Here is a 288,358-nt window from a genome sequence, read left to right as displayed (position 1 = left end):
GAGTGAGTACAAATGCACAGACAGGTGAATGGTTGTGTTGAATAAGCAATTTTTAATACTGTTGCTACACAGTTACTGCACTGATGTGCAACATAAAAAAGGTGTAATAGCAATGAAAACAAAAGTCTAGGGTCCAGGTTGCCTCACCCGCCCTTGCTAGGCTATTTCTTTGAGCGCTTTACAGCCCCACTGTGGTGTCCCTCACCCCCTTCAGAATGACCAGCGGCATCTGCGGAGCGCCTGGTGCTCCTGCGTGGCTCTGACGCAGTGCTGGCCGGGCTGCTGCGGCTGCTGCTGTCCCCAGCATCCCCCAGGTCCAGGGCAGGATTTGCGGCAGTGGTAGAGATGATCAAGGCCTCCATTGCTGTTGTGATGCGGGCCATTCCCCTTGTCAACTCTGCGGTATTTTGTGCCAGACTAGACTCCATGTTGGCACTGCGCTGACAGAGTCGTGCCGTTGCTGCAGCAAGGCGGCTTATGGAGCGGTTCTGCACCCGGGCATCCCGCCTGCGCATCACCTCTTGCTCCTCCAGTCTGCCACATAACTGTGTGATGGCAGTGGTTAGCCTGCCTAAACCTGCTACTGCCTCCTTGTTGGAATCCACAAAGGCCTGAAATCCTTTCACCATTTCCCCCATCTGCAGGTTGTGCTGCAGGAGCTGGCGTTGGCATGCCATGATGGATTTCGCCTGCTGCCTTTGGATCTTCACCATATTACCTTCGAGGCCCCGGAACACACTGGCCTCCCGTGCTGGTTCTGCAGTGGTGGGAATGGCACGGCGCCGGGTACTGCTGCTGCCCGCCTGCTGAGTGGGCTGGGGTGCCACTGGTGGGGGTGTGGTGCTGGCCGGGGCCTGAGCCCCTGCTCCCAGGACAGGGTGTACTGGAGCCACAGTGGCAGGAGCTGGTGTAGGTGGAAAGAGCTCCCTTGTCGGGGAGTTCCCTGGGGAGAACTGCAAGGGGGGTGTGCTTTGCATTAGTGGGGAGTGAAGTGCATCAAAGTCAATTGCCAGGTCTCCCTCAATACCCAGCCCTATGGTGTTTTCCTCCTCCTCCTCCTCGGCAGCCTGACTCGTGCTTGGCCCTGCGAGTGCAGTGGTAGATGGTGCTGCTGCCTCCTTTGGCAGTGGTTGTCCGCCTGATGGTGCCCCTAGGTACAAAGAAGCATTTGTAAATAGTGTGCCGATGTATTACAGTCAGTACAATTAAAGCATTCCACATGTCCTAGCATCTCCGTAGAATGTGTTCCACTGTTTCATGTCTTGTGATTCTGCACTGCCATATTTTGATACCTTCTGCTGACTGGATGTACCATGATGCTTGTCTCTTGTATGTTGGTTACAGTACTGTGCTGGGTTTTGGCTATGCATTGTGTCTAATGGGGAGGTGTCTGGTAGGGTGTGTCCTGATGCGCATGCCTCTTACCTGTAGCTGTAGCTCTGGCTGAGCTGTCCAGGGTCCCAATTCCGGTCACGCTCTCCCTCTCAATGGTGCTGGAGACCAGTTCCTCCAGCTCGGTGAGGGGTGGCGCCGGGTTCCTGCCACCACCAGTGACTCCAGCCTGCTTCTGGATCTCTGCCATCTTCCGTTTGGTCAGGCTGCGGATGTCGTAGAAGCGCTTCTTCAGCTCATCCAGGGACCTGGGGGTGACACCCACAGCGTTGACCTTTTGGGCGATTACGCTCCAGAGCCTCCTCTTGGTGCTGTCTGGCACATTGAGGGACAGCTTTCCGAATAGCTGCCGGTGCACCCTCACCACCTCCTCAACCAACACCTGCAGCTCGGTGCTGCTGAACTTAGGCTTCCTCTTCTGGCTGGACTTCTGGCTCTCACTCTGGTTTTCCATCTTGCTCTGAACAGTTCACTAACTCCTACTCCCACTGCTGCTAACTGTGACTGCTCAGCTCAGGCTGGCTCTCCAGAAAGTTCTTAATTGGCTGCACCTGCCAGGGTTGCCACTCCCTGTTTGGGTGGGGGAGGGGGAGCCACCTCATTGGCTGAAGCGGCTTTTACCGAATCGGCTGTATCCGAATCGGATATTACCGAATCGGTGTAATCCGAATCGGTATCATCCGATTCGGATTTTACCGATTCGGTTTCTTCAATGCATTCCTATGGGCTTTTTGGCCATGGGTGTGTTTTCATACCTCCGATTCGGTAATTGCCGATTCTGATTTTACCGACTCGGCTATTTCCGATTCGGTGGTAGCCGATTAGGCTAGTTCCGATTCGGTCCATGCCGATTCGGTACGTACCGATTCACATTACCGATGCCGACCGATTCCCTATTATTTCGCTGTTTGTTTGCTACATCTCGTTTTCCGATTTCAGAATACCGATTCGGCCCGCCTCGGTATTTTGAAATCGGAAATTCCCTTTTACCTACATCGGGCCCTTAATCTCCCCATGCCCTAGCAAAAATGAATGTGTCCATCTGTAACGCAACTGGTGCTCATGTAAAGCGCTCTGATGCCTCTGGTCTAGTTTCCCCTATATAAAACTCTAAATAAAACATAAAAAGTGTTGACAGCCAATCAGAAAGGTGCATTTCCCTGCACAAGCCAGTTTTATTTTTTACAAAGGCTTTGCCACTAGAGATATCACTATAATTCTCAACTTAAATTTCTCAACAACTACTGAATGGATTTACACCAAATAACAAAATGCCCAATCTGCGGAACAACATCTACCTTTCTGCCAAATTTGGTGTAAGTCTGTTTAGCGGTTCGGACAGTAGATGTGGCTAAAGGTTCCTGTGGGAATTAATATTACAAATGCACCCTTAATTTGCACCCCAATTTCTCAGTCCCCACTGCTCGGATCACCCAAAATTTCATGACACATGGAACCTACTGTGACACTTTTTTATGAAGATTGTTCAAACAACACCAAAGTTATAGCCAAGTCAAAAAATGCTTTTCCTATGGAAACTAGTTTCCACCTTCACTGGCTTTTTAATGTAATGGAGGGAGACCATGCAGACCCCCATTCTGGGCTCTTTTGAGCCACAGGGACCTCCACTGCCTGGGGCTTTGTTTTCTATTTGGAGGGGGGCTGCATAGACCCTCTTTTTAATGATGAGTTGAAACCCTGGGGACCCCCACCACCCCAGGGCTAAATTAAAAAAATGGGGGGCCATTTGGACACCCGGGGATTATCACATACCTGGAGCCTAAAATGTAATTAAAACTGGGAGGGGGCATAGCTACCCCCCTCCCGGGCCCCGTGGACCACCACCTCACCGATGTCGACCCATGCTCACAGAAGGGGCCATGCAACCTCTCTCCTGGAGCCAATAGTGGCCCTGGGGACCACCACCTTCCAGTGCCAGCTCCTGCTATGTCCCCAGGTACCCATCCCCGGGACATAGCCATTTGCTGTGACTTGGTAGAAGCTTTGACAGCTCCCGCCAAACCATATCAAACACTCCGGCTCCAGCAAGTGAGAGCTGTTAAAATGCTCTTGCCTGCTGGAAGCAGAGGTTTTGTCTGTTTCCCTGGGCGCTGTCAAGAGGCTAGGGAAACAGACAAAAGGATTGCTCTCACAGGGTAGCTGCATGCTTAGCAGCTCTCTGTCTGTGAGAGCAATGCCAGCTCTCATAGGAGGCAGGGAAATTGCTAGGGGCGCGGGGGACCTGAATCAGTATAAAAGTCAGTAACAAATAGAAAGAGGCAAAATAAAGGTGAGAAACATGCAGAAAGAGGCAAAATAAATGTCAGACATGAGCAGAAAGAGGAAAATAAAAGTCAGAAATGAGTAGAAAGAGGCAGAATATAGGTCAGCAATTTAGCACAAAGAATTCAAATAAAGGTGTTAAATGAGCAGAAAGAGGTTAAATAAAGGTGAGAACTGAGCAGAAAGGGGCAAAATAAAGTTGAGAAATTAGTAGAAAGAGGCAGAATAAAGGTTAGCAATGAGCAGAAAGAGGTGAGAAACTAGCAGAAAGAGGCAGAATATAGGTCACCTGCTGGGGTGGATAAACTGGTGGCAACAATGAGGGTTCTTGGCCCCCAAGGGCCCTCAGGATCAAAGGGAACATACTCACTAACCCACCCACTGAGACCCTCATGCACTCACTCACACACTCACTGTTAAATGTTACAGGTTACACCTAGAAAATAAAATTAAGAAACATTAGAAATTCGCTTAAAAAACAAAGGTTACAGGGACATTATAGTTAGGAAACAGAATTTAAAAAACCTTAAGCATTCACTGAAAAAATCAAAGGTAACAAGGAAGTTATAGTTAGGCTCAGATTTCACTCATACAAACCATAGAAATTCACGAGCTAACCATAATTTATGCCCCCACAATGCACTGCTTATGACCTCACATATTACATCAGTCATAAGATGGGTAATGAGATTACTGATGACATCTCAAAAGACGTCACTGATGACACCACTGAAAACATCATCCACAGAACCAGTCACACCCCTACTCATACCCTATATAAACTCTTGTATGCCCATTTGCACACCCCGGCAACCACCAACATACATATTTACAGACCTATACCAGTACTCATACACCCACTCACTCCTCGATAGAGTCACTCACACAACCAATCACTCACACAACCACTCACTCACTTACATAGCCACTCACATAACAATGCACTCACCCATACGACCACTCATACAACCAATTACTCACCCATTCAGCCAGTCACATACCGCACTGGCCTTTATTTTATATATATTTTTAAACTGAATGGAAGGGGTGTCAATCTGGGACAATTTAGGCCCCAGGGATCCCATCCCGTGAGGCCTAGCTTTTAATTTTTTTTTTAAAACAATAAAGTGAGGGAGGCAGCGCAGCCCCTCTCCTGGGCTCTTTTTTGGCCCTGAGGACTGCATCCCCCAGGGCCCAGTCTCTATTGTGGTTGCTGTCATCCACAGGGTAGGGCATCCACACACCAAAGATGGGGGCCATAAGGGGAGCGTGAAGGCCTCACTGTGCCTGCCGGCTCCCTGCTTCCTGCAGAAGCCGGGATTTATTCATTTAGTGCTTTATAGAGCGTGAACGTGACCCATTAGGGTATCAGAGCGCTTTAGAGGGATAACATGTTGTAAACAAGTATGAAATAGTAAAAAAAAAGATAAGTAGGGGTAGAAGGAAATGAAACATTTGGGGAATAAGAGGATGTATGCAATGTTCAGATCATAATTCAGAGAATGCCAGCAATTACATTTGTGGGAGTACAAGGTCAGTCGAAACTCTAGTGGCGCCAAAAATAAGAAAAGCCACTGAGCAGTGTGTGCAATGCATGATTTATGGGATAAACTTGCCTTTTAGGAAGGTTTTGGCTTCCTTTTTAAATATTGACAGTGAGGGAATTCCTCTGATGAAAGACAGCAGCGAGTTCCAGATTCTTGGTGCTGCCCCAGAGAAAGCACAATAGTAATTCTTTTCCTTTCGGACACAGGGTGCAGGAGCACAAAGTCTCTAGCGGACCTGGAGTTTTTGGCTCCTCCAGAACCCATGATATTCTGGGTGAGATATGCAGGGGATTTCGTGTGCAGCGCTTTGTGGGTGATACAAACCCATTTGAGTTGGATTCTGTCTTCATGAGGTAGGAGTCTGGCGGCGGTGTTAAGGCAAGCTTTTAGGGGGGCAATGGAGATCTTGGGCAGGCCTGAAAGTGTTGAGCATCCGTATTCAATTCTGAAGATAACTAAAGCCTGGACTGCCATTTTTAGGTCTGAGGCATCAAGGAAAGATTTTAGTTTCTTTAGGTAGCTCAGGTGAAAGCTGACAGTTTTAGCCATCAAGTTGATGTGGTCTCGCATATTAAGGTTGCTGTCTAGGATTATTCCGGGAAATTTGGCAGATTCCACTATGGTCGCTGTGCATTTTAGTGCTGTGATCAACTTGGTTCATTCACGAATGTCAGTGTTACTTTTAGGGAGAGAGATTAGATGGAACTCTGTTTTTTGTACATTTAATTTGAGCTGGTTGCAGGCGAGACATTAAACAGTCAGCTTTAGGGCCTCATGCAAAGAGTAGATCTCCTCCAGAGATGAGATTTTGATGTAGATCTGGGTATTCTCTGCATATATGTGGAAGGAGCTGTTGGCGTTCGTAGTATTTCAGCCAACAGTTCAAGGCAGAGATTGAAGATGGTTGGGGAAAGAGTTGATCCTTGGGGGACTCCGAATGTTATTTGGGGAAGGAGCAGATAAATTACTGTTGACTAAGAATCTCTGGGTGCGGTTCTGGAGGAGGATCTAAACAATTCGAGAATGGTTCCCCTTACTCCCATCCGGAATTCAAGGTGTTCAAGTAGTTTCTCGTGGTTGACTGTGTCGAATGCCAAAGATAAATCCAATAGAATTAGTAGATATGTTTTGCCTTGGTCAAGGGCTTGAATAGCATCATCCGCAATATGGAGAATAGTAGTTTCCAAGCTGTGTCCAGGCCTGACCCCGGATTGCAATTCGGCTAAGAGATCAAAATTGATGATATTTTGGCTCAGATGATGTTGCACACATTTCTACAGAGCTTTCGCTAGAGTTGGGATATTGGACATTGGTCTGAAATTGTCTGAAGTAGCAGGAGTCAAGATGGGTTTTTTAAGATGGGGAGGACTTGAATTAAGGGGCATATTATCAAGCAGCAGTGATAATTATCGCTGACCGCGCTTAGCGCGCATTATCGTATTGCCGGCTATCGCTGGAACTTATCTCCATGTTAGTGCTGTATTAACAACGCTTAGCACTATGGCGATAAATATTCCAGCGATAGCGGGGATATTGCCATTTTTCATGGAACAACGCTGGTTTCCCAGCGATGTTCCATGGAAAATGACAATATCCTTGATGATAGGGCCTGTGGTCTTAGCCACACAATCCATCTCCCAAGTTAGGTATGCCTTAGTCTGGAATTTAACAGACGTTAAATTTCAGCTTTAAGGCCCAGTTAGCGCGGAAAAAAATCAGCGCTAAACCGAACGGGGCTTTGTTGTAAATACTGTGAAGCACCGTTAGAGATATTTTATAATGTAATTGTAAGGGGCACATCTACCTTGCATCTCATTAGCGAGTCGAGGTGATAGGAAACCGGGCTCTAAGGCAAGAAAACACACGCTAGTGTGTCCTTGTTAATAAAGCGATAAAATTATCGCCCTCTTTTCACCCGAAAACAGACGCTAAAGGGGCGATAATGTTATCGCCAGCCCTTGATAATATGTCCCCAAGTTCTTTTCCTAGGGCGGTAATTTTGGCTGTAAAGAAGGAGGAGAATTCATCACAGGTTATTAGGGATTTTGAGGTTTCTTTGGAAGTTTTAGCAAGTTTGTTAGATTGGTGTTTGACTATTTCAAAGAGCTTACGAGGTCTGTTCTTAACCGTTTTCCAGTTCTGATCTAAAGAACTCTTGTTTAGATTTCAGGATGCTCCTGTTGTTAGCATTTCTGGTCTGTCAGAGAAGTTTTAGTTGGGAGACTGAGGGGTGCTGTCTCCAGGTTCCTTCTGTTAGCCGGAGGGTTCTCCTTTCATTGTTGAGAGATCCATTGCACCAGAGGTTTTTGTCTTTGACTCTGGATCTTTTTAGCTTTAGCAGGGCAAGATCATCAATTATGTCCGACATAGCCGAGTTGTGGTGTTCTTTAAGGTCGTTGACTTTGAGAGATTTGGGGAGGGAGGTCATTCTCGCAGCCAGCTTCTCGAGATCTAGGCTCTTTGTGTCCCTTAGACAGAGTTTTGGTTTCACAGGCTGCTCTGGCATTGTCATTTGGGTACCAGGCAATAGGAAGGTAATAACATGGTGTTCAGACCAGTCGCATGTATCTATTGAATTAAGCCTGACTATCATTGCCTTAGCAATGATTCAATCAAGGGTGGTGCCTTTCATGTGAGTTGGTAATATGAAGGATTGACTAAGTGATTCGTCAGCAAGAAAGTCTTTAAAGGTGTTAACCTGAGGGTCATTGAGGTTGTTCCATTGCAGATTAAAGCCTCTGAGGAAAATGTCATTGGAGTGGGGGAAAACCTTAGCTCTTATGATTTCCATGAGGTGGTCGATGAAGGTATCGTTCTTGCCTGAGGGTGGGAGAAAATGTGCAGTTTGCACAACTGGGTAGCGTTGTTACATATGGGAGTGCAAGATATTCACAAGAGTCAGTGGGGTCAGCGTGAAGTTCAGTGATGAGGAGGTCTGAGCAGTAAATGCAAGCAATGCCTCCCCCTTTTTTTAATTACCTGTCATGCCTTACAATGCTATAATTTGAAAGGACCAATAAATCTAGGTAAGATGGTGATGATTCATTGAGCCATGATTCGGTAAGGATTGCTATATCAGATTTTTGGTTCAGGATGAGAGCGGCGATGTCAGAGACATGCTTTGCTGCTGATCGGCAGTTAACTAGGAGGCCGGAGAGAGGAGGAGAGAGGAGGCATTGCTTTTACACATAGGGAGCTGCTAACATTCAGCTCCCTGTGTGTAAAAGCAATTGTGTTCCACTTCAATGCTCTAGCTAGCTCAAAGTGGAGCACAGTATGGCTTTATTGCTCCCACCAAGCCATAGCAAACAGCTATGTCCCTGGGGTGGACCTTGTGGGGTTGCAGTCCCAAGAGCCATGGCAGTCGCCAGTAGGTAGTTATAGTTAGAAACTAAGTTCCAAAGGAAGAGTGTTTTACCATTTGCCAATAACTTTTGTGTTGTTCAACAAATCCTCGCAAAATATTCAAAACTAATTTGACGGACCATTCAGCTGCTGTCTTGGGAATTTCGAGGTGATCCGTGAAGTGGGGGCATTTCCCCATGTTAATTTCCTTAGGAACGGCTACAGCCCAAACTGCTGATTGGAAATACACAAAATTTGGCAGGAAGGTAGATGTTGGTCCATGGAAGTGTCTTTTTGTAATTTGCTGTAAATTCCTTAAGTAGTTGTGGAATAATTTAAAGAAATCTCCAGTTGTATATCTAGGGATGCAGAGGATCCGCTACCCCTCCCGATCTCATGCTGAGATCTGATTGGCTGCCAACACTTCAACCCAGGAAGTGTAGGCAGCCATCTTGTGACTTGGCTTGAACAGAGGCACAGAAAAAACATTAAAAATAAGAAAAGAGGCAGGGTAGAAATACCTTGACCCCCTAGGCCTCTTGGGGGGTTCCCACAGTGATGCCACAGGGCCAAGAATGCATTTTGAAAAATGTTTAAAAATTGTTATTTAAAAGAAAAGGAAGCATCGGCCTCCGCTCTTCATCCTTAATTCTGACCCCGGGTGGGCCAGGTCCTGGGGGCATTTTAATACAGGTGGGGGCCAACAGACCCCCCTCCTGCTGCTTATATGTCCCAGAGACCACTACCTCTCTGGGGCTTGTTCAAGGCAAAATGTGATGGAAGGCCGTATGGCCTCCCCCGCTGCCCCCATGGACCACCACCTCCCTTATTTTGTTTATTAATAGAGAGCCTCCTGGACCCCCCCAGCCCTGAGGACCACCTCCTCCCCAGGGCTTTATCCCTCTCCCACCCCCGGGTACTGCCACCTCCCCAGGGCTTTTGTATTTTTTTATGCGGTTAGCCCGCATGGCCTCCCGTTACCCAGGCACCACCATCTCCCCGGGCCAAATCGCAAGAAAGGAAGGGCGCCATGTGGCCCCCCTTCTGGAGCCAATAATGGCCCTGGTGACTACCACCCCCAGTGCCGGCTCCTGCTATGTCCCGGGTTGCTCACACCCGGACCATAGCTGTTTGCTATGGCTTGGCTGGAAATTTACTTCTCCCACCAAGCCATAGCAAACTGTGCTCCACTTATAGCAAGCGAGAGCAATGAAAAATGCTCTTGCTTGCTAAAAGCAGAGCACAATTGATTTGACCGAGAAGGAGCTGCATGTTCAACAGCTACCTCTCTATCAAACCAATGCCGGCTCTTGCAGGAGGTGGGGAGCTGGCAGGAACCACACGTGCCTTGAGGTTCCCACCCACGGTCGCCCCAAAAGCTAAGTGGGTGCCCTGGGTGGCCCAAGGCACCCAGAAGAGAGGCCAAGCCCCGGGCGATGGGGTCCCCCGGGCCAAAATTGGCCAGGGAGGGGGGCTGCATGGCCCCTTCCCCTATTTATTTTTTTATAATAAAAAAGGCTAAGCCCAGAGGGATGGGTTCCCAAGGCCCAAATGGGCCTGGAGGGGCCACTCTGCCACCTTCACTTTAATCTTTAAAAAACAGTTGAAAAAAGGTCGGAGCTCGGGGTGTCCCCAGGGCAGAAAATGGCCCAGGGAGTGGGTCTGCACTGCCCCTTCCCTATTAAAAAAGGCCAGGGCCGGGGAATGGGGGTCCCTGGGGCAAAAATTGGCCCAGTGAAGGCCTCTAATAAATGTTTAAAAAATGAAAAAAATGCGGGACCAGCAAGCCACCGGAGGCCTGAACCCTTTCTCTACCACTCTGAAAACGTGCATTTTGGCACACTGCTGATGGAGAAGGAAGTCTCCGTGGCTGAAGATGGTCCCTGGGGGCCAACAAGCCCTCCATTTACCTCCAATAAGTCTGCAGAGAGGTCTTCAGAGGCCATTCTCCCTTTACCCACAACTCTGCAAATGTGCCTTCTGGTGTACTGCTGGTTGAGGTATGAAGTCCCTTTGATGCTGAAGGTCCTTGGGGCCAACAAGCTCTCATGTTACCTCCAGTAAGTCCCACAGAGCGCGATTGCTGGAAGGACTTTGGAGGCCATGCTTCCTATCTCCAGCACTCTGAAAAATGTACCTCCTGGTGCATGGCTGGTTTGGGGTTGAAGTCCCCTTGGTTCTAGAGGATCCCTGGCGGCCAATAAGCCCTTCTGTTACCTCCAGTAAGTCCCACACAGCAGAATTCCTGAGAAGTCTTTAGAGGCCATGCCCCCTTTCTCCACCACTCTGCAAACGTGCCTACTGGCGCACTGCTGGTTGGGGGATAAAGTCATCTTGGATGCTGTGAGTTCTTGGGGTCCAGAAGTCCTCCTGTTACCTCCAGTAAGTCCGACACCACAGGATTCCTGAGAGCTGGTCAGAGGCCCTCCCCTTTCTCCACCACTATGCAAACGCAACTACTAGTTAAAAAGTCATATAAATTCACTTAAAAAGTCAAACATTACAGGGATGTTACAGTTAGAAATTCACCTATAAACCAAAGGTTATAGGGTCATTAAAGTTAGGAAATAGAATTTAAAAAAAAACTTTGAAATTCACTGAAAAAAACAAAGGTTACAGGGATGTTATAGTTAGGCTCAGATTTCACTCATACAAAACAGTGAAATTCAGAAGTTATAGTTACCTGAGCTATTACTATAACTTACGCCCTCACAATGCACTGCTTATGACCTCACATATTACATCACTCATGATATGTTCAGTGACATCAATCAATCAATCAATCATGGACATTTGTAAAGCGCGCTACTCACCCGGAGGGTCTCAAGGCGCTGGGGGGCGGGGTACGCTAATGCTCGAAGAGCCAGGTCTTGAGGAGCTTCCTGAATGAAAGGTGATCCTGGCTCAGTCGAAGGTGGATGGGGAGGGAGTTCCATGTCTTGGCCGCTAGGTAGGAGAAGGATCTTCCCCCGGCGGTGGCTTTGCAAATGCGTGGTACGGCTGCGAGGGCAAGGCTGGTCGATCGTAGCTGGCGGGTGGGTGCGTAGAAGGTCAGGCGGTTGTTGAGGTACTTGGGGCCCAGGTCGTGGAGGGCCTTGGGTGCGTGGGTGAGGAGCCTGAACGTGATCCTCTTGCTGACGGGGAGCCAATGCAGGTCTCTCAGGTGGCCGGAGATGTGGCTGTGTCGGGGGACATCCAGGACGAGTCGTGCGGAGGCGCTCTTGATGCGCTGGAGTCTTTTCTGAAGTTTGGCTGTGGTTCCGGCGTAGAGGGTGTTTCCGTAGTCCAGTCGGCTGGTGACGAGTGCCTGGTTTCGGTGGGGATCCATCGGAAGATCTTACGGAGCATGCGCAGGGTGTTGAAGCAAGATGATGAAACGGCGTTGACTTGTCTGGTCTTCGAGAGGGAGGAGTCCAAGATGAAGCCCAGGTTGCGTGCGTGGTCCGTTGGCTTGGGAGTGGTGCCCAGGACAGGGGGCCACCAGGAGTCGTCCCAGGCGGAGGGCGATGATCCCAGGATAAGGACTTCCGTCTTGTCTGAGTTCAGTTTCAGGCGGCTGTTCTTCATCCACTCGGCGACGTCTTTCATCCCTTCGTGTAGGCCGGTTCTGGCGGTGGCGGGGTCGTTGGTGAGGGATAGGATCAGCTAAGTGTCGTCAGCGTAGGAGAAGATGTTGAGGTTGTGTTTGCGTGTGATGGCTGCGAGAGGGCTCATGTAGATGTTGAAGAGGGTTGGGCTGAGTGATGATCCTTGTGGTACACCGCAGATGACTTCGGTGGCCTTGGATCTGAACGGGGAGGCGGACTCTCGGGGTTCTTCCGGCGAGGAACGAGATGATCCACTTTAGTGCTTTCTCTTGGACTCCGATGTTGCTGAGGCGCTGCACTAGGGTGCGGTGGCAGACAGTGTCAAATACTGCAGAGAGGTCTAGGAAGATGAGGGCCGCTGTTTCCCCGGTGTCGAGCAGGGATCTGATGTCATCAGTGGCTGCGATGAGGGCGGTCTCTGTGCTGTGGTTGGCTCGAAAACCGGACTGCGAGGGGTCAAGGGATCCGTTCGTCTCGAGGAAGGAGCAAGCTGTCTGTTGACGGTCTTCTCGATGACTTTGGCAGGAAAAGGGAGGAGCGAGATGGGGCGGTAGTTCTTGAGGTCGGTGGGGTCTGCAGTTGGTTTCTTCAGGAGGGCGCTGAGCTCGGCGTGCTTCCAGGTCTCCGGGAAGGTGGCGGTGTTGAAGGAGGTGTTGATGACGTCCCGGAGTTGGGGTGCGATGATGGAGTCGGCCTTGTTGAAGACGTGGTGAGGGCAGGGGTCGGTTGGTGATCCGGAGTGGATGGTGTTCATCGTGCGGGTGGTGTCTTCGGTGCTGATCGGGGTCCAGGCCAGAGGGTGGTGGTGGGGGGGCATTGGTTTGGTGGTTGGGTGCTTGGTAGATGCGCCGAAGCTGTTGTGTATATCGCTGATGACATCTCAAATGACATCACTGATTACATCATCCAGAGAATCTCTCACACCCCCATACAACCTCTGACATGCCTCCTCCCACTCCCATGAAACCACACACATACCTATTCGCAGACTCATACTAGTACTCCCACACCCACTTACTCCTCCATAGAAGCACTTACACCCACTTACTCACACAGCCTCTCACACAACCATTCACTCAGTCATACAAACACTCAATTGGCCAGTCCTACCTGTACAGCCACTCACATAGCCACACACTCACACATACAGCTACTCACACACCTACTTATTTACCTAAACAGTCACTCACATACCACTCACACACTCATACAGCCTCTCATCACAGCCACTCACTAACACATACAAACAGTCACACAGTCTATCACACAGCCACACAACCACTTACATACCCATTCACATATCCATACAAGCACTCACACATCCACCCACTCACCCTTACCACCATTCACACAGACATCTTACTCTACAATACAGCCACAAACAGACCAACTCACTTAACCAAACATCCACTCACTCACTCAGCTACTTACACACCCAGTCACTCACTCATCCATACAGTTACTACACGCCCCCCTAACTACCCATAGAGCCACTCACATTGCCATTCACTCACCCATACAGCCACTGACACACCCACTCACTCACCAATGCCACCACTCACACAGCATCTCACCCACACAGCTACTCACACACCCACTTATACACACATACAGCCACTTACACACCCATACACACAAAGATACATACAGTTACTCACTTGATTTATGTTAGAAGTAGTATCACTCAGTAGAAGTGCACCTAGTATACTAATTTAACTTCTGTAGTAGGTTAGTATATATGTATAACTCACAAACAGGCACATGCATCAAGAAATGAGTTTGCGATTCCTTATTTGCGATTTTTAAGGAATCGCAAATAAGGAATCGCAAAACGCGATGCATCACGAAAATTGCGATTAAATAAGGAATCGGTAAAAATCGCCGAAAATAATGCGAATTCTTGTTTTTACGAACTCACAAATTGCGATTTCGCAATTTGCAATTTCGCAATTTCTGGGGTCACACTTTGATGCATGTTGATGACATCAGAACCAGGAAGTGTGCTCTCCAAGCCTCATTTTCAGTGCAGAGGCTCAGGAAGAGGAGGGAGCTGGCTCTGGGAGCACAGGAGAGTGAGAGAGAGAGAGAGACTGAGAACACCTGTGAGCAACTGAAAAATGGAACCTGAAAATACAGCAGAGGACAGCCAAAGTGCTAGGAAAAGAAAAGTTAAATTTTCTGAAAAAGAAATAGAAACTCTGATTGAGGGAGTAGTGCACAGCAATGACAAGCTGTTTGGAAAAGCTACACTGAAGGTACCTGAGCAGGAAAAAAGGAAGATATGGATTAGGATTCAGAACAGAGTCAATGCCCTTGGGGTGACTCACCGTACCACAGAAGAACTGAAAAAGAGATGGTACGATCTGCGCAGTCGGGCCAAGGCGCGCATTGCAGACCGGTTAAAGGAGGCAAACAAAACAGGAGGGGGCACCTCACCACACACTGGAAACACTCCCATGGAGGAATTGAAGGAGTCAACAATCCAGCCTGAAGCTGTTGTTGGAGTCACGCAGCTGGACACCTCAGGAGCTGCACACACGTCTGAAGGTAAGAGGAATGCATGTTCACATTGTTCCAATTACTGAAGTCATGATGACAGCTCAGCACTGCATAAGCGCACACTGTAAAGCATGTACTAGATTTACATTACTATGGGATGTGCATCATGGGGGTTGTAGTCAGGGCAAGCAGTTACAATGACAAACACACACATATGTCAAAAAACGATTTCCAATAGTGCAGCAGATGTTCAAAAGAATATGAAATTTGTTGCGTTTCAACTGTGACCTAACCTCACAAGCATACATTAATGCAGTTTTGCACTGTTTAACCTCACAGATGCAGAACGTGGTGAGGCCGGGGATATTGAGGATCCGGAAATGCACCACAGTAGCGCTTCTGAACATGAGAACACACCAGTTCTGCCAACTACACAGTCACGTGTACCTCATTCCCGTAGGTCACCTGTCCCAACACTGCTTCCCATGGAATCAGATCATGAGGGCAGTGCTGCACCTGCAGTCGGTGTTCGTCAAAGAATCAGCGCCACAAGTACACCAACAATGATCCGGAGAGGCAATCGCAGAGTGCAATGGAGAAGAAGCAGAGCACGCAGACCACAGCAGGTTGAGCAGACAAATCAGGTCTGGGGTGGCTTGGAGGGACAGATGCTCCGTTCACATCGCCTGCAGGGAAAGCACACCCGATTAGTGAAGGAGAAAATATCAAAAATGTCAGCCAACTTAGCAGTACTGGCCAGTAGTGTCCAGGAATTTACAAAGGTCATGCAGGAGGGGCAAACATCGCACAATAGACAGCACCGTCAACTAATGCAGCAGCTCAAACAGCAAGGAACGGCCACAGCTACAGCACTGCTGGCGCGTAGATCTGTGACAATCTAGACCGAAATGTGTCATTGGAGTGAAGATGTTGCAAAAGCACTAGATCAAGTCACAAATGCCGTAGAGATGATGAATGCATCTACTAGCGGAGTGAACATGACTGCACAGGATGAAAGTACCGAGTGTGCCTCAAGCCTGAGCAGTACAACAATGCCAGTTGCAAGTGCAGTGAGACGCAATACACGCAGCGCCACCCCATCCACTACCAACGTGAGGCAAGAGGATGCTGCCGCAGACAAGCGTCTGGGTGTTCGAGGGAAGAAGCGCTAGGCTCACATGCAGAATATGTGCCTGGAATGGTGACTTAACCATTGTTACAATGTGACCTAATCACTGACTTTGAAGTAATGTCTATTTTAATATGTTATAATGTTTTTGAGCAATACTCTTGAGCCACTAGTCACTCTTGAAGTTTGCTTCACTTCCCTGGTCACAATACCTTTTCATAAAGTTTACTTTGCATTGCATATACTGTGTTTGTGTCATCATTACTCACCTTAGAAGTAATTCTGTGTAATCTCCAATCTGTGCCTGCGCCCTTCTGCTGCACCTGATCCTTGTAGGGCAGGGTGGTGTTGCACTTGCTGGTTCCCATCCTCCGAGTCACTGTCAGACAGCTCCATTTCCAAACCTCCCTTTGTCGCAATGTTGTGCAGCATGGCACATGCTGCAACTATTTTGCAGCATTGTTCAGGATTGTATTTCATTGCTTCTCCGGTCTTATGGAGGCATCTAAATCGGCTCTTTAGCAGCCCAAATGTGTGTTCTATCACGTTCCTTGTAGAAATATGTGCTGCATTGTATCTCCTTTGTGCGGCAGTTGTAGGATTGAGATATGGTGTCATCAGGTAATTTCGCAAGGCGTATGAGCTGTCACCTACATGTGAGGGATGAAAGGCTGTCAGTTCATGTTTGACATTAACATATGTAATAGGAATGGAATGCTGTTTTGCACATATTTACCTTGCAAATGTCCCTCTCCAAAATCTCCCCTTGCTAGACGGGTCTGAATGCCACTTTGCCTGAAGATATAGGAATCATGTGCACTGCCAGGAAATTGTGAGACAATGTCCATTATGATGTTTTTTGCATTACACACAACCTGAATATTTAGGGAATGATAACATTTCATATTTCTATACAAATATTCCTGTGCTGCAGGGGGACATATTGCCACATGGGTACAATCTATGCAACCAGTACTTGGGGGAAGCCTGCTATTTGGTAAAAATCCTGCTTGGTCTTAGCAATTTCATGGGCTGTGTTAGGGAAACTTATGTGTGAGTGTATCCGCACCATCATGGCATCAAGGAACGCTTTGAATATTTGTGACAATGCACTCTGCGACACACCTCCTGCTACTGCAATTACTCCCTGAAAACTGCCTGACGCCAGTAGATGTAGGCAACATAAAATCTGGACATGCATTGGAATTGCATTGGTCCTATGAGTCTGTCGTTGCAGGATGGGGTCCAATTCATTGATTAAATCATGTATCATTTGGGCATTCAGCCTATACGTATCATATATCTCATCCTCCTGCTGTCCTAGCAAAGTTATGCAGACTCTGAAGATGCATTCATTGATTTGCCTCCCTCTCTGTCGAGCAGCCTGCAGCCTCATCCTCCTCGCCATCAGGTACAGCCCAGCCATTTTGACTTCTGGGACCTCATTGTGGGTGTGTTTAAATCACTTTCTGTTGCTCTTCAGCTGTTTCAGATTTGCACTCATGATTACCACCTGGTTCAGTCCCTTCTTAAATTGCGATAGTAATTTTGCGATTTCTATGAAAATCGCAAATTGCGATTTTTTATGCATTTCAATTGCGATTCCTTATTTGCGATTCTGTATTTGAGAATCGCAAATAAGAATTCGCAAGGGTTTTCGCAGAATTATTTTGCGATTCCTTATTTTAGCGAAAACTTACATATTTTCGCAAAAATAAGGTTAATGCATTCCGACATGATAAATTGCGATCGCAATTGCTATTTTTTGCGATTTGCAATTTTTGCGAATTCTTAATCGCTTGATGCATGTGCCTGATAATCTTTTAAAAACTCTTAAACTCACTTGATGAGGACATCAGTGATGTCATTTGAAATGTCTTCAGTGATGCCGTATATATAACGTCCTCTGTAACCTTTATTTTTTCAGTGACTATATAAAACAAAAGGTTTTCAGTGAAAATATATATTGATCAAGGACCGTGCCGGTCCGAAACGCGTTAGGCATTATTGAACTCTTGAAATGATATGCGGGTTTTGCCTAAATAAACAAGAATCCTTGAGTTTGGACTGCAAGGGAGTGCATTTTTGTGTAGGGCAAAATTGTGAAGCAATATTTATGGCAAGTCCTACCAGAAGGACTGCACCACAATGGAAGTATGAAATGGGGCCACGAGGGTCTGAATCAATCATGCCTGACAGCTGAGCTGCAGACTGGCAAAATAAAATGAAATTGAACTTGGCATTCACATCGAGAGGCCCACTGGAGGCTAATCAATAACTGAAATACAGAAAACGATGGAGCACACCCATTGGAGGGTAAACATTAAATGACAAATCTGAGAACTCCAACATGTATTGGGAAGAACAGCTCACCTGGGAAGCCCACCAGAGGGCAATTATATAAATGAGCATGCAGATAAGAATGTTGTCAATTTGTTACAAATTCGTAATGTGGCCTGTGATAAAGGACCGTGCTGGTCCGAAACACATTAGGCATCATTGAACTCTTGAAGTGAAATGCCGGTTTTGCCTAAATAAACAAGAATCCTTGAGGTTAACCTGCGAGGGAGTACATTTTTGTGAAGGGCAAAATTGTGAAGCAAATATATAGATATATAAATATTCACTGAAAAATACAAAGGTTACAGAGACATTATAGTTATTATTATTATTATGGGCTTATTACGCGCCGGCCTCACACCCGAAGGTGTATCTCCGCGCGGTGCTGTGACGTGGACTGGTTGAAGAAACTCCTCCTAGAATAGTACAGTTTTTAGGCGCTTCCTGAAAGCTGGGTGACTGGGGCACTCTCTAAGGGAGAGGGGGAGGCTGTTCCATAGACGCGGACCCATGATGGAGAGGGCGCGGCCTCCCTGTCTGGTCTTGTAATGTCTGGGAACCTGAAGCAGCTGTTGGTTGGTGGACCTGAGGATACGGGATGGAAGGTGAAAAACAAATTTATCCGCCAGGTAGTGGGGTCCCAGATTGTATAGACTCTTGTGTATCACACAGCAGATCTTAAATTCAACCCGTTTCCGGATAGGAAGCCAGTGAAGGGCTTTGAGGAGGGGGAGGGATGGAGTTCTGGGGGGGGAGTTAGTCACCAGCCGTGCTGCGGTGTTCTGCACCACCTGTAGTTTATTGAGCACTCCCTCGTTGGCCGCTAAGAGTAGGCCATTACAGTAGTCCAGGCGGCTCAAAACGAGGGCCTGGACCAAGGTCTTCCGGGTGTCATCGGTAGTTAGGAAATGGAATAAAAAAATCTTAGAAGTTCACTGAAAGAGCCAAAGGTTACAGATACATTTTATTTAGGCTCAGGTTTCACTCATAGAAAACCAGAGATATTCAGCCGTTATAGTTAGTGAGCTAACTATAACTTGCACACCCATAACGCAATGCTTATGACTCGCATATTACATCACTCATGACATGTTCAGTGACATCACTGATGACATCATTTAGTGACTGTGAGTGTTTTAAAAAAGCTAGGGTATTAAATTACATACCAAGGTGTATTGCTGAATGATTGGGTGTAAGAGTGCCTGATTGGATGATTCAGTGTATGCGTGACTAACTGTATAAGTGAGTGATTAGGTCTCTCAGTGAATGTATGGGTGAGTGACTGGTTGTGTGAATGTCTGTGTCTGCCTGTCAGGTTCTGCAGAAAGCTCTAATTGCTATAATTCTCCAACTGCGAGGTAGCACTATTATTTTATTATTTTCTATCCCTTTAAGGAAATAATTACCTTTCATAAATAGTGTTTAACTTTATAACTGAACTATAGAGCTTGACCTTTTGTGAAATGTGCTGTGTCATGCAAAATGTATTTCTTTTTTCTTCACACCATATGACTTCACTATATTTAGATTATTTTCCTTGTCACTTATTCATAATGTGCAAGTGTATTAATGAAAAGAAAATGCTTGCTGCAGCTTACAGTTGGTGCTCTAACAAGGACATACCACAATTCAAATGTTTCATTTGCATAGAGCAGCTCATTGTTATACAATGGGATACTAAACTGCTAATAGAGTAGGCTTGCAAAAGGTTCTCATGAGAACCTTTGTAGGTGTAACTTTTTATAATATGTTGTAGCCACCGCTGAAGGATTTCATGCCGACATGGGCGTGTACCATGGGAATCGAGGACAATGACGACAGACTATCGGAAGATCTTCTCCACTGGATGATGATGACATATTTACCTGTTTTTGCAACGTTTAGTGGCTTTTCTATTTAGTATGTGTTCCTAGCTAGAGATTAAAGGCATTCTATGGACTCCGACCCTGTTATTCCCCTCATCTCAAATAGCCATAAACTATTGCTGATGGTGATTTCCTCGATTTATCCTTACCAACAGTAAGGAGCTTTTCTTTCTTTATGCCGATCATTGCTACTGCTGTGGTTCACTCTCTCTCTTGCTCTCTCTCTTGCCCTTGTAGATGGTTGCTACTGCAGGAGTACTCAGCTGAGTCTCCAGAACTACCCTTTATGGGAAGTTCAATCATTTTTCTTAGTCATTTGACTTTGCTCCAAAATTTTCTTTCTCTTTTCCAGAAGGAACTCTTTATGGGTTCTCGTTAGGATAGGATAGGTCCTTCAGCCCAGAAAAGGGACTATATTGTGAATGGAATTCGCAGTTATTTTCCCTGCTTGTTCTAACCAATGGTATTTTGATTATTTCTGTAACTGATTTATTTGACTAATCTGAATAAAAAAAGAGAAAATAAACTTTTGAAACTTCGCCAAACCTTTCTTTACTGGCTGAACTTCAAATGCCACGAATTATGTCTTTGTTATGAAATACTCCATTCTACAACAGTGGCAGAGATTCATCGACCTAGAAAGTGATATCATTTGTTGAAATTTGTATAAGATTTCTGCGCTCGTAAACCTGGTAGGCGAAGATATGGAGATATAAATTAGTATATATTAAATCAAGAGGAAGGAGAAAAATGTGATTGTAATTCATTCAGCTTCCTTGTATTAGTACTAAATATCAAAAGAGAATGGATCACTTGACCTGAGTAACCAGGGTTTGCCACGTTTGTGTAGGTTATCGATAAAAAACCCTCATTCACGATACTCAAGTCGTAAGGTGGTATATCTGGGTTCTCCGCCCTGTTTTAAAAACGTGACAGCCGAACAGCTCACCTGGGAAACCCACCAGAGGGCAATTATATAAATGAGCATGCAGATAAGAGTGTTGTCAATTTGTTGCAAAGTCGTAATGTGGCCTGTGATAAAGGAAATTAGTAACTAAAAAATGACAATTCTTTAACAACGATAGGTGCTAATAATAGGGGGTCCGGGGTAACTCCCTATTTTACGCACTGATGAATCCGTATTACAAATGGTGATCATTCTAGTACAGCTAAGCACAGGTATAAATGTATGACTTAGCATGTATTACCTGGGTCTGTCAATACTTATTAGGTGGTGGGGCTGCGCCCTGAGTATTCTGCATGTTTTAAGCGTAGTGAGTTGTAGTGTAGCTCCGATATCCCTGATAGGCTCTGCGCATTGGAATAATATACACTATAGTTTTGACATATGACTGAGGTCAGTATACTTCTATCAAGTATATTAAACTTAATTACTTGTGTGTGCCAGCTAACTCAGAGGTCACTAGAAACTTCTCGAATGAACCAGAAGGTATTCGTTTCTGACAACCGCATAAACATTACAACTTTGTTCCCCTCTAGAATCGGATCAATCTCAGAATCGTGGAAACAATAAATAACAGTTTCACTCAGTCAATCGTGCATGCTTCGTTTCTACAGAGTTGCACAGAAATAGAGAGGCAGGCGTGCCAATAAAAGGGTTTATTGAACAGTCTTACTTCTCATGCAAGTGTAGTGTAGTTCCTATATTCCCAATAGGCTCTGCACATTGGAATAACATAAACAGCAGTTTAGACGTAGGACTGAGGTCATCTAGGTCTCTACTGACTATGTTAGACTTAATTAGTTTTGCCAGCCAGCTCAGAGGTCACTAGAAACTTTCTCGAGTGAACAGGAAGGGGTTAACATTCCTGAATAGACAAGAAGGGATTAGTTTCTGACAACCACATAAACATGACAACTTTGCTCCCTCAGAATAAAGAGTATATCTCTAGAGTTGTGTGAAACGGCGGAACTTCCCCTGGCCGGCTATCTGGAATCTTTTCCTCCGCTTTCTCTACAAGATATTGATACGCTGCTTGAGAAAACGAAGTCAGGGTCTCCGCTAGATGCTTGCCCTCTTAAGATCATGAAGCAGTGTAGAGGATCTCTTTTGCCCCCTTTACTTGAGATCATGAATGGGGCAATGAGGGAGGGTGTCTTTCCACAGCAGTGGAAAAACGCTGTGGTAAAACCTCTTCTTAAGAAACCCTCCCTAGATCCCGGGGTATTAAAAAACTTCCGCCCCATCACACTGCTTCCGGCCCCTGCAAAGATGCTTGAGTTCCATCTAAATGGGCATCTAGCTGCCTTTGTGGAGAATTCGGGCTGCCTGGACCCTTCCCAGCATGGTTTCAGGAGGGAATATAGCACCGAGTCTGCCCTCACCCTGGTGCTCGATTCCATCCGTATGAGTGTGGATGAGGGTCGGACATCCCTCCTGATCCTTCTGGACCTCACTGCTGCCTTCGATACCCTATCTCCCCGTGTCTTAACATCTCGACTGGGTGAGATTGGGGTCCGGGGGGCAGCCCTGGGGTTGCTCTCCTCTTTTCTCGATCATAGAGAGCAGAGGGTAATGCTGGGAAAATTTCTATCTCCATCCCTGTCTGTGCATTGTGGGGTCCCTCAAGGGTCGGCGCTTAGTCCCACCCTTTTTAACATCTATGTGACCCCCCTTGCCAGACTTATTAGATCCTTTGGGATGGAGGTAGTCTCCTACGCGGATGACACCCAGATCCTCGTGTCTCTCTCCCAGTCAACTGAGCTGACAGCCTCCAGATTTAGATCTTGCATGGAGGCTGTCGGCCAGTGGATGATTTACAACTCACTGAAATTAAATGGGGAGAAGACCGAGGTGATGGTGTTCGGCGGAAGGGAAGACATTTGGTATATGGAGTGGTGGCCTGACTCGTTGGGTCCCTGCCCTAAACCTACCTCCTCGGCTAAAAATCTCGGGGTGATGATTGACCCTATTCTTGATATGTGCCAACAGGTCAACAGGACGGTATCTACCTGTTGGGGTATAATCTATGTTCTTAGGAAAATTAGGAACTACCTTTTCCTGCAGGCAAGAAGGCAACTTGCTGTCGCCCTTCTGGGTTCTCGTCTGGACTACTGCAATGCGCTGTATGCTGGACTGAATAAGAGTCAGCTGCAGCGCTTGCAGGTAGTTCAGAATACGGCAGCCAGATTTGTCCTCGATTTTCCCCGACGCTCTTCGGCCACATTGGCCAGGAAGCAGCTTCACTGGCTCCCGATCAAGGAGCGGATAGTCTTTAAGTCCATGTGTATGGTCTATAAGGCCTTGGCGAAAAGTAGCCCCACAGGCATTGGATCCATCCTGACCTATTACAATCCTGACAGGAACCTCCGATCCTCCAATCATTTTCTTCTCCACATCCCTCGCATTCGGAAAGCCAGATGGGGTGGTAGGGCTTTTTCCCTTTTGGCTCCCAAATAGTGGAACGATCTTCCATTAGAGCTCAGGTCCCTTCCTTCCCTTCAGACCTTCAGAGCTGCCCTCAAAACACGCCTCTTCGTACAAGCGTATGAGTAGTTGTGCCCTGCTTCTTGATCTTTTTGTTAGGCGCCTTGACACCTTCGGGTTTTAGTTTGCGCGTTACAAGATGCATAATAAATAAATAAATAAATAAATAAACCAATAGACAGTTATTTCACTGAGTAAATTGTGCATGCTTAATTTCACCAGGAGTGCAGAGAAATAGAGAGACGGGCGTTTTCAATAAAAGGTGTTATTTATTGAGCAGTCTTCTTTCTCATGCAAGAGAAATGAGTTGCCACAGTTGCAATACTTATCATAAAGTAAAGTGCGTACAGTAAAAGGAGTATTATGAAATAATACTGTAAAAGCATTGATATGGTTTCTAAGCCATATGATACTTTAACCTTTTCCATACTCATGACGATCTGAGCTCGTCATGAGGCACGGTGCTCCGGTGCTCCGGTGCTCATGACGAGCTCAGCTCGTCATGAGCCGTGGAACGCTCAGGTGCGGGGAGAATTCCCCTGCTGTTTTGAGCGTTCCATGGGAGCCGGTGCACCTGTGACGAGCTTAGCTCGTCATGAGCATGCGGGCGCTGTGCGCGCTCCCCTCCCCCCAGCACAGCGGGGGAATTACCCCCGCAGCGAAGGGGTTAAAACGGATAAAATATATACATACATAAAAACATTGACTAACGTACTCAACTGGTGCTTCTAAGATACGCCTACCCCGGTGTACCTGACCTAAGCCTAATACGTGGGAAGGAGTACATAAGTTGCAGTTTAAGTTAAGTTGGTTTTTGCCAAGAATCTGAATCAAGAATTCTCTTAAGGGTTTAGTCAGTTCCGTACCTTGGTAATAGATTGTAGGAGGTCTTGTATCTCTCTCTCAGGACTTGATCTCCCAGCAACCCGCAAGGGTGACTGGAAACACCGGAGCTGGATTTCTCGGCAGTAGAAAAGACAGCGTCTCTCTCAGTGCGTCAAATGGGAGGGTCGGCTTCCTTCGGCACTCGCATCAGCAGGGCGTCGGGCAAGTATATAGCCGCTCTGCTCCAAACCACTGTGTGTTTGCTTAAGGCAACTGTTGGTATATTTATACCTGAAAGGTGCCGAGTTTGACGTAAGGTTGGACATAAGACGTCACTAAGAACTAACAGTTCTTTCTGGACTCCAGGAGTTCTTGTTATGTTATGTTATGTTATGTTAATAGTTTATTGAAGCACAACAGCTGCCCCAGCGAAGAGGCGTCCCGGCGCTGATGACTAATGAGGTGGAGTGGATGTAGCAGGCCAGAAGAGCAGAGCCTCAAGGACAGGAGAACAAAAAGGTTTTTACAGCTTTGCGAAAGGCAAGCAGATTCTCGATGCCACGAATGGCAACCGGAAGAGAATTCCAAAGCCTAGGTCCCAGCACCCGAAAAGAGCGTCCACCCATACGGCAGAGCCTGCTTTTAGGGATGGTTGCAAGATGTTGACCAAGGGAGCGTAAATTACGTTGTGGAACGTAGAAAGTCAGAGGGCGTAAAATGGCCGGGCTCTGAAGTTTAAGAATTTTAAAAGCCAGACAGAGCGTCTTAAATTTGATGAGGGATTCCATGGGGAGCCAGTGCAGTTTTTTGATCGTAGCTCTGGCAGAGCATCTTCGGGGAAGGCCTACCAGGGTCCTAGCAGCCGAGTTCTGGACTCTCTGAAAGCGGGCTACTTCCGTTTTGTTGGCACCTAACAGAAGGACACTGGCATAGTCTAGGCGTGACAGAATGATGGCCTAAACCACAAGCTGACGCATGGCGGGTTCAAAGAACCCCAAGATGGGACGGAGGCTCCTTAATAGACCCACACAAGTCGCTGCCACTTTCTTTGTGTGGGTCTGGAGGCTCAGAGAGGGATCCATCCAGACACCCAAGTTTTTTACTGAGGTCTTGGGAGCAGGCATCAGACCTAAGGAGGGAGGCCACCAGTGTTTGTTCCACAGGGTCGTATTCTTCCCCAACAGCAGAATCTCCGTTTTACCGGCATTCAACTGGAGACAGTTGTTAGTCATCCAGTGCGCAACTGCAGCTATTCCGTCCCTAAATCTCGTAGCAGTGACAGATGGAGTCTCGGAGAGTGTGACGACTAGCTGAGTATCGTCAGCGTACGATACCAGCGTCAAGCCCCACTCTCTGGCAATCGCCGCAAGCGGCTGTACATAAAGATTAAAAAGGGACGGGCCGAGCGCTGAACCCTGTGGGACACCCTGACCAATCTGGTGGAGCTTGGATAGAAAAGGAGGTGCCGAAACCCTAAAAGATCTGTCCTGAAGAAATGACTTGAACCATTTCAGGGCACACTCCTTAATACCAAATTCCTCCAGGCGGCGAAGCAGGATCCCATGCGACACCGTGTCAAAGGCAGCGCTGAGATCAAGCAAGATCAGCGCTGCACTCTGACCGGCGTCGAGGATCTCCCGAAGATGTTCGGTGGTAGCCAACAAGGCAGACTCTGTGCTGTGGCCCGGTCTGAACCCATTTTGGGATGGGTCCAGGATGTCATTTTGGTGCACAAATTGTTCAAGCACAGAGTTGGCATGGGTTTCAGCGAGTTTGGCCACCCAAGGGAGGAGGGAGATTGGCCTGAAGTTCTCCGGTCTGGAAGGATCCAGAGTCGGCTTTTTTATGATCGGGGAGACCCAAGCCTGTTTCCAAGCATCAGGAACTGTTGCTGTGGAAAAGGACAGATTAAGGAGAGATCTAAGGGGTAAAAGAAAGAAGTTTAGGGAATCAACAAATTGGGCAGGCCGCATAGGGTCCGCCGGGCTACCCGATTTAACTTTTTTACATATTATCGCTAATTCATCCACATTGATCTCGGGGATACAGGCCAATATTGCTCCCTTAGAGCTAGGGCAGGTGTAATTACCGGGCTCAGAAGGGTGTTGTGGAAAGGAGCTATATATAGTATTGACTTTCTCAACAAAGAGTGGCCAGATCTTCACACTGTTGTGCCGAGGTGATGGTGGTGGATGGAGTTCTACTGTTTTGAAGTTCTTGGACGAGTTTGAACAAACATTTGGTGGGATTAGGGCTGGCCTTAATTTCTTCAGCGTAGAAGGCGGCGCGTACAGAGCAAATGGCACTGGCCCTGGTCACATCCTGTTTGATCTGTTGCATCCATTAGTATTATCTTTTCTATTTACCTGTCTGTGTGTCTGTGTGTGTTGTGCAAATCAAAACAAAAGCAGGGGGATTTCCCAGGCTGCTGGAGGCTTGGTTTGTTTAAAGAACGCGTTGTACTTTCTAGGAGTCTATGGGAGTAGCCTTGCCGTATTTGGACTGCATGGGCTATGACTAGATATGGACATGATTCCTATGCCTTTATAAGAATATGTTTTGTTATAACCACATAAGGGCACGAATCGGGGATATCTTGATTAGGGTCCTAGATAGATTCACAACACCCACTCCACGTATTAATGTCCATCATTACTTAAATACTAAGCAATACTAAACATATAACGATGCATGTGTTTTCCAACCCACCCCAAAATACATAAATTGCATTTGAAATGGTGTATGGTATATACACGAAAATGAGTATTTATACTGTACGTTTTTCAAGCAGTGTTATCATTCAGGAAATGCATATATAAATATTAGCTAAATGAATTGCAAAAATTACATTCATGAAATGGCTCTGAATACAAAAAAGAAGGTCGAGACCATTCCATCACATATTTATACAATACTGTACATGTGCTAGAGGTTGAGGTAAAATATTGTCTCTAGTATCTATAAAAATAGAAGCTCTGTTCTCTAAGAATAGTTCTACTTTAAACAGAGTACCATGTGCCAGAAAAAGGTAAATATTTTGGAAGTGAAAAAAAATTATTTCGCTTTCAGGGGAAAAAATAGTTCCAAATGTTTTCAGTAGTTTTGTTTATCAAAAACTGAAGGCCGAATTCAGAGTTCAGGGAACGCTGTGTGCTCGTTGTTTTAAAAGTTATTCTCGTTGTTCAGGGGAGAACATCATATCAGACAGGCATGCGAAAAATTGGTCTACAACATCAGGTGAAAGTTCGACCAAGTTCGTAAAAGTTGAAATTGTGCATATGTGAGAATGGTTGCTATCATCAATGTTTGGATCAGCAATGCTCACAGAAGGTTGTACCTGTTTGGTGCTGCTTTCCTCTCGTACTTCACCGCCACCTACTCGTAATGGTGAAGTCTCAACCAATGCCGTCATCAGAATAGGTAGCCGCTGGGGACAACACGTTGCATGAGTCGTTACAGGACCTAGCAAAGTATCGATATCCATTGGTACTGCTGATGGTAGTGTAAGACAGGCGTCCAACACGCATTCTTCTCCGCATAGCAGACATCGAAGCACAGGTAAGATGCAATTCTGCCAGATGGGTCTGAATGAAAGAAACCATGTTGTATTCAGATCTCTTAGCCGTGCTAATCCGATGACTTTAGTGATTCGGTCTCGGTAGCGTATTGCTAGGATCGTCTCTTCCATTGTAGCTCGAGCTTTGTCTGTGGCTTGGCTTGCCATATCGGAGCAGAAGGATCAAAAGTAAAATTCCTGCTACGAGTCCCAAAAGAAGAGGCAGGCTGCCGAAAAGGGAATGGACAAAATTCGGAAAAATGACCAGAACTGTTTCAAAGGGTGCAAACAGTCCCGAAAAAATTGTCTTGAATACATGTGCGATGCCACTGGTATCAGACATGTTTAAGATTGACCTAACATTTCTACGAAATGCACGGGGCAATTTGTTGATAATAGGGTATGTATCTCTGCCGCTGTCCTTGCAACTTGCAGATCATACGTCTCTTTGGACGAGGTTAAAGGCACAGTTGTCTGTAAAAGAATAGACTTCATTCTGCTTAAAGTATCAATTCGAATAGAAGAGATATTCAAAGAAGGCCATATTGCTGCCTCCATGTCTGGATTGCTGTTTGGATACAATACTTGCATACAGCAAGTGACCATGGAAGTAACGCTCACGAGATAGGCTTTTCCTGGCACCATGCCACAACAGCTGTGGTAACTTATTAGAACGTAGCTGCCGTTGGAAAGCTGTCTGAAAAATGGCTCTATCTGTGTCGCAGGAGTGCCATGCAGGTGACATGAAAGGTTATTTAATGAACCTTCGCAGGCTCCATGTTAGTTAATACCTTGACACAGAAGTGTATCGCTTGGTGATTTTTTACAATTGTTACCACTAAGGAATACCTCTTTTTTCCCTTCACTATAACATTTGTGTGTATAAAGTAAATTCCATGTTGACTTGATGTATCCTTTACCCAACATTTCATACAGGCCTGCTGGTATATATATTTTGGCAATACTTAAATTGGAAAGTTGTTATCGGAATTGTAATTGTCCCGTGTATTATCCATTCAATGACAGGTCTCTCTGATATTGTCAATGGTAATCTCTCAAGTTTTTCAATGCTCAGAATCGTATAGTCTGCTCCTTTTTGTGCCAAACGGATTTGTTTATCAGTAAGGTTAAAGATAGAAAATAATGACGTTATGTTGATTAGACGCCATGGCACGTAGCCTGAACGCAGGTTTTGCAAAATCCAGCCAAGTTGTACAATAGATCGCAATTGGGACTGACCATGTTGTAACATTAGTAAGTCTTTCTCTAATATATCAATAGCAGATGATACAATGCTGTCCAGTGAATATCTTCTGGAGGACAGAGTGGTTAACCCATTGTCCACTACAGAAAGTGATTTTTCCAAATGTATACGATCAATTTCTCGTATTTTTTCTGCAGTTTCAATTTGTGTTACAAATTGCATATATACCGGCGTATTTGAAACATTTTTGACGCTGTTTGCGTGGTCCCAGTATGAAATCACGCAAGTCAGCACCGTCTTTAAGTAAAGATAAGTGTTGCTTAATTTCAGCCAGTGTGGATTTCTGTAGCCATTCCAGGCATAGTTTCCATACACTGTATGTTGTAACTATCCCTGGATGTTGTCTCTGGGAGTATCTTTGGTCTGGCCTGTTCTGTTTTAACCCCTGTAATTTGTTCAGGAATCTATCTTGACAGTTATTTGTGTCTGTGGGCCAGATCAACTATTTTTTCCAATCAGGATTTGTTCTGTTTTGGTGTAAAATATGGGATACGTCTATCTCCACATCTGTAGTGCTATTACTATCAGGTATGGGCTTCGGAATAGACGGTTTATTTAAGTCTTTTATCTTGGCTAAACCAAGACAGGTTGTTTGCTGAATGGTGTCATTCAGGAATATTATCTGTTCTGGGATAATGCAGGCTCTAAATAATGCTTCTAGACCTTGTACCTGCAAGTCTTTTGAACCCCAGAGGGTTTTTGTTTCAATGTTGTTTTTCCAAAATTCAAAACCAAATGTAATTATTTTTTCATAAAAAGTTTCAGAATAAATCAATTTAGTATTAGTCAACATTGTTTTCATTCCTGTCTTATTTAACATTTTAAAATAAAACGTTTCTGAATCACTGTTGTTAAACCCTTAGAAGTATTGGAATTTCTCATAAAATATTTTCGAGCTGCCTTTTGGCGGAGTTGGACAATGTTCCCATTGATTATAATTAAAAACATTTTTAGTTTGAGCAGATTTATGCAAATAGTGATGACCAAAATGATTATAGCAATACAATTCTTCATAATTTGATAAACCCTGTAAATAATCATGTTCTGTGAATTTAGCTGACATTACTAAATCTGACATCACATTATTAATATTTTCAAAGTCCCAATCATCAGAGAAAGTACTTCGTGTCACAAAGTCACTTAATGAAACCTTGAACTGATGTGGATATTTCAGGAGCTCAATCGGGCCATAAATTTCATAATCAGTTTTGTCCCATGCTACCCCACCGGGTATTGGATTGGCTGTGATGTTCACTGATGACAGTTCTCTTTTCTCGATGTGAGAGGATCTGTGAGGCTTTAGGACCAAGTTGATGTTCTGACTTGCTGTGTCCATTGTACTATATTTTCCTTCAATGAATTTTCCCAAACATAGAACCATGATGAGCCAAACTAGGAGGAAAAGTACACCTAACACAATCCAAAATTCAATCCATGGTGAAATCAGATATGTTTCTTTTAGTTGATGAAAAAGTTCAATCATTTTTTCTTTGAAAGTTTTCGTTGCGGGCGTTTCTTCATGCTCGCTTGGATCATCCGAAAAGTCATCGAAATTGATGAAGTAGCCAGATGCAGTTCTGTCAATTGTTGGAATTGCTTCCGGATTTTCTTTAGTCTTTGAATCTTCTTTTGTCACATTAGTATAGTCTGAGGCTACATCGTTGTAGACAGGTGTTTCTTGACGAACTATCGCAATTTGGGTTTCAAGAGGCACAAATTCCATGGCTTTGTTGCATAGTCCTTTTTTATTCAGTGCAGGTTTATCAAAAGTGATTAGTCTTTCAGTTTGAACCTCTTGGATTGTAGCAAGATTTGGTCTTCTGCTACTTCTTGGGAGTCCACTGGGCCTACTACTTATTATTGGCCACATGATTGTGGTTTTACCAGGTCGATTGATACAACTCTGTTCTCCTTTTTACCAGCAAGGGGCGGTAGTACTACTGATCTTGTTCCGCTGACAGCTAAGACAGGTACTGCTTTTCTGTAAGAAGGCTCAAATTCCTTCTTCACCGCGATCTTTTCTCTGACCAGATCCCCAATCTTTGGAATCCAGACAGGTCTTGCTGGGACAGGTAGTTTCTCTTCAGTGGCTGTTGGCTTTAACTTTATGTTACTTAGACTTCTACTTGTTTCATTTAAGTCCTGTAAAACAGCCAAACGATCTTTGATATCAAAGGCTTTTTCTTTCACCACTGAAGTCTGACAATCTAAATCCTGGATGTGCATTCTAGTACTGAACAATAGTTCGTACGGAGTGATACCTTTTAGAGAATTTCTTGACAGATTGTTAAGACTATGTTGGACACTTGTTAAATGTTTGACCCAACCATCACCCGAACCTAATACTCTCGCGTTATAGATTGCTTTATGTCACGTTTTTTTCTTTCCACTACCGCATTTCCCTCAGGATGGAAGGGAGAAGAGTACCTCAATGCAATGCCCATGCTGGCCATGGCCTCTTTGTAAGCTCGAGAGCTAAACGCAGGACCCTGGTCATAATGTAGCATGCCAATTGCGTATGGGCCGATAAAGACTCGCAAATCTTTTATAACAGTTCTGGCGTCAGCCGAGCGCTGGGGTCTACATCTTAAGTGAATCAAGTCTTAATAATTATGGGACCGCCTTTTTCCTTCTGGATTTTTGCGTATAGATAGCCTGATGCTTTCTAATAAGGGTATCTGGACTGGTGTCTCGTCTGGTTCCCCACTGCAATCTCTATTGCAGTTCTGACAATTAGTTGCAAAGTTGTAAATTTGCACGCACATTCCCAGCCACCAGTATTGTGATTGTAATTCTATTACAGATATCAAAATCTCTTGGTGTCTCAGCCCCTGTCCCATATGTGTTTCTTGAATCAAGTAAGCCCTCCGGTTCGCGTTTGGAATTACTCTATCCCCCACTCCAGGGATTTGAGCAAAAGGAACGGAGTTTGCATCAATTATGTATTTATTTCCGAGTGGATAATTTAGAGGTAATGCCGCATTGTTGCCTGTCATTGAGGCTTTTACTGCTAGTAGCGTTTCACCGTCTATTTGTTTTTTAGCACGCTTTTTTGTGACTACGGAAGCCGGTTGAACCGCTGCCGCTGTGGCTCTGTTAGCCAATGAATTCCCTGCAAAGTGAACGCCATCACGTTGATGACTCAGTGTATGTATCACGTGAGTCTTTCGTAGTTCTTTCTGCAAAAGAACTACTTGTTCCCATAGCTTTTTATGCTTTATTGTGGCACCTGTGTCACCTTTGTAACCGTTTTGAATCCAGGTCTGCATGCTCTTATTGTAAGACTGGACGCAGTAATGCGAATCACACACTATCAGTGTGGGGAATTCGCGATCGGCATTTTCAAGCACCATCTTTAAAGATCTTATTTCAGCTCGCTGAGCTGTACAGTTTCTGAGTGATTCAGCTTTGGTGATTATCGGTCTGAATTTACCAAAGCGCCAGCGACCTTTAACAATCGCGCACGCTGCATTGTAGGATTTTTTATCCACATCGTAGTGTTGTGCAAATCTGTCCATGTAGATTACACAGCTGTACTGTTCTAGAGGCAGAATTTCGATTGACAGAGGGTATTCTCGTTCGTATTCTAAATGTTCTAGTTTTTTCATTTTCGGGTCAAAATAGTGTTTCACGTCTTCTGCAGCAAGAGAATTTTCCCATTGTATCCATTTTCGATCTAATGCCACAGTTTTCAGATTGGGTGGACTTGTTAATGCCTCAAGCGCTGATTCTGCTGTTAAAACAGATATCCTTTTGCCTTGGGTTAGGGCTCTTTCTTTTGCTACAGCAGTTTGAACCGCAGTTAGAATTTTTTCAGTAGAACTGAATTTCATTTTTAGCTTGTGTGTACAAATGTGATTTGTAAGCTATTGGTACCGTTTCTCCCTCATTAGAGGTCAGGTACGTATATCCGCATCTTTCTGGGATGACTCGGATTACAAGGTTGCGTTCGTTTACGCGTGTTTGCAATTTTGTTTTAGTTAACATGTCTGTTTGTAATGATCTTAAAATTTCTGTGTGTTTCTGAGTCCGAATTATTGGTTTGAAATTAGGTTTTATTAATTCATAGAGAGGTTTAACCCTCTCTGCATAATTTAGAATGTATGTTCTTCCGAAATTCAGGAAACCTAGTATTGATTGTAAGTTCTTCAGCGTTTTTGGTGCTTGGAGTACAGCACATTTCTCTAAGAAATTGTCTGCTAGGCTTTTGCCTTCACTTGATAATTCATATCCTAAAAACAGGGCAGTTAGATTAGCAATTTGTGACTTTTTAAAGTTGAATTTGTACCCTTCAGCTGCGAACCCAAGTATTATGGTGTTCACTCTTTTTAAGTGAGTCTCCAGGTCATCATCTGTAAGATAGATGTCATCGACATAAGATAATGCCTCATCATCATATATTTGTAGGAACTCTGTTACCCTTGCTGAGAATAATCCTGGGCTATTCTTGAATCCCTGTGGGAGTCGACAGAATTGTTTTTATGACCCCATTGTTGAGAAAGCGGTCAAATACATGCTTTCAGGTGCAACGTTTTGACAAAAGATTCCATTAGAGATATCTAATGTTGTTTTATATTTTTTGCGCACGATGTTATTCATTAGTGCTGCACTGTGTGAGTTTTGTACTGCAAATGTTTTGCAACAGGAGTTTAAGTGTCTGTAGTCCAAAACTAGATGATATGAATCGTCTCGCTTGGAGACAGGAAACAAAGGATTGTTCATTTGTGAGGTGCATGTTTCAATCACCCCCTGATATTCAAGTTGATCTAAGATCTCCCTGACTTGCTTTTTAGCTTCTTGTTTAACAGGATACTGCCTTTGTGCAGTCGGTTGACTTTTTAACTGGATTTTTTGGGGAGGAGAATCCTCATCCCATCCTACATGATTTTTATATAATGCAGGGGCTTGGGCCACTGCCCATTTTCTTGCAAATGTGTATTTTTTATGAATTGGAATATGATTTGAGAAGGCAGGCATAATCCTTTCTTCGCCATGAGGGCACTCCCTGACAAACTCTGGTGGCCAGTCTTTTTCAGCTAACAGGATATCATAGCCTTTAGATAAGTTATCCCAAAAGAGACCTCTTATTTTCCTAGTTTTGTCCCCATCTATACGCAATGTTATCTCGTATAATTTATGGGGTTTGCTAACTCTGGTATCTGCAGTTTCCACCTGAATGTATTCATTCGTGTCCACTGTCTCCAGAAGATTCATCAGGATCTTGCGAACTATGGTTACTTCTGCTGCGCTGTCTAGCACTGTCTGGGCCCACTCTCCGTTTTTCAGTTGTGTCCTCAGTATCCTCGGCATGTTTTATTTTAATACTGGCTACCTTCTTTCTTGGAAATTGTAAATTTTTACTTTGATGAGCAGGTTCCTTGTCTTTGGACTTGACGTGCTCTTCCTTGTGTTCTGACCGTCCTCTTCTTTCCGATTTCTGTGAGGAAGTCTGAAAAGATCGAGAGGGACTTGTATCAATATCTTGATATCTGTCAGGTTTTCTTAATTTATCCCTATCTCTAAGGTTGTATCTTTTCTCAGAGGGCTCCCTTTGGGGAGACTTGCTTCCTCGTTCTGGAGATCTATCTCTCCGCTGAGGAGACCTTCCTCTGGACTGAAAACGATTTTCTTTGGGAGTGGATTGTTTATTACCATCCCAACTCTTTTTTGGAGTATTCAGATTATTTTTAATAAAAGTTTTTTTCAGGATTTTCAATTAGTTTTGGTTTTAGTGGTTTCCCACCCAAACTATCTCTTCCTAATACTTCATAGGATTTTTCTATGATTCTGGCAAGTTCAAAAGGTTGTTCTGCTATATCTGTTTCTTTCAGTTTCTGGCGGATCGCCACAGATGCTGCCTCTCCTTTTATGTTGGCAAATAATATAGCAGAGACCTGCTTAAAGTCTTTCAGTAATTTCATACCCAGAGTTAAAGCAGGGTCTGGACCGTATTTATTTTGAATCTGTCTTAGTACGTCTGGTATAACCGCCATAGACGGAACACCATGTGTTTTTGTGTAAATTGAAGGAAAGACTGTTCCCCAAGTGTCACAGTCCTCCACATGTGGTGCGATCCCCTTTGGAAGGCAGATAGTCAGAATTCTGTGTTTCTCATGAGGTGTAGTATCAGGAAATACTGCCTCTATTTGAGTTATTTTTTGTGCTAACCAGAACAGAATTTGTTCCCGTTTTGCGGGTATTTTGCCAATGGCTGATTGTATATTCTGTGGTGTGATTTCCTTTGTGTTCCCCTGTTGAGGGGTCTGCTTTGGAATTCGTATTGCTGTTTGGACTGTTGAAGTCCGCATAACATATTGGACCAATTGTCTATGTATTTTAATTAGTAGTTTTAGCTGAGCTAAAAGTTCCCGGTCTGAAATTTTTTCAATGTCTGGATGTGGTGTGTAGCTGGCTAGAACGCGCCACGTGGCTCCTGGTCTACCTAGTGTACCGAGCCTGGTAATGTGATTTTGATGTTTTAGGGCGCCATTAAACCAGAGCAGGTGCTCTTGGTAAGTTAGTGGGATTTCAAGGTCCTCGAAAGGAGCGTATTCATCCGGAGGTTCCTCTATTTTGTAATAGTGGAAGTCTTGTGTTACAGCGTTTGCTGCTGGAAAATGTATCCATGAATAGAATACCTCTGTCTGCCGATATTCATGGGCCTCTACCACGAATATGACCATACCACCTCTCGGTGATAGTCAATTTTCTATAAGCTTAAAAGTTATAGTTCTTCTTACATTAACCGGAATGATTATAACATTCGGGTCATTCTGTTGGGGAGTTGTGTCATCTAACAACAGTTGAGATGCTAAAACATCTCTTTCTTCGTCACAGTCCGGCATTTTACTGACAGAAAGTTTTTTTGTTGCAGAGCAAGTTTCAAGAGAACAAAGATTAGGTGCACAATATTTTGGAACACTGTATCCTTCAACGTTGACTAAACCAAAAACTAATACATAGGATTCTCATCCTACTAAGTTCCGGCGGATATTAACCTTTTACCCACTCCAGTCTATTGGAGTTTTTACGGGAAAATGAGTCTGTGTGAAAAGCACGACTGAGTTACTCTAATGTCTTGCGTTAGATTATCCCCTTACCAAACGTTGGGCGCCATGTAGCCTAGTTCCTATATTCCCAATAGGCTCTGCGCATTGGAATAACATAAACAGCAGTTTAGACGTAGGACTGAGGTCATCTAGGTCTCTACTGATTATGTTAGACTTAATTAGTTTTGCCAGCTAGCTCAGAGGTCACTAGAAACTTTCTCGAGTGAACAGGAAGGGGTTAACTTTCCTGAATAGACAAGAAGGGATTAGTTTCTGACAACCGCATAAACATGACAACTTTGCTCCCTCAGAATAAAGAGTATATCTCTAGAGTCGTGTGAAAACAATAGACAGTTATTTCACTCAGTCAATCGTGCATGCTTAATTTCACCAGGAGTGCAGAGAAATAGAGAGACGGGCGTTTTCAATAAAAGGTGTTATTTATTGAGCAGGCTTCTTACTCATGCAAGAGAAATGAGTTGCCACAATTGCAATACTTATCATAAAGTAAAGTGCGTACAGTAAAAGGAGTATTATGAAATAATTCTGTAAAAGCATTGATATGGTTTCTTAGCCATATGATACTTTAAAACGGATAAAATATATACATACATAAAAACATTGACTAACGTACTCAACTGGTGCTTCTAAGATACGCCTACCCCGGTGTACCTGACCTAAGCCTAATACGTGGGAAGGAGTAAGTAAGTTGCAGTTTAAGTTAAGTTGGTTTTTGCCAAGAATCTGAATCAAGAATTCTCTTAAGGATTTAGTCAGCTCCGTACCTTGGTAATAGAATGTGGGAGGTCTTGTATCTCTCTCTCAGGACTCGATCTCCCAGCAACCCGCAAGGGTGACTGGAAACACCGGAGCTGGATTTCTCGGCAGGATAAAAGACAGCGTCTCTCTCAGTGCGTCAAATGGGAGGGTCGGCTTCCTTCGGCACTCACATCAGCTGGGCGTCGGGCAAGTAGATAGCCGCTCTGTTTCAAACCACCGTGTGTTTGCATAAGGCAACTGTTGGTATATTTATACCTGAAAGGTGCCGAGTTTGACGTAAAGTTGGACATAAGACGTCACTAAGAACTAACAGTTCTTTCTGGACTCCAGGAGTTCTTGTGCAAATCAAAACAAAAGCAGGGGGATTTCCCGGGCTGCTGGAGGCTTGGTTTGTTTAAAGAACGCGTTGTACTTTCTAGGAGTCTAAGGGAGTAGCCTTGCCGTATTTGGACTGCATGGGCTATGACTAGATATGGGCATGATTCCTATGCCTTTATAAGGATATGTTTTGTTATAACCACATAAGGGCACGAATCGGGGATATCTTGATTAGGGTCCTAGATAGATTCACAACACAAGAGATATGAACTGTTACAATCGTAAGACAGAATGCAAAATACAATATGTACAGCATTAGCAGAAAGATAAAATAATACTGCGATAGTGTGGTCTGTAGCTATGACATATTTAAAATACATACATAAATAATACAGGCTAAAATACTCAACTGGTGCTTCTAAAATAATCCTACCCCAGTGTACCTAACCTAAGTATAGAATGAGGGAAGAAGTAGGTGCTGTTTAGTTTAAGTTTAGTTGTGCTAAGAGTTGCCAAAAGTTTCTCTATGTTCTAGTCTGCTCCATACTTTAGAATGAGAGAGGTTTGAATCTCTTTCCGGGACTCGATCTCTAACACCCCGCAAGGGGAATCAGAAACACTGGAGCTGGATTCTCGGGAAGGAGGATGACAGCGTCTGGTCAGTGTGTCAGTTGGGAACCCGATCTACTTCCGAACTTGCCGTGGTGAACCGCGTCGTGCAAGTATGCAGCTGGTTCGTACTGTGCACCGTAGTTTACCATGGCAAGTGTAGGTATATTTATACCTAGAAGGTGTTTAGGAATGCCAGTATTGACATACAAGTTGGGCATAAGAATGTCATGAATGAACCACTAAGGAATAGATGTTCATGCATAATAAATGAGTTCTTGGAGAAATCAAAATCCAGGCAAGAGGAAGTCCTAAAGGCTTAAGAGTCTGGTTTTCCAAGAACCTGTTGTGACGAAGATGAGCAAATGTAGTTGACCATGCCTGTATTTAAGTAGCATGAGCAATGCCTAAATAAGGACTGGATTTCTATGCCTAAATAAGGGCAATGTGAATTGTACCTATATAAGGGCATGATTCGTGAAATCTATATACAGTATCTAAATTGACACAAAACAGCTTTACAAAACAGCCCGCTGCTTGCGCGTGATGTAATTAAGCTAATGTGGTGTAATAAAGCCCCTCGAGATTTGTTAAAGGATGCGGTTGATTGTGTGTTGTCAAACTTGAAATCAAGCCGGTAGGCATATCGCATAATTCTTTTTTGTGGCCGTCTCGATATTTGATCAATATAGGTGCAGCCAAAACTATTTTAGAAGTTATCTGCATTTTGCTAGATGTACGAAACAATACTTGATTGCAACGTTGTTCAAATATATTTAGCGCGTCTAGTTGAATGCGAGATTACGTGCAAGCATTGTTACGTACATCTAGCGCACAACCCAGGACACACTCAGATATGAAATGCAGAGAACCTCTAAAATAGTCGAAGTTGAAGGCCCAATACCTGGCACATACGTATTATGGAAACCAACCACCACCTGGGGCCTTTCAACCATTCACACCAAATTTCCACTGATGGATTAACCCGTACTTTCAAGGCCCCCCACCAATGGGACCACCAATGGGACCACCGATGGGCCAAAATTACACACAAGAACCACCTTTTTTAGGGAGAATATATAGGCTTGATTTCAAGTTTGACAACACAAAATCAACCGCATCCTTTAACAAACCTCGCAGGGCTTTATTACACCACATTAGCCTAATTACATCATGCGCAAGCAGCGGGCTGTTTTGTAACTCACTACTCTAAAACATGCAGAATACTCAGGGCCCAGCCCCACCACCTTAGAAGTATCGACAGACCCATGTAATACATACTAAGTCATACATTTTTACATGTGCTTTGCTGTACTACAGCAATCACCATTTGTAATACGGATTCATCAGTGCGTAAAATAGGGAGCTACCCCGGACCCCCTATTATTAGCACCTATCGGGGTTAAAGAATTGCCATTTTTTAGTTACTTATTTCCTAATTTCTTCATTGAGCACAATTGAGTTCCTTCCATACACATCTTCTTCGTAAATTTACATTATGTTGAATATACATTATGAAATAGCACTACTTGAAGAATGCACAGTATGACATTCCTATATGTTTCTTTTTCTTTGTCTTTTTACTGAACAGGTACTAATTGACCACTTCTGATTCGGGTGAATCACACCTTGATTCACTGAGACTGTGACAAAACACGGCCTCCCCTCTCTTCTTAGGTCCTGAAGAAAGCCCCCCTGAACCATCTGGGCAAACCATAGGTCTGAACCTTGTCGACCTTTTTATGGAAGCTTTAGTGCAGTAGACTAATAATACGTCTTCCTATGCACGACACTGCTTTTAAACAATCTCGAACCTAGACTGATTAAAATAAAATCTAGGTATACGATTTTTTAGTGCCACATTTATAATTCACAGCGATACAAAAGGGGATGATGGACGGAGCGTTTGAGTGAATCAAACACTCACCCCCAGTCAACTTATCTGGGTTTAATCCATCACCATTCTTTAGCTCACTCAGCCACCCCAGTTCAGACATGGCCATATGCAAACCAGTCTGACCCTGTGCCTCATGGGATCAGTCCAGCCCGAACTGCCAAACCATGTCTTCCCTGGACCGCAAACAAGCATCCCGGAACCGGTTTCGGATTCATAATCCTCATCAGCCAGGCTATCTTGAATCCAGTGGCCAAGTGAGCAAGGGACTCACGTCCAAGCATACCCTGCCACACTTAGGGCGAACAAAGGGATACAAAAGGGGATGATGGACGGAGCGTTTGAGCAAATCAAACACTCACCCCCAGTCAACTGATCTGGGTTTAATCCATCACCATTCTTTAGCTCACTCACATTTATAATTCACTTCACTAGAGCACTTTCACATCTCTTTTTTCGTTAATCACTACTGCAATAACCAGTGGTTCACCTCCCGATGGAGGAAGCATATGACAAAAAAAGAAACCCAATGATGATGCTGTCACGTTTTCAAAACAGGGCAGACAACCAAGATATACCGCCTTACTACTTGTGTACGTGAATAAGGGTTTTTTATCAATAACCTACACAAACGCTGCAAACCCTGGTTACTCAGGTCAAGTGATCCATTCTCTTTTGATATTTAGCTATAAATTAGTACCCAGAAAATAATTATAAAATTCCTGATTCCTGAAAAGTCCGGCAAAGTGCTACGCAAAGGGGGTTGCTGTTTGAAGGTGTGAGAATCACTAGGGCAAATATGTTGTGTTTGTGATTGTCTTAGTTCGCTGGTTGAATGAATGTTGATTAAGAAAGAGTGGATAAAGGGGAAGATAATTTGACAAGTTGTTGAATAGGTGTTCGAAATTTTCAGACTTGTAGTTGAAATATTCTGGGATAAAATAATAATTAAAAACTTGTTTGCATAGATTTTGAGGTGGGGTGCGTGAGGTACCATCACCTACACCAGTAACACAGTTATTTTTTTCCCATAGTCATAAAAATCTTTATTTCGATGTGTATATCATAATAGACAAACATATTAAAATGGGAGACATAACGTTCTAAATAGTCAATTCTATAGCAGAGTAATACAACAGGGGATTTGATTGCTAAGTTAGTCCAACCATTTTAAAACATAATTTAGCTGAAAACATCCATAATATCACTAATACAAAAAGATAAAAAGAGAGTCCAGGGTCAAAGTACATTTAGCATCACAGAATAGATTCATAGCTACAATAAATTAAAATATTTCTAAAACACGGGATCTTAATGTAGGCTTAGTTTGCGTGCATGTATTACCCACATCCAATGTAAAAATTTGGCGACAGCAATAGCCACGGGCTCAGAGCAACTAAGTTGTGATTGAATAATATTGATCAGAGTTAGTTGAACCTAATACGGGAAACAGGGGAAACTACATTTTACAAGTTAGTAAACATTATTTGTGTAGGTACGAAGATCGTAAGGGAGGGTAAACTGAAGCGAGGAGTGAGGATGTGTGTCACAGTGTTTTGCGCTGGATTTGGTTGGTGGGTTTTTGCGCTGCGGTTGGTTGATGATGTAGCAGTGTTGCGCTTGGATTAACTCCCTAAAAGTGAATTGTGAATTTGGATTTATTATCAGAACACTGTGAAAATAACAACTGGAATTGAATTGGGTTAGCAGAAAATTGTTGTATGCGGAACAAAATCATACAATTTCGTTAAATTGGGTTGTTTCAGACTTAAATTGTCATCATGAAATGTTTTAAAGAGTTTAAAAATGCAGTGCGAGTGGATGTTACTATTCCAGTATGCAAAGGTGAAGAGGCACCTACTGAGGGTATGCCTGCTTACATTATGACTACTGAACATGGATTGAATGCATGTGCTTGGCTTCGCCACTGGAGTAGGATTACTGAGCAGGAGGGTGCTTTGATTGTTCCTAGATATGAGACATTTAACACCAGGATTCTTGATCATTTGAAGGGAAAATTGTATGAAATGAAGCCACCACATAGACCCCTTTAGTGTGAAGTATTTAGTGCATGGTGAGAGAGTGGGAAGGAAAAATTAGAAATGAAAACACAAGAGTATGACTAATAGGGCAGTGATGAATTGAAGGAATGCCAGATAGGATGAAGAATAGTGTAAATGGAGAGAAACTATCTTATAAATTGTGTTGTTTCAGATTAACATTGTCCTAATGAAATGTTTTAAAGAGTTTAAAATGTTAGTGCTAGGGGACGTTACCATTCCAGTATGCAAAGGTGAACAGGCACCTCCTGAGTAACCCTGGGCGGAGTTCGTGGAGTTGCGCCACGCGAAACTCTGCAAAGTGGAAAAAAAACTCTGTCCCACTACGTGGAACTCCGCAAGCATCGGACTGCGATAGAAAAATGGCATTCGCTGTGATTTTCAGTGCTGGATGCTTGTACGCACTGTGCAATTGTCGTAAACAGCACCATGCACAGCGCAGGCAGGCGCTGCTTTCCTTTCTGCCGCTTGAGTAGATTTTTACTCGAGCGGCAGTTTTCTTAATGCGAACGGGCAGTTTCTCAACGTGAGTGGTCGCGAGCATACTCGACCACTCGCAATGAGATACCTGACCCCCCGCGCGTTGAGAAATCTCACTGGAGGTTTATTTTCCACACTCGCGCTCGCCAACTTGATGTTGACGATCGCGAACATTATGACTACAGAACTTGGGTTGAATTCATGTGCTTTTCTTCGCCAATGGAGTAAGATTACTGAAGAGGAGGGTGCTTTGAGTTTTCCTAGATTTGGGACATTTAACACTAGGATTCTTGATCATTTGAAGGAAAAATATTATGAAATGAAGCCACCACCTAGATCCTTACAGTATAAAGCATTAAGTGGATGGGAGAGAGTGGGCAGGAAAACGAAGAAGCAAAATACCAGAGGAGGACTATTTGGGCAGTGAAGAATTACTCAAATGCCCAATGACAAACAGTCTAGATGGAGAAATATTAATATGGAAGGGACTAGATTATATCCAATCCTTACTTCAGTGACTGCTAAGAGGGGAAAAAGCAAAGAGTCATTATGAAGGAAGGAGATGAGTCACATACGGATTTAGGAGGTGAAATATTGGAACAAAAGTTGACTTTGAGACCTCCACCATATGTGATCCCAGGAGAGCAGAGTGGATCAAGCGCTAGTACTAGTTCAATAGTGCTGACTGCTCCAGTACAGCAAAGGGCATCTCAAATAAAACGACCTCTGCAGACATTGCAAATTGCCTCTCCAGTAGTAGCTCAACCACAAGTTGCTGTTCCAACTGTGACTTCTGCAGCTACAGTGCCCAGTGTAGCCCCAGTACCTGTTTTAAATGCTGCATCTCCAATTTGGGTGATACCCAGTCCTCCTCCGCTTATAGAAACAAGATCTGAGACTCAATTAGTGACCAGAGGAGTATCCACTTAAGGATTTCTCCCAACCTTTCAGATCTCACAGATAGTTGCCTGGTAGCCATCATTATTAGTGCAAGCACTTATACATGGAGGGATGCTAGTACTTAGAGCCCCAATCTCATCAGAAGATATAGTTGCAAATGAGGAGGGATACCTACCAGCTTGGTTTGAGGAAATAGCAGGATCTAGTAAGGCAGAGATTGTGGGAACACCTGAGAGATCAGAGAACGAAAAAGAAAAGCCATAAAATGTCTTACAGCTGAAAGTTTAATCGGAAGAAATAATAATGGGTAGTTTAGAGTTTGAACACATAGAACAGTATCAAATGAAAGAATTAATGTACATGTGTAAGGAAGGTACAAGAACAGCTTCTTTAACTCATGAAAAATTGTCTTAACCCGCTCAGAAATATGGGAAAGATCTTACAAAAAATGTGCATCTACACAGAAACTATAGAGTCAAATTTGATGATTCTACATTTGAAAATATGAGGATTGCAGGACTGCGATTGCATAATTTAGAATTGGTCAAGTGCATCCGCAAATTTAGAAATCAAAAGGGCTTAGAAACATGAGAAGTAAAAGATGGAAGCAGCCGTTGTAGGAAAGCAAGACAAAAGGAGGTGAGGGAGAAGTGACAGCTTATCCACTTAGAGAAATAGCAGGAGGAACATATGTACATGTTTCTTGGAGTCATGGTAAATTGAAGGCATTCACGAATAATGTTCCCAAATTGAGAGACAAGCCGGTGCAGTGGTATGCAAAAGTGGAAAGGTTTATAAAGATTTCAAAGGTAATGTGGACTGATTTAAATATATTTTGTGAAATTGTAATGCCTGCAGATTTATGGTCTGAGTGTTAAACTGCGGTGCAGTGGCCTAGAGCGGAACCAGCAAGAGTGCCTGGGAAAAATGTGCCTTCTCCTACGGTGATACAGAAGTATGAAGCAGTTATTACCTTTTTGAAGGGCAGAGTGCCTCCAAAAGATATGGATTGGATTCAAATTAAAAAGAACAACTCAGGGGCCAAAGGAGACTGTATATGAGTATTATGAGAGATTGCTGCAGGTATTCCAGCAGCATAGTGGGCGTGAATATTCTGAAGAAAAGGATATGGGGATTTTTTTTATCCCTGTTTGTATTAGGACTGAAGCCAGAGATCTGTTTGCACATAACCTAAAGTGTGATCTGTTTGCAAAATAAGTCTCTCGATGAAATCCTGAGATATGTTAAATACTGTTGCAATGAGTTAGACATGAAGCAGAAAAAGGTAAAAGATAAATTCATGTTGTCTCAGACGAAGCTGGCTCAGAAAGGTTTTCAGAACCCTTCTTTTATAGGGAACCAAGGAAACATGCAGGGAGATATGGTGCTGCAGTCATGCTTTCAGGGGAGTCAAGGAGGAATGCCTGTGACATAGGGAAGAGGTATAGGTGTTTCTGTGGTTACAGGATTCAATCAGATATTGCCGCTATGAAAAAGATTACAGTTTGTCACATCTGTCATATAGTTGGATATTGGAAGAGGGAATGTCACTATGATCATGAAAATGCTGGAGGAAATGTGTAAATGCTTCAAGGTATGCAAATGCAAAATGTGCCTGGTCAGAGAATACAAATGGCTGTACAGGGTGAGGTACCAGTGATGCCAATCGCACCTGAACAGATGGGCAATCCCATATTTAATTTAAACAAGTTTCCAAACATGTATACAAATCAATTTTCAGAATGCCATGCCATGTCAGATACTGAGGTTCTGGTGCAATTATTTTTAAATGATGTTGCCTGTGAGAGGGAGGAGATTGCATACTTGGCTCAGTCTTAGAGGTAGATCAGAGTGGCTCATATGTTGATGCAGAGGTTTATGGTCATCCCATATTATTTCTAATTGATACTGGTGCTACCAGGTCCACAGTTAGAACAGAGCAAGTTCCAGATTAACCTCTCTCTGGGAAAATTAACCTAGTTGTAGGAGTAACAACTAAACAAATTAAAAATCCAGTCTCTGAAAGGGTACCAGTAAAGATAGGATCCTCTGAAGAGAGCACCAATTTGTTGTTTATGATTCAAGTCCAGTGAACCTGTTAGGGATAGGTTTGGTATGCAAATTAAATTGCATGATTTACTGTACACCAGACGGTGTAGCATTCCAAACACAGGAGGACGTGGAATGTAAGCAAACTGAGATAGTAATATTCCATTTATTAACTTTTGATGAATTACCTGAAGATCTGAAAGAAACAGTGAATGCCAACGTTTGGGATTTTATAGGGAAAGACTTCAGACTAATTAAAGATGACTCCAAATGGTGAGTCCAAATGCTACATATCTCAGAACACCACTTTATTATTTCACCCCAGAGACGAATGCAGAAATACATGTCCATGTAACTCTTTAATTATGGGTTTACAGGAACCCAATGGGAAATATGGGAAATTTCAGGATTTGAGAAAAAAATGAAATTATAATACCCTATTGTCTGTGGTACCGAATCCTGCCACCAAATTGTTACAAGTTCCATGTACAGCAGAATGGTTTTCGGTAATTGATCAATGGCAGGCTTTCTTCTCAGTGCCGTTGCATGAAGAAAGCCTATTTATATTTTCATTTTTCCTCCAGCAGAAGGTATTAACATTGTGCTGTGACCCCGAGGCTATACAAAGAGTCCATCTATCTTTTACAGATTCTAAAAAGACACTTAAAGACCCTGGTAATGCCACACAAGTCCACACTTATCCAATATATAGATGATCTGCTTGTGGCATCAGAAACACGGAATGCATGTAAAAATGACACCAATGCAGTCTTGCACCACCTGACTCAAAATGGGCACAAAGTGTCTCTAGGAAAACCGCTGTACTGTCAAAAAGAAGTTAGATATCTGGTCCACATTATTGTGAAAGGAGCTAGGAAAGTGTCACCAGAAAGAGTGGAAGAAATCTTGCAGATGAATCCACCGGGAACTCATCAAGAAATCAGGATGTTTTTGGGAATGGATGACTTTTGTAGGCAGTGGATACCAAACTTTTCCTTGGTGGCCAAGCCTCTACTGAGGCTGACACACTGAGACGTGTCTGATCTGATTCCACGGGATAATGAATGTGCGAAAGCATTGCTAGAGTTGAAGGAAAATTTGAATCACGCCCCAGCACTAGGAATGTCAGACGATGCAAAAGAATTCACACTATTTTGCTGTGAGAGAAATTGGTGTGCTCTCTCGGTTTTGACACAAACGCATGGAGTATCTCGAAAGCCTGTTGCTTACTTCTCTACCACCCTTGACCCTGTACTTCCTGGACAGAATATATGACCCTAATAGGCTAACTAGGTATGAGCAGAATATTAAATCCTCAGAAAATGTTGTCTTAAAATGTTGCAAAGTGTTGAACCCTTCAACGTTTTTGCCTGCAAATGATGATGACAACTGTCTAGATAGCACGGAATTGTGCGCTAAACCCCACCATCACACTAAGGATGAACCCTTGATTGAGTCTGATCATGTGTTAATCGTATATGGTCATGCTCAGGAGGTAATAATGGCACACTAAGAGCAGTGTATACTTAGCGCACCATAAGTGATGTGGTCGAAGCTTCAAGGCTAAAAAAAAATAATTCTGCCCAAGTTGCTGAATCGAATGCTCTTATTTGATACTGCAGTTTAACTGCTCAAATGAGAGTCACCATATTCACTGACAGAAAATACGGATTGGGTGTAGTCCATGATTTTGGAAGTTGTGGTCAAAGCGAGGTTTCTTACAACCTCAGGAACTCCCGTAAAATACGGAATGCACATCAAGAACCTACTGGATGCTCTGCAGTTACCAAAAGACATTATTGTGGTAAAGTGCTTAGCAGGAGTAAGGAGGAAGCGTATATGTTACTATTGGCAACCAATATACTAACTAAGGAGCCAGGTACTATGCCCTGTTAGCCTGTTCATTTAATGGAGGTTTCACATGCGAGTCTGAAGAAGAGAGTTCTTTTGCCATGTTGATGAAAGTCACTGATATGTGGGATAAGTGGAAAGTGGTACAGGAAAATGTGTCAGAATCACAACAGAGTAGTTGGCTAAAAGCAGGTTGTGAGGAAAAGGCAAATGATATTTGGATGTCTTCAGATGGGAGACTGATATTATTGGATAGTTTGTTGTTTCCAATGACACAATATTACCTTAGATACAAGCATTTAGGGAGAGGCGTAATGGTGAGACTTTTCAGATGGAATTGGTATACCCGCAGATTCAGAATGCTGGCAGAAATCGGTGCATAACCTGTCAATAGCTAAACGCAGGGAAGTGGTCATACTAACTCACCTATGGAGATCATCTGCCCCATTAAACAGGATGCAGATGGATTTTTATCGAGATGCCTGTCCATAACGGGCTGAGATATATCCAGGTGATCATGTGTGTCTTCTCAAGATGAGTGGAAGCTTACCCAACTAGAAGAAGAGACAGCCTCACTGTAGCAAAGTTGCTGTTGCGTGAATTTATACCAAGTTTGGCATCCCGATTTTTCTTGAGTCAGACAAAGGAACACACTTCAACAACGAACTTATGAAGATTATCTGCACAGCCTTACAAATTGAACAAAGATTACACTGAAGGTATGGAACCCAAAGCCTCTGGTATTGTTGAACAGATGAACGGAACTATCAAGTCTAGATTGGCCAAAGTCTGTTAACATCTCTGAAATGGCCAGATGCTTTATCATTTGTGGTAGTGAGTATTCAGAGTACACCTGACAGGAAGACAGGGTTATCTCCTCACGTTATATTGATGGGCAGGGCAATGAGATTACCTGCCATCCCTGCAAATGCTCTCTCAAATATTGCTGACAATATTATCTTGAATTACTGTAAAAGACTGGTTGACATTGTCCAGTCAGTCTCATCAGGTCTCAACTGGCACACAAGACCTGATCAAAAACAATTCCACAACCTCAATCCTTGTGTTTGGGTTGTGATCAAGAAGCTTGCCTTAAACCAAGATGGAAAAGCCCCATTTAGGTGATCCTTACTAGGCACACAGCTGTTACGTGTGCTGGAATCCCGAACTGGATTCATGCCTTGCCCCCCAAAAGAGTAAGTGATGCAGAAGAAGTGACTTTGGTCTTTGATTCTGAGCGAAGAGCATGGATGGTTGCACCACCAATTGAGAGACTGCCTAGACTAGCAGCACCGTTGCCAGTTCAGCAGCAAGACGACAAGAGGGTTGAAGATCAGTGGACAGAAAATCAAATGCAAGTACCAGAGTAACACAGAGTGGTGTCTAGATCTTGAACGAAAGAGAAGCAGATATTGAGTCACCAAAAGGAAGTGCTACAAATGTGGCTTTGAGAGATGAAGATCCTGGCAAAGGAACTAGCATTGGAGTGAGGAGAATCAATCGACAAGCAGAATGGCCACAAAGCTATTAAAACAGAAATCAGAGGAGAAGTGCGTCAATAGCTTGAATACCAGAAGCAATACCTGCAGAGGCTGAGTCCAGTGATGAAAGTAGCTTAGACCCAAATTAGTGAAATCTAAGAAGATCAAAAACAGCACGAGTGCCTTGTCCCTGGCATTCGGCGCCTGAATGGTCATACTTTGTGAACACCCCTTTGAATGTTTATTTGGAAGATTTGGTCAATGTCAATCCTGAACTATTTGAACCTCCTTGAAATTAAACAAGTGAGAGAATTTGAGAAAAAACAATCTGAGATTGAACAGAAGAGAAAAAGAAACTTGAACTGTGTCTATTAGAGACTTGTTATTTTTGTTTGTTATTTAAAAGAAGGCTAACCTAGGTCAGAATTGAAAGTTACAGAAGAATAGGGATAACATATTAAAAGAACATATAGTACAGGTAATAATTGTCTGGTTAGGAGCTTAACTAAAGAAGAAAGAATGAAAAGAAGAATAACGACTCTAAAGAAGCTATTTACTAAACTTTGTCACAAGATATTAAACTAAGTGCTGTGAACTGATTCAGAGAATGTGTTGCATTAGAAATTAATGTGACTATATTAATGGATCATTTTTTGTATTAACAATAATAATGATCTCTATAGTACAGATAGGGTTTTACTTAGCACAGGAGCCTGAGCATAAAGCAAAGAAATATACTAATCTCCATATTTACAACACCAGGGAGGATCATTTTAGTTACTATTTTGTAAGCTACAAGAAAAATATTTATTCTGAAAATGTTAATTCAAGGTTAGTACAGGAATACACGTATGTCATGAATGCCAAAGAATTGTTATGTTTGTTTACACTAGCCTACATCAGTGTCAGAAGAGGTTACCTACTATCACAGGCCTTTATCGTGTGCTATTTCTTGCAGCATCCTATTATTATTAGTTTATAGGAGAGGACATTTTGAGTATTTAATATTCTAATAATGTACTAATACTTTCCAGTGTACCATTAATCGAAAACATGAATTTACACTCACAAGCAAAGTAAATGAATACAGCCTGGTACTATTTCTTCCCACTTTGACCCACAGAAAGTATAAAGGCTTATAAAGATAATTTAGCCTGTTTATTGCGACCTATAGAAAAGGCTTACATAATGGCATTAGAAGAAAGATACACTTATATGATACATACTGCTGACGAAAAGTGTGATATTTTAGAGAATGCATGGAAGAAAGAGGAACATTTATTTAGAAAAAAGATGCTCTATCCTACACTGAGACTTGATAGCCAACATAAAGGGTAAAATTGTGTGCACAGAAGACGGGTACTTAAAAGAACTAGACATGTAGAGATTAGTAACACAGTTTCGATTTGACAGGTCGATCTTTGCAAATATTGTAGGGAAACAAGACTGTCCAGGGGTTTATTACATTTGTGGACAGAATGCCTACTTTTTATTGCCAGCTGACTGGCAAGGGATCTGCTATTTAGGCATACTAATTCCAAAAATGTATCATGTAAAAATTATAGATGCACTAACATTAACACCTACACATAGGTAGAAACGCATTACAGGAACAGGAGCTGGATTAGTAGGAGACATATTTGGAGCTGTCATTCCATCTGTAGGTGTCATTTTAGTTTGGTGAAAAGATTAGAAAGCTGTAAAAAGTTGTTGACAAAATAACAACTAATACATCAGGAGCTTTGCTTGTAATAAACACAGAATGAATAGCTATAAGTCAATTATATTACAAGACCTTTAGGATTAGACATTTTACTTGCTGAAAAGGGCAGCGTCTACTGAATGCTTAAATTAACTCACTGCTGCACATACATACCTGACGAGAGTAGGGAAATAGAAAGCTTTGCATAGAATATTTTAAGTTTGGAACCAGAATTGTTCAATTTGGAAACACCTTGGGGGATATGTGCAAGGAAGTGGTGGAGAGAGGTGTTAGCCTTCCTGGCTTAACGCCTCTCTCCGCCACTTCTTAAACGCAAGGCTGCGCCATATCTACAAGAAGGTGGTGCAGCATTAGGTTCCCCCCTGCGATGGCGCTAAGTTTAGCAAGTTAGCGCCAACGCAGGGACCCTTGCACCATAGTGCAAGGGTGTCTGCATGCAGGGGAGGATTGTTTATGTGTAGGAAGGAGTCTCTTCCTGCACATAAACAATCCTAAAATGCCATTCTGTCACTGTCATGTGTGCTGCTTCATGCAGCACACATGAAAGTAAAAAAGTCAAATTTAAAAAAAAATGTTTATGCACAGGAAGGGACACCTTCCTGTACATGAACAATCCCTGGCATTTTGCTTTTTCCACATGTGCTGCACAAGCCAGCTCACATGGAAAAAGCAAAAACAAGGAGAAATAATGCTTTTCTCCTCGTTTCCTCAACTTAAGACCAGGTTTTCACTGGTCTTAATTTTGGCGCTGCCTCCTATGTACGCCCCGCTTGTACATAGGGGGCTACGTCAAAATAAATGGGTGTTGTGCTGGAACGCCCACCGCAACACCCACTGCCCACCCCTTTCACGCTAAACATAGCGGGAAAGGGGGCCTTATTTACAAGGCAGCGTTAAGCCACGTTAAGTGGCTTAACACTGCCTTGTAAATCAGGCGCAACCCCTAACACCACCACAACGTCGGCTTTGTGGTGGTAATAGGGGCTTGTACATATGCCCCCAAGTTTGTTTGAAAATTTGGGGAAACGGATTACCGCAAATTGCAACCGTTTTTTGACAGCTAGAAGGGTATTTTAAAATCTATTTTAATGCCAATAATAGTAGTAGGGCGTTGTCTTATATTTCTTTACGCGTTGTTCTTGGGCTGTAAGTACATGCTTCACAAAAGAAAGGAAAAGTTGGAAAGCAAATGGTACTAGAAGGATTCAAGTTTGAGGGGTAATATAAATGATGACTACATGAACTCGTTGACATTTAGAGGTCTGAAAAGAAAAAGACAAGACTCAACTGATGATGAAAGTGCACTCTGAAATGGACTCACATGAGAAGCATAGATATCTGATGATTTCACATATCATCAGATGGGGAATTGAGGAAGTAATACATAATATAGAAATGTGGTTAAGCGTCAACATAGAAATGCATAGTTAAGGAGACGTTGGATTTTTTTGCTTTTATTAAACGTGCAAAAATGAAAAATGCTGCTTAAATTCTGCAGAAAGCTCTCATTTCTATTGTTCTCCATATGCTAGGCCACACTATTTCTTCATTCTTCTCTATCCCTTTAAGAAAATAAATGCCTTTCATATATAGTGATTTAACGTGATAACTGAACTATAGTGCTTGACCTTTTGTGAAATGTGCTGTTTCATGCAAAATGTATTTCTCTTTTCCTCACACCATATGATTTGACTGTATTTAGATTGCCTTCCTTGCCACCAATTCATAATGAACAAGTGTATTAAGGAGAAGAAAATGATTGCTGCAGCTTACAGTACGTGATCTAACCAGGGCACATCAGAATTTAAATGTTTCATTCCATAGAGCAGATCATTGCTAAACAATTATATACTTAACAGCTAATAGAGTAGGCTTGCATAAGGTTCACATGAGAACCTTTGTAGGTGTAATTTTTTGTAACAAGTTGTAGCCTCCTCTGAATTATTTCATGCCCACATGGACGTTTACCGTCGGAATCGAGTACGAAGACAACAGACCATCAGAAGATCTTCTCCACTGGATGATGATGGAATATTTACCTGTTTTTGAATATGTTTAGTGGCTTTTCTATTTAGTATGTGTTCCTAGCTAGAGAATCAAGGCATTCTATGCACTCCTACCCAGTCATGCCCCTAAAACTTTATTGTGCTAGCTCAAATTGAAAGAAGCTATTGCTGACCGTGATTTCCTTGATTTATACTTACGAAAAGTGAGGAGCATTTCTGTCTTTATGCTCATCATAGCTACTGCTGTGGTTCTATCTCTCTCTCTCTCTCTCTCTTTCTTGGCCGTATAGACGGGTGCTACTGCAACTGTCCGGAGTACTTGGCTGAGTCTCCAGAACTACCCTTTATGGGAAGTTCAATCCTTTTTCTTAGTCATCTGACTTAGCTCCAAAATCTACTTTTGAGAATACAGGTGTAGTTGGGTTATGAAATGTAAGAAAGTATTTTCAATAAAATATCTGAGAGTGTTGACTCATTTCAGTTATTATAAATATGTGGAACAGCCTAATTTTGTGTAAGAGAAAAGGGAATAAATAATATGAATTAAGAATTTGCACTGTGATGTACTTATTAGTTAAAGCGTGTTATGCTCCATGTCATAATGTTGTTTTCAAAAACTCAGTTGTCTATCTACACATCTTGCCCCTGTTTATTAAGTAGCAACATAATAAAGGGATAGTGCTTGCAGTCACTTACATATATCTAGGCAGGATGTAAAAACATAGGTGCCATTAAAATCCAAATTTATGACATTCAATTGAAAGGAAGAAAATCCGAGTAGCCCCTAATCCTCTTTCTCCCATGACTAAACACTGTCCGAGCTAACCTGCGTATGGCAATATAGAATGATGTTTATTAATCATGCCATTAGCATACGGAGGAGAATCTTTTCTAAAATTTGACACAATGCAGCATAGAAACTAATGGTTGCTGCACTGAGTCAAAGAGTGAAACAAAAACAGTGTTATATCTACTAAGATATGATGATGTTTTTCTCTCCCCTCACACTTGCACACTTTTTGCTGCCTTGTGTCTAACCCCACACCCCTCACCATAGAGCACAGGTGGGTGCATGATATCAAGCACAGATTATGTCCTGGAAGGGCACACTTCCAGTACACAAACTATGCTTTCACATAGTTTAATACTTTCCATGTCCTGTAGAGTGTTGGTCATAAGCAAAGTCTGAAACACTTTGAAAAAAAAAACTTTTTTCACTGATTATGCCTGCATCACAGATTTGTAATTTTTTAACACAAATCCTTGCCTGGCAGTTTTAGTATATACATATTTGCATGAAAAAACATGGGTGTTTGCAAGGGAATGCCCATTTACCCTGCACAGTATGGCCCTTTATCACAAAATGCAAACTGTTAGTAAAGCTGGGCTTTATTGATTAGATCAAGGTGAAATGTTCCATATTTGTAGATTAAAAGGATAACTAGGTTTAAGACAAGGGAGTCTTGCCTTCAGCTCCAATGTAAAAACATATTTATACATCGTCCTCCAATTGGTGGGCTTTTTCTGGTGATTTCACTTTAAGTATGAAGATGTGTATTTCAGAGCTCCTCATAGGTGTATTAGTCTAAGTAAAAAATATGAAAATCCCTGCCTAAACGCAACTGCCAGAGGATTCCAAATGTGCTGTTTTACAGCCTCGTAAATATAATGATGCTCTTTTTTAGATACTGCTAATCACAACCTTTGGACATTTAATTGCATTAAAAGTTAATAAGAGGAATCGATCAAAGTGGAAATATTTTGGAAACACTAGTAAACTTGTTTTTGTTACTTAGTATTAAACTATAAAATAAATTAAATGTGTTGTCGGTTTTTTCACATGTTAACAACCATTCTTTAGAGGGTCTTTGCCCAACATGTTCTGTCATCAGACGAGAGCGGATTTTTAGACTCCCACCATAAAAAATCAGTAAAGGATTCTTGGATAACTGAGGAAAGCAGTATCTTTCAGGCCAGGCTTCCACTAGCAAGGTGACCGGCAACTTAATTGTACTAAAAATGGTATGGACATGACATTGCAGAACGCTTCTTTTCCCTTTGAGTTGTAAAATCAACGCAGTTAAGTATATGCAATCATACATATATTTATGCACAGCTTGCACTTTAAGTCATATTCCTCTTAGGAGGAAGGAGCACTTCCTAGAATTCCTCTGCAGGACCAAATTTGATGAACGTTTATTGAACTAATGACTTGTTTCTGATTTTCTTAGACCCAGGATAGCCCTTTGATTTGCATCTCCGCATTGGCCACTGTGCTTACTGGTTTCAATTGGGACCCCACATCTGAGCTGCTCAAGCTTCAATTGTATCCTGATTGAGCAATGAGATTTCATCAATGGCTGCTGCAGAATTATAGTAAGCCCTTTCAGGCTACAATTCTCTAAGTATAGTTGCAAAAGAGATGTACAGTCAGGTCAGCTGTCCTTCAAGGTATCTCCATTAACAGTCATAAACAGTGAGTAGTCATGAATTCCCAATGCACTTACTAAATTGTTTAACATTTCCACTTAATGAATGAAAAATCCTTTGCTTGTAAAAACTCTATTTTCCTCAAAGAACAGGTCATTTTTAATAAAATCGTTTTTTTAACATTGCACTATACAACAGGTGGAGACTGCTTTGCTGTGATGAATTGATTTAAGGACAAACATCTCTTTTTATTTACAATGAGTCCTTGAGTGTACACAGTTCAGCTCATGAACTGCGTTAATTTCGTTTTAAGCTAAAATAAAAGTAAAAGAAGAAAATGTCTGGGCCACCCAATGCACTTTCAGGCGGAGGGGGGGGGGCTTTTGCACATATAACTGTTGGTTCCAGTGGAGGCTGATCAAATCTCTGTGGGTGCTGAACCTCTAGATTACCATTAACTAGAAGTACTGCGGATTGACTTTTGCCCCTCCGGGCCTTATCAGGTTTTTTCCAAACATTTCTGGTACTGTGACTGTTGCATGCCTCCCTGATCCCTGAGAGACGCTGGGGTCTGATGAATTCAAGATTGTGTCCACTTCCTCTTTTAAGTAATCAATCAGGCTAAGTGTACTGGGGTTTCTAATCTTTCTGGCACACTTATTAGGTTTACTTATAGTGGAAGTAACAACTAAGACTTTCCGCTTGCCCATATCCCCCAACAGTGTCCCAGTTCACAGAGTTATGTAGGCTGTGAGAGGCTCCTTGAAAGCAACAACAGGGAGTTGAGAACAAAAATGGGCAAGCAGTTTGGCCCAGCCACAAGAGACTAGTAGGTCTGACACACGCTCCCCACGTCTTTTTTGGAAAATGCACATTAATATTCAGTCCAATACAGGAGGCCACAATACACAAAATCAAAGAGATATTGCCAGGCCTAGCCTCCTCCGGGCTCTGATGGGAACGGACGGGCGCGGCCTTAGCCTGGGATTTGCCTGGGCGTGTCCTGTGAAATTAAATTAAATGAAAAGTGAGTCTTATATAGCGCAACTGTCACCCCGAACGGAGTCTCCTGGCTCTGTAAGTGACAAGGATCAATTGTATAGAATAAGACCTAAATTAAGTCCAGACAGCTGGCATCAGATATCCCAAAGATCCATGTCTTTAATGCCTTTCTGAACTGCCCCACCTGTTCAATTACTCTAAGTTCCTTTGGCATACATTTCCAAGCCTTTGCTCCCTGTACAGTGGCTGTTTCCCATCTTTAGTTACTAATTTGAAGCCCTGACACTTTGAGCAAGCTTGCAGCACTAGATCTTAATGTTCTTGCTGTAGAGTAGGGCCTAAATCTTGCTGAAAGATATATCGGGCCCAAATGAAGATGTGCTCTGACCCTGCTCGCAGGCAGGTCGCTCCCCACGCCACCACGCGTCCGCCAGCTGCCTCGTACCTGCTCCCTGCCGCCCGCCTGTTTTCCCGCCATTTCCCGCTCCTTCCCGCCGCTGCGTCCCTGCAGCCCCGCCCCCCTGCTCCCCATTGGCCACCCCGCTCCCGCCTCCCAGCTGCTCCTCCCTCCCTATCCCTCTCTTATGGAGGGCGCGCAGCGGCCATGCAGCGGGCGCGCCGCTGGTGTGCCGAAGGCACGCCAAAGGCAAGCCCGTCTGCGCCCGTCCATACCTGGACCGCGCCCAGCGCCAGAACCCCTGGACCCCACGAACACCACAACACCAGACTCCGCTATGATGCAGCACCCTCTACGCACTCAACGCCGGCCGAAACCACACCTGCTTCCAAGCTGCCCCAAAACGGACTCACGGACCTTTCTCCTGCCACACCTGCAGCTTCACCTGCGACAGAGCCACCAGACCTCCAAGGACTGGACCCAACCACCTCCGCTGCATACTCCCCAGCACCCGCTCTGCACGCAAACACCCCGTCATGCTCTGGGATCTGCTCGACACCTCCGCCTCAGAATTGGCCTTCCTGACCGAGACCTGGTGGAACGACTCCTTGGTGCATGACATCGCCATAGCCATACCGGACGGCTACAAGATCACCCGCAGGGATCGAGCCAACGGAATCGGAGGAGGAATAGCCATCGTCCACAAGTCCACCCTCAAGGTCGCCACCCACGTAGACGACACCCTCAACACCGCCGAACACCTGCACTTCCGGATCCACACCGACCCCAACACCACCCTCAGGAACACTCATCTACAGACCCCCCGGACCCCAAGCTCAATTCAGGGACGCCATCACTGACCTCGCCAGCACCCACTCATTCGCCTCCATGGACTACATCCTCCTTGGGGACCTGAACTCTCACCTCAAGAACAACAACGACGCCAACTCTGAAACCCTGTTCGACAACCTCGCCAACCTCGGCCTCAGACAACTCGTCACCGCACCCACCCACCCACACCGCTGGCCACACGCTGGACCCCGTCTTCTCCACAGGCACCCACGTCACCTTCAACCACACCACCGAGCTCCACTGGACCAACCACCGCTGCATCCATTTCACCTTCAATAAACCAACCACGCACCACCGCACCCAACAGCTACATCGCCGCTGCTGAAGCAAAGTCACGAAGACCAGCTGATCACCACCCTCACCCAAGACCCACCCACCGACCCCACCAACCCAGACACTGCAGCCCGCAACCTCAGGCAGTGGCTCGACGACTGCGCCAACACCCTCGCCCCACTCAAGAAACCCTCCAACAACCATGCCAGCAAGAGAGCCACCTGGTTCACCGACGAGCTGCAGACCTCCAAACGCGCATGCCGGAAACTGGAAAAGATATGGCTCCACGAATGCACTCCGGATAACCACGCAGCCCACAAGGACACCACCTGCAGACATCACCACCTCATCAGATTAGCCAAGAGATCCTCCTTCAAAGACTGCCTGGATAACAACGCACATGACAGCAAAGAGCTTTTCAGCATCGTAAAGGAACTCTCCAACCCCAGTGCCAACCCCAACGACATACCGCCCTCACAAGAATTGTGCAACTCACTGGCCATCTTCTTCCTCCGCAAGATCGCTGACATCCATGACAGCTTCAACACCATGACAGCCCCGACTACGCCAGACCCCACCTCCCCGGTGAACACCACCAGCGCCAACCGCCTGACCTCCTGGTCCAACGTCAACGACGACGAGACACGCAAGGTCATGAACTCCATCCACTCAGGATCTCCGTCAGACCCGTGCCCACACCACGTATTCAACAAAGCAGACGCTGCCATCGCACCCCAACTATGGAAGGTCATCAACATCTCCTTTGAAACAGCCCCATTCCCGGAAAGCCGGAAACATGCCGAAATCAACGCCCTCCTCAAGAAGCCCAAGGCGGACCCCAAGGACCTCAAGAACTTCCGACCCATCTCCCTGCTCCCGTTCCCGGCAAAGGTCATCGAGAAAATCGTCAACATGCAACTTGCCTGCCACCTGGAAGACAACAACATGTTGGACCCGTCCCAGTCCGGGTTCAGACGAAACAACAGCACCGAGTCAGCCCTCATCACTGCCACAGACGACATCAGGCACCAACTAGACAACGGTAAAACATCAGCCCTCATTCTCCTGGACCTGTCAGCCGCCTTCGACACGGTCTGCCATCGCGCTCTAAAGACACGCCTCCTAGAAGCCAGAATCCAAGAGAAGGCCCTTGACTGGACCAAGTCCTTCATCTCCGGCAGAACCCAGAGCGTCCGCCTCCCGCCCTTCCGATCCGAGGCCACCGACATCATCTGCGGCATCCCCCAGGGCTCATCCCTCAGCCCGACGCTGTTCAACATCTACATGGCCCCCCTCGAACAAGTGGCCTGCCAACACAACCTCAATATCATTTCCTACGCTGATGACACTCATCCTCTCCCTCACCAAGGGCCCGCACACCGCCAAAACCAACCTCCACGAGGGAATGAAGGCCGTCACCGACTGAATGTGGAACAGCCATCTGAAGCTGAACTCGGACAAGATGGAGGTACTCATCCTCGGACCCACCCCCTCAGCCTGGGATGACTCCTGGTGGCCGACCACACTGGGAACAGCACCGACACCCACCGACCATGCACGCAACCTAGGATTCATCCTCGAATCCTTCCTCTCCATGTCTAAACAGGTAAACGCCGTCTCCTCCTCCTGCTACAACACCCTCGGCATGCTCCGCAGGATATACAAGTGGATCCCGACCGAAACAGGAAGAAGGGTGACACAGGCCCTCATCAGCAGCAGACTGGACTACGGCAACACATTCTATGCAGGAATCCCAGCCAAACACCTACGACGACTACAAGTGCTCTGATTGATTGATTGATTGATCTGAAGGTCGTCAGTAATAGTTTGAACAAAATTCTTTTGTGAACTGGAAGCCAGTGGAGGGTCTTCAAGGCAGCCGAGGCTGACGCTCTACGCGGAAGCCCTCGGACAAGTCTGGCTGCAGTGTGCTGGACTACCTGTAGTCTCCTTAGGATGGTTTTGTTGATTCCTGCGAGGAGGCTATTACAGTAGTCCAGACGCCATAGTATAAGAGCCAGCGCCACTGTTTTCCTGGCGACCAACGGAATCAGATTGAAGAACTTTCTCAAGGTTATTATAAGACCAAAACAAGTCCCGGTTGTCTTCAGGACATGGGGCGTAACCAAAGGGGAAGAATCAAACCAAACGCCCAGATTTTATGCTAGTTCCACCGTTGATGGGGGAGCTGTAGTGTCATCGGGCAACCAATCCTTTGGTTGAAAGAAGTTGTTTTTACTGATAGTTAGAATCTCTGTTTCAGTGTTACAACAAAGATGATTATCTTTCATCCATTTTATGACTGCTGTGAAACAGGATTTGGAATTTTCTTCAGCATCAGTAGAATTCTTATCCAATGACAGAATCAACTGAGAGTCATCAGCGTACAATGTGATTTCGATCCCATAAATCGAAATCAACGAGATAAGAGGGGCCATATATATATTAAATAAGAGTGGACTAAGTGAAGCCCCCTGTGGCACACCGGTAGAAACGGTCTGAGCTGGTGAAAGAAAAGATCCCAGCGAGATCACCTGATTCCTATTTGACAGGAAAGATGTAATTCATGCCAATGCGGAGTCCGATACGCCACAAGATCTCAATCTGGCTAACAAGATGTTGGGTGAGATGGAATCAAAAGTGGCAGACAAGTCTAAAAGGATCAAGACTGCCTTCTTGCCGTTGTCTGTTATAAATTTAATGGTGTCCGATATCTCAAGTAACGCTGACTCAGTCTAGTGTTTTGGTCGAAAGCCGGATTGGCGGGAAGGGAAAATCTGTGTTGACTCTGAGTAACTAGAGAGTTCTTTATATACTATTCTCTCTGTAATCTTACCTAAGATTGGCAACAGGGATATAGGCCTGTAATTAGAGAGATTAGAGGGGTGGATGTTTGTTTCTTTTCTTCAATGGCTTCACTGTGGCAATTCCATTCATCCCGTAAAATACCGGTAGAAAGTGATGAGTATTATTGATCACCAGATTCACAATATCAATGATATGATGTAGTAAGATCGGAGGAAATGCGTCCAATGGGGAGCCCGATTTAAAGGCCAGTATCGCCTCCTAAGTCTGGGAGAGCGTGGCTATTTGAAAGGCATGGAGGCCAGACCTGTTATCTCTATTATATGACACCTGTCCCTCAATAAGCTCCGTGAGATTATAGATGTCGAAGTTCTTTTGAATGGCCTTGATCTTATCTTCAAAGTATATCGCAATTTCATTACATAACTTCTGAGAAAGAGGGATATCCACGTGTAAACCTTTGGGATCTGTGAAAGATTTTAAAATTGTGAAGATTTCCTTTTGATTATACTTTGCCTGGGTTATTTTATTATGGAAATATTCTTTTTTTGCTGATTTAATGGCTGAATGTTAGTGTTTCCTAAATGTTTTAAAGACTTGTAGGTTGAATACATCATATCCCTTTCTCCATCTGTGTTCCAACTGTTTAGACTGCAGATGAAGTCCCTAGAGTTCTTTTGGAAACCAAGGGTCATTCTGAATTTGCCTTTTACTCAGTCCGGCGAGAATCCTCTCCAGGTTCTCTCGTGAGTGTCGGAACCTTGTCTTTAACAATTGTGGGCAAAGAAGGGTTAGTGGCTAGATGATGCCATTCCCTCCTTGGGACCCCTACATAATTCTTCCTCGCCACACAGTCCTTGTTCGGGATTGGAAAAACTAACGAAATAAAACAATGATCAGACCAGACGTGTGGGATTGGATTTCCTGTCTGAAGTGAACTAACATTGGTACAAACCGCATCCAGGGTGTGTCCTGCTCTATGTGTTGGTCCCTGGACCATTTGTTTCATGCCCAGCAAATTGACCATTTCCAAGAAAGATGTAACCCCTGGGCTATCATTGCATTCCAGATGTAAATAACATCACCAAGTACCGTAACATTTGAATATCTAAACATAGCTGAGGGCATCTCCTAGCGAGTCCAGAAATATCTTACTATTGCCTGGGGGGGGGGCAATATATCAAAGCCCCAGAAAAGGAAAAAGAATTGTTAATAGCACAGCAAAAGCCCATGTGTTCTGCTCCTCTAAGCCCTGGTAAGGTAAAAACTTTCCATTGTAAGGTCTCTCTGTGTAAGATGGCTACTCGTCCCCCCTACCACCCTCTCTATCTTTCCTACAAATTGTAAAATTGGGTGGCACAGCAACTGCGATGTCGGGGTTAGAATCTTTATTTAGCCAGGATTCGTAGCACATAGGAAGTCTAGATTGTTATCCATGATCAATTCCTTGACATCAAAAGCGTGTTGACCTAAGGTTCGTGAATTAATTAAACTTTCCCTAATACCCGTGTGGTGACAGGCTCCATTTATTTCTCCTCTTATTTTAGAGGACTCATAAAATGGTATCTGAAACTTGCATTTCCGACATGTTATCAGGCCTATGTCACGGAGCTGCAGAAAGCGCTCTAAGGGCCATGCGGCTGGCCATGCACCCTTTCTAAGAATCACTGAAGGTGCACCTCCAGGGAGCATCAAAAAAGTAAGGCCCTTGAGTTGCTCAGGATCCGTAGGGGCCAAGGAAGCCCTTTGTTGATTGCAAAGAATTCTGCAGGGCTGCAGAGAACGCTATGAGGGGTGTGATGCAGCTGGCCATACCCCTTTCTAGAATTCACTGCTTGCACAGGGAACATCAAAAAAGTAAGGCCCTTGAGTTGCTGAGGGTCCGTAGGGGCCAAGGAAGCCCTTTGTTGACTGGCAAGATAAAAGTACTGAAAACATTTTCAGTGTTTCCATATAATGCCTTTTATAGTGTGTCTCTATATAGGGTCATTTATATTGGTCCCTGCTGCATATTCCAACATAGGGGACTTAGACAGCTATCAGCTATTTGTGGGGCGAGCTTCATGAAAGAAATGATAGCAGCACTTATTATTTATACTCCAGTCCTCATCAGGGTTGGCTTTAAAGATTTAGGCTAAAAACCGCCATTTCTATGGCATCTAACTATCTATCTATCTATCTATCTATCTATCTATCTATCTATCTATCTATCTATCTATCTATCTATCTATCTATCTATCTATCTATCTATCTATCTATCTATCTATCTATCTATCTATCTATCTATCTATCTATCTATCTATCTATCTATCTATCTATCTATCTATCTATCTATCTATCTATGTCCAACACCCATCAGGCAGCCGACCCCCAGCCATGCATATGCATATGTTTGTGTGTTGGGTGCTGAATGTGGGCTTTTTCACAGCCCCTCTTGATGGGTCACTATGAAATGTTCAAGGAAGGAGCTGAGGTGGCTGGTGGTTTGGAAAAAAATGTTATGTTAAGATTCGTCCCTCATCTCGCTACTCTCCTTCCTGGCCAAGGTCCTGGAGAAAGCCATTAATTTCTAACTCCCTGATCACCTGGAAGGAAACAACCTACTCCCAGTCCAGCTTCCGCTCCAACCACAGAACCGAGACCGCCCTGATAGCCACAACCGATGACATTATATCCATGTTCGATCATGGCGAGTCAGCAGCACTCATTCTCCTCAATCTCTCAAGGGCCTTCGACATCATATCGCACCATACCCTCATTGCCAGACTCCACTACTTCAGCATCATAGGAAGTGCTTTCAAGTGGATCTCCTTCCTCACAGGATGCACACAGAAAATCCAACTCCGAGTCCAAGAGCATCATCTGTGGAGTTCCCCAAGGATATTTACTCGGCCCCACCCTCTTCAGAGCCAACATAACCCCATTGGCCAACATTGTCAGCACCCAAAGAAACAATATAAATTCATATGCAGACGACACCAAACTCATCCTCTCCCTCACGGAATACACTGCCACCACCAGATACAGCTTCCAGAACACCAAGACCAACGTCACCGACTGGATGAGATCCAACTGCCTGAAAATGAACACAGACAAGACAGAGGTTCTCATCTTTGGAAAGAACACCTCCACATCACATGAGATGACACATGGTGGCCCTCTGCACTTGGACACTCACATACTCCCAGCATCCATGCCTGCAACCTCGGCATTACCCTGAACAGGGATCTCTCCATGGGGTGCCAGGTCAATGCGTTACTTCCTCCTGCTTCCACATTCTCCGCATGGTGTGCAAGATTTTCTGATCTCCATCAACACTAGGAAGACAGTGACTCAAGCCCTCATTTCCAGCCGAATGGGCTATGGAAATGCATTCTATGCCAGGTCCTCCACCCAGCTCCTCAAATGTCTACACACCATACAGAATATAGCAATGAGAGTCCGCCTCGACTACCCCAAATGGACCAGCATCACCCCCTGCATATCAAACCTCCACTGGTTTCCCATTCCGAAGAGATGCCAGTTCAAGCTGCTGACCCTTGCCTACAATACCCCCCACAACGCAGGACCTTCCTACCGCAACTGCCACCTTCCCTTCTACCAACCGACCAGACAACTTTAATCCGCCTCGAAATCGTACACATCTCCTGCAGCCGCAGAGATGCAGTGGAGTCCGTTCTTTCTCCTACCTCGCTGCCAAGTGCTGGAACGACCTCCCACTACACCTTCAAACCTCCCTTTTATTCTCTGACTTTAGTAAGAGACTCAAGACCTGGCTTTTCAATTGAGGACCAATATACCCCAGCGCCTGGATACCTCCATGGGGTGATAAGCCGCACTATATAAATACTAATCAATTGATAGATCCTATAAAGGTGACCCTGAAGATAAACAGTGCTCGGTGTTCGATCTCTGGCATGTAATTTCTGCTTATAGGGGACTGGTGCTCCCTAGTGCCCATTTAGTCCTATGGACAACTCTTTAGCAAAAGGCCACGAGTGGTGCATGCTTATCATCCTTATTGTGTTTGACTATGTCATGCACAACTGGTGGGAGAAGCTATGGGTACAAATTGATAAAAAATGCATACCTATTACATAATGGTTTATGATAGGACCCTGCACAAAAATTACAAACCAGTGTCTGTAAGTGAAGGAGAAAAAATGCAAATAGGGCCAGATGTACGACCCTATTTTGCAGGTGCAAACAGGTTTGCGACCCATTTGTGCATGTAAAATATATTAGGGTCATGTAAAATGCCTATTTAGTGAGTTGCAATTTTTTTGCAACTCGCTAAATAGGGATTGCGAGTCGCTATTAGGAAGGTCCATTCCTAGGGCATCCCTTCCTAATAGCGAGTCAGAGGCCTATGTAAAAATGTTTTGCGACCGTAATTGTGGTCGCAAAACACTCGCAATTTACCACCCTCTTCAAGAGGGTGGTAAAGCACTCTCAAACGGGGACCCCTTCACCTTTGTGAATGTGGGGGAAAATATTTTTAGGGGCAGGCAGTGGTCCCAGGGCCACTACCTGCCCTTAAAAAACTTAAACGAAAACATTACATTTTTCTTTTTTTAAATGCATCCCTTTTTTCTTAAGGAAAATGGGCTGCAGTTTTAAAAAAAAAACTGCTTTATTTAAAAGCAGTCCCAGACATGGTGGTCTGCTGAGCCCAGCAGGCCACCATACCTGGGAGAGCCAGCCATTCCTAATGGGGTCGCAAATTGCAAGTGCCTCATTAATATGCATGAGGCATGCAATTTGCGACCCCATTAGGAATCGCTAACAGTGTCTCAGACACTGTTGTACGTGTCATTTTGTGACTCACAAATTGCGACTCGCAATTGAGTGCAATTTGTGAGTTGCTAAATGACATGGTCATACATCTAGCCCATAGATTGTAAAAAAATCTTCTGCAACAGTAAATATGTGCAGACATCATAATTTCCTCAAACTGGCTCAGAGGAAAAAAATCTACCTTTGAGAGTAACTTTCATTTGTCTTTGTCTACATTTCCCATATTCTCTGGGTCACAGAGTGACATTTATCCACGCTGACAACTAGTCCTTCTGATGGTCTGTTGAAGGTCTTCGGATGATGTTCTCACATCTCTGACTCCATTTTTATGCCTTCACTGGGATGAATGGAGGGTTGTTTATGAATTTAATGAAGATACGCTTTACAGTAAGCAGGTAGGTACATTCTCCTTTTCTGTGAAGCCAAAGGAACACAGGGACAATTTGGAAATGTGTGCATCAAAGAATGTCTGTTGTCCTGGGAATCTTAGCAATCAGATATTTCTGCAAGTCCTCCATTTTAGGCTTTGACTCTCAAGTGTAACAAAGACCAGCAAACATGGTTTATTCTTGAGGTGTGCTGTCAGGTTAAACTCTCATACAATTAACACTAGATTGGTGCACAATCAGTATAATGTCCAGGCAATGTTATGAGAATGTTTCATTTATCCCAACCAAACGTTATGCCCAATACACTATAACCCAGACAGTCTAACTCTCTTAGGTATGCAGATGCATTACAAATGTTTGCATTGAACCAGCAAGGCATTCTAACATATGCAGCCCAAATGCAGTATGTGATCTGCAGGGATAAAGTTGAGAGCGTGTTTTGCAGGTGTTTTAAATGCCTTGCTGTGCAGTTTAGTCAAGCATGAGTTTGCATGCTGTTGCTTGTGGTGGCTATGGGTCTCAGACAAAGAGGTATGGATGGGTAAGCAGTGGGATTACAGTCAGGTAACTTGGACCGTTGATCATTATTATTCTACGACTGTTAGGGCATAGAGCAGCTCTCGCACAATAACTCACAACCCACAACTTCTTTGATAGCAAAAAAGGCCACTTTATTAAGACAGGTGCATATTATATTTCTCAAAAACACATCTTAGAGATAGATGACAAAGCAATCCCCAAACTCAGCGTGACATATCTTCAAAAACATAACCCCCAAAATATTGACCCAAGCAACCACAGAAGAACTGACTCAGGTTGAGAGATGCCAATCATTTTCTTTTCCTTTCGCCATGATCCGTATACCCCCCTCACCCCTTGAAGGATGGACAAGCCCGCTCAAGACTGCCCACCCCCCCCCAGAAAAATCTGCCTACTACTTCTACATGGCTAACCTAAACCTGTTTTACAGTTGCAGAAAATTGCTAATCCGCTGGTAGTAACTAACGCTGAGAAAATTGAATGCCTGAAAAAACAGCTACATAGCAACGGGAAGGGTGGTTGGGACAAACTAACTTCCTCTCCTCCCGCCGCCCTCAGGCACAGTGATATCCCGCCCCACCAGACCTCTCTAATTAACATTCCCCTTGCATGCACACGCGTCTCCAATCAGCCCTCATTGCACCTGGGTGCCCATTCCATTGTGCGAACCAACCCAGGGGGAGACCGGCTCGCGCTCAGCTCCTCCTGGGCCCCCCCACACAATAACTCATGACCCACAATTTCTTTAATAACAAAAAAGGCTACTTTATTAAGACAGGTGCATATTATATTTCTCAAAAACACATCTTACAGATAGATGATAAAGTAATCCCCAAACTCAGCTAGGCATATCTTTAAAAATATAACCCCCGAAATATTGACCCAAGCAACCCCAGAAGAACTGACTCCTATTGAGAAATGCCCATCATTTTCTTTTCCTTTCCCCGTGATTTGTATACTCCACCTCCCCCCTTGGAGGATGGACAAGTCCGCTCAAGACTGCCCCCCCCCCCCAAAATCCGCTATCCGGGAAAACCAAAGAGTTTTCCTGTCCCCCCCAAGGAGAAAAGTCATGACATTCTGCTGGAGCACCATATATTTTCCTTCCATATTTGTGCAATCAAATCCCTCAACTCCAATAAGAAATATGCTTGTCCCATCTGGGACAAATGCACCCCATCCTCACGAAAAAGCTGCCCCTTAGTACTTTTTATGTTACAGTGAGATAAAACTGTGAATCCGATGTCCCCACAGAAAACTCTCATGACTCTATAAAGCTTACGTCTCGCCTTCTCCCATGCTGTGTGGTATCTTGCTCCTCTCCAATGCAGCTGCGTTATGAATTCAGTTCAAATCACCGTGGTACCCTCCCAGGTATTCTTGATAACAGCCAGATCTAGTTTCATTTGCTTTATTAGAGTCAGGCCAGATAAGTTAGCCAGATCATTTTCACCAATGTGAATGATAAGCAAATCAGGAGGGCCCCCTCTAGAACACATCAGAGACAACGTGGGAAACAAACCCCCCCAACGCATTCCCCCTTTTCCTTTCCATACTACCTCATGACTAACACTTGTAAATCTGAGCCATCTCCCATAAATCTGTTGCTCAGTGTAAACAGCAGCCCACTTTACGAAGGAGTGTCCCACTATCCAAGTTGTCTTTTTCTCAGCCCTTGAACATGACCTAGATAGAAAAACAAATATTAACAACAGAACAAATTGATGCACTGACATTTTTTCCTAACATAATTTTCACAACATTTGGATTTCCATCTCCCAATCCGACGTATGTCTGACCAGGACCATCCCAATATCACAGCCTCCATTGCTGCCCCAATACGGAAGGCGTGTGTGCCAAATCGCAGAGGATTCTCACCCAACTTAATGAGCACCTTCCTCATTACTGCTAACAGCTGGGCAATAGAAATCGGCTGTCCCTGGGTGTGGCAAAAAACGTTCCCTGGTGCAAAAATTCTAGAGGCTTTGTGGTGGTGAGCCTCAGCAAGCCTACAAGTGCTAGGGGTTCTCCCTCCTCTGCACAGAGTCCTCAGACCAATAGAAAGAAGTTGGCACAGAAGCTGGAATAGAAAAGACAGAGTTTATTAAACCTCATGAGGTGGAACTACATTCACACAACACCCTTTGGTAGTGTATGAGGTAGCACACTGACTGAAAGGATCTTGGTCCTTTTATACTCACACAGGGGCTCAAATGAAGGCGGTACAAGGTACAGAATGCTGGTTTCAAATACATATAAGGTCATACAGAGAGTGTGCTAGCAACAAGTGGGAGGGGCTAACAGTTAGCCTATTCTGGTGGACACATCCTGACAGTTACAAGTTAGGGACAGCTATAAGCTCAACGGAGCATGTGCAAAGCAGAAGAGGCTAAATATATCTCGTCTCTAGGCAGATTTCAAGAGCAGTTAACAGGGAGGTAGGACAGAGCACACGGTGAGCACATGGTAAACAAAATGGCTGACAGAAATACAAAATGGATTCCGCAAAACGGACAAGATAGTCTCTAAATACAGGATGTCTTCTGCTAATGTTTAACCTAATCACTGCTAAATTACAACAGCTTGGAAAATCTCCCATTCCCCCACAGGACAGCAAAACTCCACCCCACTCTTGTTCAAGAAAGCCCATTTTCCCCTGCCCAATTAATCCATCTTGGAAGCCCTCAACCAAATCCTCAACCTTTGTTGTGCTATAAAAACTTCATCACTGCGTATGCCTGCCTTGTTTCATAAACCGAGTAACTCAGATGCTCTAAATGCCCCAAAGAACAACCATAAAAAACATAACCTAAACTTGCAACACTCAAACTCATCATAACAGCAAGAAGGCAACTGCAACAACATCCTTTATAACAAATCAAATGTCACTGGCTGACGTAACGGCTTGTTACCAGCCTGTTCCCCACTTAAACCTCTAAGAACCTTTTTCACTAACACTCCTCCCACCGGATCCCTCCCCCACCTTAACTGCCCATGAAAAGAAATCCCTGCCAATTTGCCAGAAATGGTAGAGTAGAAAAAACCTCTATCTATTAAGTGTAACACAAAACCTAATAAAAACTGTTCATCATTAACCATCCTCCCATTCTTAGCAAACATGTTACCATAACTTATGAACTCGTCCATGCTTGCTGATAGCTTCATCTTGTGGAGTCTGCAACTGTCTTCTCTACCAGTTCGACAATTCTCATTGCTCCATGCCCAGACACACTGTGGGATTTGAGTCTTGTAGGGTTCTGCCCCAGGAGCCAGAATACAAAATTTCATCCACTGAAAACGAGACAGAACTTCTGCTATACAATTATTGACTCCTGGAATATGTCTTGCTTTAAAAACAATGTTAAGCTGCAGACATTTGAGCATAAATGCATGTAACAACCTCAAGACTCTCAAATCCTTGGCCTTTTGTTTATTGATAAACTCGACCACAGCTAAATTGTCTACATTGAAAAGGAGAGGTCTATTCTGGAATTCTTCACCGCATATACACAATGCCACGAGCAGAGTAAAGAACTCTTAGAAGGCTATACTGCTATCCTGCTTCAGCCAATGCACCGGTCAGCTTTCCGTACACCAACACCCCTCCCAGAATATGCCAAAACCTTTAGCACCAGACGCATCCAAGTAAATCTGAATTTGCCAAATCATATCTCCATTCGCAAAAATATAAAAGTCAACCAGATGTACAGATCGGCCCTAGTGGCTTCTGAAATACGCACTCTGTGGTGAGGGAGATAGGCCCCTGACATGGACATTCCCAGCCTCCTACAGAAGGTTCTTCCAGCTCTGTCCACCCTACACGCAAAGTTCAGATAGCCCAACAATTTCTGCACCTTCCTGAGCTCCAGTTTACCTTCCTCATTCACAGATAACAAAAAGGCTGAAATCTCCTGCACTTTCTCCGCTGGTAACCTAGCTACCATCTCCATAGTGTCAATTTCAATTATCAAAAAAGTCAAGTTTGTACTAGGACCTTCCGTTTTGTCCGGTGCCAACGTCACACCAAGCTCTTGGGCCATAATCTGGAAATTGTGCAAAGCATTTTGGCATTATCCTGTATTCTGTGCACCAATGAACATAAAGTTGTCCAAGTAGTGACAAACAAGTTCATGACCACTAACATATGTAAAACACCACTGTAAGAAAGTGCTGAAGGTTTCAAATAGACCACATGATACTGAACACCCCATTGGAAGAACGTTATCAACATAGAATGCTCCCTGGAAGTACATACCTAGAAGTTCAAAGTCAGAAGGGTGAATGGGCCGAAAAGCTGACTGTATATAACTTTTAGCCAATTCCGCAGCTCTCCCAGCTGACCTGACCAACCTCAGCACATCATCCACTGAGGCATATGACACACTAGAATCCACTTGTGAGATGAAGTCATTAACTGAAGAGCCCTCTGGCCACGACAGGTGGTGTATTAAATGGAACTCCCCAGCTCTCTTCTTAAGCACCACCCCAGAGATGAAACAATCAGATTTTCCATTAGGCAATGGACGAAAGGACCATCAACTCTTCCTGCCTCTATTTCAGACCGTAACTTCTGCTGAAGAACCTGTGGAAACTCCTTAGCTGATTTCAAATTATCAGACCACCTGCTCTGTCGAGGACCCTGGTTACCTATTTTAAACCTGTCTTTGAAACCCCAAAGTAGTCTGCATACTGCCTCTGTGTCGGGATAGTCCCCCCAGCCAGTTAACCAAAGTCTCCAGCCTAATTAGAGTATGAGCCCTTTGGTGCAAATTGAAATGCCTGACCTCCTCCCGTCTGCCTCCTTCCTTGATCACCAAACCTCTGGCCTGCGAAACATAGTGTGAAGGGGTGTCTGCCCCCACATTGAGAACACTCATGCTTGTACCTGCAGAATTGTCTATTGCAAAAATCTCTGTTGCAGTTTCAGCAGGCTCCGGAAACGGTCGGTTGACCCCTCCCACTAAACCCCGCCCCTGCCTGAGTGGGACGGTACTGAAAGTGCCGATAAGATACTGGTAGACCACTCGCAGTATGGGTGGTAGCTGGTGGCTGAGAAGACCCCATCCATTGTAACCACAATCCTGAGTCCACATCACCCCATGGCCTATCATTAAAAACGCTCAGTATGGCTCTAAATTCCTCATCATATGATAACCAAGCGCAACCACCAAAATAACTTTGAGCTTTCCTTATTATATCTATATATTTGAACATAGCTACCGCTCTATCCTGATTTTTCTTGCAGTAGATGCTAACATAAATAAGAAAAGCAGATGTCCAGTTCTCAATTGTTTTGGGGACCATAGGTCTCCTGGTCAATTCCCATTCCTCCTCCTTTGAGCCTTCTTTGGCCTGAATATCCCAATGTAAAAGCTTAAAAACATCGACAAATTCATGTCTCTAAATTCTGCTTTTGGTCTTGTCAGTTAAATGAGAACCCAAAGGCATACAAATCCCCATGTAGGGAAGTTTCATCTGAATATTTGTATCTTCCGCTACCACTTCTGGCCATCTTTTGTAACCTCCTTGACCTCCTAACACCTTCAGCACAATTTTCCCCCGCAAATACCGCCTCTTGTAAAGGGCCCTGATGCCCAACCCCAGGAAGATCTGTACCCACACCCACCTCCCCCCCAACTCCAATAGATCTGGTCGATTTTTGTGTTTGTCCCCCTTGCTGCTAAGCTGTCCACCACTCTGCCTTACCTTTTGGTAATTGAGATGCTTGTTTGTGAAAATCCTGAGAGTCATCCTGTTGCAGACTGACTGCAGGTTCCTGTACAATTGCTCGGTCCGCACTTGACTTCTGCAAAAGACTAAGAACACTGGTTTGCCCCAATAAACCCCTCTTTTCCCCAACGGTATTCATATACTTCACCCCACTGTCCCCACAATCCCCTTCTCTCAATTCACCCTCTTCGAGGTCATCACTGTCGGCATCCAGGACCAAATGCTCATCACAGCCGCCCAAACCTGCCCCGCTCCCCCCCGCAGCTCCCCATCACCAACCCCTCCATCATAAAATCTCCAATGGAACTTTTTCATATTCTTTGTTTTGTCTAAATTAGCAGGAAAATCTGCTCCAGATCTCTCTTTATCCACTATCCAACCTGACGGAGCTGCATCGTGCTCTGTCCGCGAAATTCGATTGCCAGCCGCTTTCCCCATTAAGGGAGCTGGCACCTTACTCTGCAATTAGCTCAGACCTGACTGTTCCTGATAGCCGGTCGTGCGCTCCATGCCCACAGTCCTTGTGCCAATATCAGCTCTTTTAGTGGCGTCACTATCCACCCATACCCAATGACCTGCACCTAGCTCAGGTACGACCTTCTGAATCTTCCCTCCCAAGCTCAAGTACCATTGGCTCACCCTAATCTTAGGGCTGGCTAAATGCCCTGCTTCCTGACGTGTGCCCACATCCTTAGAAACCGGGACACCTGTGCTACCTCCTTGTCGAGACCAGGTAGGCAAATGTAAGGACTCAACACAGTCCTGCATCCCGGGCTGCAGCAATACGTCCCCACCACTGGTGGCCTGCCTCAATAAAACCCCCCTTTAAGATTGGCAGACTCCACCAGGTACCAAACCCCCCACTGCCCCGCAGAAATAGCATCACAAGGCACTGCTGGGGAATACAAACATGGAAAGGACGAGGCAGGGCTCAGTAAATAAGTCTGGCCCTGTACATTAATTAAATTGGCACCTCCAGGCAACATGCATTCAGTAGACAGCCCAACAGAAGGGGGGACCGGCTCCTTTAACTGTCCCCTCTTAACAGGCACAGCAGCAGCACTCTTAGCCCTCCTCCCCCTAAAGCTTTTCCTATCCACAGCCTGCCCAGGGCACCTCCTCTCAGTCTCCCAGCCCCTCCTAAGGACCGCCCCTCCTCCTGCCCATGACAGAGCGCTGGGGTGCACAGAATTCCGAGCATCAGCACATACCTGGCCGGTAGGCTTTAGCGAAGTTGGGGGAACAAGAGTCTCCTCCGGCACATTGGCACCGACCTGCGATGGAACCAGCAATTGTTCTCCAGTCAGCTGTCAGCAGGATTAGGGGATAGAAAGGCAGAAACTGCTTTGGGAACCCCATGCGCCATGTTCCTCTTCATGCAAGTGAGCCTGCCCCGGGCCTCACTGGGAACCCCAGGCTTCAATAAATCACCTCTGCCAGCTGCGCAGAGCACTCGAATGGCCTCCCTGACCTCCTCATTTTCAGTCATCCTGAAGGAGAGGCCCTCGCAAAGTGAGTGACGCAGGGCAAAATTGCTAAGGACACACTGAATTCCTCTTCTCACAAACTAACTTTCTCTCCCACCAGACCTTTCTAATTAACTCTCCCCTTGCGCCCACAGACTTCCCTAATCAGCCCTCCTCGCATCTGGGTGGCCATTCCATTGTGTGAACCAACTCAGGGGGAGGCCGGCTCGCGCTCAGCTCCCCCTGGGTCCCCCCTTCTAAGAGGTTGGAGTGCTGGGTGGATATGTTGGCACCTTGGTAAAATTATGTTTTACCTGTATGTTGTGCATGTTTTTTTTTTATTGCATGGAATGGTGCCAGTGTATTATATTGTATGACAGAAATACTGTTTCCTAAATATCATTTGTAAAATGTTTTACCACATCAGAGTTAGCTATAGAAAATCATACCCAAGTGTGATCATATTGAAGGAAACAATATTTAGCAAATTATATATCTGTGTGATAATAGCTGTGCTAATAGTAGTCTGACATACGCCTGATCCACTAGCATGGCATATAGAATTAGTCAATGATCTTATTGATTGATTTATTAAAGTCAAAATCAAATACATACATACAGCAAAGGCAGTTCTGCAATAATAATGAACATTCCTTAAGTCTTTATTAAAATTGATAAAATCCATTGAGAATTCATTACAGTGTGAATTTTTATATATACCATATGCGTATAATAAACAGCATCTGAAGTAGTCCTCTTGCCCAGCTTAAAAAAAACTGTGATTTAGATTTCCTTTCGCTCCTTGAGCCAGATGACCTGGGTTTTGCAATTACATACTTTAGTGATATCTACATCATCATCATCATTCCCAAAGGGTTTCTTTGTTTCAATTTCACTGACACGCTGTTTTCACTTCTACTTAGGATCAAAGGCTGATGGTTATCAGTCCTGCCCAAGCACCAAAGTGTGAGGAGGTATTCAGCAGCAGCCTGATTATATTTGTTTTGGAGCTGCAGCTAGCCCCCACACCATTCTGTGCCTTCTTCACTGTGACCCATCCTTATTCAGCCTTTCAGGCTGCTGCCAAACTGTCCCAGCCAAACTCAAACAGATCTCTCAGCAAGCAGCAAAGTCCCTTCTGTATGCTCGGTAGAGACATGCCTGGCCCAGACATCAGCAGTATGCCACAGTACAGTGCCATTTGGGTGTACCATTTGGTTGGAGGTGGCTGCACTCTATTGGTTTCCTGCTGGATGAAGGCACCAAACAAATCTCTCACGACTTATCACGAGGTCATCATTGCTTGCACTGCCTCTTGGGTCTAACTCAGCCATCCTGCATCCCCCAAGCAACCTGAAAGGCCCCAGAGAAAGGGCACCATGTTGGAGCTTTGAGCTGAAACATCCGCTTGGTAGCCCAGCATGTCCCACTCTTGATTTAAATATTCTAAATACTAATCCCAGTAAGTTCTTTTCTAGCCTTATCTTGTACCAGTACAGAACGTCTCTGATACAGTCTTAGATTTATTTTTATAGGATATATGTAGCTTTAGAAGAGATTCTACTCACCATATCCCATTGCCATATGTTTCAAAGTTACGCAATTATAAGGAGTGGTTCTCTGTAAGGCAACATACATACTGTAGTGGTTCACCAGTACAGTATTTATTTAAATCAGGAACAGCCAAACCATTGTCTTCTGATGCCCAATGTACCTTCCTTCTAACAACTTGGCTATACTGCTCTGCATATAACAACCTTTAAATCATTAGAATAAAATCTGGGCAGTATACTCATTTATACCAGATATTGTTGACTAATTTCGAAATATCGTCTATATTTTGGGAGAATTGTCAATCTTTATTGCTTCTAAGTACTAGCAAGAGTAATAGGTGGCAAAGATAATGGTTGAGAGCAATAGATGCCTGTTAGGTTGCAAATGATCCCATAGCAGTGGCATACAGAATAGTTGGGACCAAGACACCATATAAGCCAGTAATTGTATAGTGATTATGTTGTGCTGAAGGGTAATTTATACTGTGGGCACACCAACGTTTTGGAAATTATGTCGGTCTTAGGCTACAAAGAGTATGACGTGAGAGAGTGAAACATTTATTCTGGAAGGGCATGCCAATGAGGTGGTGGGGGTTGCTGAGTAATGACTGTCACTTATTTTTTTCTGTATCTGGTTTTTGATCTGGTGAGAAGATTGATATCAGCTGAGCTAGCATGTGGGGTGGTAAGGCTTGGGCTTATTTTGTTGGTATTTAGAGGCAGACCCATCTAGGAATTTGAAGGTGAGGCAAATGATTTTTAAGGGGATTCTGGCTTCCACTGGAAGCCAATTGAAGCTTCCTGTTTATGGTCACATTTGACTTGCAATTGCAAGCCAGTGTGAATGCAGATGCAGCACAAACCACAATTTATTAGTAATTTTACGACTGTGGAGACTCACAGAACACATATACAAGTGTACTGAACCTATCTTTTTATGTGCAGAGTTATCTGCCCTGACTTTTGGGTCTCAACAATCATAAAGTTACTATTAAATTGTAGTTTCTGAGGACAGAAAAAGAGTAAACTTAAACAAAAGTGTACTTTTTTTTTTATGTCTCACTGAGTCAGCGCGCATCCGCTGCTCGGAGAGACTTTAGTAGAGTAGGGAGTTTTGAAAGTGCTGCTGGCTGGCGACCAGCTTGCTAGAACGCGCACACGCGCACGCGACGTACACAGCACTTTTTTCTGTCGCGCGCGCACAACTCGCGTCACCACTCGTGTTTTTTTTATCACGGCCGCACGGTGTCCATATCTTCCTTTTCATGTCTACCTTCCTGCGAGTTCACCTCCTGCTCCCTACCTCAGTTGCATTACAGGCAGACACATTCATTTATTTTTAGGCGCGGGGAGCTTGAGTAATTTTTAGGCACGGGGAGCAAAGAGTAAACAATGCACTCTGCGTGTATGATGGGACTAAAAGCAGTAAGCACCGGTCACATAATCTCAACGCGATATTTCAGCTTGTTAGCAGCACAGTTCAAACAATGCTTTCCATTTCTCAGATGCATGCACACGGTGTAGGATTCCAAATTGTTTAATCCACAGTAGGCTGTTTAAAAGCCACTCCTTGTTTGAGAAAACTCTCCGAGGACGCTTTTAAGAAGTTTGCTCCGATTCTCTGATGAACTTGCATGGAGTTCATCGTTCACATTATACATGGCTCAGTATTTAGTTACCTCTTACAAGCTGTCACCCATAGGCCTTCCTGGTGAGGGTGTAGCCTGTCTGTTGTGCTATTTAAATTCCCGTTTTTGTGCGTTCTCCATAAATCTTTGCTGTTGATGGGCAATTTTAGAATCCAGCCAACGAGCTCAATCTATAAACATCGAAAGCTTTTGATTAAACTTGGTTTTTCTCACATGCAGTCGTTTACATTGTATCAATACTGTGTGCCAGTACCGACCTCACCCTTAAACCTGTCATCCAGGCCCTTGCTCATGACACGTCTCTGACAGTGAGGAGGCGCAACAGGGTTGCTTTAAATTATTGTAAGTATCTTCAAGCCGCTCTATGGGCCGGACGCACGGCGGGCACGTTGATTACGTACAGTTCAGACAGCCATGGGCATTTTATTAGCTGGTGAAAGATGCGCCCCTCACACTGTGAAAGTCTTGTGAATTCTGTTTCCTTCCTGAAATTGTATTTTCTAATCCTGAATTAGGTACAGGTCACCTCCTTTATTGAAGAATTAACGTAACCAGATCATATCTTAGTTGGTCATTAACTATCGCTGTTAAATGACCAAAGGCCTCCTTAATTGCTTGCTGGAAATATGGAATCTGCCTACACTCCACGGATTTCCTATGAGCCGCATTCTGTTTTCCTGCATTATTTAATACCATCAGCAGGGCTTTAAATGGACGGGTATTGGCCGGCACTGAGTACCGGCACTTTTTTATTTTGAGAGGTAGAGTACCGGCACTTCTCAAGAGAGACGTAATACTGTTAATTGGAGAGTACCAGCACTTCTCAAGAGTGATGTAATAATTTCAATTGTAGAGTACCGGCACTTCTCTAAAGTGACATAATAATTTTAATGGGAGAGTACCGGCACTTCTCAAGAGTGATGCAATACTTTTAATTGGCGAGTATCGGCACTTTCAGGCACAAGCAGGAAGTCTGATACAGGGTACCTGCACTGTCATTTTTCCATTTTAAGTACTGAATGTATCAGATACCTCTGATTTTCCAATGAGTCTGTTTAGGGCACGCCCTTTGATAGTTATTTCTCCTCCCACCATGCAAGACACAGTGCTCTTGTGTGCGGAAAATAAATAACAAGCATTGGCATAGCCAATAGGTGTCGCCTTTGGAACATTATAAGTGTTTAGCCATGCAACATATGATGTTGCACCAAGGATATTGTGCTGCATATTTAAATACTTATAAGGTCCCAAAGGCGAGACCTATTGGCTGTGCCAATGCTTGTTGTGAATCAGGCCTTCTATCTTTTGCCAGAGGTGCCTAAAAACAGTCTTTCCTCAGCCCAAATCTTACATTGACAGATACAAAAGGATACCTGCATTTTTTATTACTTCATACATCACAGAGAGGAATTACAGTACAACATTCCTTAAGTTTTGTTGGTTGAGAGGCCTTCATTGTGAAACATTGTGGAACAATCAAACACTTTTTACCGGTAAACACTGTTTAACCACGGATGCGATACAACGCATACCATTACAATGCGGTCATTACAACAACTGTGTTGTTACATTGCATACCATTACAAAGCAAGTCAAAAACAAATCAAATCAGGTGTTTGTTAAGTGTGACTACTGACGCATAAGGGTCTCAAGGCGCTGGCAGGGTGGGGGGGTTCGCAGGCTCCAGTCCATCAAGAAGGGGGTCTGTCGAAGAGCCACGTTTTGAGGTTTCTTGCAAAGATGGGGGATATGTTTAGTATCTTTCAGTCAGCGTTTGTACAAACGTTGCTTCAGTTTTGCTGCAGCTCTGTTTATGGAGCCCTCCGGAGACGCCTGGGACCATGAAGTAAAGACCGGGACTTCAAAAATTGTGACGCCCTCCAGCCTGGACCTTCATCGAGTGATCTGGCTCCTTGTCATGTCTTTCTAACTATCGATACTATAGTGTAACCAATGTGGTTAAATTAACGTCGTCCGTTTTTCAACACTGCTACCAATGGCAAGTTCTAGGCGATCCATTCCGTGAGCCCCTGTAAATTACTTAAGTGCACATACGCTGACCGCAAGATACTAAACATATCAGAGCGAAGTTCCTACTAATTGACTGATTGCCTGCTTCACAGTTTAGTGGACCATGGTCACTTTTGACGTGAAAATTGCATCATTTCTTTCTAGATCACTCTATCTGGACCAGAGGATCTCTACCCACATAGGCCCCATTCTAATGCTGGATTTCCATTAATGATCAAACCATTTATCCAGCTTGAGGCTCCATACTATCTTCAGCGATAATCCACATAAGTCCCTACAAAGTTTCATTTTTTTGTACATGGCTTCTTGATGAAGGCACACAGATGAAACGTGCGTAGGACACAGATTTACTAGAGCCATGCCAGAAATGACTGTGTCCTCTGAATATATCAATATGACTATTTTGACTCTATGTTGTTGATATCAATTGTATCCTGTTAAATAATCTCCCATATAGCAATGACTGACACTGTGTGTATCATATATGCCATTTGGTCAATGCAAGAAATTCTGTAATTTGACTTTTTGAACTCAGTGCAAACATACATACAGAGGACTATATGTATGATACTTGTTTGTGTATTTAGTCTAATTTATTTATAAAAAATAACAATATTTTTGATACTACTGAACAGAGGTTGTGTGTATATATCTTTGATATTGTTTATGTCCATACTTATTTCCATTGTTCCTAAATTTGTGATACTTACACCCTAGCTACTCTCCCTGATTTAGGAAGTTTTGTCAGGGGTACCCCTGTTCTTACACACACTTTCTGGTGCGGGGGACCACGGCGTAGGAGAGCTGGGCTGATCGTAGGGTCCTTTGGAGTGCGTGGAATTTGATTCAGCTGTTCAGGCATGCTGGTCTGGTGTCGTGGAGGGTCTTGTGAGCGTGGGTTAGCATCTTGAAGGTGACTCTAGCTTCGATGAGGAGCCAGTGGAGTGTGCAGAGGTGCTGGGTGATGTGGCAGTGGCTTGGCAGGTTGAGGACCAGTCTTGCGGCGGTGTTTTGGATGTTCTGTAGCTTTCGGGTGAGGTTTTTGTTTATTCCGGCATAGAGTGCGTTGCCGTAGTCGAGCTTGCTGGTGACCAGGGCGTGAGTGACAGTCTTTCTGTGTTCGAGGGGGATCCATTTGAAGGTCTTACATAGGAGGCGGAGGGTGTGGAAGCAGGAGGACGAGACAGAGTTGATCTGGCGGTCCATTTTGAGCTGAGTCCAGGATGATTCCCAGGTTGCGTGCGCGGTCCGTGGGGGTGGGTGGGTTTCCGAGGACGGGGGTCCACCAGGTGTCATTCCAGGCATCTGAGTTTGGGCCCATGATGAGTACTTACGTTTTGATTGTGTTTAGTTGTAGGCAGCTGTTTTCCATCCATTTGGCGACGGCTTCCATGCCTTCGTGAAAGTTGTGTCTGGCAGTGTTGGGTTCGTTGGATAGGGAGAGGATGAGTTGGGTGTCATCTGCGTATGACACACTGTTGAGTCCATAGGTTCTGATGATGGGGGCGAGCGGAGCCATGTAGACGTTGAAGAGCATAGGGCTGAAGGAGGACCCCTGGGAGACTCCACAGGTGGTAGGTGTAGGTTCTGAGAGGAAAGGGGGGAGTCTGACCCGCTGCGTTCTGCCACAGAGGAAGGAGTGTATCCAGTCGAGGGCCTTATCTTGGATCCCTGTGTTGTGGAGTCTGTGTATTAGGGTGCGGTGAGAGACTGTGTTGAACGCCACTGAGAGGTCGAGGAGGATGAGGGCTGCTGTTTTTCCTTTGTCCAGTAAGGTACGGATGTCATCTGTTGTGGCAAGGAGGGCGTTTTCTGTACTGTTGTTGTCTGAGCTGGATTGGGAGGAGTCGAGGATGTTGTGCTCTTCGATGAATGTGGCAAGTTGGCTGTTGATGGTTTTCTCGATGACTTGCTGTAGGGGCAATACCTTCCCTACTGTTGCACAGACTGGAGTTGGAATAGTAAATTATACTATTCCAAAATCCAGCTCCTCCTACAGCAAGTCGTTGTAATGACTTGCGTTGTACAGCAAGTCGTTGTAATGACTTGCGTTGTAATGGTATGCAATGTAGCAATGAAGTCATTGTAATGACCAAGTTGTAATGGCATGTGTTGTAAACGCATGCAATGTAACGTGGCCTATTTCTTTTTACCTTATTAATAAAAAAGTCAAAGTATGGGAACATGTTTACTGCTCTACGTGAGCAAACTTTACTGTTTTTACCTATTCACCAGCATTACCAGAGGTTTAGACGTTTACACCCAAAACTATGTCCATTTACCCCTGTAAGGAATACACAAAATAATACTTGGGATTATAATTGGATTTTAATACTGTGTATAGCGGAGAAATCCTCAGTAGTAATTCACACTCAAAGTGGTGGGGATTAGGCTTTCAAAGGCATGCTGTGCCCTGTAAATGTGGGAACACCCACAACCATGTACATTTGTGAGCATTCTCAAACTCTGATTCGACCACTTCTCACCTTGGAAATAGTCAAAAGCATGACAGTCCACATTGAGAAGGTTAAAGGTTCACTCACAGATCAAACACATAAAGGTATGGTTAAGGGTCTTTTAGTGAATAGAGAAACTCTGTAAATAGAGCTCATTATTTGTCTGTGTTGTTATATACAGGAGATCCCATACCCATTAGCAACTTTCGTAAGAACTCTGCAACAAGGGAAAGTAAGTACTTTGTATTTATTGCATACTTGTGCTCCCACCGCCTTACATCAATCCATCAGGAACCGTACTGGATAACAGTGGCAGTCGGCATGGATCGGGGGTGGTGGGGTGGGGTTGGGGAATGGGGGTTGGAAAAAATGGAAAAAAAATACATACCTCCTCGCCGTGTCTCTCCTCCGTCATCCCTCAGTCAACTCTCCTAGCCGAAACAGAACAGGAAGCACCCAGGCTCCGCTAAAGCAATCACAATGCTGCATTGCAAGGTCATGATTGGTCTGAGCACCGTGGTTCAGTGCTCAGACAGGCAGTGGGAGCCTGGGCATGTTCTCCACCCAGTCGGTGATGCAGATGTGTGGAGAACATACAAAGTGTGCATCATTGTTTGGCCGGCCCCAGACAGCACTTACAGTGTTCCACCACTCCTCCTCCTCCTGCTCCTCTGTCATCAGAGCAGCCCCACCCTGCTCACAAAGCTGCTGCAGCAGGCAAAAATAATGATAATAACCTCGAGTTATTATCATTTTATTTTTCCTTTATTTCACAGCTGCAAAGCAGTGAGGCGATGATCCTCCACTAAGGCAACTGCTGGATAACAAGTCAAATTCAGAACTCAGTCAAAAGACTAATTAGCACAGAAATGTTACAGTCCTCAAGGTATGCTAGAAAGGAGTTATGTTTTCCCTTTGGCTGACCTCTCTCATTCAATGTCGTATTTGATATTTTGTGATTTAAAAAATAAATAAAATGTTATGTTAATATAAATGTATAAAGTGAATTATCACCCAGTGGTCTCTAAGCGCTATTAACGGACGTCCAATACTAGTCGAGAACGAAGAGACCTGCTCAGAGTGATCCCCATGCCTCTAAAAACAGTACAGTTTTCAAAGTCTTCCTGAATTGAAGTAGATTAGTTTCCTCACGTAGTTTGACAGGGAGGCGGTTCCATGCCTGGGGGACTATGGTCGAGAAAGCTCTACCTCCCAGGGACTAGCGATTAAACCGGGGGCAGGCCAGGTAGCAGGCAGCAGCTGACCGGATAGCCCTACTCGGGATGTAATTGGTCAGTCGGTCCTTAATGTAGCTGGGGGCTAAGCCTTGAACGGCCTTATGCGCAATACAGAGACCTTTAAATTTAGTTCTCTGTATGATCGGAAGCCAATGTAGGTCCTGCAGTAAGGGCGTAACTGTGCATGTCTAGGTTTTATAAAAATTAATCCTGCCGCGTCATTCATTACCACCTGGAGCCTGGCCAGAAGGTTCTTTGGTAGGCCATGATATAAAGAGTTACCATAATCGAGACGCGACAGAATCAGGGCTGAAACTGCCAGTCCAAGGGTGGCAAAGGACAACAGTGGACACAGTTTCCGAAGCTGACGCATTAGGCCCATAGTGGTTCTGACCACAGCCGACACTTACTGTGACATGGATAGCAAGGCATCAATCTTGAGACCAAGGCTTTTTACAGCCACGGCAGATTCAGGAAAGGACCCCAGTTCTGAAGGCCAGAACAGATCATTACAAGGGTTTGGGACTGTGGTGACCGCTAGCACTTCCGTTTTATCAGGGTTGATTTTTAGCGAATAGGCCGACATCCAGTTGATGGTGAACTTGAGAATATCTTGCATTCTCAGGTGAGCCTTAGGTGTATGGTCAATCTAGATTATAATTTGAGTGTCGTCGGCATAGTTATAAACCCTGCAATCCAACTGGTTCAGTGCTGCAATCAATGGCTGTAGATAGGCATTGAAAAGCAGAGGAGATAAAACTGAACCCTGAGGCACTCTGCATACCAGCGTAGCTGGATGGGACACCAAATCTGGCAGTTGGACTTGCTGGGAGCGGTCCCCAAGGAATGAGGTCAGCCAGGCCAGAGCCGTGCCTTGTATCCCTAGATCCCTGATCCGCGATAGTAAATGGCCATGATCAACAGTATCAAACGCCGCCGATAGGTCCAGTAGTACCAGAACACACAGCACTTTATTGTCAGCCTTTAGTCTCAAATTGTCCAGTACGGAAAGCATGACCAATTCCGTACGGTGATGGGCTCTAAAGCCAGCCTGATTTGGACGAAAGAAGGATTGCCTCTGAATGGCGGTCTGCTGTCTGTTGGCTAGCTTTGCACTATAGAAATACCATATGCATACTCACACATAAATACATTGAGCAGAGTATATATTGGTTTTGGCAGCTTTAGCGATAGGAATGATCCATTTATGATTGACAGTTTTGCAGATAATTTTTGTGTACGTGTGCTTATAAGCATATATTGAGGTTTGAATTAATAGCAACGGATGTGCTAAAAGTGACAAAAAGTTCTCATTTTAAAATGACTCTTGCAATAAAAACATCAAATATTATTAATATTTCCTTTCCTGTAGACCCAGTGTTCCTGCGCTAAATAAGGATGTTGGGCAGGCCCACGCATATTTATGTCCCACTTACGCAGGAAAAAACAGAAACAGATTCACATAAAATCATGTCCCCTAACCTAAAATTGTTGGATTGTTTCAGCTAGCACACCTCTATTAAGATTAAATAGTTTTCATAAAGATGTGAACGCTTGGCAGGGAAATAGACTCTTCTGCCACCCGTGTGTCATGTCACGTGCCGGGGATTAGAACCTCCGAGAACAATGAGTGGAGGCCGGAACTCGTGCAGACTGAGGAACACAGAGAGGAAATAGGAAATTTGAGCAACAGGATTTCTGCCCAACCTCGGAATGTAAAATAACATATTTTCTGTATTTTTAAAACCGCAGTGGAGAATGGCTTGATATATTTAAAACAAAGTGTGCAATTATGCTAATATTTCTGTTTAAATCTGTACTCCAAATTCGTAATTATAACAAAAGTGGAGAATTAGTGACTTTTTTTACCAACTGCTGTGATTATGACAATATATGTTTTTTAAATGCAGAATATTATTTCTTAAACTCTGTTTTAAACATATAAATTGAAATATGAAATGAGTGAAAGATAAAGAGCAATGTTACCTGAGAGGAAGCCATGTTCACTTAACAGAATATTTAGCGTTGTGGAAATCATTATAGGGTGATGCATTTGCCCTTTCACTGCTTCGGCTTTTTTATTCTTGAATCCTCAGTCCTTTTTTAGGTCAGGGGTAGCCAAGACCTTTTAATTAAAAAAATATATATGTATAATATACTTATTTAAAGGGGCTTTCAGCCAGCGTTCATCATCCATTGGTTCGTTGGTGTGTAATTCACATTTTGCTTCTGACCACTACAGCATACAAAAGGGGGTTATCCCACTTCAGTCACTGGATAAAGTCACTTTTTAGTGACTACATTTTTCTCTTTCGCAAGTAACACATCCGCAAGCAAGCTAGTTCCCATCTGCGCCTATGTTTTTCTTTTTAATTTGTTACTTTGATGTTTCCTTTTCTGTTTAGAGTCTGGAGTGACAGCAGGTTGTTTTATACCAGATTTGAGCACAGGCCACATTCCACAAATTACCAGTTCCTGTCTCCTGCGCATGCTATTGTTAATTTAGAGTGTCCTTTATCCGACTGCTGGTATTTCAAGCATAGCAGATTGCATCCATTTGAAACTGTTCTGTATTAAGTTATCAACAGTTTCAGTATTATACATATGAATTTATAACCAGACCATTATTCAGAACAAGCATATTCTGGACCAAGTATTGTATGAGAATCACACTGAGAACATTTCTTTGGGAACCTCGACAGTCATTTTCAGTCAATGGTATGTTTTTTGTTCCCCATTGACGTACTAATGGCTGGTAGCATAATCATCGTGTCTTCTTTTTCTCCACTAGGAGTCTTCCTGCTCAGAAACACTGTGAGGGACCCGAATCAAAAAAGTGATCTAAAATTACCTCCTACCCAACATAACATAACATAACTTGTATTTGTAAAGCGCACGTTCACCACTACGGGTATCTTGGCGCTCAATAACATCTCTATGACATCATAAAACATGAATAGGGGTAAGATTAAAAACAAAAAGCAGATGTGTAGAGGGATATTCTAGGTGTCCCTCACATCAAATGTATACTGTTGGTCTACATGTTTCAACCATACTTGCACCGGTGGTTTGTGTCAGATCAATGAGATAATTGGATACATTTGCTGTGCCAAATAGGACACTAGCCCCTCTCTTGATCTCTTTTATACCTGTTCACTTTTTGTAAGTGCTGGAGAAAGCAATGCTCTCCTTTGTGGTGCAGCAACTCTGTACTAAAGGTTTTCCCTAATGCCCTGGATCCTGGGCATTAGTTGGCTCTCACAAGGTTTTCTTACTAACATTTTGGCTAAAAACACATATTTTCCATGCACTTGTTAGAAGCCACAAACCTGCTACCACTCAGCATTACCCCAAATCTCCAAATATAAATGGTACCTCACTTGTGTGGGCGGGCTTACTGCCTGCAACAGGAAAAGCCCACACCGGAACATGGACATGTCAAAACTTTCCTTTGAAAACTGCCCCTTTTCAGGAAGGTTGTTAGCCATGGAATTTCAGCCTTTGCTCACCTGACACCCAGGGAAATGTTCCAAACCAGGCCATTTCAGAAAACTGGGAGTCCAGGGTGGTGTGCCTCACTTGAATCCCACAACCTTTTCTTACTGGCAATGCCCTGCAACGCACACTTTGCCAGTCCTCTCTAAGGTGTCCCATTGACCCTGGTTTGATTTGTTTCTGTTGCAGGTAGTATTCCCAGCCATACAAGCGTGAAAGTGTTTTTACCCGGACTAGTGGGTACAAGGAGGAATTTTATGCATCCTTGACAATTCCAGAGGTTTACGTCGCAGAAATGCAAGATAAATGCACAATTTTATGTTGAGATTTGCAGGGCATTGCGGGCAAGAAAACGTGGGATCCACACGAGACACACTAGCCTGGCCTCCCCCAGGTGTCTAGTTGTCAGAAAAGTCTCCGTTTGTAGGTATCCCTGAGTTGACACAGAGCCCTGGCTTAAATACAGCAGCTACCCGCTTTGCTAAATCAAGTCATTTTTTTATAGGAAATGCTGATGCTGCCACACTGTGTTTTGGCCCTTTCCTGACGTGGGCGCTAGGCCCACCCACACAAGTGACTTAACATTTCTACTGAGAACAGCTGCCTGAAACTCAACTCAAAGAAAACAGATTTCCTCAGCTCCACCCCTCCGCATGGAATGACACCTTTTGGCCCCCCTCCCTCAGAAACCCACACAACCAGACAGACTATGCACGGAACCTCAGCATCATCCTGGACTCATCGCTCACCATAAATCCCCAGATCAACGCCGTCTCCTTCTCATGCTTCAACACCCTCTGCATACTACGTAAAACATTCAAGTGGATCCCCTCTGACTTCAGGAAAATGGTTAATCACACCCTCATCACCAGCCAACTGGACTACGGCAACACCCTCTATGCCTAAATCAACAAAAAACTTCTCCACAGATTCTAGACCGTTCAGAACGCCACAGCCAGACTAATCCTCGACATCCCACTGCACAACCACATCACCCAGCACCACTGTAACCTCCACTGGCTCCCTGTTGGAAGAAGAATTACTTACAAGCTGCTCACACATGCCTACAAGGCCCTCCATAACTTCGGACCACAATACCTCAATGACCACCTCTCCTTCCACGCCCCCAAGAGAAACTTCTGATCAGCCGACCTTTCCCTGGCCACAATCCCATGCTTCCACAGTACCAGAGAGGGTAGAAGGTCCTTCTCCTACCTCGCAGCCAAGACCTGGAACGATCTCCCCAGCCCGACACTGCATCAATTCCGGTAGTAACCTCAAGACCTGGCTCTTTGAATGACCCTTACTCTGCTCCCTACACCCTCCCTTCAGCGCCTTGAGACCCTAACAGGTGAGTAGTGCGCTCTACAAAACACTGACTGATCGATTGATTGAGACATGGGTCAATGCTGGGTGGTAGGAAATTTCTGAATCCCCACAAATTCTGGAATCTACCTCAGACAAACGTGAGGAAAAGTGTGCTTTTGGCAAATGTAAATGTTTGCAAGTTAATCTGGGTAAGAAAATGTGTTGTAAAATGCACCAAAGCCATGCCACCCTGGACTCTCCTGGGAGTCAACTTTTCAGAAAAGTCTGAGCATGGTAGATGTCTGGGTGGGCCTCGAGCCTGGGCCCAAATACCACAGCTACCACCATTGCTGAATTTTCCAGGTTGCAGTTTGGAGCATTTTGTGTCGTGGGCACTAGGATCAGCCACACATTACCATTTTTACAAGACAAGTGTGAGAAATCTGAATGGTAGGGTATTTGGGGTTCCCAATGGATTCCATAAAATTACCTCAGACAAATATGAGGAAAATTTATGATTTCAGGTAAAATTTCAGATTCACATGGTATTGTGGGTAAAAAAATATTGTTGGGCCCAAGTTAAGCACATTACCCTGGAGTCCCTTGGTATCTAGTTTACAAAAATATATTTAGTTAGTAGGTTTTCCCCCAAGACAATGTACATGCTGGCAAAAGACAAATATCATTGCTTACCCAGTCACTCCTCTAGTGCACACAGATCTGGTTGGATTTGGCACAAGGGTTAGTGAAAAGTTTAAATTGTAACTACTATTAGAACACTGGAGTATTGTGAGCTCATTAAAGACAATGCAGTGGCTCAGGGCTAATAATGGCTAGGATGTGCCTTCTGCTCCAAAATTCCAATGTTCGTCTTTCTGGTTCTGTAGTAGGGGATCTCTGTTATAGTCATAATCTAGTGAATAGTCCCGCCCATGTGCGTGGACCCCGGAGCAATCAAAAATAATCTCTTACAGTGTCAAAAAATGCAGGAATGCATAGACACTTAAGAGAGAATTTAAAGACAGATAATGCAGCCGAAAAGGCTACACTGTCCAGTACTTCAACTAGAAATTCCACCATAAAATCCACAAAACAGCAAAAAGCCTGTACAGATTTCCATTGCTTTAACAGCAAACTCCCTCAGGAATGATAGAGAGAAGAACCTGGACAGACAAGCCCCATAGGCTGCCATTATGTGGCTCAAAACAGGATACTGTGCCTTTAAGAGAATCTTCCAGAACCTTCTCCCAGTATCCCAGAATGCATAGCAGGTCCAACTTACTTTCAGTTCTTTTTTCCGGCTCCTGCAAGCAGGACCCTGGAGCATTGAGCTCTCCCTCTTCAAGGGTTTTGTTGGTGTTTTTTCACTAAATTCGATTTTGTGTACTTTTAAAGTACTTTGGTGACTTTCTTCTTGGTTTCCTGCACCCTTTTGTTGTCCATAATGCCTGCATTATTTGACAAATGCCTGGAGTGCTCCAGGAAGAAGGCCAAGTCGGATCCCCATGAGGTGTGTATCCTCTGCCTTCCCTCTTCCCACATCCCAGAGGAGTGTGAGATCTGAAGAGGCTTCTCTGGCAGGACCCTGAAGGACAGGAGGAAGATCAGACTTCAGGGCCTGGAAGAAAGAAGGCTGAAGGCTCAAGGTGGGTCTGGAGGGGCTTCTACTGCCCATGCTGAGGCCACTGGGGGGCTCCCCAGGGGCAGGAAGTCCAGCAAACATCCACGGTCTCCGTCTGGGTCGGTTGCTCTGACCACGACGTCGAGAGGAAGGTCCACGGCCAGTTCCCGGTCTCCCCAGGGCTCTAGGTCGAGAAAACGTCGCCCGTCGACGTCGAGGGACTTACACAGGCCGCCGTCGAACCCGGTGTCGATTTCTTCGTCGTCGCCATCGGCGTCGAGTGGACGGCATCGGAGGACCCGGCGTCGGTGCTCGCCGTTGAGGCGCCACCGCCGTTCGCCGCCAAGGGCGAGGACATCGTCGTCATCGAGGGGATCCTCGTCGTCGAGGCCGCCGTCGAAAAGGACAAGGTCGCCGTCGAGGCGGAAGAGGTCTCCGGCGCAGAAGAAGTCGACGTCAAGGCGATCGAGGTCGACGTCGAGGCGATCGAAGAGGTCATCGTCGAAGCGGTTGAGGTCGCCGTCGAGGCGTAAGCGCTCGCCGTCGAGGTTTAGAGGATCGTCCATCTGGTCGGGATCGACGTCGAGGCATAGAAGCCGGTCAACGCCGAGGCATGTGAAACGGTCGACGCCGAAGGGCCGCTCTTCATCGAGGGGACCACGTTCGACGTCTGAACACCGGTATTCGACGTCAGGGGGTCGTAAGGACAGGCCGAGGACTGTGGGGGGCTCCCCTCAGTCAGGACAGGATGGTGGTTCACCGGGAACGGCGTACTCAGAGGTGTATACCCTGAAGAAGACTATTACACCTCCTCCTCCTCCTCCTTTGCCTAGAGGTCCTCCTCCGAGGGCTCCGACCCCTCCTCCATTGCCTCCTCTACCTGCTCTTCCATCAGGACCACAGGCCCCGGTGCCTGGTGCTCCTCCTCCGGTTCCACCGAGATCGGTGTCGATGCCCAGACTTCCGACACCTCCGAAGAAAACTCCTAAGTCGAAGGTTCCTCCTAAGCCCAAGACGTCCGTCCCGGGGAAGCCGGCGGAGCGTCCCAGACCCAGGAGATCGAGGTCACGCTCAGGGAGGAGAGACAGATCTAGGAGTGGACAGGGATCCTCCTCGAGATCCAGACATCGCCAAAGGAGGCATAGGTCCAGGTCCCGTTCAACCTCTAGGACCCGTTCATATTCACCTACATTGTCGGATTCACCGGAGACGAGGGTGTCTCTGATTGATGACATTGGCACGTTCCAGGAGGTTCTCCTGAGAGGGGCGGCGAAGTTGGGGATCAAGGTGACGGCCCCTACGCCGACGACCTCTGTGATCTTCGAGACTTTGCACAAGAAGCACCTGTCTCGCCCCCTACTACCTTTGGTGCCAGGACTGGTTGAGCCTGCTGAACAGCTCTTCCTTACGCCGGCGGTGGTGAAAGCCGCCCCCTCCAGGCTTGTCAAGAAGTATAGGGCTCCAGAGTCGGACCCGGCCTTCTTACTGAAGGACCCAGTACCTGATTCAGTGATTGTGACGGCGGCTAGGAAACTACATGCTACCTCCCCGTCCTCCACTGTGCCTCCGGATAAGGAGAGCCGCTGGATTGACTCAGCTGGACGGAAGGCGTGTGGGACGTCTTCCACGACGATGAAGGCCTCCAGCGACTCGGCGTTGTTGGGGCGGTACGACCGTGCACTGTGGGATTCCATGGAACAGTTTGCGGACCTTGTCCCGCGTGACAGGAAAGAGGACTTCATGGAGATCGTCCAGGAAGGGACGCTGGTTTCGAACCAGGCCATCAGCGCGGCGGCGGATATCTCCCTGTTGGCCGCGCATGGATACTGCCACGGTATCAATCAGAGACGCCATGCTTGGCTCCGGGAGACGTCGCTCAAGCCTGAAGCACAGCAGCGAGTGGCAAATCTGCCGTTTTCCGGCGACACCCTCTTCGGGAAACATGCAGATTACGAAATGGCCAGGATGAAGGCCGAGGCTGAAACCCTGACGGCGGTGGGCTTGGAGAAGCCCAAAGAAAAGAAACCCTACCGCTAGTTCCAACGACGGTTCGGTTCGCAGGGTAGAGGAAGGGGACAGTCTTCTGGGCAACAGCAGCAGCAACAGCAGCAATACAGAAGACCCTTCCAGAAACGTCAGAGGGGTAGAGGTGGACAGCAGTCCTCTACCGCGAACAAGGGCCCGGCTGGGTCTCAACCCTGAGCGGTTACTTCCCCTTCGTCCGTTACCTGCTCCGGTGGGGGGAAGCGTTCAATTTTTTCTGGCAGAGTGGAGAAAAATTACTCAGGACAAGTGGGTGCTGAATATTGTTTGCAATGGATACAGTCTTCGGTTCATCAGCCCTCCTCCATCGATTCCTCCGATCAGCTCGCAGTATCAACTGCGCGAGCTCCAGGCGGAGGCCGACATCCTTCTAAGGAAAAGGGCGATAGAAGATGTACCTCTGTCTCAAAGAGGAAGAGGTCTGTACTCCCGGTTCTTTCTGGTCCGCAAGAAGGACAAGAACGAGTTCAGGCCCATTCTGGACTTGAGACAGGCAAACAAATGGATTCGCAGAGAAAAGGTTCGCATGCTGTCGTTGCATCAGATTTATCCTCAGCTGCAGCGAGGAGACTGGCTTTGCGCCATAGACCTACAGGATGCGTACTTCCATGTGCCCATTGCACACAAACACAGGAAGTTCCTGCGATTTCAAGTCGGCACCAATCACTATCAGTACACGGTACTTCCGTTCGGGCTGAAGTCTGCGCCCCGGACGTTCTCGAAGTGCATGGCAGTGGTAGCGGCACACCTGAGGAAGAACAAGGTGTTTGTCTACCCGTACCTGGACGATTGGTTGATCAAGGCCTCCTCCTTCTCGGAAGCTCAAGTACACTTCCAGAAGACGTGCGTTCTCTTGAACAAGCTGGGGTTGCACATCAACATGTCCAAGTCTGTCCCGACTCCGGTCCAGTGCATCCAGTACTTGGGAGCCTCCATCGATACGCTGTCAGCAAGCGTGTCTCCTTCGGAAGAGCGACGTTTATCACTCCTTCGGAAGGCTCAGGCTCTCATGTCCACTCCATCCACGACAGTGAGGACGGTGTCTTCTCTGCTGCGATCGATGGCCTCTTGCATCTTCCTGACACTGCATGCGCGGCTGCACATGAGACCGCTGCAGGAGTGCTTGGAAGATCAGTGGGACCAGAGGAGAGGATCTTGGGACGACAAGATACGACTGTCTCTACATGCTCCTCAGTCTCTGAAGTGGTGGTGTTCAGCGGAGAATCTCCTCAGAGGGGTTCCCTTCCACAAGTACATTCCCACTCAGACTATCGTGACGGATGCTTCTCTCCTGGGATGGGGATCGCACTCCGGAAACCTGCAGATTCAAGGGACGTGGTCCCCGTCGGAGTCCACGTACCACATCAATTTCCTGGAACTCAGGGCTGTTCACTTGGCGCTGAAGGCTTTTCAACCGTCCTTCCGGACCAACTCTCTGCTTGTACAGACGGACAATACGACCATGATGTATTACCTCAACAAGCAGGGGGGCTCGAGATCACGCACTCTGTCTCAGGAGGCGCAGGCGATCTGGCATTGGCTTCTGGCTCGAGGACTCTCGTTAACGGCCACTCATCTGCCAGGTGTGCAGAATGTTCAGGCAGACGAGCTGAGCAGACTGATTCAGGAAAACCACGAATGGGTCATAAACGACGAAGTATTAGGAGAAGTCTTCGCAAGGTGGGGCACTCCAGACATAGATCTGTTCGCCACCGCCGAAAACAGCAAATGCCGAGACTTCGCCTCCAGGTACTACCAGCCGGGGACGCTGGGGAATGCGTTATGGATCAACTGGTCGAACAGCTTTCTATACGCTTTTCCACCCATTCCCCTGATTCCAGCGGTTCTCATCAAGCTCTCCCAATCCAGGGCGAAGATGATTCTGATTGCCCCGGTATGGCCCAGACAGTGGTGGTTCACGGACCTGCTTCACCGGTCTCTCCTTCCTCACATGAAGCTGCCGTGCAGGCCGGACCTTCTCACGAAGTTCGGGGGGCGGTTGGTGCACCCCAACCTCTCGTCTTTGAGTTTGGCGGCATGGCTCCTGAAATAGTGCAATATGGCCATTTGAATCTCCCAGAGGATTGTATGGACATACTGAAGGAGGCTAAGCGACCTTCCACTCGGACTTCTTATGCTTACAAGTGGAAGAGGTTTTGCATCTGGTGCAAGTCTAAGAACTATGACCCTACGACATGCAAGGAAGACGTCATCTTTCCATATCTGCTACATCTGGCTCAGTCTGGCCTTAATGTCCATTCCATTAAGGTTCATCTGGCTGCTTTGACTGCCTACAGGAAATGCCCTTCACAGACTTCCTTCTTCCAGATCCCTGTGATCAAGGATTTTCTAGAAGGCTTGAAGAAAGTATTCCCTCCTGTCAGGCTTCCTTCGCCTTTATGGGACTTGAATGTGGTGCTGTCCAGATTGATGAAGGAGCCTTTTGAACCTATTCATAAGGCTTCGTTGCAGCACCTGTCCTGGAAGGCGGCGTTCCTCGTGGCCATTACATCGGCCCGCAGGGTGAGTGAAATTCAGGCGTTGTGTTGCCAAGAACCTTATACTGTATTTCATGCTGCTAAGGTTGTTATGCGTACTCACCCTAAGTTTCTTCCCAAGGTTGTTTCTGATTTTCATATCAACCAGACTGTATCTTTGCCTACGTTCTTTCAGAATCCTTCATCTCCAGCGGAAAGGTCTTTGCATTCCCTGGATGTTAGGAGGGTGCTGAAGTTTTATCTGGATAAAACCACGGATATTCGTAGGTCAGACCAATTGTTCATCAATTATGGATCTGTCAGGACGGGTCTTGCGACCTCTAAGCAGTCTATCTCTAGGTGGATTGTGTCCTGCATACAGCTGTGTTACCAAAAAGCTAATAAGACCTTAGGAGGTAAGCCTAAGGCTCATTCCACCAGGGGCAAGGCTGCCACGACAGCATTGCTCCGTAATGTTCAGATTGCAGAAATCTGCAAGGCGGCCACTTGGAAGTCGGTTCATACCTTTGCTAAGCATTACTGCCTGGACTCTGATGCTAGGGCAGATGCTCAGGTTGGACAGGCTTCACTGCGAAATCTGTTCGCACAATAGTGGTATTGATTTTCTTTTCTCCACCGCCGCTTTGGTGTGGGGATGGGCTTGCCATTCTATTCACTAGATTATGACTATACACAGAGATCCCCTACTACAGAAGGAGTAGTTTCTGTCCTGTAACTCCAGTTCTGTAGTAGGGGTATCTCTGTTATAGTCATAAGCGCCCTCCCTCCTCCCCGGTGGAGAGAGACATATTCCTTTATGGAATGCTACAGGTCTGGCGTGTTACGCCTTCAAAAAGAACTGAAAGTAAGTTGGACCTGCTATGCATTCTGGGATACTGGGAGAAGGTTCTGGAAGATTCTCTTAAAGGCACAGTATCCTGTTTTGAGCCACATAATGGCAGCCTATGGGGCTTGTCTGTGCAGGGTCTTCTCTCTATCATTCCTGAGGGAGTTTGCTGTTAAAGCAATGGAAATCTGTACAGGCTTTTTGCTGTTTTGTGGATTTTATGGTGGCATTTCTAGTTGAAGTACTGGACAGTGTAGCCTTTTAGGCTGCATTATCTGTCTTTAAATTCTCTCTTGACACTGTAAGAGATTATTTTTGATTGCTCCGGGGTCCACGCACATGGGCGGGACTATTCACTAGATTATGACTATAACATAGATACCCCTATTACAGAACTGGAGTTACAGGACAGAAACTACTCCTTCTCCCTTTTTAATTTAGAACATTCTACCCTTAGGGGTGGATTGTTCCAATAGCCTAATAGCCCTTAAGCCTCAGGCTATACCGGTGAGTAAAGGCCCTCTCAATATAAGCCCTCCCCTGTGCCTCGGGCCTATAAATTGGGCTTTGGCACTTCAACAACAGGTATAGCCCTTGGCAGCGGACTTCGGGGCTATATTAACAAATGGTTTAATGTAAATGGAAACACAAAAATAAAATCGAATTTCAGAATACTGAACCTATGACACAACTCGTGAGCTGAAAAGTGACGTCAAGGTACCAACTGTTTAACAAGCCACTCATGCACCTTTCATGCTTTACACACAGAAAGCCATTCACATCTCCAGCTATGGGCCTAACACAATCCAACACACACATCAACAAATTGTGGCATTCAAGGGCCCTTCACTTTAATATGCCCACTCCAGTCACACCAACAATCAACCACACATCAGTCACCTTACAAACACACCACCAGCTTGTCACTACACACCCACTCTGCCAGCCAGCCACATGTACACTCACACACCACCAGCCAAACGCCGCTACACACACACACATACTGCCAGACATCCACCACCACTACCACACCCTACTAGTCATCCACCATTAGACGTATATGACACGTTACAACGCCTGTCATTACAACGCGGGTATTACTACTCTTACCATTACAAGGCATACTTTTACCATGAATATGCCTTTACAACGCATGCCATTACAACTCATAGGCATGCGTGGTAAAGGTATACTGTTGCTAAAAGTATCTAAGGTAAGATACACTAACCTGCCCTACCCTAAACCCTACTTTAGAACCCCTGCACGACACCCGTGCCCCAATCCTTTCCCTATCCTAAACCCTAAAACACCACTCCTGCAAGACCCTACCCCCAACCCCCAGTCTTCTCCCTACCCTAAAACACTAACCTGCACAACCACCCTGACCCTACCCTAAACCCTGAAACGCTTACTTGCACGACATACCCCAACTCCCAGTCCTCTCCCTGCCCCAAAATACTACCCTATATGACCTTCTCCCTGACCCCCAATCCTCTCCTCACACTAAAACACTACCCTGCATGATCCACCGCCCCTACCCTAATCTCTAAAACACTACACTGCATGACCCTTCCCCAAACCCCCAGTCCTCTCCCTACCCTAAAACACTACCCTGTATGACCCCCCAACCCTACCCTAAACCCTACAACACTACCCCTGCACGACCCTCCTCCTGACTCCCAGTCTTCTCCTTACACTAAAACACTACCCTTACACAACACCCCCAACCCTATCTAACACCATAAATCACTATCCCTGCACGATCCCCCCAGACCCCCAGTCCTCTCCCTACCCTAAAACACTACCCTGCATGACCCTCGACCCTACCCTCAGTCCCCACACCACTCCCACCCAACTCCTTTTTACCCTAAAAAAGTAACCCCCACCCCAGGCCCAATCCCCCTAACCTCTCTCTCCTCATGGTTCCTCTCTCTCCTCGTGGTTCCTCTCTTTCCTCGTGGTTCCTCTCTCTCCTCATAGTTTGTGGTTCCCTCTGGTCATCTGAGGGGTGGTGCACATTGTTGTGAGGAAAAGGAAGAGCCTCTGTTTTCTCACATCGAAGTGGATCGCCTATATATTTTTTTACAAGGTATGTGCTTGTACCACATATACCTTTACAACAAGATTCATTCCAAAGGCAGGCGTGCTAAAAGCACATGCGTTGTAAAAAAATGCATAGTATTGACTACACGTTGTTACAACGCATGCATGGTAACACTTGCGTTGTAATGGTATGCAGGAAAACAGCCACATTGTAATGGCGATTTTCCCCATTATTGTATACACAACAGGAGTATAAACCCTTCAACTACGTTGGGATTAGGGTGGATATTAGCAAAACATATACAGTATCCCAACTGGTAAAGTATTAGAACAATTAGAAAAGATATGCAATAAACATTATCAACAAGGAAATAAGTAGACTCAATACATATGCAGGAAGTGCCAGGGGCATCATGTTTATCCAGAAAGAAAAGGTATTGTACAGTTGTAGCAGCACTGTAGGAAAACAATTAATACAACCCCAATTGGACTTGGTGCGTAAAAGGTGCATAATGTGAGCGAGGTGGCGACGCAAGTGACAAAAAGATTAGCTTGGAAGGTGCAATGGTGATTAGTGTCAAATATGTACAGTGATTTATATACAGCAATATTGCTACAATTAGTTTCAGAGAAAGTTTGTTTTGGATGTAGTTTGGATGATGATAGCGGGTGCCATATTGAGAGTAGCGCCTATTGTTAGGCTGAATGGTCGACGGCGTTTCGATCCACGTTAGTAGGAATCATCTTCAGGACTGGGTTTAAAGGAGAAAAGTGCTGTACAAGGGTATAAAGAAAGGGCAAGGAATTAGGGAGGGAGTAGTGGAGAGGGCACGTGCGCACGAGGGAAGGGCTGAGCAGGAAGAAGGTGTCGCTGGTGTATCAAGAGTGGTCTGCCCGGGCAGGGGGAAGCAGGGACAGCACTGGGGAGGAGGTGGCCAGGGGCAGAAGGCATGGCCGGCGGGGGGAAAGCCCTGGCTCGGCGAGGTTCTGGCAACGATAGGCAGCAGGGAGAATGTGCGCAAGGCAGGCAGGAGGGCAAACACCAAGTAGGTCTGAAGGGCAAACAAGCTCGGGTCTCGGCGCACGAGGCGTGGGGACTAGGCGCACACGATAAGGTGTGTAATCCACTATCGGTTATAGGGTCAATAGCTGCAACAAGCAGATGAGCCGTGAAAAACCTGGGCCGGGCGCGGGCCGGTGTGTGGGGATCCCAAAAGTGGGTGGGGAGGGAGAGGCCACTCGAACTAAGCAATGAAGATGGAGGTGCGTGTTTGCAGCCACGGATAAGGACCGAGGGAACTAATGCCTGGTGGAGGGCTCATATGGCAGTGTGGGCGCACTGGAATCAAGGGGGTGGTTGGAATAGGCAGGGCGGCGGAAGGCGGGTTACCTTAAATGCACTGGGGACCTCTTCTCTGTGTGCCGAAATTCGATCCGATGTATCATGATAGCTTGCAGGGTAAGGGAAAAGGAGGGAATAAAGACGGGGAATTGGTCAGGAGCGGGCTCACGTGAGGGGTAGTGCGGTCGGTCACTAACCTGGAAGCCAGCGAGGTCAGCAGGCAAAAGGGCGGAAAAGGACCAAGGAATCGTCTAGTCCATGTCACGGGGACGTCGAATGGATCTATGTGGAGACAGGAGAGGAAGGGCGGGTAGAGTTAGTGGGGATTGAGGAAAATTTAATTTTGCCCTGTCATGTGTCCCTACGTGTTCCCCATTATATGTTATATGTGCATGATTGATATGCATATGTTACCCCCTTGACCGAATAAAGACGCAATTATAGTTGTGTCCAACGTTAATATGTCAGTTATCCAGTTCCTCCTGAAGGCAACGTGAATTAGGCTTCTAGGCCTATGTTGCCAACGTCTTTACATTGTGCACGTTAAATCATCGAGTTGTCCCCGTTTCTAGGCCTCACAGGGCCCGGACACCAGATTCGAGTCTCCAGTCTCCTGAAACCTCTCCGAGGAGCGATGCAGCCCCTCCCGCATCCCTGACCCTTCACTTACTTTCTGCCAAGCAGCGCGGTGCCCGGCCTGGCCTGCCTGCCTGTCTGCCAAGAATATGTTATGCCTCTAGTTATCAGTTCAGCTCCCCGGCTTCACATTCCTAGCTAACGAACCGCATAAACATCTTCATCTATAGTCTAGTCTTCCTGTCTCCATGCAAGAGAATTACTGAATTAGTATTCATAGAAGATTCATAGCACACGCAATACATGTAGAATATATGCATGCACCAGCCTTAGTGTCAAGTAGCCTTTGCCCTGATGACTTTTAGATTCAAGCAACATGTACTCCAAACACGAGATATCAGATATGCTATAGGTACATGTCGTCCTGACATCCCAGACTTTAGTCTCCTCTTCTAGTGCCAGAAGTCAGAGCCCCCAGCTCTCCCCAGTTACACGTCATGACCCGTTTGCACGCACCAGTAGGTTAAAGGTTCCAGCTGCCCAGGTAGCCCCTCCATGTATCCACCCACTTATGACACTTCTGTGACGTTTACATCACATGTCTCCGTGCACGCCCTGTGCACGCCTTCTTTTTACGCCCATATGTTCTTATCTTACGTTTGTCATTTGTTACGCCTACTGTATTCAATGCAATTGTACTGTTTTGCTATATATACTGTATGATGTTAATATGACATTAGGCTTTTCATTCCCCTTTTCCTTGTGTCTGTCCCTTCCTGAACCTTAGCAGGTGATGGAACCCGATGGTCCATTGGCTCGAGCCATCTGATTAAAGCCCGTATGACTCAGATACCACGGATCCTGCCTCTTATTTATTGAGCTATCCTTTTCAGTTAATGCATAGAAAAATAGTACCGGTAATTAATTATTTATTTACCACATAAATGGCGCCCGAATACGGACTAGCCCCTTCCCCACGCGCCGGCGATGTAACGCAGGCCCCCTGACCCTTCTACAGCCGTGACGGACCCCTACTGTGCACGTGCAGATATTTCTGCTTCAAGTCTCCCTCAGGCCCACGGAGGAGACGGAGACTGCGGTCTGGCATCCAGACGAGGCGGTGAGGAAGGCGGATCGTCCCGACCAGAGCCCAAGCCGGGAGAGCAAGGTCCGAGGTATCCGGTGGCCCACCTGTTTCCGAAGCCCGAAGCCCGAGGCGCATGCGTAGTGCGTAGCAGTAACCTGACGTCGTAGCAGTCCAGTCCAGTCCGAGGCCTTCAGTTTTGCTTCCCGGTGAGTACCGTTGCTGGGGCGTATCTAGACGGGTTCATTAATTTGTGCCCGGTCCGACGGGTTTGGGTACACAGATCCGGTCCGACGTGTTCACCTAGGTGAATACGGTATGACGTGTCTCTTTAGGAGACCGGTATGTTCTGTACTGTTTTAGCAGTGCATCCAGTAATTCTAGTAAGTCTGTTCTCGAGAAACTCAAGTATTGTGTTTTCAATGTATCAGGTAGTATTCTGTTCGAACTGTTATTAATGTGTTCTTGATGTCGTGGTATGAATGATTGTTTTGCTATTTATTACTGTGTTCATTGTGTATTGTGTTCAAGTTCAGGTACGGTTCAAATATGCCGCTGTTTTCGAAGTTACGTCAGATAAAAACCAGAAAAGGGTTACTCGAAGAATCAGTTCCTGTCCCTCCTAGGGACAGTCCTGGACATTTCATGTATCATAAGCATGGCTTAGATGCCATACTGTATCTAGATTTATGGGTGGACTACACAAAAGATCTTGAAGAGAAATATAGATGGCCTGTTTCAGGAACATGGGATGCCGAGTGCATCATGAGAGTAGAAGAAGCATTATGGAAAAAGAAAGCCAGACAATCCCAGAAAGATGCCATAGAATTATGGCGTAAAGAATCCCATAAAAGAACAGAGAAAGAATTCAGAAAAGCAGAATTAAGTAGAGAATCCTCAGAAAAAGCCCAAGAAAGGGAATTACTAGAAGAAGGTGAACGAGTTAGAGCAGAACAGTAAGACAGACAGAGAAATGCCCTTATTAAAGGTATGTATCCTCTTCTCGCCGAGGGTTTGCCTAAAGCAACCCCGGAAATATCTCGTAATTTACCGCCACCCTTAGTTCCGACTAAGCTACGTCATAAACCGACTGCAGCTGAAATTTTCCTTTCTTCCTATTTAGATGACACTGTCCCAGAATATGCTAATACGAATCCTACTCCGCCTGTTCAAGTCCAGCACCCTGTTAATAATGTAATTACTGTGCCTCCAGTCGTTGGTCCCGGGAATCCTGTTCATGTGCCAGTACCCCAGGATCAACCCACATTACGTACTCCTACTTTGCCAGTCACGCTACCAGTAGCCGCACATTCAGTATTAGCTGACGATTCCAGTTCAGGAGGAGCAGGGGGAGGTACTCCTATCACCCCGCCTCAAACAAGGCGACGGACGCTGAGAGATGTAGCGTTACAGCGTACGCCAAAACTGACTACGTACGAAGCCCTCAGAAAGTATCTTAATGAGTGTGGATCGGATTGTAGATATGACCCAGTGCCAGGCGAAGATAGCATGATAATATATTCCATACGTTTACGACGAGTTGCAAGCTTCTTGGTTACCATATCAAATATGGAACAACATCTAGACAGAATATATCACTTTATCCGAACAGGGGAGAAACCAGAAAGTATTCATGAAGCTATGGTACACAGAAAAGTCGAGATTCAAGGCATGATTTTGCAATTTTTAATAAATTGTTTAATAAGAGAACAAGATCATCCTGATAAAAACAAAGAAGATATGAAAGTCCTGACTAGATGGAGTGACAATATAGCAGAAGGAAAACATAGAACACAAAATTGTATAGAAACCATGTACAGAAAGATTCGTAAAGAAATTTTAGGCATACACGAGAAGGAGGAAGCAATGAGAGTAGCCGAGAAAGAGAATGACTCTTCAGACGAAGATATAGACAACGAGAATCCCACCAGAATAGCGTATGTAGGTAGAACGAGACCTTCTGATAGACACACACGCCTAGATTACAAGAAAGCTTTTCCTCCTCCCGTACCAGAACAGTGTTCTCTTGAACAAGTATTCCAGGCTACCGATAAAGTTCTGAAATTACGAATAGGTTACAGTGAGCTTAGTACCATGCATGAACAAGAACTAGCCCGATCAGCAGTCCGATGGATTAGTGATTCTACCACGTTCCCAGACGAAGTAGTGGCTCAAATGTTTCTGAAACTGCCCCCAGGCGAACAGCGACTGGTGGGTATGTACATGATCCAGCACCTCATTACACTGTATGAGGATCAGCATTCTGATCCAGGTCCTTTATATAATGTATTGAACGAGTTACTCCTTAACAGATGGAAAGGTCTAGGTACCGATTTAATTAGTGTCATTTTAGAACAACGCCACAGATATAGAACGTTCCTGACTCCACACTTTGTTCCTGTTTCACCCCCATTTTACATAGACAGACAGAATCCGTTGCGAGAAGTGCATCCTGTTAAGGGAACGGGGGGTGCGCTCGAACGAGTATTTGTTTACACCCCTATCACGAAAATAGAACTACTAGAAATGAAAAAGTTAGTGCCCTGTCACGATAAAGATCCAGCAGGGTTCCACCGTGAATTAAAAGACATGCTCCGTATGGGAGAATACACGTATCCAGATATCATCAAAATGTTAAAGGTCCTGTTGCCTGCGGGCATATATGAAAAACTCAAAGAAAAAGAATGGGAGGTGGGAGAGAAAAAGATTGACTGGACCACGTTAGAGAACGAAGATAACACACGAGTCCCAGGTACTGGTCTTGGGGATAAAGCCAAAGAGTTGCCCGAACTGTTAATACAAGTCTTGACAAGATTGCTAGCCACGAAAAAGGAAGATTGGGATGCCATCTCAGCCTGTAAACAGAAACAGGACGAAGACACTAGTGATTTTTATTCCAGATTTGAGAAATGTTTCATTATTAATAGCGGTCTGAAAACAAGTAGTGAGTCGTATCCACATCTTTTTGTTACTAAACTAGTTGAAAATTCTTTACCACAAGTTAAAAATCGAGTATTGAAAGTCGAGAGTACATGGCAAGCTAATACCCCGTCACAAATGCTCCAGATGTTACAGTATCACCAGAATAGAATCAGGGAAGAGCAAGAACACGAAAGGAGACGTATGAAAGACACGAAAATGAAAGTACTAGTTGCACAGTCTGTTCCAGCAGATAGTCAGAAGAGGGGTACGAATCAAACTACTCATTCTGCAGCTCCTGTTAAAGGGACATGCAATTACTGTAAACAGCCAGGTCATTATATAAACGAATGTGCAGTTCTGAAACATAACATAGCTACAGGTAAGACGAAAGAGAGACCACGTCCTCCTAGACAGGAACATGTTCCGCAGAATACGCAACCACCGCAGAATGCACAACAGACAGTTACAGTACCGCAGCCTATAGCTGCCACACAACACGTTACACAACAAATGTACCAGTACGCACAGTCAGATTATCCAGAATATCAGCAGTATTCATGAAACAGCCTAGAGAGGGAGGTTGGCTTGCCTCTCATCGAGGTTCCTGTAGATCAAGAGGGTCCCTATGTACACAGTCAAGTATTAGGGAAAGATAGAAAGTTTCTGATTGATACAGGGGCAAGTAGGACTACCATCAGTCATGACGAGGTTCCAGGGGCTCCACTCTCAGGCTCAAGAAATGTTTCCCTGGGATTTTCAGGAAAGCCTATTGTTAATGAAATATCGAAACCAGTTTCCCTAGAAGTTGGTCCATTGTCCCGAACTACAGACTTGTTACTTACGAAATCATGTCCTGAAAATTTACTTGGTATTAAAACATTGAAAGAATTAGGAGCCGTTATATGCTGTTCTCCGGAAGGAGTGAGATTGTTTTTACGTGATTTTAAAGGTCATTATGTGTTACGAGATTTTGATCCAAGATTATTGAATGTACCACAGCATTTATGGGCGCAAGGTCCAACTGATGTAGGTTGTATGCACATTACACCATATCGTGTCACTCTGAAACAAGGTGTTGTATTACCACGAATCCGACAGTACAAATTGCCACCCGAGGCTGTAGCAGCCTCATCGAAAATAATTGACGAGCTCATTGCTCAAGGAGTAGTTGTAGAAACTGACTCCAATGTATGTAATTCTCCTATCATTCCGATTCTTAAACGTACTGACCCAGATGCACCTCCAGTTTATCGATTAGTGATTGACCTCCGAGAACTTAATAAATGTATCATACCCCAGTACCCAGTGGTTCCAGATATCTCTTCCCTATTGACTGCCATTGATTCTGAAGCTACGTTCTTTACTGTTATTGATCTTAAGAACGCATTCTTTAGTGTCCCCATTCATCCAGACAGCCAGTTTCTTTTCGGATTCTGTTTAAATGGAAGAAGCTATAAATTCACACGTGCTCCTCAAGGTTTCACAGAAAGTCCTAGTATTTATAGTCAAGCACTTAAAAGACAACTAGACAGTATTCACATGCCAACTGACACTGCCCTGCTCCAGTATGTCGATGATCTATTGATCACAGCCCGTACAGAACGTGACTGCGAACGTGCGTCACTGACAGTCTTGTATTTTCTGGCAGAGATGGGGCACAAGGTGTCCCCTTCGAAACTGCAATTCTGTGTCCAGCAAGTGGTATACCTTGGACACTTACTGTCCAAGAGGGGTAGACAGTTGACACCTGACCGTATCCAGTTAATAGCACATCTTCCACAGCCCAAGACACAGAAGGAGGTACGAGCTTTTATCGGCCTCACTTCTTACTGCAGACAATGGATTCCTCAGTACGCATATCTAGCCAAACCACTGATACAGTTGACAACACAGGAGGCAGCCATATCGACTGTCCTCCCTTGGACCCAGGAACATACACTTGTTTTCAATGAGTTAAAGAAAGCTTTATGTAATGCACCTGTTTTAGCGACACCAAACTACAGTAAGTCTTTTACACTTTTTGTCACTGAACGTGATGGTACAGCATTATCTGTTCTCACGCAAGATCAAGCAGGACAACACAAGCCTTGTGCTTATTTTTCTAGCACATTAGATCCAGTAGCCCAGGCATTGCCTGCGTGCCTCAAGTCAGTTGCAGCCACAGCTCTAGCTATCAGACAAAGTGATTCCATAGTGTTAGGACAATCCCTGACAGTACAAGTTCCACACTCCGTGGAAGTTCTTTTAAACCGAACACAGACTCAGCACTTGACAATTGCACGTTTAACAGGATATGAACTGACACTGTTTCAGCCACACATAGAAATCAGATGCTGCAACATTTTAAATCCTGCTACACTGTTACCCTCGATTACATCGAACCCTGCCACACATGACTGTGTGGAAGTTATTAACACTATGACAAAGCCAAGACAAGACTTGACGGACATTGCATTGCCTGATCCCGACCTGACACTTTATGTGGATGGTTCATGTATGAGAACAAGTACAGGAGAACTAGTAGCCGCGTATGCAGTGACTACTGAAACTGAAGTTATAGAAACACATCGTATTGACACCCTGTCTGCTCAAGCAGCAGAGCTCATCGCTCTGACCCAAGCCTGCATACGAGCCAAGAACCTGAAAGTAAACATATATACAGATTCACGTTATGCATTCGGAGTCGTTCACGACTTTGGAGTACTCTGGCAAGAAAGAGGTTTCATGACCTCTCATGGAGCCAAGATTCAGCATGGCCCCCTCATTCAAGCCCTCTTAGAAGCAATACATTTGCCGACAGCCATTGCCATTATGAAGTGCAAAGCACATACGAAAGCCACTGACACCATTTCCCAAGGTAACGATCTAGCCGATCGAACAGCCAAGCTTACAGCTCAGACTCCAGACATTCCAGTTAACACGACCAAGATAGATGTTCCAGACCAGACGACTTGTATGACAGTTAAGGATCCTACACAAGATGTACTAGACATACAGATACATGCTACCCCAGACGAAATCAAGAGATGGTCTGAACAAGGAGGGGTCCAGACCGATCAGGGATGGTTGATGAAGGGAAAAGCCACATGGTTTCTCCCCGACTCTATGGTTCAAGTCATTATTAACACCGCACATAGTCCAGCACATTTAGGAGAAAAAGCCATGTTAGACAGTATCCAGAACCTTTGGTTTAACAAGCATTTACGAGCAGCAGCCAAGCAGAAAGTGCGTACCTGCATGATCTGTTGTCAGTTCAATTCAGGTAAAGGTGTTCCGGTGGAACAAGGTGGATTCCATCCTCCTGACCACCCTTTTGAAGTCCTCCAGATGGATTATATTCAGATGGATCGATGTCGAGGTTTCAAGTATGTCCTCGTAGTTGTATGCGCTTTGTCCAGATGGACAGAAGCATATCCAGTCCCAGATTACACTGCCGCGACCACTGCCAGGCAGTTGGTTCGTGAGTTTTTCCCCCGCTATGGTTTGCCCAGGGTCGTGTATTCAGACAACGGCCAGCCATTCTCATCCGAACTCATGAAACAAGTATCTCTTCTGTTAGGGTACCAGTGGAAGTTCCACTGTGTGCGACATCCCGAGGCAGCTGGCCTCGTCGAGAGACATAATCAAACTCTGAAAATCCGTATTGCAAAGGTCTGTGCCGAGAAAGGTGTAGATTGGATGGTAGCTCTGCCAGTCGCCCTTTTTTACATGAGAATGGTCGCCCACTCCCGTTCAGGTCTGTCACCTTTTGAGGTTGTATTTGGTCGTCCCCCGAACATGTGGGGTACACCTATGCCACGAAAAATCACCGATGTTGACAGTAATATGCTGACAGATTACCTAGCTTCCTTGATGTCTGCACTACTCTCTTGTCGTTCACAGGTCGCGGCTGCCTTTCCAGACAACACCCAGGTGAAACCGCACGAGGTCATTCCAGGCGACCTCGTCCTTGTAAGGAATTTTGATCGTTCAAACCCTCTGGAGCCCCGCTGGAAAGAGCCGAAACTTGTTCTGATGACCACAAGGACCGCTGTGAAACTGGAGGGCCGGAAGGGCTGGCTACACTCCAGCCACATCAAGCGTTTTCATGGACTCCGTCCAAAGACTTTTCTCAAGGACTGCCCCGATACTGACTCTAAACTTCCCCTGTTAGAGAAAACTCCGCAGCAGGAGTATAAAATCAAACTAAGGTCTAGCAAGTCAGACAGTTTAATTGTTTAAGTCCCTCTCGGGTGAAGCGGTTAGACAGGTTCCTGACATGTATGAGATAGACCCCCATAGTGAGAGAGTTAGACGAAACTCCAAGAAAATACATTATTGTAAGAATCTGCGCAGCAGATGTATTATTACTTTATTGTTTATGTTATTTCTGAGTCTTACGATCACATGTATAAGTTATGTTTTACATGTATTTTTTCCTCCTATTGATTCGCATGTACATTTTTCCTCTAATGATACAGTAGAGCACACTTTTAGTGAACTACCCCCTCACGAGTTATCCTATCGACTTGCCATGCGCAACAATACTTTTATACGTATGTTACACTATTCACACCAGACTAGCAATGCCACTAATTGTTGGGTGTGTGGTCGACTCCCCCCTTTCCAGACACCGAAGGGAGTTCTGCCACTCTTTCCCTATCCGTTTTCACACAATGGTTCGTGTGGAGCATGGTTTACGATAACGTCATCTTTAGACGATAAGTCCCTTCTGAATAGAACATGTTTCCCAGACAAGGAAGGTCTTTCCCATAGGACAGGGTTAGATCTAGAAAATGAAGTGTATGATCTAGGTAATTTCTCCTCGAATTTCATGGTTTTGAATGTTCAGTCCGAGACTACTCCAGATTTGCCTGCTATTACAGTTCTACCAGTGAAAGGCGAATTATGTGTTAGAAGGAATGGTTCAGTACATCTAGGACACAGTGATTGTACTACTGTGGTCGAGTATAGTGACAGTGGGAAATCTACTTTCAAAGCCTCACGTCATTCGTATTTTGTATCTGGTCAGACCGCATATGTACGTCTGCCCCTAGATTGGGATGGAACATGTTACATTGCCTTCCTACTGCCACCAGTTTTTCTAGCCCCGTCCGATTATCACAGAAATACACATCTAGTACACGTCAGACATAGAAGGGAGATCGAGTCCCCAATTGTCGATCAAACTGAAACTGCATTAGAACAGTATACAGACTTCAATAAAGGTTTCTTTTTCTTCATAGGACCTATCCAGAATAGTAAGCTAATACGTAGGTTAACCAGGACCCTTGAAGCAGTAGTGAATGAGACTACTTTCGCTCTAGGTAACTTAACAGAAGAGCAATCTGCTATGAGATTTGTCGTTCTTCAGAACCGCCTTGTTCTTGACGTCATACTGGCCGATAGGGGCGGAGCTTGTAGAGTCATCGGATCTAGTTGTTGCATTTTCAATCCTAATAACGCACCGTCTGTATATTCAGCTATAACAAGACTTCATAAAATAGCCCATCAGCTACACCAGAATCCAGGCACCTGGACATGGTCCGGTTGGCTCTGGAGTATAATATCTGCCTGGGGATGGAAAGTATTGTCATTCCTGGGAATAGTAGTAATGATCATATTCAGTTGTTGTCTCTGTTTACAATGTGGCCCTGCGATTTGCGGCTTGTGCGCTACCTCTTGTATTCCAAGTCCGAAGTCCCATTCCCAGAAGATAAGAGACGAGCAAATGATGCTCTATGAACAGATAGATGGTCTCATGAATATTGATGTTTCCTGAAGGAAACGTAGGGAACAAGGAGGGAATGAGGAAAATTTAATTTTGCCCTGTCATGTGTCCCTACGTGTTCCCCATTATATGTTATATGTGCATGATTGATATGCATATGTTACCCCCTTGACCGAATAAAGACGCAATTATAGTTGTGTCCAACGTTAATATGTCAGTTATCCAGTTCCTCCTGAAGGCAACGTGAATTAGGCTTCTAGGCCTATGTTGCCAACGTCTTTACATTGTGCACGTTAAATCATCGAGTTGTCCCCGTTTCTAGGCCTCACAGGGCCCGGACACCAGATTCGAGTCTCCAGTCTCCTGAAACCTCTCCGAGGAGCGATGCAGCCCCTCCCGCATCCCTGACCCTTCACTTACTTTCTGCCAAGCAGCGCGGTGCCCGGCCTGGCCTGCCTGCCTGTCTGCCAAGAATATGTTATGCCTCTAGTTATCAGTTCAGCTCCCCGGCTTCACATTCCTAGCTAACGAACCGCATAAACATCTTCATCTATAGTCTAGTCTTCCTGTCTCCATGCAAGAGAATTACTGAATTAGTATTCATAGAAGATTCATAGCACACGCAATACATGTAGAATATATGCATGCACCAGCCTTAGTGTCAAGTAGCCTTTGCCCTGATGACTTTTAGATTCAAGCAACATGTACTCCAAACACGAGATATCAGATATGCTATAGGTACATGTCGTCCTGACATCCCAGACTTTAGTCTCCTCTTCTAGTGCCAGAAGTCAGAGCCCCCAGCTCTCCCCAGTTACACGTCATGACCCGTTTGCGCGCACCAGTAGGTTAAAGGTTCCAGCTGCCCAGGTAGCCCCTCCATGTATCCACCCACTTATGACACTTCTGTGACGTTTACATCACATGTCTCCGTGCACGCCCTGTGCACGCCTTCTTTTTACGCCCATATGTTCTTATCTTACGTTTGTCATTTGTTACGCCTACTGTATTCAATGCAATTGTACTGTTTTGCTATATATACTGTATGATGTTAATATGACATTAGGCTTTTCATTCCCCTTTTCCTTGTGTCTGTCCCTTCCTGAACCTTAGCAGGTGATGGAACCCGATGGTCCATTGGCTCGAGCCATCTGATTAAAGCCCGTATGACTCAGATACCACGGATCCTGCCTCTTATTTATTGAGCTATCCTTTTCAGTTAATGCATAGAAAAATAGTACCGGTAATTAATTATTTATTTACCACAGGATGACAGGAGGGTGAGTGGAGGTGGTGTGAACGAGGTGGACAGGTAGGAGACTAACTTGTGGCCCGTCGAATCAGGGCGTGAAGAACTGTTCGAACCGTCTAATCCGGAGGTGATCAGTACAATGGGGATTTATCAGTAACGGGAAAACAAGTGCTTAGAGTCAAGCGATCATTTGGGGAAGGATCGCAATGGGCGATCGGTGGAGAGAGGGCGGATGGGAGCACATACCTCCAAGGAGACAGCGGCAGCACGACTGGATCCGGACGAATCGGGCATAGTCAAGGAAACGCCACGAACGCTGGAACTTGCTAGTGGGAGGCGGGGCGTGCAGGGTCACGTGAGAGAGGGGGGAACAGAACTGCCATCCAGCCTCCAGCTCACACACACACACACACACACACACATCTCCAGGGAACCACTATGATTCTAGGAACACTTGCTGTACTGTAGCAAGGAGGCCTATTACACACTGCTCAAACTGTATAAAAATCATCCTAGAATCAGGAGTATGATCTTGAAATCGATCTAAGTATTGAATGATGCCAAATGAAACAAATGAACCACCAACTTCTTGTACCTGATGTATGACTCTTAAGCAGCATTGTAAGGATCCAACCTTTTACTTCCTCTATCTACACCTCCCAGGAGCTTGTTGTAGTCTAGAATGCACACTGGTTGGTGCACTTCTGCTACCTTACCCCAAACTGTCACATGTGAATAGTTGTGAGCATGTGGACATATCTTCTGTCTAACAATCTAAAAAAAAGTTGTTATGTAAGGTACTGCTATTTCCCTTTGAAGTATCTTACACGCAAGCTTTTTATGGTAACCTTTCCAGGTACAGCAGATTGTGTCACATCCCACAGTGTCCACTTTGAACAATTCTTTAAATAATTGCACTCCTGTGTAGAAATTGTCAATGTATAAATGGTGAACTTGTGTGAAAGTGTTCTGTCAAGACCCCACACAGTGTTTCTACTAACTCCAAAAGTTGAAGGATAACCAGAGGGGTCCTGTTCATGGTTTGGAGTTCAACTGAAGAATTCCAACTAGTGTGCACCTGGAAATTATACTCATATCTAATGACACTTTCACACAGTAAATACAGCTTAATACCATAACATATTCTCATGCTGGGCATGTTCTGTCTGAAAACCAAATGGCCATTGATCAGGACAAGAGAATCAATCCACAGATATATCTTGACCTGGAAAATTCATGTCTGAGAAATGGTCAAGGACAGGCCAAATCCTGAAGAGACAGTCACAATCAGGGTGATAAACTAATAGCACTATACCATTATCCATAAAAGGCAGCACTCCTACAGAAGCAAATACTAATATCTACTCAAGGTTGCAGGAAAATTTTCAGTTGCTATAAAAGGACTAGTGACCAATATGAAGACAATGATGGCTTCTTTAGCAATCTTAACCCCAGAACTGCTTTATCTGTAGGAGATTTGTGAGAGTCCATTTGGTAGCTCTAAAGTGGATCTTAAGTATGTCACTGTTGTCCCTCAAAAACTGTTCTGCATACAAATTGGTCTGCTCAACTATATCTAAAAACGCATCATCAATAAACATCTGGATAAAAGTGATAAGCAAAAAACTCTCTGTAAAAACTCTACACCCAGCAACACTACTAAATGCATGCAAAATCGCTTGCTCATGCTGCAAATCAGGGATTTCAATGCCTCCTCTTAATGAGACTCTTCATCTGTGTTAATACTGGATTCATCATTGAAAAATTCCTTAAAAATGTTGCTTTTGTTCCTCTGTTGTAGATTTAGAGTCAGTCTCAGAGCCTGTTCAGAGGCGTATTTAAAAAGCAAATCAACAACCTGTTGGGTGGTCAGCCCGTGGGCCGCAATGATACTTACTAATACAACAGTCACAAAAAAATAACCAGGAAAATAAAATGGATCCCGTCATGGCAGATGCCGGTGGGATCCCTTACTGACCCGGTCTAAAGGGGGGTGATAGCTGATGCCCTCACTGATTATTTTACTCTTAATTGGGAGCGCACCCAATACAGGACAATGAGTGGGATGCTATGAAGGTGGTGTTTTACGGAGTGAGTATGGCCACCACATCAGACAAACATTAGAAAGGGACCTAAAAATCCAAGAAGAAAAGCTGGTTACCCTAGAGAGGTTGCTACCACAAGACCAGACATTGCTTCTGGAGTGAGGGGACACTAAACTACAAATTCTCTTCTCTTGAGAGGACCTGGAAAAGCATGTACACCTGTCTTATATAGAGTGACCGGACATGAAGGGAGATATAGCCGACAGGGTATTGAATAGGATGGTTAAACAAGAGCTTCAATAGCAGCCAATATTCTTGATTAGAATTAAGTGGAACAAGAGGTGTGTACGCAACAGCCCATTAATGAGACCCTGATGGATCACCTTAGGGGGGTGTACATGTTGCCCGATGAGGTCCCAGTTAATGAAGTGATGGCCTGGCTTGCAATCATGCTTCTAAAGTGGCTAGGAGAGTCTGAATGTGGGAATCTTGAAGGACCAATGACAAGGCAGGAGATAATGTTCGCCATACATTCTCTTAAGGCAGCTAAAAGTCCGGGGGGAGATGGTCTGCCCCCTGAACTCTACAAAGCACTTCCAATACCTATAGCTGATAATTTACTACTGGTCTGTCAGGAAGCTCTGGAGAGGGGAAAACTCCCTTAATCCATGCGGAAAGTGCTGGTAGAGTTAATACGCAAACCCAAGTAAGATCGTCTGGATGTGGTCTTTCACCACCCAATGTCATTTTTAAATGTAGACCAAAAGATACTTGGCAATATACTAGTGTTAGACCTGGCATCTTTTGGCGTGTGTTAGAAATGGGATTTCTGGCTACTGAGACTTGCTTCAAAACGAGGCAGAAACCACCACTCTAGTCAGGATAAGGGAGTTACACTCCTAAAATAACCCCTGCTCACCCCCTTGGTAGCTTGGCACGATCAGTCAGGCTTATCTTAGAGGCAGTGTGTAAAGCATTTGCACATAATCAACAGTAATACAGTGTACGCACTAAAACAGGGCACAAAACCAGTTTTGCCAATATATTTATATACTTTAAGGCAAGACCAATTATGATAAAAATCCACAATACTATACTTAAAAATCTGCAGTTATGAAAATAAGTTTCAAACACATTTCCTTGATGTTGATAGCTCTGTCCGGGGCTATCACGGCGTCGTGAACAACAAATCCAACAGTTCTAGATGGTCGTCTGCCAGCTACGGTGTCATGAAGACCCACAAACAGTACCTGAGAGAAATGCAGGGCGTTGAGGCCCTTGAAATCATTCGCGTTGCAGGTCGAGTTCCTCACTGATGGGATTAGGAGCGCTGGCAGGCATTGGGTGCTGAGGTTTTAAGTGCAGTGGTGCGGTGCCCCCAGGTCACGGTGCGAGCAGCGGCTCCGTGACAGCATCAGATGGTGTTGTTGGTGAGACCAGGGTTGCGGTGCGAGATGAAGGCGGTGCTGGTCACAGTGCAAGCAGCGGCATCTTCGTTGCTGAAATACTGTTGTTGGCTGACGAACTGGAGTCAATGACACAGACGTCGGTAGGCCAAGGCTGCCGTGCTGGATGAGGGCGGTGCATTGGGTGACTTACAAGCGCTGCCCTCATACCACGGTGTAAGCAGCGGCATAGATTTCGGCATGGAGCAGCGGCGTCATTGAAGCCAAGGCGTCCTCGTGAAGCAAGGCAGTGCGGCGTGCAGTGCCCACAGGTCGCGGTGCGAGCAGCAGCTCGGGGGCCAAGTCTACAGGCGTCATCGGTGAGACCAGGGTCGCAGTGCGGCATTGCGGCATGCCCTCTGCACTGCCAATGCGTCGTCATGAAGCGAGGTGGTGTGGAGTGCTGTGCCCCCAGGTCGTTATGTGAGCAGCAGCTCGGTGGCGGCATCCACAGGTGTCATCGGTGAGACCAAGGTCACGGTGCAGTGTTGTGGAGGTGCTCTCAGCGGTGCCAAAGCTTTGGCATGGAGCAAGGCGGTGTGGAGTGCAGTTCCCACAGGTCGCAGTGCAAGCAGCGGCTCAGTGGCGGCATCAACAGGCGTCGTCGGTGAGACCAAGGTTGTGGTGCGGTGTTGTGGCGGGGCTCCCTGCAGTGCCAAAGCTTCGGCGGGAAGAGAGGTGGTGCGGAGTGCAGTGCCCCGAGGTCGCGTTGCAAGCAGTGGCTCAGTGACGGCATCAACAGGCATTGTCGGCAAGGTTGTGGTGCGGTGGTGCCTTCTGCAGTGCCTTCAGGACATGGAGTCGGCAGCGGCGTCGTAGACATCGTCGAGTTGCTTTTCCTCTGTTTGTAGCACAAAGCACAAAACACACAGTCCCCAGTGCTGCGGGCAGAAGAGCTTGAAGTCTTTGTTGTTCCTGAGACTTCGTGAACAGGGGGCAAGCTCTACCTCAAGCCCTTGGAGAGACTCACAATTTAGGTTGCAAAAAGTACAGTCCAGTCTTTCACTGCCCAAGACAGAAGCAGCCACTACAGGTCAGCCCAGAAAAGCACCCAGCAAAGTAGTCGTCCATTTTTGCAACTTCTCCGGCTCTTCTTCTTGGCAGTCTTCTTGATCCAGATGAGTTCTAAAGTTCAGGTGTCTGGGCCCCAGTATTTCTATCCAAATATCCTTTGATCCTCTAGGCAGAGGGTGTCTGTGCCCAGCCAGAACTTGTTCTGCCTTCTCTGGTGCAGATTCTTGGCAGGAGGTGGAGACAGCATTGTCAGAGGCAGACCAGGCCCTTTGAGGTACAAGGAAATCTCCTCCCCTTCCCCTATTGCAGCCCAGGTTTATTCAGCCTTTCCTGCCCCTACCCAGACTATCTGGAGCCCACCTGCTCCCTAGCCTTCTGTCTTACGAAACCCAGAAAGGCAATCCACATTCCAGCAGAGGCACACAGGATGACTGAGCTAGAAAATACTTACTTCCTAAAAGTGGTATTTTCAAACACAGAATGTAAAAATCACCTTCACTAAAATATGTATTTTAACATTCTGAGTTCAGGCATACTAAACTCGAATCTCTACCTTGTTCCATGGGTCAATTTAGGATAGGCCATTCTGGCCTATGAGAACAGATAGCCTTGCAATAGTGAAAAACAAAATTGGCTGTTATTCACTATCAGGACATGCCACACACCCCCGGGCATGTCCTACCTTTCACATATACTGCACCCTACCCACAGCGGTACCTTGGGCCTTCCTTAGGGGTGACTGACATGTAGAAAAGGGAAGGTTTAGGACTTGACAAGTGCGTGCACTGGCCAAGTCGACATGGCAGTTATCAACTGTGCGCAGACTCTGCAATGGCAGGTCTGAGTTACCTTTTTAAGGTTACTCATGTGGGTGGCACAATCAGTGCTGCAGGCCCACTAATAGCATTTGATTCACAGGCCCTGGCACACTCAGTGCACTTTACTAGGGACTAACAAGTGACTCAAATATCCAATCATGAAAACACCAATCCATAACAATTTAAACAGAGAGCATATGCATTGTAGCACTGATTAGCAGTGGTAAAGTGTCCAGGATCCTAAAACCAACACAAAAACGTCAGGGAAAAATAGGAGGAAGAAGCAAAAAGTTTGGGGATAACCCTGCAAAAAGGGCCATTTCCAACAGCGTGTTTCTCCAGTCTTTTTGCTTCTGTTTTTTGAGGTACTCTGGATCTTGTTTTTGCTTGTTTAACGTTTCTAAACTCTTTAATACTGCTGATCAGAACTAAAGTGCAAGTGCTCTTACTTTAATTGTGTTTATGCATTGGTGTTTCCATGATTGGCTTATTTGATTACCTCCTAAGTCCCTAGTACAGTGCACGGTGTGTGCCCAGGGCATGCATACCAAATGCTGCTAGTGGGCCTGCAGCACGCACTGATTGTGCCACCCACACCAGCAACCTTTCCAAGGGTTCTCAGACCTGCCACTGCAGTGTCTGCAAACAGTTTCTACTGCTATGTCGACCTGGCAAGTGCATCCACTTGCCAGGCCTAACCTTCCCTTTCCTCACATATAAGACACCCCTAAATGAGGCCCAAGGCACCCTTGTGGGCAGGGTGCAGTGTGTGGAAAAGGTAAGACTTGTTCTGGTGTTTTTTACATGTCCTGGTGGTGAAATACTGTGAAAGGCTATCCCTCCCATTGATTAACATGAGAGCTGCTTTGTAACACTTTTAACAAATGCAGCTTGCCAGGGGAAGCTGTTAGAAAAGTGGAGTTTAGTGTGCTTGAACTAAGGATTTAAAGATGCATTTTTCAGTAACAGTGATTTCTATATTGTATGTTTGGAATTATCACTTTTAGAAAGTGAATATTTTCCTCATCTAACCATCCATGTGCCTCTGCCTGGTTGTGTATTAGCTGTCTGGGTTTTAGACTGACAGGGGCTGGTTTGTGCATTCACACTAGACAGGGACACAAAGGGGGCTGAGGTGTGTCCTATCTTTCCTGGGTGACTCATAGTCTGGCTAATGGGTCTGCCCTGCATCTAGAGTGGTAGAAGGAGTTGTAATATGCACCTGAATGGACTGTGTCTGCCTACTACAATGCTGTCTACACCTCCTGTAGCGAACCTGGCCTGAGCAAGACAGAACTGGATTACGCGTGCCAGGAGAACTTGTTTTGTGTCAACCCCACAGAACTTCAAAGGGAAATCTGGTAATAATATTGGGGCTCAGAACCCAGGATTTTAGAACTCTTTTGGGTCAAGGAACCTGCCAAGAGGAAGAGTTGGAGAACCTGCAAGGAGAGACTACCACTTTACTGTGTGCTTTGCTGTGTTGGCCTGCAGTAGTTGTTTCTGTCTTGGGCAGAGAAAGGACTGTACTGAACTATCTGCAACTTCTTTCTGAGTGTCTCCAAGGGCTTCAGGTAGAGCTTACCCCTTGTTCAAGAAGTCTCAGGAAAAACAAGGACTTCAAGATCGTCTGGGTCCAGGTTCTTGAATTGGGTGTTTCAGTTGCCACTGAGGAAATAGCAACAGAATGCTGTCCCTGATGCTGCTGTCGGCTCTGTGACTAAAGACACTACCACACTTCGCACCGAAACGCTGGTCTCACCGACAATGCCGTTTGATTCTGCCAACAAGCCACTGCTTGCAACACGGCACTCCTCACTGCCTCGCTTCACACCATTGTCCTGGTATCGGCGATGAAGCCGCAGTGTCATCACCGATGACACTTTCTGCACAGTGACCTGTGGACACCACTTGTGGAGAACAGGTAGCACCATCACACTTCACACCACAGCCCTGGTCTCACCGACAACGATGCTCCAAGCTGACATCAATGCCGCTGCCTGCACTGTGGTTTAGGGGCACTGCTCGTAAGTTACAAGATGCACCGCCCTGTCGCATCCTGCAGTCTGGGTCCTCCGACGCCAGTGCCAGCGACTCCAGTTCATCAGCCGATGATAGTGATTCAACAACAACAACGCTCCTGCACCATGACCTGTCAGCACTGTGCGTTCACTATCCCACTTTGTACCGCAGCCCTGGTCTCACCAACACCACTGGATGACCACCACTGAGCTGCTGCCTGTACCTTGACCTGAGGGCAGCGCAGGCCGCACCGCTGCCCTTCACACTGCAGCTCGGGCGCCTGCCGGTGCCCCCACCTTCGACCGCACAGAGTTTGATCTGCAATACCTGTGACTTAAAGGGCCTGACGACTCCCGCACCAACCTCCATAACCTATACCTGCCAATGCCAGCTCTTCGGAGCTCACCGCAAGGTCCCTGGCACCCAACATTTCTAAAGGTAGTGTTTGCAGGTCTTACCCACACTGTAGCTGGCTTGCAACGTTGTGGTCAGCCAGAACTGTTGGATTTGTTTGTTCACAATGCTGTGATATCCCCAGACAGAGCTATCGACTTCACGGATCTGTTTTTAAAGTCTATTTTTGCTTTGTGAGCAGTTAAAATAACTGTATGTTGAATTCTTATTGTTTTGGTCTTGTTTTACACAGATAAATGTTAGCTATTTTTCTAAAACTGATGTGTGTCCTTTTGTAGTGTTTTCACTTTATTACTGTTTGTTATGTGCAAATGCGTTACACACTGCCTCTGAAATAAACCTGACTGCTCATGCCAAATTGCCTTTGGGTGAGCTGGGGTTATTTCAGAAGTGTAATTCCCTTACCTGACTAAGAAAAAGGGACCTAACTTGTAGAGGGTAACAACCTGCCAACTAGAGACCTCCATTTCCTAGAACTAGCTACATGTTTGTGTTGCTCTCTCCCGAAATTGGTCCACTCTAATGACATGTGGCTCATGGAGTTTAACAGTGTCACTCTTTAAATATGGGGCAGGTGATTACTAATCTAGAACCGTCAATTAAATTCTGGAATAGCCTCTAGTTGTCCTAAATGGGTAAGATCACCCTAAATAAGATGGTGGTACTGCCCTGGTGCCTTTATGTGTTACAGGGAACCAGGTACAAGATACCTCGGAATGTCTTTTGGGAATTGGACAAACTCCTGATAGACTTATTAGGGGCTGGGAAAAGGTGCAGGGTGGGGCTCGACACACTGAAGTTGGATTGGGACAGAGGTGACATGAAAGAACCAGTCTTTGAAATTCCAAATGGGAGAAGTCCCTACTGGCTGGCTAAATAGGGGAAGAAGACTTAGGGGCCGTCCTGCTGCGGGGTATTGGCAAGTCTGGAACAATACCATACCTACTGAGCGTGCAGGCTCAGGGAGAGGGCGGTGTGGGTAGTGTTCCATAGGGTGCAATTTGCACTGGAACTGGAGATATGGAAAATCCAGCCCTTTTCACAGATCAAATGTTCGATGACAATGGCCTGCTGGTGGGAGAGAGCCTGTCTTGCGCTGGGGGACTTATATCCATCGGGTCAATTTGGACTATACAGTAGGCGACAGAGACTTTTGGGCTGTGCAAAGTCATTTCCTACAATATGCTAAAGATGGCAGCCATGGAGAGAGAAATTTGGCCTGGTTTCCCGGATGCCTCAGAACCTACTCAGATGCTTGTGGCCCTGATAAATCTAGCAAAAGGCAGGAGGCTCATTACTCATCTATACCATGCCATGTGAGCTGACGAATCCAGGTCCCCACTTAAGGTGGTGGCAACATGGCAGCAAGTTTGTGAATACCCAATCATGGATGCAGAATGGGTTAGGATTCATGGAGGACTGCGGGAGGTCTCTACGAACGCAGTGTTTAAGATCATTCAGTAAAAGGTACATATTACATGCCTCTCACCCAAACACCTACATACAATATACCCCTCTAGGAGTGCAGGATGCACATGCTGTGGGTACACAGCGGCGGATTTCTTTCATGTTGTGTGGAGCTGCCCACAGATTGCTACTGGGATCAGATACTGCAAAACTTGCACTGGGCTGTTTGATGGGCGATTACAGGGACATGAAACAATGCTTGCTGGGGTTGCTATCTGCTAAGAAAAGTAGGAAGCTTAGTAGGGAATTTGCAATCCTTGGACTGACTCTGGTCAAATGAAGTTAAGCCATTAGGTGGCTGAATCTGAGGCCCTCCCTGAATGTGGCCTGTCTATGTGACATAATGGAATGGACTGAAGCAGAGAAAGCCCATGTGAAATAAGTAAGGTGCGATGATAGACTCACAGATGACTTGCAGGCATGGGGTGCCATGGTCCATGACTTTGATATTGCTGACCTCGCTGATTCCGCTGCAACAGAATGTGTGAGCGATGATGGGTCTGACCAGGTATAGTGCCCCCGATGTGTGATGGAGCTATGGTGGCATGGATGGCCTGAGGGTTGTAAGAGTAGGCTTAGGTTGTGTTGTCTGCTGTCCTTCAAAATGTAATGGGGGGCGTCATGTACTTTGGCTAACCCCTTGTGTGCTCATGACGAGCTGGACTTGCCATGGCACACAGTAGCCGTGTGCTCATGACGAGTCCAGCTCGTCATGACACCTGGCGCTCCCCCCGTGGGCGGTCGATCCGGGTGTTTTTACCGGGGAAAGCAGGGGAAGACCTTCCCCTTCCTCCCCGCCCCCCTCCGCATCATCAATGACGTCAGCGCACGAGGCATGCTTACGTCATTGGAGGGTTCCCTTTGTTACCCGAAGAGCAGGAAGCCATTTGCTTCCAGCGCGCCGGGGAACAAACAGGTATGTTTTGGGACTGGGGAGAGGGGGATTTAAACGAAAGAGGCATAGGGGTAAAAGAAAGGGTTTTCCTTTCCCTCAATGCCTCTTTTGTGCATTCCTGCTGCACGATCGTGCAGCAAGAATGCCCACTAGCGCCAGGGATTTTTTTTTTGTTTGTTCAAGTGTGTTGTGTAGTTTGGGGGAGCGGCCCCTCAGGCAAGGGTCGCTCCCCTTTTGGGGGCATCAATTTTGGCTTTGTCTGCCCCCAGGGGAGATTTTTATATTTTTAAATAAAATCGGCCCACTGGGCCAATTGAATAAATGTAGTGAGGAGTGGCCCCTTGGGCAACGGTCACTCCCCTTTGGGGGCCATTTTAGAAAGCCTATGTAGGAAAGTTTTGTTTGGGGGAGCGGCCCCTTAGGTAAGGGTTGATCCCCTTTTGGGGTCCTACATTTTGGCTTTGTCTGCCCCCCTGGGGGGGCAGATTCAATTTTTTTAAATGAAATCGGCCCACTGTGTCAGGATTGCACTCCGCAGGATCCGCATGTAGAAATAATGCTCCACCTCCGGACCTCCCGAACACCCCGAATGTATATCACAGGGTGTTCAGGTGATAGGGTGAGGGAAAAACCCCAAAAAGGGGAAAAAACTCAAAAGAAAAGATAGAAGGAAGGGACAGCGGGGGAAAAGATGCTGCAAGAGAAATACACACGCGTTAATAATATTCTTTATCCTACTCTCATTACATTCTCACTACATGTAAAGCAACCTGATTCACCTATAATAAGACATGTGTTTGCCCCTTCATACAGCGGTGTCTTCTTTGTCCCTCCTGCCCTGCACAACACAAGAATCACGGTTAACAGGGGCAATGAAACACGGAGCTTCCTATATTGCACGATTTGTCTGAATACATACCCTGAATGCCTAAAGGCTAAACCTCTGATAAACACTCCTGAAGGCAACTGAGAAATCAGTACATATATCCACAATATGATTTGTCGCAGAAGCGTAACCCAAACATGGCAAGCAGATTCCTCCTCTGCTGAGAACAGTAATTATTTGTCCAAGTTAGCACCACTAGTATCAAAGATAAACCAAACACGGCATGATGTAGTTCCAGCACTACTATCATCCGCTTTGGTATTTGTAATCCACAAGATTAAGTTCAACATCCAGCATTATGTTTTCATGCCGGCAATGCGGAGGACTCCCCCCTGCATTCCGTCACTAGAATATAAATAGACAACCCACCGGGAGTTGTTTACTCAAGATAACGCACTCAAACACGAGTGTCCAAAGTAAGCTCCTTTCTGTTCCTCGCAGCCACGAGGCTCAGGAGGACTCGGGCGGAAATTCCTAGAGCCGGTACCAACAACCAAAACAATGCACAAGTAGTGCGAACAACTTTACCCTACTCGTTTTCCCTTCCTGGTGTAAAGGAACTCTGTATCCTCTTCTCCAAGCTCGAACAGGAATCCAGGAGAACGGGAACCAGACGCTCCCGCAAGACGGACAAAATCACGAGCCCCGTTCTCTAGTCCCGCCCCGCAATATCCTGTCATACTGCTAAGGACCATGAGACTTGTAGTTCAGGGCCCAAGAATCAAGGGAGTTGTAGTTCAGGTAGGCGCAGATCTGACCTAGATCCTGACAGTACGCCCTCCTCCCAGGCGCCTCCTAGGACTTGGTTTGGTGGGAAACCTCAAATGAAAGGACCTGACCGCTCTAGGAGCATGTACGTTGTGCCAAGGCTCCCAAGAGTCATCCTCTGTCGAATATCCCTTCCACGATACCAAATACCAGAGCACCCCCTACGTAGTTTTGAGTCACGAATAGACCTCACTTAGTACTCCATATCACCATCACAGTCTACGGGGGGGCAGCGCCTTTCTACGAGACGTGAGGGCTCTTTTCAACAAGTGCACATGGAACACTGGATGGATTCTCAACGAGTTGGGCAAATTCAACTTGTACGCCACAGGATTTACTTGACGCACTATGGGATAGGGTCCAATGAACCGTGGGTGGAAGACGCTCCTCAACTTGAAACGAATGTACCTAGTTGAGAGCCACACCTTGTCTCCCACCTTGAACAGAGGACCCGGATCACGGTGTTTATCCTCCCATCTTTTGTACACCTCTTTCGCCTTTATCAGATGTTTTTGTACCCCCTTATGCACCTTCCTTAAAGCCAGAACACGTTCCCTCACCGTGGGCTGATTGTTCAAATCAGCGGGGATATCGATTGGCAAAGTGTTAGCATCGTAACCAAAGTTAGCCTTGAAAGGCGACATACCTGTTGAACTGTGCCATGAATTGTTATATGCCAACTCAGCCATCCATAATAAATCCACCCAGGATTCATGGGCTTCCTCAGAGTAACAGCGCAAGTATTTCTTTAGGGTCTGGTTTAATCGTTCAGTTTGTCCATCTGTTTGGGGATGGAAGCTGGTAGAGAGCGCTGACTCAATGCCCAATGCCTTGCACCACATTCGCCAAAAACGAGCGATGAACTGATGTCCCCTGTCTGACACTATTACTCTGGGAACGCCATGTAATCTTATGACCTGAGAAGCCAGCAATTGAGCGGTTTGACCTGCCGTGGGGAGATTTACACAGGGTATAAAGTGTTCCATTTTCGTTAAATTGTCCACAACCACCATAACAGCTGAATTCCCCTGATCCAAAGGTAAGCCTGTTATGAAATCTAGACTTATGTTCTGCCAAGGGCGAACAGGTGTGGGCATAGTCATCAAGAGTCCTTTCTTTTTAGTGTACTCCCCTTTTGCTCTGGCACAAGTCTCACACCTCCCTACCCATTGAGTAGCATCCAAGACCAAGGACTCCCACCAAAAATGTCTTCTAAGCAGTCTCACAGTCTTGGTAACCCCCGGGTGTCCTGCCGACGGAACATCATGACACCAACGAAAGGTTTTCAACCGTATTTCCTCGGTAGGCAAAAACAAGCACTCCCCCTGAAAAGGCAACCCCTGTCTCACCTTCCTACCCGGTTTAGTAGCAGCCCAACGTTCCCAAGATCCCAAAGACCTGGAGCTCTTGATGTCTTCCAAAAACCGCTCAGCGCGAACCACACACTCCACCTTAGTAGAAGGGATGATGGAGTGCTTTTCTTCCTCGTGCTGCTCTGTCAGTATCTCTTGCCTGGACAATGCATCTGCTTTCCTGTTCTCTATACCAGGTCGAAAGGTTACCACAAAGTTGTATTCAGAAAAGAACAGCATCCACCGCATTTGCCTTTGCGTTAGATGTCTTGCTGAGGTCATATATTGGAGATTCCGGTGATCGGTATATACGGTCACCGCATGACAAGCCCCCAGAGATAAGGCCTCCATTCTTGAAACGCTCTTTTTATGGCCAAAAGTTTTTTCTCTGCAATAGTGTAATTGACCTCCGCAGGGCTCAATTTCTTTGACAAATAAGCAACAGGATGGAGCTGACCATTGTATGAATCTCTCTGAGAAAGTATTGCCCCTATGGCTTCATCCGAAGCATCTGCTTCAACTATGAAGGGACTTTCCAGTACAGGGTGTGCCAAGACTGGTGCTGTGGTAAAAGCTCTTTTCAAGGCCTGGAAAGCTTTATCAGCCTCATCCGACCATACAAAAGGTGTTCCCTTTCTTAACAACTTAGTGATGGGAACCGCTGTCTGAGAGAAGTGCAGAATGAACCGGCGATAGTAATTTGCGAATCCCAAAAAACTCTGCACTTCCCTCACATTCCTCGGGGCTGGCCAATCCTGGACTGCCTGTACCTTTCTTCCAGACATCTGTAGGCCATGGGGACTGAGATTCACACCCAAGAACTCCACCTCTTGTACCCCAAACTCACATTTGCTCAGCTTTACATACAAACTATGCTCTCTCAGTTTGTCCAGAACCTTACACACTTGAGCAGTATGACATGAGACATCCTGGGAGTAGATCAAAATGTCGTCGATGTACATTACCACGAACTGATCCACATACTCCTTCAACACATCATTGATAAGGAATTGAAATGCTGCAGGAGCGTTACAAAGCCCGAAGGGCATCACCAAATATTCGTAAAGACCGAATCTCGTCTTAAACGCCGTTTTCCACTCGTCCCCCTCTCTTACACGGACCAAGTGATAAGCCCCACGTAAATCCAAACGGGTGTAAATCTTAGCCTCTCTCACCTGGTCGAGCAAGACTGAAATGAGGGGAAGAGTGTAACGATTGCGTATGGTATTTTTGTTTAATACGCAGTAATCTACACACGCTCTCAGGTCCCCGTTAGCCTTTGCAATGAACAGAGGGGATGCCGCTGGAGAGCGGGAAGGCCTGATAAACCCCAAACTCAAGTAGTGGTCTATGTATTCTTTCAAGTGGGTGGTTTCAGGCACAGATAAGGCGTATACTCTGCATGTTGGTATCGTAGCCCCGTCCACCAAATCAATGCGGCAGTCATTCTCCCTATGGGGAGGTAAGGTTTCCGCTTTAGTCTCACTGAATACATCGCTATAAGACCTATATTCAATGGGTAGTTGGACATCTTTTTTTGCAGCAGTAGCTGCCAAAAAAGGGGTTGTTAACACCGCCACATGAGCCGGAACACAAGGCACTAAGTGATCGTGGCAAAACTCGGGTACAAAACGGAATGTTTTCTTCTTCCAGTCTACCACCGGATTGTGTCTATGCAACCAAGGCATGCCTAAAATGACCTCATATTGAGGAGCAGCGATGATATTCAGTGTCAGATTCTCCGAATGCACATCTGCATGCAACACCAGAGACAATCCTACTTCACTGGTTCTTTCAGTTATTTGACCCGATGTTAAAGGTTGCCCATCAACCTCTAAAACATCTTCGGGGTTCTCCCTTGGAACACGAGGCAACGCTAAATGAGTTACTAGGCCATCGTCTATAAAATTGCCTGTGGCGCCGGAATCCAACATCACCATAACCTGATGTTGCTCATGTTCACTTTCAATAGTCATAACAACCACACGATGCAATTCAGTTTCCTCATGTCCTACAGAGGACAGTGAGGTGAGTTTCCATTTATGTCCCCCTTCGGCCCGGGGTTTGTTGTCTTCCTTCTGTTCTATATCAGATACAGTCGTAGATACAGCCACCTTCTTGAACCTGTTGACACTACCCGAAGTCTTGGGTTTGGAGGGACATTCCCTAACGTAATGCCCCTTCTTCCCACAGTACATGCATAAGCCCTGTACTCTCCTTACTTCCCTCTCTTCTCTTGACAAAGGGGCTCTAAGTGCTCCGATCTCCATAGGCTCGGGATTGGACTATGATCCCCCCGGTATCTTGTGAGGGATTCTTTCATAACTATATGTTCCTCTTTCCCAACGTCTTCTACTACCCCCTCTCTCTGTTAAACGACTATCCAGTCTTAACGCCAGGTTCACCATATCCACATATGTAGTAGGCTGTGGATCTACCTGAGCCACCACATCTTTTAACTCCTCTTTCAACCCCTGGTAAAAAAGGGACACCCTTTTCCCCTCCGGCCATTCCGCTTCGGCCACCAGCCAGTTAAACGCAGTCAAATAAGTAACAAGTTCTCCCTTACCCTGTCGTAATTCTGGGAGTTCTCTGTCTGCGCTAAACGACGTAGCCCTTCGGTCAAAAACCCTCTCGAATTCCATTCTAAAGTCTGACCAGTCTGACAGGATAGCGTCATCACGTTTTACTAAGGGTACCGCCCAATTAGCCGCATCCCCCACTAAATACGAGATAGTGAATGCCACCCTGGAATGGTTCGTAGGTAAAGAAGATGGCTTATATGAAACGTGCATAAGAACTTGAGTTAGGAACACCTGTACCTTGCGTGGGTCACCTGAGAACCTTTCAGGATTAGCCAAAGGGATGGGTGGAGGCACTGTAACCTATACAGAGGAGGCTGGAGCGGAAGCATTAAAAGGGTTACCACCCAAACGGTCCACCTTCTCCTGTAAAGCAGCTGTCTCGGCCTTAGAGGCGGCCAACTCCTGCTGCACCAATACCAGAGCATGCAACACATCCTCCATGGACGCCATTACCCCCACACGCGGACCGGGCAGAGTGAAATTCTTGGGCTCGTGATTCTGTCAGGATTGCACTCCGCAGGATCCGCATGCAGAAATAATGCTCCACCTCTGGACCTCCCGAACACCCCGAATGTATATCACAGGGTGTTCAGGTGAAACGGTGAGGGAAAAACCCCAAAAAGGGGAAAAAAAACAAAAGAAAAGATAGAAGGAAGGGACAGCGGGGGAAAAGAAGCTGCAAGAGAAATACACACACGTTAATAATATTCTTAATCCTACTCTCATTACATTCTCACTACATGTAAAGCAACCTGATTCACCTGTAATAAGACATGTGTTTGCCCCTTCATACAGCGGTGTCTTCTTTGTCCCTCCTGCCCTACACAACACAAGAATCACGGTTAACAGGGGCAATGAAACACTGAGCTTCCTATATTGCACGATTTGTCTGAATACATACCCTGAATGCCTAAAGGCTAAACCTCTGATAAACACTCCTGAAGGCAACTGAGAAATCAGTACATATATCCACAATATGATCTGTCGCAGAAGCGTAACCCAAACACGGCAAGCAGATTCCTCCTCTGCTGAGAACAGTAATTAATTGTCCAAGATAGCACCACTAGTATCAAAGATAAACCAAACACGGCATGATGTAGTTCCAGCACTACTATCATCCGCTTTGGTATTTGTAATCCACAAGATTAAGTTAAACATCCAGCATTATGTTTTCATGCCGGCAATGCGGAGGACTCCCCCCTGCATTTCGTCACTAGAATATAAACAGACAACCCACCGGGAGTTGTTTACTCAAGATAACGCACTCAAACACGAGTGTCCAAAGTAAGCTCCTTTCTGTTCCTCGCAGCCGCGAGGCTCAGGAGGACTCGGGCGGAAATTCCCAGAGCCGGTACCAACAACCAAAACAATGCGCAAGTAGTGCGAACAACTTTACCCTACTCGTTTTCCCTTCCTGGTGTAAAGGAACTCCGTATCCTCTTCTCCAAGCTCGAACAGGAATCCAGGAGAACAGGAACCAGACGCTCCCGCAAGACGGACAAAATCACGAGCCCTGTTCTCTAGTCCCGCCCGCTATAACCTGTCATACTGCTAAGGACCATGGGACTTGTAGTTCAGGGCCCAAGAATCAAGGGAGTTGTAGTTCAGGTAGGCGCAGATCTGACCTAGATCCTGACACACTGGGCCAATAGAATAGATGTAGTGGGGAGTGGCCCCTTGGGTAAGGGTCACTCTACTTTTGGGGACATACATTTTGGCTTTGTCTGCCCCCCGGGGGGGGGGCAGATTTAAATTTTTTTAAATAAAATCGGCACACTGGGCCAATTGAATACATGTAGTGGGGAGTGGCCCCTTGGGCAAGGGTCACTCCCTTTTCGGGGCCATTTTGAAAGCCTATGTACGTAAGTTTTGTTTGGGGTCATACATTTTGGCTTTGTCTGCCCCCCAGGGGGGCAGATTTTATTTTATTTAAATAAAATCGGAATACTGGGCCAATAGAATAAATGTAGTGGGGAGTGGCCCCTTGGGCAAGGGTTGCTCCCATTTGCCCATTTCTGCCACCCTGAGGGGCAGTACCAAAGGGGATGATGGACGGAGTGCTTGAGCAAATCAAACCCCCCCCCCCCCCCCCAATAAACTGATCTGGGTTTAATCCATCATCATTCTTTAGCTCACTCCACCACCCCAGTTCAGACATGGCCATATGCAAATCAGTCAGACTCTGTGCTTCATGGGAACAGTCCAGCACGAACTGCCAAGCTATGTCTTCACTGGACCGGAAACAAGCATCCTGAGACCAGTTTCTGGCTAATCAGCCGTCATCAGCCAGGATAGCTTGATTCCAGTGGCAAAGTGATCAAGGGACCCACGTCTGGGCATACCCTACCAACTTAGGTCAAACAAAGTGCACAGGGTCAGACTGATTTGCATATGGCCATGTCTGAACTGGGGTGGTGGAGCGAGCTAAAGAATGATGATGGATTAAACCCAGAAGAGTTGACTGGGGGGTGAGTGTTTGGTTTGCTCAAAAGCTCCATCCATCATCTCCTTTGGTATCACCCTTTGGGGCATATCGGCTGATTTTATTTTTTTTAGGACCACTAGGCCACCAGGGTTTTTTTTTATTTTGGGGAGCGGCCCCTTGGGCATGGGTCACTCCCCTTTATGGGAGGATGGTTGTGGCCATTTCTGCCCTCTTTGGGTGGCAGAATAAAAGTATGTTTTTAGGCCCAACTGCCCCCAAGGGGAGCAGAAGCCACTAGACACCAGAGTTTTTAATTTTTGTTTTTGGGGAGTGGCTCCGAGGGCAAGGGTTGCTCCCCTTTTACTGGGGTGAATATTTAATTTATACACTTAGGCCCATCTACCCCTTAGCTTGGCTGTGTGAACTCGTGCATTATTTGCATATGTGATTGTAATTTTTTTCTCCTTTTTAATCTAGTGTAAAGCTTTTGATTCCTGTTTGTGGTTTCAACAGTGGTTGTTCTGCAGTTTTGCAAAGTTGCATTTTTTTGGTAAAGAAAACATTTTTATTGTGTTTACTCCAAATGAGAAATAGTGTGATGTATGAATGATTTATTTTTTAAGTGGTGTCATAATGGCAGCATATTTAGTTAGTGTTTTGAGCATGAAAATCTTTGCGATGTGTTTTGCATTGTCTTATGTGAAATTTTCTTTTCTCTTTCTTTTTTAGTGAGATTTTGTTGTTCCAAACTATGTCTGTGCAGAGTAGGTGGTGGTGAGTTTAGTTGCTTCTGGCAAGTGAGTGGTATCGTTTTGGAGTGTATAGGTATTTCTGATAAAGGTGCATTTTGTTTATTACTTATTTTACAAAGTGTTTGTTGTTGTTGACTTGCTTGACAAGTTACCTTTATTACTAATCATTATGGCTAACCATAGAATGACTGCTCAGCAGGTGGTTGGTATGCTCTTGAATCTTCCTCTTAGCAGGATTATGAGACTGACAGTACGTCTGAGGGAGAGGAGGGATGGGAAGATTCAGGCAATGATTTTTCACTCCACATGGAATCATCGGATGATGAAGGTTCACTCAGTGCAGATAAAGTGCCTGTTTTAGAGGAGGATACTGCTGTGCCAATGGTGCAAGGGGCATCTGGATTGCAGCCTGAGGCTGCTAGGCTTTCTACTGGAAGTGCTGGACTCTGGGTTGATCCAAACAGGGTGCAGCCAGTGTTGCCTGCCTTTAGCGGTGATGCAGGGTGTAGAGTGGAATGTGAATATTTTTTGCCTATACAGTTTTTTCAGTTGTTTATGGATGATGTATTTTTCGGTGAGATTGTTGAGCAGACTAATTTGTATTCTGAACAGTTTTTGAGGGACAAAAGTGACAAACTTAGGCCCCACTCTAGAGCTACCTGTGGACTCCCACAAATCTGGAAGAGATTAAGAAGTTTTTCGGTTTGACTTTATGGATGGGTTTGATAAGGAAGCAGTCCCTGGCTTCATATTGGTTTACCAGCCACTTGATGGCAACAGCCATAATTCCTGCAGTTATGACTCGTGATCAGTATTTACTTTTGCTACATATGCTGAATTTTGTTGATAATTCTTTGGCGTTGCCAGGTTTTTACCCTGACTGTGACCTTCTTTTTAAGATTCGGCCTGTTCTTAATCACTTTGTAGATCGATTTTCAGAAATCTATACTCCAGGGAAAGAAATATCAATTGATGAGTCTTTGGTCTTGTTCAAGGGCCGTTTGGTTTTTAGGCAGTCCATCCCTAGCAAGAGGGCACGCTATGGAATTAAGCTGTATATGTTGTCTGAGAGAAAGACAGGATATGTTTTTAATTTCCGTGTGTACACTTGTAGAGGTTCCACTATTGACCCCCCCAGGTTGTCTATCCACTTTTGGAGTTTCAGAGAAAATTGTGTGGGATCTTGCTAAAAGACTGTTTATGAGAGGCCACCATTTTTACCTTGATAACTACTACACTGCTGTGCAATTGTTTAAGGAATTGTTTAAAGTGGACACTTTTGCATGTGGCACAATCCGCAAAGCTTATCCGAAAGAGCTTGTATGCAAAAAACTTCAGAGGGGACAGTGCAGTTCCTTTCGTAGTGATAAACTACTAGCTGTGAAATTTGTGGACAGGAGGGATGTGTACATGCTGACTACCATCCATGATGATGGTACTTCACCTGTGCCTGTTTGGGGTCAGGTTGCTGAAGTGCGCAAACCTGTGTGCATTCTAGACTACAATAAGCACATGGGTGGTGTTGACAGAGTTGATCAGAGGTTGGAACCCTACACTGCTATTCGGAAAGCTTATGTTTGGTATAAGAAATTGGCCATCCATCTCTTCAACTTAGCAACTTTCAATGCTTTTATTGTGTTCAAGGCGTGTTCTCCTGAGTCAAATTCGGCATTTCTTCAGTTTCAGCACTCTGTGATAGCTAGCCTTGTTGTTGCGGAACAGGCAAGTGGTCCTAGATTTGGAGTGGTGGAGGATTTGGCTCGATTGAAAGATCACCACTTTCCTGATTACATTGCTCCCACATCTTCAAAAGACTTTCCCACTAGGAGATGTAGAGTCTGTTGGCGAAGAGGTTTGCGGAAGGAGACTTCTCTTTTCTGCCCCGAGTGTCCTTCTAACCCTGGGCTGTGTGTGCCTGCTTGTTTTTGGGAGCATCCATGAGTGGTAAAGTGAACTGCCTGGTCTGTATTGTTTAAATTTAGTTATTCTGTTTCAAGGTTGGCACTAGTGCAATGTATTTAGTTTCAGATTTTGTGTTAGTAGATTTGTATCTATTTGCAATTTGTTTGTGTTTTTTTGTATAAAAAATCCTAAATGTGATGGCGGTGTGGGTAGGCTGGCCCTTGGTTGGCGGTGTGCGTGGACTGGCACTTGGTTGGCGGTGTGCGTGGACTGGCGCTTGGCTGGCGGTGTGTGTTGACGTGCTTGGCTGTCGGTGTGCGCGGACTGGCGCTTGGCTGGTGGTGTGCGTGGATTGGCGCTTGGCTGGCATTGTGCGTGGACTGGCACTTGGCTGTCGATGTGGGCGGATTGGCGCTTGGCTTGCATTGTGCGTGGACTGGTGCTTGGCTGGCGGATTGCGTGAATTTGTGCTTGGCTGGCGGAATGTGTGGATTGGCGCTTGGCTGGCGGTGTGCGTGGACTGGCGCTTGGCTGGCGGTATGTGTGGACTGGCGCTTGGCTGGTGGTCTGCGTGGACTGGTGCTTGGCTGGCGGTGTGCGTGGACTGGTGCTCGGCCGGTGGTGTGCGATTAGTGACTTGCTGCTGGTCACTACACACACTGCTAGCTGAGCGCCACTCCACGCAATCCATCAGTTTGTATAGTTGCTGTGTCAGGAATGTTGTGAAAGTGATGGGACTTTGAATGGCGCTGTCTGCTGGTGTGAGTGTTGTAATGTGATGGACCCGATGTGGCAGTGTGACTGTTTTGTATGTGTCACACGTATGAAAGGTCTATGAATGGCCTGTAAAGAGGTTGGTGCCTTGTCGTGGCTTTACAGCTCACGAGCTGTGAGTTGATGGTTCAGTTTTTCGTCCTTTCAATTATTTACAGTGCATTTCATTTTTGTGAAATGACTTGCTAATGCAATTGTATATACTAAATCATTACTCACCCTCGTGCCAAATCCAACCAGTATGTGTGTGTGCTCGAGGATTAGATGGCTGTGCAGTAATATTAGTCTTTTTTGTCTTTCTGAAGTAGGGTGTACCTTGTCCCTTTTTGTGAATGTTGTGATGTATTGGTTTTGTGCCTGGTGGTGTGAATGGTCTTTTGTGTATCACGAATGAAAGGTGTGTGAATGGACTGTAAAGCAGTTGGGGCCTGGTTCGGTTTTTTGTCCATTTAAATATTAACAGTGCATTTCTTTTTTGTGAAATCTCTTGTTAATAAAATGTTATATACTGAACCATCACTCGCCCTCGTGCCAAATCCAACCAGTATGTGTGTGTGTTTGAGGAATAGATGGCTGTGCAGGAATCTTTGTCTTTTTTAGTCTCTCTGCCAAGGTGCACATTCCATCCAAGATTAACCTACCAACTGTAGATATTGTCATAAACCCATGGGAGTACATGGTGATATCTCTCTTGTGAATTCCAACAAGTTATTTTATCCACAATGTCCTGCAAGAGACATTTTCCTTGCAATATTGTGCCAAAATTATCACGCTGCATAAATAAGCAACTAATTATGTCAAAACTATTTGGTTTTGCAAGGGGGGTCACCTGGGTTTTTGGTCCCGTGCCTGGCGGCCATATAGAAAAACCTACCAAACCCACACATTTCTTAAAAGTAGGCACCAGGGGGCTTCCAGGGAGGTATGGCTTGCGTGGATCCCCCAACTTTTCCTTACCCAGAATCCCCTGCTCAATTGTAGCTGGAAAAAAAAAAATCTGACATTTTTGTGTGGGAAAAGTGTGGCATCACCGGGCTCACACAAATTTACTACCACCCAGTGTTTCCCCAGGTCTCCCCATAAAAATGGTGCCTCACTTGTGTGGGGAGCCCAAGTACCCGCTACATGCAAAGGCCGAAAACGTAGTGAGGTGACATCAAAATTGCCTATTTCAAAACCACCTGGTTTTGCAAGGAGGGTTACCTGGATTTTTGGCCTCATGCTCGTCGGCCATCTAGGGAAACCTACCAAACCCACACATTTCTGAAAGAAGACAACCGGGGGCTTCCAAGGAGGTATGGCCTCCGTGGATCCCCCAACGTTTCCTCACCCATAATTCTCTGCAAACCTCAATTTTAGCACATTTTTGTGGGGGAATGTGTGGCATCACCCACACAAGTGAGGTACCATTTTTCTTGGAAGACTTTGGGGAATGTGGGGTGGGTGGAATTTTGTGGATCCACGCAGATTCCAGAACTTTCCACCACAGAAATGTGGGGTAAATTTGTTTTTTTGAGAATTCTTTAGGTTTGCAAGGGATTCTGGGTAACAGAACCTGGTGGGAGGCAGTGATGTCACCCCATCCTAGATTCCCTTGGTTGTCTAGTTTTCAAAAATGTATAGGTTTGCTAGGTTTCCCTAGGTGCCAGCAGAGTTACGGTTCGAAAACGACAGCTAGGCACTTTGCCAAAAAAGGGTCATTTTTCGCTGCGAAATTGAGGTGTGACCCTGTTGCGTTTTGCACTGTTTCCTGTTGCGGGCACTAGGCCGACCCACACAAGTGAGGCACCATTTTTCTCAGAAGACTTTGGGGAACGCGGGGTGGGTAGAAATTTTGGATCCACGCAGATTCCAGAACTTTTCACCACAGAAATGTGGGGAAAATATGTTCTTTTTGATAATTGTTTAGATTTGTAGGGGATTCTGGGTAACAGAGCCTGGTGGGAAGCAGTCAAGTCACCCTATCCTGGATTTCCCTGGGTGTCTAGTTTTCAAAAATGTATAGGTTTGCTGAGTTTCTCTAGGTGGCGGCAGAGTTAGGGTTCAAAAACTACAGCTAGGTACTCTGCCAAAAAAGGGTCATTTTTCACTGCCAAATTGAGGTGTGACCCTGTTGCGTTTTGCACCGTTTCCTGTCGCGGGCACTAGGCCGACCCACACAAGTGAGGTACCGTTTGTCTTGGAAGACTTTGGGGAACGCGGGTGGGTGGGAATTTGTGGATCCACACAGATTGTAGAACTTTCCACCACAGAAATGTGGGGAAAATATGTTCTAATTGTTTAGATTTGCAGGGGATTCTGGGTAACAGAACCTGGTGGGAAGCAGTCAAGGTATCCTATCCTGGATTTCCCTGGGTGTCTTGTTTTCAAAAATGTATATGTTTGCTAGGTTTCCCTAGGTGCTAGCAGAGCTATGGTTAAAAAACTACTGCTAGGCACTTTGCCAAAAAAGGGTAATTTTTCACTGCGAAATTGAGGTGTGTCCATGTTGCGTTTTGCACAGTTTCCTGTCGCGGGCACTATGCCTACCCACACAAGTGAGGTACCATTTTTATTGGGAGACTTAGGGTAATTCAGTTTTGTAAAGCAACTGTTATTACCTATTGGTTTTTGATGCATTTCTGCCTTCCAAATGAAAGATATTGTGTAAAAAAGAAGTCATTTTGAAACATGACCGATAATTCTCATGCTAGTAAGTGTATTCCCAATATCAAAAATGTGCAAATATGTACTGTTTCTGAACTCTACAATTTGTTCCCATTTCAGAAATGCATAGGTGTCTTTCATACCGATTTTTCCATGTAGAGACCTCCCAAGAGACCTCAAGAACGTCCGGCCCATCTCTCTGCCCCATTCCCAGCCAACGTCATCAAGAAAACCGTTAACAGACAGCTAACCCGATACCTCAAAGAAAACAGAATCCAGGACCCTTCCCAGTCAGGGTTCCGCAGCAACCACAGCACTGAGACTGCCCTCATCAACGCCACAGACGACATCAAGACCATGCTGGACTACGGCGAGACCGCGGTACTCATCCTCCTAGACCTCTCTGCCGCCTTAGACACCGTCTGCCACCGCACAATACGCCCACGCCTCCATGCCGCAGGGATCCGAGACAAGGCTCTTGATTGGACCACCTCCTTCCTCTCCAGCAGAACCCAGAGCGTCCGCATCCCCCCATTGTGTTCCAAAGCCTCCGAGATCATCTGCGGTGTACCCCAGGGATCCTCCTTCAGACCAACGCTGTTCAACATTGAAATGGCCCCGCTCGCACATGTAGTCCAACAGCACAACCTCAACATAATATCCTACGCCGATGACACTCAGCTGATCCTCTCCCTCACCAAGGACCCCATCACAGCCAAAGCCAACCTCCACAAAGGAATGAAGGCTGTCGCCGACTGGATGAAGACCAGCCGTCTTAACCTGAACTCAGACAAGACTGAGGTCCTCATCCTCGGCTCCAACCCTTCAGCCTGGGACGACTACTGGTGGCCGACGGCACTAGGGGTAGCCCGGACACCCACCAACCACACACGCAACCTGGGAATCTTCCTCTACTCAACGCTGTCAATGACCAAGCAAGTCAACGCCGTCTCCTCCTCCTGCTTCAACACCCTCCGCATGCTCCACAAGATCTACAGATGGATCCTGAGAGATCAAAGAAAGACAATCACCCAGGCCCTCGTCAGCAGCAGACTCGACGATGGAAACGCCCTCTACGTGGGAGCCCCGACCAAGCTCATCAAACGACTACACGTACCACGCCAAGGCCACATCACCCCCCACCTGAGAAACCTGCACTGGCTCACCGTCAACAGGAGGATATCCTTCAAGCTCCTCACCCACGCACACAAGGCACTTCACAAGACTGGCCCAGCCTACCTCAACAGATGGCTCTCCTTCAAAATCCCCAGCCGCCAGCTACGCTCCGCCGACCTCTCACTCGCCACCGTCCCGCGCATCCAAAGAACAACCACCGGTGGGAGATCCTTATCCCACCTTGCCGCCAAGACATGAAACACCCTCCCACTGAGCCTACGACAGACCCAAGACCTGCTGACCTTCAGGAGCATACTCAAGACCTGGCTGTTTGATCAGTAGCGCCCCCCGCGCCTTGAGACCCTCACGGGTATGTAGTGCACTTTACAAATGATTGATTGATTGACGTATACATTTTCCCACAATAATTGCTATATACCCAGTACATAATAAAAAGCCATTGTAAATTGCTGCTCAGCTTTTGACTCTGGGTTCGTCGGGTTCTTGAACCTACAAGTCCTTTATATTCCCACAACCAGGATTGTCCAGCGGATGTAACGGTATATTGCTTTCAAAGAGCTGTCATATTTAGAAGAAGTTACAGGTGATAACGTTGACACAAAAGGCTGTTTTTTTCAACAAATTTTCAATTTTTTCTATATTTAACTGTTAGTTTCTATAAAGAAATCTTGATGGATCTACACAAATGACCCCTTGCTGAATTCAGAATCCATTATTGCTTTTACACCCATTTCTACTATTAACTGGAAGGAGGTTGAAAGCACAAAAAATAGCACAAATAGGCTATGTCCCAGAAAAATGCCAAAACTGTGTAAAAAATGTTGGTTTTCTGACAAAAGTCTGTCATTCTCTAAAAGCTGGGAAAATGGTGATTTCTTCCCCACAAACCCTTTTTTGATAACATTTGCAGGGAAAAACCCAGACGCTTTTATTTGCAGCCCCTTTTTACAATTTTTCCCCAAAAAATGAAAATGTTGCTGTATTTTGGCTAATTTCTGGAACCCCTCCAGGGGAATCCAAAAACCCTGGGTACCTTTAGAATCCCCATGATGTTGGAAGAAAAAGACCCAAATGTTGGCATGGATATCTTATGTGGTCAAAAAGTTACAGGGGCCTAAGCGCGCACTACCCCAAGTAGCCAAAAAAAGGTTGAGCACAGAGGGGGAAAAGGCCTATCAGCGAAGGGGTGTTAGAATAGAAATGGGATTTCTGGTTGGCTAAGGCTTGCTCCAAGGCCAGGCAGAAACCACCACTCTAGTCAGGGCAAGGGAGTCACACGCCAAGATAACTCCTGCTCAAAGTCAAAGTATCTTTATTCGGTTAAAATTTAAAACCATCAAAGCACCGATCACATCACAACTACCCATTATACATTATAAAAAAGACAGACAATAATACATATGCCAGTTTAAAGAGACCATTTGCCGTCCACAGGTACACCCCCTACCAGAAACAACCTTGGCTTTCAAATAAATACATTAAAATGTTTGTCACACACCAAAATCCATAAATTAAAAATCTCATTTTTCATAAAATACTTTAAAAAAGAAGAAGAGAAACAACACTATAGTATAAGTGTGTTTATTCGCCTGATTGCCCCAGTGATATAACTAGCTACCCCAAAACACACAACCGAGGAACTAAGCATCTGCAGATAGGCTAAAGCTGGCCTAACTTGCTCAAAATGTGCCCCTCTTAACAAAGGTAGAATAAAATTCCTACGCAATGATAAATAAAAATCACAGAAAAAAAACATGTGCAGAGTATTCTACTCTGAAAAATTATCGCAAGGGCAAGGACCCAACGATCTCTCTTTGGAATAGCCTTTAGGTAATGACACTAGCCAGGGGAGCATGTTGTGTTTGAATCTTGTTAACACAAACTAATGATAGGGTTTGTTTATGTAAGTCAGGTATGGCTGTATCTCTCTGCCTGAACTCAACATAACAAAACTCCTCATCGATCGTTTAGATAGACCCGCTTCCTCCCTTGCTAGCATTACCCTGTTCAGGAACTGGGACTTCAAATCTCTGATAGCCCCCTTGCCAATGGCTCTAGGGTTTGAAAACAGCTCAGGACAGCCCAGTGAGTCCATTTGTATCTTAATATAACGGATCCAGGGGATATCAGATCCCTTATCTAAAGACACACAGTACTGAATAATTATCTGATTCAGATTAGGTGGCGGCTGAGCCCATATTCTTAACCAACATAATAATGGGGCAACCGCAATCTGATCTGAGATAAAACCAGCACCTAAGTCCTCATGAAGATTAAAAGTTGGAGTCGACGCTGGGAGCGACAGCAGCTTACTAAAAAAATCATGTTCTGCTGTCTGTATATCACCGGTGTCAGTATAGCCCCATACATCACTCCCATAAGTAACCATAGGAAGGCACTTAGCATTATAGATCTTTAAGAGGGCCAGGAGTGGTTTAGAGCCTACCCTTATTGCAAATCCTAATAGTGACCCAGTCGCTCTAGCTAAAGTATTCTTTTTATGGGCACGCTGCATAACCCATGATCGCCTTTCATCAAAAAGTACACCTAGATATGGGAAAGCAGGAACTTTCGTGAGTTCAATACCCTTACAGTAAAATTTAGACTTTTTAGCCCGTCCCTTACCAATAGTCATAGAATGTGACTTTTTGAGGTTAGTAATTAGGTCTAGAGAGTCCATAAAATCAATAAAACAATCTAAAAGTGATTGTACCCCCGCAACGTCCTAACCACCAGAACGGCGTCATCTGCATACAATAAAGCCGGGATCATTTTTGAGCCTGCTCTGGGGACATCCTTACAAGATGAGATCAGGGCATCACCCAGTTCATTAATGTAAAGTGTAAACAGCAGGGGTGCAAGAATGCACCCCTGTCGCACCCCTCGGTTGACTGGCCATGCCTCGGTTAGGCTGCCGTTCTCATTGTAACAAACATCCGCCGTGGTGTTTTCATGTATCGCTGCCAAGAAGGAAATCAAAACCGGTACAAGCCCAATACTATGTAGGGAAGCCCAAAGTTTCCGCCTGTTTACAAGGTCGAAAGCGGTGGATAAGTCTATAAAAGCTAAATGGATGTCCCCACGCTTAACAACAGTGTATTTCCCTAATACTAGGTGTAAGTTAAGGCATTGTCCCGTCGTGCGATAACCCCTGATCACCCCCTTGGTAGCTTGGCACGAGCAGTCAGGCTTATCCCGGAGGCAATGTGTAAAGTGTTTGCGCAACACACACACACACACATCAACAACACACTAGGCGCACCACAAAAAGGAACTCCACACAAGGTTATATATAAAAATAGCCTTTGTATTACCATAAACACATTAGATCATCATAATCACACAGATACACTGTGCCACTGGCACTGGGCAGCATTTACAGGGGATTATATACACAGGACAGGGCCACGGAGGCCACTGTCAGCACTTAGTAGAAATAGCACTTAGAATATAGAATAATTGTAGCACAAAAATAACAATTGTAGAACACAACCAGTAACCACTGGTAAAAGGTAGGTACACACTTCGCAACCCTAATCACCTTAGGCATAGATCACGCAGGGACACAAACTCACTAGTATAAACTATACTATGCAAAAAACCACCTCCTACTCATAAAAACACATTTAGAGGTATAGGCATAAAACACAGGGTGCGTAAAACATACTAAATGCATTACATTTCCTAGCACTAAAATCCCCTTAGCACATAAATCACATTAGGCATAAACCCCCAGCGATGGCCCAACACATGAAAACAGTTCCCAGGGCCAACTGGCTTCTCTCAGGGACAACGCCCTATGTCCACACAGTCAGGGCAGGCTGCGCAGGCAGCAAAATAAGAGTGTGCAACAGGGGCCTAAACGTAGCAGCTGCCCACTACTTGCTGGGCAGCTGTAGAGTTACAACGATGTGCATAGCCTAAACGTTGCAGCTGCCCACTAATTGCTGAGCAGCTGGGAGGTGGGACAAAAATGCGGCAAGGGCTCTCAGTCGCCCTTTAAACAAATGGCACCAAATGTTGGAGCCTTCTAGGATCTAGAGATCAGGTCCCCCTGGAGCACACTGGCTCCTCTAATGCTTGGGCATAAGAAGGGGTAGCACAGACCCCTGCGGACCCCACTGGGCCCTTAAAACAACATTTGCCCAAAGATTAGAGCCCTCTAGGCTCCAGACAATACTGAGGCATTGGCGCGGCCCGCTGCCATCCGGGGCCACTCTGGAAACTGGCACCGCTTTGGTGCTAGGCCAAGTAGGGGGGACACGGGCCCTTTAAACAATCCGCCTATGCACCACTGTGGGAGCCCCACTCGGGGGACTCCTAAAGACACTTGCCCCCAATGTTGGAGCTGTCCGCTGCACTGCGGGACCGCTCGGGGAGAAGAGGGACCGGCGATGGTGGGGGGTAATGTCCCACTCACCTAGGAGTCCCTCACGGTCTCCTCTCTCTGTCTGGGACTCTTCTGGCGGCTGCACGTGGCTGGTAGGCGGTGGGGGCAGGCACCGGCAATGTGTCTTGAGCCCCCTCTGCTTCTTTCCCCAGACTCCTCCAGTCGCGCTCCCCCCTCCGTATGGGGGTCCCATCGGCAGATCTCTTGGGTCGCGGTGCCGCCTCACTCTTCCTCAGCACCGGAGTGTAGGGTGGGCTCCCGTCGGCTTCCGGATCCTTCTCTCGGGCTCTCGTGGGCGCGGGGCTTCCTCCGGGACAGCGGTAGTCCCGCCCCACGTCAGGAAAGGCGCCGCCTGACTTCGGGGTCGCTGTGGGCAGCGCGGCAGCCCCTCTCTGCAACGCGGCGCAAAGGCAGAGTGGGCTCCTGCGTTCTTCTCAGCACACAGGGGGATCCCCATGCCGGGGGAGGTCCCCTCGAAGGACACAAAAACGGGGTGGGCACCCAATTTCTTTAAAAACGGACAAAAGTCACGGGTTGGGCACCCACGCAATTTAAACGACCATCAGCACGGCGGCCATAATGCAGGGTAGGCACCTGCTCGAGGAGGTCGAAAACAGGCGTCCGGGATGCATGGTGGGCACCCACGCCGTAAATCAGCGCAAACAGCGGGGTAGGCACCCGCTAGGACGGCGCCAAGATGTAGAGTGAGCACCTGCCTTCTGAGTAGGGATTGTGGGGGGAATCCCACACAGGGCAGCTGCGCGCTGCAGGCCCTCCACAGTCCTTCTGGAACAGAAAATAAAGCGCTTACAGGAAGGCAAAGCAAAGCGCTCCCCAGCGCTGTAGTCCCAAGGAAGTCTCTCAATATGCAAGGGGGGGCAAAGGCTGAGCCCAGGGGCCAGCTCACAGGGCCATCCAGCAGGGAGGCAGTCCCCAGTGGCGGTTCCTCCTGGTGCCCAGCAGCAGCAGGTGCCCCCTCTCGGGTCAGGAACAAGTGAGAACAACATGCATGGGGTCACAGCCCCTTTTTATACACCTATTTCCTTTGTCTGGAGGGTGCAGGGTAGGGGGAAATCCAGACGCAGCTGGTTCTGGACCACTTTGTTTTGCTTAGTCCCTCTCCCCATTCACAGGACAGGCTAGGGACATCAGTCGCACCACAGGGGGTGGAGCCAGCATTGTATAGGGAAGGCCTAGCCCTATTCAGGTCCCAGGTGCACTCCTCCCTCCCATCAACATGCAGATCTCTCCATTCACCACTGGGGCAGACGCATCCTGGCTCCTGGAGCCAGGTACACCAGCCAGGTCCAGCCAATCACAAGCCAGACAGTCAATTCACATTTACTACACAGACATGCCAACTTCTAGAAGTGGCACTTCTACACTAGACACATTAAATCTGCGCACACCATCGCGCAGCATTTAATCTCACGAGTTCGCACATACCAAACTCGCCCCTGCACTCCCCACACATCATGAACTACCATGGACACACACATTCCCCATGCATTCCTATGGGAGGGCAGGCCAATCTCACCACACGCACTCAGACTGCGCACACACTTTACACTGGGACACAGTGTTAAAGTGCGCAGAAGCCAAAAACAACTAAGACCAGGTCACATTTAAAAGCAAAAAGTTTTAGGGGTGAACCTGCCAAAAGGGCTACGTCCCACAAGGGGTTAATTGGTTTTATTGCATTGTATTTAAAGTGGATCTTGAGGCCTTCCATGTTGTACACTATGGAGGCACACATTTTAAGACCCTGCACAGTGACTCTGGTCATTTTGTGTGTATAGTTATGAATAGATTTGGCGATGTGACTGTTCATACTTTGCTTATGTATGTTACTTAAATGTCAATAAAAATATTTGACAAAAAACTGTTACAAAAAATAGACAACAAAAGACAACACAATGTCAAGTTCGAACTGAACAAATCGAAAGGAAAATATGACTATTTGCTACTATAAAAGGATACCTAGATACCACTCACTTGCCATGGGCAGCTAGACTAAGGATCAACTAGACCTACTCTGCACAGAATCAGCAAGTACCAAAGATATCCCACTAGAAAGGAAAGGCAATAAAACAGTCATTCACAAGGCAGCACATTATAGATCTTGCACAAATATAAATGTGAATTTGAATCACAAGAAAGCATATATTAAAAATGTTACAATTAATACAACAGTTAAAAGGAATTTAAGCAGGGCAATGATACTCATTTGAAGTAAACATTAGAAAAAACGATTCCTTACCAAACACATGTAACTTCACAAACTGCAGACCTACTAATGCAGAGACACAAGCTGGATTTGGCACCAAGAATATCAAAAGCTTTACATTACAATAAAAATGATAACACATAATTTTCAAAAATGCAAATGATGATAAGAAATAAAACAGTTAGCATTATGAAACACATTGACTATGGTGGGGGAGGCAGATCTGCATCAAAAGCAGCTGATGTGCTGCCAAGGGGTCAGCAAACAAAGACAAAAAATTGGTTACCACCCCAGAGTGGATTAAACCTTACCCCTCTGACAGCTCCCACCCACATGTGGAAACCTACTCTCTAGTGTCTAGTGGTTTTCTGACTGATCAGCCCCCTGGTTGAGGAAAACAAATAAGCAAAGGCTCCTTCAGGGCAACGATTCTTGTCCAAGGGGCCACTTCCTTAAAAAAACATATGTGCACAACTCCCTAATGTCAAGTGCCCCCCCTCCCACGGGGAACATCAGCCTAAAAAACAGCAAGGGCGGAAACAAAAGAAAGAAATGTCCCCTTCAGGGAGCATACATTGCCTGAGGGGACACTCCCCTAAAAGGACATATGGGCATATCTCCCTGATGTCTAGTTGATTTATTTCCTCCCAGGGGGCCATAACGTCTTAATAAACAGCCGTCTGACTCATAGGGAAGATGGAAATAAAAGTAAGTAGGCCTCCGGTAAGGGAGTGACCCTTTCCCAAATGGACACTCCCCTGCAACAACATATGGGCACAACTCCCTTGCTTGTAGCTGGTTCCACCCCATTCCCAGGAAACTTTCACTTACAAAATGGCCTATCTGAACCCAGGGAGGATGAAAACAAAAATAAACACATGTGCTCTTGGGCAGAGAGAGCATTGCCCAAAGGGTCACTCTCATTGCAAAAACAATCCCTGGCCTCCCAGTGTTTGCATTCCTGCTGCATGATCGCAGTCCCACCTGCAATCATACATCAGAAATAGAGAGAAAAGAGACACCAGGGGAAACTCTTTCCTTTCCTCTGGTATGCATCTTCCACCCCGATTCCTCGCCTAGTTAGCAGATCTACTTCAATCAGGTCCTCCTTGCAGATGTACTGAAAGTAAATGACTTCCATAGTGTCCATGAGCGGTAATCATGATGTTGGTGTGCTGTATGCCCACTGGAGCCATGATCTCACTGGGAGAGGGATCAGTGGTAACAATGGAAGCTTTTCCACTGCCATCCCCAGTGGGGGAATGTGACAGGGAGGTTTGTGGGGGAAGTACAAGCACTTTCCCCCAAGGGAGGGTGCTAGCATGTGCTGGACATGTCCTTAGCACCTAGGATACTATGCTAAGGACTTGTCCAGTACATGCCTAGCACCCAAGGGATTAAGGAGCAAAATGAAAAGCATAAGGTATTTTGCTAGCATGAGGATGCTTTTAAATAATGCCACTTGTTAGGATCTTCACCTACACAAAGAGCCTCATTCTGAGTGACCTGGTGGGAGCTATATTATTAATTGACTGTGATAAATACCAATACTCTGGACATCTGTATTTGGAAGTGTCTCACTGCTCATGTCAAATAAGTAAGCAAATAAATACATACATTGATTTAAATGCTGGATTGGACAACAGTTCGGTAGTACATCCACCCCAGTGAGCAGCCCTCTGATTCTTAAACCCATTCGGCAGTCCAGTTCTGGTAAGGAGAGTGTCACTGAAAGTTTGTTTTGAGGAAGTATGGATTAAATAGGGTCGCCACTTTCACTAGAAATGATATAGTCCATAATTACCACTTTGCTCCACCATCTCTTTTCCCATGCCCGTTTCATTTTAGTTTGTGGGTAAAAGGTGCCACATAACCTGCCACAGAAGGTCACCCCACTTCATTTGGGGCTTGCGACTGAATCTCTCTTGACCTGGAGAACCCTGAACAGTACAGTTGTAACAAATATGCTCTATATGCTACTCTTTCAGTGTAACAGAACTCTGAAATGCAGCTCTCTATATTATTTCAATGCGAGGACTCATTCAGTGCTACTTAAATACCTCAATTAACAACTAAAAGACCCGCTGCTCTTCCTGCACTGAGATCTTAACACTGATATTACCGAATCATGAACTGTAGCACACCCTGCTATACCATAACCTCACCCATACACAGCTCAGCAAACATTTCTCAATCATGATCTGAAGCACCCCATGCTTGACAGACATTGAAATACAACAAAAAGGAAATACAACACTTGGGGTGTGCCACTGCATTGAGGGCCTGGACTGTGGCAGTAGAAATTGGTGTGGTTGCAGAGGCATCACAAGAGCCTAAAGCCTGGCTGTTCCTAGAGCTTAGTAAAGCCTGTTTTTATGGGAGAGGGCGTGGCAGAGGCCCCGTGACCTCTGGCCTGACCTATGGCTAAAATTGATGTGACACTAGGATTGCTCTTGTCCCCCTACTGTACAGACTCAGGCGCGAGGTGAGTCCTGCCAAGAGGCCTAGAGGACTTGTGGAGTGGTCCGATCAGGTGACTGACTCCGGCAGTGGTGAATAGCACAGATTTAATTGCAGACTCTTAAAAGCACCTGACTCTAGTGTAATGCCCCCTGGTACTGCATTTCAAGGCGGGAATCTCCTGCTCCCACAGACTGTTCATGCCACTCTGCTGAGTGCTTTGTGAGTGACCCGGGGACCTGGCGGGACCATAACAAATCCCCATCTCATCCACTGGAACTCCCAGCATGGGATGGACTCGAAGACTGATTCCATACCTCCTTACAGGCGGTGACTGATCATGGGGGGTAAAGGAGAAACAGGATCCCAGTTGCTTGGGTGTCAGAGCACTGACACTGCTGGTCGCCATGAACAGGTACTATCATTGGATGCCTAATTTGGTACCCACAGAGATTTATAAGTGGGTATAATAAGCAAGGTCATTGCCGCTACCAGGCAGTACATATACACTAGAGTCAATACAGTGGTAATTGAGCTGGGTATGCTACCTGAGGACCAACAAAAGCTGGCAGACGGTGTCACACAAACAAAAAGTGTGATCACTGATATTTGACTGACAATGAAGGATCTGGTTGGACAAGACTTGTCCCTCACCACTAAAGTTCAAAAGCTTGAACCTAGGGTGGAAGACTCAGAGGGGCTTTCTTGCCAAAGCAATCTCATTACAGTAGGCTTTCAGGAAGGGTTGAGGGTGCGGTTTCCGTGACATTCTAAGAACCTGGCTAATGCAGGTGGTGGCTCCAGATAAGCTGTCCCTTTACTTCCAAGTGGACACATCCACAGAGTCCTAGCGTGACGACCACCAGCAAGGCTCCTCATGGGCCGGCAGTAGCTCGTACAATAAAATACAGGGAATAGGAGGCTCTGCTGCAGGTGACCCAGACGACTGCAAAGCTTCACTACGCAAATGCAAGAGTGTTCATTTTTACGGACTACACACTAGGAGTGAAACGCTGCAGGACCCCCTTCCTGGGGGTCAGGGGTTGACTAAGACAGGTTGGCCTACACTATTCTTCTCAGAGAAACTTAAAGTCATGGTCAGAAACACAAGATATTTTTTCACCAAACCAGTGGATGACTAGGATTGGATGGTGCAACTCTGTTATGAGTCTTCCACTCCACCATTACCAGCCCCTTGGTCATGTGCAGTTCAAGCTCAACTTCGCAGGAAACACAAAGCTCTAAACACTAGTGGTGCTAGGGTTCAGGGGGCTCTAACTTCAGAACAGGCAAAGGAGGAACAGGCCCAGGCATTAATGACTGTGGTCACATTATGGGCAGATCGGTATTCACCACTGCCTCATACTCCAGCAAAAGGCACATCTGACTTTGAGTCCAACTGCTCCACAAGCAGCATGTCTTCATTGACATTATCAGAAATTATGCAACAGACAGCGGATGAAATCCTGTGAATGGTAACGCACGGTGCAGGTATGGTTCACTCCAGAGGGTTTGTCTTTGAGAAAGGTACTCCCCCTTTTTATATATTAACTGAGAAGCAATGGGTCCCCACATTTAGGGGCACCCCATCTTTGGGAAAGTTTATTACCTGTTTAGGAAACCACGGGTTCTGTAGTCGCCCTGGGAGGGGAGCTGAGGGCTCTAGTTCTGCAGTTTACGGAGTCATGTAGCGTGCTACCATCTTCTCTTAAGCAGTATTTATTCACTGTGCTTGGACACGTGAATGTGACCATATGGTTTGCCCACCCTATTGTGATAGCAGCAGGATGACGAGAGTTGGTATAATAACGTGGAATGTCTGTGGTATGAGCACAATGCCTAAGAGGTATGTAGTCCAACAATATATTAGAAGGAGAGGCACTTAGATTGCTCTAATGCAAGAGACTCATATTGCAGAAGGGGAAGATGCCAGTGTGCAAAAACGCTGGTGCGGACAATATTTTTGCAACATGTATTCAGGTTTCGCCCGTGGGGTCCTTGTTCGGGTAAGGCCTGGAATTCCCTAACACTATACCGCAGTGGAGATAGATACAGAGGGTCGTTCTGTGCTAGTTAAAGGAAAATTAGATGGCAGTCCTATCCTGTTATGGAGGATATACACCCCCAATGTAGCGCAACCGGCCATTTTTTGCCATGCATATTCGATATAGATTTATAGGAACAACAGAACATTACAGAAACACCTGATACGCATTGAAACATCCACAAGAGCCTTAGAGGCAGTGGCCCAAACAGACCAAACAAGGCAGAGCAAATTAACAGAGGTGCTAGAACTGCATGCCCAGTTGATTAAACTGATACACTGTCTGGACTTTCAGGCATACCAAACAAAAATGCATGCAGAGGGGGACAAGTCAAGTGGTCTATTAGCATGGCTGTGTGCACTGGTACACCAACTACACCGTTCACTATGATCAGGATAACCCCAATGCACATATTCACCAACCAGGTAGACTTACACAGAACATTCACCTCCCATTACCAAGCCTGTAGGACCCTCCCTTTTTTGACAGTCAGGTTAACATACAACATTTCCTTAACTCAGTGACACTAACTACTATCAAGTCTTTGGATAGAAAATAGCTCAACCATCCATTGCACTGCAGGACATCCGAGGAGCTATACGGAGCACAGCAACTAATAAGACTCCAAGGCTGGATGGGTTTCCAATTGAATTGTATAAAGCATGCAAACCCCAAATGCCTCCTACTTTTCTGTAGCTGTATCACACGGCCCTACTGGAAGGCAGACTTCCGTCCACACTTTGGGAGTCCTTACTGGTGTTCCTCCCAAAGCCCGATAGGGACCCCTTGGAGCTATTCAAGTCCAGCCCATTATCTATGCTTGGTTGAATTACAAGTTCTTGAGAATAGTTATAATGGGAAGAATATACGAGCATATGCCAGGATTTGTGCATCCAGACCATAACGGTTTTGTGCCTGGAAGGTCTACCACTCTTAACATCTGTCGCTTACATAGGGGGATGAAGCTCTCTTCAATCCAGTGGCACTATGCTGCATGCATGGTACTGGATTTGGAGAAACCATTTGATACAGTGGAATGGAATTATTTATTCTCATCTCTGACCACTTTCGATATCACAGGTAGGTTGCATATGCTCTTTTACCCACAGAATATTGAACCCATTGCTAGGGTGAAAAAATTGGCCAATTTATCTCCTCTCCATTTCTAGTGAGCAGAGGACTATGGCAAGGCTGTCTGCTGTTCCTACTTTTCCTTGCCCTGGCAAGGGAGCCAGAGCCCAGAAGTTTCAGCAGCAGGGGCAAGAGAGAGACATTCAGGAGGGTATACCAGATGTTTGGGATATCCTACAGGAATTTCAAGCTGTGTCTGGTTTGGGCATGAACTGGGCTAAATCCTGCTTATTCCCATCCAAATTGCCCCAAGCAGATTTTTCTTGTTGATTCCCATTGTTTACGGTGGGAGCCCGCACATTCGGAAAGTTAGGAATAAATATGAGATTAAGGAACTCATCAATGGCAATCTCACCAAGGCCATTTCATCTATTCAACCTAAAATGACAATACTGAGTACATTACCACTGACAGTGCAGTATAGTGTGTTCTTATCTAAACTGGTGATGCTGCCACATTTTCTTTACTACTTTCACAACCTTCCGGTACATATCCCTAAATCTACCCTTCACACACTGCATTCAGCTCTGGGGAACTTAATTTGGAATAAGGGAAGGTATCGGCTTTCATTCCCTCAGCTACAACTGCCATTGGACAAAGGGGGCTTAGAGGCCCCAAACTTTCAGCACTATTACTTAGCGGTGCAGCTATAGTGGCCCACATGCTGGTTGGCAGGATGCCTCACAGAGGAGTTAGGACTTCACACAAGTGCAGCGTGTGGTCAGGCAGAACTTCTTCCTGTATGCAAGAGCTCCACAGGATGCCAATTACCTGTTGCGGGTAGCATGTGATAGTTTCATTGCAGTCTATGACTCATGTCACACATCCCACAAAATTCAACTGAAATCCCATTTTACTCTATCACATCATTCAGTGACATAATATGGAGGGAAGGAAGGGATAGATACTTGGGAGGCTGCAGGTGTAGGTGCACTGGGTGCCCTGTTTAAGGACAGTGTACTTCTGCCCTTTGATAGATTACAAGAGGAACATCAACTACTGCTGGGTCACTTCTTGGCTCATGGTCATTGGGTAACTGCACTGGATTGGCTCTGGCGCATCACAGACACAGAGCTAGATTAGCACCCACTGATACACACACTGTGGTGGTCCCAGGCTCATCATGTGGTTTGTCCGTGCTCTAGCGTACACCAAGCCTGACCGTTGTCTGTGGCTCGTAGGAGCTGGAAGGGGGACATTGGCAGAGAGCTAACAAAAAAAAGAAAGGGAGACGGCCCTTATCTGCCCAAGGCACTTGTCCTGAAATGCTAAGTTATAGTATATTTTGCATGACTTTCTACATGAAGCCTATCTCACAACAGCGACTCTCCACTAGATGTTTGGGTCTGTTATATTCCCATGTTAGGCCTATGTAGCTAAGCAGTTTATTTCTTACATTGTCCTATTTTTCAGCAGTAACCTTTGGCACATATTTGCATGTGTGACAATGTTGGATTAGTTTCCCTGAAACTAAAATTGTTTATACATTTATCTTCACAGAAAATTATCACAATACCCTGACATCATGTACACGGTCTCTTCTCACATTACGTTCAAATGTCATCTCCTTCTTCATTGACGGGGCAGCAGGGCTATCTTTGTATCCATAACATCACTAATCTGTACGCACATAGCAAGGCTGCTTTCCATTATAAAGGATGAGCATCCCAATAGATTAGAGGAGGAGGCACTTTAGCTGATACCGAGGATTCTTGCATTTTGAGAATACACCACGCAGTGATCTGACATCTTGCGAGGGGGATCGAGTTCGTGACAATGATGGGTCCTTCGTTATCTCCCATCAGTTAATGGAGTTGGATAATCCCTTGGGGGAATTCTTGGCTGTACACATACACTCACGCTAGGTCCACTTAGAGTAGGGTTCGCATAGTAGGAGTATGCTCGATTACTGACATGTTTTATAGGCCTGCATATATACATTGTCTTAGCACTATGGTAGACCTATCTGCTATTCACCCTTTTGGTGCTTTTAATCACTTTCATCTGCGTCTGTCTATTAATCATTGCAGCACATGTATTTTATACAAGAATGACATTGGTACGATAAATATATTGAAAACGTCCCACTGTGTATTATCTGTGTACCTGAGTGAGCACGAGTGACTGAGTGAAAGATTTTGCACAGTTTTCAAAATCCCTGAGGAATCAAAGTTGTTATGTTCAGTGGTTGCCAGAAACCGTTAGCACCCTGGTAAGGTTCGTGGGGCTTACGGTGGCACTGTGAGCTAGCTGGTCTAAAGGCTAACATATCCTGTGGGGGTGTCCGGAATCAGTCTAGGCACCAATACCCTAGTTTATGTTGTCCAACAAACACAAAGATCCTAAGTATTAGTAGGAACTGCACGACAGGTTGCCTTTAGACTGTCCTCTATGTCATCAAATCGGAGAAGATATGGAGCACATGTTCGAAGGCTGTAGCACTATGAGGAGACGACTCCACTTCATTAACAGGTTACTGGTCGCACAAATATTTGCACGTTGGAGGGCTCATTTTTGGAGCTGCTTAAGCGCTTGAAAACTGCAAATCGTTTTATGGACTTAGCACTGCTTATGGCCCGCAGTCTCATTGCCATGCACTGGCAGGCTCAGACATTATCAGGCCTGGCCCATTGGTGTGCAGCAACACTTAAGTGGGGAAGGCGGAAGCTGTGGCATTATACCGAGAGGAGGTCTTGAACTATGTAAATAGACCCTCACGGCAGACTGGAAGGTGCTGCTATTTGATTTACAAGCTTAAAAAAAAAGAGTTCAAAGGTTAAATCTGCACACAGGTCTGCATTTAGGCACAGCCCTTGAGAGCCTAGCATGATATAAACCCTCCCCACCCACCTTGCCTTAATCCCTACCCTCTCCTTTCTCCCTGGCCCCAAAACACTCCATGCCTCTTTTGGTACAATGCTTCGTTATGTAAATCCTGCAAATGAGACGTTTGCCTCTCTTTCATTATATGCCAAGCAGTAGGGAGGATTGGATGTTTCCTGGGTGGATGGGAATACTACAAGTAATTAGAGTAGTTATAGGTGTGTTGGTGCCACTACATGACCTGCTGTTATTTAATGTTTTAACTGTTTGTAAAAAGCAGGACCAATGAATCCTGTTGATAATATTGCAACAAAATGCAAGAACAACTCAATGAATGGATGTAGGTCAATGTAAGTGTCTCTTAATCCTGTGGCTATATTCATATATACATGATGTGGATAAAATCCAGTAAAATTGGTTACAAAAAAACAACGAAGGGCTAAGAAGGTATCCCTGTTTGGGTGCACAGACATAATATCGACTCCAAAATATCGTTTGGACAGAATATCGAGTTGTAAATATCGTTTGGACAAAATATCGACAGGACAGAATATAGACAGCCAAAATATCGTTTTTAAGGTAAGTGAAGTAATATCGACTGTAAATAATATAGAAAGTGAAAATATCCAAGTATATAATCTAGATAGTAAAAAATATCGTTTTTTATAATATTTAATCATTTATAGTGTTTTTATGTTATAATATGTGTGAAAAGTGTCATTTTATGTTATAATTATTTTTAATTAATGATTTTTTAAAAATTATTGTGTAATTTTATTCTGTAGCGGGTTGTGGGTTTATAGGGAAATAGGGTGGGAAGTAATTTAATTATAATTAATTAAATATGTAAATTTATTAATTGGTAGTAATAATTAATTAATTGGTAATTAAATAATATTTGTTAATTATTTAAAATTTAATTGGTAATTAATTTAATTTAATTGATTAATTGCTAATTATGTAAATTAAAATAATTTATTTCCTGTAGCGGGTTGTGGGTTTATAGGGGAATAGGGTGGGAAGTAATTTAATTATAATTAAATAAATATGTAAATTTAATAATTGGTAGTAATATTTAATTAATTGTTAATTAAAAAATATTTGTTAATTAATTAAAATGTAATTGGTAATTAATTTAATTTAATTAATTAATTGCTAATTATGTAAATTAAAATAATTTATTTCCTGTAGCGAGTTGTGGGTTTATAGGGGAATAGGTTGGGAAGTAATTTAATTATAATTAATTAAATATGTAAATGTATTAATTGGTAGTAATATTTAATTAATTGTTAATTAAAAAATATTTGTTAATTAATTAAAATATAATTGGTAATTAATTTAATGTAATTGATTAATTGCTAATTATGTTAAATTAAAGGGGTATTTTTAGGGTTCAGGGTCAGTTTTTGGTTTTTGGGTAAAGGGGTATTTTTAGGGTTCAGGGTCAGTTTTTAGTTTTTGGGTAAAGGGGTATTTTTTGGGTTCAGGGTCAGTTTTTAGTTTTTGGGTAAAGGGGTATTTTTAGGGTTCAGGGTCAGTTTTTAGTTTTTGGGTAAAGGGGTATTTTTAGGGTTCAGGGTCAGTTTTTAGTTTTTGGGTAAAGGGGTATTTTTAGGGTTCACGGTCAGTTTTTAGTTTTTGGGTAAAGGGGTATTTTTAGGGTTCAGGGTCAGTTTTTAGTTTTTGGGTAAAGGGGTATTTTTAGGGTTCAGGGTCAGTTTTGAGTTTTTGGGTAAAGGGTTTTTGTTAGGGTTCAGGGTCAGTTTTGAGTTTTTGGGGTACAGGGGTACAGTGTAAAAATAAAGTAAAATTAAATTTACATTAATTTAATTTAATTTAATGAAATGAAATTAAATTAAATTATATTAAAATAATTTTAAATAATTTAAATTAAAAAAATTATTATATACTTACCAATACTTACGTTGTAATGGTAGTGCGTTGTAAAAGTTGCGTTGTAACGTCATATATCCACTGTTGCACTCTTTGGAGTGGGAATAGTAATTTTAACCCCTACGCTATCCAACACTTTCCCTACTGTTGCACCCACTGGAGTGGGAATAGTAATTTTTACTCTTTTGTATTTGTACGTTAATAATATTGGCTATTATTTAATTTAATTTTGTTACTATATATATATGTTTTAAGAAATATGATTAAAAAAATATTATTTTTTTACTTTCATTAATTATTTAATTATTAAAAGTTATTTCAAGTATTGTTCAGTATATTTTAGTAATTAATTTTTTATATTAATGTAATTAAACATTGTTTTTATTAAAGTCGATATTTTTTACAACTATATTTTTGTAAACGATATTTTTAACTCGATATTTTTGTACTTACCTGTTTGTAGATAGAAACTCGATATTTTGTCTCTCGATATTTTGTCAACGATATTTTTGTTGGTCGATATTCTGTCCCTCGATATTATTTCAGTGATCCCCCTGTTTGTGGCTCTGTTGAGTAGGGAAATTGCCTTTTGGGAAATTGTTAATTATGATAGTAGCTTTTAGATTCTGGTACCAGATCTGAATGGTTTATATAAAGGATCTTTTATAAAATATCTAATGTACCCCTTACCTGCCTGTAAAATTTGCAAGCTGATCTTGTCAGAAGCCCTCCCGATGTCAATGTAGTTGCTTATGTTATGAGTTTTTAAATCCTTGGCTTCATCCATTGATGTTATTAGGTCTACCACATGATGGTTGTACAAAACAATACCAACACCCAAGTAATTTTGATAGCCTAAATATTGACCACCACAATATACACTTCGAATACACGTTGGGGTTGATCCACAAAGGTAAATCTACATGTGGAGATCTCCACAAACATAGATGTACGCTTACATCCAAAAACGTTACCAATTACCTTAAACTGTATATTATATTATAACTAAGGCTTCCAGTTTTCCATTTCTAGTGATTTTTACAAATAAATGCAGACAGCTGAACACATAGACAGCATGGGAAGTTAAAAAACACAAGTTGAGATTTTTCCTAAATACAGGCATGTTTGAACACAATTTGTATTATAATTCTAATATTTATCTGTGGGTGTAGTGGTTGGCTATATTTAGCTGCTTAATTTGCTTTAACATGACAGTGTTTATCAGTTAAATAAATGTGGAAATATACCATTTTACAACTACATCTATTCACAAAACACAAAATAAATATGGGTAGATAGCACTAAGATGGCCAAAAAAGAAATATGGATAAATACAGTTGGAAACATTTTTTAAAAAAAACATAAAACTGGGAGCCCTAATTATAACAAATGTTTACAGTTAAATACTTGCAAAATAAATAACTTTAAAATATAATAAAATTAACATTTAAAAAAGAAAAACAATTAATAAAAATAGTTTTAATATTGACATGCACTTATAAAAAGTTTAGTAAACATGTTACTAATAAAAACGTGATTATAGAAGTTCCTGTGTAGTAATTCCCTACCTCTATCGATTTCAATGGCAAAATGTTGCAGCATCAGTGATTGGCCTTGTGTAGTGCATGGCCTACTGCATGGCTTGGCTGGAGTATTTTTTAGCCTTATTTGTCTGTACTACTACTGTAGTAAATGATGCTGTATCTTTTGTGAATGTTATTTGTCTTACTCATTTATGAGTGTGTTTAGAATTTGCATGCCCTTCCTAAACCACTTCTAAACTTCCCTAAATTTCCCCCCTTAAATTTTGCAGTAAATATTCCCCATTTTGTCATTTCTAAATCTACTACTAAAATTGAGACCTTGGTATACACAGAGCTCCGGAATTGTACCACTGAACACAGTGCACACAGAAGAGACATGAAAGACGGAAGCAGAGTTCTCGGTTGAAGTTTTATGAATAGCATTTTTTTGATATTGGAAGAAGTAGTACTGGGCTTTTAATGGTTATACTCTAAAACATTTTTGTGAATATCATCATGATGTTTTATACCCTAATATAGGCACAAAATAGCATCAAAATAACAATACCTACAAAATAAAGAGGGGAAACAAATGATTTGTTTTCCAAACAACACAAGGAAATTAAACAAAATATCTACATTATAAATATTCATCGAAATATCGATAAATTGTTTAAATACTATTAATACAACCATAATGGAAAATGATGAACATGAATACATTGCTAGACCAATCACTTACAAAACCTCAATGTACTGTTAAAGGGTATGAGTAGAAAACACTGGAAACACACATGACTTTAGCCAAACCTGCCTGAGGCGAAAGGGGTAAATTTCAAACGGAAGTATGGGAATACACTACTTATATACAAAATACAATTAATTTAATATCACCTAACAAACTTTTAAATCTAATTTAAAAATATCTTTGTAAATAAATATTTCCTGTTCCGTTCCCATTACAGATATCAGACTTAGGTCACTGCTAATATGTAGATCAAATGTTACTGCAAAAATGGCATGGAACCCACTAATCTCATTCTCTGACATGCCAACATGACCAAAAACATCCAAAGAGTGTGCTTGACACTGGAGGGGAAAAGAGGACAAGGGGATAGGGACATAGGAGAAGGCACATCAGAGATGCTGTCTGTAGTGTCTTTATGTTGTTTTATTATGTACTGTTATCTTGTTCCTACCTGCTCAGCCAGTGTGAATGTTCTGTGTGGAATGTTGGTGTGTGGGCCATGAGTGGAATGCTTGAGTGACTGGTATGAGTGGTGACAACTGGTTGAAGGGCTGAGCATCTAGCTGGCTGCTCCTGGTGGGGCTGCTCTACAGAGCTTAACTACTACTTGTTATCTACTTGAATAAACCTACATAAACTTCATCCTACCAGTGTGGACCACGTTACTACATTTAATTTGGCGACGAGGCACTGGCTGAGCAGCTAGGAACATGATAACATAGTACATAATAAAACAACATGAAGATACTACACTGCCAGATGGCAGTCATACAGCTCTTCTCATTAAATTGAGATTCTCTGGGGTGTTCTGCAGTCTCCCCGAGTGATGGCTCTTTCATACTAAACAGAGCACAACATTCTCTCTTCTTACATCAATTTCAGTTGTATACACTTTTTTCTTGTACATGGATTTCATATGAATAGTATCATTCTACAGAAAAAATAATGGAGTGGCATTTAGTTAAACTTAAAAATATAGCATAATGTGTGTATTTGTAAAGTGGGTGTTCACCCAGAATGGTATCTTGCTGCTGAATAACAGATGTTTATTGTTACGTTTTCTGGAAGGCGGAAGGCGCACTCAATGAAATCCAACAACCGTTCTGTTAGTCCAAGTTTTATTCTTTATTTCGGTAATGTTTACCAAGACTTTGATACAACCAACGCGTTTCGTTCCTTATAGGACTTCGTCAGGGCTGCAACGATCACAAAAAGGACAAAACATATTACAAAATGTACATACAGAGACATTCACCACAACTACATGGTATTACGAATAAGGATGGGAACGAAAACACAAACTAACACAATATGAAAACCATAATACAAAACGATTCATTGTTAAAAACACATCATTACTAATACAAATATCACATTTGAAATTGCACACAAGTACAAGCATAAACATAAATATATACATATCTACAAACAACATTCATGTATGTACATGAACATCTGGAGTCACAGCAAGGAGAACAGTTTTCCCTCAGCGGCCACAATAATTCAATGCAAATGTATATCCAATTCTTAATAAAATATTGGTGACAAATACACAATATTCTTGTACATTTTCTTCACAAGGTATTAGATTTTATTTTCAATTTATCATTTCTTTTTTTATCATTTCGATCATTTTTTTTATTTTAGGTATACCAAAATAAAAGAATTCTTTCTCTTTTTCATAAGAAACATTTTTCAATGTTAGATTTATGGACAATTTTATAATTCATACAAATAGAAACAGAACACAATAAAGTAAACACAATACATAACTATATATAAAACAATCAATTCACCCAATTAATTCTGCCCCTGGTAATAAACAGTCTGTCACAACATACACACACAATCATACCCTCACTCCATGTATACCCACACCAACTGAAAAAAGGAAATTGAATCCAAATTGGCAGAGACACCCTGCCAATCTGCAGGTCTCAGGACACAGTAGGAGACCCCGCACTTGGTCGACGCGCGTTTTGGCGGTGCAAGGCCACCTTCCTCAGGACCTCTTCCAGATAACCAAACCCATATATCCAGGGGACCTAAAATGTATATAACAAATACAGTCACCATATATTATCCTACAAAAGGGGGAAACAACAATATGTACACCAATTTATATTGTCGTTTGGAGATAACACAACATACCCCATGTGAGCAACCAACATTAAAATTCTCGAGAGGTAAACATTCATCCACGATGAAAAAAGGAGAAAGATTACATATATTGATAACAGCAGGTATGGCAATATCCTAGCAATGGGAGTTCATCATACATCTTCCCAACGTCACTATTCATTACCTAAGATCTCACATAATGAACATGTTCTGCTTTATCAATTAAAACTCTTTTACTTACATTAAAAACAGCAGATAGCTAATCTTGTCCAATAGAGTAGGTTTCAATCGTTAGACCATATATAATCCTAGGTATCCTTAGTCCAAAAGATTCCACGATGACTTCCCTAAAATCAGAGAGATCAAAGTGAAATCGTGATCTCTAAGTTATTGGTTTGTTCAAAGATATGATCTAGATATTAGTGCTTCTCTTACCCACAAAAAAAGGAAAGATTTTATTTTCACTGGTGTAGTTTTTACTGAAAGGTGTCAAATATCCTCGCCGGTACAAATAGCAGTGTTCCTCTCAGCTGAAAAAAGCAACTATAAGGGAATCAGGTCTTGCCATATTTTCTGATGATGTCTCGCATCTCTGACTATATACAATAAGTTAAACCCACCTTTTTATATCGTGATTCCAGCACATCATTTCATTTTGTTCAAAGCTTCTATCTCTTTACGGTTGATTACAAGGAGACACTTGGCAATATATGCGAGTTTCCTGTTTATAAGAAAAATCAGTGTCTTAGCCTTCACGTACAGGTAAAATTCCCATATGCGAAAAAAATACCTTATTACTAAATGGCAGGAAATTCATATCCTAATCACAACGAAAAGATGAGCAAAGTCAATAAAATCACCCATAACGAGGGGTGGATGTCCTTTCCTTATGTTGAAACACACCTGAAGTAAAGTGCACGGTAAAAAATATATGGTAAAAAATACATATGTCCCCGTAGTACTTCTCCATATACCATATAGGTTCTAATGACTAAGTGAGGGAAAACTACCGTTCACAATATATTCACATAGTGAAGCATATATTTAAACAATGAACTCCTCAGAGACTCCATATCACGTATGAGCTCTGGTTGCTAGATAGGAAAGAATTATCCCTACACATTACATATACATAGTGCAGCGTCTGCACCAACGATGTATTCCTTAGAAGCCTCTCTCTTATGTCTGACAATCGCGTAATCGTGCTAGGGCTATTATGTACAAACGCAAAATAATCAGCAAACTAGTACATCCCATATTCCACCATGCCGAACGCAGTGTTCGCTTGTACTTACTTGGTGCCACAGTATATGCGGGACACCGTGTCCTTCAGATATAACTCGATTTCAGATAACAAACGCCAAAAAATGTCCTGTATTTAAGCACTACAAGTATGACGGCATTCCCGTGATAACAGGCCAACGCCGGAAGAGGGCATCGTTCAGGCAAGGGAGGACTAAAACTAGAAGGCGGACTACAATCCCGACGGCAGCATTGAAAGTATTAAAATATTATCGCGATAACGAGCTAACACCGGAAGAGAACCTCATTGGGGCAAGAGAGGACTGAAACTAGAAGACGGACTGCAGTCCCGACGGCAACATTGAAAGTGGTCACGATCATAATATTATCTAACGTGTGATAACATAACATATACAACAATATAATGATTAGTGGTGCTTATATACACGACAGCCAAGTGATACACAATATACTTTAATAAATAATAATAGTCCTCGATATAAGTGTTTTGAAATCTTCGTTTAGTGCAAGACCCGAATTATAAAACTGTGTAAAAGTATCAGAATAATTTTTTTTTTTAAACACCACGTATCATGGCCATCCATCAACAATACCATATGTAGGGCATAGTAACATGGTAATAGGAGAACATGCCAATTTGGGGAAAAGATATATTGGCACTACCATACAAATAAGATCTGTACCAGTCGGGTACATAAAATACCAAAATAATTTATTTTCCAAAAAAGGAGGGGGGAAAAGATTTTTGCACAAACAAATATAAAGAGAAAATAAACATTGCCAAAGTAGACATATATTTAAAGAGGGTCATGTCCCACAGTATGATCAATGTGTCTCAAATTTAAACAATGTCAGCATAATTAAGGAAAAACAATATGACCAAAAATAGATAACAGGTCAAATATAGGAGTAACAGGTACCAGCCACTTTAAAGATGGCAACATCATTTCATAACATACCAAGATATTTCTTCGTTAAGGCCACGTTTAATACAGTCAAGATGGTAAATCCAGAAGGTTTCACGTTTTTTACGTGTGATTTGTACTGGTTGACCTAATTTGAGTTGCACTTTCTCTAAAATTGACCACTTGAGTTCCTGTTCACTGTGGTTCATATTCATGCAGTGTTGAACCAAAGGTGCCATCAATTTTTTGGTTCTAATTGCGGACTTATGTTCACTGAATCGTAGGCGAAATTCACGACCCGTTTCCCCTACATAAGCTAGCCCGCAGGGACAGAATAAGATATATACAACATTGCTGCTGCGACAATTAGTTTAATGACGTAGCCTAATTGCTTTATCATTGTAGTTAATTGTGTCAGATGTCACTGCTGAGTCACAGGCATGGCAGGAGCCGCATCTATGATTACCCAATATGACCGGTAAGCCTGTAATGGATAGCTGGAACATCTGGAGTTCCATACAAAATATTAAGAAAGGCGCACAAATAATACACATTCCTGAACATCTCAAACAGTTTTCAGGAGAATGTATTGATATCTGTATGTTGAAAGAAGAACACTATATTTCCAGAATGGAACCTGATTTGTTCCATGAAGTTATTTATTTATTGTACTTTGTAGAGCGCGCTATCACCTCAAGAGGCATCCTGGCGCTGGCAGTCACAAAAGCAGAGAGAAAAGGCAGTTGGAGGCAGCTGAAGATTAAGGCAAGCGTGGAAAAAGCCAAGTTTTTAGCTGCCTTCTAAAAGCAGGCAGGTGATCAATCTGCCGGAGTTCCATGGGCAGAGAATTCCACAGCTTAGCCGCAGCCACACTAAATGCTCTGCCTCCAGCTCTAGATCTTTTAAACCTGGGGACAGCCACCACCCTGGCCAGGGAGGAGCGCAAATTACGGGCCGGAACATACCATGAAAACATCCGTTGAAGGCAAGCCGGACCCAGCCCATGAAGGGCTTTGAAGGTCAGACACAAGGACTTAAAGGTCACCCTCTCCCTCACTGGGAGCCAATGTAGCTGCGCCAAGGCCGTAGCAGAAGAGGATCTCGGAGGCCAACCTAAGGCCAATTTGGCAGGTGCAGACTGAAGTCTCTGAAGCCTATCCAAAAGATAGCTCGGGGACTCCAGCAGAAGGGCGTTGCAGTAATCTAACCTGCTTAGCACAGTGCAACGTACCACCTCTATCCGTGCCACAGGTGGTAGCAGGGGCAGGATTTTTCTCAGAGGGCGAATGATTGCCATACAGCTAGCTACCACCTTAGAGACCTGCGCCTCCAAGGAGAGATCACTATTGAACATGACACCCAGGTTCCGGACTACCCTCACCAGCTGGACCAATGTGGTGAAGTCCTTTGTCCAGAAGTTATCAGGTAAGGAAGAACTTATCCTAGGCCGAGGGCAATAAAGCACCTCGGTCTTTCCGGAGTTAAATTGCAGCGAATTGGCTTCCAGCCATTCTGCCATGGCTCGCATGCAGCTGTGGAATTCCTCCAAGGGGGTAAGATCATTCCCCTCCAAGGACAGAATCAGCTGTGTGTCATCAGCGTAGTTGACAATTTCGATCTTAAAATTTTGATGACCGCTATTAAGGGCTTCATATAGATGTTAAAAAGAACTGGGCTAATGGCCGAGCCCTGTGGAATGCCATGCAAGACAGTGGAGAAGGCCGATTGAAAAGGTGGAAGGGATACAGCCTGTTCCCTGCCTTGAAGAAAGGACTCAAACCATTGTAGGGCATTCCCCACAACTCCAACATCTCTCAGCCTGCCCAGTAGAATATCATGGTTCACCGTGTCGAAAGCGCAGACAGGTCAAGCAGGATCAGAACCCCTGCCTGTTCCCTGTCTGCCCGCCAACGAAGCTCGTCCAGTACGGTCACCAGGGCCGTCTCGGTGCCATGAGCTGGACGAAAGCCAAATTGCGCTTCGTCCAGGAGCTTATGCTGTTCGAGATGTTTAGAGAGGTTACCTGCCACTACCCGCTCTACAATCTTAGCTGGATAGGGTAGAAGCGAAATCGGCCTAAAGTTCTTAAGAGAGTCCGGATCAAGGGAGGGCTCTTTTAGTAAAGGGGTCACTATAGCTTGTTTCCATTTTGATGGAACCCTACCCGTAGCAAGAGACTGGTTGCATACCCGCCTGAGCGTCGGGAAGAGCTCCGGCTCATACTCCTTCCAGATTATTAATGGGACCGGGTCCAGCGGGGACCCAGATGTTAAACCAAGGGCCACTTCCCTAAACTCTTCCACTGACAACTGTGCAAATTCTGCGAGGGGCTCGACTCCTCTCAATGCAGACGAAGTGTCGGGCGTCAGTAGGCTACCACCGTCAGTTGTTACCAGAGATGGTTGAGGCCTCACTCCCAAGTCATCAATAATCAATTTGATTTTATCCTGAAGGAACCTAGCTAGGTTCTCGCAGAGCTCCTGCGAAGGGGGAAGTCATTCTTCACGCACTCTGGACTGATAAGATTATTCAGGATATTGAAGATACTACGGGAGCTATTTGGGGCCTCAAGGATCATCCTCGAGAAATGATCCACCTTAGCTCTGTGAATCTCCTTCTTGTATTCCCCTCGCTTGATTTTCCAGTTCAGCTTATCCCTATCCAAGTATGCATGCCTCCACTTTCTCTCTGTCTGTCTACATTCCTGCCGTAGTTGTTTGAGGCTGTCTGTAAACCAAACTGCAGAGGGTCTGCCCCTGCTCAAATGATGTTTAAAAGGAGCAGAGGTATCCAATACTGCAGTGATCTTTGCGCAGAGAGCCTCAAAATTCACCTCTGCCTGTAAGGCGAGAGAAAAGCCTCCCTCAACCATAAATGTCAGTGATGTATCTTTCTTCCGCGCAAGGGCCTTCCAGCCCCTACTCACATATTCCCTTACTTGGCCGGCCGGCCCTGCTATAAGCACATCCCACCTTATAAAAACCTTAATCAAGGAATGATCAGTCCAAGCCATAGGTAACACATCCCCAACCGTGAGAAGATTGATCTCGGAAAAGATCAAATCCAACCGGTGACCTCCTATATGAGTAGCTTGTAGAATACGCTGGGAGAGGCCGAGGGCCTCACATGAATGGATTAAGTTGAAAAAGCCTGTGTTCAAGGTACCATTCAGCCAGAGATTGAAATCCCCCAGAATCATTAAATGCGTATGACTAACAGCCAGATTTGAAAATAATTCCAGCAGTGCCTGCTGCTGGGCCAGCGTAAAGACTCCCGGAGGCCTATAGCAGATAATACCAGTCACAGCAGGTCTCTGCGAAATCTTCATGGAAAAGCCAAATACCTCACAGCCATTACACTCTTCCAAATTAATAACGTTCAAACTAATAGTATCTTTAAAAATCACACCCACCCCGCCCCCTCTCCCACTCATCCTAGGCTTGTGACACATTTTAAACCCCAATGGGCAGGCAAACCCGGCATCAACGTCACAGCCGGGTGCCATCCAGGTTTCGGTCATGCATAAGAAGTCTAACTCGTGGGTCTCCAGCAGCAATTGAATGTCCACACAGTGTTTAGAAAGGGACCTCACGTTCAAGAGTCCCCCAACTAAGGAATCACCCTTTAGAATGTCTACTAATGCGGAGGCCGTATTGGACAACAGAAGTGTCCCTATGCCACGACCCTTCTCACCAATATTGATAAGTTCCTTGCTGGAATACCTTAGTGGGTCACCCTCAGCACCCGGTACCCGTCCTGGCCAAATAGGAGCAGCCTCCCCGGCGCCGGGCGCGTCCTTGGCGTGGACGGGCGCAGACGGGCTTGCCTTTGGCGCGCTCGCTGCGCGCGTCCGCTGCGCGCTCGCTCCAGCGTCAGCTTTTGTGCCCCGTGAGTGCCTGAAACTAGACCGCCACTCTGCAGATCGAAACTACTTCCAAGATGGCGTGTCTGCTCGCACGGACGGACCCCCCACTCAAGGAAGAAGCAGAGTGAGCCGAGGCTGTTCCAGACCCCTTCTGCCCTAGGGTAAGTACCAACAGTGCACGAGATGTTTTGGAGCAAGAGTGGAAAATGTCACAGACAGTATCAAACAGCAGCTGAAGACACAAGATAATGCCCCCAAAATGCGTGTCACACGCAGAGATTAAAACATAGCGAATTCAGTTATTTAAAAACAATGGAAGCCACAGCCGTAGCTCCAACGAGACTTCCTCCCGCCTTCGAGCTGCCCGCATGTCCATAGTTTTTCTCTAAAAAAAGAGAGAGGGGTCCAACACACAAAAGGAACAGGACACCACAGAGACGTTAAAGTCTAGAAAAAAATCCCTTTGGGATATTCTCTTAGCATTCCAATTTTACACTCACTAAAATTGGAATGTTGAGTGTAAAACTGGATTGCTAAGAGAATATCCCAAAGGGAATTTTTTTTAGACTTTAACGTGTCCATAGTTTTGCCAAAAATGTCTATCCAACTGGAGTGCTGTCTACTAGTTATGTAGTAAGTGCTGCCTCATGGGTATAAATGACTAGTGCATATCCTTCACTACAGCTGCCTAAAGAAAAACAAGGTATGGTCTCCAGTGACCTTGTGTTCATGTAATTTTGGCAATGGGATTGTTCCTTCAGCGTTTCATACGCAAATCTGTGATAACATTAATCCTTGCCAAGACTACAAAGAAATGAATCTGCATTAAACAGGGATATTTCCACTTATCTATATAATGTAAATGCTTCTTTGTTTGGTGGAGATGTCCTCATATTTCTCTGCATAAAGAACGCGTTACCAAAATCATCAGGAAACATGCGCCTGGCCTTTTGCAAATCTCTCCATCAGCGTGTGACAAGGCATGAAACCCTTCCAAAATACTAAGGAAAACAGGGCGGAACGAAATGAGAGGAGCTTGGGATGATTTTGTTCATTTAGATACTCCAGGTAATTAAAAGGAAGAATCCTGCTCTCTCTTTTTTAAATTCTACAGGGGAGGAGGGCCGCGTCGCCACCCTCCCAGGGCCGATTTCAGCCCCCGGAACCCCATCGTCCGAGGTCTAGCCACACCTAATGGGGGAGAGGGCCCATGAGACCCTCTCCCTGAGCCGAAATAGGCTAGGAGTCTTGAAGCCCATCCAAGGCACTCATTCTGCTATGTTGGAGACCACAAGGGAGCCTCAATGCCCCTGTGGGCCCTACCCGGTCACCACCTCCAGCTGGAGTTGACATTGCTCACACACATACGGGGCAGCAAAACATGCTGCTCCCTGCATGTGTGAGGTATGTTTACATCTGTTTTCAAACAGATCAAAAGTCTTCTCCCAGCAAGTGGGAGCAGTTTTCCTGCTCCCACCTGCTGGGAGTGGACTTACAGTTTGCTTTCGCTTGATGGGTGCTGTCAAAGCTTCCTCCAAGTGAAAACAAACTTCTGTGTCCCGAGGGTGTGTACCTCGGGAGAGAGAAAACTGGCCGCAAGGTGTGGCGGTGCCCAGAGCGATTAGTGGCTCCAGGAGGAATGCCACACTGCCCCCTCCTTTCATTTTCAAGGACATCCACGGGGAGAGGGGCCGCATAGGCGCAATTCTTCTAAAAAAGTATGAAATCCCTGTGGAGGTGGTTGTCCCCAGTGCCATTAATGGCCTGGGAGCAGAGCAGGGCTGCATGGCCCCCCTCCCTCTGTGAATTGTATTTTTAGCCCCAGGGATGTGTAGGTCCCTGGGGCCATAACGGGCAATGGAGGGGAATCCGTGCGGCCCCCCTCCTTTTTTTAATAAAGCCCCAGGGTGGTGGTGTTCCACAGGGCCTGTAAGAGCGTGGAGAGGTGCACTCCCAAAGTGTATTTGCCAATAAGTAAGGCTAACCAATTCCCTTATGTAAGGCAATCCGTTATTTAATCAGACAACATGAGCTCCAACCAACACATTTCTTTCTTTAAAGAATTAACTTCTTCAGGGCACTGATGCTTTGAAACTGGGTGGAGAGCCGTGGTTCTCGGTCCCCCAACTGATAAAAATGATTCTGTCAATGAGTTAAATGTTAGATAATGTTGCAGTCAAGATGATGGTACTGTCCTGTGACGCGATTTATTTACCCTCTCCTTTGCAGAGATTCGTTAAGGGGGTGCAAAGAAAAAACGGGGGTCCCAAAAACGTGTTTTGACACCAATCCATTTTCCATAGACTTTGTGCTCATGTGGACGGTGAAAGGCAGCTCCCCCGCCTAGGGAGAGAACACCCCTGAGCACAACGTGAGGATGACCAAATGGTCTTATTCCATAATCATATGGTAATTATCGAATGATAGTCAGGTTGAAGTTATCAAACTTTCAAGATTTATTGAACACATAGATGAAATGTCTTTGTTTTCGACATATAAAGTTGATTGTGTTCCACATAAAGTTCAGTATGTGATGATACAAATATTAACACACATCCCGATGCATTTCGGGCGGAGCCCTTCGTCAGGGGATTACTCTTATCAAAACGAAGTGGGCTTCTACCTGCCCCGCGAGTGTGATGCCTTCCACCTGGTATGTTCTTAGAAAGGCCCGGGCCCTGGCTGGGAAACCGGTGATATGGCCGGTACCATCATCTTGACGGTAACATCATCTAAAATTTAACACATTGACAGGATCCTCCAGCACAGTGGTTTATGTCAATGAGTAGAGATGTCAATTGGGCCTGTAGACATCTCTACATTTGGAATATGGGCACTCTACAAGGCCCTATGACATTCAATGATTTTGTTCTCAGTGATATTCTATGCAAATGGAACTATTAGCAACAGAGGTCATAGCAGATGAAAGTGTAAAGTAACATGGAATTATAATTGGTGTGAAAGCAAAAAAGGTGTCTCCACATAGGAAAACAACGATAAACAAAAATAAAATAAAACATAACATAACCTCAAAAATAGAATGTAACCAGTTAAAAACAGGACAGAAATAAGGAAGAAATAAAATCTAAAACTATCAACTGTACAGTAAAGACAATTAATTCCATCTTCGGCTCGGAACAGCCAAACACAGCCACTATGTGGTCCAGCTGATACTGCATTGCTTGCTGCTTCTCGTACTGGCAGTCAAATCAGCATTTCTCCCCTGCATAAACACCACCGTTGACTTAATATCTGTGGTTGCCTTTTATTCATTAGGCTTCTGTTCTTTTCAGTTTCAGCAGCAACAGCAGTCTGTTGTTGGTGAATTTGTCACTAAGATGACAATCTTTGGCTTTCTCTTCTTTGCAGCTGGTTTTTTGTGATGTCATTGCAACCATACCTACACTATATGGCACCAGGCTCTTTTTGATTTAATCCGAGGAAAGAAACATACAGCTATTCGAATACCCGAAAGCGAGCTCTTTGTGAATAGGATGGTAAGAGAAGCAAGCAAGTTACATGCTGTGTCAAACTCTTTCTCACCAAGTTGATACCGTAATCCTCCGCTTTGCCCTAATGCTTTGGACTGAGCCTCCTCATCCTGTTTGGCCTTAGGATAAAACTTATCGATTCATTATTGATGCTTCGTTGAAATTTTCTTACAATGTATTTGTGGGTGAAATACAAATCTTGTTCTCTACCCCCCCACACACACACACGCACACCACCAATAGAATTATTTGTTATCACCTGGTTCACTGCTTGTCTAACCAATTATGCCCTGCGAAACCCATTACACTTATCTCACATTCTGGTACCACTTACCGAGCACCTTTAAAACTAGAATCCCGGGGGCGTGGCCAAGATGGCGGAGTGAACGGACGTGTTCTGCCGGAGCTCCTGCGCCCGCCAAGGCCCTAAGCCCTAATCGCAGCTTCTCTCCCCCCTAGCCGAGCCTGGTGGCCGGGTGTGGGCGAGGAGATCCCCAGGTGCAGCAGAGCGAAGCTCCGGTCCCTTAGGGAGCCGCAGCGCAGACAGCGGAGGTCTCGGCCGCTTGCACGCGCAGCGGTGGTGACGAAGCAGCCCGCATTGAGGGCCCACCTGAGGCGGCGCCGGCCCGGAGGGCAAAGTGACGGACCTCCGCACTGCAGAGAAACGGGCCCGGAGGGGAACGGCCACGAGTTGGTGGCTTTTGCTGCGCCGGCCCCCGGAACTAGTGGTGCCCGACGTCTGGAATCGCGGAGGACCCCGGCTCCCCCCCGGAACTACGCGAGGCCGCGGCTGCGGCCCAGCGAGAGACGAACAGAGGCCCGGAACACCGTCGGCGCGAGGTGCAGGAGAGCCGGGCGCTCGCAGGAGAGTGGTCGGCGGACCGGCACCGGGAGCGCGCAGGGCGGCGCTCTGGTAAGAAGAAGTGCCCTGGCCCCGTTCCCGCCCCCAAATCTACCTGAGGCCGCGGCTGTGGCCTAGTCAGCGGTGGTCCGGAGCCAGGACCGGACGGAGATAGAGCACGGCCCGGAGCGGACTTCTTGGGACTCGGGGCTTGGGCACGGGCCGGACGGCTGACTCGACAGGCCGCGAAGGGGGACACTTGCACGGAGACGGAGCGGGGCCCTGGCTCCGGGCCGCCATGACCGGAAGTGGAGAGGGAGAGACCGGGTGAGTGAGAGTGGGTGTCCGGAGGAGTGAGGACTCGTGGTGCACCTCGCAAGGGTGACCCTGCGATTTTCGCGACACCTACCCCCTAGGGCCCGGCTGGAGGGACGGATTGAGGCCCGGAACACAGTGGCTGGACAGCACTGAGACGCCGTTGTCGAGACAGGCGCGGGAGGGGCGCAGACTGCCCCGGTGCATCACGGAGTGACTGTGACCGATACCGAGGATTGAGGGGCGGTAGTAAGCCGCGACGCCGGCCAAGAGCGGGACACCGGTCGAGGGCCCCCCCCCCCCCTCTACGCCACGGACTCGACACCAGAGGTGAGGAGTGAGCTGGGTGTGTGTACCGCAGCGCCAGGCCCCCGTGGGAGCCCCGGGTTGCCCGGAGGAGGTTGGGAGTCTGAGACATTTCATACCGTAGAGGCAGGGGACCGGAGCAACGCCTGTCACCGGCTGGGACGGCAGTAGGGCAACCTGGGAAAAGCGCCGAGCGCCATTGAGTTCTTCCTGAGTGGCCGGCAGCCGGGGGCCTGAACGTGGGTCGCTGGACTTGTCGAGGTACGACCCGCATAGCGCAGGCTCTCGAGGGTGCAGGCCGAAGATACGGGCCTACCCCGAGGTAACAGATCAGCTGGGGACTGCCAGAGCTCACACGTGAACTGCGGCGCAGGGGAGAAGATGGCCGGGCAGAAAGGCGGCAAAGGAGGCAATCGGACGCTCGCAGACATGCTCAATAAACCAGCCAGCAAAGGGGACAAGCCCCCGACTCAGTCAGGAGGTGCAAGCGGATCGCAAGGAGGGAACAGCGGTGAGCCACCGGTCACCAGATCCTTTTTGGAGTCCTTGTTTGGGACCTTGCGGGACGACTTTCTAGAATTGAAGAAGGAAGTGGCCGGTGAAGTACGAGAACTGCGCAGGGAGGTGGACGGTCTTGGGGAGAGGGTGGAAGCGGTTGAGACCTCCACGCAAAGGCAGGACGATGAGATAACACACTTGCAGCAGGAGGTCCTCCGCCTCAGGGACCAACACATTGACCTACAACTGCATAACGAGGATCTGGAAAACAGGGCAAGACGGAACAACATACGAGTCCGGGGGGTGCCGTCCACGGAAGAGACTTCTGGCATTGTGGTCTATCTGCAAGAACTGTTCCGCACTGTCCTCGGCGAGCCTGCGGAATTCCCTATCAGGATTGACAGGGCTCACAGAGTAGGCCCGCGACGACGGGCGAATGGCCCTCCACCGGACATACTGGCTTTTCTTCCTGACTTCCCGCTGAAAGAGAGGATCATGTATGAAGCGCGGAAGAAGCAAACGATAGCATTCAGAGATCACCAGGTGGCACTTTTCCAAGACCTGGCTGCAACAACGCTCCAAAAACGCAGGGCGTTCAAGATAGCAACTGACTTCCTAAGACAGCACGACACGCCCTACTCGTGGGGGCACCCCTTCCGCCTCATTTTCCGTTGGAATGACGAGTTGCACCAGCTGAGGTCTCTTCAAGATGTCTGCGAGGTCCTAGGAATCACGGCAGAAGAAGAGGAGTCGTCCACGCCCCGACGATGGAGAGCTTCAACTGACGGTGGCTGGCGGAGAGTCTCGAGACACAGGCCGCAGAGAGCCACGCAGAGACCGGACTCGCCGACAGTGAGATCTGGCATGGCGGACGCACTTCGAACTGCTACTGAGACCTCGATGATCGAAGGAGAAGTAGCGCTGACGGCCTAACAGGTCTCCGGGGGGAGATTGACAGTGCATTACTGTTAAAGCGGGCTTGGGGTGGAGGTGGGTGCGGGAATGCGAAGGCAGGATGCGGGTGGCTGATCGCCCATGAAGGTACCTCACCACAGACCTGTCCGTACGGGGCAGGCCTGGGACTCTTTGGACTACGAACTGTTGGGAGGGGATGGGTTGGGAGGCTCAAGTTGGGGGAAGGGGGAAGGGGAGGCAGGGGTTTGGGAGTTGGGGTTCGGGGGTCTGGGGATCCGGGAGGGGGGAGTTAGGGGCGACTCAGTCCGGTGTCGGTGTTATGTGTGTTCAGCTGAACCGGACCTTACGGGCCGATTCATGGCCGGGATTGGCACTGGCCGCCTTCGCCTGCTTAGTGCTGAAAGGTTACATTGATCTGGTATGGCGGGCTTGACAGTGGTGACTTTGAATGTGAAAGGCCTAAACAACCCCACGAAGCGAAGGGCAATTCTCTCCCTATTAGAAGCCTCGCAGGCGGACATCTGTCTGTTACAAGAAACGCACTTGTTGGTGGGTGATTGCCATAGAATGCGGTCCCGTGCCTTCCCCACTCAGTTTTTTTCTTCCCACTCCACTAAAACGGCGGGAGTTGCTATATTGGTATCTAAATCCTTTAGGGGTGAGGCGCTGCACAAATTAGCTGAACAGAAGGGGAGACTGCTGGTGTACAGATTCAAGCTGGGGCCCCTACATCTCACGGTGGGGTCGGTTTACTGCCCAAACGAGCGTCAGGAACACTTCCTCCACACCGCGCTGATAGATTTCACTGCATCCCCCGATCGACATCTCATTCTGGGGGGGGACCTCAACATGGTATTAGACTCCTCACTAGACAGATCTGCACAGCGCTTTCCGCAGACTGGGGAATTCTCGGACACTATGAAAACGCATTTGGCCGACCTCGACCTGCACGACCTATGGAGAGGGCTCCACCCCACAGTTAGGGACTACTCATACTTCTCACACGCGCACAAAACGTATGCACGGCTGGATTACTTGCTGGTCTCGGGCCCGGTTAGGGACATGGCCACTGCCTCGGAGGTCGGGGTCATCTCCCTCTCGGACCACGCTCCGGTCTCGGGTACCTTTCTACCCCCATCGGTCCCTGTTCAACGCGGAGTCTGGCGCCTGCGAGACGCCCTTTTACACAAAAAACCTGTGGTGCAGCGTGTTACCGAGGCTGTGCATGACTTTCAGTTGCACAACGCTAACTCTGACACCACCCTGGCGACCCAGTGGGGGGCTCTTAAGTCGGTCCTACGGGGGGAATTCATATCAATATCGGCAGCCGAGAATAGGGAAAGGAAAATTAAACGGGAAGAACTCACACAAAATGTCAGGGAACTGGAACAGGTGCATCGGCGCACGGGGGCTCCCAGAATCTGGAAACAGCTGAAAGCGGCGAGGAAGCTCCTGTCGTCTCTAGATCTGGACAGGGCTGAGTATGCGGCACTCCGCTTGAAACACGCTTTTTACACTGGAGGGGATCGCTGTGGCCGGTTATTGGCGGCTAAGCTTAGAGTTGCACACCAATGTCGTCGGGTCAAGGAACTCGCGGTGCCTGATGGGCGCATGGTTACGGACGACGCCGATATAGCTGAGGCGTTCCGGCAGTTCTACTCCGAGCTCTACGCGGAGGACGGGGCGGCTACTGGGGACCCAGATGACTACCTGGACTCGGTGACTCTTCCGTCCCTAGATCGTATTCAGACTGACTACTTGGACCGAGAGATTAGGATGGAGGAGGTTATCTCGGCGATCGCCAGGCTGAAACTCGGGAAGGCTCCGGGACCGGATGGTTACACCACCCTCTTTTATAAGACGTTTTGCACCGTCCTAGCTCCGATATTGGCCAAATTGTTTAACTCCTTTCGCTGTCCCGGCGCTATCCCGTCGGATCTTCTGCATGCCACAGTTTCGGTCATACCCAAACCCGGGAAGGACAGGGCTCAGTGTGGCTCGTACAGACCGATCTCCCTCCTAAACGTGGACCTGAAGATCTACACTGGGATCTTGGCTGCGAGATTGGCGCAATATCTCCCTGGACTAGTTGAAGCGGACCAGTCAGGCTTTATACCTGGCAGGCAAACGGTAGACAATACCAAACGGTTGGTGCACGTACTGGAAAAGGCCTCCCGGATCCCGGGGGAAAGGATGCACCTCTCAGTCGACGCCGAGAAAGCGTTTGACCGGGTGCACTGGCCGTATCTAGAACGGGTGATGGCTCGAATGGGCATAGGGGAGAAATTTAGGTGCATGGTCTTTAATTGTTATAAATTCCCGTCGGCGGCAGTACGAGTCAACGGCTGTGGCTCAAGGCGTTTTAAGATCGAGCGCGGCACGAGACAGGGGTGTCCGTTGTCCCCTTTACTTTTTGCCCTCTACATGGAGCCCTTTGCCCAGAGAGTGAGACAAAATGCAGATGCCACGGGAGTGCGGATGGGGGGTTATACCCACACAGTGAGCTTGTACGCAGACGATGTCATTTTTGCGCTAGAAGATCCGCGGAGGTCCTTGCCCGCATGTATGGAGGAGCTAAGGGCTTTTGCGACTACGGCCGGGTTCAGGATGAACATGGGGAAATCCACAGCGTTGGATCTCTCCCTGACACCCGGGACGAGACTCGATTTGCAGAGGCGTTACCCGCTGAGGTGGTCACGGGACCATGTGCCTTATCTGGGCATCCTACTGGCCCCCACACTGTCGGCGACGGTAGCGGCTAATTATGAGGCGTTAGGCGGGAAAGTGAAAGAGGAGCTGGGGAGGTGGAGTAAGGGGACGATATCATGGCTAGGCAGGATAGCAGCGCTGAAGATGACCGTGCTACCACAGATCCTATATCTCTTCCGAGCACTTCCGCTACAGCCCCCTAAGGGCTGGATGCGGATGATGCAGACAGCCCTATCCCAATTTGTCTGGCAAGGCCGGGTGCCTCGGTTGAAGAGAACACTGACGACCCTGGCGCCGGAGGCAGGTGGACTGGGTGTCCCTGACCTTCACAAGTACTTCCAGGCGTCCCAACTGAGATACTTGGTGGAGTGGAGCAGATGGGAGTCGGACAAGCACTGGCTCTTCCAAGATCAGGCGGTGGCGGGCCGTCCGCTGCAGGAGCTGCCGTTCCTGCGTAGACAACACAGACCCCCGAACCTTTACGCCTCATGTGTTACTAGGGTTCCGCTGCGGGTGTGGGACGCTACCTGCGAACGGTTCGAACTAACCACATTCCCCTCCCCGTTTACCCCTATTGTGGATAACCCAGACTTCACGCCAGGGGTGGAACCGGGTGCTTTTGCGCGTTGGCGGGAGAACGGCTGCAGGGCGCTTTTTCATGTGTACGGGGAAGGCGGAGTCCTCCCCTTTGAGGCCCTTAAGGAGAGTTACCAGCTGCTCGAGGCGGATAGGATGCGATACTGGCAGGTTAGACACTGGGCACTGCACCCTCAAGTACGGGACGCGGCAGATAGAAAGCTGCTCCCCTATGAGCGTTGGTTGGCGACGCGCACTTCAGACGCGAAACTCATATCGGATCTATACAAAATGCTGCAGCCTCCGTCCACACATATCTATAACCCCGGGAGGGAGAGGTGGAACAGGGAACTTGGAAGAACGCTAAGCCACAAAGAATGGGAGCAGATCTCATACAGAGCGCGACATTCTGCATATCATGTGGGGCTTACGGAAACATTCACGAAGGTTTCGACGTACTGGTACCGCACTCCTGAACGCTTGCACGAAATGCACAGGCCCATAGACAATACATGTTGGCGCGCTTGCGGGCACATTGGGACTTTAACACATATCCTATGGGACTGCCCACTACTACAGGACTATTGGAGGGAGGTGCTCGATGAAATTGATAAATGTTTTGGCATCGAATTACCTCGCCTCCCGGCCTATACCTTACTGGGCCTACCTAACGCCTTAATGTTTCCGTTGAAATCCCGGAGAGGGAGACACATAGCCATTGCCTTGGGCTCTGCCGTGCAGAACATTCTAATACACTGGCGCACCTCCAAGATCCCCTCGATCACGGGCTGGTTGCACAGGCTGTGGCATGTCCTAGGTATGGAAAAAATTTCACTTACACTAGCTGGGGAGGTCGACCAATTCACTGAGCTGTGGCAACCATTCCATACTTTATTGGCTACTGAATTCAGGGAGCTTACATGCCCCAGGTATCTGAGACTCCTTAGGCTTACACCACCGATCACCTGAATAGATAGGGGGAAGGTAGAGGGATAGGCCAGTGGGTTGGATGCGTGAAGAGAGAAGGCTTGTGAGTGTCCGTGACCCTTTCTTGCGCGGCACCGGACTGAGAGTTGGGGGGAGGGGGGGAAGGGCGGGTCGGGGGGGTTGTTGGGGAAGTTTATTAAGTTTTTAGTGAAGTACGGAGAGCTTGGTATTTGCTTCCCGGTCGACGTTCGACCGCAATGCTTGAGGATAACACATGTAACCGCTCTTGCTTGATTTAGACTATTGGACCACGACGGTGGCGGTGAATTTTGAAGTCTGTATTGGCAGTTAATTTGCTCTCTGGGAATTGTTTATTATTGCCCGACCTCTTTCATGCTTTCCAATGCTATGTCTCTGTACTTCCTCAATAAAAATACTTAAACCTAAAACTAGAATCCCAAAAGCAGCCCCTAACTAGTTAAAGGAGACCTACGTGTCCACAGACCCCCACTAATGGGCTTGTCATCAATTCCTGTTCTTGGTAGAGAAAATGATCTCAACATTTGATGCCTGCCTAGTTATACAGTGCCTTTCCATAGTCTCCATTTTCTGGACCTCAGTATCCAACATGGTCTTCACATCTAAAGATGTTGGTGATGTGATACCTGTCCCACTTATAACATCCTTGAAAGACAGGTGGATACATTCCAGAAAAAGCAGGCCACCTACCCTTTGAAAGCTCCCTACTCTTGATCTTAGGCATCTATTGGACTTCAAAAAATAGAAGACATGAACGCCATCAAAAAGGGAAATGACCAACAGGCAAATACTAAGAAATGCACTGCATCACAAAGAAGAAGCACTGTAAACAAGAACAAAAAAGCAAACAAAACATACATAGTCAGGAGACTTTATCAAATGTAATTTGCAGCAAAAGTACATTTCTAAATGTTTTTTCGCTAAATGAATGATTTACTGGGGATTACTCGGCAGATGTTATTTTAGGGACACCAATTTTATGCACACTGGCTTTAGTGACTAATTCCGAGTGGCTATTGATTGGTTGCCGTTTGCATAATGGAGAGGAAACTACATATTCCAAAAGTCAGAATCAGAAACTTTGCACAATTCTGTGGGTAAAACAAAACTAACCCTCCTAATGTTTAGTCACATCTAAGGGTTGGAAACACATGCAATGGGAACAGCTTGGCCGAAATTTACGACTGACTCCAGTCCATCCTTTGCTTGTACTTGGAGATAGTCTGATTGGGCTGTTGTGAATCTATCTAGGACCCTAATTAGATATCCCCGATTCATGCCCTTATGTGGTTATAACAAAACATATCCTTATAAAGGCATAAGAATCATGTCCATATTTAGGCATAGCCAATGCAGTCCAAATACGGCAAGGCTACTCCCATGAACTCCTAGAAAGCACAACGTGTTCTTTAAACAAACCAAGCCTCCAGCAGCCCGGGAATTCCCCCTGCTTTTGTTTTGATTTGCACAAGAACTCCTGGAGTCCAGAAAGAACTGTTAGTTCTTAGTGACGTCTTATGTCCAACCTTACGTCAAACCGGCACCTTCCAGGTATAAATATACCAACGTTGCCTTAAGCAAAGACACGGTGGTTTGGGGCAGAGCGGCTATCTACTTGCCCGACGCCCAGCTGATGCGAGTGCTGAAGGAAGCTAACCCTCCCATTTGACGCACTGAGAGAAATGCTGTCTTTTCTCCTGCCGAGAAATCCAGCTCCGGTGTTTCCAGTCACCCTTGCGGGTTGCTGGGAGATCGAGTCCTGAGAGAGAGATACAAGACCTCCTTCATTCTATAAAACAAGGTACAGAGCTGACTAAAACCTTAAGAGATTTCTTGATTCAAATTCTTGGCAAAAAAAACAACTTAACTTAAACTGCAACTTACTTACTCCTTCCACGTATTAGGCTTAGGTCAGGTACACCGGGGTAGGCGTATATTAGAAGCACCAGTTGAGTACATTAGTCAATGTTTTTATATGTATATATTTTATCCGTTTTAAAGTATCATATGGCTAAGAAACCATATCAATGCTTTTACAGTATTATTTCATAATACTACTTTTACTGTACGCACTTTACTTCATGATAAGTATTGCAATTGTGGCAATTCATTTCTCTTGGATGAGAAAGAAGACTGCTCAATAAATAACAACTTTTATTGAAAACGCCCGTCTCTCTATTTCTCTGCACTCCTGGTGAAATTAAGCATGCACAATTGACTGAGTGAACTAGCTGTCTATTGTTTTCACACGACTCTGGAGATATACTCTTTATTCTGAGGGAGCAAAGTTGTCATGTTTATGTGGTTGTCAAAAGCTAATCCCTTCTTGTCTATTCAGGGAAGTTAACACCTCCTTGTTTACTCGAGAAAGTTTCTAGTGACCTCTGAGCTAGCTGGCAAACCTAATTAAGTCTAATATAGTCAGTAGAGACCTAGATGACCTCAGTCCTACGTCTAAACTGCTGTTTATATTATTCCAATGCACAGAGCCTATTGGGAATATGGGAACTACACTACATGGCACCCAACGTTTGGTAAGGCGATAATCTAACGCCAGACTCTAGAGTAACTCAGTCGTGCTTTTTCACACAGACCCTTTTTCCCGTAAATACTCCAATAGACGTCTGGAGTGGGTAAAAGGTTAATATCCGCCGGACCTTAGTAGGAAGAGATTCCTATGTATTAGTTTTTGGTTTAGTCAACGTTGAAGGAGACAGTGTTCCAAAATATTGTGCACCTAATCTTTGTTTCCCTTGAAACTTGCTCTGCAACAAAACTTTCAGTCAGCAAATGGCGGAAAGTGACGATGAAAGGGAGAGAGCTAGAATAGCAGCTCAACTCCTAGCTGATGACACAAGTCTACGAGAAGAAGACCCGAATGCTATAATCATTCCGGAAAATGTAAGAAGAACTATAACTCTTAAACTTATAGAAAATGGACTATCACCAAGAGGTGGTACAGTCATATTTGTGGTAGAGGCCCATGAATATCGGCAGACAGAAGTATTCTATTCTTGGATACATTTTCCATCAGCACACGCTGTGACACAAGATTTCCACTATTACAAAATAGAGGAACCGCCGGATGAATACGCTCCTTTCGAGGACGTTGAAATCCCACTAACATACCAAGAGCACCTGCTCTGGATTAATGGCGCCCTAAAACATCAAAATCACACCACCAGGCTCGGTCCACTAGGTAGACCAGGAGCCACGTGGCCGGTTATAGCCAGCTACACACCACATCCCGACATTGAAAAGATGTCAGATCGAGAACTCTTAGCTCAGCTAAAACTATTAATTAAAATACACATACAATTGGTACAATATGTCTTGCGGACTTCAACAGTCCAACCAGCAATAAAAATTCCACAGATCACCCCTCACCAGGGGAACACAAATAAAATCACACCACAGAATATACAATCAGCCATTGGCAAAATTCCTGCAAAACAGGAACAGATTCCATTCTGGTTACCCCAGAAAATCACTCAAATAGAGGCGGTATTTCCTGATACTACACCTCATGAGAAACACAGAATTCTGACTATCTGTCTTCCAATGGGGATCGCACCACATGTGGAGGACTGTGACACTTGGGGCACAGTCTTTGCTTCGATTTACACAAAATAAATGGTGTTCCGTCCATGGCGGTTATACCAGATGTACTAAGACAGATTCAAAATGAATACGGTCCAGAACCTGCTTTAACTCTAGGTATGAAACTACTGAAAGACTTTAAGCAAGTCTCGGCTATACTATTAGCCAACATAAAAGGAGAAGCAGCATCTGTGGCGATCCGCCAGAAATTGAAAGAAACAGACATAGCAGAACAACCTTTTGAACTTGCCAGAATCATAGAAAAATCCTATGAAGAACTAGGTAGAGATAGTTTGGGTGGGAAACCACTAAAACCCCAACTAATTGAAAATCCTGAAAAAACATTTATTAAAAATAATCTCAACACTCCAAAAAAGAGTTGGGAGGGTAATAAACAAACTACTCCCAGAGAAAAACAGTTTCAGTCCAGAGGAAGGTCTCCTCAACGAAGAGATAGATCTCCGGAACGAGGAGGCAAGTCTCCCCAGAGGGAGCCCTCTGAGAAAAGATACAACCTTAGAAATAGGGATAATTTGAGAAAACCTGACAGATATCAATATATTGATACACGTCCCTCTCGATCTTTTCAGACTTCCTCACAGAAATCGGAAAGAAGAGAACTGTCAGAACACAAGGAAGAGCACGTCAAGTCCAAAGACAAGGAACCTGCTCATCAAAGTAAAAAATTACAATTTCCAAAGAAGAAGGTAGCTAGTATTAAAATAAAACATGCCGAGGATACTGAGGACACAACTGAAAAACGGAGAGTGGGCCCAGACAGTGCTAGATAGCGCAGCAGAAGTAACCATAGCTCGCAAGATCCTGATGAATCTTCTGGAGACAGTGGACACGAATGAATACATTCAAGTGGAAACTGCAGACACCAGAGTTAGCAAACCCCATAAATTATATGAAATAACATTACGTATAGAGGGGGCAAAGCTATGAAAATAAGAGGTCTCTTTTGGGAGAACCTATCAAAAGGCTATGATATCCTGTTAGCTGAGAAAGACTGGCCACCAGAGTTTGTCAGGGAGTGCCCTCATGGCGAAGAAATGATTATGCCTGCCTTCTCCAATCAAATTCCAATTCATAAAAAATACACATTTGCAAGAAAATTGGCAGTAGCCAAGCCCCTGCATTATATAAAAATCATGTAGGATGGGATGAGGATTCTCCTCACCATAAAATACAGTTAAAAAATCAACCTACTGCCCAAAGGCAGTATCCTGTTAAACAAGAAGCTAAAAAGCAAGTCAGGGAGATTTTAGATCAACTTGAATATCAGGGGGTGATTGAAACATGCACCTCACAAATGAACAATCCTTTGTTTCCTGTTTCCAAGCCAGACCATTCATATCGTCTAGTTTTGGACTACAGACACCTAAACTCCTGCTGCAAAACATTTGCAGTACAAAACTCACACAGTGCAGCACTAATGAATAACATCGTGCGCAAAAAATATAAAACGACATTAGATATCTCAAATGGTTTCTTTTGTCAAAACATTGCACCTGAAAGCAGGTATTTGACCGCTTTCTCAACAATGGCAGTGCACGAACAATTCTGTCGACTCCCACAGGGATTCAAGAATAGCCCAGGATTATTCTCAGCAAGGGTAACAGAGTTACTACAAATGTATGATCATGAGGCATTATCCTATGTCGATGACATCTATCTTACAGACGACGACCTGGAGACACACTTGAAAAGAGTGAACACCATATTACTTGGGTTCGCAGCCGAAGGGTATAAATTTAACTTTAAGAAGTCACAAATTGCCCATCTAACTTTCCTGTTTTTAGGATATGAATTATCAAATGAAGGCAAAAGGCTGGCAGACAATTTCTTAGAGAAATGTGCAATACTCCAAGCTCCTAAAACGCTGAAGAACTTACAATCAATGCTAGGGGGGTCATTACCATGTCGGGCGGATCGCCACCGCCATGGTGTCGGTGGTGGTCCGCCCCACAGAAATGCCCGTCCGCCACCCTTTTCCCCCCCCCGCCACATTACAATGGCGGGGGGGGACTGCAGCGGAGGCAAACACCGCCCGCCACTTTTCCGCCCCGGTCGCCTTGCGGCCGGGGCGGAAAAGGGTTCATATGGTGGCGGTGTCTATCAGACACCGCCAGCCAGTTTTGGATGCTTGTGAATAGGTGCCTTTCTGAGGCGGCAATGCCGCCACGGAAAGGCATGCGGTCTTTGCTTTGGGGGGCCCCTGCGGGCCCCCCTGGTGAAGGCCGAGGTGGGGGTGCACAGGGGGGGTACCTTTGGTACCCCCCTTCATTTGCATGTATAAAGCGGCAGGCACCGCGCGGTGCCTACCACTTTGCATATGCAAATGCGTACAAGCATTTTTAGCATTGTGGCGGGCGGTGCAGAGTGCACCGCCCGCCACAATGCTAAAACTACAGGATGTGCCCGCCACTGTGGCGGGCACATCCTAATTCCCCCCACGGGACCCCCGCCCTTGTGGCGGGCGGTCCCGTTCTCCGATAGGGTGGCGGGCGGACAATGTCCGCCCGTCATCCTAATGGGGCCCTAGGTTTCCTGAATTTCGGAAGAACATACATTCTAAATTATGCAGAGAGGATTAAACCTCTCTATGAAGTAATAAAACCTGATTTCAAACCAATTAATTGGACTCAGAAACACACATAAATTTTAAGATCATTACAAACAGACATGTTAACTAAAACAAAACTGCAAACACGCGCAAATGAACGCAACCTTGTAATCCGAGTCATCCCAGGAAGATGCAGATTCACGTACCTGACCTCTAATGAGGGAGAAACGGTACCAATAGCTTATAAATCACACTTGTACACACAAGCTGAAATGAAATTCAGTTCAACTAAAAAAATTCTAACTGCGGTTCAAACTGCTGTAGCAAAAGAAAGAGCCCTAGTCCAAGGGAAAAGCATATCTGTTTTAACAACAGTATCAGCCCTTGAGGCAGTAACAAGACCACGCATTCCAAATGCTGTGGCATTAGATCCAAAATGGATACAATGGGAAAATTCTCTTGTTGCAGAAGACGTGAAACACGCGTTTGATCCAAAAATGAAAAGAGTAGAAGATCTAGAATACGAAAATTAATATCCTCTGCCGAACGAGATTCTGCCTCTAGAACAATACACCTGTGTGATTTACACAGACAGATTTGCACAACACAACGTTGTGGGAACACAAACTTACAATGCAGCATGCGCGATTGTTAAAGATCGCTGGCGCTTAGGTAAATTCAGACCGATAATTACAAAAACTGAATCACTCAGAAACTGTACAGCTCAGCGATCTGAAATAAGATCTTTAAAGATGGTGCTTGAAAATGCCGAACGCGAATTCCCCACACTAATAGTGTGCGATTCGCATTACTGCGTCCAGTCTTACAATAATGACATGCAGACATGGATCAACAACGGTTACAAAGATGACACAGGTGCCACAATAAAGCATAAAAAGCTCTGGGAACAAGTAGTTCTTTTACAGAAAGAACTACAAAAGACTCACGTGATACATACACTGAGTTATCAACGTGATGGCGTTCACATTGCAGGGAATTCATTGGCTAATAGAGCCACAGCGGCAGCGGTTTAACCGGCTTCCGTAGCCACAAAAAAGCGTTCTATAAAACACATAGATGGAGAAATCATGCTGGCAGTAAAAGCCTCATTAAAAGGCGCCTATGCAGCATTACCTCTCAACTATCCACTCAGTAATATATACATAATTGATGCAAACTCCGTTCCTTTTGCTCAAATCCCTGGAGTGGGGGACAGAGTAATTCCAAACACGAACCGGAGGGCTTACTTGATTCAAGAAGCACACATGGGACAGGGTCTAAGGCATTAAAGAAAATAGGGATTTGAGGGTCTCAGGGAATATCTTCAACGACCACACACAGCTATACTCCCCGAAGGTACACTAGCTAATAACAAAAAATAGTGGTGGGTCAAAAGTAAGCCGAATTTCTATGCAATTGACAATGTGTTGAAAGGAATATTTGGTGACAAAATTTCACTAAAAATTGTGAGGTACCTCATTCATGATTGCGGAAAATACCCATCAGTAGCTGTTCCTTGGCGCCCTTTTCATCATGTGGGTTCCTTCAGACCATGAAGGATGGTTGTTTGACTCCAGTTTAGTTCGTTTTTCACAGGACAAGAACCAATGACAACGTAACTGGGTCCCAGGGGGCTACTGTAAAGCAGTGCATATGAAATATGTGGATAAGTGCAAACAGTGAAGGGTTGTGCTCTTAGTGAATTTAAAATTAGATAAGCATGAGGAAAAACTATTTATTACAGACCTCGATGTTTCTAAAGAATAAAAAAGTAGTGCGAAGTTGGTAGTTTCAACTAATAGCTACCAATAGTTTGTGGTCGACATGTTTCTGCAGATTTATAGGATCCCACAGGTATCCACTGCATTCCTCAGGACCTATGTCGCTACTGCTTGTAAAGTGTGAGAATTTAAAAAGGAAATTTTTCACCTGGGTTCTATTGAAGAATCATTCTCCCGGCTGGATATTCACATTCAGACATGAACACATAGTCGAAAACAAAGAAAGACAGACAAGAAATTAGTATATATCCGATATCCAATATCACACATTAATTGGTATATCATATCTACAAAGAAAAAAGATATATTATTCAATTCTCTTTCTTGTGCTGTTAATACTAGTTTTACAAAGACACCTCATAGCGATCTCTGTTCTCTCACTTACCAATTAATGCAGGAGAGTAAAGCCTCACCTCACCTGGCAGACAGCGCAGGTAGTTGAAGCACCGCTCTAAAGGGGGGAGAAAGACATACAAAGACATGTCAGCCTCTGCTGACTTCACAACATAATCACTACTATCTCTGGTGTGCCTTTTAGTTTGCGGACCATAAAATAATTTTCATGTATTCAGGGTCAAGGCAAGGTTTTTCAGCATGCCGAGGAACAACAGTTTTTTTATATAAAAAGGATTTTTACAACACACGTATCCCCTTTGTGTCTCTGGGGTTCTGTGTGGGGTGTTTAGATCTTATGCTGATTGCACTTGTAAGAGAATCTCATAATTTACAAACATTTTGACAAACATACGGCTGTATCCAAAAGGCGAGACTTCTTAGAGCGCTCTCACACTGTCTAGCATTTTATCGTTTTGGAGACAGTTATTTGTAAAACTCAAGCGTCCACTGCATTTGTATACACGAACGCGCGTTAAGGAATTACCTGTAAAACATAACATGCCACACGGGCAGGCAGGCAAAGACTCGACCAGTTCACGGATTATTTTAGTGCTCCAAAGTAATAATACTTTAGATATTATCCCGGTCAGGTATCTAAAAGATGTTGTTACCTAGTCGGTTTCACTAGTTAGATCACTCTCATTCTCCGACGCGAACGTCCACAGCATTTAAATAAATTAACGCGCGTTCAAGGATAAGTTATAACGTGTGTCATAACAATCGGGCAGGCAAGCAGAGAGTCGTTCTCCTACCTATCTGTCGGTACTTCCAGCGTCCCTCTGGCTGTATGGGGAGGTGCCGGACGCGTGAGACGCCACAGTATTTACTTCCTGGTAGCGCGCGTCTAGCAGTGTCATGTGACTGATGGTATTGTGGGACACGTAGTTCGAATCACTGATTCGGCCGTTTTCGTCATCCAACATATTAATACTTGGATATTATCATGGCCATATAATTATAGAACGGGGGATGTTAACTGTTTCTTTATAATCGTGACCCCAAAATTGGAATAAATCTGGCACAACTGAAATCCTAACGGTTCCCTAAGTGTATAAGGGATATCATGTATAATTGAAAAGGTATTTATTGCAATTTCCTCGCCATTTAACAATAATGAATCTGTAGCTAATCCTGTCTATTGATGACAAAAATGTTGGTAAACTACTGGGTGTGTGTACACCCTTATGACATTGATTCTTGGGAAAAAACTCCCATATGTTGGGATCTATCAATATGTAGATTTTCAACAAAAGACGTTTTGTTGGTTCATGGGTACCTCACATTGTGATGGATTATATATATATCTCTAGTCAGAACTACATCCAAACCTTCTAACATCTCTGTGAGGGTAGGCTCCCATCTAGTATCATCATTATGGATAGGAACATAGATAATATTATACCACTGAGTCTGTCAAGTTTAGGTGAGATGTATTCAGAGGGACATCCATGGGATGTCATCGTTCAGCCCATCCTTGTCAGAATTAAAGGTATACACCCATTTCTGCTCTTTCTTAAACAGAAACTTATTTAAATCTGTTACATGGCTTGGTATCAGAGGTTGTTCGATTACCGTCCATCTAAAATCATTTGGGCCATGTCCGACCTCTAGAAAATGGTTGGTCATTTTCGTAGATTGTTTCCGACATCTGATCGTACTTTTGTGTTCAGAAATGCGTGTCTTGACTTTTCTTGTGGTCATTCCCACATATTTGGAATCACAGGGGCAGACTATTAAATAGATGCCATTTTGGCTGTTACAATTAGTGAAGCGCCTTTGTTCCCAGGGACGCCCACTCCCTATGTCGATGGTTGTTGATTTAATAGTTTGGGGGCATGCAGCACAATTCCCACAGGGATGATGGCCTGTGACAGCTGGCATGTCCCAGAGGGTACCTACTGCCCTTGGGATTACTGATCGTGGTCTTGTATGGATGAGTTGATCTTTCAGGTTTTTTCCTCTTTTAAATGTGAACAGTGGAGGGGGCAGAGTGTCATTGCCCGTGTTCAAAATTCCCCAATGTTTTTTGATGATCTTCTGGATTTTGTTAGAACGGGTGCCAAAGGTGTTAGCACAAGTGATGCGAGTCTCTTTTGTTTTAGGTACTGGTGGTTCCAACAAACTTTCACGATTATTATTAGATGCCCTCTTCTTTGACCTGCGTATCAGATGTTTGGGGTAATTTTTCTCAAGCAAGTTGCTCTCTAGTTTCTGAGCATGGTCGTAAAAGCTTTCCATTGTCGAGCAATTCCTCTGTATTCTTAAAAATTGCCCGTAGGGCAGGTTGTCTCTCAGGGCTTTGGGGTGACAACTCTCATAGCTTAACAGAGAGTTCCTCGCCATCGGTTTTCGGTAAAGCTCTGATTGAAGACCAGTAGGGGTAACATTTATCTTGAGGCCCAAGAAGGCAAGATGGGATTTGCTGTGTTCTACAGTGAAACGTAGAAAATCATTTCTACTGTTCAACCAGCTATGGAAGGTTAATAACTCATCCGTGGTCCCTCGCCAGATGACCAGAACGTCATCAATGTAACGTTTCCATAGGCGTAGAGAGTTGAAAAAAGGATTTGTCTCAGTGAGGATGAATTCTTCTTCGAACCTGTGGACATAAAGATTTGCCAGGCTCGGGGCAAAAACGCTGCCCATGCTGGTCCCTGAGACCTGTAAAAAGATGGAGTCTTCGAATTGAAAGTAGTTTTCCGTCATCGCTAAGTTGGCCAGAGTCATAATAAAAGAGACCGGCGTTATGGAATCCAGATCCCGTGCTAGTAGTAGAGTCTCAATCACATCAATGGTCTCCCTTTGTGGAATAGATGTATAGAGAGATTCTACATCAAAGGATACTAGGAGGTCAAGGTTAGTGTCGAAGTCAACATCAGGTAGAATTCTCAATACGTCCTTTGTATCTTGTAGGTACGTTGGCATATCATGGACCATAGGTCTTAAGAAATGATCCACAAAAGTGGAGAGGGGTTCCAGCAGTGACCCAATGCCCGATATTATAGGGCGGCCCGGTGGTGGTCTCTGGGGTTTATGTACTTTAGGCAGTACATAAAAGTACGGCATTATGGGATGTGCCGTTTGTAGGTATAATGCCTCTTTAGATGTTATCCACCCTTCTGAGAGTGCTTCTTCCACATATTGTGTGATGACTAAGGACAATCTTTCCGTGGGGTCTTCATCAAGTTTCCGATATGACTTGATATCGTTGAGTTGTCGAATACATTCATCACAATATGTGGAGGTATCTAGGACAACTATGGCTCCGCCTTTGTCGGCAGGTTTGATCACCACCGACTCATCTTTGGTTAGATTTCTTAGAGCCTCTTGTTCTTTTTTTGGAAAATTGACAAAGGGCATGTGGCTATGTTGAAACAGATTCCTTATATCGATATCTACTGCTTCTTCAAATGCCACTACCTTCGCTGGAAGGCCTGTAGGTGGCGGATTATAATTGGATGGTCTTTTCAGGCCTGTATTCTGGTCTTCCGAAGTTGCATCTCTTTCGCCTTCATTCTTTTTGGCGAAGAGAAAGTGCAAACGGATCTTTCTGAAAAATTTGCCCATCTCAATGTGAGTCTGGAACGGGTCACCAATGTTAGTGGCCACAAAGCCTAATCCTCTGTTTAGCATTTTCAATTCCATCTCGGAAAGTGTCCGTGAGCTTAGATTTATCACGAGGCCGTCCCTGATGTTGCCGCCGTCGTTTGGTCCTGGGGGATTTGCTTCCCACTCCTCAGGCCCATCGTCTGTGGTGCGAGGTTCCACTGCACCTGGTTCTGCTGTTGTCCTCTCCTCCTTTCCCTCTGTCTCCCCCTGCCATATCCTAAAAAAGACTGGGAGTTAAAATCAGGGTAGATCTGTTGGGGACCAAAAGGCATCATATGTTGAGGAAAGGAAGCTCCTTGTGACCAAGGATTCGGTTTCCACCATGGTGGGAACTGGGGTTGGCTGTAGTTCTGACTAGGTCCTCTCCAGTTTCTGCGGTTACCTCTCCCGCGACCTTTGTTGTTGGTGTTACTCCCTAGGCTTGATGAGTCTGAATCACTAGACCCATCACCTGAGCTGGAAGTACCATAAGTTGATCCTCCTTTGTGACCCTTAGTATTATAAACTGCAGGGACAAAGGAATCACTGATATAAGGGTAGACTTTTTCAGTAGCGAATTTTTCCATGTCTTTTTTGCACTTCTCAAGTTTCTTAAAGAGAATTGACTCTTTGAATTCTTTGTTTGCTTTGTTGTTTTCATCTAAATTCTTTGAGAAAATTTTGCTTGAGAGCGTAGCTCTAATCTGTCCCTCTAGCAGTTGAATCTCGACCAAGATTTTATCGGCCGCCTTCTTCGCTGTTTTAATTATCAACACTAGCCAATCGCGGGTGCATTTCCACGCGATTAAATACCAGTGGTTTAAGAATTCTTTATCGTCCAAAAACAATCTAGGTGCATTAGTCACAATCAATCCGCTAGGCGCGCAATTACCGCGTAGATACTCCGCCATCGTTATGCCATGGACACAAATTCGGGATTGACTCTTTTTTATGGTTAGGATTTTTGCCCAGCCTTCGTCGGTACTAACTTGAGGGATCGGTATATTGTCAAGAATACTTGGATTCTCATCCAAGATGGACTGGATCACAGCTTCGTCAAAGAACAGACCAAGGTTTGTTGCCATGTTTGCAAAATAATCGCAAAATACACACTCAGAAAAAAGCGGCGAAGGTTCGTATAGTCAATGTTTATCTCCCTCCCACACTAAGGGTATTGGAAACAAAGTAAGACCCGCAGCCTTGGCTGCACAAAAACATTAAAGAAAATAGGGATTTGAGGGTCTCAGGGAATATCTTTAACGACCACACACAGCTATACTCCCCGAAGGTACACTAGCTAATAACAAAAAATAGTGGTGGGTCAAAAGTAAGCCGAATTTCTATGCAATTGACAATGTGTTGAAAGGAATATTTGGTGACAGAATTTCACTAAAAAATGTGAGGTACCTCATTCATGATTGAGGAAAATACCCATCAGTAGCTGTTCCTTGGCGCCCTTTTCATCATGTGGGTTCCTTCAGACCATGAAGGATGGTTGTTTGACTCCAGTTTAGTTCGTTTTTCACAGGACAAGAACCAATGACAACGTAACTGGGTCCCAGGGGGCTACTGTAAAGCAGTGCATATGAAATATGTGGATAAGTGCAAACAGTGAAGGGTTGTGCTCTTAGTGAATTTAAAATTAGATAAGCATGAGGAAAAACTATTTATTACAGACCTCGATGTTTCTAAAGAATAAAAAAGTAGTGCGAAGTTGGTAGTTTCAACTAATAGCTACCAATAGTTTGTGGTCGATATGTTTCTGCAGATTTATAGGATCCCACAGGTATCCACTGCATTCCTCAGGACCTATGTCGCTACTGCTTGTAAAGTGTGAGAATTTAAAAAGGAAATTTTTCACCTGGGTTCTATTGAAGAATCATTCTCCCGGCTGGATATTCACATTCAGACATGAACACATAGTCGAAAACAAAGAAAGACAGACAAGAAATTAGTATATATCCGATATCCAATATCACACATTAATTGGTATATCATATCTACAAAGAAAAAAGATATATTATTCAATTCTCTTTCTTGTGCTGTTAATACTAGTTTTACAAAGACACCTCATAGCGATCTCTGTTCTCTCACTTACCAATTAATGCAGGAGAGTAAAGCCTCACCTCACCTGGCAGACAGCGCAGGTAGTTGAAGCACCGCTCTAAAGGGGGGAGAAAGACATACAAAGACATGTCAGCGTCTGCTGACTTCACAACATAATCACTACTATCTCTGGTGTGCCTTTTAGTTTGCGGACCACAAAATAATTTTCATGTATTCAGGGTCAAGGCAACGTTTTTCAGCATGCCGAGGAACAACAGTTTTTTTATATAAAAAGGATTTTTACAACACACGTATCCCCTTTGTGTCTCTGGGGTTCAGTGTGGGGTGTTTAGATCTTATGCTGATTGCACTTGTAAGAGAAGCTCATAATTTACAAACATTTTGACAAACATACGGCTGTATCCAAAAGGCGAGACTTCTTAGAGCGCTCTCACACTGTCTAGCATTTTATCGTTTTGGAGACAGTTATTTGTAAAACTCAAGCGTCCACTGCATTTGTATACACGAACGCGCGTTAAGGAATTACCTGTAAAACATAACATGCCACACGGGCAGGCAGGCAAAGACTCGACCAGTTCACGGATTATCTTAGTGTTCCAAAGTAATAATACTTTAGATATTATCCCGGTCAGGTATCTTACCTAGTCGGTTTCACTAGTTAGATCACTCTCATTCTCCAACGCGAACGTCCACAGCATTTAAATAAATTAACGCGCGTTCAAGGATAAGTTATAACGTGTGTCATAACAATCGGGCAGGCAAGCAGAGAGTCGTTCTCCTACCTATCCGTCGGTACTTCCAGCGTCCCTCTGGCTGTATGGGGAGGTGCCGGACGCGTGAGACGCCACAGTATTTACTTCCTGGTAGCGCGCGTCTAGCAGTGTCATGTGACTGATGGTATTGTGGGACACGTAGTTCGAATCACTGATTCGGCCGTTTTCGTCATCCAACATATTAATACTTGGATATTATCATGGCCATATAATTATAGAACGGGGGATGTTAACTGTTTCTTCATAATCGTGACCCCAAAATTGGAATAAATCTGGCACAACTGAAATCCTAACGGTTCCCTAAGTGTATAAGGGATATCATGTATAATTGAAAAGGTATTTATTGCAATTTCCTCGCCATTTAACAATAATGAATCTGTAGCTAATCCTGTCTATTGATGACAAAAATGTTGGTAAACTACTGGGTGTGTGCACACCCTTATGACATTGATTCTTGAAAAAAAACTCCCATATGTTGGGATCTATCAATATGTAGATTTTCAACAACAGACGTTTTGTTGGTTCATGGGTACCTCACATTGTGATGGATTATATATATATCTCTAGTCAGAACTACATCCAAACCTTCTAACATCTCTGTGAGGGTAGGCTCCCATCTAGTATCATCATTATGGATAGGAACATAGATAATATTATACCACTGAGTCTGTCAAGTTTAGGTGAGATGTATTCAGAGGGACATCCATGGGATGTCATCGTTCAGCCCATCCTTGTCAGAATTAAAGGTATACACCCATTTCTGCTCTTTCTTAAACAGAAACTTATTTAAATCTGTTACATGACTTGGTATCAGAGGTTGTTCGATTACAGTCCATCTAAAATCATTTGGGCCATGTCCGACCTCTAGAAAATGGTTGGTCATTTTCGTAGATTGTTTCCGACATCTGATCGTACTTTTGTGTTCAGAAATGCGTGTCTTGACTTTTCTTGTGGTCATTCCCACATATTTGGAATCACAAGGGCAGACTATTAAATAGATGACATTTTGGCTGTTACAATTAGTGAAGCGCCTTTGTTCCCAGGGACGCCCACTCCCTATGTCGATGGTTGTTGATTTAGTAGTTTGGGGGCATGCAGCACAATTCCCACAGGGATGATGGCCTGTGACAGCTGGCATGTCCCAGAGGGTACCTACTGCCCTTGGGATTACTGATCGTGGTCTTGTATGGATCAGTTGATATTTCAGGTTTTTTCCTCTTTTAAATGCGAACAGTGGAGGGGGCAGAGTGTCATTGCCCGTGTTCAAAATTCCCCAATGTTTTTTGATGATCTTCTGGATTTTGTTAGAACGGGTGCCAAAGGTGTTAACACAGGTGATGCGAGTCTCTTTTGTTTTAGGTACTGGTGGTTCCAACAAACTTTCACGATCATTATTAGATGCCCTCTTCTTTGACCTGCGTATCAGATGTTTGGGGTAATTTTTCTCAAGCAAGTTGCTCTCTAGTTTTTGAGCATGGTCGCAAAAGCTTTCCTTTGTCGAGCAATTCCTCTGTATTCTTAAAAATTGCCCGTAGGGCAGGTTGTCTCTCAGGGCTTTGGGGTGACAACTCTCATAGCTTAACAGAGAGTTCCTCGCCATCGGTTTTCGGTAAAGCTCTGATTGAAGACCAGTAGGGGTAACATTTATCTTGAGGTCCAAGAAGGCAAGATGGGATTTGCTGTGTTCTACAGTGAAACGTAGAAAATCATTTCTACTGTTCAACCAGCTATGGAAGGTTAATAACTCATCCGTGGTCCCTCACCAGATGACCAGAACGTCATCAATGTAACGTTTCCATAGGCGTAGAGAGTTGAACAAAGGATTTGTCTCAGTGAGGATGAATTCTTCTTCGAACCTGTGGACATAAAGATTTGCCAGGCTCGGGGCAAAAACGCTGCCCATGCTGTTCCCTGAGACCTGTAAAAAGATGGAATCTTCGAATTGAAAGTAGTTTTCCGTCATCGCTAAGTTGGCCAGAGTCATAATAAAAGAGACCAGCGTTATGGAATCCAGATCCCGTGCTAGTAGTAGAGTCTCAATCACATCAAGGGTCTCCCTTTGTGGAATAGATGTATAGAGAGATTCTACATCAAAGGATACTAGGAGGTCAAGGTTAGTGTCGAAGTCAACATCAGGTAGAATTCTCAATACGTCCTTTGTATCTTGTAGGTACGTTGGCATATCATGGACCATAGGTCTTAAGAAATGATCCACAAAAGTGGAGAGGGGTTCCAGCAGTGACCCAATGCCCGATATTATAGGGCGGCCCGGTGGTGGTCTCTGGGGTTTATGTACTTTAGGCAGTACATAAAAGTACGGCATTATGGGATGTGCCGTTTGTAGGTATAATGCCTCTTTAGATGTTATCCACCCTTCTGAGAGTGCTTCTTCCACATATTGTGTGATGACTAAGGAGAATCTTTCCGTGGGGTCTTCATCAAGTTTCCGATATGACTTGATATCGTTGAGTTGTCGAATACATTCATCACGATATGTGGAGGTATCTAGGACAACTATGGCTCCGCCTTTGTCGGCAGGTTTGATCACCACCGACTCATCTTTGGTTAGATTTCTTAGAGCCTCTTGTTCTTTTTTTGGAAAATTGACAAAGGGCTTGTGGCTATGTTGAAACGGATTCCTTATATCGATATCTACTGCTTCTTCAAAGTCCACTACCTTCGCTGGAAGGCCTGTAGGTGGCGGATTATAATTGGATGGTCTTTTCATGCCTGTATTCTGGTCTTCCGAAGTTGGATCTCTTTCGCCTTCATTCTTTTGGCGAAGAGAAAGTGCAAACGGATCTTTCTGAAAAATTTGCCCATCTCAATGTGAGTCTGGAACGGGTCACCAATGTTAGTGGCCACAAAGCCTAATCCTCTGTTTAGCATTTTCAATTCCATCTCGGAAAGTGTCCGTGAGCTTAGATTTATCACGAGGCCGTCCCTGATGTTGTCGCCGTCATTTGGTCCTGGGGGATTTGCTTCCCACTCCTCAGGCCCATCGTCTGTGGTGCGAGGTTCCACTGCACCTGGTTTTGCTGTTGTGCTCTCCTCCTTCCCCTCTGTCTCCCCCTGCCATATCGTAAAAAAGACTGGGAGTTAAAATCAGGGTAGATCTGTTGGGGACCAAAAGGCATCATATGTTGAGGAAAGGGAGCTCCTTGTGACCCACATGATGAAAAGGGCGCCAAGGAACAGCTACTGATGGGTATTTTCCTCAATCATGAATGAGGTACCTCACAATTTTTAGTGAAATTTTGTCACCAAATATTCCTTTCAACACATTGTCAATTGCATAGAAATTCGGCTTACTTTTGACCCACCACTATTTTTTGTTATTAGCTAGTGTACCTTCGGGGAGTATAGCTGTGTGTGGTCGTTAAAGATATTCCCTGAGACCCTCAAATCCCTATTTTCTTTAATGTTTCTGTGCAGCCAAGGCTGCGGGTCTTACTTTGTTTCCAATACCCTTAGTGTGGGAGGGAGATAAACATTGACTATACGAACCTTCACCGCTTTTCTCTGAGTGTGTATTTTGCGATTATTTTGCAAACATGGCAACAAACCTTGGTCTGTTCTTTGACGAAGCTGAGATCCAGTCCATCTTGGATGAGAATCCAAGTATTCTTGACAATATACCGATCCCTCAAGTTAGTACCGACGAAGGCTGGGCAAAAATCCTAACCATAAAAAAGAGTCAATCCCGAATTTGTGTCCATGGCATAACGATGGCGGAGTATCTACGCGGTAATTGCGCGCCTAGCGGATTGATTGTAACTAATGCACCTAGATTGTTTTTGGACGATAAAGAATTCTTAAACCACTGGTATTTAATCGCGTGGAAATGCACCCGCGATTGGCTAGTGTTGATAATTAAAACAGCGAAGAAGGCGGCCGATAAAATCTTGGTCGAGATTCAACTGCTAGAGGGACAGATTAGAGCTACGCTCTCAAGCAAAATTTTCTCAAAGAATTTAGATGAAAACAACAAAGCAAACAAAGAATTCAAATAGTCAATTCTCTTTAAGAAACTTGAGAAGTGCAAAAAAGACATGGAAAAATTCGCTACTGAAAAAGTCTACCCTTATACCAGTGATTCCTTTGTCCCTGCGGTTTATAATACTAAGGGTCACAAAGGAGGATCAACTTATGGTACTTCCAGCTCAGGTGATGGGTCTAGTGATTCAGACTCATCAAGCCTAGGGAGTAACACCAACAACAAAGGTCGCGGGAGAGGTAACCGCAGAAACTGGAGAGGACCTAGTCAGAACTACAGCCAACCCCAGTTCCCACCATGGTGGCAACCGAATCCTTGGTCACAAGGAGCTCCCTTTCCTCAACATATGATGCCTTTTGGTCCCCAACAGATCTACCCTGATTTTAACTCCCAGTCTTTTTTAGGATATGGCAGGGGGAGACAGAGGGGAAGGAGGAGAGGACAACAGCAGAACCAGGTGCAGTGGAACCTCGCACCACAGACGATGGGCGTGAGGAGTGGGAAGCAAATCCCCCAGGACCAAACGACGGCGACAACATCAGGGACGGCCTCGTGATAAATCTAAGCTCACGGACACTTTCCGAGATGGAATTGAAAATGCTAAACAGAGGATTAGGCTTTGTGGCCACTAACATTGGTGACCCGTTCCAGACTCACATTGAGATGGGCACATTTTTCAGAAAGATCCGTTTGCACTTTCTCTTCGCCAAAAAGAATGAAGGCGAAAGAGATCCAACTTCGGAAGACCAGAATACAGGCCTGAAAAGACCATCCAATTATAATCCGCCACCTACAGGCCTTCCAGCGAAGGTAGTGGCCTTTGAAGAAGCAGTAGATATTGATATAAGGAATCTGTTTCAACATAGCCACAAGCCCTTTGTCAATTTTCCAAAAAAAGAACAAGAGGCTCTAAGAAATCTAACCAAAGATGAGTCGGTGGTGATCAAACCTGCCGACAAAGGCGGAGCCATAGTTGTCCTAGATACCTCCACATATCGTGATGAATGTATTCGACAACTCAACGATATCAAGTCATATCAGAAACTTGATGAAGACCCCACGGAAAGATTGTCCTTAGTCATCACACAATATGTGGAAGAAGCACTCTCAGAAGGGTGGATAACATCTAAAGAGGCATTATACCTACAAACGGCACATCCCATAATGCCGTACTTTTATGTACTGCCTAAAGTACATAAACCCCAGAGACCACCACCGGGCCGCCCTATAATATCGGGCATTGGGTCACTGCTGGAACCCCTCTCCACTTTTGTGGATCATTTCTTAAGACCTATGGTCCATGATATGCCAACGTACCTACAAGATACAAAGGACGTATTGAGAATTCTACCTGATGTTGACTTCGACACTAACCTTGACCTCCTAGTATCCTTTGATGTGGAATCTCTCTATACATCTATTCCACAAAGGGAGACCCTTGATGTGATTGAGACTCTACTACTAGCACGGGATCTGGATTCCATAACGCCGGTCTCTTTTATTATGACTCTGGCCAACTTAGCGATGACGGAAAACTACTTTCAATTCGAAGATTCCATCTTTTTACAGGTCTCAGGGACCAGCATGGGCAGCGTTTTTGCCCCGAGCCTGGCAAATCTTTAACTCCACAGGTTCGAAGAAGAATTCATCCTCACTGAGACAAATCCTTTTTTCAACTCTGTACGCCTATGGAAACGTTACATTGATGACGTTCTGGTCATCTGGCGAGGGACCACGGATGAGTTATTAACCTTCCATAGCTGGTTGAACAGTAGAAATGTTTTTCTACGTTTCACTGTAGAACACAGCAAATCCCATCTTGCCTTCTTGGACCTCAAGATAAATGTTACCCCTACTGGTCTTCAATCAGAGCTTTACCGAAAACCGATGGCGAGGAACTCTCTGTTAAGCTATGAGAGTTGTCACCCCAAAGCCCTGAGAGACAACCTGCCCTACGGGCAATTTTTAAGAATACAAAGGAATTGCTCGACAAAGGAAAGCTTTTGCGACCATGCTCAGAAACTAGAGAGCAACTTGCTTGAGAAAAATTACCCCAAACATCTGATACGCAGGTCAAAGAAGAGGGCATCTACTAATAATCGTGAAAGTTTGTTGGAACCACCAGTACCTAAAACAAAAGAGACTCGCATCACTTGTGTTAACACCTTTGGCACCCGTTCTAACAAAATCGAGAAGATCATCAAAAAACATTGGGGAATTTTGAACACGGGCAATGACACTCTGCCCCCTCCACTGTTCGCATTTAAAAGAGGAAAAAACCTGAAAAATCAACTGATCCATACAAGACCACGATCAGTAATCCCAAGGGCAGTAGGTACCCTCTGGGACATGCCAGCTGTCACAGGCCATCATCCCTGTGGGAATTGTGCTGCATGCCCCCAAACTACTAAATCAACAACCATCGACATAGGGAGTGGGCGTCCCTGGGAACAAAGGCGCTTCACTAATTGTAACAGCCAAAATGTCATCTATTTAATAGTCTGCCCCTGTGATTCCAAATATGTGGGAATGACCACAAGAAAAGTCAAGACACGCATTTCTGAACACAAAAGTACGATCAGATGTCGGAAACAATCTACGAAAATGACCAACCATTTTCTAGAGGTCGGACATGGCCCAAATGATTTTAGATGGACGGTAATCGAACAACCTCTGATACCAAGCCATGTAACAGATTTAAATAAGTTTCTGTTTAAGAAAGAGCAGAAATGGGTGTATACCTTTAATTCTGACAAGGATGGGCTGAACGATGACATCCCATGGATGTCCCTCTGAATACATCTCACCTAAACTTGACAGACTCAGTGGTATAATATTATCTATGTTCCTATCCATAATGATGATACTAGATGGGAGCCTACCCTCACAGAGATGTTAGAAGGTTTGGATGTAGTTCTGACTAGAGATATATATATAATCCATCACAATGTGAGGTACCCATGAACCAACAAAACGTCTGTTGTTGAAAATCTACATATTGATAGATCCCAACATATGGGAGTTTTTTTCCAAGAATCAATGTCATAAGGGTGTACACACACCCAGTAGTTTACCAACATTTTTGTCATCAATAGACAGGATTAGCTACAGATTCATTATTGTTAAATGGCGAGGAAATTGCAATAAATACCTTTTCAATTATACATGATATCCCTTATACACTTAGGGAACCGTTAGGATTTCAGTTGTGCCAGATTTATTCCAATTTTGGGGTCACGATTATAAAGAAACAGTTAACATCCCCCGTTCTATAATTATATGGCCATGATAATATCCAAGTATTAATATGTTGGATGACGAAAACGGCCGAATCAGTGATTCGAACTACGTGTCCCACAATACCATCAGTCACATGACACTGCTAGACGCGCGCTACCAGGAAGTAAATACTGTGGCGTCTCACGCGTCCGGCACCTCCCCATACAGCCAGAGGGACACTGGAAGTACCGACGGATAGGTAGGAGAACGACTCTCTGCTTGCCTGCCCGATTGTTATGACACACGTTATAACTTATCCTTGAACGCGCGTTAATTTATTTAAATGCTGTGGACGTTCGCGTTGGAGAATGAGAGTGATCTAACTAGTGAAACCGACTAGGTAAGATACCTGACCGGGATAATATCTAAAGTATTATTACTTTGGAACACTAAGATAATCCGTGAACTGGTCGAGTCTTTGCCTGCCTGCCCGTGTGGCATGTTATGTTTTACAGGTAATTCCTTAACGCGCGTTCGTGTATACAAATGCAGTGGACGCTTGAGTTTTACAAATAACTGTCTCCAAAACGATAAAATGCTAGACAGTGTGAGAGCGCTCTAAGAAGTCTCGCCTTTTGGATACAGCCGTATGTTTGTCAAAATGTTTGTAAATTATGAGCTTCTCTTACAAGTGCAATCAGCATAAGATCTAAACACCCCACACTGAACCCCAGAGACACAAAGGGGATACGTGTGTTGTAAAAATCCTTTTTATATAAAAAAACTGTTGTTCCTCGGCATGCTGAAAAACGTTGCCTTGACCCTGAATACATGAAAATTATTTTGTGGTCCGCAAACTAAAAGGCACACCAGAGATAGTAGTGATTATGTTGTGAAGTCAGCAGACGCTGACATGTCTTTGTATGTCTTTCTCCCCCCTTTAGAGCGGTGCTTCAACTACCTGCGCTGTCTGCCAGGTGAGGTGAGGCTTTTGTTGAAAATCTACATATTGATAGATCCCAACATATGGGAGTTTTTTTTCCAAGAATCAATGTCATAAGGGTGTACACACACCCAGTAGTTTACCAACATTTTTGTCATCAATAGACAGGATTAGCTACAGATTCATTATTGTTAAATGGCGAGGAAATTGCAATAAATACCTTTTCAATTATACATGATATCCCTTATACACTTAGGGAACCGTTAGGATTTCAGTTGTCCAAGATTTATTCCAATTTTGGGGTCACGATTATAAAGAAACAGTTAACATCCCCCGTTCTATAATTATATGGCCATGATAATATCCAAGTATTAATATGTTGGATGACGAAAACGGCCGAATCAGTGATTCGAACTACGTGTCCCACAATACCATCAGTCACATGACACTGCTAGACGCGCGCTACCAGGAAGTAAATACTGTGGCGTCTCACGCGTCCGGCACCTCCCCATACATCCAGAGGGACGCTGGAAGTACCGACAGATAGGTAGGAGAACGACTCTCTGCTTGCCTGCCCGATTGTTATGGCACACGTTATAACTTATCCTTGAACGCGCGTTAATTTATTTAAATGCTGTGGACGTTCGCGTTGGAGAATGAGAGTGATCTAACTAGTGAAACCGACTAGGTAACAACATCTTTTAGATACCTGACCGGGATAATATCTAAAGTATTATTACTTTGGAGCACTAAGATAATCCGTGAACTGGTCGAGTCTTTGCCTGCCTGCCCGTGTGGCATGTTATGTTTTACAGGTAATTCCTTAACGCGCGTTCGTGTATACAAATGCAGTGGACGCTTGAGTTTTACAAATAACTGTCTCCAAAACGATAAAATGCTAGACAGTATGAGAGCGCTCTAAGAAGTCTCGCCTTTTGGATACAGCCGTATGTTTGTCAAAATGTTTGTAAATTATGAGATTCTCTTACAAGTGCAATCAGCATAAGATCTAAACACCCCACACTGAACCCCAGAGACACAAAGGGGATACGTGTGTTGTAAAAATCCTTTTTATATAAAAAAACTGTTGTTCCTCGGCATGCTGAAAAACGTTGCCTTGACCCTGAATACATGAAAATTATTTTATGATCCGCAAACTAAAAGGCACACCAGAGATAGTAGTGATTATGTTGTGAAGTCAGCAGAGGCTGACATGTCTTTGTATGTCTTTCTCCCCCCTTTAGAGCGGTGATTCAACTACCTGCGCTGTCTGCCAGGTGAGGTGAGGCTTTACTCTCCTGCATTAATTGGTAAGTGAGAGAACAGAGATCGCTATGAGGTGTCTTTGTAAAACTAGTATTAACAGCACAAGAAAGAGAATTGAATAATATATCTTTTTTCTTTGTAGATATGATATACCAATTAATGTGTGATATTGGATATCGGATATATACTAATTTCTTGTCTGTCTTTCTTTGTTTTCGACTATGTGTTCATGTCTGAATGTGAATATCCAGCCGGGAGAATGATTCTTCAATAGAACCCAGGTGAATAATTTCCTTTTTAAATTCTCACACTTTACAAGCAGTAGCGACATAGGTCCTGAGGAATGCAGTGGATACCTGTGGGATCCTATAAATCTGCAGAAACATGTCGACCACAAACTATTGGTAGCTATTAGTTGAAACTACCAACTTCGCACTACTTTTTTATTCTTTAGAAACATCGAGGTCTGTAATAAATAGTTTTTCCTCATGCTTATCTAATTTTAAATTCACTAAGAGCACAACTCTTCACTGTTTGCACTTATCCACATATTTCATATGCACTGCTTTACAGTAGCCCCCTGGGACCCAGTTACGTTGTCATTGGTTCTTGTCCTGTGAAAAACGAACTAAACTGGAGTCAAACAACCATCCTTCATGGTCTGAAGGAACCCACATGATGAAAAGGGCGCCAAGGAACAGCTACTGATGGGTATTTTCCTCAATCATGAATGAGGTACCTCACAATTTTTAGTGAAATTTTGTCACCAAATATTCCTTTCAACACATTGTCAATTGCATAGAAATTCGGCTTACTTTTGACCCACCACTATTTTTTGTTATTAGCTAGTGTACCTTCGGGGAGTATAGCTGTGTGTGGTCGTTAAAGATATTCCCTGAGACCCTCAAATCCCTATTTTCTTTAATGTTTTTGTGCAGCCAAGGCTGCGGGTCTTACTTTGTTTCCAATACCCTTAGTGTGGGAGGGAGATAAACATTGATTATACGAACCTTCACCGCTTTTCTCTGAGTGTGTATTTTGCGATTATTTTGCAAACATGGCAACAAACCTTGGTCTGTTCTTTGACGAAGCTGAGATCCAGTCCATCTTGGATGAGAATCCAAGTATTCTTGACAATATACCGATCCCTCAAGTTAGTACCGACGAAGGCTGGGCAAAAATCCTAACCATAAAAAAGAGTCAATCCCGAATTTGTGTCCATGGCATAACGATGGCGGAGTATCTACGCGGTAATTGCGCGCCTAGCGGATTGATTGTGACTAATGCACCTAGATTGTTTTTGGACGATAAAGAATTCTTAAACCACTGGTATTTAATCGCGTGGAAATGCACCCGCGATTGGCTAGTGTTGATAATTAAAACAGCGAAGAAGGCGGCCGATAAAATCTTGGTCGAGATTCAACTGCTAGAGGGACAGATTAGAGCTACGCTCTCAAGCAAAATTTTCTCAAAGAATTTAGATGAAAACAACAAAGCAAACAAAGAATTCAAAGAGTCAATTCTCTTTAAGAAACTTGAGAAGTGCAAAAAATACATGGAAAAATTCGCTACTGAAAAAGTCTACCCTTATACCAGTGATTCCTTTGTCCCTGCGGTTTATAATACTAAGGGTCACAAAGTAGGATCAACTTATGGTACTTCCAGCTCAGGTGATGGGTCTAGTGATTCAGACTCATCAAGCCTGGGGAGTAACACCAACAACAAAGGTCGCGGGAGAGGTAACCGCAGAAACTGGAGAGGACCTAGTCAGAACTACAGCCAACCCCAGTTCCCACTATGGTGGCAACCGAATCCTTGGTCACAAGGAGCTCCCTTTCCTCAACATATGATGCCTTTTGGTCCCCAACAGATCTACCCTGATTTTAACTCCCAGTCTTTTTTAGGATATGGCAGGGGGAGACAGAGGGGAAGGAGGAGAGGACAACAGCAGAACCAGGTGCAGTGGAACCTCGCACCACAGACGATGGGCCTGAGGAGTGGGAAGCAAATCCCCCAGACCAAACGACGACGACAACATCAGGGACGGCCTCGTGATAAATCTAAGCTCACGGACACTTTCCGAGATGGAATTGAAAATGCTAAACAGAGGATTAGGCTTTGTGGCCACTAACATTGGTGACCCGTTCCAGACTCACATTGAGATGGGCACATTTTTCAGAAAGATCCGTTTGCACTTTCTCTTCGCCAAAAAGAATGAAGGCGAAAGAGATCCAACTTCGGAAGACCAGAATACAGGCCTGAAAAGACCATCCAATTATAATCCGCCACCTACAGGCCTTCCAGCGAAGGTAGTGGCCTTTGAAGAAGCAGTAGATATTGATATAAGGAATCTGTTTCAACATAGCCACAAGCCCTTTGTCAATTTTCCAAAAAAAGAACAAGAGGCTCTAAGAAATCTAACCAAAGATGAGTCGGTGGTGATCAAACCTGCCGACAAAGGCGGAGCCATAGTTGTCCTAGATACCTCCACATATCGCGATGAATGTATTCGACAACTCAACGATATCAAGTCATATCGGAAACTTGATGAAGACCCCACGGAAAGATTGTGCTTAGTCATCACACAATATGTGGAAGAAGCACTCTCAGAAGGGTGGATAACATCTAAAGAGGCATTATACCTACAAACGGCACATCCTATAATGCCGTACTTTTATGTACTGCCTAAAGTACATAAACCCCAGAGACCACCACCGGGCCGCCCTATAATATCGGGCATTGGGTCACTGCTGGAACCCCTCTCCACTTTTGTGGATCATTTCTTAAGACCTATGGTCCATGATATGCCAACGTACCTACAAGATACAAAGGACGTATTGAGAATTCTACCTGATGTTGACTTCGACACTAACCTTGACCTCCTAGTATCCTTTGATGTAGAATCTCTCTATACATCTATTCCACAAAGGGAGACCCTTGATGTGATTGAGACTCTACTACTAGCACGGGATCTGGATTCCATAACGCCGGTCTCTTTTATTATGACTCTGGCCAACTTAGCGATGACGGAAAACTACTTTCAATTCGAAGACTCCATCTTTTTACAGGTCTCAGGGACCAGCATGGGCAGCATTTTTGCCCCGAGCCTGGCAAATCTTTATGTTCACAGGTTCGAAGAAGAATTCATCTTCACTGAGACAAATCCTTTTTTCAACTCTCTACGCCTATGGAAACGTTACATTGATGACGTTCTGGTCATCTGGCGAGGGACCACGGATGAGTTATTAACCTTCCATAGCTGGTTGAACAGTAGAAATGATTTTCTACGTTTCACTGTAGAACACAGCAAATCCCATCTTGCCTTCTTGGACCTCAAGATAAATGTTACCCCTACTGGTCTTCAATCAGAGCTTTACCGAAAACCGATGGCGAGGAACTCTCTGTTAAGCTATGAGAGTTGTCACCCCAAAGCCCTGAGAGACAACCTGCCCTACGGGCAATTTTTAAGAATACAGAGGAATTGCTCGACAAAGGAAAGCTTTTGCGACCATGCTCAGAAAGTAGGGAGCAACTTGCTTGAGAAAAATTACCCCAAACATCTGATACGCAGGTCAAAGAAGAGGGCATCTAATAATAATCGTGAAAGTTTGTTGGAACCACCAGTACCTAAAACAAAAGAGACTCGCATCACTTGTGTTAACACCTTTGGCACCCGTTCTAACAAAATCCAGAAGATCATCAAAAAACATTGGGGAATTTTGAACACGGGCAATGACACTCTGCCCCCTCCACTGTTCGCATTTAAAAGAGGAAAAAACCTGAAAGATCAACTGATCCATACAAGACCACGATCAGTAATCTCAAGGGCAGTAGGTACCCTCTGGGACATGCCAGCTGTCACAGGCCATCATCCCTGTGGGAATTGCGCTGCATGCCCCCAAACTACTAAATCAACAACCATCGACATAGGGAGTGGGCGTCCCTGGGAACAAAGGCGCTTCACTAATTGTAACAGCCAAAATGTCATCTATTTAATAGTCTGCCCCTGTGATTCCAAATATGTGGGAATGACCACAAGAAAAGTCAAGACACGCATTTCTGAACACAAAAGTACGATCAGATGTCGGAAACAATCTACGAAAATGACCAACCATTTTCTAGAGGTCGGACATGGCCCAAATGATTTTAGATGGACGGTAATCGAACAACCTCTGATACCAAGCCATGTAACAGATTTAAATAAGTTTCTGTTTAAGAAAGAGCAGAAATGGGTGTATACCTTTAATTCTGACAAGGATGGGCTGAACGATGACATCCCATGGATGTCCCTCTGAATACATCTCACCTAAACTTGACAGACTCAGTGGTATAATATTATCTTTGTTCCTATCCATAATGATGATACTAGATGTGAGCCTACCCTCACAGAGATGTTAGAAGGTTTGGATGTAGTTCTGACTAGAGATATATATATAATCCATCACAATGTGAGGTACCCATGAACCAACAAAACGTCTGTTGTTGAAAATCTACATATTGATAGATCCCAACATATGGGAGTTTTTTTCCAAGAATCAATGTCATAAGGGTGTACACACACCCAGTAGTTTACCAACATTTTTGTCATCAATAGACAGGATTAGCTACAGATTCATTATTGTTAAATGGCGAGGAAATTGCAATAAATACCTTTTCAATTATACATGATATCCCTTATACACTTAGGGAACCGTTAGGATTTCAGTTGTCCAAGATTTATTCCAATTTTGGGGTCACGATTATAAAGAAACAGTTAACATCCCCCGTTCTATAATTATATGGCCATGATAATATCCAAGTATTAATATGTTGGATGACGAAAACGGCCGAATCAGTGATTCGAACTACGTGTCCCACAATACCATCAGTCACATGACACTGCTAGACGCGCGCTACCAGGAAGTAAATACTGTGGCGTCTCACGCGTCCGGCACCTCCCCATACATCCAGAGGGACGCTGGAAGTACCGACAGATAGGTAGGAGAACGACTCTCTGCTTGCCTGCCCGATTGTTATGGCACACGTTATAACTTATCCTTGAACGCGCGTTAATTTATTTAAATGCTGTGGACGTTCGCGTTGGAGAATGAGAGTGATCTAACTAGTGAAACCGACTAGGTAACAACATCTTTTAGATACCTGACCGGGATAATATCTAAAGTATTATTACTTTGGAGCACTAAGATAATCCGTGAACTGGTCGAGTCTTTGCCTGCCTGCCCGTGTGGCATGTTATGTTTTACAGGTAATTCCTTAACGCGCGTTCGTGTATACAAATGCAGTGGACGCTTGAGTTTTACAAATAACTGTCTCCAAAACGATAAAATGCTAGACAGTGTGAGAGCGCTCTAAGAAGTCTCGCCTTTTGGATACAGCCGTATGTTTTTCAAAATGTTTGTAAATTATGAGATTCTCTTACAAGTGCAATCAGCATAAGATCTAAACACCCCACACTGAACCCCAGAGACACAAAGGGGATACGTGTGTTGTAAAAATCATTTTTACATAAAAAAACTGTTGTTCCTCGGCATGCTGAAAAACGTTGCCTTGACCCTGAATACATGAAAATTATTTTATGGTCCGCAAACTAAAAGGCACACCAGAGATAGTAGTGATTATGTTGTGGAGTCAGCAGAGGCTGACATGTCTTTGTATGTCTTTCTCCCCCCTTTAGAGTGGTGCTTCAACTACCTGCGCTGTCTGCCAGGTGAGGTGAGGCTTTACTCTCCTGCATTAATTAGTAAGTGAGAGAACAGAGATCGCTATGAGGTGTCTTTGTAAAACTAGTATTAACAGCACAAGAAAGAGAATTGAATAATATATCTTTTTTCTTTGTAGATATGATATACCAATTAATGTGTGATATTGGATATCGGATATATACTAATTTCTTGTCTGTCTTTCTTTGTTTTCGACTATGTGTTCATGTCTGAATGTGACTATCCAGCCGGGAGAATGATTCTTCAATAGAACCCAGGTGAAAAATTTCCTTTTTAAATTCTCACACTTTACAAGCAGTAGCGACATAGGTCCTGAGGAATGCAGTGGATACCTGTGGGATCCTATAAATCTGCAGAAACATGTCGACCACAAACTATTGGTAGCTATTAGTTGAAACTACCAACTTCGCACTGCTTTTTTATTCTTTAGAAACATCGAGGTCTGTAATAAATAGTTTTTCCTCATGCTTATCTAATTTTATTATTATTATTTATTAATAGCATTTGTTAAGCGCATGGTTGCACAAAGAACAGTGCGTCCCCGCGCTGAAAATCCCAATAATCATCATATCAGCAAACTAAAGAGGGAAAGCACAAGGCCCTGCAGAAAAAACTAAACTAATTAGCTTTGTGGAAAAGAAAGGTTTTCAGCCTCTGTCTGAACCTTGCTTCAGACGGTTCCATCCTCCAGTCGATGGGCAGGTCATTCCAGTCCTTACTGGCCAAAAATCTAAACGACCAACCTCCCATCCTTGCTCTATGGATCCGAGGAACCACTAATACCATGCTGCCCATTGACCTAAGATGGCGCGAGGGACGATAGATAGGAAGCAAATCCTGGAGATATAAAGGTGCCTTTTTGTGAGCTATGCGATGGGTGATACACATAGTTTTAAATTTAATGCGTTCCTTAATTGGAAGCCAATGTAGGCAACGCAAAGCATGCTTCCCAGAAGCCCTCCTAGGGAGGTTCAGAACCAGCCTAGCAGCAGCGTTCTGGACGTGTTGCAACTGCATTAGGCCTTTTTTACTGAGTCCACATAGGAGGGAATTCCCATAATCCAAATGGGAGGTGACTAATGCGTGAACCATTGTTTTCCTGGAGTTGGGAAGCAATAGGTCAAGGATCTTCCTCAAGACCTTCAGGATGCCATAGCATGTGCCAACAACATTGTTAACATGTTTAGTGTAGGCAAGATTAGAGTCCAGGTATATACCCAGGTTTTTGACTGTGTCCACCGGGGCAGGGACAGAGCCCAGTTCTGCAGGCCACCAGGCGGATGTCCAGATAGAGGGAAAAGAACCAACGATAAGAACCTCTGTCTTATTACCATTAAGGCGGAGGTAGTTCTGTTTCATCCACCCATCAAGTGCCACCAAACAGGTCGAAAATTTCTCAGCATCCACAACTGGATCACGGGACAGATTGATCACCAGTTGGGTATCGTCTGCATATGAGACAATATCAACACCATATGACTCTACCAATTTGGCAAGGGGTTCCATGTACAGATTAAATAATGTGGGGCTCAAAATCGAGCCCTGTGGAACCCCTTGTCTAAGACATCTTATACTGGACTTACATGGAGGGAAAAGCACTTGAAATCTCCTGTTCATGAGGAAGGAGACCAACCACTTATGAGCAGGACCAATTATTCCCTTCTCACTTAAACGACCAAGTAGTACGGGGTGTGATACGGTGTCAAACGCCGCACTTAGGTCCAATAGGACCAGGGTGGCCGTATGACCCTCATCCACCCTACTCCGCAACAGTTCTGTAGATAAAAGAAGGGCGGTCTCCGTCGAATGCTTGGTCCTGAATCCCGATTGAGACACGTGGAGGAGTTTATTTTCCTCTACAAAGCTCACCAACTGTTGGTTAACCAGTTTCTCTACTACCTTCGCGCAAAAGGGAAGGAGGGAGATTGGTCTTAAATTGTCCAGTTGTGTCATACTAATGTGGGCTTTCTTTTTTATCGGGACAACTTGTGCCAATTTCCAGCTGTCTGGAACCAAGCATTCACGGAAGGATAGTGAGGCCATATTACCTATGTGCTCCGTTACCTGGGTGAGATGATTGCGAAGAATCCTCGCAGGGACCGCATCCAGGGGGGAGCCGGAGTGAATGTCCAATAGAATACTAGTTAGCTCCTCTGCTCGGGGGACCACAAATTCCCCAAGATTTTTTATTGCCTGATTTACATCACTGGGGTCTGGTGAGCTTGTGGGTTCTGAGTTTGTCTGAAAAGAAACATAGATCTTTTCTACCTTCCCCACAAAAAAGTCTGCTATCTCGTTGCATGACTCTATTGATGGGGGGGCTTCCCCTGAACTCACTAGAGGGGCGGATAGTTCCTTCAAGATCATAAAAAGCTCTCTAGATGTATTCTCCGAACCGTCAATCCTCCTGTGATAATAGTCTCTTTTAGATTTCCTAATCTGACAGTGATAGGACCTTAATTCATTTTTATAGACTTCACGTAGTGAGGGGCCATATTCCACTCTCCACCTACGTTCCAAAGTCTTACATTTAGTTTTAGCGGCACGCAACTCGGCAGTAAACCACGGAGCGGATTTCGTGCTCCGTGCCATAGCTTTTTGAGTCCAGGGGGCAACTTTATCGAGTGCACTCCCAACCCAGTCATCGTACCTCCTGCATGCCTCAGCCAAATTATCACTGAGCTTAGGGGGGTCCTGTTCTAGGGTTTGACTGAAAACATCGTGGCTAAATTTCCTCCAGTCCCTGCGCTTCACTGCGGCGGGTTTCTGCAAAGGCACCCTTTTGGGCTGTCTTCTAATTTTAAGAGGGATCACATAGTGATCTGACCACAAAATCTTAATCGGGGCAGATACGATTATATCTTCCCAATTTACAAAGATTGGGTCCAACAAGTGCCCCGCTTGATGCGTGGCTCTATTATCAGCCAGGACAAACATCAAAGCTCTAAAGGAATTAATCAGGGACACAGCCTCACGGCAATTAACATCATCCAAGTGTACATTGAGGTCTCCTACAATCATAAACTTATTATGGCGTAAAGCAGAAAGCGTTATGGCCTCCAGGAGACTCTCAATGAACGTGGTAGCCATACCAGGAGGGCGATAAATAAGAAAACCCTTAATGGTACAGTTCGGGCCAGCCGAAATGGAGAATAGCCCAGCTTCACAATTGTTAATGGCAGCCGGTTCAAGTGAACATATCAATTCGGTTTTATGGACAATAGCTATCCCCCCCCTCTCTGGATCCCTCTATTAATTTGAAGAATATTATAACCGGAGGGGAGGGCCTCTCTAATATCAGGGAGGGATTGCTCGTCCAGCCAGGTTTCTGTCAAGAAAACCAGGTCAGGGGCGTCATCCATCAGCATATCATAGATGTTCAAGCTGTGACATTTCAATGATCAACAGTTTAATAGTAAGGCAGAGATTTCATTACCTTCCCTACCCGACTCATGGTCTCTGTGGATTATGTAGCCACAACTCTCACACTTAGAGGGCCATAGCTCCACATGCAGCGTGTGTAAGCATTCCGGTGGAGGTACCTTGCGCAGATGTAATAGCGCCTGCCTCATGTAGGTTACCCTCCCACACCGGTCTGTGATGTTCTGACCAGGGGGACGGGCCCCGGGCCGCGTATGGTCGCGGACGGGCGCAGACGGGCTTGCCTTTGGCGCGCCTTTGGCGCGCCACCGGCGCGCCCGCTGCGCGGCCGAGATGACTGATTACATTTATGCATGATGGTGGGGAGATTTGAGTAGGGCGTAGAGCGTCCAACAACTGGAGCGCGTCCGTTTCCTCCCCTCAAGATGGCGTCTGAGGGGTGTGTAATTCCGGTGGCAGCCCCTAGATCGGCTGCACCGAGAATGTAAGAAAGTGCCTCAGGTCGTTGGCGCGATGTTAATCTCACCCAACGTGCATGCAAGTAGAATTAAAACACACCATTAAAATATTTACAATTTTTAAAAAAAATTGCAGTACATTCGTAATCAGACCAAGTAATTAAGGCGCTCTTAAAGTAAGCTGCGTAGCCCCCGGCTTTTCGCCTCAGGGGTAGATTTCAGGGAAAATCACCGGAATACTATTTCCTGTCCCTTAAATATGATGGGAGGGCGCAGAGCGTTCAACAACTGGAGCGCGTCCGTTTCCTCCCCTCAAGATGGCGTCTGAGGGGTGTGTAATTCCGGTGGCAGCCCCTAGATCGGCTGCACCGAGAATGTAAGAAAGTGCCTCAGGTCGTTGGCGCGATGTTAATCTCACCCAACGTGCATGCAAGTAGAATTAAAACACACCATTAAAATATTTACAATTTTTTAAAAAATGTGCAGTACATTCGTAATCAGACCAAGTAATTAAGGCGCTCTTAAAGTAAGCTGCGTAGCCCCCGGCTTTTCGCCTCAGGGGTAGATTTCAGGGAAAATCCCTGAAAGTCCCAGGGAAATTTTAAATTCACTAAGAGCACAACCCTTCACTGTTTGCACTTATCCACATATTTCATATGCACTGCTTTACAGTAGCCCCCTGGGACCCAGTTACGTTGTCATTGGTTCTTGTCCTGTGAAAAACGAACTAAACTGGAGTCAAACAACCATCCTTCATGGTCTGAAGGAACCCACATGATGAAAAGGGCGCCAAGGAACAGCTACTGATGGGTATTTTCCTCAATCATGAATGAGGTACCTCACAATTTTTAGTGACATTTTGTCACCAAATATTCCTTTCAACACATTGTCAATTGCATAGAAATTTGGCTTACTTTTGACCCACAGGGTCTAAGGCACCAAGAGATCGTGAAATCTCTAAAAGAATTACAATCAGAATACTGGTGGCCGGGTATGAGCGTGCAAATTTACAACTTTGCAATGGATTGTCCAGACTGCAACAGAGATCGCATTTGTGAACCGGACCGGACTATTGCCAGGACACCTTTATTAGAAAGCATCAGGCTATCTATATGCAGAAATCCAGCCAGAGAAATGCGTTCCCATAATTATTAAGACTAGATTCACTTAAAATGTAGGCCCCAGCGCTCGGCTGACGCCAGAACTGTTATAAAAGATTTGCGAGTCTTTATCGGCACATATGCAATTGGCATGCTACATTCTAACCAGGGTCCTGCGTTTAGCTCTTGAGCTTACAAAGAGGCCATGACCAGCATGGGCATTGCATTGCGGTACTCCTCTCCCTTCCATCCTGAGGGAAATGCGGTAGTGGAAAGAAAAAAACGTGACATAAAGCAATCTATAACAGCGAGGGTATTAGGTTCGGGTGATGGGTGGGTCAAATATTTAACAAGTGTCCAACGTAGTCTTAACAATCTGCCAAGAAATTCTCTAAAAGGTATCACTCCATATGAACTATTGTTCGGCACTAGAATGAAAATCCAGGACTTAGATTGTCATACTTCAGTGGTAAAAGAAAAAGCCTTTTATATCAAAACTCGTTTGGCTGTCTTACAGGACTTAAATGAAACAAGAAGAAGTCTTAGTAACACAAAGTTAAAGCCAACAGCCACTGAAGAGAAACCACCCGTCCCAGCAAGACCTATCTGGATTCCAAAGATTGGGGATCTAGTCAGAGAAAAGATTGCGGTGAAGAAGGAATTTGGGCCTTCTTACAGAAAAGCAGTACCTGTCTTAGCTGCCAGCGGAACAAGATCAGTAGTACTACCGCCCCTTGCTGGTAAAAAGGAGAACAAAGTTGTATCCATCGACCTGGTAAAACCACAATCATGTGGCCAATAATAAGTAGTAGGCCCAGTGGACTCCCAAGAAATAGCAGAAGACCAAATCTTGCTACAATCCAAGAGGTTCAAACTGAGAGACTAATCACATTTGATAAACCTGCAGTGAATAAAAAAGGACTATGCAACAAAGCCATGGAACTTGTGCCTCTTGAAACCCAAATTGCAACAGTTCGTCAAGAAACACCTGTCTACAACGATGTAACCTCAGACTATGCTAATGAAACAAAGAAAAATGCAAAGACTAATGAGAATCCGGAAGCAATATCAATAATTGACAGAACTGCATCTGGCTACTTCATCAATTTCGATGACTTTTCCGATGATTTAAGTGAACATGAAGAAACGCCAGCAACAAAAACTTTTAAAGAAAAAATGACTGATCTCTTTTATCAACTAAAAGCAACATATCTGATTTCACCATGGATTGAATTTTGGATTGTGTTAGGTGTACTTTTCTTCCTGCTTTGGCTCATCATGGTTTTATGTTTGGGTAGATTTATTGATGGAAAATGTAGTGCAATGGACACAGCAAGTCAGAACATCAACTTGGTCTTAAAGCCTCACACATCCTCTCACATTGAGAAAAGAGAACTGTCATCAGTGAACATCACAGCCAATCCTATACCCGATGGGGTAGCATGGGACAAAACGGATTATGAAATCTATGGCCCGATTGAGCTCTTGAAATATCCACACCAATTTAAGGTTTCCTTAAGTGACTTTGTGACACCAAGTACTTTCTCTGATGATTGGAACTTTGAAAATATTAATAATATGATGTCAGATTTAGTAATGTCGGCAAAATTTACAGAACATGATTATTTACAGGGTTCATCGAACTATGAAGAAATGTACTGTTTTAACCACTATGGTCATCACTATTTGCATAAATCTGCACAACCTAGAAATGTTTTAACTTATACCCAATGGGAACATTGTCCAACACCGCCAATTGGCAGTTCGAAAACATTTTATGAGAAATTCAAATACTTCTCAGGGTTTAAAAACAGTGATCCAGAAACGTTTTATTTTAAAATATTAAATAAGATAGGAATGAAAACAATGTTGACAAATACTAAATTGATTTATTCTGAAAAATGTTATGATAAAATGTCTACATTTGGTTTTGAATTTTGGAAAACCAACTTTGAAACAAAAACCATCTGGGGTTCAAAAGACTGGCAGGTACAAGGTTTAGAAGCATTATGTAGAGCCTGCATGATCCCAGAACAGATAATATTCCTGAATGACACCATTCAACAAACAACCTGTCTTGGTTTAGCCAAGATAAAAGACTTAAACAAACCATCTTTTCCGAAGCCCATACCTGATAGTAATAGCACTACAGATGTGGAGATAGACGTATCCCATATTTTACACCAAAACAGAACAAATCCTGATTGGAAAAAATGGTTTATCTGGCCCACAGACACAAATAACTGTCAAGATAGATTCCTGAACAAAACACAGGGGTTCAAACAGAACAGGCCATACCCAAGATATTCCCAGAGACAACATCCAGGTATAGTTACAACATATAGTGTAGGAAAACTATGCCTTGAGTGGCTACAGAAATCCACACTGCCAGAAATTAAGCAACACTTGACTTTACTTCAAGAAGGTGCTGACTTGCGAGATTTCATACTGGGACCTTTCAAACAGCGTCAAAAACGTTTCATATACGCCGGTATATACGCTGCTTACAACGAAGCTTGGAAAGTAACGCAAATTGAAACTGGAGAAAAAATACGAGAAATTGATCATATAAATTTAGAAAAATCCCTTTCTGTAGTGGACAATGGGTTAACGACTCTATCCTCCAGAATTTATTCACTTGACAGCATTGTATCATCTGCTATTGATATAATAGAGCAGGACTTGCTAATGCTACAACATGGTCAGTCCCAATTACGTTCTATTGTACAGCTAGGCTGGACGTTGCAAAACCTACGTTCAGGCTACGTGCCATGACGTCTAATCAACACAACGTCATTATTCTCAATCTTTAACCTTACTGATAAACAAATCAGTTTTGCACAAAAAGGAGCAGACTATATGTCAGTCAGTCAGTCAAATTATCTTTATTCGATTATTAAAAATCATAAAAGAACGAGCATAAATACATAGCAATTCATCAGAGCACAGATACATACATGAATTTACATAATCAACATGTTTAAAAAATATAATTAAAAAACCATTTTAAAATCACAATATGCACACGAAATATATAAAAAATATTAAAAAGTATTAAAAAGAGACCCTCCGGGAGACAAAGAAAAATTTTAAGCTTTAAAATGGGAGACATTATTCAGTGGTCAGTAAGGTGCCTAACTCTAGTGCGGTTCTTATTTATCCGTGCTCCAGCAACTAAAAAGCTAGCCACGTGAAAAGCTACTTTTGCATTAGGAAGGAGTTGCAAAAATATCAAGGCTGGTTTAACCTGAGTAAAACCTTGATTACGCAGGATTGGGAGCAGATATTTTTTTCTAATATCAACATAATGTTCACAGAACATAATGAGGTGTGTCGTGTCCTGAATAGAAAAGTGGTCACAGTCGCATGGATCAGCATCAACAGGTCTACTCCAAGTTTTATAATTGCCTAAAATGAGATGGATCAGGTCAAAACGGAATCGCGTTAAAAGGAAACGATGGTATAGTTTAGTTACCAGGAAAAGGTATGGTTCTATTCCTGGGCCAGATTTCAGCATACAATGTTTCCTTACCGTGGATTTACTTAACTCTACAGCTTCCCTCTTTAAGACATATAACTCAGTCAGGGTATTTTTTACTATTTTAAGATCATCTTGAGTTATTAGGTCTGGGGAAGAAAAAAGCTCCGGACGACCGGCAAGAGTCAACTGTGTATGTACAAATTTAATCCACGGAATATATAAGGCTCTATCCAGGGCTAAACAATCTTTTAAGATAATATGATTTAATGTAAGCTCCTGATTGAGCCAGGTTTTCATCCATCCAATAACAGGGGCTAATTTTAAAGAGTCCATTATATAGCCCAAACCTAGCTCTGCATGCAATACATAAGTGGGAGTCGATTGGGGGACTGAAAGCAGAGATCTCAAGAATTTATTTTCAACTTTCTGAATTTTATCATGGCTAGTGTACCCCCAAATAGCAGAGCCATACTGGGCAATGGACACACATTTTGCCTTGTAAACTTTGATGATGCTTTCAATGGGACGGGCACCTAATTTCTTAGCAAAACCGAGCAACCCTGCGGCCGCTCTAGCGACAGCGTTGCTTTTAACGGAGTGCTGGGGGCCCCAAGTGCCCTTTTCATCAAAGGTCATACCTAAATATGGGAAAGATGAGACTCTCCTAACCTCTTTCCCTGTACAGTAAAACGTTTTGGTCTTTCTTTTCCTACCTGCTACTCCTGCAATCATCACATGGGATTTCTCTGTGTTAGTTTTCATGTCCAACGAGGTCATGAAATCTCCAAAGGATGAGAGGAGTTTATTTGAAGCCACTCCAGAACGTGCTAATAGGACTGCATCGTCCGCGTATAGGAGGACGGGTAACTTTGTCTCACCTGCACCTGGAATATCGATGTGAGATGCAGCCATAACTTTCTCCAGATCGTTTATATAAAGAGTGAAGAGGAGGGGGGCAAGGATACATCCTTGCCTAACCCCCCTCTCTGAATTGAAATGGCAAGTGCATCTTCCTTCCCTAGTCACTCTGACCGATGTCTTAAGCTCCCTATGTAATTCTGCTAAGTAATTGACCAAAGGGGGGTCAATGCCCATGGCCAAGAGGATCCTCCACAGCTTACCCCTGTTGACCAGGTCAAAAGCTGAAGAGAGATCCATAAAGGCCATGTACAGGGAGCCCCCCTTGGCAACTACATATTTATTTAAAATTAGTTCCAGGTTTAAACATTGATCTATGGTACCCCTTTTAGCTCTGAAACCATATTGTACATTTGATAAAATGCCCTTCCCCTCTATGAGCTGGGTCAGTCTGCCTAAAAGGACTCTACCTAAGATTTTAACGCTTGAATCTATAAGGGATATAGGCCTATAACAGGCCGGGTCTGTCCTTTGTCCTTTTTAAAAAATAGGTACTATGGTAGACTTTGTCCAACTAATAGGAAAAATGAGGTCCCTAGTAACATTAAAAATATTTGTAAGGATCTTGGTACTAAATTCTGGGGCACTTTTGAAAAAATCTGCAGGGACCCCATCGGGCCCTGGTGCCTTTTTACAGAGTGTATCATTGATCGCTTTCTTAACCTCCTCAGAAGTGAAAGGAGAGATTGTAGTCGTTGATGGTTGCGAAAGTAGCGTCTCGCAATCTGAAAGGATGTCAGGGTGACTATAGATTTTACTAAAATGTGTCACCCATTGATCGTCTGGTATGATACAATCTGCTCTCTGGTTGTCTTTTCCAGCAAAATATGGGTGATTTATGATTGCCCAAAATTTAGCGCTATCCCGTTGTGTTTCAGGCAATAATAATTCACTCCAGGCATCATTTTTTATCTCAAGTTTCCTAAGCCTGATAGCGTGATTGTATTGCTTCCTCAACAAAGCTATCTGTGCTTTGTCTCTTGGTTTGTTTTTTAAAGCCTTTAAGAGAATTGAGTGAGCCTTGGAGCAGTTTGAATCGAACCATCTGGGGCCCCTGGTCCTGTCAGCCTTCATCTTTACGGTTAGGTCTGAATTAACCTGACGGCAAATGGCATCAAAGGCCTCAATCAGATTAGGGCCAGGGTTCTTATTATCCAGACAAATTGCAACCTCCCCCTCTACCTTTGCCAGGGTTTCCTGTAAAAAGGCAATAGGGGTCACTTGATCCCATTTTAATCTTCGATTCTGGTCTTTTAAGACTAAATTTGTCACACATAAAATTTCAGCCTTTCTTTTTCCCAAGACTCCTTGAGATATAATCTCTAAAATCACAGGATTGTGATCACTAAAAACTGTGGTCTCTACCTTGTAATTAATGACTTCAGGTAGAAGACTAGACGATAAAAAAATATATTCTATGATTGTGCCCGTGCTATTGCCTACATATGTCGGTGGCCTCGGGCCTATAGGGCAACAAGACGACTCATACAAATTAAAAGTGGCTAAGAGCAATTCCAACATCTGTCCACGTGATGTGTGTTCAAAATGTGGTGGGGAGGAATAAAAAAAAAGATCCTCTTGTTCCAAGTGGCAATCCACTTGGCAGGGATGAATGTTGAAATCTCCCATAAGGATCACCTCGTACCCATATGTACTGTTCTCACTGTGGTTAGACAGGAATTCCTCTAAAGTTGCCAAATGCTCGTTAATAGTTTGACTGACAGGTGAATTATAAAAATTAACTAATACTATGGGAGAGGAGTTTGGCAGGGTTAATTCTACCGCTAAACAGTTAGTTGAGTTGAAATTAATGTGTCTTGGCTTTCTTTGAAGATCTAATGAAATATATATAGCCAGGCCCCCCTTTGCCCTTCCTGCTTTACTAGGGTCTGCACGAACAGAAAAATGGGAAAAACCATCCAGAACCAAGCTGTCCGATGTTTCCCATGTTTCTTGGAAAGCAAGAACATCGTAGGAACTAATTGTGTCCAGCCAATGCTTATTATTTAATTTGGCTCTAAGGCCAGCGATGTTCCAACTCATAATTTTACAAACTCTGACTCCTGCAGAACTCTGTACTAATGAACTAGAAGCAGGCAAAAGGCCGTCGCCTCTATTATCTTGTCTCGGGGAGAGTCAATCGTTATGATCCATAAAGGATAATGGAGCATAGCGGTTGAACATTTGGAGGGGTTGTGCAACCGGGTTAAACTGTGCTGGATAACGGTGATAACCTGCTATATTTTGCCTCGATTCCTGATCCCATCTAAAATTCAAGTCCCAGTTGCTATCCCTCCCCAGGGCTGGGGTTCTTGTATAAGTGACGTTCTGCTGTTCGCCATAAAAAAACTTTAAAGTCAGGGGAACAACAGTACCCCGTCTGCGTTGGGGAGGAAAGATATTAGCAAGAATGTTGGGAAGGACGTCATTTGAAGAGAAACTCACTGCCACGCAGTCCCCTTTGAATTTTTTAGGTTGGTTTCCCAACCAGGGGACCCTGGTTACTGACTTAACGACGCTAGCCAGATGACGCTTTCCCCCTGGTGCAAACCGTGTATTACTGGTCAGCCAGTGCAGGGCCTTACTGCTAAGAGAAGTAGGGCTTTCCACTGCTCCCTCTTCCAGTGGAGGCACTTTTTCTAAGACTAAGACCAAGGGTGTAGCTTCTACCAAAAATTGTGGAGGGTCTGATTAGTGAATTTGTGCTGAGGTAGTATTTTCCTTGGGGGTTATATCTATGGGAATGTTAACTGACAAGGGGCCCTCTCTATCAACAGTAAGTGTTGGTAGTTGAGATGGTAATATATTCCTTGGTAATTGATTTAACACATTTTCAGTTACAACATCTCCAACAACATTTCCCCCTGTATTATCGCTTAGATGTGTGACTAGCGTAGTTATATTTTCTATCCCACCAGCAACCGCATTGTGAAGGCCACTCAGCTTCTTGACCTCTGCTTGCAACTTATCAATTTTTGACATTAGGGGTTTAATGAGGGTATTAATTTTTGTCTCGAGGAAATCTGTAATTTTTTCATAAAAGGCATCCTCAAGAGATAATTTTGGTGTATCATCATCATCGCTAATCACTTGTTTAGCTTTTGGAGTAGTAACCCTCTTCCGTTTAGCGCCTGAGCGAAGCCCTACCCTCTTTGGTGGATTTTTAGTACAAAGTCTTCGTGGCCTAGGGCCGTGTCTTGTGGGAGACTGCTCATCCGGTAATACACAAATCTGTTTTTCGATATCAAGTTCAGTGCCCATGTCTATATTACCCTCGGCCTCCTCGTATAATAAATCCTCAGGTACTGGGGTAACATTAATAGATATATCAATCGAACCTTGGGAGATAGGCCCGCTAGAAATCTCCACACAATGATCTTCTTGCAAGATAATGTCATCGATCAAAGTAGATGTAGGGGGTGACAAACATCTCATATCAGGGGATTGGCTCAGTCCTAAGGATTCTCTTCTCTGCACGTTGATTTTCTTAACAGTTTGCACCAAGTAATTATTAATGGTGTTGGTCTGAACTTCCTCCGGTTTCTTAGGCATAGTGTACACTTTGCACACAGAACCAGTGTTTAAACAGGAAAAAAGGGAACTGGAAAGTAAGTCTTACTTGTAAGATGACTGCAGCAAAATTTTCAGCAGCGTTTCTGGCCCAGCCCAGCCTTTTCCAGCCGATGAGGGCCGTAGAGGGCCCGCCCTTTGCCCGGGCTTAGCCCCGGGCGTCCCGCTCGCGTCCCGCGTAGCTGGTTCTATCGCTGTTCTTAAGCGCCTCCTGGCGCGACGTCACTGTTGCGCACCGCCGCGTTGCCTGCCGGGAACTGTAGTCCCGGAGCGACGGCGCGATTTTCCCTGGAAGTGACTCTTGGCTCCGGTGGCGGCGTTCTCCCAGCAAGGGAGCTGCAGGGTAAGTGACTCCTGGCTCGGTGGCGGCGTTCTCCCAGCAAGGGAGCTGCAGGGTAAGTGACTCCTGGCTCGGTGGCGGCGTAATTAGCGCTGCGTGTTGCCTCCTGTGCTCTTCCCCACTCAGCCGGTTCTATCGCTGTTCTTAAGCGCCTCCTGGCGCGACGTCACTGTTGCGCGCCGCCGCGTTGCCTGCCGGGAACCCTAGTCCCGGAGCGACGGCGCGATTTTCCCTGGAAGTGACTCTTGGCTCCGGTGGCGGCGTTCTCCCAGCAAGGGAGCTGCAGGGTAAGTGACTCCTGGCTCGGTGGCGGCGTTCTCCCAGCAAGGGAGCTGCAGGGTAAGTGACTCCTGGCTCGGTGGCGGCGTAATTAGCGCTGCGTGTTGCCTCCTGTGCTCTTCCCCACTCCGCCGGTTCTATCGCTGTTCTTAAGCGCCTCCTGGCGCGACGTCACTGTTGCGCGCCGCCGCATTGCCTGCCGGGAACTGTAGTCCCGGAGCGACGGCGCGATTTTCCCTGGAAGTGACTCTTGGCTCCGGTGGCGGCGTTCTCCCAGCAAGGGAGCTGCAGGGTAAGTGACTCCTGGCTCGGTGGCGGCGTTCTCCCAGCAAGGGAGCTGCAGGGTAAGTGACTCCTGGCTCGGTGGCGGCGTAATTAGCGCTGCGTGTTGCCTCCTGTGCTCTTCCCCCACAAAAAGGAGCAGACTATATGATTCCGAGCATTGAAAAACTTGAGTGATTACCATTGACAATGTCAGAGAGACCTGTCATTGAATGGATAATACATGGAACGATTACAATCCCAATAACAACTTTCCAGTTTAAATATTGCCAAAAGTATATACCAGCAGGCCTGTATAAAAGGATGGGTAAAGGATACATCAAATCAACCTGGGAATTACCTTATACACACAAATGTTATAGTGAAGGGAAAAAAGAGGTATTCCTTAGTGGTAACAATTGTAAAAAATCACTAAGCGGTACACTTCTGTGCCAAGGTATTAACTTGCATGGAGCCTGCGAAGGTGCATCAAATAACCTTTCATGTCACCTGCACGGCACTCCTGCAACACAGATAGAGCCTTTTTTCAGACAGCTTTCCAACTGCAGTTATGTTCTAATAAGTGACCACAGCTGTTGTGGCATGGTGCCAGGAAAAGCCTATCTCGTAACCGTTACTTCCAGGGTCATTTGCTGTATGCAAGTATTGTATCCAAACGGCAATCCAGACATGGAGGCGGCTATATGACCTTCTTTGAATATCTCTTCTATTCGAATTGATACTTTAAGCAGAATGAAGTCTATTCTTTTACAGACAACTGTGCCTTTAACCTCGTCCAAAGAGACGTATGATCTGCAAGTTGCAAGGACAGCGGCAGAGATACATTCCCTATTATCAACAAATTGCCCCGTACATTTTGTAGAAATGTTAAGCCAAATTTTAAACATGTCTGATACCAGTGGCATCGCACACGTATTTAAGACAATTTTTTCGGGACTATTAGCACCCTTTGAAACAGTTCTGGGCATTTTCCCGAATTGTGTGCATTCATTCTTCGGCGGCCTGCCTCTTCTTTTGGGACTCGTAGCAGTAATTTTATTTTTGATCCTTCTGCTCCGATATGGCAAGCCAAGCCACAGACAAAACTCCAGCTACAATGGAAGAAACGATCCTAGCAATACGCTACCGAGACCGAATCACTTGAGTCCTCGGCTTTGCCCGGCTAAGAGATCTAAGTGCAACCTGGTTTCTTTCATTCAGACCAATCTGGCAAGATTGCATCTTACCTGTGCTTCGATGTCTGCTATGCAGAGAAGAATGCGTGTTGGACGTCTGTCTTACACTACCATCAGCAGTACCGATGGATATCGATACTTTGCTTGGTTCGGTAACGGCTCATGCATTGTGTTGTCCCCAGCGGCTACCTATTCTGATGACGGCATTCGTTGAGACTTCACCATTACGATTAGGTGGCGGTGAAGTACGAGATGAGAGCAGCACCACACAGGTACAACCTTCTGTGAGCATTGCTGATCCAGACATCGATGATGGCAATGATTCTCACATTTGCACAATTTCAGCTTTTTCGAACTTGGTCGAACTCTCCCCTACTGTTGTAGACCAATTTTTCCGCAACCCTGTCTGATATGATGTTCTCCCCTAACAATGAGAATAACTTTTAAAACAACGAGCACACAGCGTTCCCTGAACTCTGAATTCGGCCTTCAGTTTTTGATAAACAAGACTGCTGAACACAATTGGAACTATTTTTTCCCCCCGAAAGCGAAATTATTTTTTCCACTTAAAATATTTACCTTTTTTTTGGCACACGGTAATCTGCTAAAAGTAGAACTATTCTTAGAGAACAGAGCTTCTACTCTTAGAGACACTAGAGACAATATTTTACCTCAGCCTCTAGCACATGTACAGTATTGTATAAATATGTGATGAAATGGTCTCGACCTTCTCTTCTGTATTAAGAGCCATTTCATAAATGTAATTTTCGCAATTCATTCAGCCGATATTTTTATATGCATTATCTGAATGATACCACTGCTTAAGAAACGTACAGTATAAATACTCATTTTCGTGTATATACCATACACCATTTCAAATGCAATCTATGGGCCTAATTTATGAAGGCCTTGCGCCACCGGTGCATCACTTTTAACATGGGAAAAAGTGACGCACCAGTGGCGCAAGGCCTTCATAAATAAGGCCCTATGTATTTTGGGATGGGTTGGAAAACACATGCATTGTTATATGTTTAGTATTGCTTAGTATTTAGTCATGATTGACATAATACGTGGAGTGGGTGTTGTGAATCTATCTGGGACCCTGATTAGAAATCCCCGATTCATGCCCTTATGTGGTTATAACAAAACATATCCTTATAAAGGCATAAGAATCATGTCCATATTTAGGCATAGCCAATGCAGTCCAAATATGGCAAGGCTACTCCCATAGACTCCTAGAAAGCACATCGTGTTCTTTAAACAAACCAAGCCTCCAGCAGCCCAGGAATTCCCCCTGCTTTTGTTTTGATTTGCACAAGAACTCCTGGAGTCCAGAAAGAACTGTTAGTTCTTATTTACGCCTTATGTTCAACCTTACGTCAAACCCGGCACCTTCCAGGTATAAATATACCAACGTTGCCTTAAGCAAAGACACTGTGGTTTGGAGCAGAGTGGCTATCTACTTGCCCGACGCCCAGCTGATGCGAGTGCTGAAGGAAGCCGACCCTCCCATTTGACGCACTGAGAGAGACGCTGTCTTTTCTCCTGCTGAGAAATCCAGCTCCGGTGTTTCTAGTCACCCTTGCGGGTTGCTGGGAGATCGAGTCCTGAGAGAGAGATACAAGACCTCCTTCATTCTATAAACCAAGGTACGGAGCAGACTAAAACCTTAAGAGATTTCTTGATTCATATTCTTGGCAAAAAAACCAACTTAACTTAAACTGCAACTCACTTACTCCTTCCCACGTATTAGGCTTAGGTCAGGTACACCGGGGTAGGCGTATATTAGAAGCACCAGTTGAGTACGTTAGTCAATGTTTTTATATGTATATATTTTATCCTTTTTAAAGTATCATATGACTAAGAAACCGTATCAATGCTTTTACAGTATTATTTCATAATACTACTTTTACTGTACGCAGTTTACTTCATGATAAGGATTGCAATTGTGGCAATTCATTTCTCTTGCATGAGAAAGAAGACTGCTCAATAAATAACAACTTTTATTGAAAACGCCCGTCTCTCTATTTCTCTGCACTCCTGGTGAAATTAAGCATGCACGATTGACTGAGTGAAATAGCTGTCTATTGTTTTCACACAACTCTGGAGATATACTCTTTATTCTGAGGGAGCAAAGTTGTCATGTTTATGCGGTTGTCCGAAGCTAATCCCTTCTTGTCTATTCAGGGAAGTTAAACTCCTCCTTGTTTACTCGAGAAAGTTTCTAGTGACCTCTGAGCTAGCTGGCAAACCTAATTAAGTCTAATATAGTCAGTAGAGACCTAGATGACCTCAGTCCTACGTCTAAACTGCTGTTTATATTATTCCAATGTGCAGAGCCCATTGGGAATATAGGAACTACACTACAGGGCGAAGGTTAGGTAAATTCTGCCTTGAGGTTGCACAGCAGAATGGTATCCAATTGTGAATCAGGTATGTATTGAGATAGAGAGCCACAAGAGACGTGTCCATTATTAGATGAACCTCGCAGCACAATGGTCACCAACTTTTCTGATGCCTCTATTTTTTAAGTGGCTCATGAATTCCATCTTTGCAATAGACCGAAATCCTTAATCTCAAGCAAGCAGCTACATCACCTCTAGATATCAAAAGATATCAAAAGATGGCGTAGCTTCTGCAGACCTGCCACCCTTTAGCGGCCCCTATGCTCTGACGGTAAAATGTCTGACAAAACCCCTCAGCTCACATTTGTGGTGGATTGGAAGGATGTAAACTGCTCACTGCAGCCTCTCTTTCAGCCTGGTGAATTGCAGTCATGAGAGAAAGAAGAGCCTGTGTGGTTGGTGGTGGGAAGCTGTAAGTAGACATTATTTGGCAGTGGATGTAAACTGAAGAAACTATGTGCTTGCGTCATCAGATAACAGTCCTTGTTTAAAGCATCCTTTTCGAGGCCATCGTTTAGAAATGCCTTACCCTGTGCAATTAGCCTTTGTATGGCTTCCTGAAGGATCATTTGCGCGTTCAAAGCACTGCCCTCACCTGTTCCATTGCTTCCTTCTGCAGTTTAAGGTCACAATATGCTGGAGTGACAAATTGAAAAATACATATATGTGAGTGTACATTCACAGGCCGTCCTGACCCGAGAGATTTTTTTTAAAAAGGAATTCAATGAGTTCAAGGAGTAACTGGTGATGTAACTAGACTGCCAGGACAGGCTACTCATGTCCTTCTTTGCTTTTCAACTAATAGAATGCATGGAGAGTGGAAGGCATGTATACGTATACCCCAAATTTCTATTGGCTTAGTGGCCTTGAACAGCTGATTTTTGCACAAAACCGAGAAAATTGCAAATATTTTAACGGTATAACTAGTTCAGGGACAAGGTTGTTTGACAAAATATCCTGGACAAAAATATCAAGAGACGCAAATATTATGTCAAAAATATTGTTTACTATAGTAATGTCCTCCTACACTTATAAAGGAAACAAACACAATAGTGTGTCACAAATGTCGTGGAAGAGGATGTCGGCCAGAAACAGGTACAAATAAAGTTTTATAAAATAAATATCTACTTCAGTAATTTATTTGAATTTGTTAAAAATAATATAAAGTTAAATACACATAGGGGCGGGGAGCCCGTAATATCCATATACTTTCATCCAAGTAGTTACTGTGGAAAACAAAAGTCTACACTCGAGTATACTGCCAGAATGTGGATTTTATTGTTGCTGCTGCAAGCCTTTCTCACAGGTACAGGGCGCAGTCCATATTGTCACATTTACATACTAGTCATGGTGCCAAAAACCAAAACAAAGGCCTGTAACTGGAAAAAAAATGGTAAACAGTCAATTTCGGCCCTTTGAAATGGTACATTTCAATTGCAACATAACGATACATTTCATATACCATCCTTTCCAATACAGGTAAAGAAATGGCGTTAACAATGAAGTTCATAATTTCAAGTGTATATGTACACTATTTTCAAATACGCATTTGCTACAAATCGGATAGAGAAGCTGTACAAACCTTCCAATGCTACATATTTTCTTAAGTTCACATCTTAGTATGCCAAACTGCCAAACAATACGTGGCGGTCAATGCATTATAATAATCAATTTCATGTACCATATTTACAAATGCACCTAAATCAATATTATTCATGATTTCATACAAATATAAACACTATTCCAATCGTTGTTGTGTTTGTCTCAAATACAATAGGGAAACTGTGCAGGCTTTCAAATACTATCCATGTACTTGTGCATATAAGAACATATTACAAATTAAAATTATATAATAAACATAAAAATATTTTTTTTTCAATTATATAAACAATATTGAAAAACAAACTAATAGTATTACTCATGTGAGTTTTGCCCAGAGTTCGCGTACCAAAGTTATAACATCCCAAGTGGGTAAAAGAATCAGTTCTGCTGAAATGCACTACCTTTCTCAATCATCTCATTAGGCTCTACTTTCCGCATTACGATAACTTTGGTACGCGAGCTCTGGGCAAAACTCACATGAGTAATACTATTACTGCGACTACATGAACCAGAAGGTGGCAGGAGCTGCCAAGCCCACTGGGGGAGGTTAAAATGATGTAAAGAACAGCACACTTTGCCTTGGAATGTCGCTGCACCAGTTGCCAATGAATAAGGAGAAGCCCGAAACACGTTTGGCATGGCGTGACTATGATTTTAAAGCCCGTTTCTGTTTGAATGTTTCTGCAGCTACTCATTAAAAGAAGTGCAACTAAAAATCTACCTGGCGGCTCTTCTTTCTTTTGAATATATATATATATATATATATTCACTGAAAAAACCATAGGTTTCACAACAGTTATAGTTAGGAATTAGCATTTAAAAAACCTATTAAATTCACTGAAAAAACCATAGGTTTCACACCAGTTATAGGTAGCTGGAAATTTTACTTGCATAAAACCATTGAAATTCCCACATTATAGTTAGTTGGACTCACTATAACTTGCGCGTGCAATGCACTGCTGATGACGTCACATATTACATCACTCATGACATGGTCAGTGACATCACCCATGACATCACTGATGACACCATCCAGTGAATGTGTGTCTTTTTAAAAAATAAATATGTGTTATATATGTATATGTAAAAGTTGATGGAAGAATAAATGTTTAAATAAGTGTTTACATGGATGTTTTTTAAAAAACAATTGATTGGTTAACTGGTTTATTAAGTGTATCTTAGTGAATACATATATTAGAGAGTAATGTTTAAATATTTAAATATATGTATTAGTGTTTCACTTTGTGTATAAGTGGCTGCATGGGTTGGTGAGTAGCTACATGTGTATGTATATGGGTTATTAGATGTTTTTCTTAGTATCAGTATGAGTGTTTGTATGGTTTGGTGGGGGTATTACTTAGCACATAGATGCATGAATGACTGACTCTCTCTTTGTATGTGTTTTGAAGACAGCATATGAGCAGGACTGTATGGGTGGATGAGTGTGTATATGTGTGTGTTAGTGAGTGAATGACTGTCTCACTAGTGTCTTTATCAGTAACTACATATGTTTTAATGTAGTATATGTGAATATTGATGTATATAAGTGAGTATATGTGAGAGTGAGGGATGGTAAGAGTTCCTGTTTAAATAAGTATGTGTTTCTATAAGTGATTGTTTAAGAGAGTAAGTATGTGTAAGTTTCCTTAGAAGTAAGGTGGTAGTGTGTGTATAGCTGTATTTGCAAATAAATGGATGTTCAATAGTTTATTTGCATGTGTGAGTATGTGTGAGAGTATCTTTTGGATGACTGTCGGTGTGTAACAGGATGTATAGGTGTATTACTACATATGATGAGTGAGTATATGTATGAGTGACTATATAGAACTGTTGGTGAATGAGTGGATGTGTATATAGATGGTGGAATTATTAAATAGGTTGTTGTAACTGGTATGGGTATCTCCATTTTTTTGAAAATGTTAGTTTCTATTATTGAATATGTGTTTCAAGGGTTACATTACAGTGAAAGGAGGTCTGTCACTCTGTCACAAGGATGGTGTCATCAGTGATGTCATGAGTGATGTCACTGACCGTGTCATGAGTGATGTAATATGTGACGTCATCAGCAGTGCATTGCACGCACAAGTTATAGTGAGTCCAACTAACTATAATGTGGGAATTTCAATGGTTTTATGCGAGTAAAATTTCCAGCTAACTATAACAGGTGTGAAACCTATGGTTTTTTCAGTGAATTTAATAGGTGTTTTAAATGCCAATTCCTAACTATAACTGGTGTGAAACCTATGGTTTTTTTCAGTGAATTTCATAGGTTTTTTAAATGCTAATTCTTAACTATAACTGGTGTGAAACCTATGGTTTTTTCAGTGAATTTGATAGGTTTTGTAAATGCTAATTCCTAACTATATATAGGGCCTCAAACCTATGTTTTTTTCAGTGAATTTCATAGGTTTTTTAATAGCTAATTTCTATAGCTATGAAATATAATATTTTTTATAATAAATCCTATATTGTATATTTATGTAATACTATTTTTTTATGTATATTTTTCCCTTTTTAAATTTTTTTTGCCTTGATGCGCTCCCGGTGCGCGTACCGGTGAACGCACGGGTAAGCGTAGTGTTATGGCGCGCCCCGGTGCGCGTACCGGTGAGCGTCCTGTTAGCGCCATTGCCGCGAACGAAAACATCATCGTGACGTATCGCGTAGCCGCGTGATGCGTCTTATGACGCACGGCGTAAGCGCACCCGGAAGCGCCCGAGCGCATACGATCGCGCAACGTAAGCGCCGCCGTGCGCGCCCCCCGGGCGCGCACCGGGGTGAGTAGCGTAAGCGCGTCGGGTCATGTGACCTGAAAATAACACTTTTCATTGGTTCAGAACAGTTTTGGTTTCCAAATGATGAAAGCCCGGGTCATGTGACCTGAAAATAACACTTTTCATTGGTTCAGAACAGTTTTGTTTTCCAAATGATGAAAGCCCCCACCTTTTTTCCTCATTCTCACTTTGTTCTTTGAGTGAGGAAGACCTGCTTCTATTGATAGAGAAATGGCTATAGAAGCAGCAGCAGCTGGAGCATCTACACCACCACCACCACCACAAGGACACCACAACATCACATTGATGGTGAACAAGAAGAGGAGGAGGAGGAGGATGAGAGAAGACAGTTCCTGCCTGAAGACAATCCCCCATATAAACCCATGGAGCACTTTATATGGGAGTTTTTTAAAATCCCAAGGGGTGCAAAGACGGTAAACGCTGCAAAGGTGACCTGTCTCATCTGTGGCGCTGTACTATCCAGGGGGAACCCTGCCAAAAAATATTCATTTGGGAATCACACAATGATTCGCCACATGCAACGATTGCACCCAATAACTATTCTGCAGCAGAGGTGAGAGAACTGTGCAGAAACCTTCCCCAATCGTCTTCCAGAACCTAAACAAGCAAAGAACCCACTCCAGCGGGTCCAGAGGCAAGGGAGATGGTCCCAAACATACAAACCAAGGGGCCGATTATGATAGAGGATTTTCCGCCTCCTCCGGGCCGGCGGAAGCCACCGCCGGCCCGGAGGAGGCGGAAAATCCTCTGCGGAGTCACCAAAGACCCACCGCCGCATTACGATGGCTGGTGGGTCTTGGATTCTGTCCGCTGCTTTTCCGCCGCGGTCGGATTACAACCGCGGCGGAAAAGCTCTCATTTGGCTGGCAGTGTCTATCAGACACCGCCAGCCAAATTAGGAAGCATTAGTAAACATGCTTTTCCGCGGCGGTTTTTCCGCCGTGGAAAAGCATGTGTACTTTTGCTTTTGGGGGCCCGTTGCGGGCCCCCAAGGCGTAGGCGGGTGGGGGGTGCACATGGGGGGTACCTACGGTACCCCCCAGCATTTACATGCACAAAACGGCAGGCACCGTGCGGTGCCTGCCGCTTTGTGCATGTAAATGTTACACATGCACATTTAACATTGCGGCGGGTGCTGCTTGAAGCAGCACCCGCCGCAATGTTAAATATCCAGGATGTGACCGCCAGGGTGGCGGTCACATCCTGATTTGCACAGAGGGACCTCCGCAGTCCATGCGGACGGTCCCTCCACCTCTGGGATGGCGGACGGACGCAAGTCCGTCCGCCATCCTAATCGGCCCCGTTTGGTGGATACAAAATCTTTGTATATTTTGAGGAAAAACAATTAACTATGGTGAGCAAAGTATTAATCTCATCAACCTTGCTGGTGACAACCACAAGTGCCCAAAGAATCCTTAATTTTTTCCTGTTTTTTTTTGCAGCAGTTGAGCCGTTTACAATTCCCTGTTTTTTGTTTGTCCCAATAAAAATTACAAAAAAATATAAAATTGTTCATAAAAGCCAAAAAAAAGTAAAAAAGGTTCAAAAAAACAAAACAAATTATAAAACAACCAAAAGAATAAAAAAAACAGTTCTTTTTAGAACTACCTACAAGTTATAAAAAAATGCTACATTTTTTAAAAACTCTATCATTCTTTTTTCCCCAAGGTACGCTCCCAGGTACGCACCCCGGTGCGCGTACCGGGCGCTCCCCCCGCGAAAATCGAAAAAAATAATATTTTTTTTGACCCTCGAAGCCCTTTTATGGCCCCCACATCAAACCTATGGGGTCAGGGGGGGTCTACCCTGCCCCCTTTTGGTCATTTCCCCCTTTGTTTTTGCCACCTCTTGTGTCTCGATCCTACCAAGACACAAGATGGCGGCCGCTCCGGACTGTTTGGAATGTTGACAGACACCCGAGAGCCAATCAGCTTTCCGCTCGCGAACTCGCGTAGCGCGCTGGTATATAGATATATTTTTTTTTTTAACCTAAATTACTCAAAATCCACTGGAGCACATATCTTCAGACATAGCAAAGGCACATCGGGCTACCAGGCCCTAAAATTTTGCCAAGTTTGGTGGAAATCCATTCAGCCGTTCGGGCTAAAAGTGAGTCCAACGGCCCTATGGAAATTAACATGGGGAAAACACGTTTTGGGACCCCCAAAACGCGAAAGTCGGCGTGGGGTGCCCCGAATCCGTTGGCACGTGAGGCGGCGTCAGTAGCGGACCGATGTGCGAATAGGCCAAAGGCAGCACAACGCGCCAAGATCCGGATGGCACCGAGGTGGTGTCCAGCAAGTTGCTGCACTGGTGTGGCCATCCTACAATGCTGCGCCGAAAGTCGGCGTGGGGCGCCCCGTTGGCCTGGGAGTTCGCGTCAGTCAGTGGGGGCTGTTTGAGGATCTGACTGCATTGGAAAGCAATGTGATGCTGTGCGTCGCCCCCAAGATGGAGGTTCCTCGGCTGCAGTGGGGCGCCCCTTGGTGTTTCACTCGCTATGCAGCTGAGTTGCGTGCGCACTTGCGGCGAATAGGCCGAAGGCAGCACAACGCGCCGAGATCTGGATGGCACCGAGGTGGTGTCCAGCAAGTTGCCGCACTGGTGTGGCCATCCTACAATGCTGTGCCGAAAGTCGGCGTGGGGTGCCCCTTTGGCCTGTGAGGTGGCGTCAGTAGCGGACCGATGTGTGAATAGGCCGGAACCAGCACAAGGCGCCAAGATCCGGATGGCACCGAGGTGGTGTCATAGTTGAGAGTTCTGAGCAGCGCTTGTAACACTGTCTGAAGCTTATTTGCACCTGCTGCAGCTTCACTATTGCCCTGGTGTGGCCTAAGATCGCCCATGACATAGGCGGCTGCCTTCCGGGGTCCGGCGGAACTTTTTTCCTTTTCCTTTGTGCATCTTGTCCCACAATCCGTTTGACCTGAAGACACGACCAGGTCCCTGAATGTGTGCAGGGGGACGCTATTGATTGAATCAAAATGGCGGCTTCACACAAAGCTGACTCAAGCGTTGCTGCTGATGCTATACAGACAAAAACTGGTTTTCAGTTTGTACATTCTTCAGGATTTTTCCATCCAAGGCTGGTTGAGAGTTTGTAGAACAATGGCTTCAGATTTTCAACATACTACTCTTCAACATTCTTCCTAAATGTAACAATGTGAGAGTCACTAGGAGAACGGTGTAGTGAGGGCCACAAACGGCTGTTTATCTTTCCTTTCAAAATGCTGCCAACAATATTTTCGGAATGGAAGACACCACAAGGCGCTGAGATTCGGTTGGCACCGAGGTGGTGTCCAGCAAGTTGCCGCACTGGTGTGGCCATCCTACAATGCTGCGCCGAAAGTCGGCGTGGGGTGCCCCGAATCCATTGGCACGTGAGGCGGCGTCAGTAGCGGACCGATGTGCGAATAGGCCAAAGGCAGCACAACGCGCCAAGATCCGGATGGCACCGAGGTGGTGTCCAGCAAGTTGCTGCACTGGTGTGGCCATCCTACAATGCTGCGCCGAAAGTCGGCGTGGGGTGCCCCGTTGGCCTGTGAGTTCGCGTCAGTCAGTGGGGGCTGTTTGAGGATCTGACTGCATTGGAAAGCAATGTGATGCTGTGCGTCGCCCCCAAGATGGAGGTTCCTCGGCTGCAATGGGGCGCCCCTTGGTGTTTCACTCGCTATGCAGCTGAGTTGCGTGCGCACTTGCGGCGAATAGGCCGAAGGCAGTACAACGCGCCGAGATCTGGATGGCACCGAGGTGGTGTCCAGCAAGTTGCCGCACTGGTGTGGCCATCCTACAATGCTGCGCCGAAAGTCGGCGTGGGGTGCCCCTTTGGCCTGTGAGGTGGCGTCAGTAGCGGACCGATGTGTGAATAGGCCGGAACCAGCACAAGGCGCCAAGATCCGGATGGCACCGAGGTGGTGTCATAGTTGAGAGTTCTGAGCAGCGCTTGTAACACTGTCTGAAGCTTATTTGCACCTGCTGCAGCTTCACTATTGCCCTGGTGTGGCCTAAGATCGCCCATGACATAGGCGGCCGCCTTCCGGGGTCCGGCGGAACTTTTTTCCTTTTCCTTTGTGCATCTTGTCCCACAATCCGTTTGACCTGAAGACACGACCAGGTCCCTGAATGTGTGCAGGGGGACGCTATTGATTGAATCAAAATGGCGGCTTCACACAAAGCTGACTCAAGCGTTGCTGCTGATGCTATACAGACAAAAACTGGTTTTCAGTTTGTACATTCTTCAGGATTTTTCCATCCAAGGCTGGTTGAGAGTTTGTAGAACAATGGCTTCAGATTTTCAACATACTACTCTTCAACATTCTTCCTAAATGTAACAATGTGAGAGTCACTAGGAGAACGGTGTAGTGAGGGCCACAAACGGCTGTTTATCTTTCCTTTCAAAATGCTGCCAACAATATTTTCGGAATGGAAGACACCACAAGGCGCTGAGATTCGGTTGGCACCAAGGTGGTGTCCAGCAAGTTGCCGCACTGGTGTGGCCATCCTACAATGCTGCGCCGAAAGTCGGCGTGGGGTGCCCGAAGGGGGGGGGGAGGCGGCGCAAACGAGCCTCTCCCGCTTCTCCATGTGGAGGCACTTCATCTGCAGTGGGGCGCCGAGATCCGGATGGCACCGAGGTGGTGTCTAGCAAGTTGCCGCACTGGTGTGGCCATCCTACAATGCTGCGCCGAAAGACGGCGTGGGGTGCCCGAAGGGGGGGGGGGAGGCGGCGCAAACGAGCCTCTCCCGCCTCTCCAGGTTGAGGCACTTCATCTGCAGTGGAGCGCCGTCTAGCTGAGTTTCGCCCGCTCTTGCTGCTACAGCGACAGGCGGCTGCAACAGGACTCTCAAAATGGCGGCCTGTTCTTTGGATTTGGGCCTGGTCCACTAAAATGGCCCTGGGACACCTTAGAACTCGGACGCTCGAATTTTTTTTCCTTTCCTCTACATGCAAAAAAGGTAAATGCCCGGTACGTTACCTGCCTCATCTGCCACGATGTACTCTCCAGAAGAACCGAAAAAAAATATAGTTATGGTAATTATACCATGCATCGTCATATGGAGAGGTGGCACCGATTAATTATAGTGCTGCAAAAAAGAGAGATTTGGAGGACAACCCCCGGCCTGCCAGTACATTCACCAAAGAAGTGGCAATGACAGCATGAGAGGCAAGGGAAACGGTCCCAAATATTCAGAAGAACTTTGGAAAGATTAAAATGACATGTTTAGATTGTGGCAAATTAATTTCATGTGGACAGATGAGTGTTACTCTAATAAATACAGCATATGAACATCATCATAGTCGATGGTTGGTGGAGACATTTTGACTATATCCTGGACCTGCCCGTCCTCGCCCAAAATGGCGCCGGAATAAATGGGACTCGTAACTCCTTGTTGTGTACTGGTTGCACAACCTTGATATCACGAGATACGTATGCAGTTTTGAAGCACATGGCGGGCGGGGACGAGAATTGATTGAATATTTCGACATCCCTATTGATATTAAGTTCTGATGTGTTATTGATTACTGTACTATTGAAAGTTCGAATTAACGTCACCCATGGTACTTGCCCGCAAATGTATATCTAGATAATTTTATTGTAACTGGCCCTGTCGTATTTTAATTATAAAATGTACGTCCACTGATTCCGCAACTGTTAGACACCTTAGTTCTTGCAACCTAATGGCCCGCCTGTTACGTTCCTCTACAGTGTAAATGTCTCCTCATCATATACGATTACAGTTTGCTCCGTGGCCGGCCCACGTGGTTATAGGCCCGTATTTGTATACTGACATTTTCACAATAAAGGTTTTTAAAAGAAAACATGGTAGTAGTATTTACATTGGTAAAGTTTTTAATAATAGTCACTGTTTTCGAATCAGTAAAAGGAAAGTGAAATAAAGCAGTCCAATTACATGAAGGGTAAAAGGTATAATACGCAGGAACGCAGTAAAGATAAATGGTCAAGGGCTGTTGTGTTTTCTACTCCTGCAACATAAAGTGATCGATAAGAATCTGATATTCAGGCGTATCGGCGACTAAGACAGCAGGCCGAGCCTCTTTTGCTCAACGGCTCCGTCATGGGACGAAGAAACGCCCTTTTTCTCGAAAAAGGAATATATTTTACTTGCAGGACAGTTGTAAATTTTCCGGGAAAGTACATTAGCTTGGAACATTATAACATATATGTTTAAGAAAAAATAATGTTCGAAAGTAATAAAAAGTGTAATTTTTAGGTCATATGACCAAGCCTTTCATCATTAGAATAAGAAAAGTAAAATGAACCAATGAAAAGTTTTATTAACAAGTCACATGACCTGTTATGCTTACGTTACGCGCTGCGCGCCGCGCCCCGGATCGCTTCCGGGAAGCTGCGCTTCGCGCACCGGAGCACTTCCGGATGCGTTAACGCGGCGCGTCATATGACGCATTACGCGACAACGCAGGTCCAGAATATAGTCAAAATGTCTCCACCAACCAGCGGTCGGAACACAACCCCTTTCAGCAGGCTAAATAGTTCTGTTAAATGACAACAGAAGGGACAGGCAACAAGAACCATCAGTCAAAGAGGGGAGGGCAAGTTCTTCTCTACCGGGTCACGTTGGGGCGGTACCGGAACTGATCGAATTGGTAGTCTACAGTGTTTCAGGATGTTTCAGACTGAAGCTGGCGTCAGCATGAGAGCACCACCATCTCGTAGCTCCGTCGTGGCCATTCCACGAGCAATCATGGCAGCCGCTCCCCACCAGAAGACTGCGGGAGTCGGGGGCCCCCAAGACTTTTGTAGAATCTTCAAGGCTGAGGGGACGCTTTCGAAAATGGAGCCCAAGCCCTAGCAGACAAGCGTCCGAGTTCCAAGGTGTCGCAGGGCCATTTTAGTGGACCACGCCCAAATCTGAAGAGCCGGCCGCCATTTTGAGAGTCCTGTGGCAGCCGCCTATCGCTGCACCGCAAGAGCGGGAGCAACTCAACTACATGGTGAGCGAGACGCTGTAGTCGCAAGAGCGGGCGGTAAACAGCTGAATAGCGGAAGAGGCACAGTGTAGCAAAAGCGGGCGGAATGGCAAGTGAAAAGGTAAAGGGGCGCCCCACTACAGCGTGTCTTTAGGTCAAACGGATTGTGGGACAAGGTCAAGAATGGAAGAGTCACCAAAAGGCAAAAAGTTCCGCTTGACCCCGGGAGCCGGCCACCTATGTCGGGGGCGATCTCAGGCCACACCAGGGCAACACGATTTGGGGAGGGGGCCGGAGCCAAGCGCCCCTTCCGAGTCCGCGCCATCACACCGTCCCTCGGGGGCCTCCGTCAAGCGGTTCAGGGAGGCACCGCATCACATTGTTTTCAAATGCAGTCACGTCCTCAAACAGCCCCCACTTACATTGAGAATAGTGAAGCTGTAGCAGGTGCAAATAAGCTTCAGACAGTCTAACAAGCACTCCTCAAAACTTTGAACTATCAGAGTGCATGAGTTTCATGATCGATCGATTGAGCGAGCCGGATCGGGCAACAAAAAGTATAAAATAGTTATGTAAATAGTTATTTAATAAAATGTTTTACCCTGTTACTTTGCTGGTGTGTTGTATATATTTGTAATGTTTGCATAGAGTTTACCGTTATTTTGGGCGGGGTGGGTGGCGGAGCCGAGCTGTCTTGCAGCCATCATGGTGTGGAGCTCAGTTCATCTCACTAGTTTCGTATTTCTCATGAGGGGTTGTTCCTAATGTTTCTATTTTAGCGAGGTCAAAAAGAGATCCCATTAGTGGCCTACTCATTTTGCTTGATTCCTTTTGTTTTTTTACACGATTTTTCACTATCTGCAAAGACTAAACAGAGTATTGCGACTCTGTGCTTGTTTGTAAATAGAGAATGAACCAAAGAGAACCAATTGTAAAACAATAAATGCTTGGATAACAATCAATCAAATGGAGAGAGAAGCAGGCACGACGGATTACAACGGGGGCAAAGGCCTGCGTTAACTACCCTTCACTATCTGCAAAGAGAGAGTACTCCTAATAGAAATGAGGGGGGGGGCAGCATTCAAAGCAGATCAGTGTGCATAAACACGAAAATATTTGTACTTACCACGTACTTGACATTCGACAGCTTTTGATATTTGCTATTAAAAAACCATTGAAATTCACTGAAAAAACCATAGGTTAGAGACCATATATAGTTAGGAATTAGCATTTACAAAACCTTGAAAATTCACTGAAAAAACCATAGGTTATAGACCATATATAGTTAGGGATTAGCATTTACAAAACCTTATTTTACTCGCACAAAACCATTGAAATTCGCATATATAGTTAGTTGCGCTAACTATATATCGCGCACCCGCAATCCACTGCTGATGATGTCACATATTACATCATTCATGACATGGTCAGTGACATCACTGATGACATCACTGATGACATCACTGATGACATCTCATTTGACATCATTCTTGTGCTAATACGATGAACCTCTTCAAACTCTAATATAACCTTAGATACACTCAGTGTATACAGACACTCACACACTGTCACTCATCCATGGAGTTACTCACACACCTAGTCAGTCATGCAAAGAAACAATCTCACCTCCATTTCCTCAACTATACAGTTATACACACCTTACTTATTCAAACATATACTAACACATATTTACTCTCTTATACAATCCCTGATACAAGTTCACAATGATCCATACAGCCACTCACACATTCAGTGGCTCTCATGCACAGTTATTTATATATGCCGACTCTCACATGTACTGTGTTTTACATATGTACTTACTATGACATGTAGCATTGAGATATCCATTCACTCATCAATACACTCATGCACACAGTCAACCGCCCATGTAGCTGTTTCCACATGCACTCTTGAACTCATACACCTAGTGAATCAACTGCTCACACATCTATGCACAGTCACACACCTACCTGCCACCCCCACACAAACTCAATCTCCCATACAAATACTTGGGCAACCAATCAATAACACATATAGCCTCTCGTATAGCTAATGATCAACACATGCAGCAGTTTACATCAAAACAGACATACTGATGCACACATTCAGACAGTTTAGTCACTAACCCATGCATTTAGTACGACACATTTATTCACTCACTCATACAGTCAGTCACGCACCTACTAAATCCTTCATCCAGACACTTATACATCCACTCATTCTTCAATATATCAAACATATTTAAACTTTACAGAAATACACAGTCACTGGATGATGTCATCAGTGATGTCATCAGTGATGTCATCAGTGATGTCATCAGTGATGTCACTGACCATGTCATGAATGATGTAATATGTGACATCATCAGCAGTGGATTGCGGGTGCGCGATATATAGTTAGCGCAACTAACTATATATGCGAATTTCAATGGTTTTGTGCGAGTAAAATAAGGTTTTGTAAATGCTAATCCCTAACTATATATGGTCTATAACCTATGTTTTTTTCAGTGAATATATATATATATATATTTCCAAAACCTCTCTGCCTGAGAAAGGAACGAGCGGCACGCCTTCCGATGATTCAAAGATTTTATTTCAAAAGTGGCATTTCCTAATGCATTTCGGTCACATCTTGACCTTCGTCAGAGGTGAGCCACAGCAACTCGAGGTAAACCCAGCACACAACACTACAATTGCTGTTTAAATATTCACTGTTTGCCCCCTGGTGGGCACCTCGTTAGGCTAATTTTGAGCATGCTGGTCCATGTAGTGCGCTGTAAGCCTCCTGATTTTTACCCTCCAGAGGGCGCTGCTGTTAAAGGTCATGTTCCAGTTTCCACATTTTAATCAGTACACAAAGAACTGCACCTACTCAAGGATTTAATGACTATTCACCGTTAAAAACTGCACCTACCAGCATGCTGATGGGTGACATCGTTATAGCCATGCCCATTAAGGGAGGAGTTAAATTAAAATAAATAGCACTTTAATTTGATACGGTGAAAAAGGGGGCGTGGCCTCATTACACCTCTCTGCAACGCAGCCCCCTGGCGCATACTGGAGGTTCCTGGTGGGCTAGTTGGCCCCCAGGGAACCCCAGTATGCAAGGGGATCTAGTTTCCCCTCTGCAAACGTGCCAGAGGGCTGCGTTGCAGAGAGGTGTAATGAGGCCACGCCCCTTTTACACCTCTCTGCAACACAGCCCCCTGGCGCATGCTGGAGGTTCGTGGTGGGCTAGTTGGCCCCCAGGGGCCCCCAGTATGCAAGGGGACTTAATCCCCAACTTACAACGTGCTACAGGGCGCGTTTGCACAGTGGTGAAGGTAGGGGGCGGGGCTTGAGGTGATATGTGTGCAACATGCCCTGTGGCGCGTTTTAAGTTTGCAAATTAATTCCTCTTCAATCCAGAGGTCCCCTAGGGGCCAACTAGGCCAAAAGGTACCTCCAGTAAGCGCCACAGAGCTGCATTGCAGAGTGTTGTAAAAAGGGCATGCCCTCTGAACACCTCTCTGCAACGCAGCTCCCTTGCGCATACTGGAGGTTCCTTGTGGGCGAGTTGACCCCCAGGGACCCTCAGTATGCAAGGGGACTTAATCCCCCAACTTACTTTTTATTTATTTATTAATTTTTATGGCAGCACAGACAAATCATAGACTCAACAAATTATAGCAGATATAAAAAGAAAAAAACGAAGTACCATATACATAAATTTGACCATAATTTTTCTTACAGAGCTAATCAATTAGCTAAAGGAGACCATACTTTAAGCCCTAAGGTTTTCTTCTTAATGCCCTTGATTTTATACAATGCTATCTCAAGATGGTACATAGACAGTAATTTAGTTTGCCACATAATGAAATTTGGGGGGTCCTCATTGAGCCATTGAGATGTGATACAAGAGTGATATGCCGACATGCAGATAAACATAAAGCCTTCCTCTGGTTCAAAACCCTGATAAATCGTACTTTCATCACACCCAAAAGTGACCAAAGGAGCTGTTAATTTAACAGAAATATTCAAACTATACCTAAGATAAAATTCGATATCTGCAATAAAATGAGATAGTTTAGGGCATCTATAAAACATATGAGCGGCGTCCGCCGCATATAAGTTATCGATTACAATTCGTCCCACGCCCTGAGTTCCATTTATCCAGTTTACCTGGCGTGTAATATAATTCAAAAACTGACATAAAATGTTGACTAATCATTGACCCATTGAGTAATACATTCCCCGCAATCTCAATGCTTCTCTCCAAATTAACATGCTCAACATTCAACTTATTTTGCCATTTGAGTACCCTATCCTCTAGATCGTCTTCTACCTTCTCCAAAAGCAGCTGATATAAAGACCCTATCTTCTTCCGTTCCTTCATGGCTTCAGCAATCCCAATTTTCCCCAACATTATCATATGTTTTGCGAGTTTCTGAACACAAAAACTTCGTATCTGGAGATACTTGAAATAATCCGCGTGGCCCAGATGGTACTCTTTCCCAACCACTTGGATGCTAAGGCTATTTTGGATCTTTAATGCAATTTCCATTGAAATCAATGGAAACTCCATGACGAGTTACCCTTGTCATTAGCATCCAAGTGGTTAACCACTTGGATGCTAATGACAAGGGTAACTCGTCATGGAGTTTCCATTGATTTCAATGGAAATTGCATTAAAGATCCAAAATAGCCTTAGCATCCATTAATTAAATAATCAAATAAAACAAAATCATTCCCCTGAAACAGATCGCCAAAATTACTTATCCCCAAATTGTGCCACCTTTGCATTACCCCGTCTCGGAATAATTCTGGGAGAAAAAAGCATTTCTGCAAAGGAGTGTATATATTTATGTTAGGGCCTATTCTACATCTCTTTTTTATTGTCCTCCAAATAACATAAGCAGAATAAATAGTCTTAAATTTAGTTTTGTTGTAGTAACTAGGCTCAATAATCCGATTTAAACATTGTTTAGCCTCGGTACCCAAAAGCATCTCATAGATAGATGGCGAGGCAAAATCCTCGACCGAATCGTCAGGGAGAATTAATAATCCCATATGCTGCAGAATCGCAACCCATTGATAGAATTGAAAGTTCGGAATACCCCAGCCTCCTCTTTCTCGGGGTAGCACAAATTTTACCAACGCTCTCCGTGTCCGATGGTATCCCCATAAAAATCTAGAGCACATTCTATTTATTTGGGAAAAGTAACCTGAAGAAATAATAAATGGGATAGAACGAAATAGGTACAGGAACTTTGGGAAAATACGCGTTTTTAGTACATTACTGCGGCCAAATAATGAAAGCTTTAAGTTATTTATGCTTTCTAGCAATTTATTAGAAGGTCCAATAATAGGGTCCAAATTTATAGAGATAATTTCTTCAATATTAGCTGTAATTGTAATCCCTAAATAATTAGCTTCTTTTACAAGCCTAATATTCTCTGGCCGGCCAGCTTCTGAGTGAATAAGCTGTGTCTTATCGACATTCAATTTATACCCCGAGAATCGCCCGAATTTCTCGGCCTACTCTATAATATTTGGGAATGTGGCTCAAAAATCTGACGTCACAACCGAGAGATCATCCGCGTAAGCGCAAACTTTAAAATCCTGATTCATTATCTGCACAGGTTTAATTACCATGTTATCCTCTAAGCTAATAATAAAGGGATCAATATACAAGCAAACATCAAGGGGGAACAAGGACACCCCTGCCTTGTCCCCCTTGCTATTGATACCTTTCCCGACATCTTCCCTGAGATTCGAATAGTAGCAGACGGATGAAGATATAATGTTCGAATTGCCCTAATAAATTCCAAAGAAAACCCCTTCCTTTCTAAAATCAACCACATAAAATCCCAGGCGACCCTGTCGAACGCTTTTTCTGCGTCCAACAGGGCCACACCGACAGGAGAACGTGTACCCTGAGCCCAATCCTACAAGGATATAATCCGTCTAATATGATCGGTAGTACCTCTTTACTGTATAAATCTGTGTTGTCGGAGAGATACTAAGCCTGACATCAGATCATTTAACCAATTAGCAATTACCTTAGAGTAAATTTTACTGTCCGAGTTAAGTAAAGATATCGGCCGATATGACCCCATCTCCTCAGCATTTTTACCTTTTTTCTTGAAAACCACTATCGTAGCTTCCGCCCATGATCGGGGAGCCTTCCCCATAAAGGCTTGCTGACAAACTTCCAGTATTTCTTTTTTAATATGTTCCTAAACATTCGGTAGAATTCCAGAGGGATATTATCCGGTCCCATGGCCTTACCCTGGGCTAATCCTAAAATTGCTGACTCGATTTCTCCCCAATCTGGTGTAGCCGTCAGTGCTATCTTTTGTTCCTCCGACAAAGTTTTCGGAATCAGATCCCGTAAATAGTCCCCAGCATCTATCCTATCTGACTCCTTGCTATATAGCCGTTGGTAAAACTCTTGGAAAGCCAATAGCACGCCTTCCTTGGTCTCTTGCAGTACCCCCTGAAGATCTTTAATTTTAGGGATATCATTGTACACCACTTTCTCCCTTGTCCTCTTTCTGTTCTTTCCCCGAACTCATACGTCGTTTCTTTGTGTTGTATATAATTTGCAGCAATTTGATCGGTAATATAAGGATGTATGCTAGATCTTTTAACCGTGAGTGGTTTTTGAGCCTGTTGGATTACTTCTACCTCTGCACCTTGTCTAATAACCTCTGCCAATTTCTCCTCCGCCCTAAGAACCTGTTCAAAATTCTGACGATACTTAGTCCGAGTCTTTTTGGATTTAAACTTGGAAAAGCTAAGGGTTTCCCCCCCTTATTACGGATTTGAACGTATCCCAGACTGTTTCCTGAGAGAAAAAAATTCCTGTACTATTTTGGCCATAGCCTGACAGTAATCCTCATCCAGGAGAAGCTTCCTATCATAAGACCACTGTTGGAGTTCTTCTTTATCTTGCAAATCTAAAACCAACTCTAAAACTATCGGGTTGTGGTCGGAGACCAATTTAGGATGAATCTCAATTTTAGCTTTAGGTAACAACTCAGGTGCTATAAAAAAATATTCCAAACGTACAAATTTAGAATGCGGGGCAGAATAAAAGGTAAACCCAGAATCCCGTGGATATTTTACATTCCAAACATCATAAAGACCATGATCAATTAACAAATTTCTTAAGGCCATATAAACTATCTTCTTTCTTCCTGGATGTACTGGATTAGATCTGATATTCATACATGAATCAATATGGATGTTAAAGTCGCCACACATTAACACGGGCAGAGTGGTGAAGGTAGGGGCGGGGCTTGAGGTGATATGTGTGCAAACATGCCCTGTGGCGCGTTTTAAGTTTGGGAATTAATTCCTCTTGAATCCAGAGGTCTCCTAGGGGCCAACTAGGCCAAAAGGTACCTCCAGTAAGCGCCACAGAGCTGCGTTGCAGAGTGTTGTGAAAAGGGGGCATGCCCTCTGAACACCTCTCTGCAACGCAGCTCCCTGGTGCATACTGGAGGTACCTGGTGGGCTAGTTGGCTCACAGGGGACCTCAGGATTGAAGAGAAATTAATTTCCCCACCTAAAACACGCCACAGGGCGTGTTTGCACACATGTTGTCTCAGGCCCCGCCCCCTTCCTTCACTATTGAGCACAATATTCCTCTAAAATCAGCAGAACTACGAATTCCGATTTACTCACCTGTTATCACGAGAGATGTCAGTGCTGCATCTTTGAGATCAGTACGGACCCTGAAAAGTAAATCTAAGCATACTTACCAGTAACTTGTATTTCCTTCCATAGGAATCTATTGTGTGGTTTTCCCCAGAAATGTTTCTAAGTGTCTATTTTTGAAACGTATAAATATTCCTCTAAAATCAGCTGATCTACAAATTCCGATTTACTCACCTGTTATCAGGAGAGACCTCAGTGCTGCATCTTTCAGCCCACTACTGATCCTGAAAAGTAATTCTAACCATACTTACAGTAACTTGAATTTCCCTCCATAGGCCAACATTGACTGGTTTCACTTGGAAATCCTTATGTGTGTGGAGTTTTGGAACTTTTTAAAAATGTCTCTAAAATCAGCCAAACTACGAATTCCGATTTACTCACCTGTTATCAAGAGAGACCTCAGTGCTGCATCATTTAGCCCACTATTGATCCTGAAAAGTAATTCTAACCATACTTACAGTAACTTGAGTTTCCTTCCGTAGGCTGACATTGACTGGTTTCACTTGGAAATTTTTTTAAGTGTGGAATTTTGGAATTTTAAAAAAATTCCTCTAAAATCAGCCGAACTACGAATTCTGATTTACTCACCTGTTATCAGGAGAGATGTCAGTGCTGCATCTTTCAGCCCACTACTGATCCTGAAAAATAATTCTAAACATACTTACGGTAACTTGAATTTCCTTCCATAGGCTAACATTGACTGGTTTCACTTTTAAAATTCTTCTAAGTGTGGATTTTTGGAACTTTAAAAAATTCCTCTAAAATCAGTCGAACTACGAATTCCGATTTACTCACCTGTTATCAGGAGAGACCTCAGTACTGCATCTTTCAGCTCACTACTGTTCCTGAAAAGTAATTTTAACCGTACTTACCAGTAACTTGAATTTCCTTCCATAGGATATCATTGCCTGCTATATCAAATATATATACATTAAAAAAATATAAAATAACAATAAAAAATATTACAATTTCAATATTTTAAAAACATTTTTTTCAATTTATATTAAAAATATGTAATGTAATTTAAAAAATAAAATATCTAAAAATAAATACTTTAAACCAATGTAGTAAATCAGTATAAAAAAATATAACAATTAATACATTTAAAAATTATCATTTACAAAACCTTTGAAATTCACTGAAAAAAAACATAGGTTTCAGCCACGTTATAGTTAGGAATTAGCATTTAAAAAACCTTAGAAATTCACTTAAAAACCATAGGTTTCAGCCACGTTATAGTTAGGAATTAGCATTTAAAAAACCTTAGGAATTCACTGAAAAAATCATAGGTTTCACACATGTTATAGTTAGCTGGACATTTCACTCATACAAAACCATTGAAATTCCCCCGTTATAGTTAGTTGAGCTAACTTTAACTCGCGCGCCCGCAATGCACTGCTGATGATGTCACATATTACATTACTCAGGACATGGTCAGTGACATCACTCATGACATCACTGATGACATCTCAAATGATATCACTGATGACATCACTGATGACATCATCCTTGTGAAAGAGTGGTAGACCTCCTCTCAGCGTAATATAACCTTTGATACACACATTCAAAAATAGAAACTAAAATTTTCAAAAAAATGGAGATACCAATACCAGTTACAACAACCTATTCAGTAATTCCACCATCTACATACACATCCACTCATTCACCAATAGTTCTATATAGTCACTCATACATGTACTCACTCATCATATGTACTCATACACCTATACATCCTGTTACACACCGACACTCATCCATACAGTTACTCACACACATACTCACACATGCAAATAAACTATCAAACATCCATTTATTTGCATATACAGCTATACACACACCACTACACTTACTTTTACAGAAATGTACACAAACTTACTCTCTTAAACAATCAGTTATAGAAACGCATACTTATTTATACAGGAACTCTTCCAATCTCTCACTCTCACATATAATCACTTATATACATCAATACTCACATATACTAGATTAAAACATATATAGTTACTCATAAAGATACTATTGAGACAGTCATTCACTCACTAACACACCTATACACACACTCATCCACCCACACAGTCCTGCACACATGCTGTCTTCAAAACACATACAAACATTGAGTCACTCATTCATGCATCTATGCACTAAGTAATACCCCCCACCAAACCATACAGACACTCATACTGATACTCAAAAAACCAACTAATAACCTATATACACACTCATGTTGCTACTCGCCAACCCATGCAGCCACTTATACACAAAGTGCTGAACTAACTATAATGGGGGAATCTCAATGGTTTTGTATGAGTGAAAAGTCCAGCTAACTATAACATGTGTGAAACCTATGGTTTTTTCAATGAATATTACCTACTGGCGGTCGCCAGTAGGTAGTTATAGTTAGGATCCTTTTAGCATAGGAAATCCGCAACATTCTATTGGGAATAACTTTGGCGTTGATGGATGGAATTGGCTGAATTTCTAAAAAAAAATGGCCAGCTCCGCTCCGCTCCTTCCCTGAAAGTTTGGGGGGGATTCGTCAACCTGGGGCCGAGATAAAAGGGGGGTCCCAAAATGTGTTTTCCCCATGTTAATTTCCATAGGGCGGTTGGACTCACTTTTAGCCCGAACGGCTGAATGGATTTCCACCAAACTTGGCAAGATTGTAGGGACTGGTAGCCCGATGTGCCTTTGCTATGTCTCAAGATATGTGCTCCAGTGGATTTTGAGTAATTTAGGTTCAAAAAAATATATATATCTATATGCGCGCCCCGGTACGCGCACCGGGGCACGCACCAGCGTGCTATGCGAGTTCGCGAGCGGAAAGCTGATTGGCTCTCGGGTGTCTGTCAACATTCCAAACAGTCCGGAGTCTTGTGTCTCGGTAGGATCGAGACACAAGAGGTGGCAAAAAACAAAGGGGGAAATGACCATAAGGGGGCAGGGTAGACGCCCCTGACCCCCTAGATTTGATGTGGGGGCCATAAAAGGGCCCCGCGGGGCAAAAAAAAATGTTATTTGTTTTTCGATTTTCGCGGGGGGAGCGCCCGGTACGCGCACCGGGGAGCGTACCGGGGAGCGTACCCTGGAGAAAAAAACGATGAAAATTTTTTTTAATTCTTTTTTGTTTTATATTTTTTATATATATATCACACATAAAGTTGCCTTTCGAAGGAGACGCCTCACCACAGGATCTGTTTATGCTCAAAATTACTTTATTGGAGAGGTTCAAAGCGAGGAAACATCAGCTCAGCCTTCACAAAATTAAAGTCCCGCCTGACGCGTTTCGTGGATGTTACCACTTCCTCAGAGGCAGACACAAGAGTGGCGGCAACACAGCATTTTAAGAGCAAACATCTGATAATCAGACCTCCACCCAGTGGGTGTGGCCACGACCATGGCCTCCTGATCTTCGTAGTGCACTCGTCTTCCTTCAGTAAGGAGCCATGCATTCGCCCCAAAAATTGTTCAAAATAAATCACCACAGTGGGCGGTGACGCATAACTTGAGTCCCCGTCTCACCATTTCTAATCCAAAAGTTCGGCTCCTGTTCCATGAGCATCGGTGTATTACCATCGTTGCTGGAGTGCTAATCAAGCACCGGGGCTTCTCCGGCAAGCCGCTTTTTATCACACATAAAGTTGCCTTTCGAAGGAGACGCCTCACCACAGGATCTGTTTATGCCCAAAATTACATTATTGGAGAGGTTCAAAGCGAGGAAACATCAGCTCAGCCTTCACAAAATTAAAGTCCCGCCTGACGTGTTTCGTAGATGTTACCACTTCCTCAGAGGGGCTTTATTTTTTTTTAAATACCCTGAGTGTGGAGGCTCAAGCCCCCCCACATGGCCGGGAACTGCTACCTTCCCAGGGCCCTAAATATTCAAATTGGGGGGTCCGTGATGGACCCCCCAGCCCCGGAGACCACCACCTCCCCGGGGCTTTGCTATTGTTGGGAGGGGGGCCGAGCAGCCCCCCTCCTGGATCTCTGTCATGACCCTGCAGTGTCCTAGGGTGCCCACCCCCGAGACACTGTAGTTTGCTATGGCAGGGCGGGAGCCTCATGGATCCCGCCCTGCCATAGCAAACTTGTTTTGAATTTTGAAAGTGAGAGCAGTGTTAGCAGCTCCCCATGTGGAAAAGCAATGCCGGCTCCCGAAGGACGCGGGGAGTCGGCGGGACAGTGGGGGCATTGGGGCTCCCCCCACGGTCTCCAACATTGTATATTGTGTATAACGCGTTGGGTGCACGATTCCTATTGTGTTGGGTGCGCGACTCCAAGCAAAAATTTTTATATTTTTCAGATATATATCAAGCTTATGTGTTTAGATCTTGGGTGGTTCTAAAAAGAACCGTTGTGTTTATTGGGAGATTTTGGTACCTACAAGTAAATACTAATGCAAAGTCTAAAGTTGTTGAGGAAGACTGTTACCCTCATCTGTAAAATGTAAAAATGTACACCATCTCTCCTGCAGTTGCCGTCCATATTAAAATGCAGATTGTTGTTGTAAAAGGACCCCATTCTACAATCTCTCAGATAAGCAGAAATAGCTTTATTGACATGTTTCTTAGCTTTCTCAATCTGTGGACAAAATTGATTGGGCCAGTTCCATTTCTGTCTTTGGTATATGTTAGAATAGACAAAGGCAGTCTGGAGGAAAAGTGACGTAAATTCTCCAAAGGTGTCCTTCATAAGCATTTCCAGACATACCCCAGTCAAAGTGCCTAGGTCATGGCCACCACAGTGCACTATTATGAGGTCAGGGTGTTGGAGATTCAAAAAGGATTTAACCAATGGCATCAATTGGTGCCACTTTAATCCTCTCTGTCCAATCCATTTAATGTCTACATTTGGCAAAGCTAGGTTTTTGTCAATGCCTCTGTTTTCTGCATACCTTTGGCTCCAGAAAATATAGTTGTGTCCCACAATCCATACTCTAAGCATTTTGAAGGGAGGTCTGGATGCACTCAGGAGGGCATATGTGAAATGGCAGTTTGACAACTAGATTTTTCTAAAATGTGGATAAGATGCAGTTTTGAAAAAAGAAAAGAAATTATTGGCTGTTTGAGAACATTATAGACTGAAAAGTAGGGTGCATGTTTCTGTTTTTTAAAAGCATGTTTCTTATTGGTTAACAAGAACTGTTTGAAAGGAACATTACATCGGATAACCTGATATTTTGAAAAGTCAAGCTTACTTGCTGTTTGGATTAGAAACATTGTGTGCTGAACTTATGACCTGTGTGTTCCATGAACTGTTACTACGGTTACAGGCAGTAAGCAGATTGGTGGTAGGGTTCAAAGTTATGTAAATTGGAAAGGGTTGAAATGTGTAACCAATAGAAATGTGTGTTAGCTTTTGAATTATTGTGGGAAGCAATGTGATGTGATATTTACACGTATATGTGTGCAGAATGAGAGGGAAAGTATGCCATTTTTTAGTTTTGCTAAGAGCAGTGCTGTACAGACATCTGGTGTGTGACTGACATACTTCTTAATCTACACATTAATTTAAAAGGTGAGTTATTAATTTGTGAGGGGTTGTATGTGGTGACTTTGTTTTTAATAAGACTAATGTGTTTCTCCTGCTAAAGTCTCCTGCTAAAGTCCAGGGAGTAGTCTTGCTTGTCTAGAATCATATTGTCAATCTGTGTGTATTTGGGCAACCACTGTGAGAGAAGCATTTGCTTTATTCATGTCTTTTGTGACACATAACTTCTTAAAAACCTATCCTGTTCTCAAGTTTTAGTAGAATTAGAAGTCAGTTATTGCTTATGCATTTGCAAAATGAGTCAGGCTTTCACCCTAGAGTGCAGTACCTAAATATGTAGAATGTGTGCAGTCAACTTACCCCTTCCAGACTAGTGAGTATGTTTTTGCTAAAGTCCAAGGAATAGTGTTGCTTGTCTAGAATCACACTGTGAGTGTGTGTGCATTTGGGCAACCATTGTGAGAGAAGCATTTGGTTACTCCATGTCTTTGCAGATAGAAAACTGCTTTAAAACCTGCCATGTTGTCAAGTTTTAGTAGTATTAGAAGCCAGTCATTGCTTATGCATTCGCAAAATGAGTCAGGCTTTCACACTAGAGTGCAGTACTCAAATATGTAGAATGTGTGCAATCACCTTACTGCTTCCACATGAGTGAATATGTTTTGGTAAAGTCCAAGGAATAGTGTTGCTGGTCTAGAATCACACTGTCGGTCTGTGTGAATTTGGGCAACCATTGTGGGAGAAGCATTTGGTTACTTCATGTCTTTGCAGACACATAACTGCTTAAAAACCTATCTTGTTATCAAGTTTTGATAGAATTAGAAGTCAGTCATTGCTTATGCATTCACAGAATGAGTCAGGCTTCCCCACTGTACTGCAGTACTGAGATATATAGAATGTGTGCAGTCACGTTACTTCTTCCAGACTAGTGAGTCAGTTTTGCTAAAGTCCAAGGAATAGTGTTGGTTGTCTAGAATCACACTTTCAGTCTGTCTGTATTTAGGCAACCATTGTGAGAGACTCATGCCTTACAAAATGCAGTGCTTCAAACTCCTATCCACTATGCATGCAGTCCTCTAAACACCTACAGACTTGTCTTTCACACCTTTGATTACCCCGTCACTATCCATACACTCCTGCAAACACCGTTACTCCCCTTGCACTCCTCTAGTGACCCATTCAGCACCCATGTACTAATCCACTCACTGTGCCAAAACTCAACCATTTATAAATTCAACCAGTCTTTCACTTTGCAGTACCCTAATCATTCAGTTAGTACTCAAATACACATTCAGTGACTTAGAGCCTTACCACATAGACTGCTTCAAACTCCTATCCGCTTGCATGTAGTCCTCTAACCATCTACGCACTTGTGTTTGAGGCCTTTAATTGCCCAGTCAGTCTCCTGAAACTCCAGGAAGCACCCTGTCACTCCCGTTGCAATTCAGTATTGACCCATTCAGCACCATGTACTAATGCATTCACTTTGCCAAAACCAACCGCTTATAAATTCACCCAGGCATTCTCCTTGTAGTACTCTAATGATTTCATTAGTACACAAGTAGTCATGCAGTGATCCAGGCTTTAGCACATGGACTGCTACAAATCTTTAACGAATATGCATGGAGTCCTTTAATCACCTACACACTTATCTTACACACCTTCATTTCCCCAGGCAGTATCCATACAATCAAGCAAACATCCTGTAACTGTGCTTGCACTGTTGTAGTGACCCATTCAGGACCATGTACTAATCCATTCGCTGTGCCAAAACTGAACCACTTATAAATTCACCGAGGCACTGTCCTTGTAGTACTCTAATGATTGTTTTGCTACCCAACTACTCATACAGTGAGCTAGGCCTTAACATGTGCAATGTGTATGTATAGTAATGGAAAGATATAATTTATAAATGTTTTAAAATTAATGTATTTATAAATATTTTTTACAGATATTGTTTATCATCATTAAAATAAAGTTATCATGCCTGAAAAATCAAGAAAGAGAGAACGACAGAAAAAGGACAATTATTTGAATACAATTGCAGAACAAGTATTGGATGACCAACATTATGTGGGTAAAAATAAAAAGTCTTCCGGTGAGACAACAAAAGAATTCCTTAAAAAACTTTCAAAGCCTAGAAATAGTTTGCAGATTGTACAAAGTACAAACAATGCTTCGCCCAGAAAAAAGAATATGAGTAAACAGACAGGAATAAATGGAAAATTACATTCAAAAGACACAATGAATGGTAAGAGAAGGCAAAATCAGTATAAAGAAATCAGGAATAGAGTTATTTTTAACTTGCTAAAAGACGTGAAAAAATATTTTAAAAAAGCACTATTTTATAAAAAGAAGAAGCATATTAAATCCATTGTTCAAAAAGCTTTTGAATTAAAAAGGAAATTATTTATTTCAGTTTTAAACAGAATTCGATCGCTAGATAAAGAAATCCATTTTATGAAGGCCAAAAGTAAGAAGAAAAGAGTAATTAACAGAACTAATTTTTGTGATATTTGTTTGGGTGAATGGAAACACAGTTCAAGTTCAGAGCCTTTCTTTAATGAAGAGAGTTACTTTCAGACCAATAATGTATTGCATGCAGTTGATACCAGTGGTCAAGCTTATGAGGTTAGAAATGGCTGTTAAATTGAGAAAGAGAAGATGGTTCCCAGAAATGTAGGAGAAGTGATAGCTGATGAAGTTCTAGAGAGACGTCCTAAAGCCCCAGTGTATACTTGGGATTGCAGTAGTATTTGTATACGACAGGAATCTATTGATATTTTACGCAATTTCTTACAAGAGTATACTAAAAAAAAGTGTTAAATAAAAGATTAAGATGTTGCAAGGACTAGATCCTTGCAGAGTGAGAAAAAATACTGGTTTGCAAGGTCATTCTCTGGCTTGTCTTTCTAGAAAAGTATGTCAAAGTGGTTTTCATCATTTCAGGATGTTAGCAGTACATCATTCTCAAATGCGGAAGTTAGAAGATTGTATCATGCGAAAAGTCCAGCACTAAAATCAAATGAGTTGAACAGTGCTCTTTTGCGTGGGTCAGTATCAGATGTGAAGAAGGTTTGTGATGAAATTGAGTTTTGTTACTTTGGTCCTGATCAAGAGAGTGCAGAAACTGACACATTAGTAGAAGAAAATGTTGAAGAGAATGTGCAACATTCTACTACAAAAAATTTTGAAGAACAAATTACAAACTTTGAGGTGATTTCAGGTGAAAGGCCAAATTATTCTTGTATTTGTTGCCAGCTAACTCACTATAAAAATCAGACTAGGGGTGTTGATCTGTATTTCATTCATTATACTTTATTTCGACTTTTCTAGTCATAAAAGTGCAAAAATTAAAAAGCAGTTTCAGTTGGTACATCAATTTCATGGATTGCGTTTATAGCTTAGCAAATTACAATAAATTGGATGGAGACCCATAACATTCATAGTGTTTAGACAGTTAAGTGTGAAAATTCACAGTTATATATTTTCTTTAAAAAAATTAATTAATATAAAAACGTTAAGAGAGTTATTAAACATTTTGGGGCCGATTAGGATTGCGGTGAATCCGCATCCTCTGGGCCGGCAGAAGTCACCGCCGGCCCGGAGGATGCGGATTCACCGCTGCAGTGCATTCAAAGACCCCCCCGCCAGATTAGGATGGCTGGGGGGTCATCGGCGGACGGGAAGACTGTCCGCCGCTTTTCCACCGCGGTCGCCTTCCGACCGTGGCGGAAAGGCTCTAATATGGTGGCGGTGTCTATCAGACACCGCCAGCCATATTAGGATGGGGCAGAAAACATGCTTTTCCGCTGCGGCTTTTCCGCCATGGAAAAGCATATGGTTTTTCGTGTTTGGGGGCCTGTTGCGAGCCCCCAGGGTGTTGGGGGGTGGGGGGTGCACATGGGGGGTACCTATGGTACCCCCCTGCTTTGGCATGCACAGGGTGGCAGGCACCACACGGTGCCTGCCAAGTTGTGCATGCCAAGGCTACACATGCATATTTTACATTGCGGCGGGTGTTGCTTAAAGCAGCACCCGCCGCAATATAAAATATACGGCATGTGACCGCCAGGGTGGCGGTCACATCCTAATTCGCACTGAGGGACCGCCGCTGCCCCTGAGGACGGTCCCTCCACCTCGGGGCTGGCGGACGGACGCATATCCGTCCGCCATCCTAATAGGCGCCTATATTGGGATTAAAAAAGACTCCAGAATATAAGAATCATAGTATTAAACATCAGTTTCTAAAAGGCGCCCTCGTTTCATCCACATTGCCTGGAGAAATTTCGAAATTGCAAAGACAAACAGTGGTTCCATTTCAGATTTTAAAATTCTAAGTGTAACCGAGCAGTCCCTTATGCCTAGGTTCCTGCACAACTGTATGATCCATTTTTTCCTAGCCTGTTTATAGGCCGGGCAAAAAAAGATCACATGGGCTTCAGTTTCTTCATTCACATGACAGCCGGGACAAAGATAACAGGACCCCTCTGTCCACTTATATGTTGTTGCAAATAATGGGAGGGTACCGTATCTGAATTGCAGAAACAGCCTCCTTATTGACGGTAGGATGATTTATAACTCAAAAAAACCCAGGTCAGACTTGTAGTGGGATAGACTTGGTTTAAAAGCAGTAAGTTATAATCTTTCAGCTGTTTAGATAAGGTTTTTTTGGGGTAATTACACATGCTTCCATATGTGTTGCCCATAGGTCCTCTCTACCAATTGCCTTAAAAGAATCTCTTACAAAGGACAATTATGGTATTTTTCCCACCGCTCCTGGTAGCAGTAAAAACGACCTGAGCTCCTCCCTGAAGTGGGTTAACTCCTCTGTGCTCCAGAGCCGGCGCCAATATAACAGTGGTCGGCTCGAGATGAGATCCGCCACAGAGAGGATGCCCACGTCCATCCTGAGTGGAACCAGTGGGGTATTGGTTGGCAATAACGTGATACTTCTGAGGTATTTATTTTCAGTTATCGTTAGTGAATTCATTTTGCTATGCCCCCAAAGTTCCGCGCCGTACAAGGCCGCGGAGCGAGCTTGTACTTTGTAAATCTCCAGCTGGGGACTAATTGTCTTCAGTGAACAACCATTTTGGACTTTCCTTAAACCGCCTATTGTCTGGGTTAACCTCAGATTTGCCTTCTCAATTTGGGGGACCCAGGTCATTTTGTCATTCAGGGTCAATCCCAGATACTCAAACACATTAACTCGTTCCAGTGGGTTATCATCCATGACTGGATGAGGATAGGTGGAATGCTTGGCGCTATAAACCATATATTTTGTTTTGGTGATATTAACTTGCAATTTCCTCTTTTTGCAAAAATCAGTGAATTCCCTTAATACTCTATGAATCCCCATAGGTGACTTCGAGAGAAGCAGGGTATCATCCGCAAACATTAATGCAGGAAATTTACGGGAACCTATTTTTGGGGAATCAAGATCTTTTGCATGATATAGGTCTTCCACTAAGCCATTGAGGAAAAGTGAAAAGAGGGTTGGCGCCAGCACACAACCCTGACGAACCCCCTTGTCAACCGAAAAGGGGGCTGTCAGTTGTGCATCTTTTCCATACCGCACTCTAGCATAAGTGCCCTCATGAAGTCGCTGCAGTTGTAAACAGAGGTAGGGTGGGACACCCATAGTACCCAAGATATTCCACAGCAGGTCTCGATCGACCATATCAAAAGCTGACTTTAGGCCAACAAACGTGAGATATAAGCTCCCCTGTTCAAGTATAACATGCTTCCAGTGGATCAGCTCTAACCTAAACAATTGATCCACTGTGGACATCTTGGCCCTAAAGCCTGCTTGTAATGTGGTTAATATGGCCTGATCTTCCATCCATTCCTGGAGTCTCCCTAACAATAGTCTCCCATATAATTTTTGAGGCACATCAATAAGGCTAATAGGCCTCTAATTCGATGGTTCCAGCGGGGATCCCTTCTTATAAATTGGAACGATCTCAGCTCCTGCCCAAGTTGGTGGCGCAGGGAGACCGTACTGAATTGCATTAAATAGTGTTAGAAGATAGGGGGCCCAAATTTGCTGCTCACTTTTGAAAAAAATCGCCCGGAATTTTGTCCAATCCTGGGGCTTTATTAGGCTGCAATTTCACCAGGGCTAATGTCAATTCTCCCATTACAAATGGGGACGCATCAGACAGGGTTTGAGAATTAAAACTACAGACTGGAGTGTTACTGATGTTTGGGTCCGAAAAGGTGGAGGAATACAGTTTCTTAAAATGGGAAAATAAGGCAACCTCGTCAATATTAGGGTCAAGTGTAGTTCTTCCTTCCACTTTCCCATGGTGAACAAGATTCCAGAAGCTTTTACTATCTTTTTGATCGAGGGCCAACTTAATTTCTTGCCACCTTGTTGTTTCCCACTCTGTTTTTGCATTAGAAATGGTACTTTTATATTCCTTCCTAGCTTCCCTAATACGCAAATGATCAGACCCTTTCAGTTCTGCGAGAAGGGTCTGTTTCACTACCCTACAGGCTTTCATGTACCATGAGTTGTTAGAACTTATAAGTTTAAAATTGCTCGTACCAGTCTTAAAAAAGAAAACGGCTCAGTAAGTTTTTGATGAAGAGGTCCTAGTTCACTATCAAATTCAGGGTGCATTGATTTACCAGCCATATCACTAACTCTCTCCAGTACTGGAATAATACTAGCGTACAATTTTGACAATGATTCCTCAGATTGTTTTAGCTTGGTCCATCTTATCTGCCTCCCCCCCTCTACAACCACCAGATTGTTTTCCAACACCTCACCGATGGTTCCATTAGTATCAGACCGCTGGCAGTCCCAAAGTCATGACTATCGGGCTATGGTCACTCTCACATCTATCTCCTACAGCAAAGTCGGCCACGCTTTGCCATAGTTCCATACTAATCATTATATAGTCAATAACTGAGGACTGTCCGGGTCTCCTAAAGGTCGGCCGGCCAGGGATATCACTAGGGAAACGGCCACTGCAGGCCCTCAATGAGAAATTGAGAGTCAGAGATGTTTTCTGGAGGGCAAGTGGGGTCCATCGACTGATTGAGTACATATTAAGATGGGGGATTGACCAGGTTGAATCCTCTCCATCAGTAATAGCGTTTATATCACCGCTTAGTGGCTCAAAGTGGCAGTTAAAGTCACCGCAGATGACAAATTAGAATTTTTCTTCCAGTCTACTTAAAAGTTTTGACAGACTGATGATTGTCGGTGCGGTGCCACCGTACTGAGTCGGGCGGGAATAGACATTTACAATTGCAAGTTTTTGCTGCGTCTTAAGGGTCAGGATGATGCAGGTTAAATCTAAGGAATGTGTCTCAATTCGCTTAACCTTGCATCCTAGGTGTAAAGTGACCCAAATACAGAGTCCCCCCGACGGTCTCCCCATATTGCCTTTAACAGCCCCCTCACAATACGCTACAAAACCTGCCCTGTACTTTGGAGTTACCACCCAGGTTTCCTGGAAAACACATATTTCATGTGAGTCAATATATTCCCCCCAGTCTGGCTGTTCACGTTTTGACGCAAGACCCGCAATGTTCCAAGACAGTATTTTGGAGCCAGCAGTAATTGGCTGTGTGTATACGCCTCCCAATCCCTCAATCAGAGAGATAGATAAGCCAGCACATACTGGGTTTCTATCTGCGATAGGGCTCCTAGACTGGCCAAAGGTCAATATACGTGACTCTACAGTGCCCCCTGTGATGGTGCAATTGTACTCTTCTGGGTGCCAGTACTTGATGTCAATTCCAAATCAGGATTAATCTCAACAAGTCAGTCGACTGAATCCAATGCACTAAATCGATTGTAGAGGGGAAGGGTTGTTAATCGGGCGCCATTTTCCCTAAATAGGTAGATACGATTTCCTTCAAACTGGGCCCTCCTACCTTCATTATGGTAAAAATCCCTTGGTTCACAGCATTATCTAAGGGTGTATAGAAGTACCTGAGATCCCTTGCCTGTATGGCGGTGTGCATGTTTACCCGGGGACCCCCACAAATATGCGAAGCAGCCATTGGATCATTAAAGTTTACAACAATACAATCTCCTGGTATGTTTTTCAGCTTTATCCCCACCCAAGACACTCTTCTTACAAGCAATATCCTGAACTGGACATGGGGGGGGGGTAATGGTCTATTAGAATTTAACTAGTGTAGTGTTTCGTTCTTTAGCTGCTCGTGTGTTTCTGGTTGCCCCTCCTTGAGCTCAGGAACACCCGTCAGGACTGTGACATAGGGGGTACATTCCGGGGGGAGATGTAAATGTTGACAACCATTTTCTCCCTTATTAGCTTTCCTCAAACCACCACCCTGTTGAACTGATGTCGTCAGCTTACCCTTACTACTAGGCATATTGGTGCTGTTACACGGTGCTAACGGTGACGGCCCAGTACAGATATTTTCAATTGGGGTAATGCCTTCAGCCCCCGTCCCTCCTCCTTCCCTTGTGCCATCTGAACCATGGGAGTCCATAGCTAAGTTGTTCTCAACATTTTTAACAACTTTACTTAGCGAGGACTCAAGCTGCCCAAGTTTATTCTCAACTATTATCAGTCTCGCTAGTATTGGTTCCAAAGATAATTTAATTAAGGCACTGATTTTTGACCAATATTATTCATCAATCTTCGGGAGTGAATTAGTCCTCTCTTCTGGGCTCTTCTCCATTGTCTCTACGGGTGATATGGCTATAGTCTCCAGTGCATGCCCCGCATTCGAGGTTTCATCTAATTTACTCCGTTTTGCTAGCTTGGAGTTCTTCTCCTTCAGGGGAGCTCCTCCTCTTTTCCTTTTCGGTATAGCTCCCTGCTCAGGCTGAATAGGTTTATCGGGTTTATTATGCACCAGGGCAGTGCATACAACAGTGTTACTTGAACCAGTTTTCTGAGTTTCACCCTGCATCAATAGAGGGGCTATGATTACTCTTTGTCAATAGTGGTTAGGGGATCAGTCCGATGCAGTCCAGAACTTAGAGGCGGCACGGTAGGATACAAGGGGGCCTGGGGAACATTTGGTGGTGAGAGAGCATTTAGTATTCCCCCCAAGGATGATCTTTTGCAGAATGCAGGGTCTGACGATAGTATGCGTTCAGTAATTGCAATTTCATGGGCTAAAACGGAAGATGCCCTTGTAATAAACTGGTCAAGGGTCCCAGCCACATAGCCCACTCCTGCATTTTTCCTTGTCCGCCCCTCACGAGTTGTCATTACTCTCCACTGTGCAATACGGGGCAGATGTTAAATTGAAAAATGAATCACTTACTAGGGGCGTCAGTGGGTGTCCCTGTTGGAGGACCGAGGGGGGGGGCCCAGCCCAGCCTCCACCTGGCTCGGACGTGCTCAGACGGTTCCCGCCCATGGCCCAGGCGATGCGGGGTTGTCCTCTAGTTTATGCGCCTCCTGCCGCGGAATCTGCGGTGGCCGCTTCCTGCCGCAGAGGCTGCCTGTGATTGTAGTCCCCCCTCACTGCTGGCCGCGCTGTGCTGGCGTGGAGCTGAGGCGGTGGAGGAGGGAGACTGACTGTGGGACGGCAGGACCAGTGTGCGCAGGAGAAAACGCAGGTAAATGCCCCCAAATGCCAAGATGCCGGTAACACACCCGCTCCTGCCGGGGTTGTCCTCTAGTTTATGTGCATCCTGGCGCGGAATCTGCGGTGGCGGCTTCCTGCCACAGAGGCTGCCGGTGATTGTAGTCCCCCCTCGCTACTGGCCGCGCTGTGCTGGCGAGGAGCTGAGGCGGTGGAGGAGGGAGACTGACTGCGGGACGGCAGGACCAGTGTGCGCAGGAGAAAACACAGGTAAATGCCCCCAAATGCCAAGATGCCGGTAACACACCCCGGTAACACACATCTGATCTGTATTTAAAAAGTGAAAGAGAAAATAATGATAAGTGGAAGGAATTTGCAACTTATTTGTTGGTAGAGAATTGTTTTGATTTGCGTTCTGATCAGCGTATTTGTAAATATTGTTATAACAAATTAGATGAGAATAAAATGCCCGCTAGAGCTGTCCATAATAATCTAGAGTTGGTAACCATTTCTCCAGAACTGATAGATTTAAATACGTACGAGTCTATTCTGATTCAATGTGTGCACTCATTTCAGGCTATTGTTCGTATGGAACATAAAACAGGTAAATTGCCTCCTACAGATTTACAGAGAGGATTACAAGGAAGAGTTGTATATTTACCTCTAGATTTAAAGAAAAATATTGAAACTATTGGTGTCGATAATGTAGAAAGTGAACCATTAGTTTTTCTAGTTAATAGTGTTCCTACTAAGAGTAAGAAAATCTGGCAAGAGTTTGTGGATGTTAGGAAAGTGCAAAAGGCAACATTATATCTCATGAAGAACAATGAGTACTACAAAAAAGTGTATGTGGAAGAAGAAGAAATATTTTTAGGAGATGATACTGAAACGTCAAGGGGTCAAATTAAAAAAGTGGACATGTCCAAAAGTGAAGAAATCTATGAACATTGCAGTGTACATCCACTTCATTCGAAAGAAGTGATGGGTAATACTATTGAATTATTCCAAATGAAAAAAGCAAAGGGATGTCCCATGAGTGTATAGGGAAAAAGTTTAGAAGCTCGTTGTTTTCCGCAGTTGTTCCCAACAGGAAAAGGTGGACGATATGATGAACGATCAGTGTAGATTCCTGCATCAGAACATCGGACAGCAAGATTGTATGCAGAAGATCCAAGATTTCCACAATGTATCCCATATATATTTCATGTTTTGTTTGAGAGTGACATGTCTGGACTTTCATATCCAGTCAACCACATATTGCAAACAGGAGTACATCTTCGAAATGTTTCGGCAAAGGAATTCATGGATAAAGTACATCAGAGAGATGATCATTTAGAATCTCAGCTGAATAATTTGATAGCATGTAAGCGTGGTACTAATGAGAATTGGTACTGTTGTCATGGAGAACTTAAATGTATGCTAAGAAACTTAGGAACTCCTACGTGGTTCTTTACCCTAAGCTGTGCTGAATACACTTGGGATGATTTACTTGAATTTCTTCGCGAGGCAAATTTGAACATAAAAAATATTAAATACAAGCCACCTGGAGAATTGTGCCCTTTGGATCCTGTTAATGTATGCAGATATTTCAATCATAGATTTGAAGCTATGATGTCTTTTATCTGCAATAAAAAGAATCCTCCTCTTCGAGAAGATGTGGATTTCTTTTGGATAAAGGAGAATCAAGCTAGAGGTGCTCCTCATATGCTTATGCTGATATGGATCAAGGATGCCCCCAAATTCGGAACTGATTCCGATTATACTGTTTTGTCTTTTATTGAAGAATATGCCACATGTGCTCTACCAAAATGAACAGAAGAAAACAACTTAAGACAACAAGTCTTACGATTCCAAAGTCATTGATGTGGAAAATACTGTCGACAAAAGTACAAGTCAAAGGAAAAGTTTTATACCAAATTTTGTTTTGGATTTCCATGTCCCGTAATATCTAAAGGAAGAGTAAACAGTTTTATGTCAGTTATGAGACATACCATCACTAGAAAGTCTCCAAAAAATACGTATAATTTGAGAAGGCAAGCCTGTCTGCGTCCGTCCGAGCCTGAAAGCTGCCTGCTGCCGGGAGATGCTGCCCATTTGTGACCTGGTCCAGCATGCCTGCAGGTTAGTATATTCAAGGGAGAGACTGATGCAATTGGGACAGATGGTCCCTCACTGTTTGGGAGGGAGGCACACGCCGCACATAGTAGAGTCTCTCATAGGAAGATACTGTCCTTATTGCAGCCGCCTATTAGTTGACAGGACCCATATGGCAGTAACCCTGGGGTCTGACCAGACAGGACCACCAATTGTCCCAAGTCCAGGCTGTGGAGAGGGGGAAGCAGACAAGAGGGAAATCATCAGCCCCTCTGAAGGGACTCTATCTTAATGTGTGATCTCTTCCCAAACACATGGCTGAAATCTGGGAGCTATTGGATTATACCAATCAGGACATATGTCTATTTACGGAAACTTGGCTAAATAATAAGGCTGCTTCCACGCTAGCAATGGCATTTCCGGCAGACTACTCTGTTGTGCGTTTAGACAGAGTAGTTACGAGAGGTGGAGGTCTTGCTATACGCCCTCCATACCACGTTACGATTCTGGACACGGTCTCTTCCCCCAATCTAGAGCTAATGATTTCAGAGTGCAGCAAGCAAACATCACTGAATTGACAGGGGTGCCAGTCTGCCATTCTCCAGGAGGTAATAAAAGAAAATTTTGCATATCTCTTTTAGAAAGGTTGGCCTATTTCATACTGCAGGCAACTAAATGTTTATTAGTAGGGGATTTTAACCACTATTTGGGGCTCATACAAACAATGAATTGGCAAGTTTGCTTGCAGCCGTGGAATCTTTGGAGCTTTTCTCCAGAGTAACCAGCCCAACCCACCAGGCAGGCCACTTATTGGATACAATCTTTTCTAATATATCAGACCTAAGAGTAGACCCCCCCCCATTAGAGGTAGATTGGACAGACCCCTTAGCACTACTTTTCTATTGGACTCCGTTGAAGTCATCGGTGCATCCGCAACCTCGCACAGAATTACGTAGAGCCTGGAAAGAGGTAACATCCTCTGCTTTCAGTAGGCTCTATGCCCTTCCTGGATCGCTGAGAAAGAGCGACTGTAATTTGGCCTTCGAGTTATTTGAAGCCTCAATCACAGATGCACTTGATGTGATCGCACCTGTGAAGATGGTAAGAACTCAGGCCAGAGTAGCTCCTGCCCCATGGTACACAGCCATACTAAAAAAGGAGAAGGCCTTATGTAGATCACTATAAAGAAGGTGGAGAAAGTTCAAAGTGGTAGCAGATGAACGTTGTTATCATGAGGCCCGTAGAATTTATCTAAACAGCTGCAATGTAGCCAGGAGGGCTCATCTAGGCACTCGGATTATGGAGGCCAAAGACTCATCACAGGAGCTTTTTACAATCCTAAGAGAGTTTACAAGCCCGCGGGCTAATAACCCGCTCCCGCCTGCAACGCAGGAGTTCTGTGATCATCTAGCATCCCATTTTACCAATAAGATTGACACCATATATTGCTCCTTTGGGGCAGTAGAGGACTCAATTGAGAGTCAGACTCTTAAGGCAATCCCTGGTTCGCCGAGCCTAGAAGAATTTCCCATCATCACGGGAGAACAGGTGGGTGCAGTATTGCCCACGGCTAAATCAGGATCGATTTAAGACCACCAAGGGCCATGAATGAGCTTGCCCCCATCTTGGCAGATACTCTGGCAGACATATGCAACATCTCCCTAGCTACAGCCACTTTTCCACATAATTGGAAAGCAGCGCGTATTAAACCTCTGTTGAAAAAAGCACTAGCGAGCCCTACCGATGCACAAAATTATAGACCCATCCCCATTCTCCTGTGCTGGTCCAAAATCATGGAAACAATAATAAATCAACACCTTTCAAATTACTTAGAACAGAATAAGATCCTGGACCCCTCTCAGTCAGGCTTTCAGGCATCTTATAGCATGGAGGCCATCTTGCTCGAAGTTACGGATACGCTTAGGGTGTCGCTCAACCGGGATGCTCCAGTCATGCTAGTGCAGCTGGATCTGTCTGCAGCCTTTGACACGATCTCCCACCGCATTCTGTTAAGCAGGCTACAAGAGATTGGTGTCAGAGGCTTAGCCTTGAAATGGATTCAGAGTTATTTCTCTGATAGAGCCCAATCTGTTCAGCTTGATGCCTATGTGTCATCTACAGCTGCAGTGGACAAGGGGGTACCGCAGGGTTATATATTGAGTCCTACATTATCGAATCTATATGTTGCCCCCTTGGCCTCAATCATTAGAAACTGTGGGTTTGAAACCATATCCTACGCTGATGATACGCAGCTGATTGTACATATAGAGAAGGATCCTGCTGAAACGAAAGCTAAGTTTTTAAAGTGTATGATCAATATAGCAGATTGGATGAAGAGTCACTTTCTACAACTGAATTCCTCAAAAACAGAGATTCTCCTGTTTGGGAAGGCTGCTGACCTGTGGTCCTCAGACTGGTGGCCTTCAGAATTGGGAGAGGCCCCCTCCCCGAGAAGTTGGGTGAAGAATCTTGGGATAAAGATCGATAATCAGCTTTCAATGGAGGAGCAGGTGAAGACGCTTGCAGGCTCCTGTTTCGGGACCATGCGGATGTTGAGAAAGATCTTCCCATGGATCCCGCTCAGCGCCAGGAAGACTCTTATGCAGGTGCTATTAATTAGTCACCTTGAGTATGGTAATTCCTTGCTAGTAGGAATTAGGGAGGACCTATTAGCCAAACTACAGTTCATGCAAAATACAGCTGCCCGCCTTGCCCTTGATAAACCAGCTAGAACTCCTTTGTTGCCTCTCCTACACCAATTACATTGGCTTCCAGTTAAGAAACAGGCAACCTTTAAGTTGTTGTGCCTGGTCTTTAGGTCCTTGCATGGTTTGGGACCGGCTTATTTGACTAATAAGCTTAAATGGTATCACCCTGCACGTCAGCTCAGATCCAGTAATCGTAAGCTGCTGTGCTGCCATACAATCAGGGAGGTAAAAATGGGAGGTCGTGCCTTCTCCTATCTGGCAACTAAACTCTGGAACGAACTTCCTGAACAAATTTGAGAATGCTTGAATCTGTCCCAATTTAAAAAGTTGCTCAAAACCTGCTCCTCACAGACTGCCTGTCTTTCTCAGGTGCCGAAAGATCCCTTGGGGATGATTTGTGCGAGATATAAATTACCTAAATAAATGATTATAATCCGGTTATACTCTCAATGTGGAATGCTAATATGGATATTCAGTATGTCGCTCAGTATGTAACATCTTACATTACAAAATCAGAAAAGATGGAATTGAAAAAAATGTGGGAAGACATTTCTCACAAGAAGAGTCTTAGTAAGAAATTATACAGTTTCAGTTTGAAGATGTTATTCCATCAAGAAATTGGAGCGTATGAATGCTCAGATCGGTTATGATCTGCAAGTTTATACTCAAAATCTGGAAGAATCATTTGGGTGAGTCTAGGTCTTGCTGCAATGTGAAATCGAGTACTTAAATCTGTTGAAGAAATTGAATATTTAGCAGAAAAAGATCTGGAAAGTACAGACATTGTGAAAACAAACATGTTGGAACGTATTATCCAAGTAGAAGTCATCATCTTGAGAACATATGTCTCTATGAAGTGCTGCAAAATTACACGTTTAAACGGAATACTACAGAAAACATCAATGATGGAAAATATGCAGTGATTGGTTCCGAAGGATGTTTGGTGAAACAAAGGAAAGGAAATTTGATTAATCACAGAAAACTGAGTTGTGACACTCCTGATAAAAGGGAATTTTTCTATTTAATGATTTTGCAAATGTTCAAACCGTGGCGTTCAGAATTGGAATTACTTGGAGATTTTCAGAGCTATGAAGATTCCTTCAATGCTTGTAAAGATACCATAAAATGTACTGTTTTTGCACATTATGTAAAAATGTTGAATGATGAAATTGATCAAGAAGCTACTATGCAGCTGAGATTACTAGAGACAGTTCTCAAGACAGTCAAAGTTCTGCTCCACTGAATCAAGATCTACTAGGAGAACCAAACCTTGAAAATGAAGCGGAAATCGCCATGAATGAAGTGGAAGCAACAATGCATCAAGCACAAAAAGATATTATGGACTTAGGAAATTTGGAAGAATAACTAAATGTTGAACAGAAAGAAATATATCAGCAAGTGAGACAACAGATTGACCATGGATTGCTTCATGAAAAGAAAGAATGCACATCATTTCAACCTATCCAAATGTATGCGAGTGGTCAAGCTGGAACAAGAAAAAGTTTTTTAATTAAAGTAATGACCAGTAATCTACAGAAAACAACTGACTCACATTTGTCTTGTGTTGTAACTGCTCCAAATGGGTTGGCAGCACACAACATTAAAGGAATTACAACGCATTGTTTACATCTGCTACCTGTGGAGCATGATAACAAATTGAAATATCACAAGCTATCTGGAGACGCTTGTTATGAAGTTTCAAGAGTGCTAAAGAAAATGAAACTTCTGATTATTGAAGAGGTAAGCATGGTCTCAAGCTTAATGCTTGCTTTTGTGCATTTAAGAATGCAGCAAATTCTTAAAACAGAGTATGATGTCTTATTTGGAGGAAAACATGTCATAGTTTTTGGAGATCTACTGCAACTTACTCCCGTAAAAGGACAACCAGTATTTAAAACACTTGTGCATGAAGACACCAGAAAGTCTTTGGGTAGTGTTGGAAACGTGAATATTTGGTCATATTTTGAATACAAGGAACTCATTACAAATATGCAACAGGCAAATGATGTTGATTATGGAACTATTCTTCAAGATATAAGAATTGGAGTACTAACAAAACATGGCAAACAAGCTTTGCAAAGTCAACTGCTTACAAACTTGTTTCGCAATGAAAATATAGTTCCTGAAAAAATATATATGAACATTTCAGAAAATAAATCTATAATCTGCTTAATGCCAACGCTGCACGAGTCTTCTATGCAATTAAAAACTTTTGAAGCTAGAAAATGAAGAAATAATAAAAATGGAAGCCATTGATAAAAAAGAGCATGAATGAATCACTATTATTTTGACAGAAAAATTGAAAACAAAATTGGATTCTTTAGAAAAATTGATATCTAAAATTGCTGGTTTAGAAACGAATTTATATGCATGTATAAACTGTCGGGTAATTTTAAGGCGTAATTTGGATGTAGAACTAGGTTTAGTTATTGGAGCAATGGGTAAAGTTGTGGATTTTGTTAATTATCAGAATAAAGATGTAATTGAATGTTTAAAAATTTAATTTGATCAGATTGAAGAAGTAAAACAAATGTTGGATGTATGTTCTGGTTCTACACAGTTTACGCAGAATATCCAACAAGATGCTCAGGAATTTCTAATGTATATGCTTTCAGTATTGGAAAATGAAGGAATAGAAATTGAAAATATTTTTGGCCTTCATTATAAATGGGAACATCAATGTGTTAATTGTATGTTTACATCTAGCACTAACATAGACACTGAAAGATGTACATATTTGACATTACCAGACTGTAAATCAGTGTCTTTCAACAAACTAGTTAAAGGAGCAAATCAAAACATGGAGTGTAGCCAATGCAAATCAGAAATGTTATCAACATTATTTATACAAAGATATGGACAATATATATTTATAATGATACAACGTTGTACAGCTGATGATAGAAAGTTAGAAACGTTAATAAAACATTTTGTAGCAAGTCAACTATCAATATCAGGAAGAACCTTTGTAGCAGTAGAAATCATTTTCCATGATGGTCCTTCTACAACATCTGGACATTACACTGCCTATTTAAAATGCGATAAAGGATGGACATATTGTAATGATGCTCAATTGGTTTTTAAACAACGTTTGCCTCACGAATGACCAAATTCCTACCTAATATTTTTAAAGCCAAAGTTTTAGGAACATAATTCGGCCTCTGAGGAATTTATTATTATGTATTAATGCGATTACTATTGGACAATTTCGATATATAGGATTTCAAGAATACTATTTGGCCTAGAGGAAAAGTATATATTTGAATTAAGGACTTTTTCTTGCACAGTCTGTCAGCATATATTTTTAAAGAATATTATTTACAGTGTATAAAAATTCAAAATAATTGTTCATCGTATTATTATTTGAGTTCTTTCATATTCAAGTAAGACAATTCTCCTTTAAGAAAGCATTTTATATATGTGTGATTTGTATTATATGGTTTGTTATTGAGGATGTTGTTTTTGTGGAATGTTTAGAAATAGATGAGTATATTAAAAATATGTTAGACGTACTTTGATTTTTTTTTAAACAATCTTATTGATTGGGGTTTTTTTGCCCGCTAATATGTGATGAGTAAAATTGAAATCACTGTTTGTAGTGAAATTCAATACATTCTGAGAACAGCAAGAAAGGCAAAGAAAATAGTTTATAAAATTTTAAAATGATGTTGTGTTGTAAAAAATATAATATTATATATTATAACTGTATTTCTTCTTCTCTTTCCCAGATACTAATTCTAGAATATGGAATTTTCAAAAATTTAAATTATAAAAAAAAACTGAAAAAATGTTTAGTGTTTTTTATATCTATTACTGTGAAGGTAAGATTAACTAAGTATTAAAATGCACAATGGGCTGTGTTTGCACACTGGTGAATAAAGGGGAGGTGGACGGAGTAGATAAGTGTGGAAAGATGCTCTGTGGGCGTTTTAAGTTACAGGATACAGTTGCCTTGAATTCTGACTGTCTCTGGGGGCCAACTAACCCACCAGATATGTGCAGAAAGTGCCAGAGAGTTACATTGCAGAGAGGTGTAAATGGAACATAGCTTTGGACCATCTGTCTGCAACGCACCTGTATGGTGTTCAATAGAGAGACATGGTGGGTTAGTAGGACCCAGGGACTTTCAGGATTAAAAGAGACTAAATACCTCAACTTAAAACATGTCACAGAGTGTGTTTGCACATGTCACATGAGGCCCTATCCCTTCCCTTCACCACTCTAGAAACATGTCCTATCACTTTGTCAAAACCTAAGTACTTATAAATGTATCTTGTTCTCTCTTTGCAGTACTGAAATGACTCTACTTATTAGTCATATATACCCTAGCCACTAAGCCTAGTACAAGTCAATTTTTTTTATATACTATGCATGCAGACCTGCAAGAAGCTACAAAGTATTAATACAGTCTTCAAAATACCCAGGTTATACCTATGTAGTTTTGGAATCACTCTGTCATAGGACCCCATGTGACCTGAAAAAAAATAGATTTGATTGGTTTATAACATTTCCCATTGTACCTATTGAAGGACTGAAATCATTTCAATCATTCTTCTTTGAGAATCTTTGGAGAGATAACTCTGTGTTTACCTTCTGTCACTCTCATGCAATTTTTCAATCAATGAACTAGCAATATGTTCGTATTGTAACAGTCTACCAATACCTAAGCACTTATGGGGCAAATTTAGAAGCATCCTGTGCCAAAAATATGTCACTTTTTATAACATAGTGATGGCACAAGACACTCTTTCATATTTACAAGGAGAGACAAAGGCACTCTGTGTAGCTTTTAATCAAGTTGTAAATACAATCTCACCATACACACAACTTTGTATTGAAGGGGCGTTCTATAAGTGTTCCCGTGGGTGCTTGCACAGAACATGCATAGAAGAAGACACTTCTCCAGATTTATCAGAAACCATAAATCTGGATATGTGTGTGAATACTGCACCATGTTCCAATTGGTATAGCAAGGAACAACAAGGAGAATTGTTTTCATTTCTCCTCATTTTTTCTCTTTCAATATATGCTTCATTGCACAGCATACACTGAAGGAGAAAAATACCTTTCTCTGATTGTTTTTGTGCAGGAAGGTGTGTCTTTCTGCTCAAAAACAAACTTCGTATGACACAGATATCCATGCACCATGGTGCAAGGGTGCCTGTGTCACTGCATGGCTGCAGTTTAAGCAACAGTGCAGAGGGAAGCATAGACTTGCAACATATTATGTACATTTGTTGCATTCCTGTGCTCCGGAAGTACTACAGCACACTGCAGCTAAAGAGCTTACAGTTTCCTGCTGCAGCACTACATTATAGTTCTGCACTTATACATTTACCATACACTACTAATGCATTCTTTCAGTCAATTATGCACTGTGCATACATTCAACTTGACTTTCACACACTATCATACATTTATAGCTCTTTTTTTAACCAGAGAAGTTAGTTCTCAAAATAACTTTTTTTTGTTTTATATATTTAGTACTTTTTTGAACGATTTTGTGATTTTTTTGGTTTTTTTCCAAAAGAAAAAAATGAACAGGAGGAACAAAACTTCAGGAAAAAAAAAAGTCTAGCACCGATGATTTTCTTGTGGTCTGCAGAGGAGATCTACGGACTGCTCTAGATAACAGAGTAATTTGTTGCACTTAATACATTGCACCTTCTTTTGGCCAAATTGTGAATGTATGTCCGATTGTTGTGGCGATGACGATGTACCAGAAGTACATACCACTGCAGGTGGAGGGTTTTCGCGATGTCTTCTGCACTCCTCATGAGCCAGGTTGACAAGGTGCAGCGTCTTGAGTTGTTTGTACATGCTTGCCGTACCACAGCAATTTTTTTTGGTAGGATCACCTCTCGAAAGAACCCTTTCGCAAATCCTGCAGCTCACTTGGTTGCATTTACTTTTTTTTAACTTATGGGATCAAAAAATGTTTCCAGACTACTGAAGTGGCTCTTTGATGGCATGGTGGCTCAGGAAGAAATTCTTGATGCAAAGAGTTCTCTGAATCTGATGGTGACTGCTGTCCTGAAGCCATTTTGTGCAGTATTGAGTAAATAGCACAAAGGAATGGAATCAGAAAAGGTTCTTCTCAGTTGGGAGATGTTCCTCCAAAGAAGGTCTAAGAAGAATGATTGAAATGGGTTGGATCCTTCAATAGTTAGAATAGGAAGTGTTATGAACCAATCAAATCTCTTTTTGTCAGGTCAAATGGGGTCCGCGCACCGTGCGCACAGGCAGCATGCACCCAAGGTGAGTTCGCGAAATTGCGTTTAAAAGTAATATAAGTTTATTAAAAGTATATTATTTTTATGATTAGCTTAGATAATGTATTGCCCTAATATGCATATTAAATACATATATATATATAATTTTAGACATTAAAACATTTTGTGGGTGTCCCGCACACACTGCGTCGAACACATACATGACGTCACGCGGAAGCGCTCAAGCGTTGCGTAAAGTAATACGTTTGTGTCGGGTATGCGTCTAGAGTCGCGCACCGGTCGCATAGCGATCGCGCACAGAAATACGCACCCATCACACACCCTACGCGGATCCTACACAACAATCCTAAAATGGTGGCTAGGTTTCATGCAGTGATCAAGAAAGGTAAGCTTTGGGTGCGCGACTCCCCCCCAATTTTTTTTTTAAACCAATAAAGAAAAAAATATAAATATATTTTTTTTTAAATATAAAAAATAACAATATTAGACTTTCAATCTTTTTTAAAACTTTTTTCAATTTATATTTAAAAATAATGTAATTTAAAAAATAAAATATGTAAGAATAAACAGTTAAAAAACTGTAGAAAATCAGTACAAAAATACATATAACTATTGTTACAATTAAAAATTATCTTTTAAAAAACCTTTGAAATTCACTGAAAAAACCATAGGTTACAGTCACGTTATAGTTAGGAATTAGCATTTAAAAAACCTTAGAAATTCACTGAAAAAAACACAGGTTTCATGGCATTTCACTCATACAAAACCATTGAAATTCCTCCGTTATAGTTAGTTCTACTAACTATAACACGCGTGCCCGCAATCCACTGCTGATGATGTCACATATTACATCATTCATGACATGGTCAGTGACATCACTGATGACATTTCAAATGACATCACTGATGACGTCATTCAGTGAATGTGGTATGGTTCGGTATTTAAATATGTAGTCCGACCGAGAGAGTACGATGCAGCCGTATGCTGTCGGACTCGTTTCGGTCGGACTCCCATTGGAGTCAATGGGAGCTGGTCGTACAACACGTACATGGGCTCCCATTGACTGAATGGGTTTGTTCCGGACAAGTGCGCCCCCTACAGTGTGTACGCGTCAGTTCCATCTGCACAGTACATGCCTGTGTTGGGGAGACCCATGTGTCCAGCTCCGGAAGCTATTGCGAGCCGGAAGCTCCGACTCGATCCGGCTGTCCGAATCGCCCATCGTACTGGCTCGGTCGGAATTCGCCTCCATTGCGTGCCACGGTTTGCTTACGGCCGAGACGTACGGCGCGGTTTGGAGCCGGAAATGATTCAGCCGGAGATTTCGCGCTTGTTCGCATCGTACTTCGCCCTCTGGACCCGTGTACGAACCGGACGGAAATTCAGCCTCTGAATCCGACCCGCTAATCCCGGACCCCATTCGGAGCCCTTCCTACTGAGATCAGAATTGGCCTCTATCTAGCAAAAAGTGATATTCTTACCTTAAATATTCTATTCTATGATACTTTGGTAGTCCCAATATTTTGGACTCAATAGTCAATCAAAGGATTCTTGTAAAGTGCGAGCTTGTCACCCCGTGCGGTCTCTAGGTGTTGGGTCCTTACGTCCTTGATCTAAGAGCAATGTCTTGACCAATATATATTTTTTTTAAATATATATAAAAAAAACAATATTAGAGTTTCAATATTTTTTAAAACTTTACTTTTCAATTTGTATTAAAAATAATGTAATTTAAAAAATAAAATATGTAAAAATAAACAGTTAAAAAACTGTAGAAAATCAGTAAATAAAAATAGATTACAACAATTATTATATTTAAAAATTATCATTTAAAAAACCTTTGAAATTCACTGAAAAACCATAGGTTACAGTCACATCATAGTTAGGAATTAGCATTTAAAAAAACCTTTGAAATTCACTGAAAAAACCATAGGCTTCATGGCATTTCACTCATACAAAACCATTGAAATTCCTCCGTTATAGTTAGTTCTACTAACTGTAACTCGCGGCCCGCAACCCACTGCTGATGATATCACATATTACATCATTCATGACATGGTCAGTGACATCACTGATGACATCTTAAATGACATCACTGATGACATCATTCATTGAATGTGGTTTGGTTCGTTATTTAAATATGTATTACATATATATAGCAATCAGCATTGAAGAATGAGTGGATGTATAAGTGTCTGGATGGAGAATTTAGTAGCAGTGTGATTGACTGTTTAAGTGACTAATTTAAAGTATCTCGCTAAATATATGGGATAGTGATTAAACTGTGTGAATATCATATCTGTATCATTCTGTCTCTTTTGTATGAGTGAAACGTTCAGCTAACTATAACACCCCTGAAACCTATGTTCTTTCAGTGAATTTCTAAGATTTTTTAAACGCTATTTCCTAACTATAACGTGTTTGTAACCTATTGTTTCTCTCAGTGAATATATATATATATATATATAAACACATGTAGGTATATATGTATGTATGTATATATATATAAATATATATTTTTTTTCACTGACGACGAAGCCGAAAAGGTGAAACGCGTTTGTCGAGGGGCAGGGGGGTCTGCCTAAATAAACCATCCTGGTGGAAATATTGACTTGGAGTGCCGCCTGTTTTATCCGAGGGAATTGGAGGTGTGTGTGAACATATATATATATATATATATATATATATATATAGAGATAGATTATTTTGTTTTCAATAACTTCACATCCGAGTCCCCTACAAATCCAGCAACCTGCCACTAACATTTGAATTACTATCTGAAGTGTATAAATTAAGACATGCATAATAATTTTGAAATCATTTACACATTATACTTAAATAAGTAAAATAAAAATAAATAAGTAAGCAATAAAAAATGCTCAATTAAATACTTAGTAATAAAATATTTATTGACATATTAAGAAAATTAATTCAAAGTAATTAACTTCCCTCCCTGTTCCCCTACAAACCCAACAACCCGCTACTATTTTTTTATTTTTTAAAAGACCTTTATTGTTCGAAGAATAAAGAAATACAATTGTACATGGCACATAACCTGCGATCCGCAGGAGCCGGCACCTGAAAAAAAAAACAAAGGATATTCAAAAGAAACGCTGATAGGTTAACACAGCCAATTAGCCGGCAACCCTGGGGTCCGGCGGCGCAGCTCAGGAAAAAATACGGAAACAACATGGAACATACTGTACAATGACAATCAGGCCTGTGTTTTTTGAGTTTTCCTATGTTCCTCTGCTTAAACCTATCGTTGCATTATTGGCATCTGCACCATATGAGCTGTAATCTAAGTCCACAATCCAATCCAATCAAAAGGTAGCAACAATTTCCAGGTAAGGTGTGGACTCGGAATAGAGACCCTAAAGGTCTTGTGCCTGTGATGCCATCATGCTGTGGGCAGGTGCTCAGTTGTATAGCTCACCAATGCAAAGTAGTAGGCACTTGTGGTCGACGACGCTAGGTTGCGGCCGCCTCAGCGGGGTCCCGGGTGTCTGTTGGTCTAGCGCGAGTTGAATCCACCAGTGTCCACGACCCATATATGGATGTTAGAGGTGAGGGTTCGCGTGTAGGTGCCTTCGCCCGGTGTCAGTTGATAGTTATCCCGAGCATGGCCCGCATCCCTTGTGTGTGGTGTGCTGCGGCCTGTCATGGCAACGAAGGTGTAATGTGTCTTCAGGTATATGTCACTCCGCGACTTGTCACGGCGTGTAGGCCGTCTCCGTTAATAACAATAGTGGACTCGGTCAAAGAACGTGACCAGTTAATAAACAGTTACAAATATCAACACAGTGGCAAAGGAACCAGGGAAGGGAGGGGAAAGAATTTGCATGTCCATTGGCGTAATAGGGGAGGGGTGGTGGCAGTTCCGGCGAGTGGTTCTCGGCTCTGGGGCGCGGTGTGGCAGGACGGTTACTGAGGTGTGGAGAGGGTCCGGGCGGAGGCGCATATACTATGTCTCCAGATTATAGCTATCGGAGGGATCTTTCTCCAAAGGACATGGTTTGGATCTGTCATGTGGGAGATATCATGTGACATGTCAGATACGTCGGTTCGCCGACTGCAGCAGGGCGTGCACTGTGAACGGGTAGGAACGAATGTGTGGATGCAGTTCGATGTTGTATAGGATTGCTCAAGTTATTCCTTGCTCCTGACAGGCTTGTTGGAGGGACGCAAGGAGATCGCCCCAGAGCGGCACAATGGGGAATTTCCCATAGTCCAGATGTTCCCTCTCGGAGGAGCACCGTGCCCTCCGCCCGTGCACAATTAATGAAGGATGTTTACCAATGTCGGGTGTGGGGGGGGGCGCTGGCCTTCCAGTGTTTAGTGAGTAAGCGTTTAGCTGTGATGAGGCCCATGTCCCAGAATCTTGTTTGTACCCTGTTGAGCTTCATGCGCTTGTAAAGCCCTAAAATACAGGCTTCCCACGTCCTCGCTACTTGTTCTTCAGTGCACTGCGTGAGTAGTTTCGTGACCTCATCCCAGTATGTTTGTATGGCAGGGCAGTGCCAAAGCATGTGCAGGAGATCTGCCCCTATCAAAGAGCATCTTTGGCAGGCAGTATCAGTGGCCGAGAAGTATCTGTTTATCTTGTCGGGTGTGAGGTAGGCTCGGTGCAAAATATAGAATTGGATAAGTTTGAAACGGGGGTTGCGTGGGATATTAGTCGGCCCAACTAGTATCATTGCCCATTCCTTGTCAGTCCAGTCCCTCCCTCTGTCGGCTGCCCATTTCTCTCTGAGAGGCAGTGTGGAAGGCTGCGTGTGCAATAGTATGGCCTGCGCTAGCCAATGTATGATGTGCAAGCCGTTGCCCATGACATGCAAGTACTGCATGAAATGGTGCATCTGCAGTTCTTCCGATACATCGCCCCAAGAGGTGGTCAGTGCGTGTGTAAGGGAGGCATGTAAAAGAAACTGTCCAGCAGGGAGATCTGTGCTGGTGGCGAGATCTGCGAAGGAAAGTAGCGCGCCATCCGCATATAGGTCGCCCAGTGTTTCCACCCCAGCGCGTGTCCAGCTAGTCAAGTGGGCTTCTGTCAGTGTTCCCGCCGTTCCAGGAGTGCCCACGAGTGGGAGTATCGGGGCATACGGCTTCGTGGCGCGGGTAAGTCGCAGGCAACGCAAAAAGCATTGTCGTGCCACCGCCAGGCTTAATTGTGAAGGGCAGGGGGTGCGGGTCATAGGGTGAAATAATGTGTATATTTGTGTCTGGGCCCGGATAGTTGTGTCCGAGGCAGTGTCCCCCAGATTCTTGCCGCAGAGCCATTCCAACACCCATTGCAGCTGCCAGGCCTCCCGATTCAGTGGTCATGTACATCTTAGTCAATGCCACTCTGGGTCGACCCGCATTCCAGACTAGGCCACGAAGCAGGACCTCCAGCTCCCAAAACACTTTGTTAGGTACGTATGTTAGGATGTTGGCGAAGTAGTATAGTAGCCTCGTCAGGACTATCATCTTGGTCAGCGCCACCCGACTAGGCACATTCAGGGGCAGGGTCTTCCAGAAACCTATTTGGGCGTGGTTGGAGGCGATCGCCCGTAGCAGATTCCCCTCTAGGATGTCTGCCGGGGCCCGGTGAATATGAATTCCCAGATACCGAAACGTGGTGGGGTACCATTGCAGCCTCTCCCCGCCGATGTGGATGTCACTTTCAGGCGTATCTGTGCTGAAGGAATAGGCTCTCGACTTGGACCAATTGACCCGAAGTCCCGACATGTTTTCGAAGGTCCGGAAGATTTCCGTAAGAGATGCCGGTACATTGGTCAGGTCTTTGACATATAACAGCAGATCGTCTGCATACAGTGAGATCACATGTAGTCCATCGGCCATTGGGATTCCCCACTCCTGCCCTTGGTCCCTGAGGATCGTGGCCGGGGGTTCCATGGCCAATGAGAACAGTAGGGGCGACAGGGGGCAGCCCTGTCTGGTACCCCTCCGCATGCAGATGGCGTCAGATAGGAATGGACCGGTGCTGACTCGGACCGTGGGCTTGCAGTATAGCAGATTGACCATAGTCTTGTAACCGTCACCCAGGTGGTACTTCTCCATCACTGCCTTCAGATACGGCCACTCTACAGAGTCGAATACCTTCTCGAGGTCTAGCACCAGGCACCCCACTCGCGGCCAGTGTCGGACAGTATATTCCTATATCCGAAACAGTCGACGGATATTGTATGAGGTGTGGCGCGCTGGTACAAAGCCATTTTGGTCATGGTGCACCAGAAGGGGAACCAGGGGGGCCAGTCTCAGAGCCAGAGTGGAGGCCAATATTTTATAATCTGTATTCAGGAAGGCTAGGGGGCGATAAGAGCCCACTCGTGTGGCGTCTCTGCCGGGCTTGGGGATGGAGATCAGATTAGCTTCATTTAGTGTGGGAGGGAGGGAGGAGTCTTCTGCAGCCGCAGTGTAAATTTTTAGAAGTTCTGGAATGAGGATGTCCAAACCAGCCTTGTAAAATTCGGCCAGTAGGCCATCCGGGCCAGTGGATTTACCGTTGGATAGGTTGAATATGGCATCACGTAGCTCTTCTGTCATGAGCAAGACCCCTAGGTCGTCCTGTTGCGCAACGGTAAGTTGCGGCATCTGGAGAGGGGAGAGGTATTCCATTACGTCGGGGCGGGGATCGCGAAGTCGGGAGCGATAAAGGGCATCATAGTGGGATGAGAACGCCTCATGGATGTGGCGTTGGGAGTATATTAGTCCCCTCCCGTCAACATGCAACGCTGCCACCGGAGCCGCTCGGTCCTCCTGTGAAATCAACCATGCCAATAACTTGCCGGGCCTATCGCTTAGGTGATGCGTTCGCGCCGAGTGTGCAGAGTAGTTAAGGTTGCGTAGCCGCTCTAGGAGGCGCACATGTTCCGCGCGTGCCTCCGTTAGTGGGTCATCAGTGCCATCAATCGCCTCCCGTTCCCGATTAAGTAGGTCAGTCTCCAGTTGCGTTAAGTCGCCCTCCAGCTGACGCCTCATGTGTCCCTGTGTCCCAAAGCAATGGCCCCGCATCACAACTTTAAAGGCATCCCACTCAACCTGGGGAGAGGAGGCTGTGCCAGAGTTTTCCTCAAAGTATTGGGCAGTTTGTGCGAGAAGGGAGTTGCGAAAAGCCGCGTCTAGCAGCAGCGCCGGTTGAAGGCGCCAGGTGGGGATGGGCGGGTGTGGGCGTTCCCAGGCTATGGTTAGGAAGTGCGGGTTGTGGTCTGAGTGTGTGCGCCCCATGTATCGTGCGTCTGTAACCATTGGGAGAAGCTCGGCAGACACCATAAATCTGTCCAAACGTACGTAACAACCCGCTAATAATATATAATATACTAACATAAATAAAAATAAAAATACAATTTAGAATTAAAACAAACTTACTAAAATAAAATAACAAACGAATTACATCATTAATAAACAATTAAATATTTAATTAACAATAAAAAATTTACATTGAAATCAAATTATTATAATTTAATTAACTTCCTATCCTATACCCATGCAAACCTAACAACCTGCTACTACATTATAAATTACTAACTACATTTAAAAAACACACCTTTAAAAATGCAAACTATATTGAAAAATTTATTATTACTCTAATAATACTATCAGTTAAAATGAATAGACTAACTAATAGATATTAAATTATTAACAACAATTATAGTTATTAAAACTATGTTTAAGAAAACTATATTAAATACAAGGATATTCTTAAATACAACATTGTGAAGCAAAAAAATTATATTCTTACCTTAAATATTCTATTCTATGATACTTTGGTAGTACAAATATTTTGGACTCAATAGTCAATCAAAGGATTCTTGTAAAGTGCGAGCTTGTCACGCAGTGGGGTCTCCAGGTGCTGGGTCCTTACATCCTTGATCGAAGAGCAATGTCTTGAGCATCTTTCGGAATTCTTCAAGTGAGGGGCAGGTGCGTAGGTGAAGGGGGAGTTCCTTCCAGGACTTGGCGGCAAGGCAGGAGAAAGGAACGACCTCCGCAGTCTTTCTGGCGGATGCAAGGGTTGTGGACCAGGGCGAGGGAGATGGAATGGAGTTTCCTGGTGGGACGATAGAGCGTCAAGCGTTTGTTGTTGCAGGTGGGCCCAGAGTTCTTGAGGGCTTCATAGGCATGAGTCAGGAGCTTGAAGAGGCATTTTGTCTGTACCAGGAGTAAGTGGAGGGCCCTGAGGTAGGGGTGTGGTGCTTGTTCTCTTGGGGAGGTTGAGAATGACTCCTGCTGCGTGGTTCTGGATGGTCTAGAGGCAGCTGAGTAGGTGCTTGGTGGTTCTGGTGTTGAGTGCGTTCCCTTTGTCGAGGCAAATGGAGAAGAAGCAAGTGGAGAGTGTGGAAGCAGTTGGCTGTTCAGGATGATTCTGAGGTTGCGTGCATGGTTGGAAGTGGTGGGAGACTGGCCGAGTGCAGTGGGCCACCAGGAGTCATCCCAGGGGGAGGAATTGTTTCCAAACATTAGTACCTTTGTTTTCTTCAAGCTAAGTTTCTGGCAGTTTGCCTTCATCCAGTTGTCAACATCAGACAAAGTGTTCTGGAAGTTGGCTCTGGTGATGTCAGTGTCTTCTGTGGGTGAAAGGATGAGCTGCATGTCGTCGACGTATGAGATGATGCTGCGTCCACTGGTGCGGGCGATGTCTGCTAGCTTCATGTAGGTGTAGAAGAGGGTGGGGCTGATTGACGAGCCCAGGGGGTCACCACAGATGATGTTCTTGGGTTCGGAGGAAAAAGGTGATAAGTGATGCCTCTGTGTTTGGCCGGGGAGGAAGGACGCAATCCAGTTGAGACAGTTGCCTTGGAATCCCAGATGGGGGAGTCTGGTGATGAGAGTGTGATGGGAGATGGTGTAGAGGACCCCGCCCAGCAGACCCGGCAGCAAGAAAGCCCCATGATTCACCGACGAACTCAAGAGCTCCAAGAAGAACTGCCGAGACCTCGAGAGAACCTGGCGCAGAGACCCAACACCGGACAACATGACTGCCCTCAAGCTCGCCACCCGAGAACACCACCAACTCATCCGTGCCACCAAGAAAACTGCCTTCAAGGAACGACTGGACTACAACGCACACAACAGCAAGGAACTCTTCTACATCATTAAAGAGCTTTCCAACCCCAACGCCGGAAACAACGACATCACCCCTTCGCAAGACCTCTGCAACTCCCTCGCCACCTACTTCCACAACAAGATCGCGGACATACACAACAGCTTCAGCACTCAACCAACGCACGCCATAACCGAACCACCGCCCCCCACCACCACCCTCCGCGCCTGGACCCCGATCAGTACCGAAGACACCGTCCGCACGATGAACTCCATCCACTCTGGATCTCCGACCGACCCCTGCCCCCACCACGTCTTCAACAAGGCCGACGCTGTCATCGCACCCCACCTGCGGGACATCATCAACACCTCCTTCGACACCGCTACCTTCCCGGAGAGCTGGAAGCACGCCGAACTCAGCGCTCTTCTCAAGAAGCCATCAGCCGACCCCACCGACCTCAAAAACTACCGCCCCATCTCGCTGCTCCCGTTCCCTGCAAAAGTCATCGAGAAGACCGTCAACAAGCAGCTGGCCGCCTTCCTCGAGACGAACGGATCCCTCGACCTCTCGCAGTCCGACTTCCGGACCAACCACAGCACCGAGACCGCCCTGATCGCAGCCACCGATGACATCCGAGCACTGCTCGACAACGGAGAAACAGCGGCCCTCATCCTCCTGGACCTCTCCGTGGCATTCGACACTGTATGCCACCGTACACTAGTACAGCGTCTCAGCAACGTCGGAATCCAGGAGAAGGCACTGGAGTGGATCACCTCCTTCCTCGCCGGAAGGACACAGAGAGTCCGCCTCCCACCATTCAGATCTGAAGCCACCGAAGTCATCTGCGGCGTTCCCCAAGGCTCCTCGCTCAGCCCTACCCTCTTCAACGTCTACATGAGCCCCCTCGCAGCCATCGCACGCCAGCACAACCTCAACATCATCTCCTACGCCGATGACACCCAGCTGATCCTCTCCCTCACCAACGACCCCGCCACCGCCAGAGCCAACCTTCACGAAGGGATGAAAGAGGTAGCCGAATGGATGAAGAACAGCCGCCTGAAACTGAACTCGGACAAGACGGAAGTCCTCATCTTGGGATCCTCACCCTCCGCCTGGGACGACTCCTGGTGCTCCCCCGCCCTGGGCAGCGCACCCAAACCAACAGACCACGCAGGCAACCTGGGATTCATCCTGGACTCCTCCCTCTCCATGAGCAGACAAATCAACGCCGTCTCCTCGTCGTGCTTCAACATCCTGCGCATGCTACGTAAGATCTTCCGGTGGATCCCCACCGAGACCAGGAAGACGGTCACCCAGGCCCTCGTCACCAGCTGCCTGGACTACGGCAACTCCCTCTACGCCGGAACCACCGCCAAACTCCAGAAGAGACTCCAGCGGATCCAGAACGCCTCAGCACGACTCATCCTGGACATCCCCCGTCGCAGCCACATCTCCGGACACCTGAGAGACCTGCACTGGCTCCCGGTCAACAAGAGAATCACCTTCCGTCTCCTCACCCACGCACACAAAGCCCTACACAACCAAGGCCTATGGTACCTCAACAGTCGCCTCAACTTCTACGCTCCCAAACGCCAGCTCCGATCGACCGGCCACGCCCTCGCTGCCGTCCCCCGCATCCGAAGAGCCACCACAGGGGGACGGTCCTTCTCCTACCTCGCCGCCAAGACATGGAACTCCCTCCCGACCCACCTCCCCCTGACCCAGGACCACCTCGCCTTCAGGAAGCAACTCAAGACCTGGCTGTTCGAGCAGTAGCGGACCCCCCTCCCCTAGCGCCGTGAGACCCTCTGGGTGTGTAGTGCGCTATATAAATGCTTTGATTGATTGATTGATTGATTAGAAGACCATCAAGAGGTCAAGGAGAATCAGGGCTGCTGTTTCCCCTTGGTTGAGGAGGCATATGATGTAATCCGTAGCTGAGATAAGGGTGGTCTCGGTGGAGTGGTTGGCCTAGAAGCCTGATTGGGAGGCATCAAGAAGGTCGTTCTCTTTGAGGTACCCTGTAAGCTGGTGGCTGATGGCCTTCTCTAAGGCCTTTGCTAGGAACGGGAGTAGCAAGATTAGTTGACAGTTCTTGAGAATGGTATGATCGACAGAGGGTTTATTCAGGAAAGGCTTGACCGCTGCTTGTTTCCATGAGGTGGGGACAGTGGTTGTCCTAATGGAAGTGTTGAGGATCTCTGCTAGGTTGATGCTAATTTATTCTCTCACTAGCTTGTAGATGTGGTGCAGGCAGGGGTCTGAGGGAGCGCCGGAGTGGATTGAGTTCATGATGTTGGTGGTGTCTTGGATCGAGAGCTGCTTCCAGTTGGTTAGTCAGTGGGTGTTGGTGGCACTGGTTAGGGTGTGGCGGTGCTTAAGGTTATTGAGTTGGGGGTCGAAGTTGCTGTAGATGACACATGATGATTTTATTCTGATATTTTGGAAATACAAATGGGGCAGAGAAGCCAGGTAACTGCAACACTTCTAAAGAAGGGAACCACATATCTCTGGGGGGCTGTTCCAATATATTTAAAATATCACATAAATATATCTGTACAGATATCTGCAGCCCCATTTCATATAATTCTTCTAAACACACGTTTGTTTAGATCCACATTTACTAACCCTTGAAAATCAGCAGCAGCACTGCGTAGCACAAATGATAAAAAGTTGAGCAGCACCACATTTAACACAAATCATGTGGCAACAAGGTCTGGCTGGCCTATTGATCAATCAAGAGCTGGTTTGAGAGGGTAGTGTGCCGGCCAATTCTTTTGGGTCGTTTGTGAGTCTGTTTTAGGGTCTGGTGTGCTGGTAGTTGCTGTTGAATTTCCTGATATTGCCATACAGAATGCCTGCCACAAGCATAAATGCAAGCAGTCTCCTATTCCTTTTAAAACATCTATAAATCATGACTTTCCAAGGTCAAAACTGGCCAGATTGGCAAATGTAGGCCACTTTTTATGCTACTTGATTAATTAAAGGCCTCTTTCATTTTGGTGCCTGGGCCTACTTCCTGTCCCAGTCTGTAGCTGCATGCCGATTATGCCTTCGGTGGCGCTAAGAAATCCTGTAATATATTGATACTAATCATAGTGTTAAGGCACAAAGGAGACCCAGAGGCGCCTTGCGTGAGATGTGTCCTGAGCAAAATCCACCAGTAAAAATCTCACTGCTAAGGAAAATTTGTAATGTTTCTGCAGTTACACATTTTAGGCATAGGGATTCCACTAGACATTCTGCTTGCCCCTGGTTTTTGCCTGATTTAATTTGGTGTTAGGATTTTAGGCAAAGTCACGTCACGCTATTTTGGTAACTCTGTCTTTGCATAAAAACAAATGGGTGTTTGTGCTATCTCCACCTCGTTACACCCTCTGCATAAACTATTGGGCTGTTGGCACTTTCATAGTTTTTTTTTTTTTTTAATTGTTTTTATTGTTGCATCACAATCTCAAATTCAGTCTCTCAGTTATTACGACGAGTGGCGTCAACATTCCGCCAGCTGTCATCCGGATCGCAACATTTTCATTTATTACAACTAACAACGATAACATCCAGGTGTGTCACATGGTTTTTCAGAAACGTATTTTGTACACATTACCATCTATGCATTGCATGTCTGCCCCCTCATCCCTCCCCCCACAGATAGTCGCCTAATCTCATATGCCTAAGGGACTTTGGAGACCCAGTATACCCGTGTCCTTCCCTTCTTGTTCCCCCCTCATGCCCGGTCTCCTTCTACATCCTCATCTTCCTCTGAGCTATCCCCTCCCTCCTCTTCCGGCAATGGGTCACACGGCTCCCCTCTATATGTATTCCACGGTAGCCATATTTTGTTCCATTTACGTGGATTCCCCCTCTGTTGGTATATCGCCCGTTCCGTCAACATGATCATGTCCATATTTTTACACCACTGTGACAAAGTCGGTGTCTCTGCCACTCCCCATTTCTGTGCTATGTCCCGCTTTGCTAGCATCATCCCTATGACCACCCATAGTCGCCCTTGTGGCGAAAGGTCGGTCGGGCCCCACACATTCAGCAAACAAATTCTAGGGTCTGGAGTGAACGGGAGTTGCAAAGTCTGGGCGACCGTACGTGCCACTCGCTTCCAGTAATTTGCTATACACGGACAGGACCACAGGGTATGAAACAATGTGCCCTCCTCCCCACAACTTCGTAAGCAGTATGGGTGTTCTGCCCTCTGGAATTTGTGGAGTGTGGTGCGCGTGTAGTATACTCTGTGTAGTATCTTGAATTGTACCAGACGGAATCTTGCTGATAGTCCCGCCTCTCTAGGTGATGCCATTGCGGCATTCCAATTTGTCTCATCTAGGTCCCCAACATCATCCTCCCATTTCTCTTTCAATTGTTGTAAGGGGTCAGGTAAGTTATTTATCAATTTGCGATATGTGAGGGAGGTGGCGCTGGCTTCCATGTAATCAGTGAGTAGTCGGTCTTCCAAGGGGGCAGATTCCGGGACGTCAGTTCCCGGTGTTAATACTGCTAGCAATGCGTGTCTAATCTGAATGTAGCGGTATGTCTCCGTGGTGTTCAGCTCATACTGTTCTCTCAGGGTGTCGAATGGGACCACCCCCTCCCGTGTCCATAGATCCCCCACCGTGGAGATCCCTATAGTGTCCCATCGATCAAATCCTTTACTGCGTCGCAAGTTGCCCAGTGCCTTAGAGTCCCACAAGGGTGTAAGCCGTGTAAGCACCCCCCCCCATTTCAGACGACATTGGGCTTTATGCCATAAAGTTACAGTGTGCTTAGTCGGGCCTATTAGTTTCGTTGTCAGGCCCTTGTTGTAGAGCGGGGCAAGTAGTGTGGTAGTGCCGAGCTGACGTCTGTCCGCTAGGTATGCCGGGTCCTCCTGCGGCGCATGCATCCATTGGTTGATCACCTTGAGGTGTGCTGCCCAGTAATATAATTCCAGATTCGGGAGTGCAATCCCTCCACTGTACCAGTCCCTAATCAGCTTCGCCTGTGCTACCCTCGCCGGTTTATCTCCCCACAATAGGCCTGACAGTTGCCCCGCTATCTGTTTGAAAAAGAAAGGTGGGACCAGTGCCGGCGTGTTTTCCAAAACATATAGGAACCTGGGCAGAGCCATCATTTTGAAAAGTGCGGCTCTGCCCAGTAATGTCAGCGGGAGTGACCGCCAGTGGCGTACGTCCGCCTTCAGCCTTTCGAGCATGGGCCTGAGGTTGAGATCCTGAAAAGTCATCTGATCTCGGGTGATCCGAATCCCTAAATATCGAAAGGAGATTGTTTCCACCACCAAGGGGCAGTCTACTTCCAAACACGGTGGGGACCCATGTAGCATATAGATCACCGACTTCATCCAGTTAATCTTGTACCCTGAGGCTATGCCCTGTCGTTCACACAATGCCAGCAGCACTGGAATTCCCTCTGCCGGGTTCTCAAGGTAGATTAGCATGTCGTCCGCGTATAAGGACACTCTGTCCTCCCAACCTTCACCCCAGGTAATGCCACGCAGCAGCGTCGTGGTCCTAATAATCGTGGCCAGTGGCTCAAGCACCAGGGCAAATAGTAGCGGGGAGAGCGGGCAGCCTTGTCTCGTGCCCCGTGTCAGTGTAATGATTCTCGAGAGATGGCCGTTAGCCGTCACTCGCGCCGTGGGAGCACTATATAGGAGCCTGATCCATGCTATGAAGTTTGGGCCGAAGCCCATATGTTGTAGGACTGCAAAAAGGTACCTCCATTCCACCAAGTCGAACGCCATCTTAGCGTCCAACGAGAGGATTGCTGCATCAGTTTTTAACAACGGGGCCCTCGCCATAACACCGTGCAGGCGCCTGAGATTCAGCGCCGTACTTCTGTGCGGCATAAATCCCGATTGGTCTGGATGGATAAGGTGACTAAGGTGAGGCAACAGCCTGTTGGCCAATAATTTTGCCAGGATCTTGCTTTCAGCATTGAGGAGGGAGATCGGTCTATAAGAACTGCAATCCTCAGGGGGCTTGCCAGGTTTCGGGATCGCCACAATAGTGGCCATGCACTGATCTGGCGGCAGGTGTCCTCGTTCCAAGCTATCCATATACATGTTTAGTAAAGGGGTCGAAAGCGATTCCGACATGGTTTTATACCACTCAATCGGGATTCCGTTAGGTCCCACAGCTTTCCCTGGACGTAGTGCCGCGATAGCTGCCTGTACCTCCTCAGCCGTCAGGTCTGTCTCTAGGTCCTCGGCATTATCTGGGAGCAGGGTTCGGGTGGGCACCCCCACAAGCGCCATTTCCGCCATCTCTCGTGTAACCTCTATCTCAGAGGTATACACCGTCTGGAAATGGTCGGCCAGGATTTCTACTATCTGGGCAGGGCCGGTGTGCAGCGCCCCTTCACCATCCTTCAGCTGTAAGATGTTCCTCTGCCCCTCCCTTTTTTTTTCTAGCCAAGCCAGGAGCTTGCTTGCCTTATCCCCCACCTCGTATATCCTATGCGTAGTGGCTGCTATGTTGTCAATCACTCTACGTCTCAGGAGATCCGCATGGCGCTTCTGACACAGCTGAAGTATATGGAGCGTTTCCCCGGTCGGGTCAGCCGTATGAAGCTCGTTCGCCTCGGCAAGTCTGTCCTCTAGGTCCAGCAGTTCCACTTTCTGGGTGTGTTTGTAATTCGTTATAGTGGATATTGCCTGACCTCGGAGTACCGTTTTATAGGCTTCCCAGAGGATCGACGGGGAGGAGACCGAGCCAGTGTTTTCCGCGAGGTAACATCTGGTCGCTGTTTTAAGAGCTTTGGTCACCTGCGGGACCCTGAGGTAGCCTGGGAATATCGGGTATACGCGCTTTCGTGTCCGCTCCGGGTTGGAGAGGGTCAGCGTCAACGGGGAGTGATCCGAGACGCCCCTTGGTCTGATCTGTACATCGTCTACAGTGAGGAGCCCCTGCCCCGGGGTAAGAAAATAATCGATCCGTGACAGACTGTCGTGGACCGCTGAGTGATAAGTGTAGTGACGGTCTGTTGGGTGTATGTGCCTCCACAGGTCTATCAGGCCCTGCGCTTCCAGGAAATCATGCAGCCGGGAGGGCCCTGGTGTCTGTGTTCGTGATGGGAACCTATCTAGCGAAGTGTGTGCCACTGCATTGAAATCCCCCCCTATTATGAGGTCCCCTTCTGGGAGTTCCAGCAGAAATGTACCCAATTCTGGGAGAGCTATCGTGTGCAGCGCCGGTGGAATGTATACCGAGACCACATTCAGCCGCCTCCCCTCCCACTGCCCCAGTGCCGCTGCGAAGCGCCCTTGTGTGTCTACCTTCGTGGACTGAAGTATAAATTTGGAGGATCGATGCATTAGTATTCCCGTCCCCCGGGACCCTTTCGTGAACTCCGAGTGGGCAATCATCCGGTAGCCTTTCCTATCTAAGGCCTGTGTGGCTGTGCCTGTGAGGTGTGTTTCTTGCAGTAGGACCAGAGCCGGGCCTAACCTCTTTATACTGTGTAGTACCAGCCCTCGCTTGATCTTGTCTCCCAGGCCTCTAACGTTCCAGGACATAAGCTGTAGTGGCTCCACATGTCCCGCCTCAGGGTCCCCCCTCCCTATGTCTGACCGTGTATTGTGCGTCATTGTGTGCGTGGTAGAGAAAATCCATGTGTCGTATGGAGTGAGGTGCAGGGTCCTGGCCTGCGCATGCCTTGTGCAATGTGTGCATCTCGTGGTACCAATCTTCACCTGTAAAACAATTCAAAAGAACCGAACCCCCCCCATCCCCAACATCCCCCCTCCCTGCCCCCCTGCTTGACGGACCCAGAACTGCCCGCCACCCCAACTTAGCAGAGTGCCTGACCCGAAACCCAAACAAAGTACTTGCTCGTCGGGGTGAGGGACTCTCCGGAGTCGGCGGCCTCCCTCCATGTCCGCGGAGGACCTCCGCCCGGTGTCCATGACGACCAGTCCAATCAGCAGTACATTTGGCCTACGCTACTAGGTCCGGGATTTCATTGTTCATCGTTATTCTCAGTGTCGTGTGCCTCACTCAGGGGTGAGTGCGGATCCAGGTCTCCTCCTGATGCTTGGGAGCCCGCACGGGGTCCATTTGCACGGTATTTATTTGGGCGTGAGGAGCGGCGAGGTGGGTCCACTTGTCTCCATCCTTCTAGCCAGTCGTGCGCAGCCTCAGGCGTGTCGAAGAACCAAGTTTTGTTGTCTGCCACCACTCTCAACTTGGCTGGGAACAACATGGCATAAGGGAGTTCTCTCGCCCTCAGTTCCTTTTTTACTTCAAAGAATGTCCTTCTTCGACGTGCGACCTCCGCCGTGTAGTCAGGAAAGAACGCCAGCGTTGAGTTTTGGATCTTAACTGGAGGTGAGTTTCTAGCCGCTTGTAGGATCGCGTCCCTGTCCCTGAAATTGAAGAGACGGGCAATGATCGGCCGTGGAGCTGCGCCTTGCTTTGGTCTGCCTCCTGGGATCCGATGTGCTCTCTCCACAGAGAAGAAAGCGGATAGGCCCTTGGGTTTGAGTTCTCGTTCAATCAGGGTTTCCACGTAGAGGTCCATTGCTCTCGTGTCCTCCGATTCCGGAACCCCTATAATGCGGATGTTGTTCCGCCTTTTGCGCCCTTCCTGCTCGTCCAACTTCGCACGTAGGTCTCTGTTTTCGTTCGAGATTCGCTCCACGTTGATCTGGAGTTCCGAGACGTCCTCTACCAAAGATTTGGTCACCACCTCCATTGATGAAACTTTTTCGGACATCTTGTGGAAGTCCGCTCTTATCAGGGTTATTTCCGTTGAGATTGATCCCACCGTAGCCTGAACTTGTGTCAGGGCTCGCATAACGTCATCAAGGGTTGCTTTTTTGTCCCCCTTTTGGTCGGCCGGCTTGCTCGCCTGTACTTTGGCATCTGGTGGGGAGGCGGTCGGTTTTTCAAACGCATACCGCTCAAGACGCGACTGTGCATTGCCTCCCTTCTGACCCTTGCCCGCCATATCTACCGTAGTCACCCCCAGGCGGATTCTGTGAGCAGAGCAGTAAGAAAGATATATGTCCCCAGATGGAGCCCCGGCGTGTGTCCACTATCGTGACTGCGGCCTTGAGGTGCGGCCGGCCAAAGGAGCTATGGACAACGACCCTGCTCCCGGGTCCCTCGGTGAGGTCAGCTGTTGGGGTTGCTCTACCGTATGGTCCGACGCAGATCTGCGTCCCTGAGTGAGCGTATTTCGCACCGGGACTGGGTGGTGTGCGTGGCCAGTTGGCCCTCGGTCCTCTTTAGTCCCTGATGCCTCTGTATCGCAGGCTGCGTCTCTGAGCGGACCGGCAAAAAATCAGGAGCCTCTTTCGTGTTGTCCGCGGTCCCGCCGCTCTCAATCCCAGCTGGATGCCTGATGGTATGCGCGCCCTGGGTGGTCGGCGCAGCCCGTCAGGGTGAGGTGCCGCCTTAGCCGTGTGACCGTTTTTCCAGTTCTTTAATGGCTGCCCTCGTATTCCCTCTTAGGAACCTGGCGACCCCCTTGCCAGGTCCCCCGCTGGCTGCCTGTTGTTTGTAACGTCGGGTCCGCGAGTCCGACCCCCAGCGGGGCCGCTGCCTGGATCCTCCGATGCTCGGGAGGTAAGATGTCTGCCCTGGGTTCTGACGGGACGGGTCCGGACCGACGTCTAAGTCGTCCGTTCACTCACCGGGTTTCAATCAATGCGTGGCTCTCTTCCTCCTGTGGGCCACCGGTGTGTCTCCGTTTACTCCGAGCTGCTCACTACTCGCGGTCTTGGTGTTCCGCAGTGGGCGCTCACTTCTGGCCCCTCCACACCGATTCCGCGGCACTTCCTGTCGGCCCCGTCTCGCCAGGCGGGCCCCCGGCTCCTTCGTCCACCCAAGGCCAGAGCGGGCGAATCGGATATCTTGACTTCCCGCAGTCGGATTTTCCTTCCGTTTGCTGTCGGGTGTGCCGCCCGGTCCCGGGCTTCAGTCCCTGCCCGCAAAGTGCAATTCTGCTCCGGATTAGTGCTCGGATAGATCTGGAGGCCGCTTCAACCGCGGAGCTCGCCCTCTAAGCTGCCACCATCTTGGCACTTTCATAGTTTAAAGGAATTGGGCGCAGTACTTAAATCAACTTTCAGGACAGATACATTAGTCCGCTCAAAAGATGAGTGTTGATAGCATTTCCGTTGTTTGTACTGGTTGAACCGCAATGCCTTGCGCGAGTACTGGCTCAACTAGGAAACATAGGCCTTACTTTTTGTCTATCTTAATATGCTGCCCTCATGTCCATTGTTATGATCACCAAACTCAAAACAACCTACTGTTTTGAGAAAGGCATAACTTAATAAACATATAAAAGCAATGTATCATATCTGCTATCTCTGCCTCCTCAACCCCGACACTAGTAGAATGAGTCATACATGGTCCCCTATCCCTCTAGGATAGGAACTAGAGACATAGGGCCACATGCATCAAACTTTGGAATTGTGATTCCTAAATTGCGATTTTTAAGAAATCGCAATTTAGGAATCGCAATTCCATATGCTTGTAGGAATTGCAAGAAAATGTGCGATTCGTACACGCTCCTTATTTATGACTCGCAAATTGCACATTGCAAATAATGAATGGCTTCCCATTCATTCCTATGGGCCTAGAGGCCCATGGGAATCAAAGGAAATTGCAAGCACAATTTGCATGCCAAGGGCATGTGTGTGTGTGTGTGTGCAACAAAGAACTTTGAAAAATGCACTTTTGTGCATTTTTCAAAGTTTTCGCAAATGACCATCAACTTTAAGTTGATGGTAATTTGCTTTTCTTAAAAGCGAAATCACAATTTTTTTTGTTTTTGCATTGCAGTTAGGGAATCGCAGTTTGCAATTCCCTAAATGCAATCACAATTTAAGTAATCGCACATTTTGCGATTACTTAAATTGTGATTTTTCCATTTGTGAGGATAGGAACTAGAGCCACAGTCCCCTGTCCCACTAGGATAGGAACTAGAGTCATAGTCCTCTGTCCCACTATGATAAGAACTAGACACACAGTCCCCTGCCCAACTAGGAAGGAATCGGTAATTTACCGATTCGGAATTACCGACCACCCAAATACCGAAACGGTAAATAAGAAACGGTAAAAACGAGAAAAGAGATGTAGGAAAAATCGATAATACCGAATTTCACGAAATTCGGTATTTAGGAGTCGGTAATAAACACTGACTGAAAGCAGGTGGTAATCAGCTGCAGTGTATATAAGCAGTTCCAAAATGCAACAGTGTGATCACTATGGCGGCCTTCTATGTAATTGTAAGGCGGCTACGGCTTCAAGCAGCAGGAGTGAGGATCTGAAGACGGGAGGAGCGCGTTTACAGACAGCGCATCACACTCTTCCAACTGACTGAGGCTGAGATCCATGAAATGTACAGGCTACACCCCCACACCATCCTGGGCCTGATAAGGGACCTGCACCCACTCCTGGAACATCCAACATCAAGGGCGCACTCCATACCACATGTGCAGGTGTTCTATAGCCTACACCTACTTGCATCTGGCATTTACCAGGGGGTGATAGCTGCAGTAGGTGGGGTGTCACAGAGTTGCCTACCCTGTATCTTTAAGAAGTTCCTGGATGCCATGATGCAGAGAAGGCATCACTACATAAGCTTCTCAAACACACAGGCGGAACTGCTGAAAACCAAGACAGACTTTTACCAAATGGCACAGTTCCCGCATGTCATAGGATGCATTGATGGGACACACATACCAATCTCCCCACCTGCAGCCAATGAGTATATCTACAGAAACAGAAAATCCACCCACTCCATAAATGTGCAGGTAATCTGCGATGCTGCCAACATAATCACCGACATCGTGGCCACATTTCCAGGGAGCAACCACGACTCATACATCTTCCAGAACAGTGGAATCTACACACGCCTGGCTGCGGGAGAATTTGGAGAAGTATACGTGCTTGGTAAATCACTGTGACACACCCAGATGGATACTGCAGATGAATGTGTTGGTGTAGGTAATTAATGGCACTCTCTTTCTCACCTCGGTGATAGCGCTTATGCTGTGCGATCATTTATCCTCACTCCCTACCTAAACCCATCAACCCCGAGAGAGAGACGATATAATGTGGCACACAAATCAACACGCAACATTGTGGAGCACATATTTGGACTATTGAAAAGCAGGTTCTGCTGACTCCACAAAAGCTGAGGAGCACGTCAGTACACATCCATCATCTGCTGCAAAGTCATTGCAACTTGGCTATGCTGCACAACCTTGCCACTAAGAAAGGTACAGAAGTTGAATTAACTGACTCTGAGGAAGATGATGATGAATTTGCATAGCCAGAGCCCAACACAGCAGGAGTGGCGCCAGCACCAGATGGGAGACAAAGACAGGCAGAGATCACACGCAACTATTTTTGAGTAAGTAAGGAGACACAGCCAGTTGTTGTATGTAAATGATGTAGTTTTAATATTTGGGCACTACGCCACTACATAAAGGGCCCAACTTGCCAGTCCAATTTGTGACAACCCTAAGAGGATGTCATGGGTCACTTCACCCAATTCAGTACACAAAGTATGGGCTGCATTAGAGTCTGCGGCCATGTACAACACTACTGGATGCCATCAGCAGACTGTCTTCACTGGCTACGGATCCAGTGCCAGTCCCATGCCATCTGCTGCTCCTCCGGGTCTCAGTTGCAGGGGGAGTTATGCTGCTGCGACTGGCCGTCTCCTTACTGTCCCCCACATCAACAGCACCAGTATTGGCAGCCTGAGTTGTTAACAGCACTTCAAGTGCAGTCGTTACCTTGACAAGCCCCCTAGAGACATCACGGCTGCAGTGTGCCATCCCTTCCTGCATGGCCACGGAGTGCCTGCAAAGCAGAGAAGTGGCATTTGATAGGCGGTTTATTGCCTTAGTGTAGTTTTTCTTTTTTTGCCTCTCCCTGCGCTGTGCCATCCTGTCCTCATCAAGTTTTCTGCACAGCAGCATCACTGACTGGTGGCATCCAGTAGTGTTGTACATGGCCGCATTGTGAACATTGAGAAGGGCATCAGCATTATGACCTCCACGCTGGCTGAGGGCATGATGGAGATGGCTGAGGGCATAAGGGACCCTCATCCATCTCCATCATGCCCTCAGCCAGCGTGGAGGTCATAGTGCTGATGCCCTTCTCAATGTTCACAATGTTGGTGTTGATGTGTTTAATTTGCCGCTGTACAGACTGTATTGCCTTCCCTTGCAGGCGCTGCACCTTGTCCATGTTTGCCTCCAACCCTGTGAAGAGACCATGCTCCTCACCCTGCAAAGGTGGACTGGTTTCCCTAGCCGTGCAGCATCTGCCACCTGTGTGTGCTCTCTCTGAGATGGACTGCGAACCAGCATTACTGCCATCCACTGACATAGTTGAGATTTCTCCCTCCTGGTGTCTTCCAAGGACGACTCCATCTCTTGGAGTGTGGCAACAGCATGCCTCCTGGGTCTTGCCACTGCTATTGCTGCTGGTGACGCTAGCAGTAGTGGTGACACTGGCAGTGGTGGTGAGGCTGGCAGTGGTGGTGATGCTGGCAGTGGTGGTGATGATGGCAGTAGTGGTGACGCTGGCAGTGGTGGGGATGTTGGCAGTGGTGGTGATGCCGGTGGTGGTGGTCTGGTGTACCCTGCACTTGTACTGGCCTCCTCTGCTCTTTCCTTCCGGGGTGCCCTTCCTGCCTTGTCGTGTGCAGACCTGCGCAATGTCTCGCTTGTGGACACAAATTGTACATTATCTCAGTAGTCTGGCAGCCCTGCATAACAATAATACATTTTCATTTCTGCCACACTATCTTCATGTCCTCTGCTTGCTTATCACTGATGTGAGTCACAAGCCTTGGTGTTCAGTGTGATGACTGTCATGATACGTGTTTCACTGACTACATCTCCCATAATGCATTGCTGGTGTTTACTAAAACCTGTACTGGAGTGGGATTCACACAGCCTCGTTGGGGAATGGGGGTGCAGCTTGGTGTGCATGCTTTTTACCATGTTTGGTGGCAGCTCTGGCTGAGCTGTCTGCATCCCTGATTCCGTAGACACTTTCAGGCTCTATGGTAGACTCTACAAGCTGCTCAAGTGCAGTCAGGGCAGGTGCCCTGTTCCTTCCTCCTCCTGTCTGGCTGGCTTGTTTTTTAATATCCGCCATCTTCTTTTTGGTGATGCTCCTGACATCATACCACCTTTTTTTAAGTACTTCAATTTCCCGGGGTCACTCCTATGGCATTCACTTGTACCTGAATTCCCAGCCAGATCTTCTTTTTTCAGATTCAGCTACTTGCAAGGACTGCTTCCCAAACAGCTTGGTATGTTGTTTAACCACCTTCTCAATCAGGACCTGAAGCTCCCTTTCTCTGAATTACAGCTTTCTCTTCCTTTCACCTCCTTCTTTGTCTGTCTCCTTGTTAGCCATTGTGCAGGCTTTACAGGAAAAGTTCTCCCAGTGGCTTCTGTGTTCTCCTCTGCACTCCCAGCCTCTCCAGAAGGTTCTGATTCAGTGGACCTGCATGGGTGTGGCCACTTTCTGTTTGGGAGGTGGGGTGGATGTACAGGATTGGCTGGATCCTCAATCACTGGTGTTTTGAATTACCAATTCGGTATTTACCGATTCAGTATTTTCCAAATCGGTAATACAGATTCGGTAATACCAATCGGTATTGAGGAATCTGTACTTTTTTTCTGAATTTTACCGATTCTGTAAAAAGTACCGAATTTTTACCTACATCAGAGATTCCGAATTCTTAATACCGAATCGGTAAAATTCGGTATTAGGAATTCGGAATTTCACTTTTACATACATATGGCCCATAGTCCCCTATTTCACTATGATAGCAAACAGAGACATAGTCCCTGTACCAATAGGATACGAACTAGAGACATAGTCCCCTGTCCCACTAGGATAGGAACTAGGGACATAGTCCCCTATTCCACTATGATAGGAATTAGA

This window comes from Lissotriton helveticus, chromosome 2_1 (genome assembly GCF_964261635.1).
Source record: "Lissotriton helveticus chromosome 2_1, aLisHel1.1, whole genome shotgun sequence".
Taxonomy (NCBI): Eukaryota; Metazoa; Chordata; class Amphibia; order Caudata; family Salamandridae; genus Lissotriton; species Lissotriton helveticus.
This window is presented reverse-complemented; position numbering follows the sequence as displayed.